This window comes from Emydura macquarii, unplaced genomic scaffold, assembly GCF_026122565.2.
Source record: "Emydura macquarii macquarii isolate MOO-44397 ecotype Brisbane River unplaced genomic scaffold, CSIRO-AGI_Emac_v2 contig_2627, whole genome shotgun sequence".
Classification (NCBI taxonomy): Eukaryota; Metazoa; Chordata; order Testudines; family Chelidae; genus Emydura; species Emydura macquarii.
In genome coordinates, this window is record NW_027132764.1 from 155,219 (window position 1) to 412,134 (window position 256,916).

The 256,916-nt window shown below is 59.9% G+C and overlaps 36 protein-coding genes and 2 long non-coding RNA genes across 71 annotated transcripts in view; 20 read left to right on the plus strand and 18 right to left on the minus strand.

Annotated features, from left to right (window-relative positions):
- The first annotated feature begins 7,445 nt into the window (after window positions 1–7,445).
- On the plus strand, window positions 7,446–8,931 carry ASPHD1 (aspartate beta-hydroxylase domain containing 1). The gene is made up of 3 exons (XM_067563854.1): window positions 7,446–8,185; window positions 8,368–8,481; window positions 8,648–8,931. The coding sequence occupies exons 1-3, from the start codon at window positions 7,483–7,485 to the stop codon at window positions 8,755–8,757; spliced, it is 927 nt and encodes a 308-aa protein (XP_067419955.1). The 5' UTR covers window positions 7,446–7,482; the 3' UTR covers window positions 8,758–8,931.
- A 396-nt stretch (window positions 8,932–9,327) lies between these two features.
- Window positions 9,328–13,655, minus strand: KCTD13 (potassium channel tetramerization domain containing 13). 2 transcript variants are annotated; one of them, XM_067563853.1, is made up of 7 exons: window positions 13,580–13,655; window positions 12,770–13,031; window positions 12,478–12,647; window positions 12,225–12,314; window positions 11,993–12,045; window positions 11,612–11,807; window positions 9,328–10,967 (listed from the first exon to the last, which is right to left on the minus strand). In XM_067563853.1, the coding sequence occupies exons 2-7, from the start codon at window positions 13,023–13,025 to the stop codon at window positions 10,728–10,730; spliced, it is 1,005 nt and encodes a 334-aa protein (XP_067419954.1). In that variant the 5' UTR covers window positions 13,026–13,031; window positions 13,580–13,655; the 3' UTR covers window positions 9,328–10,727. The 2 variants fall into 2 exon arrangements, with proteins under 2 accessions (XP_067419954.1, XP_067419953.1); XM_067563852.1 differs by lacking the exon at window positions 13,580–13,655 and adding an exon at window positions 13,315–13,445.
- Window positions 13,656–15,167: 1,512 nt separating this feature from the next.
- Window positions 15,168–18,987, plus strand: LOC137163554 (uncharacterized). The gene is made up of 4 exons (XM_067563819.1): window positions 15,168–15,591; window positions 16,913–17,731; window positions 18,125–18,157; window positions 18,622–18,987. Exons 1-4 carry the CDS (start codon window positions 15,453–15,455, stop codon window positions 18,669–18,671), a joined length of 1,041 nt encoding a protein of 346 aa, XP_067419920.1. The 5' UTR covers window positions 15,168–15,452; the 3' UTR covers window positions 18,672–18,987.
- A 242-nt stretch (window positions 18,988–19,229) lies between these two features.
- Window positions 19,230–23,845, plus strand: TMEM219 (transmembrane protein 219). The gene is made up of 7 exons (XM_067563919.1): window positions 19,230–19,278; window positions 21,320–21,475; window positions 22,030–22,196; window positions 22,418–22,649; window positions 22,850–22,973; window positions 23,058–23,172; window positions 23,559–23,845. The coding sequence occupies exons 1-7, from the start codon at window positions 19,230–19,232 to the stop codon at window positions 23,685–23,687; spliced, it is 972 nt and encodes a 323-aa protein (XP_067420020.1). The 3' UTR covers window positions 23,688–23,845.
- Window positions 23,846–24,495: 650 nt separating this feature from the next.
- On the plus strand, window positions 24,496–42,044 carry TAOK2 (TAO kinase 2). 7 transcript variants are annotated; one of them, XM_067563861.1, is made up of 20 exons: window positions 24,496–25,351; window positions 26,897–27,068; window positions 27,376–27,447; window positions 27,801–27,902; window positions 28,271–28,316; window positions 28,437–28,533; window positions 28,815–28,928; window positions 29,023–29,114; window positions 29,197–29,290; window positions 29,671–29,752; window positions 30,019–30,189; window positions 30,472–30,684; window positions 30,849–30,977; window positions 31,462–31,698; window positions 31,875–32,003; window positions 32,312–32,515; window positions 33,008–33,247; window positions 38,092–38,304; window positions 38,548–38,730; window positions 39,087–42,044. In XM_067563861.1, exons 2-20 carry the CDS (start codon window positions 26,937–26,939, stop codon window positions 39,591–39,593), a joined length of 3,057 nt encoding a protein of 1,018 aa, XP_067419962.1. In that variant the 5' UTR covers window positions 24,496–25,351; window positions 26,897–26,936; the 3' UTR covers window positions 39,594–42,044. The 7 variants fall into 7 exon arrangements, with proteins under 7 accessions (XP_067419962.1, XP_067419963.1, XP_067419956.1 ...); XM_067563862.1 differs by having other exon boundaries at window positions 30,022–30,189; XM_067563855.1 differs by lacking the exons at window positions 38,092–38,304; window positions 38,548–38,730; window positions 39,087–42,044 and having other exon boundaries at window positions 33,008–34,562.
- A 4,654-nt stretch (window positions 42,045–46,698) lies between these two features.
- Window positions 46,699–53,874, plus strand: CDIPT (CDP-diacylglycerol--inositol 3-phosphatidyltransferase). The gene is made up of 6 exons (XM_067563877.1): window positions 46,699–46,805; window positions 50,238–50,372; window positions 50,501–50,654; window positions 50,836–50,917; window positions 51,358–51,439; window positions 52,705–53,874. The coding sequence occupies exons 1-6, from the start codon at window positions 46,763–46,765 to the stop codon at window positions 52,854–52,856; spliced, it is 648 nt and encodes a 215-aa protein (XP_067419978.1). The 5' UTR covers window positions 46,699–46,762; the 3' UTR covers window positions 52,857–53,874.
- Window positions 53,875–54,330: 456 nt separating this feature from the next.
- On the minus strand, window positions 54,331–57,844 carry PRRT2 (proline rich transmembrane protein 2). Of its 2 annotated transcripts, none has more exons than XM_067563876.1 (4): window positions 57,719–57,844; window positions 56,561–57,085; window positions 55,993–56,125; window positions 54,331–55,038 (listed from the first exon to the last, which is right to left on the minus strand). In XM_067563876.1, exons 2-4 carry the CDS (start codon window positions 57,074–57,076, stop codon window positions 55,028–55,030), a joined length of 660 nt encoding a protein of 219 aa, XP_067419977.1. In that variant the 5' UTR covers window positions 57,077–57,085; window positions 57,719–57,844; the 3' UTR covers window positions 54,331–55,027. The 2 variants fall into 2 exon arrangements, with proteins under 2 accessions (XP_067419977.1, XP_067419976.1); XM_067563875.1 differs by lacking the exon at window positions 57,719–57,844 and adding an exon at window positions 57,373–57,556.
- Window positions 57,845–57,964: 120 nt separating this feature from the next.
- MAZ (MYC associated zinc finger protein) lies at window positions 57,965–65,768 on the minus strand. 4 transcript variants are annotated; one of them, XM_067563867.1, is made up of 7 exons: window positions 65,660–65,768; window positions 64,562–64,651; window positions 61,751–62,514; window positions 61,517–61,580; window positions 61,057–61,228; window positions 59,840–60,071; window positions 57,965–59,412 (listed from the first exon to the last, which is right to left on the minus strand). In XM_067563867.1, exons 1-6 carry the CDS (start codon window positions 65,693–65,695, stop codon window positions 59,854–59,856), a joined length of 1,344 nt encoding a protein of 447 aa, XP_067419968.1. In that variant the 5' UTR covers window positions 65,696–65,768; the 3' UTR covers window positions 57,965–59,412; window positions 59,840–59,853. The 4 variants fall into 4 exon arrangements, with proteins under 4 accessions (XP_067419968.1, XP_067419969.1, XP_067419971.1 ...); XM_067563868.1 differs by having other exon boundaries at window positions 64,562–64,648; window positions 65,660–65,738; XM_067563870.1 differs by lacking the exon at window positions 59,840–60,071.
- A 411-nt stretch (window positions 65,769–66,179) lies between these two features.
- KIF22 (kinesin family member 22) lies at window positions 66,180–71,808 on the minus strand. Of its 2 annotated transcripts, none has more exons than XM_067563866.1 (13): window positions 71,706–71,808; window positions 71,269–71,482; window positions 71,012–71,139; window positions 70,748–70,908; window positions 69,217–69,657; window positions 68,629–68,782; window positions 68,422–68,527; window positions 68,139–68,313; window positions 67,713–67,845; window positions 67,445–67,509; window positions 66,959–67,165; window positions 66,648–66,707; window positions 66,180–66,547 (listed from the first exon to the last, which is right to left on the minus strand). In XM_067563866.1, the coding sequence occupies exons 2-13, from the start codon at window positions 71,445–71,447 to the stop codon at window positions 66,479–66,481; spliced, it is 1,878 nt and encodes a 625-aa protein (XP_067419967.1). In that variant the 5' UTR covers window positions 71,448–71,482; window positions 71,706–71,808; the 3' UTR covers window positions 66,180–66,478. The 2 variants fall into 2 exon arrangements, with proteins under 2 accessions (XP_067419967.1, XP_067419966.1); XM_067563865.1 differs by having other exon boundaries at window positions 67,442–67,509.
- A 110-nt stretch (window positions 71,809–71,918) lies between these two features.
- Window positions 71,919–80,856, plus strand: MVP (major vault protein). Of its 2 annotated transcripts, none has more exons than XM_067563863.1 (17): window positions 71,919–72,140; window positions 73,385–73,511; window positions 73,738–73,933; window positions 74,028–74,151; window positions 74,230–74,361; window positions 74,519–74,613; window positions 75,289–75,525; window positions 76,402–76,527; window positions 76,619–76,777; window positions 76,915–77,153; window positions 77,326–77,523; window positions 77,939–78,083; window positions 78,166–78,377; window positions 78,493–78,609; window positions 78,805–78,931; window positions 79,120–79,308; window positions 79,506–80,856. In XM_067563863.1, the coding sequence occupies exons 1-17, from the start codon at window positions 71,972–71,974 to the stop codon at window positions 79,635–79,637; spliced, it is 2,724 nt and encodes a 907-aa protein (XP_067419964.1). In that variant the 5' UTR covers window positions 71,919–71,971; the 3' UTR covers window positions 79,638–80,856. The 2 variants fall into 2 exon arrangements, with proteins under 2 accessions (XP_067419964.1, XP_067419965.1); XM_067563864.1 differs by lacking the exon at window positions 71,919–72,140 and adding an exon at window positions 72,572–72,726.
- Window positions 80,857–82,080: 1,224 nt separating this feature from the next.
- Window positions 82,081–89,506, minus strand: TLCD3B (TLC domain containing 3B). Of its 3 annotated transcripts, XM_067563873.1 has the most exons (7): window positions 89,317–89,506; window positions 88,666–88,790; window positions 87,125–87,209; window positions 85,702–85,785; window positions 83,219–83,438; window positions 82,742–82,837; window positions 82,081–82,403 (listed from the first exon to the last, which is right to left on the minus strand). In XM_067563873.1, exons 2-7 carry the CDS (start codon window positions 88,685–88,687, stop codon window positions 82,092–82,094), a joined length of 819 nt encoding a protein of 272 aa, XP_067419974.1. In that variant the 5' UTR covers window positions 88,688–88,790; window positions 89,317–89,506; the 3' UTR covers window positions 82,081–82,091. The 3 variants fall into 3 exon arrangements, with proteins under 3 accessions (XP_067419974.1, XP_067419975.1, XP_067419973.1); XM_067563874.1 differs by lacking the exon at window positions 89,317–89,506 and having other exon boundaries at window positions 88,666–88,950; XM_067563872.1 differs by lacking the exons at window positions 88,666–88,790; window positions 89,317–89,506 and having other exon boundaries at window positions 87,125–87,378.
- Window positions 89,507–89,615: 109 nt separating this feature from the next.
- LOC137163555 (uncharacterized) lies at window positions 89,616–92,991 on the plus strand. Of its 4 annotated transcripts, none has more exons than XM_067563822.1 (5): window positions 89,616–89,963; window positions 91,797–91,883; window positions 91,987–92,106; window positions 92,296–92,442; window positions 92,660–92,991. In XM_067563822.1, exons 2-5 carry the CDS (start codon window positions 91,878–91,880, stop codon window positions 92,783–92,785), a joined length of 399 nt encoding a protein of 132 aa, XP_067419923.1. In that variant the 5' UTR covers window positions 89,616–89,963; window positions 91,797–91,877; the 3' UTR covers window positions 92,786–92,991. The 4 variants fall into 4 exon arrangements, with proteins under 4 accessions (XP_067419923.1, XP_067419924.1, XP_067419922.1 ...); XM_067563823.1 differs by lacking the exon at window positions 89,616–89,963 and adding an exon at window positions 90,533–90,817; XM_067563821.1 differs by lacking the exon at window positions 89,616–89,963 and adding an exon at window positions 90,904–91,056.
- A 4,143-nt stretch (window positions 92,992–97,134) lies between these two features.
- LOC137163583 (crk-like protein) lies at window positions 97,135–100,211 on the plus strand. Of its 2 annotated transcripts, none has more exons than XM_067563881.1 (3): window positions 97,135–97,481; window positions 97,832–98,383; window positions 98,777–100,211. In XM_067563881.1, the coding sequence occupies exons 1-3, from the start codon at window positions 97,323–97,325 to the stop codon at window positions 98,909–98,911; spliced, it is 846 nt and encodes a 281-aa protein (XP_067419982.1). In that variant the 5' UTR covers window positions 97,135–97,322; the 3' UTR covers window positions 98,912–100,211. The 2 variants fall into 2 exon arrangements, with proteins under 2 accessions (XP_067419982.1, XP_067419983.1); XM_067563882.1 differs by having other exon boundaries at window positions 98,891–100,211.
- A 287-nt stretch (window positions 100,212–100,498) lies between these two features.
- On the plus strand, window positions 100,499–107,154 carry ALDOA (aldolase, fructose-bisphosphate A). Of its 2 annotated transcripts, none has more exons than XM_067563880.1 (9): window positions 100,499–100,534; window positions 103,503–103,623; window positions 103,963–104,174; window positions 104,524–104,578; window positions 104,669–104,829; window positions 105,001–105,084; window positions 105,356–105,530; window positions 106,186–106,385; window positions 106,763–107,154. In XM_067563880.1, exons 2-9 carry the CDS (start codon window positions 103,512–103,514, stop codon window positions 106,856–106,858), a joined length of 1,095 nt encoding a protein of 364 aa, XP_067419981.1. In that variant the 5' UTR covers window positions 100,499–100,534; window positions 103,503–103,511; the 3' UTR covers window positions 106,859–107,154. The 2 variants fall into 2 exon arrangements, with proteins under 2 accessions (XP_067419981.1, XP_067419980.1); XM_067563879.1 differs by lacking the exon at window positions 100,499–100,534 and adding an exon at window positions 102,384–102,526.
- Window positions 107,155–107,791: 637 nt separating this feature from the next.
- PPP4C (protein phosphatase 4 catalytic subunit) lies at window positions 107,792–111,383 on the plus strand. Of its 3 annotated transcripts, XM_067563884.1 has the most exons (9): window positions 107,792–107,903; window positions 108,017–108,116; window positions 108,333–108,384; window positions 108,504–108,554; window positions 108,670–108,771; window positions 108,872–109,045; window positions 109,161–109,287; window positions 109,582–109,771; window positions 110,016–110,264. In XM_067563884.1, the coding sequence occupies exons 2-9, from the start codon at window positions 108,019–108,021 to the stop codon at window positions 110,143–110,145; spliced, it is 924 nt and encodes a 307-aa protein (XP_067419985.1). In that variant the 5' UTR covers window positions 107,792–107,903; window positions 108,017–108,018; the 3' UTR covers window positions 110,146–110,264. The 3 variants fall into 3 exon arrangements, with proteins under 3 accessions (XP_067419985.1, XP_067419986.1, XP_067419984.1); XM_067563885.1 differs by lacking the exons at window positions 107,792–107,903; window positions 110,016–110,264 and adding an exon at window positions 111,228–111,383 and having other exon boundaries at window positions 107,929–108,116; XM_067563883.1 differs by lacking the exon at window positions 107,792–107,903 and having other exon boundaries at window positions 107,929–108,116.
- A 3,334-nt stretch (window positions 111,384–114,717) lies between these two features.
- On the minus strand, window positions 114,718–120,282 carry TBX6 (T-box transcription factor 6). Its single transcript, XM_067563824.1, is given in 9 exon segments — window positions 114,718–115,292; window positions 115,295–115,491; window positions 116,555–116,777; window positions 116,954–117,021; window positions 117,267–117,337; window positions 117,448–117,591; window positions 117,920–118,187; window positions 119,239–119,497; window positions 120,007–120,282. Coding segments are annotated over 9 exon segments (1,455 nt in total). The 5' UTR covers window positions 120,137–120,282; the 3' UTR covers window positions 114,718–115,197.
- A 1,414-nt stretch (window positions 120,283–121,696) lies between these two features.
- On the minus strand, window positions 121,697–124,908 carry YPEL3 (yippee like 3). Its single transcript, XM_067563888.1, has 5 exons — window positions 124,676–124,908; window positions 123,578–123,765; window positions 122,949–122,992; window positions 122,630–122,738; window positions 121,697–122,301 (listed from the first exon to the last, which is right to left on the minus strand). Exons 2-5 carry the CDS (start codon window positions 123,692–123,694, stop codon window positions 122,212–122,214), a joined length of 360 nt encoding a protein of 119 aa, XP_067419989.1. The 5' UTR covers window positions 123,695–123,765; window positions 124,676–124,908; the 3' UTR covers window positions 121,697–122,211.
- Window positions 124,909–125,511: 603 nt separating this feature from the next.
- GDPD3 (glycerophosphodiester phosphodiesterase domain containing 3) lies at window positions 125,512–129,178 on the minus strand. Its single transcript, XM_067563889.1, has 10 exons — window positions 128,620–129,178; window positions 128,084–128,126; window positions 127,792–127,927; window positions 127,515–127,560; window positions 127,306–127,424; window positions 126,981–127,070; window positions 126,699–126,832; window positions 126,300–126,359; window positions 126,022–126,073; window positions 125,512–125,801 (listed from the first exon to the last, which is right to left on the minus strand). Exons 1-10 carry the CDS (start codon window positions 128,759–128,761, stop codon window positions 125,658–125,660), a joined length of 966 nt encoding a protein of 321 aa, XP_067419990.1. The 5' UTR covers window positions 128,762–129,178; the 3' UTR covers window positions 125,512–125,657.
- Window positions 129,179–129,323: 145 nt separating this feature from the next.
- Window positions 129,324–133,669, minus strand: MAPK3 (mitogen-activated protein kinase 3). The gene is given in 10 exon segments (XM_067563886.1): window positions 129,324–130,360; window positions 130,539–130,664; window positions 130,861–130,970; window positions 131,155–131,286; window positions 131,561–131,675; window positions 131,900–132,016; window positions 132,261–132,450; window positions 132,978–133,160; window positions 133,516–133,648; window positions 133,651–133,669. Coding segments are annotated over 9 exon segments (1,119 nt in total). The 3' UTR covers window positions 129,324–130,360; window positions 130,539–130,544.
- A 1,194-nt stretch (window positions 133,670–134,863) lies between these two features.
- CORO1A (coronin 1A) lies at window positions 134,864–142,869 on the plus strand. 2 transcript variants are annotated; one of them, XM_067563891.1, is made up of 11 exons: window positions 134,864–134,883; window positions 136,634–136,836; window positions 138,762–138,884; window positions 139,053–139,182; window positions 140,306–140,487; window positions 140,651–140,770; window positions 141,143–141,247; window positions 141,328–141,473; window positions 141,649–141,706; window positions 141,891–142,103; window positions 142,386–142,869. In XM_067563891.1, the coding sequence occupies exons 2-11, from the start codon at window positions 136,639–136,641 to the stop codon at window positions 142,476–142,478; spliced, it is 1,368 nt and encodes a 455-aa protein (XP_067419992.1). In that variant the 5' UTR covers window positions 134,864–134,883; window positions 136,634–136,638; the 3' UTR covers window positions 142,479–142,869. The 2 variants fall into 2 exon arrangements, with proteins under 2 accessions (XP_067419992.1, XP_067419991.1); XM_067563890.1 differs by lacking the exon at window positions 134,864–134,883 and adding an exon at window positions 135,528–135,930.
- Window positions 142,870–143,133: 264 nt separating this feature from the next.
- BOLA2B (bolA family member 2B) lies at window positions 143,134–144,481 on the minus strand. The gene is made up of 3 exons (XM_067563895.1): window positions 144,301–144,481; window positions 144,030–144,127; window positions 143,134–143,521 (listed from the first exon to the last, which is right to left on the minus strand). The coding sequence occupies exons 1-3, from the start codon at window positions 144,382–144,384 to the stop codon at window positions 143,416–143,418; spliced, it is 288 nt and encodes a 95-aa protein (XP_067419996.1). The 5' UTR covers window positions 144,385–144,481; the 3' UTR covers window positions 143,134–143,415.
- A 60-nt stretch (window positions 144,482–144,541) lies between these two features.
- SLX1A (SLX1 homolog A, structure-specific endonuclease subunit) lies at window positions 144,542–147,349 on the plus strand. 3 transcript variants are annotated; one of them, XM_067563893.1, is made up of 7 exons: window positions 144,542–144,640; window positions 144,936–145,116; window positions 145,355–145,406; window positions 145,764–146,111; window positions 146,288–146,418; window positions 146,562–146,649; window positions 147,047–147,349. In XM_067563893.1, the coding sequence occupies exons 2-7, from the start codon at window positions 144,944–144,946 to the stop codon at window positions 147,074–147,076; spliced, it is 822 nt and encodes a 273-aa protein (XP_067419994.1). In that variant the 5' UTR covers window positions 144,542–144,640; window positions 144,936–144,943; the 3' UTR covers window positions 147,077–147,349. The 3 variants fall into 3 exon arrangements, with proteins under 3 accessions (XP_067419994.1, XP_067419995.1, XP_067419993.1); XM_067563892.1 differs by lacking the exon at window positions 144,542–144,640 and having other exon boundaries at window positions 144,889–145,116; XM_067563894.1 differs by lacking the exons at window positions 144,542–144,640; window positions 147,047–147,349 and having other exon boundaries at window positions 144,862–145,116; window positions 146,326–146,418; window positions 146,562–146,655.
- Window positions 147,350–147,636: 287 nt separating this feature from the next.
- On the plus strand, window positions 147,637–150,668 carry LOC137163557 (sulfotransferase 1 family member D1-like). Its single transcript, XM_067563826.1, has 8 exons — window positions 147,637–147,735; window positions 148,211–148,359; window positions 148,535–148,660; window positions 148,756–148,853; window positions 149,042–149,168; window positions 149,356–149,450; window positions 149,641–149,821; window positions 150,171–150,668. The coding sequence occupies exons 2-8, from the start codon at window positions 148,212–148,214 to the stop codon at window positions 150,281–150,283; spliced, it is 888 nt and encodes a 295-aa protein (XP_067419927.1). The 5' UTR covers window positions 147,637–147,735; window position 148,211; the 3' UTR covers window positions 150,284–150,668.
- A 1,612-nt stretch (window positions 150,669–152,280) lies between these two features.
- On the minus strand, window positions 152,281–169,714 carry SGF29 (SAGA complex associated factor 29). Its single transcript, XM_067563896.1, has 10 exons — window positions 169,584–169,714; window positions 169,004–169,089; window positions 168,619–168,694; window positions 155,986–156,058; window positions 155,836–155,900; window positions 155,515–155,644; window positions 155,292–155,438; window positions 153,356–153,391; window positions 153,090–153,252; window positions 152,281–152,921 (listed from the first exon to the last, which is right to left on the minus strand). Exons 1-10 carry the CDS (start codon window positions 169,690–169,692, stop codon window positions 152,805–152,807), a joined length of 1,002 nt encoding a protein of 333 aa, XP_067419997.1. The 5' UTR covers window positions 169,693–169,714; the 3' UTR covers window positions 152,281–152,804.
- Window positions 169,715–170,776: 1,062 nt separating this feature from the next.
- Window positions 170,777–172,608, plus strand: NUPR1 (nuclear protein 1, transcriptional regulator). Its single transcript, XM_067563897.1, has 3 exons — window positions 170,777–171,077; window positions 171,458–171,604; window positions 171,736–172,608. The coding sequence occupies exons 1-2, from the start codon at window positions 170,975–170,977 to the stop codon at window positions 171,592–171,594; spliced, it is 240 nt and encodes a 79-aa protein (XP_067419998.1). The 5' UTR covers window positions 170,777–170,974; the 3' UTR covers window positions 171,595–171,604; window positions 171,736–172,608.
- Window positions 172,609–183,580: 10,972 nt separating this feature from the next.
- On the minus strand, window positions 183,581–187,518 carry LOC137163594 (sulfotransferase 1C2-like). 3 transcript variants are annotated; one of them, XM_067563898.1, is made up of 8 exons: window positions 187,302–187,518; window positions 186,159–186,335; window positions 185,825–185,953; window positions 185,549–185,646; window positions 185,238–185,364; window positions 184,986–185,080; window positions 184,712–184,892; window positions 183,581–184,582 (listed from the first exon to the last, which is right to left on the minus strand). In XM_067563898.1, exons 2-8 carry the CDS (start codon window positions 186,328–186,330, stop codon window positions 184,470–184,472), a joined length of 915 nt encoding a protein of 304 aa, XP_067419999.1. In that variant the 5' UTR covers window positions 186,331–186,335; window positions 187,302–187,518; the 3' UTR covers window positions 183,581–184,469. The 3 variants fall into 3 exon arrangements, with proteins under 3 accessions (XP_067419999.1, XP_067420000.1, XP_067420002.1); XM_067563899.1 differs by having other exon boundaries at window positions 186,940–187,518; XM_067563901.1 differs by lacking the exon at window positions 184,712–184,892.
- A 286-nt stretch (window positions 187,519–187,804) lies between these two features.
- IL27 (interleukin 27) lies at window positions 187,805–197,553 on the plus strand. Of its 2 annotated transcripts, XM_067563903.1 has the most exons (12): window positions 187,805–188,304; window positions 188,578–188,608; window positions 188,682–188,827; window positions 188,971–189,062; window positions 189,229–189,236; window positions 189,494–189,568; window positions 189,754–189,837; window positions 189,968–190,045; window positions 192,671–192,781; window positions 192,893–193,015; window positions 193,113–193,199; window positions 193,356–195,054. In XM_067563903.1, exons 1-11 carry the CDS (start codon window positions 188,285–188,287, stop codon window positions 193,158–193,160), a joined length of 816 nt encoding a protein of 271 aa, XP_067420004.1. In that variant the 5' UTR covers window positions 187,805–188,284; the 3' UTR covers window positions 193,161–193,199; window positions 193,356–195,054. The 2 variants fall into 2 exon arrangements, with proteins under 2 accessions (XP_067420004.1, XP_067420003.1); XM_067563902.1 differs by lacking the exons at window positions 187,805–188,304; window positions 188,578–188,608; window positions 188,682–188,827; ... (5 more) ...; window positions 192,671–192,781; window positions 192,893–193,015 and adding exons at window positions 195,905–196,092; window positions 196,307–196,405; window positions 196,561–196,725; window positions 196,905–197,553 and having other exon boundaries at window positions 193,179–193,199; window positions 193,356–195,313.
- Window positions 197,332–198,930, minus strand: APOBR (apolipoprotein B receptor). 2 transcript variants are annotated; one of them, XR_010922730.1, is made up of 4 exons: window positions 198,865–198,930; window positions 198,269–198,504; window positions 197,826–198,062; window positions 197,332–197,517 (listed from the first exon to the last, which is right to left on the minus strand). XR_010922730.1 is itself a non-coding variant. In XM_067563904.1 (3 exons), the coding sequence occupies exons 1-3, from the start codon at window positions 198,883–198,885 to the stop codon at window positions 197,993–197,995; spliced, it is 327 nt and encodes a 108-aa protein (XP_067420005.1). In that variant the 5' UTR covers window positions 198,886–198,930; the 3' UTR covers window positions 197,772–197,992. The 2 variants fall into 2 exon arrangements, 1 of the variants encoding a protein (XP_067420005.1); XM_067563904.1 differs by lacking the exon at window positions 197,332–197,517 and having other exon boundaries at window positions 197,772–198,062.
- Window positions 198,931–200,083: 1,153 nt separating this feature from the next.
- LOC137163609 (galectin-3-like) lies at window positions 200,084–201,993 on the minus strand. Its single transcript, XM_067563920.1, has 6 exons — window positions 201,926–201,993; window positions 201,359–201,510; window positions 200,976–201,027; window positions 200,770–200,899; window positions 200,486–200,650; window positions 200,084–200,088 (listed from the first exon to the last, which is right to left on the minus strand). The coding sequence occupies exons 1-6, from the start codon at window positions 201,980–201,982 to the stop codon at window positions 200,084–200,086; spliced, it is 561 nt and encodes a 186-aa protein (XP_067420021.1). The 5' UTR covers window positions 201,983–201,993.
- A 1,274-nt stretch (window positions 201,994–203,267) lies between these two features.
- Window positions 203,268–212,246, plus strand: CLN3 (CLN3 lysosomal/endosomal transmembrane protein, battenin). The gene is made up of 16 exons (XM_067563827.1): window positions 203,268–203,414; window positions 203,575–203,704; window positions 203,790–203,853; window positions 204,267–204,369; window positions 204,965–205,039; window positions 205,153–205,232; window positions 205,422–205,507; window positions 205,773–205,845; window positions 205,958–206,101; window positions 206,179–206,303; window positions 206,550–206,599; window positions 206,968–207,036; window positions 210,644–210,699; window positions 210,899–210,992; window positions 211,476–211,616; window positions 211,915–212,246. The coding sequence occupies exons 2-16, from the start codon at window positions 203,653–203,655 to the stop codon at window positions 212,038–212,040; spliced, it is 1,338 nt and encodes a 445-aa protein (XP_067419928.1). The 5' UTR covers window positions 203,268–203,414; window positions 203,575–203,652; the 3' UTR covers window positions 212,041–212,246.
- Window positions 212,247–213,532: 1,286 nt separating this feature from the next.
- LOC137163597 (eukaryotic translation initiation factor 3 subunit C) lies at window positions 213,533–221,456 on the plus strand. 3 transcript variants are annotated; one of them, XM_067563905.1, is made up of 21 exons: window positions 213,554–213,633; window positions 213,756–213,866; window positions 214,076–214,141; window positions 214,494–214,683; window positions 215,120–215,245; window positions 215,326–215,380; window positions 215,481–215,590; window positions 215,903–216,030; window positions 216,480–216,621; window positions 216,824–216,927; window positions 217,110–217,251; window positions 217,503–217,628; window positions 217,864–217,957; window positions 218,153–218,340; window positions 219,009–219,233; window positions 219,329–219,692; window positions 220,094–220,253; window positions 220,512–220,577; window positions 220,667–220,754; window positions 220,883–221,045; window positions 221,286–221,456. In XM_067563905.1, the coding sequence occupies exons 2-21, from the start codon at window positions 213,769–213,771 to the stop codon at window positions 221,369–221,371; spliced, it is 2,721 nt and encodes a 906-aa protein (XP_067420006.1). In that variant the 5' UTR covers window positions 213,554–213,633; window positions 213,756–213,768; the 3' UTR covers window positions 221,372–221,456. The 3 variants fall into 3 exon arrangements, 2 of the variants coding, with proteins under 2 accessions (XP_067420006.1, XP_067420007.1); XM_067563906.1 differs by having other exon boundaries at window positions 215,906–216,030; XR_010922731.1 differs by lacking the exon at window positions 221,286–221,456 and having other exon boundaries at window positions 213,533–213,633; window positions 220,094–220,233; window positions 220,883–220,933.
- A 396-nt stretch (window positions 221,457–221,852) lies between these two features.
- On the plus strand, window positions 221,853–225,659 carry PRODH2 (proline dehydrogenase 2). The gene is made up of 10 exons (XM_067563907.1): window positions 221,853–222,050; window positions 222,374–222,567; window positions 222,849–222,969; window positions 223,300–223,383; window positions 223,771–223,851; window positions 224,039–224,185; window positions 224,272–224,438; window positions 224,713–224,823; window positions 225,044–225,132; window positions 225,204–225,659. The coding sequence occupies exons 1-10, from the start codon at window positions 221,853–221,855 to the stop codon at window positions 225,371–225,373; spliced, it is 1,362 nt and encodes a 453-aa protein (XP_067420008.1). The 3' UTR covers window positions 225,374–225,659.
- On the minus strand, window positions 225,650–226,634 carry LOC137163599 (uncharacterized). Its single transcript, XR_010922732.1, has 4 exons — window positions 226,615–226,634; window positions 226,423–226,520; window positions 226,307–226,335; window positions 225,650–226,026 (listed from the first exon to the last, which is right to left on the minus strand). It is a non-coding gene; the product is annotated as an uncharacterized lncRNA (long non-coding RNA).
- A 5,845-nt stretch (window positions 226,635–232,479) lies between these two features.
- On the plus strand, window positions 232,480–233,240 carry LOC137163563 (uncharacterized). Its single transcript, XR_010922729.1, has 3 exons — window positions 232,480–232,500; window positions 232,767–232,932; window positions 233,136–233,240. It is a non-coding gene; the product is annotated as an uncharacterized lncRNA (long non-coding RNA).
- A 680-nt stretch (window positions 233,241–233,920) lies between these two features.
- LOC137163559 (inactive serine/threonine-protein kinase TEX14-like) lies at window positions 233,921–235,400 on the plus strand. Its single transcript, XM_067563828.1, has 5 exons — window positions 233,921–233,976; window positions 234,223–234,353; window positions 234,424–234,534; window positions 234,915–235,038; window positions 235,192–235,400. Exons 1-5 carry the CDS (start codon window positions 233,935–233,937, stop codon window positions 235,375–235,377), a joined length of 594 nt encoding a protein of 197 aa, XP_067419929.1. The 5' UTR covers window positions 233,921–233,934; the 3' UTR covers window positions 235,378–235,400.
- Window positions 235,401–246,811: 11,411 nt separating this feature from the next.
- LOC137163600 (clathrin heavy chain 2-like) lies at window positions 246,812–251,068 on the minus strand. Its single transcript, XM_067563909.1, has 9 exons — window positions 250,917–251,068; window positions 250,302–250,361; window positions 249,785–250,010; window positions 249,252–249,401; window positions 248,907–249,028; window positions 248,656–248,823; window positions 248,381–248,494; window positions 248,115–248,288; window positions 246,812–247,932 (listed from the first exon to the last, which is right to left on the minus strand). Exons 2-9 carry the CDS (start codon window positions 250,338–250,340, stop codon window positions 247,795–247,797), a joined length of 1,131 nt encoding a protein of 376 aa, XP_067420010.1. The 5' UTR covers window positions 250,341–250,361; window positions 250,917–251,068; the 3' UTR covers window positions 246,812–247,794.
- A 718-nt stretch (window positions 251,069–251,786) lies between these two features.
- On the minus strand, window positions 251,787–255,856 carry LOC137163601 (calcium-binding protein 5). Its single transcript, XM_067563910.1, has 6 exons — window positions 254,941–255,856; window positions 254,662–254,692; window positions 254,151–254,294; window positions 253,933–254,042; window positions 253,658–253,805; window positions 251,787–252,429 (listed from the first exon to the last, which is right to left on the minus strand). The coding sequence occupies exons 1-6, from the start codon at window positions 255,001–255,003 to the stop codon at window positions 252,404–252,406; spliced, it is 522 nt and encodes a 173-aa protein (XP_067420011.1). The 5' UTR covers window positions 255,004–255,856; the 3' UTR covers window positions 251,787–252,403.
- Window positions 255,857–256,436: 580 nt separating this feature from the next.
- LOC137163602 (ADP-ribosylhydrolase ARH1-like) overlaps window positions 256,437–256,916 on the minus strand; it is an 8,214-nt gene continuing 7,734 nt past the window's right edge. For all 3 annotated transcript variants that reach the window (XM_067563913.1, XM_067563911.1, XM_067563912.1), the window contains one exon: window positions 256,437–256,916. This exon is cut by the window's right edge and continues 924 nt beyond it. The gene's annotated coding sequence lies outside the window, so the exon portion shown is untranslated.

Sequence of the window (256,916 nt, forward strand, 5' to 3'; positions counted from 1 at the left end):
AGGTGTGGGGGGCAGGGCCGGGTCGACAGGGGCTGTGGGTCAGGAGTGAGGGGCACCGGCGGAGTGGGGGGGTGTCTGTCTCCCACATGCCCGGCTGGCACTGACGTGACGAGCGCGGCTGTGACAGCCCTGGCCCGCAGGGGGCTGCCGGGTGACAGGCCTGGGCAGCTGCCGGCCAGACGCTAATTGTTCTGAGCGTGGCACTTTACAGGCCCGGATCCCAGCCCAGCCCTGAGGTCCCTGACGGGCCTGACCCGCCCCCCATGGGAGCCAGCGCCCCTTGGGGACAGGGGGGGGCAGAGGTGCCGTGAAGGTGAATCGCGGATCATGTGGAAACTGCAGATCAAGCTCCCGCGTTAGGATTTGGACAGGACCCCTGGTCTCATGCCCCACATCTGGAGCCACAGTAACACAGCCCCTACTGCCCCCCCGTGCCACGGCACCCCATGTCCAGCCCCCTGCTCCCTACAGTCCTTGGTGTCATGAATTTTTCCACTCTCAGCTTTCCCCCAATCTTCCCCAGTTCAGGCACCCCAGCCCCACCAATCCTGGGCCCAGGCCCCCACAATCCCAGCCCCCCATCCACCGACACCCCACCCCAGCAGCAAACATGAGGAGATGCACTTCTTGCCGGGGGGGAGAGGGAAGGCTGATGGCTGTATCCCTAGTTGGGGGTCTGACACCCCCAATTATTGGGATTCACACATTAATTAGCCCCCATCTCTGTTTGCTTTGCCTTCCCCTCCCAGTGCCCCCAACACCCAGCTCCCCATTGCAACCTCCTCACATTCCTCATTACCATCCCCCCAGGGCCCATCTCAGCCCCCCTTTGCCAATCTCCATGCACCCCCTTTCCTCCGCACCTGCCCATCCAGCCCTTTGCACAAAGAGCAGTGCCAGGTTGCCTTTTCCATCCTGCGTGTCCCCCTCTCCCCTCTGGCTTTTGCAACCCCAAATCTCTGCATTTCTCCAAGCCAAGGCAATGCGACCCTCCCCGCCCCCCAGCTTTGCAGCCCCAGGAAGGCCCCTTCCCTTACCTTGGAGCAGGGGAACCAAGAGCAGCAGCAGCAGCAGCAAGGACGCAGTGTGCTCAGAGCAGCCCATTTTGGATTTCTTCAGACCTGCAAATACCTTTTCTGGTGCTTTCCTTCCCCAGCAGGCGCGGGGGGGGAAGCCAGAGGCAAGAGACCTGCAGCCAGCGCCGGGATGGGTTTCAACCCTTTGCAAACAAATGCATCAGTTGCCTCTGGCTCGCCTTGCCAAAAACGCCAGAGGAGGACACCTATGTCTCTGCTCTTCTGCAAAATAAATGCAATAGGCAGCTGGCGGGGGGGAAGGTCTGCCCCAGCTATTTCCCTGGTCTTTTGCAAACTACAGGCAAGAGAGAGCTCGCTATTTGGCAAACTAGCTGGGGGTTTTCCCTCCCCCCAAAATCAATGCAACATATCCCTTCCTCCCGTCTGCCAAATACATGCAGCAAACCCGCTGTCCTCTTTTGCAGCAGCGACAACAACAATGCGCCCGCTACCTGCCTATTCTTTTGCAAAAGAAATGCACCAAACACACACACAGCTCGGGTTGCGTTGCTTTTGCTGCAAACTACACACAGCAGCGACCTACCTCTCTCTTACTCTGCAAAATCCGAACCCTCCCTCTCTCCCTCCCTGGTCTCTTGCAACAGACAGAGTAAGAGCTGTTTCCCCCCCCCCAAGCAGGAAGACAGATTTCAAAAGCACGGGATGTGCCTCTATTATTTCACAAAATACATCCCCTCGATCGCTCTCTGGATATTTGCTGGGAAGCTCCATTCTAACGCAGTATCTGCATTTCTTTCCAAACGAAATGCACCAGGTAGCTTTCTAATATTTTTGCAAGTTACATGGCCTATACCGCTGCTTATAATTTTGCAAATTTTAACACACTGGATTATTTTATCTCTGTTTACACATGTAATTCACTCGGTATTAATTTTTCAGATCATTACGCTCCGTATGTTTCGCAGAAGAAATAGAACACGTACCTCTCTTCTCTGCCATAGAAACCGCTCTTTTCTTTTTAATGCAAACCAAATACACTACACACCCACAGATGCTCTTTTTTTTTTTTTTCAAATGAAATGCAACTATTTTGTCAGGTCCAATGCAATAGAAACCTCCAGGTCCTTTGGCAAAATATCTGCAATGGAGAGGGCAAGCCAAGCCAAAGGCAGACACTACCTATATCTATTTTTTTTTCCTGCAGCTGCAATGCAATGGAATCCTATTGCAACTTTTGCAAAAATAAATACAGAGGGGGGCCTCAATCTCTTTTTGCACAACAAATTGCGATGGGTATTTCTGTCGCATTTGCCGACAGCAGACGCCGGCTCCCTAGAGACAGTGCTGCAGAATAAATGCGCTGTCTACCTACAGATTGTTTTGCAAAATTAATCCAAACTCACAAGCCCCTTCCATTCTGGTTGCAAAGTGGTGCCTGCTAACATAGCCGTGCAAATCCCAGCCTTGCAACGGGGATGGCGGACCACCTGGTATACCTGTCCCCTCTCCCTCAGCCCGGGACCCACAGCTGCAGCCACCCCACCTCACAGAGCAGCCCTAAGAACCAGGCAGGTGGGACCAGAGTCTCCCTTGGCAACTCGCCTTCAGCTTCATCTGCTCTTCTCTCACTCCTTGCCCCCCCCCCCTGCCACCCCATCTGCCCCCCATTCGCACCCAGGCCAGACCCCATGCCCCAGGTGCCCTGTGATCCCCCAAAAGAGAGGGTTACAGCAGGGGGATCCCTACCACTCCCCCCTCGCCCCAGGCCTGGCCAGTGACACCCCCCAAATTCAGTCCCCCACAGACTGACTCCATGAAATCCCCTCCCGCCCCCAGCACTGGTCACTTCTGCCCAGTGTGGTGAACAGTTTCACAGGGTCCCCACCTCTGTGGGGGCTGCTCTGGGCCCTGGACTGTTCTGCAGGGGTCTCCCCTGTCTCTCCAGGTGAGGCCCCCCTCCTCCCACCTGGGGTATGTGGCTGGGGCGTCTCTGGGCCACCGGGCAAGATGACAAGAGGGACTCTCCGGGCTGGTGGGTTGGGCCCTGGCTGGGGAGGTAGGATCCCAGGGGCCAGCACCTCCCGTGCAGCTGAGCCGAGCGTCCGTTCACCAGCAGCTGCCAGCAGAGCGCAGCCGAGCCCCGTCGGATCCCTGCAGCCTGGTGGTTGGGAATTCAGGGCTTGCTCTTCTTTACCAGCCACCAAACCATTCATGGCATCCTTTGGCTCCTAACTCCCATTGGACTTGGGATACAGCCTCTCGGGACCAACGTCCTAACTGAGAACATTGATTGACTGTTCTTGTTTGTCACCGGCACTGTTCTGCTAACCCTTCGCTGGCCGCTCCGGGACAGGAGGTTTGTGCCGTGGTCACCTGTTCGGGATGCCCCGCTGCTAATCCATTTGGGGGGGCTTGTCCTTTTGATCCATGCCGTTTAACAGCTAGGCCCTGGCTTACACTTACCCTTTAGCTCAACTCATGCATGCCTCAGTGCCGTACAGAGGCTCAGCAAAATTTGGTGCTTATCTTTGCATGATTTCACCAGATAATATCAAGGGTTACTGTTAAGCTTTTTTTTCCTCCAAAGTAAATTTTCACAGTGGCACAAAATGTGGGGTTTGAAGCCTACTTACTGTTTATTTGTATCTATTTCCATTTTCACAGTCGCGGAGGGGGTGGGAACCAGGCAAAAATGAGATCCCAAAAGTTACAGCTTTATAAAAACTGTCACTGCCCTGCGTGAAATATGCCAAGTCAATAACTTAGAATTAAATGCTGCACGTTCCCAAAGCACACTTTCCTTCCTCTGCACTGCCGGAAATGGCGGTGATTCTCGCTGGAAATAGCTTTGCGCTGGCGTGAGCATGCATGGTGAAATCAACGTTTACTGGGCAGTAGCGGATCTTTCCGCGCCTAGCTGTCAGCAGCAAGCTAACCGCCCGTGTAGACGCGGCTAGATCGATGGAAGAATTCTTCCCTTGCCTAGCTACCGCACTTGGGGAGGGGGGTTACCTACACCGAGAGAAAAAAACCTTGCGTCAATGTTGGAAGCGCTTATAGCTGTGTCGGGACAGCACTCGTAGAGTAGACGTAACCAGTTATCTTCCTTTTCTGCCTCGTGTTCTTCTGACATCGACTTTCCCCCCAAATGCCATAAATGTACATCACCCGCCAACCCCCTTCAAATGTCTGTGTCAGCTTCCCCTGGCCGGCCACCTGGGGCATCACTCCGTGCCGAGGCCCGTGAGCTGGCACGGCAATTGGGAAATTTCGGCACAGGTTCTCCAGCAGATAACTTGGGGGCTAATATTGCATGAGCGCCCCAAGAATCCAGGGCAGGCTGTTTTTCCAGGCTGGAACCTGTAGTCTTCAGCCAAATGACTCAACCCACAAGGCGACAGGGAGGCTTCTTGCACGGCGACCTGCACTCACCGTGTCACAGTGCTGTTGCTGGGCTTCTGTGACATTTGATAGGGGCAGCCAGTCCGTTGCACCCCCACCCCGCCGGAAGTTCACCTCAACCTGAATAACTGTTAATATCGGATTTTCTGTTATTTGTACAGCATTTTTCTAATAGCAAATCACAGAAAGAATCTTATTTCTTCTCATTCTGATTAACATGTATGCCAGGAGGAAGAGTGATCATTTTAATATTAGCCACAATGGCTTTATCAAGTGGATGCACGTGTGACTCATCATAATGATGCTAAACTTCATTTCCTGACTCCTTTTCCCATTTACATGGGGCACCTACAATTCTTCGTCACTCGTTCCAGTCCATGGCCCAGGTTCATAGGTCTTGGAGTTCCAGTTCTCTTCTCTTCAAAATTACAATGCAAAATTATAGCCATTAAAATTAATTGAAAGAAGAAAAGCAGAATTTCTTGTCTGTATCATTTGAACAGTGCTAATCACTATCCCAGCAATGACTAGGCCTTGTCTACACATGGACACCCAGGAAAATTAATCTGAATTAGCTAAAGGTGTGAATTTGAAGTGGATGAGTTAAACTATATTGAGCCCCGGGTGTGCACCTTACTTCAGCTCAGAACCTAAGTGTCCTTAATTCAGTTTCACTTCCAAAGTCAAACTACATTAAGGCAATGTTAAGGGTCAGTGCCATTCTGGGAGGTGTATTATTGTGTCGCTGTCGGACGGAGACAAATTTGAGTGTAGACATGTCCAAATAGGTTGATGCAAGGCGACGAATGTCAACCAAACCTTGTCATGTAGACCAAGCCTGAATAACAGCATCCATACAGGGGATTTTATGGGGTTTACTTAATCCGCTTCAGTTCACACCTTTAGTTAATTCAGATTAATTTTCCTGGCAGTCCCCATGTAGACAAGCCCTCAGAGTAGTTTGATGATTAACAATAATAATTTGAAACAATACCAGAAATAATTAGCAAAATGTGTCTGTTGGTGCTGTGTAATCATAGGGATTACAAATAATAGCAAATCAGTTCAAAAGCAGAAGGAAATAAATCAAATACATTGGCCCCAATAGTCAGATCTCTAGCTTCTCCCAAATCCTTTCCCCCTGTGGAGCTTAGAGTGCTTTAGAAAGGAGATGAAGATCATTAGCCCCGCTTTTCAGATGGAGAGAATTGCTCTCAGTTATTCAGGATGGTCTCTGATTGGTCTTAAATTGGGGGTTTTCAACCTTTTCTTATTTGCAGCCCCCTGCGAAATGTCGAACGGAGTTTCGGACCCCTTTGGAAATCACCCACATAATCTGCAGACCCCCAACGTCCATGGGCCACAGATGGAAAAGCACCATCTTAGATAGAACAGCCCCTCACTGTGTTGTTCTCCTGGAGGCCGAACCTTTCCATCACATAACCCGTGGCCTTCATGTTCACAAAACATTGCAGCGATGGGGAAGCTGGCCCAGGCCTTGCTCATTGCGTGCCCCCCAGGGTGAATTACCGTCCCTCCTTGCAGCTTATTGTCTGACAGTGTCTTGCTAAGTCTTCGTGTGCTGGTTGTCCTATAGATTTGTGTCGCAATTTGCTGTTATTTGTGTCCATTTTGTCAGTGGAAAACGGCTGCTGCCCTTTATCGGAAGCCAGGCTAGTATCAATTTGTTAATGATTAGGAACTCAATATTTAGGGTGAGGGTTTTAGTGGTTACAAGCTGTGCTGGCATTTGTCACTTATTCTGTGAACGGGGCTTCTGTTGCGGACAGTTCTCGCTAGGGGCTGAGGGCATCAAAGGTAAATTAACTCATTCATTCTCTCTTGGGGCAGATCTCAGGCCCGGGTGATACAGGAGGGCAGAAGAGATGACCACAGGTACCTCTTCTAGCCTTAGAAACTCACGCCTCTTCATCTACTCATTGATTGACGTCCTGTTAATTCACGGTAGTTGGCATACACCAAATTTATCAGTCATCAACGAGCCTCATTATTGACATATTGATACCTGGTCATCTGTATTAGTCGTTAATAACTATGTAATTAACAGCTAATACTGTTAAATTAATAGCGAATGCTTTCTTAGCATGATTCAGGCTGCACGGCATTAAATGTGAATAGCTGTTACTTGTTCCTGTTTACCAGCATGACCGTCCTAGGGATGAATGAGTACCTGGCTAGCTAGCGGGGGTAACAGGACACGAGTCGAGGAAGGTCAGGTCGGAGATTGAGCCCAGCTTCCCAGCGCTGTGAGCCGGGAAATGTCCTTCCATCGCTGGCACCTGCCAGGACGCGGGGCTGGGAGGGCTGTAGGTAGCCGCCTCTGGGAAAAGTAGCCCAGCAGTTCAAAACATTGCCAGCCCTACATCAACGCTCCCAGCTTCTTTCCTATGTCATGTTTGGAAATGGAGCAGGGGGCAGCGGGGGGAAGGATGGATCATTCTTGTCCATCAGACCCAAAACCTACAGAGACATGACCCCTCTGGGCTGGGGCATGGAGACCCCCCCCACCTGGCGCTGGGGTGCCACTGGCTTGGGGGGGGGGACACGGGGACCCCTCGCTGGGCACTGGGGGACAGCTGGCTCGGGGGGCGGGGGGGGGCGGGGGCTGGGACCCGAGGATCGGGGAGGCGGGGGAGCGGCCGCTCTGCCTGCGTCAGTCTGTGCGGTGCGGGGGGAGCGAAGGGCGGCGGCAGCAGCGGCAGCAGCGGCAGCAGCGTCCGGGCAGAGCCGAAGCGGGTCCAGCCGCGCAGCATCCTCCTGCGAGTCCCGGGCTGCAGCCGGGCGGGGGGGGGCAGCAATGGGGCATTGAGGAGGGGCAGCGGGGGAGGAGGGACAGCGCAAGGGGCTGAGGGGGGACGGGCGGAGGGGGTAGCATAGGGGGCCCAGGAGGTGCAGGGGTAACGGGGGAGGGGGCAGCTGAGGGGGGGGCAGGGGCAGCGGGGGAGGGGGCAGCTGAGGGAGCTGAGAGGGGCAGGGGCAGCAGGGAGGAGGGCTGTGGGGGGCAGCAGTGAGGCGAGGAGCAATGCCGTGCCCTGTGGGATTGGATGGGCTCTTCTCCCTGCTGCCAGCCGCCCCTCCCTGGCATCCAGGGCCTGAGCCAGCGCTGGCGCTGCTGGCCTGGCTGGCCCTGCTCTTCGTCTGGTACTGCTACCGGGTGGGCAGTGGGCGGGCACCAGTGGCACCATCAGAGGGACAGCCGGGTGGAGGGCGCCCAGCCCCCTGCCAGCCCCCCGGGGCCGGGCGCCTGCATGGGGGCCTGCGGGCCTACGCCAAGCGATACTCATGGGCAGGCATGGGGCGGCTGCACAAGGCCCTGCGAGCGCCACCAAGTGCTGGCCGGGGCGAGTGCCCAGCCATCCAGAGCCCCACTGTCTTCCAGCTGCCGGAGCTGCCCTCAGCACCCTGCTTCCCACGCGATGCCCAGCGCCATGATGTGGAACTGCTGGAGCGCAGCCATCCATCCGTCCTGCGGGAGTACCTGGGCGTGGTCGGGGCCACCCGGGGCTGGACGCCCGGTGTCTGCCAGCGCTTCTACCTTTACCGCCAGGGCGTGTGCCAGCCCCCTAACTGCCGGGCCTGCCCCCGCACCTACCGCACCCTGACCGCCCTACGCAGCTTCCTCGGCGCCAACCGCTTTGGGAACGCCTGCTTCAGCGTCCTGCCGCCGGGCACCGTCCTGCCCGGCCGCTACGGGCCAACCAACGTCCGCCTGCGCTGCCACCTGGGTAGGGCCTTGGGGCACGGGGCGGGGCGGCTCGGGGGGGCAGGGAGGGGACATGGGGCCTGTCCCCTCGAGGGGACGCCAGTTCCTGTCCAGTCCCATGGCGGGGTCCGGGCCAGCGGGGGGGAAGAGGCGCGGGACCCCCAAGGGGCCTTTCTCCTCCACTCCCCACTGTTTCCACTGCAGGTCTGAAGGTGCCGCCAGGCTGTGAGCTGGTGGTGGGGGGCGAGCCCCAGTGCTGGGCTGAAGGACACTGCCTCCTGCTGGATGACTCCTTCTTGCACACGGCCTCGCACAACGGTGAGAGAACGGCAAGAGGGTCACCTGCCCAGCTGGGGGGGGAGCCCATGGGGCTGCAGGTCAGGAGTGAGGGGCACCCGCCCAGCTGGGAGGAGCCCAGCACTGGGCTAGCAGGGGGCTGCAGGTCAGGAATGAGGGGCACCTCTCACCCCAGTGTCTCTTGCAGGCTGCCCCGAGGACGGGCCCTGCGTCCTGTTCATCGTGGATCTGTGGCACCCCAACGTGGCTGGGGCCGAGCGCCAGGCCCTGGATTACATCTTTGCCCCCGGCCAATAGCAGCTGGACCTGGCCGTGGCTCTGGCAGTGGGGCCGTGCTGGACACAGGACAGACGGACAGTGGTGGAGCCAGACCCCACCCCCTACATCTTCCACACCACGGGGAGTAGCTCAGCCCTCTTGCCCCTCCCTGATGCTGCTCGCACCTGCCCCCCTGAACTGCACCAGTTGTCTCCCTCCACCCCGTCGCACTGCAGGACACGGGGCCTGGCCCCTGCAGGGGCACCAGGGCGGGGCTTGGCTGTGAGTCTCCCATCCCACGTTGTTCAGCTCCTGTTCCCGCATTCCTTGGCCCCAACTCTGCCAAATCCCAGCTCTTCATTAAAGCCTTCAGCGCTGTCGGGGCCCATGCTTAGCAGATCTCTGCTTGGGGCCCGTGCTGCCAGGCACCGCATAGCGCCTGCCCCGAAAGACCTAGGTCCATCCCACCAGGCACTGCACAGCACCCCCTCTGAAATTGCTGGGCCCAGCAGGGGACCAGGAAAGCACCCTGCCCCTAACTCTCCAGGACTGGCCCGGGGGGCAGGGACTGGCTGGCTCTCAGTGGCAGGGAAGACCCAGGAGACGACGTTTCCCAGGAACCTTTATTACAATAATTTAATAGAAAAGCAAAACCCAGTTAAATAAATTATACAAAAGGTGACAAAAGGAGCAAACTGAATGTGGGGAGACCCCCCCCCCCCCCCCGCTACCCCAAAAGGGGTAGGAGTGTCCCATTGCAGTTTCTATAGGGAGTGAGTCTGGAATATCCTCATTTATTTGGGAGGGGGGTGGAGCACCCCATTGTATTTTGTAAGGGAAGGCGAATGGAACATCCCATCTACTGGGAGGTTGGAATGTCCCATGTTATTTTGACGGGGTGGGGCTTGGAACACCTCACTGTATATACTTGAAAGCAGGTTGGAGCATCCCATTGTAGTTTGTAGGGGGGACAGGATTGGAAGGTCCCAATTTACAGAAGGGGGCTTAAGCAAAATATTCTTTTGTAACATCTGAATGTGTTTTTTGACGGGTGGAGCATTCCATTGGTTTCGGCTAGGGGGAGAGGAGGGTGATGCATTCCACTGCATTTTGTGGGGAAGGAGGTGGGCCCAGTAGGTTGGCACATACCATGTTTTTAGGGGCTGCAGATAAGAAGCACTGCCCGTATTTGGGGGAGGTGGGGGGATGCTGAATTCCACGTCAAAGAACAGTATGAGGGTCGTACCGTGTGTGAGGGGGGGCAGAGTAGGAAGCTTAGGGTTGGGCCATGTCATTTGTAGCACAGGCACATGAAGCCTGGGGGGTTGGACCATACCATGAGTTGGGCAAGGAAAGGACAGTGGTAACTCGGTCACACCCCCGAGAAGCAAAGGCAGGGGGAACAGGCAGCAAAACTCCCAGTCAGCGCCCCCTGCTGGGACACTCTGACACTGGAGTAGCACCCCCACCCCGCTCCCCACAGCGCCCCATAGCTACACAAGCAGCCAGCACTGGCCTCTCTGCTGCCTCCAGCCCCCTGGGAGATGTGGGGGCCAGATCCCGGCCTGACCTGCAGTGCCGGGCTGGGTCAGACCTATGACTGTGGCGGGGGTATTGTTCCAGGATGGGGGGAGAGATCAGGCATTCCACACGCCCACAAAAGCAAAGGAATTAGGCTTGTTAAATTGGCGCCTGGTCAATTAATTAAGGAGCAGGAGGGATCTACCAGGAGTTTCCTTCTATGTCCCTTTCCCCTGTGCAGGCCAGGGGGTTACCCAGGTCTCTACTGCACTGGAGTTGAATCTGAGGCCCTTAAACCCAGGAAAGGGGTCAAGGGTCAGAGGCCACGAGGCAGAGCGCTACCAAAGAATGGAGAGGGGTTAAGGGAGCACACAGAAAGGTCAGGAGTCAGAGATCAAAGGACAAAAAGGTGAAAGGTCAGAGGACAGGCAGCGGGGGTGTGGCGGAGAAGTTTGGCACCTGGACGGGTTTGTGGGGGTGGAGTGGGCTCAGTCCTTGAAGACGGCTTGGTGGCCATGGGGGCGCTCGTCATGCATGATGTGGCGCCGGACATGGATGCGCCGGACCCGGTGCTCCCGCCCATCCTCCTCATCCGCCCGGTGGGGGCCACCCCCTCCGCCGGCCGCCCCGCCCGTAGCTTCCAGGAGCGCCTTGTCGGGGACCCTTGGCGTCTCATAGATCAGGATGTTTAGGGTCTCCTCAAAGATGCGCGCCTCGGGGAATTCCACCTGTGGGAGGGGTCAGAGGTCAGACTGCACCCAGGGAGAAAAAAGGGGGGAAACAAGCTGGGTCCAGGGGACAGGGCTGCTTTACAAGCGAAGCCCACATCAACAAGTGTCATGTGCATGTGGTCTTGGAAGCTACCAAGCATGAAGGTGGGGGTGGAGGAAGAGAGAACAGTCACCTTGTCTTGGCATATACCAAGTATAATGTCATAAAGAGGCAGAAGAAATAGGCTACCCATGGAACATACCAAAAAAACCCACACACAGGAGGCACCAGCTGGCTAGATGGCATTGGACCATACCAAGTGCCCATAAAACTGGAGAAGGGCCCACACACATGGCACAGGAACATACCAAGTGAAAATATGATACGGGGGGATACCCACTAGAGAAGAATGCTCAAATGGCATTGGATTATACCACAGGTGAAGGTGACAAGGGGTGCTTGCATGATGCTAGACCATACAAAGAGTTCATGTAACAGCAGAGAGAGAGGGCCACCCACACCACCTTGGAACAAGCCATGTGCTAACATTATGAAGGAGGGTCTCATGTATCCTTGGAATAGACCAATATGCTGGGGTGGAATTTTCTCATGGAATTTACCAAGCGTGAGGGCGGCGGGAGAGGGGAGCACTCAGCGGTACCTTGGTCTGCTTCTTCTCGGTGGCATAGACGATGGAGGTGCAGCAGACCTCGGCGATCTTGCGGCCCTGTCCATAGAAGGACCAGCAGCAGATCTCGTCTCCCAGAACATCCTTGATGAAGAGGACCCGCCCATTGAAGCGCAGCGCCAGCTTGTCAAACAGCTCGATGTTCTTCAGCAGGTTATCATCCGAATTACTGGAGAGAAGAGGCACCATGAGTGGGGAGGGCTCCCAGCTACTCCCACCCCAGTCTCTGCCAGGAGGAGGCACTGTGAGGGACAAGGCAGGAGCGCTGGCTGTGGGGAGAGCTCCCTGCTATCCCAGCCCCAGCCTCTCCCAGCAAGGGGTGCTGTGGGGAGTGAGCCAGGAGCGCTGATTTACCTGGTATACGAATACTTGTTGTTACTTCTGTTATGCAACAATTTCACCACGGGCTGGAAAAAAATTGAGAGAGACAGGAAATTTGGCTCATGCAAATCCAGCCTCTTAGTGTAACTTAGTGCCAAAGGGGAGGGAGGGGACTGGGGATTTGGGTGCAGCAGGGTGATCCAGCGGACTGGGACTCTGGGAGGCTGGAGAGGTCAATAAGAGAGTCCCTGCCCTCCCATCTTACCTTGGAGCAGCTGGAGATGATCTGCTGTTCCTCCTTGGGGGATGTCACCATGGGGATGAGACACAGAGGGTCGTAGGCATCGCTCTTTTGCTAAGCGGAACAGAGATCAGCAAGGTCACTGTGGCCTCCTTTCACCCGTTAGTGACCCAGCCCCCAGGTATCCCTACGCCCACAACAGGGGAATCCCAGAGCCCTCAGTGACCCCACCCTCCTGACATAACCCCACCCAGTTGGCAGGGAGGTGGGTCCCAACCTGCAGGGCGAGCTGGCAGTCCTCCACCAGCCCCTGGATGAGATAGTACCGTGCCTCAGACAGCACCTCCTCCAGCTCCCGCTGGGACTCAGGGAGCGAGACTGAGCCGTCCCGCAGGTAGTTGAGGATGGTGCCGAAGTGACGACCGCTGCGATCGATCAGGATCCAGCCTGAGGAGGGGAAGAGACAAAAGGATGTAGGGAATTGCCTAGTGGGGACACTGTGCGGAGGGGGGCAGGAGCACTGGCTGTGGAGGCTGCTCCAGCCCCTCCTATCGGCGTGCTGCAGGTACCTTCGCTGTCAGCCAGCACCTCCATTCTGCCGCTGAACATGGCCTTGAGCATGGTGTCCTGCTTGGAAAGGGTCTGCACCGTGGTGTAGTGCAGGGACCCCCCCACATTCAGCTTGACATACTTGCTGCTGGGATTCAAGGGCTTGAGGTCAAAGGTCACACCCACCGCACCCCCGGCAGGTCGGGGCTGTGTGGGCACCACGGGGGCACAGGCCTCAGGGGCTGGGAGCGAAGCCGACGTGGCCTCGGCTGACATCTCCACCTGCAGCAGGAAGGGGCAGGAAAAGGGATGAATCAAGGTCCTCTCCCCATTACCCCATCCCCACCTACATTCCCTGCCCTACATCCGTGTCCCTCCCCCAGTTACCTGAGTTTACAGCCCCTCCCCCCCAGCTCCCTGCCCCCCTAGAATGGGCCCCTCCAGTTAGGTGCTGGGCCTAGGAGATCACCCTCACCCTCCCCCACCCTGTGACCCCTGACCCCACCCTCTTCTGCCCTCCCCGTCCCCGCCCTTTGACCTCCGCCCCGCGGCCAGTCGCACTCACCTGCCCTGCCCGCCCCGCGCGGGGGGTGGGGCGAGGCCCGGCCCCTCCCTGCTCCCCCCACCCAGCTCCCCGCGCCGCCCGCCAGGCCAGCCCAGCTCCCCGCCGCACTCAGCCACAGGGCCACAGCGCGCATGCGCGCCGGGCCTGGCATGTCCATACGGGTAACAGGCGGCACCCCTCCCCCCGATGGCGTGTCCATTGATGCGCGTGCGCAGAAGGGAAGCTGCGGAGGGGGGGCTGCGGCAAAAAAAAATCGTTTCCAAGCCTGCGCATGTGCGAAGCGGTTCCCTGGTTGGCAGGGGAAGGGAGGGCGCCGAGCGTGAAGTGTTTCTGGTCCTGCATGCGGCAAAGTAAGGGACCGCGCATGCGCATAGCATTCTCAGACCAACGATAGAATTGTGCGCATGCGCATAATACGGGCGAGGGCGATGCGCCCCGCTGAGCGGGCGCATGCGCATAACGCGAATGGCCTTGGGTGCCGCGGTTGGGAAGCGGGCCGGACTCCAGTGCGGCGCATGCGCATTCTGTTCCCGCCTGGTGTGCAAGCGTTAGAACCGTTGCCCCACGTGTAACACGGGGTTTTCAAATGTGGTTGAGGCTGTGGGGGAAGGAAAGGGCAGGGAACAAAATGGCGGCCACAATGCTGCGGGGAAGGGAAGCAGCTTCCAGCCACCCCCGTCAGTGTGAGCTCCAGCAAGCCATGGGCCAGCCTCCTAGGGCCGCCCGCCCGGTGCCACCTAAGGGAGAGAAGCAGTCTGTGCAGCCCTGCCCGGCCTCACCCCACTGCGAAGAGCCATCGCCCAGTCCTGCCGACACCCCGTGCCCAGTTACGGGGAGACGCCAGCTGGGCATTGATGGCCCTGCCCAACTAGGGGAGAGATGGCAGCCTGCCACCATCTTCAGTGATCAATTGGGGCAAACGCCAACATGGAATCCCCTCAATAGCCCAGTGAGAAGACAGAGGCTAATGCAGCCCCTCGTGGGTGACCAATCGGAGCCGACGCCAATGTGGTGCTACACAGTTGGCCAATGAGGCAAGAGGTGCCAATAGAACGCCAACCTGGGGGACCAGTTGGGGCAGACGCCAGGGTGGTACCTCCCCAGCTGCCCAACGAGAGGACAGACATCAAGCCAGTGCCGTGCTGGCTGCCCAGTCGAGACAGATGCCAGTGTAGAGTTGCCCCAGTTATCCAGGGACAGACTGGATGCCAACATGAGCCATCACTTTTCTTGGGTACCTAGTTCTGGGATAGATGATGGGACGCTGCTCCGAATGCCCAAAACAGGATCAGCTGAGGGAATAGACCCCAGTGCAGAGCTGCTCCAGCCACCTGGCCGAGATGGATCACAGCACCAATGTTCCCAGATAGCTACTGAGGTAACAGATGCTGGGCCACTGCCATCCCGGGCCAGATGCCATCATAATACCACCCATGCTGCGCAATGAGAGGACAGATGCCAGTGCAGCGCCGCCCTGGGTGATCAACCAGGGACGGGTGCCCGTGTGGCAGCGCCCTCCCAGGAGGTGCCCAACACTAACGTGGTGGCTGCTGGGCAGAGTGAGCACTTCCACCCCCGGTTGCCCTCCCCCTGCGCCGCGCTCTGTTGGTATCGCCCCGTCCCATTCAAGGGACTAGGGCCTGGGGAAGGACCGAGTCACGTGATAACCACGGGGCGGGGCAAGGATGCCGGCGGTGGGAGCGCGGCGCGGGTCAATCACATGACGTCACGGGTGACCACGTGACGGAGGCGGTGGGAGCGGGGGCAGGGTTGGGCGGGTCACGTGGCTGGGTTTGGGCGCTGCGCTGGGCGGTCACGTGATGCGGGAATTGGGAGGGGGTTCCGGGTCGAGGGAGGATCACGTGGCGGGGCCGGGGTGAATGTGCCGGGCGGGCGCGGCGGCGGCTGCTGGGTGGGAGAGAGCGCGCGGCCTGCAGCGGAGAGGGGGCCTGGGCCTGGGCCTGGGCAGGGAGCGGGGCTGAGTAAGTTGGGAGGTCTCGGCAGTGCGCAGCGGGGCAGGGGCTGTGCCGGGGGGGTCCCTGGGATAGCTGGGGCAGGGGCTGTGTCGGGTTCCTGGCACTGCCGGAGGGGCGCTCGGGACTGTCCAGGGGGTGCGAGGGCGGCGCGGGGCGAGGGCCATGCAGAAGGAGGAGTTGGGCACAGACGAGAACTGCAACCCCGAGCCCGAGCCACGGCTGCTGGGTCTGAAGAAGGAGAAGTGCCGGCCCGAGGGGCTGGAGGGGCAGCTCCACAACCTCACCAACCGCATCCCAGCAGGTAACCCCCACCGAGCCTCCCGGGGCCTCCGCCTGTGTCCGCCGCCGAGACCTCATCCTCCTGCCCCTGTGTCTCCCCCATATCCACGGCCGAGCCCCCAATCCCCCGTGTGTGTGTGTGTCCCCCATATCCACGGCCCAGGCCCCAATCCCCCGTGTGTGTGTGTGTGTGTCCCCCATATCCACGGCCCAGCCCCCAATCCCCTGTGTGTGTGTGTGTGTGTGTGTCTCCCCATATCCCCGGCCCAGCCCCCAATCCCCCGTGTGTGTGTGTGTGTCCCCATACCACCGGCCCAGCCCCCAATCCCCCGTGTGTGTGTGTGTGTGTGTGTGTGTGTGTGTGTGTGTCCCATATCCCCGGCCCAGCCCCCAATCCCCCATGTGTGTGTCCCCATATTCACTACTGAGTCCCCTGGGTGTCTTCTGCCCGTATCCACTGCTGACCCCCATATTCCCTTGTTCCCTATATTTTTCCTGCCAAGCCCTGATTCCCTTGGCCTAATACGCCCTGCTGAGCCTCCAGAGGCTCCCCCCACAACCCCACCTATAGGATCTGAGCAGGTCATTGTGGAAGGAAGGGGTCCCTCCTCCTGGAGCCTCTGTAGGGTGCCCGTGTGCCCTGGCCTTGCTCACCTCAATAGGGGTAATGGGGTGCTCCCTGGAGGATTGGAGTACCCCAGTACTACAGGATGGGGAATCACCCTGAGGACTCGGCAGAGCAGGTGTGGGTACTCGGAATAGGTGGGGTACAAGGAGGTGAGCCCAATCTATTAAAGGGGGCATGGTGGCTGCAGAGATTTGGGGGCTGGCATCTCATCCAGCTGAGGGGGGAGGTGTCCCCCTGGGGCAAGGAGGTGGGAGTTTGTTTCTTGGTGGGGTCTGGCTGCCCCCTGGGCTTGTATAACCCTCCCTTTGCCAGCACGCAGAACAGGTGCCCAGCACAGAGCATGCGGGCGCTGCGCTGCAGGAGGGGGTGGGCAGGGGCACTGCACCGCTGGGAGGAACGTGGGGACTCTCCCCACTTCCCCCGCGCAGGGTGTTACTTTGCCACTCTCATTCCAGTGGGCCAGAGGCCTGTTCATTCACAATCAGAGGTGGCTGCATCGCAAGGCTGGGCAAGTCACCTCTGTCCATTCCCAGCCTGCTGCCTGCTGCCTGGGGGGTGGGAGGGTTCTGAGCCTATATGGCAAGTTGGTTGAAGAGGCGACAGATGGATGGGGGGACCCAGGCGTCCTGACGCTCGGTTTGAGGAGAGGCGGGGATGGGGAGACAATAGAAGAACCCAGGCGTCCTGCTGACCCCACCCCATTTGCTCTCCGCAGGCACTTGGGAGTCCAACGGTCACACCACGGAGGCTGCAGAGGGAGGTGCCCCCCTGAGCCCGTCCAACACCCTCAACATCCGCAACCTGCAGCTCTCCGAGCGCGAGGTGGGGCCGCCCCCCCCCCACCGCTACCCCCACCGCTACCACCCCCATCCCCGGCCCTTCCACGCTGCCCACCGCAGGAGCTACCGCCCCGGGGCCAAGGAGTGGGGGCCCAGCACCAACGGGCACTGCCCCGGGGACGGCCGGGGAGGCTGGGCCGGCCGGCGGCGCCCCTTCCCAGAGCCCCCCCGCAGCCCAGAGCGCGCTAGCCCCTCCTCCTTCCGGGCCGGTCAAGCCACTGGGCGCCCTGCTGCCCTGGAGGATGCTGGGAAGGCGCCGGAGCCATGGGCCCTATTCCGCCCGCCACCAGCGTTCCCCGTGGACAGCAGCCGCGCCCGCACCCTCCCCAAGATCAGCTATGCCAGCAAGCTGAAGGAGAACCTGGAGTGCCAGCCAGCCTGTGTGCCATCCTCCGCCCTCCGCACCGCCGGCCCTTTGCCCAACTGCACCCCTTCCCCGCCTGCTGAGCCCCACCTGGGGGCCATCTTCCAGAACCAATGGGGGCTGTCCTTCATCAACGAGCCGGGTGCCGGACAGGCTGGGGGCAACACCCTGCCCCCGGGCCAGGAGGAAACACCCCCCATCTCAGCCCCGGGACTGCAGGGGCCGGGCGATCCTGCCAACGGGACGGTGCCCACTGCAGGGGAGAGCAGGGACTGCTGGGAACAGATGAGCCACAAGGACTGGGAGGAGGCACGGGACTATCATACGGAAGGTGAGAGCTGGCCTAATGGGGCCTGTGGGCCGGGAGTGGGGGGTGCTGGCAGAGCTGGGGGGAGCCCAGGGCTGGGCTACCAGGGGCAGTGGGTCAAGTATGAGGGGCACCAGCAGAGCTGGGGGGAGCCCGCATCTGGGATTGCGGGGCGAAGAGGGGGTGACTCTACCATTTTAAGATTTCAAGAGGCAGAAAGTTGGCGGGCCATGGTGCCAGACAGACCCTGGGTGGGAGGCAAGGCCTGAAGCGTGTTAATCTCTGGGCTCAGAGTGACCGTTTCAGGGTGATGTGGGGGGACCTGATCAGACTTGGGGTATTTTTCCCCTAGTGTCTTGGGGGCTTATGGGTTTGACTCTCTCCTGGCCTAATCTCCCTCTCCTTCTGTCTCCCCAGCATGGGATCATATATGGAAGCTGCACAGAGAAGGTAAGGAAGTCCCTGGTGCCCCAGGTCAGTGCAGGGAGGGATCTGCTGTGGTTTCTCCTATTGGCTATCCGTGGAGCCACCTGGCAGGGGGGCGGGGGGGGTTATGCCCTGGCCAGCTGTTCCCACCCTGGTTAGTCCTGCCTGGTTTGCAGTCTCCAGAGCAGCCAGTGTTGGGTAGTTTTGCAGGCCGACCTCACCTCTGTGGAAAAGGGCTTCCCTTCAAGCTGGGCTGAATTTGCCTCCGTTCCACGTCACCCCTTTCACGTCTGTGTTGGGAAAAGGGGGAGAACAGAAGGCCCATGGGTCCTGTTCTCACCCCGCCCCCCCATGTCTGGGGGGCGCTGCAAGGAGCCGTCCCGGATGCCTGGGTCCCGTTTCCACCCAACCCTCTTGTCTCAGGCTACTGTAGCAAGCTTGTGCACCAGCCCTTCTGAACCCCATTTTCTGTTCTTCCTCTCCCGCAGCTCCTGGCAGAGTCATGGTCTACGCTGACCCCCTGGATGGCAAGGGTTAAACACAGGGCCTCCCGGGGACGGGGATGTCACTGAGCCAGCTGGGGGGAGGGACAGGACCTCCCCCCCACGAAGACTTGCCCTCAAGACTCGCCCCAGCTGGGCACAGCGAGAAGCTGGTGGGATCCACGGGGAGGCAGCAGCTCTGTCTATCCCTCGGCCCCTGTTCCCAGGGCCGCCCTTCCCCTGCGCGCAGTCCCCCCTTCCGGTTTGACAATGGTTTTAGTTCCTCCCTCGTCCTGATTTTTTGTTCCGTCCCTGCCAAACTGCGGCTCCGGGCACCGCGGATTAAAGGCAAAACGAATTTATTTAAATTCACCCTCCTCCGTTTGTCTGGTTCTTTCCCCTCTGCGGCGGCAGAGCCCCAAGGCAGCCGGACCCCTGTAGTGTCTTCTGTCCTGAGGCTGCCACAGTGCATTGTGGGAGCTGGTAGCGGGCTTGCCCTGGCTGGACTGCATATCCCATCATGCACTGCAGTATCCCTCTTGGGAGTTGTAGTTCAGATGCTGCTCTTTTCAAGAGTGGGTTCCCTGGCTGGACTATATCTCCCATGATGCACCATGGCCAGGGGCTCTCATGATGGGTCAGGTGCAGCCTGCAGCATCCTGGGTAAGGTGAAGATTTTGTCACGGTTATTTTTGGTGAAAGCCAAGGAGAGGCTATGGGCAACATGCAAAAATTCACAAAGCTGCAACCTCTCCTTGACTCTCACTTAAATCCTCATCTAGGAGGAAATGGGGCTGATGGTGCGAGTGGGGTGGAATGAAAGCAGTGGAGCAGGATCTCCCCTGCTGCCTGCAGAGGCTGGGCGCTCTGGGTCTGCGAATCCCCATTGCCCTGTGGGGCCCATGGCTCAGAGCTGCAGGGCCCCCTACAACCTGCAGCTGCTCAGAGTTGCGGAGGGCCTGCTGCCTGTGGCTCCTTGGAGTTCTGGGCGGGCCCTGTCTCCTGCTGCAGGCGGCTGGAGTTCCAGGTCTCCCCTGCTGCCTATGGTGGCTCTGACCTCCAGGTCCCCCCACCACCTGCAGTGGTGGATCAGAGCCCATGGGGTGAGGAAGCCACCGGCTGATGCAGAAAATGGCATGGAGGTCACAGGCACTCAGATTCTGTGACCTCAATCTTATCCTTCTTCGGGGAGAGGCCATCTGGCTGAGAAGACTGGGAACTGGAGGGCCTGGCCTGAACTACATTCCCCATAATGCATCACTGACTCCACCTGTTGGAGAGGGGAAGTGGAGTTCCTTGCGGAGTTGTAGTTCAGGGGTTTTGTTCCCAGCAGGGACTATGTCTCCCATGATGCACTGTGCTCTCACACTGCTGAGTTGTCCCAGGATCTCAAGAGAGTTGTAGTTTAGGGGCCTCATGCTTTCATTTCTGGTAAGTTGGGCTGCCTGGCTGGCCTACATCTCCCATGATGCACCTCTTTGCTGGGGAAGGTGGTGCACCCTGTGAGGCCCCAGTGCCCCATGGGAATTATTTAGATGGCAGGGTTTGTGTAGACCTGGCTTGCTGGTTCTATTACATCTCCCATGATGCACCACAAGTGAGAACACTGTGCATCATGGGAGATGTAGTGTGACCAGTGAGGAAAATGGGGTCCCTGACCCCACAAGTTGCATGAGCCGCTGGTCCTTCCCCCATTGGTTCTCAGACAGGTCTGATGCTGAGTCCTGGCCCCAGGCAGGGGGCTGGGAAGGCAGATGCCCCCAGGGTTATGCACTGGCTCAGAGGGAGGTGGGCCTGAGTTGGGGGGGGTGAAGCCCCTCGACGGGGGCTGGAGTTCGAGGCAGGTGCTAGCTGCTGAGGGGAGAGGGTCTCAGGTGCTGACCCAGCAGAGCTGGAGCCTGCAGGCAGGAGCAAATGGGCTAGCTGAGCCCTGTGCCAGGCCCCTGGGGAGCCGCTCGCAGGGCTGCGCCGGGGTTACCAGGCCCTGCCATGGCGTGGGGGGCTGGGCTCACTGCCCTCTCAGGCCCCTTCCAGCCCTAGGCTGCCGGGAACCGGCCAAGACCCCCGCCAGAGGCTCTCAGCCTGGCCTAGGTGCGGAACAATTAGTCACTGGCCCCCTGGGCATCCATTTAAGGCTTTGACACCTTGCCATGACATCCATCCTGCCCTGTGCAGGGCTCTGGTGCCCCCTTGTTGTTTCTCTTAGTGGGGGGCTGGGATGGGCAGGGCCCCTGGGGGGGCACAGTGGGGCAAGGAAGGGGCACAAAGGCAGCTGATGTTGATGGCGGCCAGTTCTGTGCCCTGAAGGTGACAGTGGTGGAAGTGGGAGCTGCTGGCTCTGTTAAGAGGGCCTTGTGTACCCCCCTTTCCCTCCCTGTCTCCCCCCCCGGGGCCATCAGGCTTGGCCCAGGGCTGCCCAGCTGGGGTGGACATAGGGGCAGGGCATAGGCCAGTGATTGGGGGGGGGAATGGGGCAGCGAAATGCAGGACTGGGGGAGAGGGGCGGGATCACAACTGCGCTGATCCCGCCCAGCCGGGCCCTGAGCAGTTCCGGGCCGATGCCGCTGGCCCCTCCCCCGCCCTTGGGCCGTTTTCTCCCTTTATAGGCATTTTTGCCCAGCTCGAAAATGGCCGCATTAGCTTCAGCGCGAGGCCGCTCTGTGCACGCTTAGAGGACCTGCCTCTACTGCACCGTGAATCGCAGAGGCGCTGTGCTGCACGCCACAGCCAGCAAAGGCGCATGCGCCTCCCTGCTGGGGTGACGTCACGGAGTTTGGCGCTATCTTAAAGGGCCACGGCAGGAGAGGAAATGGATCCCCACGGCCTCTTAAAGGGACCGCGCAGCCCCTAAGGGGAGGAGGTACCGCGCCGCTAACTGCCCCGTCGTCCCCGAGCTGTGAGCCCCTCCCGCCCGGATCCTCCCCCAGCTGTTCCATGGAGCCCCTTGCTCGAGTCCGTGCCGGGAGTGGAGCAGCTGTCTGTCTGTCTGTCTGTCTGTGTGTCCTGATGTTGTAGGGCCAGGCTGGTGCTCGTGGCTGTGTCTTGCACAGGCTCCTGTCGCCCCCGCCCCCGCTCGACAGCGTGACCCACCCACCTGCCCCCCGCGCAACTGTCACACACCCCCATATGCCCCCATCTGTCCATCCATCCCCACACCTCCCTTCTCTCTATCTGTCTGTCCCCACACCCACCCACCCCCCTAGGGATCCACCCCCCATCTTGGCCGGGTCACACACCTTGCAGACCCTCAGCCCTGTCCTCCCACATGCAGGCCACCCTGGCGCCAGGCCGGGCCGGGGATCCTTTCCCCAGGCTGGGCTGGGCCGGGCAATCGTGTCCCCTCCTCTCTCTGCCACCACCGCTGTCCTGTGGGTCCAGCTGTTCCCAGTGTATTGACCCCCTGGTGCCCCTCAGGCCTCGCCATGCTGAGCTGCCCCCCGCTGGGCTCCCTGCGCCTCTGCCTGGAACGTCGCCCGCCCCTCGTCTGCTTCTGCCTCTGCCTCTTCTCATTGGCCATCGCCTTTGCCGCCTTTGCCACGTACATCCAATCACATGAGGTCAGGGACCCCGACATCAGCCAGGTCAGCACTGGAGGGGGGGGCAGAGGGGGATTTAAAGGGGTGTGGGTCCTGTGATGAGGGGGACAGATATGGGCAGGGCATGCCGAAGGGGATGAGAGTGGTGCGGGGCTGCACGAGAGAGGGGCCGCAGAGGGGCGGGAGATCCCTGATTGGGGGGCAGAGAGGGGCAGGGGCAGGGGCATGACAGAGGGGTGGGGGTCACATTCTGATCCTCCCCCCAGGACTGGAACTCACTCCTGGAGTCTCTGAGCCGCCAGAGCTTCTGCGCCGACAACAGGACGTGGAGGGGGCCGACAGCTCCGGCCCCCACCTCTGGGGCTGCCCCCCCTTCACCTGGGGCCCCCCTGGCTCTCTCGGTCCTGGTGGGACTGACCTTCGACCTCCCCAGAGGGGCACAACCCAATGCCACCCGCCTGGCCTTGACACTCAGGGGCCACCAGCTGGGACTTGGGGGTGAGTGAGGGGGGTGCGTCCCCCTGCCCCACCCCTCAGGGGTGCTCCCCTCCTGTGCCCCCTGGGGTTGCTCTCCTCTCCCTCGCTGTGTCCCCTCACCATGCCCCCTGGGGCTATTTCACTCCCGCCCCCCTGTTCCCCTCTCTCTCCCCCCGCCTCCCACCACTGTTTCCCTTCCACATTGACTTGCCCTCCCGCAGGTGCGGATGCCCAGCAGCCAATTCGCCTGGTGGCCATCACCCCATGGCCGTGGCCCCCCGGCCCCACCACCCCAGGCACCTGCCTGAGCCTGACAGGCCCCCCCTCCCTGATGCCCCAGACCAGGTGAGCCGGGAGGGGCGGGCAAGAGGGGGAGGGGAGCAGCTGCTGCATTAGCCCCTCACTTCCCCCCCTGTGGTCTGGTTGCAGGGCACCACCCCGCTGCATTGTGGGGGATCTGAATGCCCAGCTCCAGGAGGACCTGGCGTCCTGCTACCAGCCCCACTACCAGCCAGACCCCAGCCTGGCCAGCATGCTGACCCCGGTAAGGGTGGGGCTTCCCTGCGGGGGCAGAGCTATCTGATGGGGGCGGGGTGACGGTGGGATTACCTTGTGGGGGCAGGGCTGTCCCATGGGGTAGGGGGACAGTGGGATTACCTGTGGGGCGGGCCTGTCCCAGGGGGCAGAGCTAGAGGGATTACCCTGTGGGGGCAGGGTTGTCCCATGAGGCAGGGCAATGGAGGCATTATCCTGCGGGGTGGGGCTGGCGAGGATTATTTCCTGGAGGCGGTGCTCCACAGGTGAGGGGCAGGAGCAGAGACTCTCCAGGGGGCGGTGCAGGCCGAGCTCACTCCCAGTAGCAGGGAGAGCTGGGGGCGTGCCCGGCGAAAGGGGGCAGCCCCACTCACCCTGCACCTGTCTGCCCCACAGGACGATCGCCGCCTGTGCAGCCAGCGCCTCCTGCTGGCCGGCGTGACCGTGCTGTGCCTCTGCGCCCTGCTGCTGTGCGCGGCCGGCCTCTGCCTGCCACCCCCCCGCGATGCCAGGGGCCGGCTCTAGGCACTGGCCTGGCTCCAGGCCTCCCCAGCCAGGGAAAGAACCCAGGCGTCCTGGCTCCCAGCCCCGCCCTCCGCAACCCCCAGTCTTGGGGTGGGACCCAGGCGTCCGGCGGCAGGCTGCGCTGGGCTGGCACCACCCAATAAAGGAGATACGGAGGCTCCTGCGTGTGCCTGGGTCTGTGGGCACGTGGGGGGCGGGGCGTGTCCCGGGGGGGGGCGGTGGGGACTCGGCGGGACGGGCCGGGCCGGGCTCCCGGCAGGGATTTGAGCGCGAGCGCGAGCGCGACCCCGCCCCCCTTGGGAGTTTAACGGTCACTCTCCGGCTCCCTCACTTTTCCCGGCCTTTCTGCGCAAGCCCCGGCCGAAACCTGCCCTGGTAACAGCGGGCGGAGCCTTTGATCGTCGGCCACGCCCCCTCCCCGGGCTCCCGCACCAATCACAATGCGCTGCCGGTCAAAGGACTCCGCCCTTCCAATCAGAGCCCTCCTGGGTTCCCTGTCGCTGCCCCATTCTTCGAGCCGAACCGTTACCAGAGCCTGGTAACTGGCGCCCCGCCCCCTGGGCATCATCCAATCTGGTGTCACGCCCCTCTTCGTGCGTGGGTACTCTGTCGCGCGCATGCGTGCATCTCCGTCCCCTCCCCCCCGCCCGGATGGTGCCTCTTCTCCTGCGCATGCGTTACTCTCCGATTAACCCTATGCATGCATCGCTCCTCCAGGCTCCCTGACTCCGCCCCCCCCACCCCTCCCGGCTTGGCGCTTCCGCCCCTGGACTTCCGGTGCTGCCGGGCCGGCGCATGCGTCCTGCTCTCCCGTCGGCTCCGGGCACAGCCCCTCCCACCGCGCGTGCGCGACGCGGCCCCTCTGCCCTGGTTCCGGTTTGGTTCCTGCCTTGGGCGCCATCTTGGATTTGGGGAGAAGGAGCCAGCGGCGGGAGGCGGGGCGGGCGCGGCGGAGACAGCGGGAGGGGGGGGGCCGGACCGGGCCGAAGCGAGCCAGGCCCCCCGCCCCCCGGCGCCGCCTGCGAGCTGCCCGCTGGGACCCACGGACCTGCCCGCCAGGGGCTCCCCTCCCCCCATCGGGGTCCCCTCCCCCCCTCGCCCATAGCTGCCCCCGCCGCTCCTACAGCGTCTCCCTTCCTCTCGGCCCCCCTGCTTTCCAGAGGGGCTCCCCTGCTCCCGCCTCCCCCCATAGCGCCCCCTTAGTCCTCCCTGCCCTGGTCCCTGTAGGACCCCCCCCTTCCCAGAGCGCCTCCAGCCTTCTGCCCCCCCCCCCCCGTAGGATCAGACCCCCACCGAAGGAAGAGGCAGAGTGAGGGGGGAGGCTGGAGAGACCCAGGTCCCCCTGCACCCTCCAAAGGGACTCCCCACCCCCTATAGGGTCCCCATCTGGGGGGAGGGGAGGCTGGAGACCTCCAAGCCCCCCAGCCCCTATAGAGTCCATATACCCCCCTGAAAGGGGGGAGGGGCCCACACATAGAGTCCAGTTCCCCCCTTCAACAGCAGCAGTGGGGGGAGCTGGGTTTAGACCCTATAGGACCCCCCATCCCTATAGAGCCCAGCATACACCCCTCTGGGGGGGGTCAGAGGAGGCTGCTGGGGGTGTTGCCCCCCACCCCTATACCCTGGAGCTGGAGCTGCAAGGGAGAGGGCGCTGCCAACTGCTGGTGAGATACCCCGTCCGCGGGGGCCAGGCTAGGGCAGTGGGGTCATGGGCAAGGGGTGGGAGGAAGAGACTGGAGAAGGGGGTCATGGGGAGCAGGGGACTTGGGTTGGGGGTGCTTGTGTGCAGTAAGGGCCAGGTTGGAGGCTGCTACTCTTGGGGGGGGGGGTCAGTGCCCTGGGCGACACGGGCTGCCCCAGCACACGGCAGTGGGGCTATGGGGGGGGGTTGGGTTGGGATGGATGAGCTGACCCAGGATGGAGCTGGGGGCAGGGTCGGGTGGGGGGCAGGGTCAGCATGGGGCAGTGGGGTTATGGGGGAAAGGGACAGGTAGGGGGTGGGCTGGCCCAGTGTGGGCTATGAGGGGAGATATGGGTGGGCAGATGGGCTGGCCCAGTGTGGGGCTGTGGGGGGAGGGACAAGTGGGGGATGGGCTGGCCCAGCATGGGTCTGTAGGGGGAGGGACGAGTGTGGAGTGGGCTGGTCTATCCCAGGCTGAGGCGGGATCAGGTCTGCCCCACCAGGCCATTGCAGCAGCAGCTGCCCAATCTGTGCCCCATGGGTCCAAGAGCTAGGTCATGGGGGCCATTCCCTTCCGGGAGGCGCTGGCTCCCAGCCAGCCCCCAGATGGGCACTGGGGGGTGGGGAATGGGGCACGGGGCCTTATACACTTAACTGTGATTCTGTTCCAGAGCTGGGGAGAGAACCCAGGAATCCTGGCTCCCAGCCCCCCTACTCTAACCCACTGGACTCCCCTCCCCAGGTGGGGAGAGAACCCAGGCATCCAGGCTCCCAGTGGGGTGTCTAGGAAGGGTCAAGCTTACATCAGGAGGTCTTGGAGTCGTGAAGGGGTGTCCCCAGCCCAGTGCGGAGGGCTGGAAGCAGGAACAATGGCAGGATTTCCCCTGCTGCCTCTGAGCCGCAGCTGCAGGGAGGGGCTGGCGCCGGCGCGCCTGCAGGGAACAAGCCGTGGGGCTGGATAGGAGTGACGGGCCCAGTGCCTGCGCGTCCTGTGCCCTGAGCCGGCCTTGCGTCTCGTTTAGGGGAGCTGGCTGTGGCCCCCCCCAGCCCACGTGACTCCTTGCGTGAGCCCCCCTCAGTCCTGCTCCTGGACCATGTCTCGCCAACGGGGTCTCCTGAAGCTAGAGGGGCGAGGACCCAGCTGTGGGCTCCAGGACTGATGGGTTGGGGAGCCTGGGGGGGAGGAAAGGGTTAAAGGATCCACTTTGTATGGTGCACCCCATCTCCCGATAGCCTCCTTCTTTTGGTGCCTTCTCTTCCTCTGAACCTCAGGCTCTTTGCAAAGGACTCTGGGAAATGGGTGGCGCCATCTCCAAAGCTCAGCAAATGGGGGGCCTTGAAATTGACTCCCCCCCCCCCCCGCCTCAGCCCAAATCCCTCAGGAAAGTGCTGCCTTTGTATGATGTGTAGCTAGGTTGTTGGGGGAGGGGCTAGGAGCCAGGACACCGGGTTCTCTCTCTAGCTTTGACAGGGGGAGTGGCATTTAGTGGTTAGAGTGGGGGTGTAATATGTGCCATCTCCCTTGCAGGAGGTGAGCGGGGCGCCAGGGCAGCCCCTCCGCAGCGGCCATGCCGTCCAACGCCCGAGCCGGCAGCCTCAAGGACCCCGAGGTGGCCGAGCTGTTTTTCAAGGACGATCCCGAGAAGCTGTTTGTGGATCTGCGGGAGATCGGTCATGGCAGCTTCGGGGCTGTCTACTTTGTGAGTGGCTGGGGGGGCCTGGCCCCCCAACCCCAGCTGCCCCCTGGGCCCCGCCACCTCATACTGGCTGCCTCTGTTGGCCTGTGGCCCTGCCCCTTTCCCTAGTCCTGCCTCCTCGCCACCCCTGACTCCTCCCCCTTCACAGTAACCCCACCCCTTCCTCTGTCCTGGGCACCTTCTCTCCTTGGGGGCTCTGTGGGCCTGGCCTGGCCTGCACAGGGCTTGTTCCCAGGCTGGCTGCTGGGGGGTCTCCGCCCTGCGTGGGGCTCCCCCAGACCTCTTGCTCTGACCCACCTCTGCCCCACAGGCGCGCGACATGCGCAACAACGAGGTGGTGGCCATCAAGAAGATGTCATACAGTGGGAAGCAGTCCAATGAGGTGAGTACCCAGGCAGGGGGACTTAACAGAGCCAGGGAAGAACCGAGGCATCCTGATGCTTAGCCCGCCCAATTCTAACCCACCAGACGCCCCCGTCCCAGATTGGGAGAGAACCCAGGCGTCCTGGCACCCAGCTCCCCCAGTTCTAAGCCACCAGACCCCTCTCTCCGAACTGGGAGAGAATCCAGGCATCCTGGCACCCAGCCGTAATCCACCAGACCCCCCTCCCAGATCTGGGAGAGAACCCAGGCATCCTGGCACCCAGTCCCCAGCTCTAACCCACCAGACTCCCCGCCGGGAGAGAACCCAGGCGTCCTGGTGCCCAGCCTTAAGCCCCCGTTGGTGTCTCCCAGAAATGGCAGGACATCATTAAGGAGGTGAAGTTCCTGCAGAAGCTGCGGCACCCCAACACCATCGAGTACAAGGGCTGCTACCTGCGGGAGCACACGGCGTGGGTGAGTGGGGGGCAGTGGGGTGCTGCGGGGGGTGGGGGGAGTAGGCAGGTTCGGAGGTTGACTCAGCTCTCAGGCAGTGAGGTGGGTATTGGGGGCTCCAATGCAGGGGGCCAGGGTGGGATGAGGCACAATGGGGTAGCGGGGTGCAGGGAGTTGTTGGGGCTGTGCTTGCAGAGCGGGGAGTTCTGGGGCAGGGGTGGGGGGGCGGCGGCAAGGGTGTGGTGGTGGCTGGGGCGGGTGCTGATGCTGATGGTGTTTGGGGGGTTAGCAGGGGCGGGTAGTGGGGCTTGGGAGGGCGGCAGGGACAGGTGCCAGCAGGGTTTGGGGGTGGCTGTGCCCCCACACTCACCCCTGTTCTCCCTGCACAGCTGGTGATGGAGTACTGCCTGGGTTCTGCCTCCGACCTGCTGGAAGGTGAGTGCCGGGGGGCTGCAGAGGCATTGGCCCTTTGGGGAGGGCACGAGGAGCGTGGGGATTGTGCCCCTAAAGTGGGGTTGGGGGTGCTGCTCTGATCCCTCCCTCTGACCCCACCAGTGCACAAGAAGCCGCTCCAGGAAGTGGAGATCGCGGCCATCACCCACGGAGCACTACAGGGCCTGGCCTACCTGCACTGCCACAACATGATACACAGGTACCCCTGCTGCCCCCCTCCCCAGGGCCTGCTGCTCCCCGTCTAGCCCCCCACCTCTGCTGGGCCCACTGCCTCCCATCTGCCTCCTCTGGGGCTGGCTGTTCCTCTCTCTGCTCCCCGCAGGGCTGCCTGCTACCTGTCTATCCAGGCGCTGATGGCTCTCTTTCTGGGGGGGGGGGGGGGGGGTGTCTGTGTGTCTGTCTGGGTGCTGATGGCTCTGTCCCAGGGGGTGGGGTGTTTGTGTGTCCATCCAGGCCCTGATGGCTGTCTCCTCCGTGCAGGGACGTGAAGGCCGGGAACATCCTGCTGACGGAGCCAGGGCAGGTGAAGCTGGGGGATTTTGGCTCAGCCTCCATCATCGCCCCTGCCAATTCCTTCGTGGGCACGCCGTACTGGTGAGGGGCCGGGGTCGTGGTCAGGCCAGGGGTTGGGGGCCTGGAGGCAGGATCCCAGAGATCTCACTCTGTCCGTCTGTCTGTCTGCCCCCAGGATGGCCCCCGAGGTAATCCTGGCCATGGACGAGGGGCAGTACGATGGAAAGGTGGACGTCTGGTCGCTGGGCATCACCTGCATCGAGCTGGGTAGGTGGGGAACGGGGCAGGGCAGGGGGTTCCTGGACAACGGGGGACTCGGCTGCTAATTCGTCTCTCCCCTCCCCCCCAGCGGAGCGCAAGCCGCCCCTGTTCAACATGAACGCAATGAGTGCCTTATACCACATCGCCCAGAACGAGTCCCCTGTGCTGCAGTCCAGCCACTGGTAAGAGCCACCGGCCGCTGGTGAGCCCACCCTGTCCACCAGGCCTCCACCAGGCCAGCGGTGGGCCCCCGGCGCCCTGCTCAGTTCCCGCTCCCGGACTGGCAGCGCGTGTCATTACAGGCACCACGGATGACGTGGGGACCTGAACCTGCCCTGGGGGAGCTGCCGTGCACAGACCAGACCCAGCCGAGGTCCCTTGGGTGCACCCACCGGCAGGACTCCTGGGTTCTCTCCCTGGCTCAGAGCCGAGTGGGGTCTAGTGGTTAGAGCAAGGTTTCCCCCCAGCAGGGGGGAATTGCCTTGCCGTGGGTCTTGCTGGCCAGGCTGTTTGGCGTGAAAGGCCTGGCCCTGCCCCTCCAGCTGCCTGCTTCTGCCCCCAGGTCCGAGTATTTCCGGAACTTCGTGGACTCCTGCCTGCAGAAAATCCCCCAGGATCGACCCACCTCGGACGTGCTGCTCAAGGTAGCCCCCTGCTGGCTGCAGCAGGAATGGGGGGAGCAAGGCTTGCCCAGCTCAGGGGAGGGGGACGGAGGGAGGTCTGAGCTGTGGGATAGGCGGGGTTGGGGGGATGGGCAGCGTTTCCCATTAATGGGCCCTCTCTGCGGGAGACAAGAGCGTGCACAGGGTCCAGTCCCCCCTGGCTTCCCTCCTGGGTGGGGAGCGTCCTTCATTGAGGCCCCCCAGGGCGGCGTCTGTCCCTGCTTACGTCCCCTGCCCCCCTTGCCCAGCAGCACCGGTTCCTGCTGCGGGAGCGGCCCCAGACGGTGATCATGGACCTGATCCAGCGCACCAAGGACGCCGTGCGGGAGCTTGACAACCTGCAGTACCGCAAGATGAAGAAGATCCTTTTCCAGGAAGCGCAGAACGGCCCCAACGCCGAGGTGCCCGATGAGGAGGAGGTGAGAGCGGGGAGGTTATGTGCCTTGTCCCGGAGGGGTGTGTCCCAGCGCCTGGCAAAGGGTCCCCATATACCCAGCCCCCACATCCCACAGGGCGTGTCCCAGCCCTGATGAGGGGTCCCCATATACCCGCCCCCACCCCATAGGGTCTGCATTCCAGCGCCGGCAGGGGGTCCCCATGTACACAGGGCCACATCCCAGCATGAGGTGAAGGGTCCCCGTGTGACGAGTGCTCAAGCCCATCCCAGAGGTGGCTGCATTGTGTCTTCTTATCTCCCCCAGGAGGTGGAGCAGTTCCTGCACCGGACGGGAACCATTAACAGCATGGAGAGCAGCCACTCGGTGCCCAGCATGTCCATCAGCGCCAGCAGCCAGAGCAGCAGTGTCAACAGCCTGGCAGATGCCTCCGACGAGGACGAGGGGGCGGAGATGGCCATGATGCAGGAGGGCGAGCACACTGTCACCTCCAACAGCTCCGTCATCCACCGCCTGCCGGTACGGTGCCTGGGTCCCGTCCCCGCTGGGGCTTTGCTGGGCTAGCCGGGGGCTGGGAGCCAAGGCGCCCAGGCCCCGTCCAGCTGTGGGAGGGGCATGGGGTCCTGGGGCTGGGGGAGGCAGAGCTCCTGGGTCTCTCATCCTCTCTCTCCATCGCTCCCCAGGGCCACGATAACCTGTACGATGATCCCTACCAGCCAGAGATGGAGCCCCAGAGCTCCTCCTCGGCCTCCCGGCGCCGCGCGTACTGCCGCAACCGGGATCATTTCGCCACCATCCGCACAGCCTCGCTGGTGAGTGGGGCAAGGCATGGACTGTGGGGGTGGGGGTGAATTTAGCCCGTGGGGTTATTGGGCTGGCTGTGCTCGGATGTGGAGGCGGAGTTAGTGGACTGGCTAGGGCCAGGGTTTGTGGGCAGGATCAGGAGACCAAGCAGGGGCAGAGCTGGTGGGTGAGGGCAGGAGGCCGGGGTGAGGTCACAGGGTGGGAGCGGGAGGCTGAGCAAGGTAAGGGGGTGGGGGGTTGGGAGGCTGGGCAGGGTTTGAGAGTAGGATCAAGAGGCGGGTCTGGGCAAGGTTTGTGGAGAGGGGTCAGGAGGTGAGGCTGGGATGGTGTGGGGGGTGTTAGGCCAGGTAAGGTCACTGGGGGTTGGGAGGCTGGGTGGAGTTTGTGGGCGGGGTCAGGAGGTGGGGATGGGAAGCTGGGCGAGGTCCTGGGCAGAGGCATCTGTAGGCTGGGCCTGGGCAGGGTGATGCGCTGACCCCCGCACCCGGCCAGGTGACGCGGCAGATCCAGGAGCACGAGCAGGACTCGGCGCTGCGGGAGCAGATGAGCGGCTACAAGCGGATGCGGCGGCAGCACCAGAAGCAGCTCATGGCCCTGGAGAACAAGCTGAAGGCGGAGCTGGACGAACACCAGCTGCGTCTTGACAAGGAGCTGGAGGCCCATCGAAGCAGCTTCAGCGCCGAGGCCGAGAAGCTGGCCAAGAAGCACCAAGCCATCTTCGAGAAGGAGGTGAGGCCGGGGCGGGGAGCTGTTGGCATGGTGGTGTGGTGCGAGGTTGGGGCGCTGCACAGGGGGGCGGGGCGTCATTGTGGGTGTGATTGGGAACTTGGCGGCCGGGGGATCATTGCAGGGGCTGGCGGGGTCATGCTCACAACACCCCCCCCCTCCCCCGCTCGCCCCCACAGGCCAAGGCGGCGCTGGCGGAGGAGAAGAAGTTCCAGCAGCACATCCTGGGCCAGCAGAAGAAGGAGCTGAGCAACCTGTTGGAGTCACAGAAACGCCAGTACAAGCTGCGCAAGGAACAGCTTAAAGAGGTGATGGGGGGAGGGGGTGGGCTGGGACTACTAGCCCCCATTCCCCTCCCAGAGCTGGGGAGAGAACACAGGCATCCTGGCTCGCACCCCCCTCCCCCTTCTAACTGCTAGATCCCACTCCTCTCCCAGAGCCGGGGAGAGAACCCAGGCGTCCTGGCTTCTAGCCCTCTGCCAACCACTAGCCTCCCCCCCCACTCCTTCCCAGAGCTGGGGATAGAACCCAGGCGTCCTGGCTTCTGGCCCCCCTGTAATGGCCAGGCAGCCAGCGCAGGGGTGGCCCCAGCATCCTGACACCCGCCCCCTGGCAGGAGCTGCAGGAGAACCAGAGCACCCCGAAGCGGGAGAAGCAGGAGTGGCTGCTGAGGCAGAAGGAGAACATGCAGCACTACCAGGCCGAGGAGGAGGCCAACCTGCTGCGGCGCCAGCGGCAGTACCTGGAGCTGCAGTGTCGCCAGTACAAGCGCAAGATGCTGCTGGCCCGCCACAACCTGGACCAGGACCTGCTGCGTGAGGTGTGCCTGCTGGGGCTGGCCTGGGGGCGGGGCAGAGTAGTGTGGGGGTGGGGCAGGGGCTGGCTTTGGGGTGGAGCCTGCATGGTGAGGGGGCTGAGCTGGTGCTGTTTAAGGGGGGAGTCTGTGAGGGGACATGGAGGCAGGGCTGGGACTGGCTTGGGGGTGGGGTCTGAGGCATGGGGCTGGGTGCTGCTGGGGGGGAGCTGGGCCTGAGGTGTGGGGGTGGGGCTTGATGCTGCTTAGGTGGGGAACCTGAGAGGAGCTGTGGGGGCAGAGCTATGGGGAGGAGCCTGCTGTTGGTGGGTAGGGTGGGACTGCGCTTTGCTGAGGGGGCGGAGCCTGTGCATGTGGGGCGGGGCCTGTGGTAGCCCAGGACTCCAGCAGGGGTTAGGCTAAGGCCTCTTGCCCCTGCTGGCTGTTCCAGCTGCCCTGTGGCATGGGGGAGGGCGGGGCCTGTGCTGTGGCCGGTGTGACGCTGCCCCACCCCCGCAGGACCTGAACAAGAAGCAGACACAGAAGGACCTGGAGTGTGCCATGCTGCTGCGGCAGCACGAGTCGACGCAGGAGCTGGAATCGCGGCACCTGCGCACGGTGCAGCGCACCCGCACCGAGCTCACCCGCCTGCAGCACCAGACGGAGCTCAGCAACCAGCTGGAGTACAACAAGCGCCGTGAGCAGGAGCTGCGCCAGAAGCACGCCGTGGAGGTCCGCCAGCAGCCCAAGAGCCTCAAAGTAGGTGCCGCCCGGGGGCCCCGCCCGCACAGCCTGGGGGGCCCACAGCCCCACATACAGGAGGCCGGCCTGCTAGAGCCGGACGGGCACGGGGGCTGGGCTCTAGAGCCGTCCCTGGGGGTGCTGGAACCGGACGGGCAGGAGGCTGAGGTGCTAGAGCAGGAGAGCCTGGGGGTGCTAGAGCCAGACGGCCAGGAGGCTGAGGTTCTCGACCTGGAAGCGCTGGAGCCAGACGGGCAGGAGGCACCTCTAGATCCTGTCCTGGGGGTGCTATTGCCGCCCGCCCCCTGCCGTCTTCCTGGGACGCCAACCCTGATCGCGGAGGAGGGCGAGGGGTTGCGGGGCCCAGCCGATGGCTGCCCCGCCCCTGAGGACCCCTACGCAGAGCTGCGGCGCAGCCAGGAGGAGGGGACCAAGCCGTCGGCACTGGCCCCGCTGCTGCCCCACGCCGTGTGCGCGGGTCTGGCGCTGCTGGTGGCCGCCTACCCCAGCGGGCCGGTGTTGCTGCTGCTGCTGGCGGCCCTGTGGGCCCAGGGCTCAGGCGGTGGGGCCCAGGCAGTGCTGCTGGCACTGGAAGGGGCGCTGGTGGGGCTGGCCGTCTCCTATGCCCTGCTGCACTCAGTCTTCCTGCTCTCAGGTGCCTCCTTCCTGGCACTGGCCAAGGGGGTGGGGGCGCTGGGTGTGCTGGGGCTGAGCGCCAGCCGGGGCCGGCTCTATGTGCCTGTCATCCTGCTGGCCTCCCACCTGCTGGCCTCGCCCTGGCTCTTCCTGCCCCTCTACCTGTTGATGGCGCTGGCCCGGGGGGCACTGCGGGCGCTGCCCCGTCGTGCCCGCCGCCTCTGGCTGCGTGCCCTGCTGGGCCTGCCCCTGCCCGCCTTCTGTGCCCTGCAGCGCCTGGGGCTGGTGACCGAGCGTGGCCTCTTCTGCCTCTTCCCCAAAACCAACAAGGGTGGCTTCCTCAGCCGCCTGCCTGTGCCTGGCACCCGCCCACCCTCCTGGCCCCGCCGCACCCTGGCCCTGCTGGCCTGGCCCGTGCGCTGCCTCAACCGGCGCCTGCTGCAGCTGGCGCGGGAGCTAAGCGCCCGCCTGCCCCCAGATGCCCTGCGCCACCTCAAGGGCCTGCGGCTGCTGCGTCAGGAACGGCCCAGCCGCATCCCCCGGCTGGTGCGCGGGGGCCACTGCGGGCAGGGCTGGGGGGGCCGAGCCCCCATGGCAGCGCCTGGCAGGGGGCGCCGCAGCAGCCCCGGGGATCCCCGCGCAGCCAGACGGCCCTGGAGGTGAGCTCAGGGCCTGGGGGCGGTCCCCCCGGATCCCCTTGTTGGGTTAGGAACAAGCTACACCCCGGAGCCTCCTGAGGATTGGGTGGGTATGAGCCCTGGCCCTGTGACAGTGCAAGCAGGCCCCTCCCCTTGCACTGGTGGGTGATGGCAGGGGGTCCCTGTTCATTCCCCTCCCTGCTGGGATTGGCCCCGTTCCCCTCGCACAGGTTGGGGGCTAGAGGGCCCCCCAACAGCCCCCAGGCTGCTGTGGCCATTCCCCATCAGAGTGCCCCACCCCATAGCTCAAAGGCAGGCGACCCCCGTATCTGGGGGGGGGGTTGTTGCAGGGCCGAAGGGGATTGCTGTGAGTGCTCTGTGGAGGGAGAGGCAGCTGCCATGTCTGCTCTGGAGGAAAGAATCACCTGAGCCAGGAGCTGGCGGAGGGCAGTGGTGGCGTCTGGCCCATCTTCCCGAGGACAAGCTGCAGTTGGGTGGTTGAAGGACGGGTTATCGGGGGAACAGGGACAAATCACCCAGCTGACATGTGACCCCCTTAAACGAGGGGTGCTGCTATCGGGGCCAGCGGTTTGTCTGTCTCCGAGCCACCGCCCTCGGCCTGGGGGGCCTACCCCCACAAACACTATCCAAAACCCATGGGACCAGCTCACCCCTGGTCCCCCAAACACTATCTGCCCCCTTTCAGAAGACGGTGGGGTCCCATCCCAGCTGCACACAACGGGGGGAAGGTGTGTTTTTGCCCCAGCTCCCGGGGTGACCCAAGGTGATTCTTTCCCTGCTGGGATCTTGGTTTTCTTTATTTTTTAAATTAAACTTCCCTGATTTATATCCCTCTTCCCATCTCTGTAACCCCCCAACTCCATTTGGTTTACACTTGAACGTATTTATTTGCAGTTGCCTTTAAGTTTTGTGTGTGTGTAAAATTTTTTTTATGTAAGTGACCAAGCATTTTTTTTTGTTTGTTTTTGGGGGTAAATCTGTGATATTTCTTTTTTTATTTGACTGAAAACAGGAGAAATAAAATAAAAATAATCACAGATTTCCCAAAAATGGGAGAGTCGAAATCTTCTTTTGTGTTAAATTTATTTCTTATAAATTGGTTGGGGGGTGGCTTAAAACATTTCTTTCTTTCAAATCTTTTTTTCCCCCATGTGGTTTTTGGCAACTCTTGAGTAATGTTGATTTCATTTGCCGCAGTTTTAGAAAATCTCATTGGTATTTTTGTTGGAGCACCTTTATTGCCTTTTGTGCGTCCCTGTTTTTAGTGAATTTAGAATTTTTGGGGGGATAAATTTATGAATACTTTATATTTGCTCCAGTTTATGAAATTTAGGATTATTTATTATTTCTCTCTTTAGTAAATTTAGTGTTATTTATTTACTCCTGTTTTTGAGGTAAATATTTTTTGGTTTTTTTAGAATTTAATTTCCCTCCTTCCATTTAGTGAATTTAGAAATACACATCCTTCCTCTGCCCATTACATAAATGTAGGAGTTTTCTTTGTTTCCCCCATTTGGGCATAAATCTATCATGATTTTTATTCTATTTACCCTGTTTTTGCTCAATCTGATTTTTTTTAAGTTCTGTTTCATTTCGGGGAAATTTGCATTTCACTGGCATTTGTTTTTAAATCTTATTTGTCTCAGGTTTGATCAATAATTTGACATTTTTTGTTTTTATTTTCTCCTAGTTTTAGTAAATCTATGATGATTTATAAAGTTGAAAGCCAGAAGGGATCATTTATTTTAGATCTAATCTGACCTCCTGTGTATTCCAGGAAAGCAAATTCCAGCCATCTCAGTGCCCTATTTCAGAAAAATCTATTGTATTTATTTTCGAGTTCAGCCAGGAATTAATTCAGGGCAGCTAGATGGTTAAGTTATGCAGAAACTCAGACAAGACGATCACAAGCGTGCCTTCAAGTTTGAACATCTATTCATTTTTATTTTTCCCCTTTTTGGTAAATCTATTGACATTTGTATTTTATTGCTTGTTTTGTTAAATATTTTCCTTGGTTCTGTTCTGACTTCTAAAACTATTTAATTTTTTTTATTTAATATGCCCCCCATTTTGGTCAATGTTATTTATATTTATATTTGCCCATTTTTCTACAAGATCTGTGGGTTTCTGTTTTATTTGCCTTTTTTTTTTTTTTTTTTTTTTTTTTTTTTTTTTTTCCGTTTTTTTTTTTTTTTTTTTTTGGTAGTCCAATTTCTGGTCAGTCTAAAAATAGGACCAGGATTGGCCCAAAATTGGGGCAAATATCTAAAACTGCCAATGTCACAATCTGATTTTACCCATTTGGGGCCTGTTTCTCCAGTTTTTGTGTCCCAGATGATTCCAGTTGTTTTAGATTCTTTTGATCAATTTGTGGACAAGCAATTGGTAAAAGTGACTGTTTGGCTTTTGGATTATTTCTGCCCATTTTTGCCCAGGGAATTGGCGCTGTTTGATATTTTTAGCCGGGCTGTGAATGTTTGTTTCTCCTTTGCTCCGGTTTTTGGTCAGCCCATTGCTGTTTTGCTTGGACATGCCAGATTGCACCAGCTCATCTGCCATGCTTTCGCTGGGGAAGCGCTGAATGGCGTTTGGTGCAGTTTGATTGGCGCAGTTTTACTCTGCTTGCTCCCGTTTTTGGTGGCTCTGTGTTTATTTTTCCTTTCCTTCCCTTCCCCCCACCCGTGTTTGTGAGAAATACATTACCTTTTTACATTTTGGCTTCCTCTGTATTTGGTTTGAAACATTATTATTTTGGCTCCTTTCCACCTTCAATAAAACACTGCACCTTGCAGAGCGCCCAGACCTGGCGAGCGTCTGGTCATTACTGGGAGCTGAAATGCATCTCTCCTCCTGCCCCCCACTTGGGCCAGGGCCCTAGGGTGGTACACACAGTTTGTGATCATGGCACACAAAGGGGTCATGGGTGGGCAAAGGTCACATGCCCTGACCATGGCGTGAAGGGGCAGATGGGGTCACGGGCAAAGCAAAGGTCGTGCCCCAATCAGCAAGGTGGGGCCAAGATCACATGAGCACTAAAGGGGAAGGATAAAGATCACCCCCGGAACATGGCAGCACATGTGGGTCTTAGCCCCTTGGACAAGACAGGGCAAAAGTCACGGCCCAGTGAAAGGGGAGGGGCAGAGGTTCATGGGAGGGTCCAGAATTGGCTGCTCTTGACCTTTGACCTCCAGCCTGCTGGGGAGGTAGGCACATGTCCACCCTCGTGCCCCATGCCCCCCAAGCCCCAGCTACTCACATGGGAGGCTGACAACTCTACAGCCAAGGAAAAGCAGAGCACTCGAGATGGCATGGGGGGGGGGGGTTCCTAGGAAGAGCAAAGCCCCCTAGGAGATGGTATATAGGGGGCTGTGTCCCCAGGAAGAGCAAAGCAGCCTGGGGGACAGCGCTGACACCCCCCTCCGGGCTGGGCCCCGGTCTCTGTGTCTCTAACTTTTATTCCTGTCTCTCTCCTCCTATCTCTGTCCCGTCCCCTCCCTGCCACGGACGGGCCTGGCCCGGTGCCCCCCCCCTTTGTCCTCTGCCCCCTCGCGGCCCCCGCCCCGGCAGTCCAAGGAGCTGCAGATCAAGAAGCAGTTCCAGGACACGTGTAAGATCCAGACGCGGCAGTACAAGGCCCTGCGCAACCACCTGCTGGAGACCACAGCCAAGAGCGAGCACAAGGGCATCCTCAAGCGCCTCAAGGACGAGCAGACACGCAAACTGGCCATCCTGGCGGAGCAGTACGACCACAGCATCAACGAGATGCTCTCCACACAAGCCGTAGGTCCCCCTCCATCCCCCCCGAGCCCTGGGCAGCAGGAGTGCAAAGAAGCGTGTTCCCACGGCTGAGGCATGGACGCAGGCGTCCTAGCCCAATCTCTGCTCTGCAGCTTTCACGCTTCCTCCTTGTCCGTCCCCACCCAGGGGGGTGGGAGTCCCATGTCCCCCAGACCCCCGTGGGAGCCACGTCCCGGCACTGGGCCAGGGCTCCCCTGTGTACACCCTGCATCTGTTGCCCCCTAGCTGCGGCTGGATGAGACACAGGAGGCCGAGTACCAGGTGCTCCGCATGCAGCTGCAACAGGAGCTGGAGTTGCTCAACGCCTACCAGAGCAAGATCAAGATCCACACCGAGGCACAGCATGAACGTGAAAGCAAGGAGCTGGAGCAGAGAGTGTCCATCCGCCGGGCGCTGCTGGAGCAGAGGGTAGGGCACTGGGCATGGGCCCCAGCGGCCGGGACAGCTCCCCTAGGGAACCTCACAGCAGGATGGGCATGGGACCCAGGCGTCCGGGATGGCTCCCTTAGGGAACCTTGCAGCGCCCCAGCAACTGGGAGGGGCATGGGACCCTGTTGTCCAGGATGGCTCCCCATGGGAACCTCAGAGACAGGGAGGGGCATGGGACCCAGGCATCCAGAACGGCTCCCCTAGAGAACCTCACAGTGCCCCAGAGAGCGGGAGAGGCATGGGCCCCCGGGGTCGGGGACAGAAGCAGCTTGGGGTTTCCCTGGGAGGTGGGCTGGACGGGGAGGCACCACCAGTGCCACGGCCTGTTTCCGCAGATCGAGGAGGAGATGCTGGCACTACAGAACGAGCGCTCGGAGCGGATCCGCAGCCTGCTGGAGCGGCAGGCCCGGGAGATCGAGGCCTTCGACTCAGAGAGCATGCGGCTTGGCTTCAGTAACATGGCGCTGACGGGCATCCCGGCCGAGGCCTTCTCCCAGGGCTATGCCGCGCCCCCCCAGCCCTGGCCCTCCCGCCCCGTGCCCCGCAGCGGCTCCCACTGGAGCCACGGGGTGCAGAACACTGCCGGCGCCCCCCACGCCTGGCGCCAGCCCCCCCTGCTGGCCCCACCCCCCGCTGCCTGGCTGCACCCCACCACCACCTCACCCGCCCCCACTGCTTCGCCCGCTTCCACCCCAGGGGGCCGGGCCACCGTGGTCATGCTGCGCGACAGTCCCCAGCCGCTGCGGCGCACAGCCTCCGGGGGCCAGGCCGAGCCAGGCATCAGCCGCTCGGCCAGCGTCACCTCCCACATCCTCAACGGCTCCCACTATTCCTACTCCTGAGCTGTGCGCCGGGCACCTGCTGCTCCTAGGGGCTGGGCCCGCAGCGTCGCCCCCTTCTCGGACGCCTGGTCTGCGCTGGTGCCTGCCTCCCTCTGCAACTCCCTGCACCGGCCCGGCCGGCCGCAGGACCTGGCCCTCATGGCCACTGTCAATCTTTGCTGCTCCCCCCGCCCGGCGCACTGCCAGCCGGGGCTAGGGGGAACGGCAGCCCCTGAGCTGTCTTCCCAGGTCTTGTGTGGCATTGCCTCCATACCGCCCCAGGGAGAGCGACTCCCCAGCTGCCCAATCCCTGCCCTGAGCTGCAAGGGGGCGATGCCCCCATCAGCCAGCCCCACACTCTGCCCCAGAGACGCTGTGTATCAGCGCTGTGGTGCCCGTATCTGCCCTCCCCCCCCTCCCATTGACACCCCCAATCTGGGTAGGGACACTCCAGTCCCCTTCTCAGTCCCCCATTTTGCCTTGGCCCCTTCCCCGCTGGGGCCATTTCACCTTTGTTTTCAAATCGAGGGATTTTTCTGGGTTTTTCCCCCCCTTCCTGTGGGTGGGGGCTGGGAGCCAGGACTCCTGCACTCCATCTGCCTGGCCCATAGGTGACAGGGTACCTTCCCCTATCTGCCTCGCCCCCAAGGAGAGCTGCGGTACCCAGTATGAGCAAGCCCCCAGGTTTAGGATCAGGGTACCCAGTGGGGCACTGTTGGGGGGCTCAAGTTCCCCCCCCATGAGTCACTTCCCCCACCCCATCCTACGCTGTTCCGCGCCTGCCCCATTCCCCCATCTCCAGGAGCATCTCTCCACAGAATCGCAGGGGAATCTGCCCCCAGTGCTGCCTGGGTCAGCCCCCCTCACCTCGCCACTGGGAGTGGGTGGCCCCTCTCCTGGACTGGTGATGCAGAGAGACTTGAAACTGCTTTTCCACCCCCGTCGGAGCAGGGGGACACTTGACACTACCTTCCCGTGGTTACAGGGTAGGCTGGAAACAGCTCTCCCCTTGGAAGTGGGGCGCATTGATGCAGATGTTCTGTTACACCAAGAGGACTGGACACCGTTTTCCCCCAGTGCAGAAAGGAGAATCTTGAAACCATTTTCCAGAGGAAGCAGGGCTACCATTGATTCTGCGCGTGGGGACTCGGAGGAAAGCATGAAATACATTTTCCCAGGGTGGCAGTAAATCTTCACACAATTTTCCCAGGAAGGGAGATTTTGAATTGTCACCCTGTGGGTGGGGTTGGGAGACTTGAAATCACTTTCCTCTGGCAGGATGGAGAAACTTGAAACCTTCTTTCCATGGTGCAAGAACCTTAAACCATTATTTACTGTCCTAAAGGGGAAATCTTGACCCATTTATTCCTCTGAGGTATTTTAAGACTTCCAGGGTGGGGGGGGAGACTCAAAACAGCTATTTGCTTGCAAGCAGGAAGGGTAGGGGTTGCAATCTTTAAACACCATTTTCCCTCGGGGGAGGAGGGGGGGAAGACTCACTGCACTGTTTCCGTGGGAGTGGAGGGGAGATGAGAAAGGTTTTCTGCTTCATGCCACAAGGGAAGCCTCGACACAGTTTTTTTCCCACACTTGTGCAATAAGGGGAACTTTAAAACAGATTTTTCTGCCTTTGTGCCATGGTGAGGGGAACTCAAACCAGATTGTGTCCACTCACACAGTGAGGAAGAAGATGGGGAGTGTGCCATGGAGAGGAGACTTGAAGCAGGTTTTTCCTCTCACACCGTGGAAAGGGAACTTGAAACAGATTTTCCTGCCCAAATGTCAACGCCCAGATCCTCAACAGCGTGAATTTCTGCCCATTTTTTTTTTAATTATTTAAGAAACACTCATCCAGGACTTTGATGGAACAACTATACAAAACACCCCAATTCCTCAATTTCTTAATTTTCTAAATAACCACCTTGCCCCTCTCCTAACGAGGCTGCTTTTTAAGGGGGTTTGTGGGGGGGCGGCGGGAATGCTTTGTTCTGTTAACTTTAACCGCGTGGCTTGCCTGTGGGGTCTGGGGTGGAGGGTGCAGGGGCTGATGTATAATATATACTCTTCTTTTTAATGATCTTTTCATTTTGGTGCCATAACTATACTGTGTACAGTTCCCCGCTCTCTGGATCTTTCCTGTCTTTCATTTCCCGTCTTCCCCCTTCCTCTGTGTGGGTGGTGCGTGCGTGTGCGTATCTCATATTTTCTTTATATATATATATATATATATATATATATATAAAGGAAAATAAGGAAAAAAAACCTTAGAAATCTGTGTCCTGATGGAATGTATTAAAATAAAATGAAACAAAAACCAACCACTTTTTTAAAAAAACCAAGCCGAGTAGCACGGAAGGAAGGCGCGGTCAAGCAGCGTGAAGGAATAGAATAATCCCTTGGCCACTGGCCCGGTGGAGAGAAGGGAAAAAAAAAACTTTTAAATAAAAATGTTGGATATTATTAAAAAACAAACATGGCTTGACTGTGTCATTGGAGCAGGACGCCTGGGTTCTAGCCCAGCTCTGGGAGGGGAGTGGGGGTCTAGTGGTTAGAGCAGGGGGCCAGGACTCCTGGGTTCTTGCCTCAAGGACGCGCTTGGCAGGGGTGTGGCTAGATCCCAGTGTTGCAATGGCGGAGCCATCAGTGCAGCGGTTTCAGCTCCAGTGCGGGGACCTTATGCTGCATTCGGCACCTGGGAACTGGAGGTCAAGCTAACAGAGGGGAGTGGGTCTGCCTGGCAGCAGGTGTGGATCCTGTGTGTCCATAGTAGCAGTGGAGCTATGCCCTGCCCCAGAGGGGCTCCGTCCTGGCAAGGGGTACCCATCCTCGGTGCCCCATCTCAGAGGGGCCCCGTCCCAGCGCAGGGTGAGGGGTTCCCGTTTACCCAGCCCCTACCCAGCACCCTGTATAAACAGCTGCATCTTCCATCATATGTTAATAAGTGGCTTCTATTTGCATTAATTAATAATTAAGGAGGCTGCAGCTGGGAATCCCGTGGCCACGCCTGCAGCCACTTTATTGATTAATGGCGGCTCATCCCAGCCACCCCCCACCCCAGCGCCTGGAAGGACTGGAGCCCCGTCTCCTAGCAACCAGCCTCTAGGCTCTCCCCCTCCCCACAGGGTTGCCATAGCAGCAGCATCCCTAGGCAGTTGGGTACCAGCTTGCGCAGCATCCTCCTAGCCCCCAGGAAGGGGTGCATGGGGGGAGGGGGCCTGATCCTGCCACAGTCCTACCCCCCACGGGATCCTCTACCCCCAGCCCTGTGCCCCCTCGAGCCCCATTCCCCCTCCCCACCTCCCATCCCCCTACCCCAGACCCCGTGCATTCCATAACCCCACTCCCTGGCTCTCCCCCACCTCCTGTACTGGGACCCCCCCCATCTCATCCCCCAGCCAACCTCCATACCCTTCCTGCCCCAGATCCCCCAGCACCCAGCCCCCCAATCTCTCTCTTCCCCAGGTTATTGGCTCTAGGAGCCATGGAGCGGGGTGCAGCCTTTGACCCCCACAACTCCCCACCACCCCCCCGCTCCTCCCAGGGGACCCCCTCACCATGACAGTAGAGACGGCAGAGCTGCTGGTGAGCACCCTGGCCAGTGCCACCCGAATGGTGCACACGGCTGGAGAGGCCCAGAAATCTGCACAGGTACCAGCCTGGACGCCTGGGTCCCAGCCCTCCTCTGGGTCCCTGGAAGTGCTGCAGGAGAGAGGCCCTAGGCGAACTGTCCCAGACGCCTGGGTTCCAGGCCCCATCCCAATCTCTTCCCACTATTCCAGGGCTAGGAGCTGATAAAGGGTTAATGGTGGAAATTTGGGTGTGTCTTCGGGGCATCTAGGCTTGGCCATGGGGCATAGTATAGGGCTGTATTTGAGGGTGTCTTGGGGGCTATATGTCATGGGGGTTGTCAAGGGTCTGGGGTCATGTGCCTGGGTGGGGGGTGTCAGAGGGCGTCTATAGGCTGTGTGTGGAGCATGGCCGTGGGTGGAGGTCTGAGGGGGCAGCTGTGAGCAGCTATGGCGGTGCCTATAGGGGTGACTCTGATATGGACAGGGGGTGTCTGTAAGGGCTGGCTATGTTTCCTCTGGAGCAGTGTCTATGGGGATGTCTATAGGGGAGTGTGTGTGTGTGTGCGCGCGGGGGTGGCTGTAGCGGCTGCCTATGGAGGATGTGTCTGTGTGTGTCTATAGGGCCTGTTTATAGGGGGTATAGTTGTGGCAGTGTTTGGGTGTGTCAGTGGGGGATCTATAGGGGTGTCTATAGGCATTTCCATAGGAGTGTCTATACAGGATGTGCACATGGCGTCCATAGGGGGTTCCACTGGGGGAGGGTCTATCTATAGGGGTGTCCATACTCTGACCCCCTTCTCCCCCCCCCCCCCCAGCTGGCCTGCTTCCACACGGGGCAGGCGCTGGCCCAGGTGGGGGAGGTGCTGTCTCTCTCCAAGCAGAGCTACCTGCAGGCCCGACGCCTGGGGGACGGGCTGCTGGGGTCTCTGCCGCAGCCGGACTATCCAGGGCTCTTCTGGCACCTGCTGCAGCCCCCCCTGGCCTATGAGGAGTTCACAGCGACGATGCGCCAGGCCGAGAGCAGTGAGACGCCCCTAGAGCCCCCTGCTCCCTGGAGCCCTCCCTACTCTCCCACTGCCCCCCAGACGCTGCTCTTCAGATTTTTCCCTAGACCCCCCCCCCCCAACTCCCTGGGGCCCCCTCACCTCAGGAGGCCCCCTCAACCCACCATCCTCCCAACCCCCCACGGCCTGCAGGTGACCTCCCCCTCACTCCCTGCCCCTTCACCCCACCTCCTTGCAACGGTCACCCCCACAGCCCCCTCCCCCCTTTTCTGTTTCAGCCCTGCTGCACCCCATCTTGCAGAGCAACATGCCCCCCCGAGGCAGCAGAGGCCCTGCTCTGACTGGCACAGCCTGTGAGCGAGGGGACCTTGAGCGGTGGGGACCCATCTGTCCATCCATCTGTCCCTCACCCCCAGTCACACACCCCATTTCTTTCAGTTCAGGCTGCACCTGGTGCAGGACCCAGACATCCGGGTCATGGGGCTGCCGCTGTGTCAGGGAGATGGTGAGTGAACAACTCCTGGGACCAGGAATGGGGGCAGAAGGAGATTGCGGGGTCAATGGATGATGGGGGGAGTCCCCAGGGTGGGAGAGGGGGAAATGGTGATGGGGGCGGGAGTGGAGGGGGTCCTGGGGAGCAGGATGTGATGGGGGAGGGGTGGGGGTCCCAGGGTGTAGGTGGCAATGGGGGAGAGGCAGGAGTCCCGGGGTGCAGCTGCGTGCCCCTCACTGTCCCCTCTGGGTGCAGGATGAGGATGGCACCGATGAGGAGGAGGGGAGGTTACCGCAGATCCGGGGACGTGACCCCTCCTGCCACAGACAGGTACCAGGGACTTCCCCCTCCCTGACTCACCCATCCCCCTCTGGCCCCCGCCCCGTGTCTGCTGACGTGTCACCCCAGGTGGAGGCTGTGCGACTGGAGGACCAGATGGGGGGAGCCTTTGTGATTCAGCGGCGCCGCTCCCCCCGGCGCTCCCCCTCGGGCAGCCTGGACAGTTTGTCACCTCTGGTCTCAGAGCAGGAGCTCAGCACCCTTCAGGTAACGCTCCACTGCCAGAGGGGAGAGAGGGGCAGGCTAGAAGGTCAGTGGGAAGGGCTAGAAGGCCATGGGAGGGGGAAGTGGGAAGGGGTTTGGGCTGTGACTGGGTAAGAAGTGGGAGGAGTTAGGGGGTTGTAGGAGGGGCTATAAGGGCAGTAGGAGGGGCTATAAGGGCAGTGGGAGGGGCTAGAAGGCCATGGGAGGGGGAAGTGGGAAGGGGTTTGGGCTGTGACTGGGTAAGAAGTGGGAGGAGTTAGAGGGTTGTAGGAGGGGCTAGAGGGTAGTGATAGGGGCTAGGGGGCGGGGTCCAGGCCTGGGTGTGTGTTTGTGGGGAGCAGTTCTCCCAGGGGACTCTCTGTTCTCACCCTTTCCCCCACATCTGCCCCACAGCCCCTGATCCACTGCCCCTCCCGCCAAGGGGGACCCGGCAAATTCCTGAGCAAGGTGACCCGTCGAAACCGGCCCCTGTGTGAGACCTCGGACAGCGACACTGACCAGTCGGAAAGCCCTGTTCCCGGTCCAAAACTGGAATAAACGTGGGGCAGCAAACCCACCCCCACTATGGGGTGCTGCCCATGGCTGTTGGCTCTGTCCGTCCTGGAGCTCTGTCTGTCCCAGTGCCACCTGCAGAAATGCAGCCATGTCTGGGGTGGAGCATGGGGGGGCAGCAGCCCACAGAGCCCAGCTGAGACCGGCCCTGAGCCAGCTGCCAATGCCAGCAGCCCTGGTTCCACCCGGCCACTGGGCCAGCACCCCGCTCAGCCCCAGGGGATTCTGGGAATTCAGCCATGCCAGGCCGGGTCATGCTGGGAAACGGGCCGCACCAGCCCCAAGGGATTGTGGGACATGGGCTATGCCTGCCCCAGGGGATTGTGGGAAACTCTTTGCGATCTTCCCTTCACGCTCCTTTGCCCCGTTTGGGTACTCGGAAGTCACATGACTTGAGAAGAGACCGGAAGTGGCCTCTCTAACCCGCACCTGCCAGTTGCTCTATGGCTGAACCTGAGTGACGCCAACCCTGCCACAGGAAGGGGGGGGGGAATGGAACATCCCGGACTGAACCAAGTGGGCCTCTCGAAGGGGGTTGAAGAATGCACCCCCCATAACTGAAAGGAGGGTGGAACCCCCGCAAATGAAATGGCTGCTCCCGAATGGGACTCACTAACCCCCCCGACCCTGGAAACCCTGTCACCGTCTCCAGCCTCCCACCCAGGGCAGCTTGGAACAGTCCAAGGGAGGGGGTTGGAGTCCCGGGGATCTTAAAGGGGCAGCAGCGAGGTGTTCTCCCTGCTCAGCGCCACAGTAGGGAGAGGCGACGGGGCCCTGGGCTAGTGGGGGAGGGGCAGGGCTGGGGCACTGACTGGGGGGCCCTGGGCTAGTGGGGGAGGGGCGGGGCTGGGGCACTGACTGGGGGCCCTGGGCTAGTGGGGGAGGGGCGGGGCTGGGGCACTGACTGGGGGGCCCTGGGCTAGTGGGGGAGGGGCAGGGCTGGGGCACTGACTGGAGGGCCCTGGGCTAGTGGGGGAGGGGCGGGGCTGGGGCACTGACTGGGGGGCAGCCGACCCCACGCTGGCAGAGATGAAGGATGAAAACATCTTCCTCTTCGTGCCGAACCTCATTGGTGAGTGCGGGAGCCGGGTTCAGGGGGGTTCCCAGATCTGGCTCAGAGCTGGTTCCCCCAGAGGGGGAAGGGCCCAGCCTGGGGGTGGTTGGGCCATCCCAGGAGCCTGTGGCCCAGAGCAGGTCTTGATGCCCCAGCCTTCCCCACCCACCCCCTACAACACGGTCTTCTCCAGCCTGGGCAGATCCAGCCCTGCTGCACCCTGGCCCTGCCTGGACCTTCCCTTGGCCCGTGACCTCCACTGTGGCCCCCTTTCTGCAGCCCATGGCTGCTCTTTCTCCCCCCTGCAGACAGAGCCTGGTTTCCCCTCCAGCCTGGCTCCATCATGCCTGTTATGTTTGCTGACCAGCCCCTTTATGTTGCATCTTCCCCGTAAGCCTCCCCCAAGCCACCTGTCCTCCTTCACATCCCTCCCGTGCTGCGATGCTGACAGAAACTGTAGCCCTGGGTTGAGATTGTTCTCATCATGCTGCCAGTGTCCAGAGCATCCGTCGCATCGTCCAGCTGGTGCCGTTTTCAGCCCAGTCACTTCAGATGTCGGGTTAGTCTCCACGGGGCCATCCAGCATAGTCAATCTGAATTCACTAGCAGTGTCAAATGGAAGTGGACAAGCTAACCCACATTAAACCCCAGTGCGAACACCCTTTTCCATGCCACGATGCCCCTAATTCAATTTCACTTCCCAAGTGACATAAGCGTAGCTAAATTCATTCTGAACAAAAATGTCCACACTGGAGTTTAATACAGTTTTACTCAGCCCCGTGGAATTGATGCCGCCAGTGAATTGCAGTTACCTTTCCAGGATGGCCCCAGGGAGACTTGCTTGCGTGCTCAGGGCCTGACTTGCCAGCCAGGCAGCTAGAGAGAAGCGTCCTGTCTCCTGTGGGGGCTGAGCTGTGGGGCAAATCCTCCCTTCCTGGTCCCTGCAAGGCTATGGCCCTGGAGCATGCAGCTGGCTCATGACATGAGCAGGCCCCTCCCACAACCCATGACAGAAGGAAGGGAACGGCACTTGGGACAGAAGAATCCTATGCACTGCTACAGACTGGGGACCTATGGGCTAGGCAGCAGTTCTACAGAAAAGGACCTGGGGGTTACAGTGGATAAGAAGCTGGATATGAGTCAGCAGTATGCCCTGGTTGCCAAAAAGGCTAATAGCATATTGGGCTGCATTAATAGGAGCATTGCCAGCAGATGGAGGGAAGTGATTATTCCCCTCTATTCGGCACTGGTGAGGCTGCGTTTGGAGTATTTTGCCCAGTTTTGGCCCCCCCCACTACAGGAAGGATGTGGACAAATTGGAGAGAGTCCAGCAGAGGGCAACAAAAATGATTCGGGGGTTGGAGCACAAGACTTATGAGGAGAGGCTGAAGGAACTAGGCTTGTTTAGTCTGCAGAAGAGAAGAATGAAGGGAGATTTGATAGCATCCTTCAGCTACTTGAAAGGGGTTCCAGGGAGGATGGGGCTAGGCTTCTCTCGGTGGTGGCAGATGACAGAACAAGGAGAAATGGTCTCAAGTTGCAGTGGGGGAGGTCTAGGTTGGACATTAGGAAAAACTTTTTCTCTAGGAGGGTGGGGAATCACTGGAATGGGTTACCTAGGGAGGTGGTGGAATCTCCATCCTTAGAGGTTTTTAAGGCCCTGCTTGACAAAGCCCTGGCTGGGATGATTTAGCTAAGGTTGGCCCTGCTTTGAGCAGGGGTGGGAGTAGATGACTCCTGAGGTCCCTTCCCACCCACATCTTTTAGGGTTCTTCACTCTCCAGCCTGGGCCGTCCTTCAAAATGCCTTGCTAGCGACCCGCAGCAAACCCCTCCCAGTGCTGTAATTGCCCCGCCCAGCAGCAGGCAGGGCACTTTCCCTGGCTAGATTGCATGAACGTTAACGGGTTGCCTCGCACTCTGTGATGCTGCCAGCAAGCTGCGCTTAACCAGGCAGGGGTACACTCCCGTGAGTTGTACGAGTGCCTGACCTAGCTGCTCAAAAGCCAACGCTAGAGAAGCACCAGCCCATCCCCCCGTCCCCACTCCCGCACAGGTTGTAAGAACTGCACTGAAAGGCGTCTGTCCCCAAAAGTAGATTTATAAGCCCACTGCCCCTTCATGGGGAAGACATGCAGCAGCTGCTGTTATTGAGCTGGGGTTTCTAGACACGCCAATTCAAGAGCACATTGGTGGAGATGAAACACTGAACACGTTTATTAACTGCAGGAAAACAGCTTGGATGTGATCCGAAGTGGCCCATGTAAAGAGACTAGAAGTAGTTACCCAATGAAATGAACATGGTGCAGATGAAGTTCTCCCCCTGAGAGATGGTCCATGCAGGCTCCCAGTCCTCCGTTCGCAGGCAGAGTCTGCTAATGCTTTGCTTTCCCTGCCTGGGACAAGCGTCCCAGGCTTGTGACTATGAGGTCGTCCTCCCTGGTCAATCCAGCCCCCTTGCGACCAGGCTTCCTGCAGCGAAGCCGCCGCTGGAAGAATCCTGCTGGTGGAATCTGCCCTTTGAAGGGGCGAAGGGGCCATCAATGCTGGCTGGCCGCTGGTGCTGCCTGCAAGGCTGTTTGTGGCAGTTTCCCACCTTGAGACGTGTTTTGTAACGTCGCGTGCCAGGCTTGCACGCACAATCCGACAGGCTCGTAATGCTCTGCAGATCAAGACTTAAAACAATGCCCCATGAGGTGAAGAACGTCTTCTCGTGCAGCCTTGGTGCCTAGGCGGTTTGGGGGTGTTGTTTTCACACACAGGGTGAGCTGGCTTACTTGAGAAGGGACCCCAGGAGGTATTTAGTCCCCCGCCTCTTGCTCCAAGCCAGACCCACCCTGACTAAATCATCCTAGCTGGGGCTTTATCATGCCAGGCCTTAAGCTGGGTGCAAGCAAACAAGATGTGCTTTAATACGGCTAAATCCCCCTGTGGCCAGCTGGGAACCAAGAGGGTTGGGAACGGACAGGCCCTGCCTGGGAAACCGGGACTCTGGCAGCGGGGCGTGTGTGGAGAACCAGCCGATCATGAGTTCCCCATGCAACGTGATGTCCAAAAGGGCTGATGCGATCCTGGGGCACGCGCACAGGGGAACCACTGCTAGAAGCAGAGAGGTGATTTCCCTGGCTTTGCCCTGGTGCCCCCGCTGTGGGGATGCCATGTCCGCAATTCAAGCAGGACAGTGATGGGGCGGGGTGAGGGGGTCAGAAAAACTGATGGGGGGGAGGCGTCTGGATGCCAATGGTCCCTTCTGCCTGTGGCGTCTCTGAATCTTGTACCCCGGTTGGAAGCTCTTTGGGGCAGGAACCATCTCTTTGGGCCGTTTTTGGATGGTGCCGAGCAGGGTGGGGCCCTGCCTGGGGCTCTGTGATATATGGGGGAGCCCAGGACTGGGCTAGGGGGGCGCTGTGGGTCGGGACTGAGGAGCACTATTTCTTGTCGTCCCCTGCAGGGTATGCCCGGGTCCTTCTCCTCTTCATCGCGTTTTACTTCATGCCAAGTGACCCCGGCCTGGCTGCCGCCTGCTATCTGCTCAGCGGCCTCCTCGATGCGTTTGATGGACACGCGGCCCGCGCCCTCGACCAAGGTAGGGCCCATGCGCTCCTGGGCTGGGGGGGGCTGAGGGGAGTGGTGTGCTCCGGCGCCATGCGGAGCTGGGGACTCGGTCTATGTGGGCAGGGCTCGTCTCTCACCCCTCCCCCCCTGCGGTGGCAGGGACCCGGTTCGGCGCCATGCTGGACATGCTGACCGATCGTTGCGCCACCATGTGCCTGCTGGTGAACCTGGCGCTTCTGGACCCACCCCATGCCCTCCTCTACCAGCTCAGCATGAGCCTGGACATCGCCAGCCACTGGCTGCATCTGCACAGGTGGGCAGGGCTAGGGGGTTCCCGGGGGGTGGGGCTCGGGGGACTGTTTCCTGGTGGTTGGCAGGGTCCCCTGGTTGGGGTCAGGGACGGGGGTGCCCAGCCCTAGCAGCTGGGGGGAGGCTTAAGCTCCCAACCTTCCCCCCCCTTTTCCTGCCCCGCTGATGTTCCTGTCTCCCCCCAGCTCTGTGGTTCGGGGCAGCGACAGCCACAAGAGCATCGACCTGACAGGCAACCCGGTGCTGCGGCTCTATTACACCTCGCGGGTGAGTGACAGCCCCACCCTCCCCATGGTCCTGCGGGTGCATTGCACCGCCCAGGACATGGCCCCCCCACCAACCCACCAGTCGCACCCGTGTCTGTTCTTTCTCCTTGACGTGTTTCCCACAATGCTTTGCAGTGTGGGGGGTGTCAGTCTTTGGGGCTGCCTCCCTTTCCCACAATGCTTTGTGCTCCCCCTCTAGCTCTGTGAGGGGAAAGCTATTGGAGGGGGGGGTCATTTGGAGGCAGCCCTATTTGCTCCAGGTGACCTCCCAGCCCCCGGGGCCTTCCCCCATTTCCCACAATGCTTTGCCAATGTGCCAGAACCTTGAATCAGTCTCCAAAGCCCTCCTGCCCTCACTCAAGCCCCATGGGGCTGGAAGGAGGATCCTGGGGCAGGGAGTTCCACAGGCCATGCTGACTTTGCTTCCTCCCTTTTCCCCAGCCCGTCCTCTTCATCATGTGTGCGGGCAACGAGCTCTTCTACTGCATGCTCTACCTTCTGCACTTCACCGAGGGACCTACAGGTGGGCACATGGGGGGTTGCGGGTCGGGAGTGGGGGACACCGGCAGAGCTGGGGGTGTGGCAGGGCTGGGCTAGCAGGGGGCTGTGGAGCAGGTGTGAGGGGCACCAGCCGAACAAGAACTTTTGCTCTAAGCTGGGGACACATCAGTTGGAAGTGACAGAGGAGAAGGACCTGGGCGTGTTGACTGATCACAGGATGACTGAGCTGCCCATGTGATGTGGCTGTGAAAAAAACTAATGCTGTCCTAGGATGCATCAGGCGAGGTATTTCCAGCAGATAGGGAGGTGGTAGCACCGTTATACAAGGTGCTGCTGAGACCCCAACTGGAATACTGGGGGCTGTTCTGGTCCCCTATGTTTAAGAAAGATGAATTCAAACTGGACCAGGTGCAGAGAAGGGCCACTAGGATGATCCGAGGAATGGAAAATCTGCCTTATGAGAGGAGACTCAAAGAGCTCAGCTTGTTTAGCCTAACCTAAAGCAGGCTGAGGGGGGATATGATGCGCTCTTTAAATAGATCAGAGGGATAAATACCAGGGAGGGAGAGGAATTATTTAAGCACCAATGTGGACACAAGAACTAATGGATATAAACCGGCCAGCAGGAAGTTTAGACGTGAAATGAGACGCAGGTTTCTAACCATCAGAGGAGTGAAGTTCTGGAACAGCATCCCAAGGGCAGGAGGGGCTAGAAACCAATCTGGCTTCAAGCGTGAGCTTGATAAGTTTCTGGAGGGCACAGCCTAATCCAGCGATTGACTGATCTTTGACTACTGGCAGTAAATGTGTCCAGTGGCCTGTGATGGGATGTTAGATGTGGTTCTGAGTTAATACAGAGAATCATTTCCGGGTGTCCGGCTGGTGAGTCTTGCCCACATGCTCAGGGTTTAGCTGGTGGCCATATTTGGGGTCAGGAAGGAATTTTCCCCCAGGGGAGATTGGCAGAGGCCCTGGGGTTTTTCGCCTTCCGCTGCAGCATGGGGCACAGGTCACTTGCTGGTGGATTCTCTGCACCTTGAAGTCTTTAACCCATGATGTGAGGACGTCAGTAGCTCAGCCATAGGGCAGGGCTCTGTTACAGGAGTGGGTGAGTGAGGGTCTGTGGCCTGCGTTGTGCAGGTCAGACTAGATGATCACAATGGTCCCTTCTGACCTTCAAGTCTGTGAGCTGGGGGGCGCCCAGGGCTGGGTGGGCAGGGGCTGCGGGTTGGGAGTGAGGTGCGCCACCTGGGCTGCGTGGGGTCACCATCTCCCCTCCCTCTGCAGTGCTCCCTGGACGCCTGGGTCTCTTCCGTCTTGTCCTCTGGATCTCAACCCCCCTGGCCGCCCTCAAGTCCCTCATCAGCCTTGTACACCTTTTCTCCGCCTCCTGCAATATGGCTGCCCTGGACGTGGCTGAGCGGGCCAAGAAGAAGTAGTGGCGGGCGGGGGGGACAGACACCCCCTGATGGACCAGCCCCCCCGGGCATCGCATTCAACTCCTGGCCACGATGGCCTATTTATTCTTGCTCCCATGTACCCTTGATTTTCCCATGATGCTTTGTGCTTGTCTAGGGTGGGTGGCCTTATTGGTGCCTGACTTCCCACTTTCCCATCATGCTTTGCACTCCTGCAGCACCCCTAGGCCTAGCCCCCACCATGCTTTGTGCTCAGGGGGCACTCACGTGGGGGGGGTAACTAAGGGGGGGGGGTTCTCTTTCCAGCGCTCCCATGGCTCCTTTTCCTTCCCACAATGCTTTGTGCCCCCAGCTCCTGTTCTCCCCCCATCCCATGGGGCTGCCCCACAGCCTAGGGTGGGAGAGGTCTGCTGGTGTATGTACCAGTCACTATGTGTGGGTGGCGGCCCCACCTCTGCCCCCTGGGCCCTGGGGGGTTAACAGCCCTGCTGGCCCCAGGGCAGGGAGGGGTCCAGCTACAATAAAGAACTGGCTGGCACCATGCCCCGTGTCTCATTTCAGCTAGGGGCCCCCCGGTGGGGTGGGGGTAGGGGGATGGGTACAGTCAGCTGGTTGCAGCTGGCGGGGGGCGCTAGAGGATGCCGTTCTGCAGACAGACACACAGACCCACTCTCATGCATCAGAGTTTATTGGCTTCTCATGCACCAGAATTGCTACAAAACAGGCTGTGGGGAGGCGAGGGGGTTGGTGGGCCCTGCAGGTTCAATGCAGGCCCGGCTGAGGGGTTAACGCCCAGGGTGGGGGAACCACTGCACCTGTTCGCTGCAGTCCTTTCCCCCCCCCGCCACCACATGGAGGTGGGGCCCTTCCCCCACTGCGGCACAGAGAACATGCAGGAGCTCGATTCAAGGGAGAGCCCTGCACCAGCCACTCGCCTGCCATGGGGCCAGCTGAGAGCCAGTGCCCCATTTCCCAACTCTGTCATGCTCTTTTTAGAGGGTCCTAGCCTCTGGGGCTGCCCCTGACTCTGCCAGTTATTGGACCCCCCCACCCCCTCAAAGTAGCGTTTATAAAACCATGCATGTATAATACTGTCTTAGCCACATCACAACACCTCCCCCCCCCCCCCCCAATTTTACTGTCACCCAGCCCGGGCACCCGCCTGCCCCCCCCGGTGGATAGCGTGCAAAGATGAGACCTCTGTGGAGGGGCTAGGATGGGGGGGTGCCCCCCATGCCCAGCCCCGCTCAGTTAGGTCTGTAACAGTCTGAAGTCACGTGGGGCCAGGGTGGGGCCGGTTCCCCCCGCCTCCTTCAGGCCTTTCTCGTGCCGTGGTTTTGGGCCCACAGCACCAGCCCAGCTGTTGGGGACACAGCACATCTCTCCTCCCTGTGAGCCCATTTCACTCTGTCCTTCCTCAGGCCCAGCACCGGTTCGAGGCTGGCTGTAAATGGGTCAGACCTGGGTGGCTTCGCGCCTCCACCCTGGCCCAGTGCCCAACTCAGACACCGGCTGGCCCCCCCGTGGCCGCTGGGGGGCCGGAAATAGGCTCAGCTGGGGAGGGGCGAATCGGGGCCGCGTGGCCTCTCGATTTCCGCCCCCCCCCAGTGGTGTGTTTGCCCAGTGGCCGTGCGCCACGTCCCACCGTTGGCCCAGACAGCCTGGCTCCCGGCTGGCTCTGTCCCCACCAGGCGGGGGCCCGGTGTCTCCTTCGCTGGCTCTGGGTCATTCATCCTTTTGGGGGGAGCAGGCTGGGATGTAAACGTCCCCCCCCCCCAGCAGAGGGCCCCCGCCGGCGTCTTGGGCCCCCCGCTGCTGCTTGTCTTGTAAACATGGAAATCGAAAGAGTTTTATTCCCTGTGGAAGGGACGAGACGGGAGGGGGGAGGGCAAGGAAAGGAGGGAGCATTGGGGGGGATAGAAAGCAGGACAGATGGACAGCAGGATGGCTGGCGGGATAGACGTACAGACAGTGGGATGGCTGGATGGATGGTAGGACAGCTGGGGGCTGCTGCCTCCATTCTCTCCTTCCGTTCTTCTCCAGTGCCCGCACCAAGGCGGGGGATGGGAGGCCACCCCCTCCGTGGCTGCTGCAGTCCCCCCCCCCCCCATGGCTGGATGTTTGGTCCCCCTTTGGCCAGTGCTGACTGGGGCTCCTGGGTCGGGGGGGCCGGGGGCAGCTTGGAGTCGTCGTCACTGGAACACTGGGGAGGGATGGGGAGTGGGAAGCGGGGTATGGGGGGGGGGGAAGAGAAGGTCAGTTAGTGCAGGGATCAGGGTACCAGGGGGATCGTGCAGGGGTGGGTCAAATGGGTCCTGGGGGGGAGTTGCAGTCTCAGGGGATCATGTGGGGGGTGTATCAGGGAAGGGGCATGTAGGGATAAAAGTCCCAGGGGAGTTGGGTGGGGCATAGGAGGGCCTGGGGGAGTGCAAGGTGTATTGGGGTCCCGGGGACATTGCAGGACATTTTGGGGTCTGGAGGTATCGTGAGGGCATTGAGCGGTGTTTTGGGGCCCCCAGTGGCTGTTTTGAGGTCCCAGGTGGCTGTTTCAAGGTCCTGGAGGGGCCTATCAGGGTCTGGGGTGTCATGAAGGGTGTACCAGGTCCTGGGGGACATAGTGGGATCCCACTGGTGTATCAGGATCTCAGGGGTTGGGCGCACTGTGGATTGTGTAAGACTTATCTGGGTCTTGAGGGCCATTTGGGGGCCCAGGGGGTCATGAGAGGCAAACTGGGGTTCCCAGGCATGAATGAGGATCCCAGGGGGATCATGTGGGGAGTATTTGGGTCCTGTGGGGGCGTATCAGGTGCTGAGGAGCTGTGCAGCCGTTTCAGGATCCCAGGGGGATTGTACGTGGCAAATCAGGTTCCCGGGGGGGCTATGTGGGATGTATCTGATGGTCTGGGTGGGACATCCTGGGGATCATGCAGGGCACATGTGGGTACCATGGGGTGTTTCAGGGTCTTGGGACATCACATGGGGCAAATTGGAGTTCATAGGGGCATCTCAGGGTCCTGGGATCCCAGCGGCTGCTTTGGGTCGCAGGGCGTATCCTGGCCCGTGGGAATCGTGGGGCTATCTGGGTGCCTCTCAGGGCCTGGGGGGTCATGTGGGATGTATGGAGGTTCTGGGGGCACGCGTGATGGGGCGCACTCACAGCCGAAGTTGATGGCGAGCGAGAGGACGATGATGACGACGCCCCCCAGCAGTGCCACGATGCTCAGCAGTTTGGCCACGCGGCCCAGGCGCCGCGCCCCATCCACGTCGCCCTGCTGCAGGCTGTTCCGGGACTGCAGGGAGAGACAGGGTGAGCCCAGGTGTCCCACCCCACTACCCCCTCCCCCACATCAGGGCAGGGCAGGCGTGTGTGTGGGCCCAGAGAGATCCTAGGGACCACGGGGGTGCTGGGGCACAGGGAGATAATGGTGAAGAGTTGCAGTTTGGGGATGCAGCAGGAGGGGATGTGGGCTATTTTGGGGGGGGCTGGGGAAGGCAGTGGGGATATTGGGGTGCAGTGGGGGCTAGTGGTTCACCGTGGATGGTTGCGGGGTGTTGGCATGGGGGGATACTGGTGCTAAGTAGGGGGTGCTGCGGGGGACTGGAGTGCAGGGGGGAATTGGGCGCAGTGGGTTGGGGTACGGAGTGTAGTAGGGGATTTGGGGGTATCAGGGCACAGTGGGGGGGGCCCAGGGGCACAGCGGGGCCCGGCGGGGGGTGGTTCTCACCATGACGGAGTACACGAAGGCCACGATGTTGATAGGCCAGATGGGGCAGAAGCAGGATAGCGCAGCCAGCAGGATAAAATCCCGGGGCTTCTCCGCCTCAGGCCCCCCCTCACCTCCTGAGGGCTGGCGGGTCAGGCTGGGACGGGGGGACCCTGCCCCGGCCAGGTGCACATGGGACCCTGCCAGGCTGCCCCCCACCCGTGGCCCCCCATTAGCGCTGGCCTTGCCCCCCAAGTCTCCCAGCGAGGCAGATTTGGAGCGCGGGGGGGCATGGGTGGGGCAAGAGGGCCTCGGGGAGTTGGGGAGATGGGGGGACGTGCTGGGGCCACCCCCCAGTGCCACGGCCTCGCCGTTTTCCTGGGGGGCTGCAGGGGCCCCCTCAACCTCCACCGTCACAGTCACTGTTGGTGATGGGGGGGCATCTGGGGCCGAGGGGAGAGTCTGGGGGGGCTGTGGTGGCAGCTCTGTTGGCCCCGGGGGGGGCGTCTCTTCCTTCTTCTCTGTGTCGTCCGACATTGGGGGGCCCTGTGGGAAGAGATGGGGGGTAGAGACACGGGGACCCGTCCCCTGGCCATGACTACTCACAATCCCCCCAGACTGCCCCCCTCAAGCCTGCTTCCATCCCCCACTGCCCAAACCCCCCACCCACTGTCCCACCCCTCAACCCCCTCCCATCCCCTCTCTCTGTTGGGGGCCGTGTCTTGGCTTGTTTTCCCTTCATTGCAAGATGGGGGAAGCAGGCGGCGCCCCCCTATCCCTGCCCCCCGTTCTGCCGGCCCGGGGGCCTCTCTGCAGGGAAGGTCGGTCCCTACCTGTCGAGCTGCCCGAGCTGCTGGGGGCCCCGGGCCGGGCGCGGCAGATGCAGCCAGGGCCCCCTCCCCCGGAGGGGCTGGAGAGAGCTAGGGAAACGCTCCGGCTTAGGGACTGGGCGGGATGCAACAGCTCGGCCCCCCCGGCTTTGTCTGGGGCTGAGGCTGCTCCCCGCGACCCCCCCAATTCCGAACTCCCGCCCCCAGACCCGTCACATGCAGCGGCAGGCGCCTCCAGACTGGAGCAGAGTCAGCTCAGGCCCCCCCGTCCCCCGTCTCCCCTGCCCGGGGGGTCCCTAGACAGGATGGGGGCTGCGGGTCGGGAGCGAGGGGCACCGGCCGAGCTCACCCAGCGCGGGGGGTTAATTGCAGCGAGGCTCCCGGAGCTGGTGCAGCAGGCGCAGCGCAGCGCGGCGCGGAGGCTGGTGGCGGGGCCGGAGCCGGAGCGGGCGGTTTTATAGCAGCCGGTGTCGTGGGGGGACTCGGGGGAGCCGGAGTCCCAGCCCCGGCCGGCTGCGCCGAGACACCCCCACCGCAGCCCCCGCGCCGCTGCAGGAGGCGCTGGGGGAGGGGCCGCTCCCAGCTGTTGCTCCGGTGCCCCCCATGTGTCTCTCGCCCGCCCCCCGCAGGGCTCAGGGCGGGGCCCATTAGCAGCTTCATGGGGCGAGCGGCGCCGTGGGGGGCCAGGGGAGCGGAGGAAACGAGAGATTAACGGTGGGGGATGGGGCCAAGCGGGGGGGGGGGGTGGGGAGCGAAGGTGAGGGCGGAGACACCCCCACAACGTCCATTGGCCCCCACCCACGCGCTGGCGGCTGCTGCTTTTGAGACCCTACAATAAACAAACAGCAGGTTGCAGGTTTTTCAGTTTTTACTAAAATCTTTCGCTGTCCAGACAGGTTAGGACGTGGGGCCGGGGGGAGCCGGGGTGGAAAGCGGGGCCTGGGGCGGCGGGAAAGGGGCACCGGGTCTCTGCCGCTCGTTACATTTCACCTTAGAAAAAAAACTCCAGGCTCGGCTTGTTTATTTGTCCTTCTCGTTGTCGTTTTCATACAATACAAAAGAGAGAGCGCATGGGGGGCGTGGGGACGGCGGGGATCCCCCTAAGTCAGGGGCCATGCAGGGGACAGGGGGCTGCACCGCTGGCTGCAGGGGCTGAGAAACGCGAGACGCGACAGGACCAAGAACACGAACACGAGAAACCGAAAAAAAATCATAAAATCCCTCAGAAAACGTGGGGGGCAGGAGGGGGTCAGGGCCTGCTGGGGGGCAGGTGCCAAGGCTGAGGGGGAAGCTGGAGGGACCCCAGACCAGGAGGGAATTGGGGGCTCCTATGTGGGAGGGGAGTTCGGGGGGGCCACACGAGGGGCTGCAGGGAGACATGGGTTGCTGACAAGAAGGAGCTAACAACCCCCCTCCCTGCATCAGTGACACCCCCCCAGTCCTCATCCCAGGGCTCCCCCCTGCACAGCCTCCCGCTAGGCCAGCCCTGATCTCCAGCCCCTTTTTGTGACTGTGGCTAGCGGGGGGCTGGACCCAGGGAGTGGGCACAGTGGGGCCGCAGCAGGGGGGTTATGGCCCCCTCCACTCCCGTTCCCTTGCCCAGGATCGCATAAGATTTATTTTAGGGGGCAGGTAGGGAGCTATTGGGGGGACACCCCCGTCCAGAGGGAAGAGGAAGTTTAGAGAGGGAGAAAAGAAGGGGCAGGCTGTCTGGCCTGACTGGGGAGGGGAAGGTAGGGGGAAGGTCAGGGGACCCCCATCGGTCCAGTATTGCATCCCCCCCTTTGCCAAGCGCAAGGAAAGGACCGACATTTGATCCTCTCTGGACACAGGTTCCGGTTCCAGCGCCGCCGTGGGGGGCTCCAGCTGCCAGGTTGTGGGGGGACAACTTTGGGGGGCGGATCGGCTCCTGCCCCCCCAGGAATCACCAGGGCTGCGTGGGGAGCGGCTGGCTCACCACCGGGGCCCCCTCCATGGGCAGGACGGTGACTGCCGACGTGGGCGGGGCCGCCGCCGCCGCCAGGGGGCACAGCTCGCCCGTACCTGTGCGGGGAGACAGAGATCAGAGTGGGGGGGCCTCCCAGAATCCCCCCCCATGGCCTGTTAACTCTGAACCCTACTGACACCTGTGCAGCTAGCACCGCTGTGCCCACAGACAGACGGACCCTGCACTCAGACACACGGACACGCACTCAGAGAGGGGGAAGGGAGTAACACCAGCTCCATGGATTTTGGGGCACAGATCCTGATGCAGCCGCCCCAGGACTCCTGGGTTCCCTATAGACCTTCGGGCGCAAAGTCTGATGCAGCTGCCCCAGGACTCCTGGGTTCCCTATAGACCTCGGGACACAGACCCTGATGCAGCCGCCCCAGGACTCCTGGGTTCCCTATAGACCTCGGGGCGCAGAGCCCTGATGCAGCCACCCCCAGGACTCCTAGGTTCCCCTCCCGGAGTAGGTGCGCAGCTTGCCTGTCCCTGGTGATTCACCGCAGCGGTTGGGCCTCAGCGAGCGCGGCCCCGGCCCCGGCCCCGGCCCCCTCTCCGGCTCCGGCCCCAGCGTGCGTCTGCAGGTGCCCGTTGAGCTGTGCCGGGGTCTTACAGTGCACACCACACAGCTTGCACAGGAAGCGCTCCACCCGCGGGGCCGACAGTCCGTGGTCCTTGACTGCATGCACCCTGAGGTAAGCCGCTGTGGTGAACCCTACGGGGGGGCGAGAAGGACAAACCACCAGGTCAGCGTCCACCACACAACCCTGGGGCCTATTATACTCTGCCTCTGCGGCGCCCAGCCCCAGGGGCGGCTGCATCTCAGCACGGGGCAAGGAGTCCTTGTATAAACAGCCCTGGCACCCCACCCCAGAGGCGGCTGCATCTGAGCACTGGAGGAGGGGTCCCACTATAAACAGCCCTGGCGCCCCACCCCAGAGGCGGCTGCATCTGAGCACCAGAGGAGGAGTCCCCACTATAAACAGCCGCTGCACCTCACCCCAGAGGCGGCTGCATCTCAGCACCAGATGAGGGGTCCCTCCATAAACAGCCTCCACGCTCCACCCCAGAGGCGGCTGCATCTCAGAACTGGGTGAGAAAACCTGAGAAGCGCAAGCTTGTTAACATATGAGCGTGACAACCACAGCCCACCCGGCCTGGCCGCATGGGTGCCCTGGCCCCACGCACCGAGTACAGCCAGCTCAGCTGCCATTGCTGGACCTGGCTTCTTCCTGACAGCCTCGGGGGCTGCTCAGGTGGCAGGACCCAGGAAGATGGCAGTGCGGTAACGGGCCCACCACGAAGGGGCAGGTGTCACATCTGCCACCTTCACCTACCTCATCTGCAGGGGCATTTCCTTGGTGCAGGGAACCCCCCAGGTGACTGCGTCCTACTGGGCGCCCTGGGGAGACGGGGCCCGCCCCGAGCCAGGCACCCGCACACCCGGCACCCTGGGGAGACGGGGCCCGCCCCGGGCCAGGCACCCGCACACCCGGGGCTATGCTGGGCAGTCTGGCAGAGCTCAGGGGAGGTGGAATAGAGGCACCGAGGCCAGGTGGCTCTGAAGTTCGGTGCATGCACCGAGGGACACCCTGCATGGAGTGGGTGCGGCTCGGTCTGGGTCAGTCACTCACTCACTCACACCCCTGTGGGCCTCCCAGTGGGACCCCCTCGGCGCCGGGCGGCTGTCCCGCTCCTACCTTTGTTGCACAGCTCGCAGATGTGGTTGGGCCCCTGGCTGTGCACCTTCATGTGGTCCGTGATGTAGGCGGCACTCAGCATCTTGCCACACACGTGGCAGGGCACCTTCTCCTCGTGGCGCACCGTGTGTGCCCGCAGCCGGTCCTTCGTGGCAAAGGCTGCCTCGCACGTCTGGCGGGAGCAGAGGCGTTAGGAGCGAGCCGAGGGGACGGCACCCTGGGCTGCCCTCCCGGATGCCGGGGTCCCGTCCCCCACCTCGATCTCTCTGGGAGCGCTGCAGGGCCCCTAGGGGAGCTGTCCTGGATGCCGGGGTCCCATCCCCCATCCCAGTCTCTCTAAATGATGCGGGGCCCCCAGGAGAGCTATCCCAGATGCCTAGGCCCCATTCCCTGTTGCGGTCTCCAGAGGGGCTGTGTGTGGGGGAGCTGGTAGGGCGCAGGGGCCGCCAGGGGCAGGTACCTCACATTTGAAGGGTCTCTCTGTCGAGTGCACCTGGCGCACATGGCTGTTGAGATGGTCCGGCCTGCAGGGGGAGCAAACGCAGGTCATGGCTCGGCCACCACCCCCGCACAGTCCTTCTGGGGGGAGGAGACCCACAGTTCGAAGAGGGACTCTCTCCCCCGCTCTGCTCCACCAGGTAAGTCCCCACCCCATTTCCGCCCCGCTCCCTCCAACGTCCTGTGGTGGCCATACCGGGAGAAGCTCTTGCCGCAGTGGCTGCAGATGTAGGGCTTGTGGACGGCGCCGTCATGCGAGCGCACGTGGTAGCTCATGCGATCCTTGCGCTTGAAGCGCTGCTGGCACACGGGGCACTGGTAGGGCTTCTCGTCCGAGTGTGACAGCTTATGCCGGTTGAGGTGGTAGACATCGCGGAAGGCCTTGCCACACATCTCGCAGGCGTGGTTCTTCCGGATCCGCTTGCCGGAGGCCGTAGTGGTCACCAGCCCCGCCGCCCCACCCCCCTCCGGCGCTGCCGCCCCACCCCCACCCAGGGCCGAGACACTCAGCAGGCTGAGGGGCACCATGGTTGGCATCTTCATGGCGGCAGGGCTGGCGCGGGCAGCCTTGGCGCCCGTGTGGATGGCCTCATGGCGCCGCAGATTGTAGCCGTTCTTAAACTCCTTGGCGCACAGTGAGCAGATGTATGGCCCCTTGCTCTTGGACTTCTTCTGGGCCTCGCTGGATGGGGGCGGGGCAGGCGGCTGGGCCGGGGAGGCTTGCGGGGCGGCCTGCGGAGCCGGGGCCACCTGCCCCCCGCTCCCCTCAGACCCTGGCTGCTGCTGCTTCAGGGCTGCCGTGTCCACCGTGGAGGCGGCCGGGGCTGAGGCTGTGGCAGCCGCCACCACTGCCGCAGCCGCCGCCGTCTCCTGGGCGGCTGCCAGCACAGGAAGCAGATCCACCTGCAGGGAATCGGCAGGGGTGGCTGGAGGGGGTGGTGGGGCCGCCGCCGCGGCAGCCTGCAGGGAAGGGAGAGGAGGTTAGAAGGAGGTGGGGGCAGACTCACAGGGGGCGTTCACTCAAAAACAACCAGGGCTAATTCCAGCCCCAAAATCTCCTAAAATGAAAATCCTAGGAAATTCCGGCCCCCAAAACTTCGGTAACAGACATAAAAGCCTTGGAAATTCCAGCCCCAATTTTTTAAAAAAAAAAATTTAAGTTTTTTAAATTAATTAAAAAACAAACCAACCCTGGGAAATTCCAAGCTCCGAAAGCTAAATTACCTTACCAGATAACAAACGCAGAAGCAATTCCCAAAAGCCTGTTATTTAATTTTTTCAACCTGGGAATTGAGCATCCCTCAGTTTTGGTGACTTTATTTTGTTTCCAATCCTGTCATGTTCTAATTTAAACCAAAATGTTGTCAGATTTTATTTTAAATATTTAAAAGGACATGGAAAAAACTTTTGCTTCTCCAACAACAGGAAAAAAAACCCAAACAGAACCCAAACATTTTGTTACCTGTAAATAAATTCCACAACAAACATATTTTACGATTTATTTAATACAATCTGTGGAAAATCCAGCACAACAAAAATACAGGCCTTTAAAATAAAAAATTAACCATGTTAGTTTGTCCTACAATTTTCAAGGGGTTTCTCAATACATTCAAAATATTAGGGCTGCAATTTCCCATTTTCTAAAAGATAAAGTAAAATATCTATGGGGGGGAGGAAGTACATATCATCTAAAAATCTCCTTAACTTAATAAGATATTTATTTATTTATATATATATATATATATATATATATATATATATATAAATATAAAAAACTCAGATATTTTAGGTAAAAAAAAAAATCAATGTATTGTTTTAAATAATTAAACGAGAAATTCCAACACAATTTTAAAAAACTTAATTAAGGAAAAGCTATGAGAATACCAATACAATTTAATGTCTTACCGTAAGAGAAAATGCAATCAAAATATAATGTAATGCATACATAGTCATATCACTTATATAATGTAAATGTCTAATTAGATTAAAGCTTCATTGGTTTATTAATCTGGAGAAACTCTTGAAACAAAGAACTCTCTTAAATTAAAGATTTTTCATGCTGGAATTCCTCACTTTTTAAAATAAATTATTTAAAAAATAAACTGGGAGAAATTTCAACACAAACCCAGCTCACTTTATTTTAATTGAGGGAAAAAACTAGGCAATTCAAGCCCAAAAAACTTCCATTAACTGTATTCTGACCATTTAAGGTCCTGCTCCTATGCAGATTTCTGCATAGGCTTAATTTTAAGCCATGAAACCCTCTTACTGATTTCAATGGATGAATGCGCCCTCCTAAAAATAAAGGTGTATACAACTTTGTGGGCAGGGATTACCTATCATGACACAGATAAAGTGTAATTCAGATCGCTGATTTCAAACAGCTAAACGTTACTAGAGCGTGGATCTAAATAGCAAAAATTTGTAGAAATATTCCAGTTTATCTATTTTAAAATAATTCCTTGTCATTATGTTTTTCATTAGTAACCCTAACTGTGATCCCCAAGACCCATTTAAAACTTTCTCAGTAACACCATTGCTATGTACTTCATGTAATTGATCACACATCCAGGTAATAAGATGGCATCATCAATTAGAAATTTTATAATCAAATCAGATGCAATTATGAGCTGCAGGACACAGTTATAAGAGGAATTTTAAAATGTATTTTACCCTTAAAAGAGATATTTCCAAAACTACATTAAAAAGGAAGTTTGGCATTTTAGAAACATAATTTTCTTGTTTTGCCATTTGTGAAAGGTTCTAAGACAACGTAAAGATAACAAAAGCAGAGTGTTTCTGTCAGACTAAAGCGCTACAGGGACACCTCGCCTGGTGCTGAGATGCAGCCACTTCTGGGGATAGGTCAGACTCAGTGCCCCCTAGAGGGGAAAGGCCTGCTCCATCCCCCATCCCAAGCCAGCCAATTCCCCACCTTGGGCACAGACTGGAACTGGCGCCCCCTAGAGGGGAAAGGCCCCATGTCCCTGAGGCAGCATTTGCTCACCTGGAAAGGGCTCTGGGTGCAGCCCTGGCTGGCGAAAAACCTGGACTGGATTTCAGGCCCGACCTGGAGGGGATTCTGTGTGTGACTCTGCTAATGGGAGAGGAAAGGGGGTCAGAGGAGCCAAGAGACACAGCCTGAGAGTCACTGAACCCTGGGGAGGGGATGGGAAATACTGGGCTCATCAGTGCAAGCGTTAACTCTGGTCCCTAATGATGGCCAAAGTTTGTCCAATATGAACAGATATGGGGACACGGGGAAGGTGAGCAGGGGCAGATAGAGGGCAGTGTGAAGACGACCTGAGGCAGCTGAGGGGAAGGATTAAGAGGGAATAAGGCAGTTGGGGATGAACAGAGAATGAGGTGGTGAGGGCAGGGACCAGGGGGGAAACGAGGCAGTGAGGGGCAGTAGGGGAGGGAGAACAGAACAGTGGGGGAGGAGTGTCAGGAGAACAAGGCAGTGGGGGAAGGGTGTCGGTGGGTGGGACAGAGGCAGTGGGGGAGGAAGTGGGGAGAAGGGAAGAGGAGGAGGCAGGTGGATATAGGTGGGGAAAGGGAGGGCGCCATGTGGTGTATGGAGAAGCGTGAACCATGGTGGGGGCAGTGGGACTGGGGTTCCTCTGAGGGGCGGGGCCATGAAGTGGGGGAGCAGCGGGGTGGGGGAGGGGCTATGAAGTGGGGGAGCAGTGGATGGGGGAGGGAGCTGTGGGGTGAGGGCGGGGCCATGAGGTGGGGGAGCGGTGGGGTGGGGGAGGGGCCCGGGGAGGTGGGCTTACGGGGTGGGAGGGGTCTGTGTGAGGAGAGGGGCCCCGAGGGGGAGGAGTCACGGGGGGGGGGCAAAGGACCCTGGGAGGGGAGGGGTCAGGCGGCGGTGGGGGAGGGGCGGGGGAGTCACGCGACGAGGGAAGGGTCCCTAGGAGGGGAGGGGTCACGGCGAGGAAGGGTAACTGCGCGGCGCGGGAGCGCGCACGGCGGGTGTTGGGCGGTGCGCGGCCCCGCCTCCGCCGAGGCAGCCCCGCCCGCAGGGTTCGGAGGGCGGGGGCCGGGCGCGAGGAGCGGCCCCCCCGCGCAGGCTCGCGGCGGGCGGGGCGGGGGGGGGTACCTGGAAGATGAAGCTGCTCCAGTTGCTCGGGTCCATGGCGGCGGCGGGCGGGGGCCGGGGAGGGCGGGGGGAGCGAGCAGGGAGCAGGAGCAGCGCCGCGCGGGCGGGGGGAGTGAGGTGGGAGGGGGTGAGCGAGGAGGCAGCGGCGCGAGGACACCTCGACGCGGGCGCTGATTGGCCCCTTCAGCGCCGCGCGCTCCCTGCGCGTGAGAGGCTCTCCGAGGGGGGGGGGGGGGCGGGTGATTGGCCGGAGCAGGGGTCCTTGCGGTGAGGCTCTTCCGGAGCTCGCATTGGTCGTTTGGCTGAAGATGACGAGATGACCCCACGTGGGGTAACTTCTGATTGGGTGAAACCCTGCGCGCTCAGCCCCTCCCCCCCGTCGACGAGCTCACACTATGACCGTTGAAGGAAGCAGGGACTGATTGGCTGCCGCCCCACCAGGCCCGCGCTCGCCCTAGTAACGGTCGTTTCCTTTTCTCCCCCCCCCTCCCGCCCGTTAGATTGTAACTACCCCCTCCCCTTTTTCACAAAATGGCCGCTCGCCGCCCGTAACCTTTGACCCCATGGCAGGGCGGCAGGTACCATGAGAGGAACCCAGCAGGGAACTGAACGACTCCCCTCTCCCCCGCGATGGTACTGCCCGCGCAGCCCGCACCGCATCGATTCAGGGTGTCCCCCTCCCGGCGCCCCCTAAAAGGGGCAGCGGCTCTTAAAGGGGCGGGCCAGCCTCAGCGGCCCGTTAGGCCGACGCCGCGGGCTCGTGGGGGAGGGCGGGGCGAAGGAGCAGGCGGAGCCGGGCTGACAGACAGACAGACAGCTTTATTGAGGCGCGCGCGGGGAGGCGGGGGCGGGCGGCGAGAGGCTGCCCAGGCTGCTCAGCAGGTTGGCCTGGGGGAGAGAAGAGAAGAGAGCGGCCGTCAGAGCGGGTCAGAGACACCCGCCCCTACCCCCCGCCCCTGCCCCCCCCCAGCCGGGTCACCCCACACACCTTCAAAAAGGAGGCCACGTGTTTGGCCGTCATCCCCTCCACCTTCTCCAGGTCCTCCACCTGCGGGGAGGGGTGTAATGAGGGACCCTGTGTGCCCCACATCCTGAGCTGCTGCATCCTGCCCCCAGCATGATCCTGACTCCAGCCCCCATAGCCTCCCCCAGTGCCCATGTCCCCCATTTCAGGCCCAGCTCCCATACGCCCCCCCCCCCAGCAGCTGCATCCCCAGCCTCCCTCTTCCACCCCATGGTGCCCATGTCCCCAGCCCCCCACACCCCACCCCCGAGGAGCCACGGCCCAGCAGGTGGTACCTGGGTGAAGGGCCCATGGAGCTGTCTCCACGCCATGATGAGCCGGGCCTTCTTGTCCCCGATGCGGTGCAAGGTGCGCAGTTCCTTGGTACTGCCCTCATTGAGCAGCGCCACGATGTTCTTCCGGCTCCGGGCCAGCAGGTCAGGGCGCAGCGTCAGCTCCCAGGCGGGCGCCTCGTTCTCGGCCCCGGACCCCTCCACTTGGCCCTGAGGATGGAGGCATGGGCTGGGGCCAGTGACCTCCCACCAGCATGGGGCCCCGGCTGCAACACACTGCCCCCCCCCCCAAGCAACCCATCACCCATCCCCACCCCTGCTGCCACAGCCCTCCCCTGCACAGCTGCCTCCCCCACATTCACCCCCACCCAGCTCCCCACATTCACCTCTACTGGCACAGCCCTCTCAACTGCCCCCCAACACACTTGCTCCCCTTAACCACCATGTGCCCAATCTCCCCCTCCCCCCGTCACGCTATTCTCTCACCACCTTCTGTACAACCAGGATCTCTTCACCTCCCTTGGGCATGGCTTCCTTCCCGAGGGGCGTCTGCACTGCAGAGCAGGGGGCAGTGTTAGAGGGGGCTGGAAGCCAGGACTCCTGGGTTCTCTCCCCAGCTCTGGGTGGGGAGTGGGGTCCAGTGGGTTAGAGGGGGAGGAGGCGGCACTGGGAGCCAGGATGCCTAGGTTCCCTCTCTGGAAGGGAGCGATGTCTAGTTGTTAGACCAGGACAAGCACGGGGCCCAGGACCCCCTTACCTTGCTGCAGAGGCAGCACCACGGCCTGTTTGCAGGGCCTGGAGGGTGCCTTGCTGTGCTGCAAGGGCTTGGGCCGACGGGCCTTGTCCAGCAGTGCCGCGGCTTCTAGCTCCTTCTGCTTCTCCTTCAGTTTCTGTAGGGGAGGCCAGGTCAGTAGCGAAGGAGAGGCGGGTTTGGGGGTGCATGTGGCAACTGGCCCCAAGGACAGAGGGCACACGGGGGGAGTTGCAGATAGTTGGGCATGAGGACAGTTGGGGCTGGAGGGAACCATGGAAGCAGTGGGAAAAGGATTATGGGGCTGCGTATGGGCCTATCACTCAAGACCATAGAGAGCTATGGGGACAGATTATGGGCTGGAGGTCCCCAGGAGCTAGTTGGGGCTATGGGGTGCAGGGAGTCCTATGGTGGGGTACGAGGCTGACCCACCTGCAGCTCACTGCGCGTCTCCTCCAGCTGGCGCAGGAGGGCCACCCGTTCCCGCCGGGGAGTGTTGAGCAGCGGCAGCCTCCGCCCTCCCCCTCCCTGCTGCTTCTCCAGCTGCTCTAGCCCCAGCAGCCGCTGCACCAGCCCCGGGTCCAGTTGCTCCAGGGGCAGCAGGGAGCTGAGAAAGAAAGAAAGATTAGCCCAGCAGCAACCCCCACCCCACCCCCCATCCAACTCCCCTCCGTTACCCTCCCCAAGCCCCCATATGCTCCTCCCAGACCCTCACCTGAGCGGCTCAGCCTCCGGGGACTCGTCCTCATGAGGTCTCTTGGCCCCAGGGCTCACGCCCTCACCGCCAGCTGCAGGATCCTCAGAAGGCCTCTTGCGTACAGCTGGGGGAGGAGACAGGGTCAGGCCATGCTGGGCGAGACCCCTGGAGCCACCCCCATTAACCTCCCAGCCCCATGGGCATGGCAACCTGGCTCTGCCTTACCCGGGGCTGGCAGCGTCTCCTGGGTGAAGGGCCGGTTCACCACTTGCTTGGACTTGGCAGCGAAGTTCAGCGTGCTCAGTGTGTCTAAATAGAAGTGTTGCTCCGGGGCGATGTTCGCAATGATCACGCTGTGAGCTGAGCCCCCCAGGGAATCCTGGGAAGAGAGACAGAACCCAGGAGTCCAGCGCCTGCCCCCCACTTTAACCACCAGGCCCACTCCCCTCCCAGAGCTGGGGTAGAACCCAGGAGTGTTGGGGGGAAGAGAACCCAGGAGTCCTGTGCCCAGCCCCCACTCTCCTCCCAGAGCTGGGGTAGAACCCAGGAGTGTTGGGGGGGAAGAGAACCCAGGAGTCCTGTGCCCAGCCCCCACTCCCCTCCCAGAGCCGAGATAGAACCCAGTTCCTTCTGGCTGGCAGAGCTGTGGGGGGGGGGGCCCAGGGCTGGGCTAGGAGGGGGCTGTGGGTCAGGATTGAGAGGCACTGGCAGAGCTGGGCAGGGCTGGGGGCAGTGTCTGCCCTCCCACTGCAGCATAAGACCCCGGCTGTAGCCCCACCCCCGTTCCTGGCTAGGGCCCCGGCCTCAGCACACCTGCAGCAGGCGGGTGAGCTTGCTGTCGCGGTACGGCACGCGGGGCAACCCCTGGTTGAGGGCGTCCACCACCTTGCTGAGCACATGCAGGGAGGCGTTGATGGCGCTGCTCTCCTTGAGCTGCAGGCCCCGGTTGCCAGTGCGCCGGTTGTCCTCGGAGCCGGCTAGGTCAATGAGGCAGAGCTTGGCCACACGCCGGCGGTAGGGGGGCACCCGCTGGGCCTGCGCCACCCGCACGAGCAGCACCGCATGGCTGCGGCTCGAGCGGTCATTGAGCCGCGTGGAGGCCATGGTGCGGTTGCAGCTAGCCGGCAGGAAGTACCGCTCAAAGTCCCCAAAGCTGCCCAGCTCCCGCTCGGTCAGGCCTGGGATCAGGATGTTCCGGTCCCGGTCTTCCCGGATCGGCAGGTCCTGATGGGATGGTTCCAGCAGGTCCAGCACCTGGAGGGGAAGGGGGGGGAGGGGAGAGAAGAGAAGAGACATCAGGGGCAGGATCCTGCTGCTCCCTGCCAAGGCTCCCAGCACCCGCTCCCGCCCATCCCAGACTGCCAAGGTCCCCGTCCTGCACATCATCTCACTGATTGGCAAGGATCCTACCAGCTCCAGTCCCTTTGCTGGAGCACATCTCACCCTCCTGGTGTCTCACTTCCTCCCCAGGACCCCATCCTAGACCAAGAGGGAGCCCACCTCACCCGTCAGCTCATCTCCATCCTGTCCCCCACATGCACCTGCTAGCCCTACCCAGACTGGTGGGTGTGAGGAACTGGGTATATTTTGTAATGTTTTGATGTGGCCTGCATGTCTCAGTTTTCCCAGCTTGCTACACTATCACCCAGCGGGGGCAAGGTACATCTGCTCGCAGGGCAGATCAAGACACAGGTGTGAATGGCTCTAAGCTTCCTGGAGCCTTAGACCCAACATCAATGGAGCTGTTGAGAAGCCAGTGGCACTGGATTTTGATACCTAGTGACCAAGGAGTACGGCTGGCCCACCTCTGGGCAGGGAGCCGAGCAGTGTTTGCCCCAGCTGGAGAAGGGGCAAGGGTTGGCTGCTGAAGGCTTTGGGGACACACCCAAACTAGGCCAACGGGAGGTCAGAGGCACAGGGCTTGGGGCTCTGGGTAGACCAGGATGGGCTGGAACTTCCTTCTCTTGGGGCTAGCCAAGGACTTGCTACGTTGGGACCGACTGGCTAATTAACCCATTGGGTGCCGGTGCTTGCTGCGTAGCCCTGCAGATGTTGGCGGAGGGGTGTGCTGCATTCCCACATTGGGCAAGTCCCTCGGGTGTCAGTGGGATGAGCAGAGCGCCCGATGGGAAGCAGGGGCTACAGGCCCAGAGGTCCTGCCCGAGGAGGTGGTGAGGCATAGTGGCTTCCTCTGGAGAAAGAGTGGGACCCCTTGGGGGTCTGGCTCACTGAAGGGGGCATCACACCTGTTCTATGATGCAATTAAACATTGAGTCCAGCAGCTGACCAGACCAGTCCCTCTCTCCCCCCAGTAGCATCCTAGCCACCTCCCTCCCAGACTTGCCTTCTCCTGGTAGATCTCTAGGTAGGACATGGAAACTGAGTAGCTCCATTCCTCACCCTCAGGCAAGCAGCTCGCTTCCCGCGTCATCTGCAGCACATCCCGCAGCGCCCGGGGCACCATGCCTGGCTGTTCGGGGCTGCCCAGCATGGTGTGCGTCTTACCTGGGGTGGGAGGCAAGAAATCAGTTCCTCGACTTTCACTGCCCCCTTTCCCTCCTCCAGGATCAGCCACCCCCAAACTAGCCTCCCCCTTCCCTATACTCACCAGCACCAGTGGGCCCATAGGCCAGCACACTGGCATTCTGCCCCTCCAGTAGGTGACGCAGGACAGGCTGCACGGAGCCAGTGTAGATGTCATGCTGGGTGGCTTTATCTCCATAGAAGGTGTCAAACCTAGAGGACGGGGGAGAGGTAGTGAAGCCTGCAGGCGAAGGCCATGCTGTGATGTCAAGGGAGGATCTTGACACAAGGCTGCCCCCACAGCCTTCACCCCATCTGAGGATCCCTCCTTGCCACACTTACTGGTACTGCATAGTCTCCTTCTTGTTCCTCCAGTTGATAATCTCCAGGGAGCGGGAATTCAAACCCCGGATGCAGGGATCCCCCTGGCTGCAGGGGCGCAGGCGCACACACACCTGCACTCGGGCCTGGGGGCAGGCACGGCGGGGCTCGGCCATGCTGGCTCGCTGCTGGGACGGCATGGGGCCCACCAACTGGAAGGAGTGGAGCTAGCTGCCTGGGGGAGAGGATTAGACAGACACAGACAGTGACAGGGATTCCCCCTCCTCCCCCCAACCTGGGCTGCGTGGGTGAAGCTGCTGCCCCCGGCCACGGCAGCCTAGCCCAGCCCACAAGCTGCTCTGCACCCCCACAGCTCTCAGCTCCCCCCAGGACTAGTCTCTACTTCCCCCTATACCTCCCCCACTTCCTCCCCCCCGCAGCCTCGCTCAGCCTCGCACCAAACCCCGGTTCTCTTTTGGGTCCAGACTCTCCAGTCGCGTTTAGCGGCTCGTGCGGGCCTGGGCCGTTTGTATTTGGCGCTATCCCCGCCCCCGCTCAGACACTGGCCAATCGGAGCGCACGCCGGGACGGGACCGTACACGCAACCAGGAAAGACGGATACGCATGAGCGTGCACTGGGACAAAGTAGGCGGGGCGCGTTAAGGGCAGGGCAGGCTGACGGGACGTGTGACGTCACAACTGTTAGGAAAACAGCAAACAGGGCATGCGCTTTGGGGACAATGGCGGAAGAGCGCGCGCTCTGTGGCGCGATCTTGGGCGAGAGGGGGATGGGAACGCAGTAGAGCATGCGCATTCGAAGACACTAGTACATAAGCAGAAAAGGCAAACGGACCTGACGATACACGCACGCGCACAAGGGGAATGCGGCCATGGTGAGAACTGCGCATGCGCACTGTACGAAAGCGCGACGGGATTAAAGGGGCGCGTGCGCAACAAAGAGGCGGGAAGAAATGCTTCGCAAAGCGGCTGTACTGAGCCGGTCCCCAACCGAGCTCCGCGGCCTTTCCCCGCCAGGGGGCGGGGCTGTGACTCGCCGGGACCGGCCGGCTCAGCGAAGCCAGGAGGGGCGGCGGAGGCTCCGCCTCTCACACTGCGCATGCGTCAGAGGCCCCGCCCCCTCGCTGGCTCCCGGCCCCGCCCCCTGAGCCCCGCCCCCTTGCTGGCATCCCCGAGCAGGGGGGCTGCGAGCGGGAGCGATGGGGGGAGCAGGGGCGGTGGGGCGCCTGCTGGCCTGGCCTGGCCTGGCCTGGCGGGAGGGCCCAGGAGAGGGTGGGGGATGGCGGGGCTCAGGGCGGGGCGGGGCGGCTCCGTTTCCGCTTTAAGCGGTTCCCTCCCATGGCCCGGCCCGCAAGGGCGGGGCTGGGTCCGTGTCCAGGTCCAAGTCCGTGTCCGGGTCCGTGTCACTCCGCGTCCTCGCTGGCCCCTGGCAGGAAGCAGTCGCTGGCTCCCGCTCGCTGGGTGCGTTTGTCTCGGTCCCTCGGGTGACAGCCCGGCGCCGGGAGAGCGGGGGCCCGGCAGGGAGGGGCGGGCTCGGGGCTGTGAGTTGCCCCCAACCCCTTCCCCTCGCCCAGCAACTCGGGGTCCGGCTTAGCGGGGCAGGGACGCTGGGCTAGTGCGGGTGTGAACGGGGGGCGGGGGCGCCGGGGCGGTGCTGGCTGGGGGTGCGAGGTGAGCCCTGGGGCAGGCGCCTGGGGGGTAAATCTTGGCACTGGTGCGTTGGCAGGCCTGGCGGGGGTGCCGCGGGGTGTGGAAGGTGGGGGGAGGGGCGAGGCCTGGCGCGGGTGCGGCTCGGGGGAGGGCGAGGCTGGGCGCGGGTGCGGCTCTGGGAAGCGGCTAGGCCAGTTGCTGTGTTTGCGCTGGGATTAGGGGCTGTAACTGGTTGGTTCTGACCCAAAGGGAAATTTCCCCGGGGTGGGGGTGAATCCTCGCAGGAGTGTCCCAGGCAGATGGGCACGGATGCGCCTCTGGTGCTGAGGTCTCTGGGAAAGTGCCGGGTGGTTGCTGTTTGCGCTAGGATTTGGGGCTGTAATGGGCAATTCTGGCCCAACAAGGTCCAGTGGTGCCAGGGTGGTGGGGCCAATCTGGGGCTGCTAACTCCCCCTCTCCTCTCCCGCAGATGACATGGCAGAGGAGTCCATCATCCGCATCCCACCCCATCACTACATCCACGTGCTGGACCAGAACTCCAACGTGACCCGCGTCGAGGTGGGACCGAAGACCTACATCCGGCAGGACAATGAAAGGTGAGGGGGCAGAGGGTGCTGGAGGCCGTGGGGATGCTGGGAGGGGTTAGAGCGTTGCTAGGGGTGAGGAGGCTTGGGGGCAGTTAGGGGACTATGGAGAGATGGGTTGTGATGTAGTAGGTTGGGGGGCTGGAGGTGGGGAGGGGCAGGAAGAGACAGAGCTATGTGGGGCCGGCGGGGGTCAGTTCCCAGCTGCTTTCCCTGATGTGTCCCCCCTCCCCTGCAGGGTCGTCTTCCCCCCGGCCAAGATGGTGACGGTGCCGCCCCGACACTACTGTGTGGTGCTCAACCCCGTGGTGCGGGCGCTGGGCGCTGGGGTGCAGTTTGATGGCTCGGGGCAGGCACTGCTGCGGCATGCAGAGGTGGAGATCCGGCTAAACCAGCCCCCCTTTCCCCTCTACCCTGGGGAGGAGATACAGCAGGTAATGCCCCAGCCCCGCCCCAGACTAGGTCAGAGCTGGTGCCCCCTGGGGGGCCAGGCCCTACCTTGCACCCCTGACCCCATTCTCCTTCCAGGGGATCACGCCCCTGCAGGTGGTGCTGGCCAACACTGCCCTGCATCTCAAGGCCCTGCTGGATTTTGAGGACGACCAGGGGGAGAAATATGTGGCTGGGGACGAATTCCTCTTCGAGGGGCCAGGTGAGTGGCCCCCACCCCTGGGGCAGGGCTGAGCCCCCCACCTAGAGTTGCCTGTGGCTAACGCCAGCCTCTCCCCAGGCACCTACATCCCGCGCACCGAGGTGGAGGTGGTGGAAATCATCCAGGCCACCATCATCCGGCACAACCAGGCCATCCGTCTCCGTGCCCGCAAGGAGTGTACGGACCGTGAGGGGACCCGGCGGGTCACAGGTATCCACCCCTTCGCCCTCTGCCCTCACTCCTGACCCACAGCCCCCTTCTAGCCCACCCTGGGGTTCCCCTGCTAGCCCAGCCCTGGGCCCATCCCCCCTGCTCTGCCAGTGCCCCTCACTCCCGACCCGCAGTCCCATCTCTCTCCCACGCCCAGGTGAGGAGTGGCTGGTGAAGCGCGTTGGTGCGTATCTCCCTGGTGTGTTTGAGGAAGTGGTCGACATCGTGGATGCTTTCGTGCTGACAGAGAAGGTGAGCCGAGGGGGCTGGGGCAGGAAAGGGGGAGCTGGTGCCAGCCAGGATGTGATCTGCCTGGGGGGCGGCACCGGGGTGGTTTGGGCTGGGGAGGGAGGGAGGATTTTCCTCTCCCACCCATCAGGAGCTGCCTGTCTCCTGAGGGTGTAGGTGTGGCTGTTGTGGAGTCCCTCTCCACTTGGTTACCATGGCTAATTTGCATTTGAACAGTGGGAGCGCTGGCTTTCCAGCTGGGGAAGAGGAGCTCCCTTGCTGTGAAGTGACTCCTTATTGGCATCTGTAGGCTGCGGGCGCGGGACTATGGTTTGAGGGTGCCCAGTTCTTCCCCCTACAGGGCAGCGGTGAGGGAGTGGGAAGGCATGGGGCATGGGGCAGAGGAGATGGAGGAGTCCAGGGAGGTCATGGGGTGCAGTGGGTATAATCTCAGGTGTATTGGGGGGGACATGATGTGGGAAGGAAATTGGGGGAAGCTAGGTGTAAATTGGGGGTGGGCAGGACATAGTATAGGGTAGACTCCATGGTCAAGGGGAAGATGTGGGGGACCCTAGGGGAAGAGGGGGCTCTGAGGGGAGGCGAGAGTAGATGGACATGGGAGGAGTGGGGGATTCTTGGGGAAGAAGGGAGCATCTAGGGCCTGGATCCCCTCAAGCTGTTGGCCACGTTCCCCTGCAGCGGGCGCTGCATCTCCGTGCCACCAAGACCTTCCGGGACCCGCAAGACACCGTGCGCCGGACAGGCGAGGAGTGGCTGGTGACGCTGGCACAGAGCGAGGCCTACATCCCTGACGTCTACGAGGAGGTGCTCGGCGTAGTTGACATCACCACGCTGAGCAGCCGCCAGTACTGTGTGGTGTGCGACCCGGTGGGGCCCAATGGCAAGCCTCAGCTGGGCCAGGAGAAGGTCATCAAGGTATGTGCTTGCCCACTCCTTGGAGAGGGGGTGTGTGTATACATGGTAATAGTGTAAACTCTAATATATTTGGTAGTTTTGTTTATCAGAGGTAACGTGGTACCTCTGCATATCTCTATGGGGCATGTTTATCCTAGTAGTTACGGTAACAAAGTGCCTCTAAGGGACCTCCTATTTACTCTTCTAATTACCATGGGCCTGTGGCCCTGGGAGGTGCATTTATCTGAGTATATATAGTAGCCTCCCCTCTCCTATGGCCTCCGGTAGCCACCAAGTAACTCTGCTGCCAGCCATTGAGGCCCAGAATGGCGGCATCTACCGTAATTACTGAAATGAAGAGACCACTTTGGATAGGCTGTTCTGGCTACCCTAGGGGTCGGCTACCATATATACCAAATTATAGCTGCCGTTCTAGATGGGCCAGGCAGAAACGTATATTGCCAGGTTATGGGCACAGCTATAGCTGGGGAAGAGGGGGGTACATATTACTTAGAGTATAGGAGCAAATGGTTACTATATTTTCAGTTTATAGGAGAAGGTTGATGAGGTCATTGTGGGTTACCATATTTCCTAGACTATAGGCAATGAGCTATTATATTTTTAGGCTATATATAGAATAATGGGAAAAGCAACTGCTCACTTTGGAGTGGGGTGGGTCCAACTGTATTTTTCAGATTATCTGCAGGTGTTGCCTTATTTCTTTAGTAACAAGTGCAGACATGAATAAAGTATTCATTGAGAGAGGGTCTTGCCATATTTTATAGTTTATATGCACAGTAAAATATATTACCTAGACTATATGCACATGCTTCCTCCCCATATTTATTGGATTAGCTGTGGAAATTCTCATCGAGTGCTCCCTGTCTGTTCCTCCAGGGGGAGAAATCATTCTTCCTGCAGCCAGGGGAGTCTCTGAAGGAAGGGATCCAAGATGTCTACATCCTATCAGAGGAGGAAGGACTGCTGCTGCGGGCGCTGCAGAAGCTGGAGGACTCGGATGAGGTGGGGGCAGCCCTGGGCTGGGATAGCCAGGGCTGTGAGTGGGGATGGAGGAGCCACGGGATCCTTAATGCTGTTTTCCCCCCATCTCCAGGATGGCAGCGAGGTGCAGCGGAAGCCGGGTGATCACTGGCTGATCCGGGGGCCCTTGGAGTATGTGCCGCCATCTGAGGTGGAGGTGCTGGAGCGGCGCCAGGCCATTCCACTGGGTGAGAACGAGGGCATCTATGTGCGCGATATCAAGACAGGCAAGGTAAGGGAGCCCCAGTATCTCTGCCCCCCCACTAACCCCCTCCAAACACTCCAGCACCAACATGGACTCCTGAGCCTCCCCCACTGACCCCCAAATAGCCCCATCTCCTACCCCTCCTGACTGCCCCATCTCCCCAGGTGCGGGCGGTGATCGGTCACACCTACATGCTGACGCAGGACGAGGAGCTCTGGGAGAAAGAGCTACCCCCCAATGTGGAAGCCCTGCTGACCTCGGGCCGGGACCCTGTGGCTGACCGCTCCGGGCCCCCCCCCCAGGGAGGTGAGGGCCACCCCCGCGACAAGACCCGGGTGGTGAGTTACCAGGTCCCCCACAATGCGGCTGTGCAGGTGTACGACTACCGGGAGCGGCAGGCCAGGTGAGCGGGGGACCTACAGGCGGCATCAACAGTGGGTGGGCGGGCACTTGGGTGCAGGGGGCTGTGATGGAGCTTGGGGGGTCCCAATGGAAGGGAGGATGTGGGCTGAGGTCCCTGGGGCTCTATCCCCTGGTGTCTGGGGCTGACATTCTCTCCTTCCCCCCCCCACCAGAGTGGTTCTGGGCCCGGAGCTGGTTCTGCTGGGCCCGGATGAGCAGTTCACAGTGCTGAGCTTGTCAGGGGGGCGGCCTAAGGTACCACACGCTCGCCGCTCCCTCTGCCTGCTGCTGGGCCCCGACTTCTGCGCCGACATTGTCACCATCGAGACGGCTGACCATGCCCGGCTGCAGCTCCAGCTGGCCTACAACTGGTGAGGGGCCGGGACTATGGCTGGGTGGGGTCAATTTTTTTTTTCGGGGGGGGGTTGGGGACTGATGGGGTGGTGGTTGCGGGGAGCAGGGATGGTGGTGGATGGGGACTGGAGGAGTGGGGGGAGGGGAGCCGGGGGGAGTATCACAGGCCTGTTGGTCGCCTCCCACCCCAGCCTGCTGCTCCTGATTGGGCCGGCTAGTTTAACACCCCACAGAGCCCGGCTCTGCCCCGATCTTGGTGTCTCCAGGCCACTTCTGGGGCTCCCTGGCCGTAGCCTAGCACTGGCCTTTCAGGCCCCCTCCGGCCCCCCTGCAGCCTCTGGGGTCCGGGTCAGAGGGAGGCTGGGAAGTGCGGGCGGGACCAGAGGGGCCTGTTTCCCCAGACCCCCTAATGGCCCTGTCCGTCCCCCCCAGGCACTTCGAGGTGCCGTCGCCCCCCGACCTCCCCGTGCTCTCCCGGCTCTTCAGCGTCCCGGACTTCATTGGTGACGCCTGCAAAGCACTGGCCTCCCGCATCCGTGGAGCCGTGGCCTCTGTTACCTTTGATGACTTCCACAAGGTACAGGGGGGCTCCCGACATGGCCCCTCCCCTTGCCTGCCTCCTCGCCCTCCCGGGGCTCATGACCCCCTGCTCCCTCTAGAACTCAAACCGGATCATCTGCTCGGCCGTATTCGGCTTTGACTCGGACCTGAAGGTGCGCAGCTGCCTGCGCTTCCCCCAGAACGGGCTGGTCGTGAGCAGCGTCGACATCCAGAGCGTGGAGCCGGTGGATCAGCGCACGCGTGATGCACTGCAGAGGAGCGTGCAGCTGGCCATCGAGATCACCACCAACTCGCAGGAGGCGGCTGCCAGGTATGGGTCCCTTGGCCCCCTGAATGCCTCTGGAAGACCCTCCCCCCCCAGTTCCTCCCCGGGACTTGCTTCCCCCCCCAGCTCTGACGTGGCCTTCCCCTGTCCGTCTTTCCAGGCATGAGGCTGAGCGGCTGGAGCAGGAAGCCCGGGGGCGGCTGGAGCGTCAGAAGATCCTGGACCAGGCAGAGGCTGAGCGGGCCCGGAAAGAGCTACTGGAGCTGGAGGCATTGAGGTTGGGGAGGAAATGGGGGGACCACAGGGGGCCAGGGACCAGGGAGGGACGCAGGCAGGTCGGTCTGGGGGTGAGTTGTCTGGGAAGGGATGGGGGGGGACCTTGGGGGTGTGGATGGTGGAGGGAGGGGGAAGTCTGTGGCAGGGGGGAGGAGGTGGATGGGTGTCCGTGACCCAGTCTGACCCCGTCCCCCAGTACAGCGGTGGAGAGCGCTGGCGCGGCACGGGCTGATGCCCAGTCCAAGGCGGAGGCAGCGCGGATCGCGGGCGAGGCGGCCGTGGACCAGGCCAAGCTGAAGGCTGAGGCAGCTGCCATTGAGACAGTGAGTGAGGAGGACTAGGTAGTACAGAGGAAGGAGTCTGGGGGAGGGAGTGTGGCGGGGGGAATGAAGGCCGGGAGGGAGGATTCTGGAGGAGGGGGTGTGGCCCATGGGCCTGGGGGGGATCGACATGGAGCGTCCAGGGTGGGCTGACTCCGTTCCCTGACCCTGTTGCCTGGGCCCTGGCACAGGAGTCGGAGTTGAGCCGGCTGGCGCGGGCACGGGAGCAGGAGCTGCGCTTCGCCCGGGCGCAGGGCGAGCAGGAGGCAGCGCGGGCCCAGCTGTTGGCCGCGGTGGAGGTGAAGAAGTTCCAGGAGGTGACGGCTGCCATCGGGGCCGGGACCCTGCGTGACATCGCCCTGGCTGGGCCAGAGTTGCAGGTGGGCCAGGGGTGGGGCTTAGTGTAGGGTGGGGAGGAGCCTGGTTTGGGTGGTGGAGGGGGATTGGGAGGGAGGGGCTAGGGGAGAAGATGAGGGGTGTGGCTTGGGCAGTTGGTGAGGGAGTGGGCGGGGTTGGGGCCGGAGGGGGGGGGGAAGGGCCTGGAATAGGCACTCACTCACCACCCTCTGCCCTACAGGTGAAGCTGCTGCAGGGCCTGGGCCTCCAGTCGGCCCTCATCACTGATGGCTCCTCCCCCATCAACCTCTTCTCCACGGCAGGGGGGCTGCTGGGCATCCTGCCCAAGCTCCCCCCGGGGCAGCATGAGTGAGGGTCCTGCCCCTCCCCTCAGAAACGGGATCCAGTATCTGGCCCCAGCGTCTGCATTATAGTCCGCAATAAAGGTGGCGACCAGCGTGGCTGGGTGGGGTCATGGCTCATTGGAGGCCTGGGCTCTATGTCACAGACCTGACCTCAGTGGGCACTGTGATGTCACACACCCAGGGGGTGGGGCCAGGCAGAGCCCTGCTCCCACTGGAAGCTGGTATGGGGCATTGGGCTTGGGGTTGGCTCCTGCTGTGTGCCCTAGTATTGCCCCTTGGGGCCAGGCCTCTGCCCCCTAACAGCACCACTCAGGACACAGGTGAGTGTTGGCCCTACGGTGCCCCTGGCCAAGATTCCCTGGTCCCCCCACCTCCCCATAGCACAGCACCCCCTGCCCACCCAATGGTCACTCTGCATTCCGATGCCCTGTGCCACCCCACCAGTTACCAGTGGCTGCTGCTGAGCCCTCATCTTCCAATAGCATGGCACCCCCTGCCGCCCCCTGGTCGACACCACAACGCGGTGCCCTGTGCCACCCCCTGGTCACCTCAGTCACAACCGTCTTCTGCTGAGTCACCCTATTGCACAGCCCCTGTACTAAGCAGCAAGAAACGTCAAAATTCAAGCGTCCTGCTCATGGGCCATAGAATTCTGCTCTTGATGTACCAGAGCTTCTCCCTCAGCACCAGCTCCCATCTCGGCTTCTTGCCCCTGCAGCGACCTGGAGGGGAGGAATGCGGCCGGTGCCGGCTTCGCTCTGGTTCGATTATCCGGACAGCGACAGAGCCAAGCTCCTAGCGACCTACCGCTACATCGGGGAGCAGCCTGTGTTCTTCGCAGCCAGTGAGGGGATGGGGGCCAGGGATCCCTACATAGACAGTCCCTCTCAGTCCAGCCCTAGGCTACTCTATGCAGCTTGGCCTAGGCCCCTCAGTTTCACCCTCAGGCCTAGACCATGCAGCTCTGCTGGGGGCCCTCAGTGACCCCCCCCCACCCCACACTGAGCTACCCCTAGCTCTGCCAGTGCCCTTTTTGTCCCAACCCCCCAACCCTGGACTACCCCCTCAGCTCTGTTGGTGCCTCTCAGTGCCACACCCAGCTCAGCTGGTGCCCTAGTCCTGCCCTTAGCCCTAGGTGCCTTCCACCCTAGCTCTCCCGATGTCCCTCAGGCCCCCGCCCCCCAACCACAGGTCTGCTTTAGCAATGGTTGGGGAGGGGAGACGGGGCATTGGACTGCGAGGTCCATAAGTTTTGGCCCCACTGCTCAGAGTGGGGAGGGGGGGGTGGTTTGCTCCACTTTGTCCCCATATTAATCTTTTGACCTGCCCCCCAGATCTTCTCCCTCGACTCCTGTGCCACATCCTGCTCGGTTCCGTTCTCCTGACCCTGCTCTTCTTTCTCTACCAGATCTGCAGCCACATGTAGGTGTCTTCCCTGGACACCTGGGTCCAATGTCCTATCCTAGCCTTCCCCTGAGCTGGGAGCACCACAGCACCCTAGCCCCCATGCCTGGGTCCCACTCCCTACCTGACCATTCTGCGCTGGCAGTGACCCGCCCCCTTGTTCTCTCTTAGGGTCTGCAGGATACAGAGCTGAGGAGTGGTGAGATTTTGCAGTGCAGCTGCACCCCCAATAAAGCTGTATTGTCCTGGCACCTCCTGGGAGGTGTGACTGTCACAGTGAGACGTGGGGGTGGGGGAGGTCAGTGATGGGGGGATAATAATCACATCAAGGCGGGGGTGCTGGCATTAGCTCAAGGCTCCTTTAATACTTTGCAGTCCCCAGGTTATAAGTCTTCCCCCCCTCCTCCCCCCATTTAAATCTTGCCCCAGTGAGTGACGGGGGGAGCGTGGAGCCTGCAGTCTTTGTGCGGGGGGGGGGGGGGAAGAGGTCAGTTCCCCACCCGTGACCTGGTTATTGCTACAGTGTGGGGCATCTGTGGGGAATCCAGGGGGTCTCCAAGTCTCCCTCACTGCCCTGCTGGTGGGGTCCAGCTAGCTTTCCCTCAGCTGCACCTCCCAGGATCGCAGAGGGACCCCCCATTCCCTACTGGACAGCCCCCTGAGAGTTGGTGGGGTCCCAGGTACCATCCCCTATCAGTTCAGGTGGGGACCCACTCCCTGCCACAGGGCAGCCCCTGAGAATTCCAGGGGTCCCTCTTACCAGCTCCCCAAAATCCACAGGGAGCCCCCTACCAGCCCCCAATCGATCAATAAATAAGTTAGAAGCTGAGGCTATGGGGGTCTGGCAGTGGGCACCAGCTCAGCCGCCCCTTCCCTCTCCCTTCCCCTGCTGCCCCTACAGTGGGGGTCGGTCTGGCAGGCCACCCCCTGGGCTGTGCCTGTCACACAGGCAGGAGGTTTCAGTCCAGCGCCTCCCAGGGCCATGCCCATTGTTCAGGGTGGGGAGGTCTGAGTCCAAAGCCCCCAGGGCTGTACCCATTGTGCAGGGCGGAGGGGTCTTAGTCCAGCGCCCTTGCCCCAGGGCCGTGCCCGTTGCGCAAGGCGGGAGGCTCCTTGGGCCGGGCGCGGCGGAAGAGGCGGAAGGCCCCGCGGCAGATGAGGCCGAACCAGTAGAGCTGGGGGGCCAGGAGCAGGGCGGCGCCCAGGTTGTAGGTGGGCGGGATGGCAAGGGGCACGCGGTGCAGGGCCAGCCCAGCGTGGCGCCCGTAGGCCCAGTACATGTAAGGGAAGAGCAGGATGCGGCAGCAGAAGAAGGTCACCAGCATGAGCAGCCCGTTCACCTTGTGCAGCAGCCGGTGCTGCTGCTTGTACTGTGGGGACAAAGATGGATGAGGGGCTGGGCTACCCTCTCCTGCGCTGGTTGAGACCAGAACCCAGGCATCCAGGCAGCCCTGCCCCTGCACCAGCTGGGACCAGAACCCATGTGTACAGGAGCCCCCTGCCCCTGTGCCGGCTGGGACCAGGCGTCTGGGTGGCCCCCCCCCGTGCCGGCTGGGAACAGAACCCAGCCGTTCAGGTGCCCTCCATCTCACCCCCCCCAACACACACAGCTGGGAATGGAACCCAGCCATACAGGCACCCACCCCTTCTCTCGCTGGCTGGCAAGAGAACCCAGGTGTCCAGCCCGCCCTCCCGCGGCAGTACTCACCAGGATGAGCACCTTGCCCAGGCAGACGAAGGGGGTGCTCAGCTCGGCCATCAGCATGCAGCCCAGGAAGAAATCGCCCTTCCCCTGGCGCCACAGCTGGGAGGAGAGGGGGAGTGAGGGGTAGCCGGTGGGGACTAGCCCCCTCCTGCCCCTGGGGTCCAGCAACCCACCCCCCTATGGGTATTGGGGATATGGGGGTCTCACTCCCCACAGAAATGGGAGCACACCAGCACCATGCAGAGGAGGTATGGCCCCTACGGGTATCGGGGTCCCATGGAGATGGGGCGCACACCAGCACCCCTGAGATATCAGGGTCCCACTCCCCACAGAGATAGGAGCACACCAGCACCATGCAGAAGTGGTGCGGCCCGTGGGAATATCAGGGTCCCATGCACCACAGAGATGGGAGCACACCAGCAGCATGCAGAGGTGGTGCGGCCCCGGCCCCCCCCTCGGTGGTAGCGGGGTCTCACTCACCACGGAGATGGGGAAGCATACCAGCACCATGCAGAGGTGGTGCAGCACCATGAGGAACTCCTTGTGCAGGTAGGCACGGGTGACGGTGCGCAGCGAGCGGGGACCTGCAGCTTCATGCCCTTTCACCCGGTACTTGTGCCAGTGGCACAGGAACATGGCGTAGATGTCATAGATGAAGTAGGGCACCGCAAACTGCGTGTAGGTGCCCGCCAGCCAGTGCCTGGGGGAAGACAGAGAGGTTAGAGCTGTCACACAGGGTGGGGGAAGATGGCAAGGGCAATGGGGCTCTGCTGGGGCGGCAGGGGAAGGAGGTGGTGCACAGAGCAGAGGAAGATATGGGGCCCTGCTGGGAGCGCCGGGGGAAGGGGTGGCACACGGCAGGGGAAGCTGCCCTGAGGAGGGGCTCAGCAGTGCCAAGGCCAGGGGACGGGAGAACTGGCCAAGGGGACTCGGTGGTGCACGTGGGGGAGGGGCTGGAGAGTGGGTGGAGCCAGGAGGCAGCACGGCCTGGTGCGTAGGGACTGGCAGGATCGATGGAGTATTGACGGCACCAGCTGCTGCAAGGTCACAGGGGATGCAGCCTCTCCCAGCTCCGGGGCATGGGCGCCTCCAACACAGCCCATGGTGCAGCCACACCACGATCCCCAGTGGGGACACCCTGCCCCAGCTTGGACAGTGCCCCTCACTCCTGACCCACAATCACCTGCTAGCCCAACCCTGACCCCCCCGCCCAGCCCTGCTGGTGCCCCCCAACCTCATTCTCTGATAAGTGGCTGAGACTGGCTAAGGGCCCTGATCCCTCCTTTATGCCTGATATGGGGAGGTGACCCCCCATTATATTGGGCAGTCCCCACGTCCAGCTAGCCCCCAGGGGAAGCAGCTGACTGGGGAGACAGCTCCTGTTGTCTTGTCAGTCTACTAGTGCCCAGCCTATGGGCCCTCCCTGCCAGCCCCTCCACTGCCCCCCCCCCCCCCCATGCCGCAGTCCTGCCGCCAAATTGTGCTGACAGAGGCCTCTGCCCAGTGTGAGCTGATTAGGCCCCATGCCAGAGCCGCAGCCCAGGATGCTGCAGTGGGACGCAGGATTCAGGGGCTGTGGGTCAGGAGTGAGAGGCAGCAGCAGAGCTGGGGGGGGTGCGGGTTAAGTGTGAGGAGCACCGGCAGAGCTGGGGGTGAACAGGTCTGGAATGAGGGGCACCAGCAGAGCTGGGGGAGTGTGGGTTGGGAGTGAGGGGCAACAGCAGAGCTGGGGGGAGACCAGGGCTGGGCTTGTCCCCTGGCCACTGATGTGGAAGGAAGGGGTATGTGTGAGGTTTCCCCATGATGCTCTTCTCTCACCCCCACCTGGGCCCATGACTGTGTCAGAGGCTCCTGGCTCTGCAGGCTCCAGGTGCAGTGTGTGTGTGGGGGCAACTGCCATGGAAACCAGCCCCCCAGCCCCCCTCACTCACTAACTCAGCTGGAGTGCAACAGGGTTTGGGGGGGGTCCTTGTAAGGACACAGGCTGGGAACCCCCCCATTCTAGACCTGGGATAGAACCTTGGAGTCCTGGCTCCCAGCCTCCTGCTCTAACCCACTAGACCCCACTCCCCTCCCAGAGCCAGGGGAGAATCTCGGAGCCCTGCCAGCCCATCCTCGGTCCAGCCCTGATGGGACTAATTACCCCTGGCTGATGTCCGCTCTGGTGCACACAGCTGCAGGGTCAGGCTGACCCGCGGGGGGGCCGAGGGGATTAGTGCGCCTGCCCATCTGTGCTCCCGGGAGAGGCCTCAGAGTGGGGGCGGGGGATAATTCCAGCTCAGCAGCTAAGGGGGAAGGTGAGCAGGCCAGTGACCCGGGGAGGGGAAGGCATGGGCGGAGAGGGTGGGAGCCTCCTGGGCCAGCTGCTGCCCCAGTGCCAGGCAGAGGCGCTGTCCGTCCCACCCACACTGCTCCCCCAGCAGATGGACTGGGCTCTGCCTCTTCAGAGCAGTCCTGCCTCACAGCCCCCCTGTTCTAATCACTAGACCCCACTCTCCTCCCAGAGCCCAAAGAGAACCCAGGCATCCTGGCTCCAGCCCTTTCCCACCATGCAGTGGGTCCTAACCCTGAGTCTGCAAAAGGAGCCCCTGGAAAGGGCACTGTCCGCTGTGCTGAACAGAGTCTCGGCCCTCCAGCACCATGGACAGGGGAGAGAACAGCACCCCGCTCCCACAGCGCCCCCTGCAGGGAAAGGTGGGGCCTGGAGTAGCCAGGAGCTTCAATCAGTGCCCTGCCCCACCCAGCTCTCCACAGCGCTCGTGACTGCTGCAGGCCAGCACTTCTGCATGTGCTCCCCCCTCTGGCATGGCCCTGTCACTGCCAGCAGTGTCGGGCGTTGGGGTGGCAGTCCCCATGCTCTGCACTGCTGCCAGGCTGAAGGGGGAGCCACACTGTAGGGCTGCCCAGCGGGGCAGGCCAGGCTGGGGTGTGGAGAGCGAGCCGGGTTGGCAGAGCAGACTCACTGGTCATCGATAACGTGTTTGCAGGAGCTGAAGATGATGTATCCAGCGGTGGAGGCCATGACAGCTTGGACAGAGGAGACCAGCCTGCAGGAGAGGGACACGGGATTAAAGGGAGCAACCCCCATCTCCCCACCTCTGCCGGTACCCCTCAACTGCGACCCACAGCCCCGGGTTCCTAGCTGGTTACTTCTCTGTGCCCACAACTGCTCTCTGGGATGCTGTGGGGTGCAGAGGGGCCTAGCGAGAGCTGCCGGGGAGCAAATGGCTCTGGTGCTCCAGGGGTGGCGACACTGGTGGCGGGCTTATGGGCCTGGCTGGCACCCCAAGTCACGGCACTGAAACCCCTTGGATGTGCTGGTGTGAGCAGGGGTGGGGGGATCCCAGACTCTGGGGGCCTTATTCCCTCACGGGGATCCCAGCCCAAGGCACCTAGGTCAGCCCTCCAAGGCCTCTAGCCCTGGCAACCCTCGCCCAGGGCAGCCAATTCCGCAGCATTTGCCCCCCTTCCCTCCGCTGCCACTGCCGCCTTCCCTCCATCCCTCTGCTGCCACTGCCTCCATCCCTCAGGGGCCACTACCCCCTTCCCTCCTTCCCTCCATGGCCACTACCCCCTTCCCTCCACGGCCACTGCCCCCTTCCCTCCATCCCTCCGCGGCCACTGCCTCCATCCCTCAGTGGCCACTACCCCCTTCCCTCCTTCCCTCCGTGGCCACTACCCCCTTCCCTCCATCCCTCCGCGGCCACTGTCCCCTCCATTCCTCCGCAGACACTGCTTTCTTCCCTCCCTCCTTCTGCAGCCACTGCCTCCATCCCTCCATGGCCACCGCCCCCTTCCCTTCAACCCTCTGCTGCCACTGCCCCCTTCCCTTCATGGACACTGCTTCCTTCCCTCCATCCCTCTGCAGCCACTGCCGCCTTCCTTCCATCCCTCCGCTGCCACTGCCTCCATCCCTCCGTGGCCACTACCCCCTTCCCTCCATGACCACTGCCCCCTTCCCTCCGCGGCCACTGTCCCCTTCCCTTCATCCCTCCGCGGACACTGCTTCCTTCCCTCCCTCCTTCCGCAGCCACTGCCTCCATCCCTCCGTGGCCACCGCCCCCTTCCCTCCATCCCTCCGCTGCCACTGCCCCCTTCCCTCCACGGACACTGCTTCCTTCCCTCCATCCCTCTGCGGCCACTGCCCCCTTCCCTCCCTCCTTCCATGGCCACTGCCTCCATCCCTCCGTGGCCACCACCCCCTTCCCTCCATCCCTCCGCTGCTACTGCCTCCATCCCTCCGTGGCCACTGCTTCCTTCCCTCCATCCCTCTGCGGCCACTGCTTCTCTTCCTTTATCCGTCTTCTGTCTCTGTCTCCTTCCCTCCATTCCACTCCTCCCTGCATCCCTGCTCTACTCCTGTCTCCTTCCTCCATCCCACGGTACCTGGCAGAGATGATGACAGCGTCGGCCTCATCCCAGCGCAGCCAGGGCAGCCGCTTGAGGCTGTTCTTGGCCAGCAGGAAGAGTCCTGGAAAGATGATGCCCCCGGCCACCAAGGCGTGAAACATCGCTGGTGGGGTGCAGAAAGGGGGACCCACACAGATTGGGGGAGGGGATTGGGATGAGGGAGGGGTCAGTGTGGCTGGGATTCGACCTTGCTGCAGCCAGATGGGGGACAGGCCTGGGGGCTGCACATGGTAGTGGGGGGTGATGGGGGGCTGACAGAAGCTGCTTGGATCCAGGCAGCGGCTCTGAGGCCGGCTGTGACAGAGAGAAAGGGGGGGAGAAAGGAGGGGGGAGCAGCTGTCAGGCGCTGGGTGGAGGCACTTAAAGGGACAGCAACGGAGTGTCCTTTGCTGGAGGTGGGATCGGGGGTGGGGGGGTGGAATAGGGGTCACAGTCGTTGGTCAGTGGGGGCATTGAGATTGGAAAAAGAGGCGCAAAGGAAACATGGATCTGGAAACTGGAAAGAGAGGGGCATCACCAGAGCTGGGCTGGGGGAGCCCAGGGCTGTGGTAGCAGGGGGCTGTAGGTCAGGATTTGGGAGCACTGGCAGAGATGTGGGGTGGAGGAGCCAGGGTTGGGATAGAAGGGGGCTGCGGGTTCAGAGTGAGGGACACTGGCAGAGATGTGGGGTGGGGGAGCCCAGAGTTGGGATAGCAGGGGGTTGTGAGTCAGGAGTGAAGGGCACCAGCAGAGCAGAGGGAAAAGGGGAAGCCTAGGACTGGGCTAGCAAGGGGCTGCGGAGCAAGATTGGGGGGCACCGGCAGAGATGTTGGGGGAGGAAGCCCAGTGCTGGGATAGCATGGGGCTATTGATCTAGATTTTCCAGACTCCTGGTGTAAATGCCAATGGAGGGACACAGATTCACACCAATTGTGGATCCAGTCATTTGACTACATAATATCCTGCATCAGGGAGTCGTACAGCTCAGTCCATCTGCACCTGAATGCTTTAAACTGGCTTTATATGGACTGAGTGGAAGCCAGGATTTAAACAGGGGGCGTTGAGAGGATCTGGTCCCTTGTCACAGCCAGGTCTGGACAGGGCTGTCGGGGGGCAGAGAGGAGGGAACATGCCCCAGTCACAGCAGGACAGTGCTGGAGACACACACAAGGTTCTTTAGTCTAATCCCATAATGCTGCTGGCACAGGCACAGGCAGGTGGGGATCAAGGTCAAGGCCCAGTTTGGAAGGGTGGGTATTTAACCCCTCTCTCTCCCTGGGGCACCAGGGGAATCAGCTCAGGGCTAATCCTCTCACAGATGGCAATGTGCCTGCTGAGCCAGTGACCCTGGAGTCACCTCTAGGGCTGGGGGTCTTTGATCAGCAGCTGTATGGGGGAGACTTCTGAGCCATCAGCGCCACCTTGTGGCTGAGGGAGACTCCCCTCCTAAGCCCTTCATAGAACCCAGGAGTCCTGGCCCTCTACCCCCACTCCTCTCCCAGAGCCAGGTTAGATGCCAGAAGTCTGGATGCCCTTACTTGGCAGCGACATAGGTGGCATGCAGCTGGTCCATACCCAAGGCCCGGGTGTGGTACAGCACCCAGCGCAGGAGGAGGAAGAAGATGGGGAAGAAGCAGCAGCTGAAGAGGAAGATCACAGCCATCTGTGAGGAGAGGGAAAGCAGTGAGAAAGGGGGCGCTGGTGACTCTCTAGCATCCTACCTGGGGGACCCCCCCTTACTAGCCCCTTTCCTCACCCTGAGACCACCCCACCTATCACGGGTTCCCTAGAGCATCTGTACCTTGCCCTCAACTACTCCTCCCTGCCTTCCCCCCCAAACTGGCCCCTGCTCCTCCCACAAGAAATACCCCCTACTCCACCCCCACTACTCCACCATGTCCCTCCTCCTCACCCAACTACCCAATTCTGTCCCTCCCCAACAATTACCCCCGCCTTCATCTTATTTGCATAAATTAGCATGCTGTTAAAACCCCACCCCCCTTCACTGAGGGAGCAACGAACCACCTGGAGGCTCATTAATCTGCCCCTGCTGATGGCACTGACGGGCTCTAACGAACCCATTTGCCTCTGACCCCCCAGCTCAGTGCAGGGCTGTGCAAACATTTGCATACCAATAAATCCGCAAGCACGCCATTGGTTAATTAGTGAATAAATTTGCATCTCATTACCTCGTCAGCAACTATTGGCATCTAATCCTGCCCTGTGCTAATTTGCATATTCGTCCATAGTATTAATAAGACATGCGTTAATTTGATTAATTAACGAGGATATTTGCAGGCGAACGGTGAATTGACTATTGACGTCACTAATTTACATATCATTAACTCATGCATACTAATCAACTCCTGACGGCCTTGCCCACTTCCGGCAATTAAGGGAGTTAAACTGGAATAAATTTGCATATACTTAGCCCACCCCAAATTAATAATCAATTCCCCCCCTCCCCCGCCATCCCTCTGAGGGGAAGCCTGCCCAGCGTTGCCGCCACTGTAGAGCGCATGCGATCCTCCGCTGTTCTGGCACGGGCGCGCCGCCAGAGCTGCAATGCGCATGTGTCTTTCGTTGAAGCGTGGCTCGAGGGAGGCTTTGCGCATGCGCCAGCTGCCGGGTCCAGCGCGAGGATACAGAGCAGTTAACGGTCGTCTTCAGTTCTGAGGGCGCCAGTGAGCGGGCGGTCGCGCCGCACCTTCTGATTGGCTGCGGCGCCCAGCCATTGGAGATCCGCGGAACGGCCTGGTTGCTGGGCAGAGCAGATTGAAGCGCGGGATGAAAGGGAGATTCTGATTGGCTGTGGGCGAAGAGACCTAGAGACGCCGTGAGAAAATGCTGAAACTTCGAATTTACATTAATATAATTAATGGAGGGATTGGGAGAAGGGCCATATGCTGGGGGCCGAGTCTGCCACTGGCGGAGGGGCCATGTGCTGAGGTGGGGCCACGTGCAGGGAAGGCTGGGCCTGGCCACTGAGGATGCAGGACCTTTTGATTAGACATAATTTCTGCGTTCTGATTGGTTGTCTCTCTTGGCCAATCAGAGAGTAGCCAATGTTTTGCTCTAGGCTTGACTCCGTATCCCTGCTCTCTGATTGGCTGGGGAGCACTAATCGCAGCAGGAGGCATGTTTTTGGGCTAGACCCGTACCTCTCACTGCTGACTCGGTGGCTACAAGATCTTAACCAATCATTCCAGAGAGAATATTGCCCCCACCCATGCGATCGCTCTGCTTTCTGCTTGGCTGGTGGCTCTCATCCCGTTGGCGACCAGAGGATTGGTATCATGGCCGTAAGCGCCCGCCCTTTGTTCTGATTGACTGGGCAGCGTCAGCCAATCAGCGAATGGGGGACTTCAACGTGTAACTCCATGTCTCTGATTGGTTGGGAGCCATTGGCCAATCAGAGCAAAGGAGATGTCATTGCGGGGTCAGGCAGGCTGCCCCTTGGACGCTATCGGCGTTATCACTTTGGGGTGATTGTCCTGCCCCCTTCAGTCACTATGGTTACCAGTAGCCAATCAAACGTCCTGCCTAGGCCCGAACGTGTGCGAGTTTCTCCCTGATGGGCCTATGGGGCAGAGACACGCCCTTGCACTTGCAGTGGACAGGGGCCTTCCCACGTGCTCCCTCCTATTCCCGCGAGCTGAGGCTATTTCCGGTCGGATGCGATCATTTCCGGTGGGTATGCAGCGCCCTCCGGCAGTGCTTCTTCTCCCGGTGCCCAAGGCGTACTTCCGGTACCAACGTTCAATGGCGGCTCCTGAGCTGGTGTCATTTCCTGACTTAGGAGACTTTTGTCCTGTGCGTGGCTCCGTAGCGCTGTCGGGGCGGGACCGACGCCATCGCTTATGGCAACAGAGGGACGCGCGAGAGCAGGGCGGGGTCTCGCGGGACGTCGGGGCAGCGGCGGCGAGTGGGTGAGCGGGGTGATCGGGGTTCTCATGAATATTCATGACCTGGGGTTAGGCTCAATGTTAATGAGATGCGAATGTTAATGAGGACGATCGTCGCCTCGTTAATACGCACTGAATGTTAGTAACGACGGGGTGCGGCCAGATTAATATGCATCAGATTTGAATATTAAGGTAGGAGCCATTTAAAAATTTGCATACTGTTGGAATATGGATGAGGGGAGGGAATTCACATGCACGAGGGGGTGTGGCCAGGCCCTGTCTAATGAATATTCATTGTGGTTAATATTAATGAAGGAGGTGGGGACCCTGGTGTAATGAATATTCATGAGGAGATGGTGCCTGCAGCTCATTGACACTTGTGAGACATGGGATGGGCCGGAGGGTCATTAATATTAATTAATCATATTCCTCTGTAGTTAGGCATGATATATTTGAATATTCATAAGTGTATGCATCTTAATGAGGATGTGAGGCCTGCCTCTATCATGCCTTGCTCCCACGGGCTGAGGCCCCACCCCTGGGGTAGAGGGTGGTCAGTAGGTTTCAGAGTGAACCACGGAGCCAGGGGCAGCGACATGCTGCTCTGGGACCTGCCCTCGGGCCTGCCTCTGCCCAAGTTTTGGGATGAGGGTGGTTTGGTGTGGGGAGTAGGTTTAGGGGTAGGGGTGAGGTTCAGTGGGGCATCTTAGGGGGCCGAGTCCTCACTTGCTGGGGGGGGGCTCTGATCTGTCTGTCTCTCTCAGGTGCAGGAACTGGTGCACATGCAGCCCCCTAGTGAACAGAGACCCCAATTCCTCTGAAGACTCCCACTCCCCCATCCACGAATGGCTGTAAGTCTCTCCTCCCCTGCTACCTCCCGTTTCCTGTGCCCCCTGCTGCACCTCCCCCAGGCTCTCTGATCTGCTTCAGCTCTCCTGTCTCTCCCTGCTGCAGACCCCCACGCTGGGTCCCCCCAGCTCCCTGCTCCTGCCCCTTCCAGCCATTGTCCTCATCACCGTGACCGCCTATCTGCTCCTCCTCCTCCTCCTCCTCGTGCTGCGCCAGTGCCTGCTGGTAAGGGGGCACCAGCTGAGGACATTGGTCTAAACTGGGGGGCAGAGGGAGGGGATATGGAGGGGGAGTCGGGCAGGGATGTTCAGGGGGTTACAAGATGGGGCAGACCTAGGTGGTCCCAGCGGGGCTGGGTAGGTCAGCTGGTGGGGCAGGTTGGCCCTTCCATCTCTTACCCCCTCTTCCCTCCAGGCGCGTGGACTCTGCATTGACTGCTGCTGGTGTGAGAAGGGAGTACTGGGGGGGCCCTGCCCGTGCTGCCTGGCCTGCGCTGAGGCCTGCGACTGTGGCCCCCCGTCCCTCACCCGCTGCCTGGACGCCTGCTGTCCCCGACACCAGGTGAGTGACCCCCAAATGCTTTGGGGCACTGCCCCCACCACATGTCCTGTGGCGGGTAGTCCTGTGGACAAACATCCCTGTAAATACCCTGTGGCAGGTATTTAATAGCAGCTGTTTAACATCAGCCTGCGGCCCCACCCACCACATAACAGCCACTGTTTAACTTCATGCAGTGACTAGTTCTGCAGGTTAACAGCCCTGATTTCTCTCTCTGCAGGGCTGGGATCTTGGCACCTGCCCTCCTTTCCCTCGCTGCTGCCCCCTCTGCGACTGTGCCTGTGCCTACCAGCCCCCTGACTGCCAGAGCATCAATTGCATCTGCTTCGAGGTCAAACTGCTCTGAGTGGACCCCCGCCAGGAAAATTAGGGGACTGTCTCATTAGAGACTCTGACTAGCATGTGCTCTCCAAAGCTGGATTGGGGAATCCCCCTGGGGCTGTATATGGTGATCCCCTGCCCCCCAAATGGGGTGATCCCCCCTCTGATTTTGTAACATGACCTTCAATATTTGTATTCCCCACTTTTATAATAAAGCAGCTTTGAGATGCCTTGCTGTGTCTGTCTGCTTTTGGGTATCAGTGGGTCAGAACTGGGGCACTCATGAAAATATTCTCGCCACCAGTTTTTCCAGAATGTCTACTGAATTTGGGCCAAATCGAGGAGACATTAGCCATAGGGTCCAGTAACCACTCCCCCTCAACTAGCCCTGGAACCTCTGAATTGGGGGTCCCTATCCACCAGCTCCCCAACCCCACTATCCCACTACGCAGATGACACTAAGCTGGGGGGAGTGTTAAATACCCTGGAAGATAGGGATAGGATACAGAAGGACCTAAACAAATTGGAGGACTGGGCCAAAAGAAATCTGATGAGGTTCAACAAGGACAAGTGCAGAGTCCTGCACTTAGGAAGGAAGAATCCATGCACAGCTACAGACTGGGGACCGACGAGCTAGGCAGCAGTTCTTCAGAAAAGGACCTGGGGGTAACAGTGGATAAAAAGCTGGATATGAGTCAACAGTGTGCCCTGGTTGCCAAGAAGGTTAATAGCATATTGGGTTGCATTAGTAGGAGCATTGCAAGCAGATCACGGGAAGTGATCATTCCCCTCTATTCGGCATTGGTGAGGCCGCATTTGGAGTACTGTGTCCAGGTTTGGGCTCCCCACTACAACAAGGATCTGGAGAAGTTAGAGAGAGTCCTGCAGAAGGCAACAAAAATTATTAGGGGGCTGGAGCACAAGACTTATGAGGAGAGGCTGAAGGAACTAGGCTTGTTCAGTCTACAGAAGAGAAGAATGAGGGGGGATTTGATAGCAGCCTTTAACTACCTGAAAGGGGGTTCCAGGGAGGATGGAGCTAGGCTGTTCTCAGTGGTGGCAGATGACAGAACAAGGAGCAACGGTCTCAAGTTGCAGGGGGAGGTCTAGGTTGGACATTAGGAAAATGTTTTTCACTAGGAGGGTGGTGAAGCACTGGAATGGGTTACCTAGGGAGGTGGTGGAATCTCCATCTTTAGAGGTTTTTAAGCTGCAGCTTGACAAAACCCTCACTGGGATTATTTAGCTGAGGTCAGTCCTGCTCTGAGCAGGGGGTTGGACTAGATGACCTCCTGAGGTCCCTTCCTACTCTATGATTCTATCCCTGTTTTGAGGTGTCTATGCCTGCAGTCCTCAGCTGACAAGCAAGGGGCAGCCTTCCCAGTGTAGGTAAGGCAGCTGAAACGAAACGCCACACTGCTGTTAACTCTGAACTTTATTGATAACACTGTACAGCTCTAGGCTGAGGCGTCCCATTTGTGGGGGGAAATGATAGGAGGTGATGGGGATAAGTTGCCCACTGTACTCCAGGGCAGAAATGTCTGAAACAATAGCTCATATTGTGTTAACTCTGAACCCTCCTGATGACCTCCGTTAAAGAGCAGGTTTTTTAGAAAAACATTGCATTCTGATTTGAAAATTGCCAGTGATGGAGAATCCACCGTGACCCTTGGTAAATTGTTCTGGGGCTACGTACTCCCACTGTTACAAATTTGTGCCTTATTTCCTATCTGAATTTGTCTAGTTTCAGCTTCCAGTCATTGGATTGTGTTAGACCTTCCTCTGCGACATTGAAGAGCCCCTTATTAAATATATTTTCCCCTTGTAGGTACTTATAGATGGGGATCAAGTCACCCCTTAACCTTCTCTTTGTTAAGCTAAACTCACTATACTGTAAGGCTGACTGTCGAATCCTTTCCTCATTCTCATGGCTCTTCTCTGACTCCACCGCAACTGATCAACATCCTTCTGGAATTGTGAACACCAGAGCTGGACACAGAATTCCTGCAGTGATCGCACCAGTGCCAAAACCAGAGGGAAAATAACCTCTCTGCTCCTCCTCGAGATTCCTGTTTATTAAAGCTGCATCCAATGTTTTTTGGGCTTCTTCCTAATTAACTGTTATCACTGTTTTATTGTGTATTTGTTTTATTTATAGTGATTTGATGTTTATTATTTCATTCTCTTTGCATTTATATCTGTTGTTTTATTCTGAATTTGTTTTATTTTGATTAGTTTGATTTTTGCTTTTTTAGTTTCATTACCAATTTCAGTGTATTACTCTGTCTAGTTTGTTGCCATTTCATTATTTATTAGTATTGATGTTTTATTGGGTCACTGCCACTTTCCTTTTTGTTTTATTGTCACTTAGGAGGCGCTCATCATATTTAGCTCGAACAGAACTTTATTTTACTGCTCTATTATGCAGCTATTTTTATTAGGGGGGGTTCAATCTTTTTTGCTTTATGCCAAATGTTGATTAATTTATGCTGATACCAGCTGTGTGTATCAGAGAAGCATTGTCTTGTTGCTAATTTATCTCTGTTTTCATTACTACGTGTTCATCTGTATACATCCCTATGAAGGGATGGATCTCAGAACGTAGTGAGCACCTGACCTCTGGAGATTAGGGTGAAGGTGTTTCAAGTGCAGAAAGCAGAAACAGAAGAATCCAAACTCAAATCAGTTTTGAAAACCTTTGGTGATACATGTATAGATTTATTTTCTAGTCAATTTTTATATCTGCTATATGTATCTGTATTGCTTTTAGGTAATTGTTATATGTATTTGTATTTCTATTTATGAATGTATTGTTTTGTTTTATTAGATTTTATTCTTATTTTTATATTAGCTTGTTTTATTTCTCTATGTACTGTTTTTGTGTTACTATATTATTGTGTATTTTGTTATGTGTATACTTATATATGTATTGATTTATTATATTATAGTTTATTACATATAATTGTGTTGCATAAATATATTTTGTTTTATTCATTTATATAGGTATGTATTGCCTTAGATTTTATATTACATTTTGTTATTTTATAGTGAGGCTTGGAAGGATTAGATTTTATTGGTAAACATCATTTCACCATACACACACAAACTGAGGAAAATATATTTTCATTAATAAAAGTTGCTTGAGAACATAGGAGTCTGATGTAAGAATATTGACTTTGTATATGTTGACGTGCTGTGGACAAATTTTGTCTGAACACTTATAAAGCTTTAACTTTTGAATCTCAAAATCTACTGTCATTAAATAATTATCTGAGCCTTCATAATTTCCTGTAACTGAAAAATTAAATTGAAAAAAATGCTTAAAAATGAACATCGATAGTATCCATCAAAATTATAACAAAAATGAATTCTGCCAAGTCTGTTGAGTGTGTATAATTTTATTCTTAGTTAACTTTTTATGTTTTATTGGGTATGGATTGGTTTACCTTTATCTTTATTTTATGCCTAACTTAACTTTTATTGTACCATCATGGTGTATTCATTTTATTCTGAGGCTGTTTTGACCAGACCTTCCTTGTTTCATTTCTGATTTGAATGTTAATAGCATTCACGGTGTTGTGTATTGCATTGCGGTTAAATTTTTAATCCTGTGTTTGATTTCTAATCCATGGATTCATGGGTGTTGTTTGCATCATCCCTCAGTCCTCGAGCCCTGAACTGGAATTGAGGCACAAAAATCAACTATTCGTTATAGGGAAATAATCAGCTTAAGCGTGTGGCAGGAGACGGACAGACCCCACCACGATCAACCACCCCCTCCCCCAGCCGGGCAGGGAACCCAGGCGTCCTGCCCACACCCAACATGGGCGCCCGCCCGTCCTGCCAGCCCCCGTCATGGTGGCCACCCGGGGACGGGGGCGCGTCACTTCCCATCGCCATGTTGCCGCGGTGACCGGCCGGGGCTGGGCTGGAGGAGGCGGCGGCGTTGGGGGAGGGGAGGCGGCAGGGCCCGTCCGTGCACCCCGGCTTGGGGGGAGGGGCGGGATCCCCGGCGCAGGTGGGGGCCGCGTTGGGGGAGGGGCCGAGATTCGGGGGTGCCCCTCGCTGGCGGCCCGCAGTGGGGAGGGATTCGGGGGCGCAGGGACCTTGGGGGGCTGCAGTGGGGCAGCGGGCTCCTGGGGCGGGAGTGAGAAGGTGCCCGGGAATGGGGGGCTGCGCTCAAGGACTGTGGGGGTGCACAGGAATTGAGGGGTGCAGTGGAGGACAGGGGGCTCGGGCAGAAGTCGGAGGGTGCCCCAGGGCTGGCCTTACGTGGGGGCCATAATTGGGGTGCTCTTCTGGCAGCTGCATTTGGGGGCAGGGTTCGGGGGGGGGGCCGCTTGCCAGAGAGATTTGGAGGGAGAAGAGGGGGTACAGGGTGACTGGGGGGGCTGTTTCCTTTCAGGGGAATCCAGGGGCTCTGTTAATTCAGGGATTACATGCCCCAGAGATCTGGGGGGCCCTCACACATGAGGACTCACCTGGGGGATTGAGGGGCTGTGTTGGAACTGGGGGTGCCCCTGAGAGGGTAGTCACAGGGAGCCCCAGTGCCCCCCAGAGCCATGTCGTCTTTCGGGGACTCTTACGAGTGGTACATGGGGCCGCTGAGCCGCCAGGAGGCCGTGGCCTGTCTCCAGGGTCACCGACCTGGCACCTTCCTGGTGCGGGACAGCTCCACCTGCCCCGGGGACTTCGTCCTCTCCGTCAGCGAGAACGCTAAGGTGAGGGGACCCAGGCGTCTGGTCAGCGGCTGGCAGGGAGGGGGAGCCGGCCCTGAAGCCGAGGTGGAGGCAGGTGTCCCAGGATGGCAGGAGAGGAAGGGACAACGTGGGAGGTGGAAGGGGAATTACCAAAGGGAGCCCATGGGTTGTGGGGGAGGAAATCACCCTAGATCCAGGGAGAATCCAGGAGTCGGGAGAGAGGAGATGGGGGGGCTGGGGTATGTCCAATGTTTAACCCTTATCTGTCTGTCTGGCCTTGTGTCCTTCCCCCACCCCTACACTCCCTCCATCCCCATCTCTCCCCAACCCCCCTTTTCCCTGCCCCCACACCCTCCCTCTGGCTCCCCCAGGTCTCTCACTACATCATTAACAGCCTGCCGGGCCGGCTGAAGATCGGGGACCAGGAGTTCGAGGGGCTGCCGGCGCTGCTGGATTTCTACCGGGTGCATTACCTGGACACCACCACGCTGGTGGTGCCCGTGTGCCGGGGCCCTGCAGCTCCTGGCCCAGCCCCACTGCCCCCTACTGAGGGGGGAGGGGACCCTGACGTGCCGCCCGCCGGCCCTGCCCCGCCTTGCGAGTGGGTGCAGGCTCTCTACGACTTCGGGGGCACTGACCAGGAGGACCTGCCGTTCCGCAAAGGGGAGCCACTCCGGGTGCTGGGCAAGCCAGAGGAGCAGTGGTGGACGGCCCAGCGGGGTGACGGGCGGGTGGGCATGATCCCCGTGCCCTACGTCCAGCCATGGCGTCCCCAAGCCAACGTCCTGCTGGGGCCTTATGCCCACCCCAGTGTAGGCGGTCCCCCCGGTCCCCCACCTGCCCCCCGCAATGGCCCTGTGTTGGCTAGGGCTGTACAGCGGCGGGTGCCCAATGCCTACGACAAGACGGCTCTGGCTTTTGAGGTGAGTACGGGGATAAGGATTCCAGGGGAAATGGGTCCTGGATTCCAGGGGACCAAAGCACATGTGGGAGTCTTCCCTTGAGATCCCAGGGACCTGGGGGAATCGATCCATGGATCCCAGGGATGCGGCGTCCCAGGGGAATCGATCCATGGATCCCAGCCTTCCCAGGGGATGGTGGGCAGAAATAGTCCCTGATTCTGGGGGTCCAGGCAAGGGAGGGGGAATTGACCCCACATCCTAAAGGATCCTAGTGTCTGGGAGCATGGAGGGGGGAGGGGGGAAATTAGTCCTTGATTCTCGGGGACCCAGGTGTCTGGAGACGGAGAAGTGGGAGAGACTGGGGCTGTTCCAGGGAGGAATGTGACTCAGTGACCTTTGCCCTCTGACCCCCAGGTGGGTGACATCATCACAGTGACGAAGATGAACATCAATGGGCAGTGGGAGGGGCAGCTGAATGGGCGCAGTGGGCACTTCCCCTTCACCCACGTCCAGATCCTTGATCCCCAGAGCCCCGAGGAGGGCAGCTGAGCCCTGCGACTCCTGAACTCCGACCTGGGACAGCCGACTGAGCCCTGCGACCCCTGAACTTTGACTGCGGGGCGGCTGGCTGTGACCTCCAGGTCACCAGAACTTTGGATGGTTGCACTTTGACCCTTCTGTTGACGAATTTTGACCATTCAGTCATTGGCTCCCCTGAACTTTGGCCTTTTGATGAGTCACGGGTTGGCCACTTGCTTCCAGAGCATTGACCTTTGACCTTGGCCCCTTGCCTGTGTACTTTGGCTCATTGAATTTTGACCCTTGGCTCTGGGACCCATGAACTTTAGCCTGTGAGTTGTTGGACTTTGACCCTTGGCTACTTGTAGGGAGCATGTGTCATTCACCTTTGAACCTCACTACATTGAATGTGTGACCTTTGAACTGGGAGCCTATGACCTTGGAGCTCCCTGCTTGTTGACCTTTGGGTCTCCTCTGGCTCCTTGACCTTAACCACTACCACTTCCAGGTCATGACTCTGACATGCACCATGGTGTATTTCATGCAGATGCTGTTTGCACATGAATTAATGGGGGGAGGGGGCAAGAGCATCCTGGTTCTGATTGGAGGACTGAGGTCTGGATCCAGGTCAAAATGGCCCTTCCCCCATCTCTGAGGTTCCCCCCCACCCCCCGTGTGTGTGATACGCCCTGTGTCCCTGCTACATTAAAGCTCCTGGTGATGACTGCACCTGAACTCAGCTCCTTCTGTGGGGTGGGGCAGCCATGGGAACCCAGATCCAAGCCTGAGACCAGCTGGGTTCTAGAGTAACCTGGGATCCCTATCTGGGGTCTAGAGCATCGCTGTGTTGTCCAGGATCCTGGCCCAGGGCCAGCTGGGATCCAGAAAATTTCCATGGAGACCCAGCTGGGGCCTGCCCTGCAGCTCATTTGTGCTGGGGCTGATCCCAAGGCCTGCCCCCCAACTTCGGTGAGTGTGGGGGGTCAATGGCAGGGAAGGGAGGAGAGGGACTGAGTGAGGGCTGGGGGCAATGGGGGCAGGATGGGGGGATTCACCCTCCTTTCACTCCCAGCCCCACTGGCTCCCCCTCCCCTTCCTTAGCTCGCCCCCATCACTGGGCTTTTAATCCACAACCCCAGGCCCCAGCCAAGTGGCTCCTGCCTTTATTTGGGGGGCAAACGTCTGTCTGTGCCCCAGGAGCCAGTGCTGAGGGGGTGCCAGCAGGGGGCACCAGGAGTCATGGGAGGGCAAGGAGAAGATGGAGATGTCCCCCACAAAGGAGGAGTTTGGGGGGTTCTGGTGTTGTTGGGGGGTGCACTGAGGACTCAGACATTGGGGACTGTGAGGGGTTATGGGTCTGTGGGCGGATCAGGGGTTTCTGGAGGATCGGTGCAGCAGGAGAAGTGGGGATGCAGGCTGCTGGGCCCCCTGCCCCATGACTCAGCTTTGTGCCCTGCCATGGGGCTGGACATTTCACATTCCCAGCCTGGAGTATTTTTAGCAGCCTCAGCAAAAGGCCAGGGGTCAGTGAAAAGGTTATCCTGCCCCTCCCCCTGGCCCCTTATAGCCCTATAGCCCCTCTGTGCCCCAGTCACCCAGTGCTGCCTGGAGCTGCCGTGCACCACCAGAGATCCCTGCTAGCCCCGCCTTGCGGTGAGAGGCATGGGAAGCAAGGGGGCTGGGGGGGCTAAAGGGGTGTTGGGCTGGGAGGGTTATTGGGGGGTGGGGTGTAGGCAGTAGGGAGGTTGTGGGGCAGTAGGCATGAGAGATGGAGGGGACGAGGGTAAGGGGTACATGGGGGGCATAGCAGCATAGTGGGGGGAAGGGGAGGGACTCGGGCAGTGGTGCAAACGTGGGGGAGCCAATGACATTTCTAAGGTGGCAGCTGCGCCCTGGGTGGAATGTTCGGGGGGGGTCTGGACTCCTAGGGGGTCACAGATCAGGTGCAGATGGGGGAAGGGACCCAGGGGATTCAGGTTTCCATGCCCCCTCTCCCTCCAGCTCCAGGCTGCCACCCCCAGGCTGTGCATGAGGGCTGCAGGATCTAGGTCTGGGGGGCATGGGGTAGCTCGCCCTTATGATGGGGAAGGGATTTGGGGTCCCAGATTGGGCACTCTTCCCCCCCTTCCTGATTGGTACGTGTTGATCAGCATAGTACTCCCTGCCCCCGCCGCCATGATGCAGTTTCACCTTGATTTCCAGAGGAGAAATCCCCTCCCACACCCAGGCCAGGCGGGCTAGCTGGGCTAGCCAGGGGGGCTGCGGGTCAGGAGTGAAGGGCATCTATCTTTTCTCCAGTCTCAGTCTCCCCTCCTCAGATGCCATCTGATCCTCCCTCCCCACCCCAGAGTCCCAGCCCCCGCTAAGGAGCCCCCTCCCCCCTCAGGCCTGGGGTGTTCCACCCCCCCCCCATTCCTGTGCTCTCTTCACCCCGCTGTCTTTGTGCCCCAGCCAGTCTGGGCCTGTCTCCCTGCCTTTTCGTGCAGTTGCAGTTGTGGTTTCCTGGGGGGAGAGGTCCTGTGGTCCAGGCACTTTACCCCGATCTCAGGCCTTGGTGGGAGTGTGGGGAGCAGAACACCAGCCACTCCATGCACAAGCCCCAGATGTTGCCCAGGTGGCTCCATGCCTCGCCTCCAGCATTTGTGCCTGGAGCCTCTTGCCTGAGCCGGCCTGGCCAGGAGCCCACCTGGCCCTGGGATTTCACAGGGGCTCTGTGGGTACAAGCCTCAGGCAGGTCCCAGCTCCTCCTTCCAGGGGGCAAGGGGTGGGTATCCTGACCTCACAGCCAGGCAGTATCCTGGCACCGGGTGGGTTAACCCCCCCCTTGGTGGGGACCCAAAAATAGCTCCCTGCCCTTCCAAGGGGGACACATGAGCCAGTGGGGGGGGGGGAGGGAGAGGGGATCTGGTGTCTTGGAGAAAGGTCAGAGCCAAAAGCAGAATCGGGGAGGGGAGCACCTGGCCTCCACTGTAACCCTCCTTCCAGCTGGGGGGCAGAAAGGGGACCCTGACAGCACACTCCAGCTGATGCAGAGGTTGAGGGGAGGGGAAGATGCGTTGGGGTGTCTGGGAGTGTGGGGGTGGCTGTGGAAGCAGGGCCTGGAGATTAAATGTTGAGGGGGGTGGGAAGCGTTTGGGTCCAGCCCTGCAGGGACGGTGCTTTGGCTTCCACCTCCTGCAAATGTACCTCAGTCCCCTGCGTCCACAGCCCCCCACAAATCCACTACTCCCTCATAGGACCTGCCCCCAATCCAAGCCCCCTCTCACACACTCTACCCCTGATGTCTCCCCTTTCCCCCTGCCGGGAGAGACAGGACGGGTGGGGGGTGACTCAGCACATTGCCCTGTAAGGGGGGGGGAATTCCCTCAGCCAAACACACCCGCCCCGTGAGTCAATGGGGATTTCAAAGGGGGAGGGGAGATGGGGGTGCTAGAGCAGGGGAGGGAGCAGGAGGAAAGAGGGGTCGGTTAGGGGAGCTGAGGGAGACTTCTCCGGCCCCTATTTAGGAGGCCGTGGCCCTTTAAACTCTTGGCCCCGCCCCTTCCCTCTTTCCGCCCGCGGTTGTATGACGCTCCATTTCGGAACACTAAGACTCTGAGCTTTCGGAGTCACCCGCTCCCAGTCACCGCCCGGCGCCCGCGAGAGGTGAGACCCGCTGCAGGGAGCCGCCGGGGGGGACGCAGCGAAGGGGTGCAGAAAGTCGCGGGGGCTGACGCGGGGAGTGGGGGGCAGGGATTCGTTGGCGGGGGGCTGTGGAGGGGAGAGCTACGTGAGGCCGGTATCCGGGCGGGGCATTGGGGTCCGGAGCAGGGATCCCGCCGGAGATGAGGGCTTTGGGGGCTGATTTCCCCCGGTGGTAATGGGGGCGCTGGGTCTCAGGCCTGAAACCCCTGCTCCGTCTGAGCGAGCTGGAAAGGGGGGGGGGCAGAAAGGGGGCTTGAAGCCGCCCCCCACGGTCCCGCTCCTGCTGGGATTCCTACCTGACATCCCCCACGCGGCTCAGGGAGGGGTCCCCGCCTGCCTCCATCCTGCTGCTCCTGAAATGGCCTCGATTGGTCAATCGCCTCCCCCTCCCCCCGCAGGGTGCTGGTTTCCACTTGATGCACCCCTCACGCTTTGTGTACGCTGCCCCTCCCCCGCCCCTGGGGCGTGGGGGGGACTTGAGGCTCCTGCCCGGTTTCAAGGTCAGAGCTGCAAGGTTAATGCTGGGGGGGCGCCCCCTAGGGGCCAACGGTACCTCGTGCTGCTGTCCCGGATGCCTGGGTCCCATTCTGCATCTCGGTCTCCCCTCCCTTTCCCTGGGGGCTAGGAGTGCTGTGGGACCCCTACTGGAATGCCTGGATCCCACTTCCCCCCACACCCTCCTTCACGCCTCCCTGGAGGCTGTGAACTCTACAGGGCTACCAGTTGGGATGCCTGGGTCTCAACCCTTCCCCCTGGGGCTGGGAGCATGGAGGGGGCCCTTCCCAGACTCCTGGGTCCCATTTCCCCTCCCTGCACCACCCCAGCTTGGCAGCGCCCTCTAGTGGCGAGCGCCCATGGCTGCCATGCAGGAGAACAGGCCCTGCACGTCTGCCTGTCTGAGTAAGGTTAACCCTTTGCTGCCTGTCTCTCCCCGCAGTAACTCAAGATGCCCCACCAGTACCCAGCCCTCACTCCGGAGCAGAAGAAGGAGCTCTCGGACATTGCCCATCGCATCGTGGGCCCTGGCAAGGGCATCCTCGCCGCTGATGAGTCCACTGGTAAGGGTGCTGCTGTCGGGAGTGAGGGGCACCAGCAGACCTGAGCGGGGAGCCCAGGGCTGGGCTAACAGGGCTGTGGGTCGGGAGTGAGGGGTACTGGCAGAGCTGGGGAGTGCCCAGGGCTGGGTTAGCAGGGGCTGCAGGTCAGGAGTGTGGGGCACTGGCTGAGCTGGGGGGTGCACAGGGCTGGGCTAACGGGGCTGTGGGTCAGGACGGGCACCGGCAGAACTGGGGGGGAAGAGGCTGGGGGCTGCAGCTCAGGATGGAGGTGCACGAGCTGACACCCCTTCTGTCGTGTCGTGTCCCCCCCCCCCCCCGTCGTCCCCCCCCCCCCCCCAGGCAGCATTGCCAAGCGGCTGAGCTCCATCGGGGCGGAGAACACGGAGGAGAACCGGCGTTTCTATCGGCAGCTGCTGTTAACGGCCGACCAGCGCGTCAATCCCTGCATCGGGGGCGTCATTCTCTTCCATGAAACCATGTACCAGAAGGCCGATGACGCGCGTCCCTTCACCAAGGTCATCAAGGACAAGGGTGGTGTGGTGGGCATCAAGGTGAGCGTGGGGCAGGGCTGAGGGGGGTGGCAGGATGGAGGTTAAGGGGGGAGGGGTGGAGTGTTTGAGGGAGGGGGATCGGGGGCTAGCAGTGAGAGGGGCTGACAGGGAGGGTGGGTGCAGGAGTGAATGGCAGGGAGGGGTGATGGTATGGGACCAAGGGGGTGGAAGCGCTTCCTGGGGGCTGGGCAGGGAGAGGGTGTCCAAGGGTCCTACGGGAGGTGGGGGAATCTTGTTACCCTGGCAAAGCCCGGCGGGGGACCCCAACCGGAATGTCTGGGGCAATGGTTTGGAGGGAGGCTCTAGGAGGAAGCCAGTGACTGAATGGACCTGCCCTTCTGCCCCAAAGGTCGACAAAGGTGTGGTGCCCCTGGCCGGGACAAATGGAGAGACCACCACCCAGGGTGAGTGAGGCAGCTGTGTCTAATCACAGCACAGTCCCCTGTGGGATTCCTGCCCTGGGGCTACTGCTTACGCTCTGTCCCACCCCCCAGGTCTGGACGGCCTGTCCGAGCGCTGCGCCCAGTATAAGAAGGACGGGGCTGACTTTGCCAAGTGGCGCTGCGTGCTGAAGATCTCAGAGCACACCCCTTCCCACCTAGCCATCCTGGAGAATGCCAACGTCTTGGCACGCTACGCCAGCATCTGCCAGCAGGTGAGTGCCTCTGGGGCGCAGCTGGGGGGGGCTGTGTCTGGGGTCATTGTGTGCATGGCAGCTGCAGTTCCCCATATGGCCACCGGATAGCGACATTGAGTCCTTTCATTGTGGTCTGGGCCCTCCTGGTGTCTCACCCCACCCACTCTGTCTGTCACCCTCCCTCCCCAGAATGGGATCGTGCCCATCGTGGAGCCGGAAATCCTGCCCGATGGGGACCATGACCTGAAGCGCTGCCAGTACGTCACCGAGAAGGTGAGAGGGGCACTGGAGGTGGGGGCAGGGCTAAGACATGGGGCGTGGGCAGGGGATGTCTCCCCACAGCTGGATGGGGGGTGGGAGGGTTCCCTGGATTGCGGGGGGCTGGAAGTGAGGTTCCGTGGGGGCAGGGTGATGGGGGAGGTCTGGGAGGAGGGGTTTCCCCAGGGCTGGATGGAGTGGGCAAAGGTCTCTCCAAGGGGGTGTGTGTTCTGAGGGGAGGAATCTCCTGTGGCTGACCCCGCCCCATCTCTGGCCCCGCCCCCAGGTGCTGGCAGCAGTGTACAAGGCGCTGAGCGACCACCATGTTTACCTGGAGGGGACGCTGCTGAAGCCCAACATGGTGACGGCCGGCCATGCCTGCACCAAGAAGTACAGCCACGAGGAGATCGCCATGGCAACCGTCACCGCCCTGCGCCGCACCGTGCCACCTGCTGTGCCAGGTAAGGACCCCCCCCCCGGTACCCCCCTGTTCACCCTCTTGGGCCCTCACTGCTGACACGGGGGCTGGGGAGCCGTGGCTGGCACCTGCCACTGGCCCTCGCACTGCAGCCTCTGGCAGGAAAAACCCTGGGGCCTGCGGTCACTGGGGGTCCCGGTGGGGGTTGCCGTCCTGCGGGGAGAAGGGGGCAGCAGCTGATCCTGGGTCCTGGAAGATCCAGTGGCCCAGAGGTGGGGGGACACCCGGGGCTGATACCCCTGGCCGAGCAGCCCCACCGAGGCCTGGGCAGCTGAGATGCAGGGAGGGTGGAGGTGACACCATCTCCCAGCCCATGGAGGGATTCTCCAGAGCCGCTGAGTTGGGGTCTTGGTGGGTCCCTCTGGCCCAGCCCAGCCGTGGCTCTGGATTAGCAGGCTGGGGATACCAGTGGGAGCCTCTGGCCCATCTCCCTGGGGTCCCAGCCCATGGGGCAGAACCACACTGCTGGGCAGCGTGAGAGCTGGCCCAGCCCATCTCAGATGCTCCCTCCCATGGACCCAGCCCCTCATCAGGCCCCATCTGTCCCCCATCGGCCAGTGAGGGCTGGGCTGCGCGACTTGGTTTCTCCTTTGGGCCCACTCAGCCTGCGCCTCAGCCTGACCCCCATCCCTCCCCAGGCATCACCTTCCTGTCCGGCGGGCAGAGCGAGGAGGAGGCGTCCCTCAACCTCAACGCCATCAACACCTGCCCCCTGCACAAGCCCTGGGCCCTGACCTTCTCCTACGGCCGTGCCCTGCAGGCCTCTGCCCTCAAGGCCTGGGGCGGCAAGAAGGAGAACGCCAAGAGTGCCCAGGAGGAGTACATCAAGCGGGCCCTGGTACGTACCCGCACCCTGCCCCCAGGGGGGTGGGGAATGGGGCCTCCCCTCACCGAGTCCATGGCTCTGGGGGGAGGGGGGCCTGGTGTTGGGGAATGGGGTCCCTGGCCCGGGGGGAATACCAACTGGCCCGGAGGTGGGGAATGGGGTCCTTGGCCTGGGAGGGGAGGGGGCACCAGCAAGGGCGGGGAAAGCGATCTCGCGCCTCTTGGGTCCATGGGAGTGGGGGCTGGCTGGCACAGGAGCAGGGAATTGGGTCTCTGGCCCCTGGGGGAGGGTGGCCTGAGGGCAGGGAATGGGGTCCCTGGCCTTGGGTGTGGGTGGGGTGCCTGGTGGTGCTGGGAAGGGGGCACTGATCTCTCTCTCTCCCTCCCCAGGCTAACAGCCTTGCCTGCCAGGGCAAATACGCTCCAAGTGGCCAGAGTGGAGCCGCTGCCAGCGAGTCCCTCTTCGTCTCCAACCATGCCTACTAAATGTGGGACGCCCTGGCCCCCCGCCTGCCCTACCCCCACCTGCCCTGCCCCTGTGGAGTCTAGTATGAAATCGTGGCTGGCTCTGGGCTTGCAGAAGAGCTGAGCTCCCACTGGAGGGGCGTGAAGCACCAAGGAGTCCAGGCCCCCTTCCCCTGCTGTAGTCGCTCTGCTCCCTCTCTGGCTGGTGCGAGACACGCTCTGGGCACCCCCCCTCGTGCACCAGGCCCCCAGCCTACCCAGGGGACAGCGTGTGACCCTCCCCAGCTCCCACAATAAAGAAAATCTATTTAACGTGACCCCCGGCTGCGAGTGTGCATCAGTTCTGCCCCCTGGGGGGGGGGGGATTAGTCCCCAAGGACGACCACGGGGAGGGGGCAGAAACACACAGACCCCAACCTCTGGGTTGGGCAGACTCCCTCCCCCCAGCTCAGGCCTGTGTCCTGTATGGGCCAACCACCCCCTGAACGCGGGGCATGTAGCTCCTCCCTCCCCCCCCCCGACACACTGAACTCGCGCCCCCCACAGGGGCCACGCAGCCCCCCCCTCCCCCCATACAGCCAGCTCGGGGCTGCGCAGACCCTCCCCCACACACTGAACGGGGACCCCTCCTCCACCCACACTGAACTGGAGCCCGCGCAGACCCCTCCCACCTCGGGTTGGGGGAAGGGGCGGGGCTGTCTCTGTGACGAAGGGGGCGGGGCTAGCGCCTGGGTCGCGTGCCCTGCTCGTTCTCAGAGTGAGGGGCGGGAACTTAGTAGCGAGGCCCGCCTACCCAATGCGTCCGTTGCCGGACGTCATTTCCTTTTTCTTTCCGCTGCCGGCGGCTTGACTCTCTCTCTGCGGGCCCGTGCCTCACTTCCGCCCCGAGCGCCGGCCGCGCCCTGCCTCTCCTTCCCCCCACCCCTTTGTTCTGACGTCACTTCCTGTCCCCCCCCCCCCGTTCTTTCTCTTTCCGGCGGGAAGAAGTGACGTTCTCGCCGGGCGGGGGCGGGGCCAGCGGCGGGGCTCGGTCGGTCGGAGCCGGGACGGGGTCGGGGAGCCCCAGGTGGGCGCGGGGAGCGCGGCGGGAGGGTCCGGAGCGGGAGGCAGGCGGGCGGGGGGTGGCGGTACCGGCACCGGCCCGGCCCGGCGCCCCTGATTCCCCCGCGTGTCCCGCAGCCATGGCGGAGATCAGCGACCTGGACCGGCAGATCGAGCAGCTGCGGCGCTGCGAGCTCATCAAGGAGAGCGAGGTGAAGGCGCTGTGCGCCAAGGCCCGGTGAGCGCGGCTGGCTGGCTCTGGGGAGGGGGCTGGGACACGGGGACCCCTTGCCTGGCGCTGGGGGGTGGCTAGCTCTGAGGCGGAGCAGGAGCTGGGACATGGGGACCCCAGATGCAGCTGGCTCTGGTGTGGGGCTGGGACACGGCGACAGGGCACTGGGGTGGGCCCTGGTTATAGGGGGGCCCTGCACTGACCTGCCCGTCTCTGTCCCAGGGAGATTCTGGTGGAGGAGAGCAACGTGCAGCGAGTGGATTCTCCTGTGACTGTGAGTGTGGGGGGGTGTGTCTGGGGGGCTCTGAAAAGGAGGGGTTGGGGTGGCAGTGGGGTGGGGGATCTCATGGCCCCCATGTCTCAGCCCATCCCCAACGTTTCTCCTCCACCCAGGTGTGTGGGGACATCCATGGCCAGTTCTATGATCTTAAGGAGCTGTTCAGGGTGAGTAGAGACCCCCACTGTTCCATCAGCCCCCTCTGCGCTGCCCCTGTTGGCCCATCAGTCCCCTGTGGGGGCAGGACACGCCCTTGTCCCATCCGCACCCCTGTCCCCACAGGTCGGCGGTGACGTCCCAGAGACCAATTATCTCTTCATGGGCGACTTTGTGGATCGGGGTTTCTACAGTGTCGAGACCTTCCTGCTGCTGCTGGCGCTCAAGGTGAGACTCTACCAGCCATGGCGGAACCTCCTCTGCCACTGCCCAGCCCCCACTAGTGTCCTCCCCCTTTCGGGCCTTGATAACCCCTCCCCCTCCCCAGGTGCGCTACCCCGACCGCATCACACTGATCCGGGGCAACCACGAGAGCCGGCAGATCACGCAGGTGTACGGCTTCTATGATGAGTGTCTGCGCAAGTATGGCTCCGTCACCGTCTGGCGCTACTGCACCGAGATCTTCGACTACCTCAGCCTGTCAGCCATCATCGACGGCAAGGTGCGCCCGGTGGGAGGGGCTGGATGCTGGAGGGGAGTGGGGTCTGGTAGTTAGAGCAGAAGGGCTGGGAGCCAGGACTTCTGGGTTCCTAACATCTTGCCCTGCCACCCTGCAGATATTCTGTGTCCATGGGGGCCTCTCCCCGTCCATCCAGACCCTGGACCAGATCCGCACAATCGATCGGAAGCAGGAGGTGCCACACGACGGGCCCATGTGTGACCTGCTCTGGTCTGACCCCGAAGGTATTGGGGGGGCAGGGCAGCCAGTCCGGGTTGTGGGGAGCCAGGGAAGGAAGGGTAACAGGAGAACCATGGGGAGGGCACAGATGGGGTAGGGAGGAGATGGGGCTTCATAGGTGCTGGGGGTGGGTGAGTTATAGGGGTTGGGAGTGGGGGGGGGGGCACAGCGAGGGTCCAAGGGTGCAGTAAGGGGAGGCAACTGTGTGGGAGGGAGAGGGAAAGTTATGTGGACCCAGCTGGCTGAGGCAGGTCCGTGAGGGGGCAGGGCTTTCCTTTCACACCAGCTCCGCTCCCCAGACACGACGGGCTGGGGCGTGAGCCCACGGGGCGCCGGGTACCTCTTTGGCAGTGATGTTGTCGCCCAGTTCAATGCCTCCAATGACATCGACATGATCTGCCGGGCCCACCAGCTGGTGATGGAGGGCTACAAGTGGCACTTCAACGAGACTGTGCTCACCGTGTGGTCGGCCCCCAACTACTGCTATCGGTGAGGGGCGCCAGGCTGGGCTGGGGGGGATCCTAGGGCTGGGCTAGTAGGGGGTTGCATGTTGGGAGTGAGGGGCACCGGCATGGCTGGGGGGGAGCCCAGGGCTGGGCTAGCAGGGGATGCATGTTGGGAGTGAGGGGCACTGGCAGGGCTGGGTGGGGGAGCCCAAGGCTGGGCGAGCAGGAGGCTGCATGTTGGGAGTGAGGGACACCTGCAGACCCATGTGTGACACGTGCACCCCCAGGTGCGGGAACGTGGCCGCAATCCTGGAGTTGGATGAGCACCTGCAGAAGGAATTCATCATCTTTGAAGCTGCCCCCCAGGAAACCCGGGGGATCCCATCCAAGAAGCCCGTCGCTGACTACTTCCTGTGACCCCTGTGCCACTTTCTGCAACCCCCCCCCAGCTGGGCTGAGGCAGCCCTTGGCTTCCCCTGCCGGGGGGTCCTGGAGTCTTGGGGGGCTGATCCCAGCCCTTTCCATTCCCTGGGGATGTCAAATGTAGGGGTGCCCAGAATCCAGCCTTTCTCTGGAATTAATTGACTGTTACCTCCCTGCCCCAGTGTCCCTCACGCTCCATGTAACTCCCCCCCACCCCCTGGCAGCACCCCTCCAAATCTGAATCTGATTTCTCCAGGCTTCCAGTCCCCTGTCTCTTATTTAATATCAGGGTCCCCCTCACCCCAACAGCCTGCAGACCTGGCCTCGCTGCTGCAGGGCATCTGCCCTCTGAAACTGGCTCACAGATATCGGGATGGGGGGACCAGATGACCCCAAACCAGCAGGACAGCCCACTATCCCGTGGGTCACCCTACAGCTTCATCTCTCCTCGGGGACCATTTGCCCCACCCTAGTCTCTTTGCTAGAGGCTATTCCTACATCTCCATTTCTCTCTGGGGAGGGGCCCCAAGTCCCCTCCTGATTTGTCTCCTGTTAAAATGTTTGTTTCTTTTCTTTAATTATTTTGTCCAATTTATGCCTTTTTTGTTCATTTTAGTAAAAAAAATTCTAATAAAAATGGGGAAAAAAACAGAAAAAAAAAATAAAAAAAAAAGTTTCTACAAAGGGTGAAAACTTGGTGAGTGTTCATCCCCACCCACCCCCCTTTCCTGTGCTCCTGAGCTGGCCAGTCCCTGCCCTGGGGCCCGAGGGCAGCTGGCACCCCTTAGAGGGGAAAGGTAGGCTGCCCCATTGTTGTGTGGGTGACAGGTCCGATGATGCATGCAATTCAGTCACTGGGCTGTGGGAGCTGCTCAGCCTGGGTGTTGCTGGGGCCGTGGGTCATTTGGGAGGGATTCCTTCCTGGGTCTGCTGTGGGTTTTTGGGGAACCTCTTAGGGATGCCGCAGAGTCATTGTGCCTTGTCTGTGCAAGGGGACACGAGCACAAAGCCAGGGATTGAACCCAGGAGTCCTGGTTCCCCTCCCCCCCCAACTTTCAGCCTTACTTTCACTTCAGATTATGGCCGGGGCCCTACCCTGATCTCCGCAGCGTTTCCCTGTACGGCGACAGTGTTCGAATGCTGCCACTGATCAGTTCCAGCATGTCTGGGGATGGGCGGAGCCGGACACAGTGAGGGGGAGAGTAGGAAATGGGAGACGCCCCCCCCCCCAGTACCAGAGCCAGCTGCCTCAGCAAGCTCTGCCACTGGCTGTAGAGCAGCAACCTTGCAGAACCAAACATCTTCCACCAGAGCAGCCCAGCCGGGGGCTGGTATGGCTGGTCCCCGAGACAAACGGCGGTGGGGGGGATGTGCAGAGCCCCTGGCAGGGGGGGAGTGGGGGTTGCACTGGCAACTACATATGTCCTTGAGGGACCCCTCTGTTTCATAGACTCCTGACACACACACACACACCCATATAATGCAGGCTGGAGAACTGCCCCCAGGTCATCTTCGGAGCAGATTGCTTAGAAAAACAGCCCGTGTGGATTGAAAAAATCCCCAGTGGTGGAAAATCTGCCTTCACCATTGGGAAATTGTTCCAAAGGTTAATTATTCTCATCGTTCAATATTCACACCTTATTTCCAGTTTCAATTCATCTAGCTTCAGCTTCCAGCCACTTGGTTGGGTTAGACCTTCCTCTGCCAGACTGCAGAGCCCCTTGTCCAATGTGGATTCTCCATGCCAGCACTGACCCCCTCCAGGCAATTTTTCTGACACCCCCCTCTGCCTCACCAACATCCTTGAATTGTGGGCACCACAACTGGACCCGGGATTCCTACAGCAGCGGTTGCACCAGGGCAAATCTAGAGAGGAAAATAACCTCTCTGCTCCTACTGGCAAGTCTTCTGTTTATGCATCCCAGGATCACATTATTTCCCCCAATTGTGACACCTGCAAACTTTATCAGTGATGATTTCATGTTTTCTTCCATGTCATTGGTAAAGATACTAAATGCTGTAGGGCCAAGAACTGATCCCTGGAGGATCCCACTGGAGACAGACCTGTTTTAGGACAATTCCCCATTTACAATTGCATTTTGAGCCCTATTAGCTCCTTTTATGTGTGCCATGTTAATTTTATATTGTTCTGGGTTTTTAATGAAAATGTTATGCTGTACCAAATCAAACGTCTTAGAGAAGTCTAACTATATTATGTCAATGCTATTACCTTTAGCAACCAAAGTTGTAATTGCAGAAAAGAAGCTATCAAGTTAGTTTGACAGGATCTATTTTCCATGAGCCCATGTTGATTTGCATTACACTTTTTTAATGCTTGCTGGGAATCAATGTCTGTCTGACAGACCTATAATTACCAGGTCGTCCCATTTGTCCTTTTCCAGAATTGGCAATTAGCTTTCTTCGCCTCTTCTGGAATGTCCCCAGGGCTCCAAGGCTTATTGAAAATCAGCATTAATGGTCCATCAGTTCCTCAGCCAGCTCTTTTAAAATTCTTGGATGCAAATTATCTGGAGCTGCTAATTTAAAAATGGCTAACATTAGTAACTTCTCTTTAATATCCTCCACAGATACTAATGGAATGGAAAGATTGTCATCATCACGTTGTGATGGGATGGCATTGTTTGTGTTTTCAACAAATATTTATTGAACATTTCTGCCTTTGCTATATTATTACTGTTGAGTCTACCATTTCCAGTAGTCATGGACAAACACCATTGTTAAGATTCTTTTTGTTCCTAATATATGTAAAAAAACTGCTTATTGCCTTTAACTCAACTGGCCACAGATTTCTTCTGTTCCTTGGCTTCTCTTATCAATTTTCTACAATTCCTAACTTCTGATTTATATTCACTACTATCAACTTCCATTTGTTATACATTGTTTTTGTATAGCTGCTTTTTCCTCCTCTCTAAACTAGGGCAGTTTTTTTAACCAGCATGTCCTCCCGCCTCAATTTGGGCATCCAGTCCAGTGTTGTTAAGTAATTTCCAATGATCTTTCACATTTTTGTGATTATGTTCTTCCTCCCATTTCATTGTTGTCAGTTTGTGAAATTGGCCCTCTGAAAGCACCAAGTATCAATATTACCAGTCTGAACTTATTCTGCTTGCCTCTTATAAAGTTTATCAAGTTATGACCACTTGTAGCTAAGCTACTATTCCTTTTTTACGTCTGGCATCAGTTCCTCTTTATCTGTTAGGCCAAGGGCTGACAGAATTCCCCTGTGTTGGCTCCAACACTTTTTAAGTTAGGAAAGTGTCAGATATAATGTGTAAAAATTCCCAGGTTGTTTTAGTCCTGACAGCATGAAACTGCCAGCAGGTGTCACTCAGCTGAGGTCCCCCATGATCACCTGGCTTTTCACATTTTCTTCCAAGTGATCAGTGATGTGGAACTGGCTGTTGCCATTTTTGAGAGCCCCCTTTCCCCCCACTCTGCTTTTGTCCACTCGATCCTTCATACCTAGGTTATAACCATTGATTTTAACTTTCCAGCCCTGGGAATCATCCCACCAGGTTTCTGTAATACTGCCTAGATTGAATTGATGCTGGCTCCTAGCACTGGTGTCTTGATAGTTCAGGAGTTGCTTCTCTTTGCATTCTTTGGTTCTTTTATTAATTTTGTTTTCAACGTCTCGATTCTGTGCTAGCTGAGTGCTCAGCTCTGCCCACTGTGACTCTTCCCTTTTGCTCTTCATTTAACCCTCTCCTGACTGCGCTAGCCAGCCTGCCCCCAAGGAGATTGGCCCCCCCTTCTACTGAGGTGGAGGCCATCCCATCTATACCCCCTCTCCCCAATGTCCCATAAACCCCAAACCCACCTCCATGTTCCTGGCCAGCAATTCACTTCCACCATCTTCTGCCTTCCTTTGCTGCCGGGACAGGAAGCAGCTCAGAGACAAGGGCTTCTGAGTTCCCTGAAGTCATGTCCTGTCCGAGAGAGATCCCATAATGCAGAGTCATGAGTGCCAAGGTGAGACATCACCAAAGGATCCTTGCCTGTCGCCTTCCGAGCCAATCCAACCTTAGAGCGGAGCCCCAGCTCTGGGGCTGTGGGCTGTGTGACCCTTGCAGGATGTTCTTTCTGAGTCCTGAATCGCCAGTGAGGATCCGCTGTCTTCCTTGCATGGTTGGAGAACTCTAAGCCAGGCTGACCTTCCCACACAGAGCTCGTACATCTCTCCAGTCCCTTGGATTTGCTGGATCGTGGGAAGGATCTTCCTTCCGCCCCATGCGGAGAAGCTGAGAAACTTCTCACTTTATGAATTCCTCCTGCTTCTCTTCTCTCTGGAGGCTGCAGCCCAGCCGTCCTCGTCTGCCTTCCAGCGTGACCTGCCTCTGCTGGTTACTCACGGTCAGGTCTCCTCGCTCGCCAATGCCACAGTGTCCGGCTCCTTTCTTCCTTGAACCTGGGGTTCCCTGAACCTGAGTGTCTTGAGGGAAATGTCCACTTACCTTCTCCCCAGGAGAGACATACAGGCAGACCCCCACCCCCTGGACACACAGCCCCGCCTTTGACAGACACATAGACACCGCTTTGTTGCCTTCCCAGGTTTATTGATTGTGTGACTTGGTCTGAATTGGTTTTGTAATTTTTTTTAAAAGGACCTGAGGCAAAGATTAGAAAACACCCCCATGTTGACACTTGCCCCCCCAACTCAGACTGGGGGGGAGGAGACGGAGGGTGTAGGGGACCATGGGGTGGGGGAGGGAGAAGATAACAGGGATGCAACTGTAGCAGGGGTTCCTGTGAGGGTGCAGGGCTAGGGGTGTGGATAAGTGGGGAGAGTGGCCCTGAGTGGAAGGAATAGGGGGCTGGGAGGAGGCAGATAATGAGAGGAAAGGGGCTGGAGGACGGGGGGGGGGGTGCATATTTCACCCCATATCTGTGCCCTGTCCAGTCACTGCAGGGAAGGGTCTGTGCCCCCCTTTGAATAAATAAGTCAGTCACAGTTGGGGGGAGTGTTCCCCCAGTTGTGGTGGGCATCCACATGGCTAGTGGGGGGCCAGCTAGGGATCCGAGCCCTCAGAAGAGGCCCTTGTTGCCCCCCTCAAGGTAGCCAGCAGGGGGGCCAGGTGGGGGATAGATGCGGGGGGGCGGGTAGGGCAGGAAGGGGGGAAGCGGAGGTCGGGGGCAGGGGGACCATCCAGCCCAGCCCCCAGCAGGCAGCTGAGGTCCAGCCCATAGGGGGAGTAGGTGAGGGGCGGGACGCCAGTGGCTCTACAATCCGATTGGTCGGGGAGTGGCTTGGAAGGGGGGCCGCTGGGGTCCCCCCCAGGCTTCGGGACAGCATCTGCTTCTGGGGTGGCGCAAGGCGAGCTGTGGGGAGAGAAGGAGGAGGTTAATGGAACAGCCCAGCAGGGGGATGGCAATGGAACAGCCTCTCAGGTTCTATACTGAGTGGGGGAGAAACAAAACAGCCTGTCAGGTATTATATGGGAGGGGAAAAGGAACAGACCAGCAGTGGGAGGGTAATGGAACAGCTTATCTCATTCAATAGTGGGGAGATGAGGGACCAGCCCAGCAGGTGGAGCGGAATGGAACAGGTATTATACCCGGGGGGGCGGGAGTGAACGGAACAGCCTGTCAGGTGCTATGGGGAGGAGAGGGGGAAATGGAACCATCTGTCAAGTATTATACAGGGGGAGTGGACAGAACAGCCTGTCAGCTATTATGGAGGGGGGGGAAACAGAACAGCCCAGCAGGGGAGGTGACAGAACAGCCCAGGGGATGCGGTGGGGGGAGGGAGGGAGGTGTAGAGCTATAGGGCACTGGAATAGACCAACAGGTATGGGAGGGAGGGAATGAGACCAATGGCCCACTCCCTGCTCCCATTGGCTGGCTGCCTCTGTGCCCCAAACCCCAAGTGAGAACTACATGTCCCACGATGCAATGGTGTGAATGCTCAGAGTGCTGCATGGGACTCGGTGCATTATGGGAGATGTAATTCAGAAACAGTATGGCCCTTTCTCTCCCATAGGCCATGCTCCCTGACTGGACAACATCTGCCATGATGCACCACCCAGCTTGGCATTGCATTATGGGCGTTGTTGTCCAGGGAGCTCGGCCGATAGGGGTCAGAAGTCAAGGTGCCAGAGGGCACTGTGCCACGATTGGAAAGTGCAATGTGACTTCACAATGGGCTGATGCATGATGGGACACCCCAACCCCTGGTCGAACCAGCCCCAAACCCGAGCCCTTTCCAACTGCCCCCAATGGCGAGTCACAATTTTGAGGCAACAGCTGAAAATTTGGAGCCGGAAATTTAGATTTTTGCTTTTTTCCCCTGACCTGCCCATGACCTCTGACCCCTGTATCCCCCATCCATGGACGCTGGGCCTATGACCTCTGACCCCCAGCCTGGAATGACCCCTGTACTCACCTGGCATAGCCGGGAGGGCCCTGGGGGGCCTGCAGGCCATGGAAAGCGGCTGGATGCTGGACGTATGCCTCAGCACTGGGGTTCACCCCCCCCAGGGGCCGCCCCAGCTCCTCGTCCCCTCCGGGAGAGTAGGAGGAGGAGATGGGGTGGAAGGAGCAGTCGGGCGGAGCCGGTGGCTCTGGGGGGGGCCCCTGAGTGGAGTCACAGGGACCTCGTTTGCAATCTGGGGGGAGGAGAGAAGCGAAGAGTTAATGTTGGGGGACTGGAAGAGTGGGGAGAGGGGCAGTGAGGAGGGGTCACTGGAGTGGGGGTAGGGCAAGGAGGCAGTGAATGGGGCAGGATGAAGGGGAGAGGGGGCAATGAGTGGGGGGTGCAGTGGGGAGTTGAGGGATCCTGTACCAGCCTCATTCCTGGCAGGTTCAGACATATCACCCCTCATCTTCCTCTTGATCCGGGCATCTCGCTCCCTGGGGGGCAGGGGGAGACATAGAGGGGTTACCGGAGTGATGGCTCCAACCCCCCCGAATCCAGCCTCCCTCCAGTGCCCATTCCGTCCCACACATCACTCTAGGACTCCCCCAATTGGTGCTCCCACTCCCACCTCTTTCCAGCTCCCTCCCCCACTGAGTGCCCCACATCTCACCGCCCTCCCTGCTCCCTCCACCTCACACTCACAACCATGCCCCCCCTTCCTAGTGCCCCCGCCCATCACCTCTTGCTGTTCATGCCATTCTCCCGGAAGCCCTTGGCGAAGGGGTTACTCTCAATCTTCATCTGGGTGATCTGGAGGGGGGACGATGGGATGGGGGGTGAAGGCCATGGAAGGATAGCAGGGCGGGGGTTCAATGGGGTGGTCAGAGGCGAGGGGAGTAGCAGGCCTGGGGGGTTCTCACCTTGGGGCTCTGGTAGGCAGTGACAGTGAGGAAGGCCGTCTCAGGGAAGGTGAAGGAGGCGCAGCCCCCCCCACGCCCACCGGGGCCGCCAGCCCCCACCACATGCACGCGAGGCTGGTAGCGGTGCATGGAGTGCAGGATCAGCTGGGGAGAGACGGAGATTAGACATGGGCACCCACCCTGTGTGCCCACATCCCCTGCCAGCCCGACCCTCTGCTTCCCACCCCAGCCACACCCCACTCTCTATAAGCCCCTCCCCTGCACTTCCATAAGCTCCTCCCTTCTGGTCCCCAAGCCCCACCCACTCGCCATAAGCCCCTCTCCTCAGCTCCCCAAACCCCTCCCTCACCACTCCCCTGCTCTGAATCTCCTCCCCTCTGTTCCCCAAAGTCTTTCTTCCTCAGTTCCCTACGCCCTGCCTCCACTTTCCTAAGCCCTCCCCCATTCTCTTTGTCCTGCCACACCCCCTTACATGGCCATGGGGGTCCAGCGTGTTGTTGGTCAGCTTGAGGCGGTGGAAGGACACGGGCTGCCGCATCCAGTGGGCACCCGAGGCTGGGGAGTCGGGGTGGATGTAGACCCGGTCTGGGGGGGGCAACTCAGCCTTGCCACTAGCCTCCCAGCGCTGGCCCTGCCACTTGTAGCGCGAGGTCCCCGCTGGCACCACATCCACCAGCAGCAGGTACTTGGCCTCCGGGTCCAGCCCCGTCACCGAGACCTTCAGCTGGGGGAACATCCGCCTGTGTGGGAGACGGGCATGAGGGGGCGGAGGGCTACAGGGGCGTGAGAGACTCTATGGAGCAGAGGGATATGGAGGCATGAGGTGCTCTATGGGTCAGAGGGATATGGAGGTGTGAGGGGCTTTATGGGGCAGAGAGATATGGAGGGGTGAGGAGCTCTAAGGGACGGAGGGATACGGGGGCATGAGGGACTGTATGGGGTGAAAGGATGAAGGCATGAGAAACTCTATGGGGTGGAGGGATATGGGGGCGTGAAGGGCTCTATGAGGTGGAGGGATGGGGCATGAGGGACTGAATGGGGCGGAGAGATGAAGGTGTGAGAAGTTATATGTGGCAGAAGAATATGGGGGCATGAGGGGCTCTATGGGGTAGAGGGATATGGAGGTATGAGGGCTCTATGAGGTGGTGGGATGGGGGCGTGAGGAGCTTTGGGGCTGAAGAGATTAAGGTAGAGGTTTGAGGACTACAGGAGACTGATGGAAATGGGGGGTGGAGGGATATGGAAGGCAGACGGCCTATGTGGAGTGGAGGAATATTGTATAGGGGTGTGGCCTACATGAAGTGGAGGGATGCAGGGGTTCTAGGACTCTCTGGGGCAGAGAGAGTCTGTGGGGCAGAAGGACTCTATGGTGCAGAGGGTATGGTGTGCAAGGACGATATAGAGGGCAGGTGATGAAACTGAGGAACTATATGTGCGTGGAGGGATACAGGGGTGTGATTGACGTGGACAGAAACTATCTGGCTGAAGGGATCTGGGGCAGTGAGAGTCCCCATGAGGCAGAGGAGAGAGCGATCTCTGGGGCAGGATAGCAGGGCTGGAGGAAGAGCTGGGAAGGGGATGGAAGGATTCAGTGGGTCCAAGGCTGCTGTGACCCACCGAATGCAACCTGGCTCCCCACATCTTTGCTCCCTCATGGATCCCCCACCCCATAGATCCCTCGCGGACCCCCCATCGCATGGATCCCCCATGGACCCTTCACTCCCCCACGGACCCCCCATCCCATAGATCCCCAGCTCCCCCCCGCAGCTCACCCCACCCCAGCCTCCTTACCGCCCCGATTTGGTGATGATCATCTCGGTCCCCACAGCGCAGAACCGCTTCCACAGCTCCCGGTTCTCCAGGCTCATCCTCACGCTGGGAGACAGGCGGGGGGGCTCGGCCGGCGGCAGCTGCTGCCCGCCCCCGTAGGGCAGGGGTGGGGGAGGCAGGGGCAGTGGGGGGGCAGAGGGGGAGGGGGCCAGAAGCCGCCCAGCACGGTCCAATGCAGGGCAGAAGGGCTCGAACTTAGGAGCTGAGACGCCGTCCAGATCTGGGGGAGGAGAGACAGTCAGAGAGGGGGCTGTGGGTCGGGAGTGAGGGGCACCGGCAGAGCTGGGGGGCTCATGGCTGCGGTACTGGGGGGGGGCAGGTGGGAGTGAGGGGCACCGGTAGAGGTGGGGGGGGGCAGGGCTCGGCTAGCGGGCCGGGGGAACGGGTCACTCTCCCAGGCTCCGGGAATCTCGCACCCTGCCGCCAACGCCCCCGCCCCTCGGTCCCTCTCTGCGTTGAGAGCCCGGCCGGCAGCCGGGGTGGAACGGGGAGGGGGGGGGCAGGGATCCCTACCGCTGCCCCATGTCCCTGCCCCCCATGCTCTGCCGCATCCCTTCTCCGCCCCCTGGATTCCTGCGCTCCCCGCTGCCCCTCCGGGCCACCCGGATCCTTGTGTCCCCCCACCTCCCAGATCCCACCAGTTCCCCCCCGATGCCCTGCCCCCATGTCTGACCCCCGGAACCTCTCGGTTCTCCCCGAGATCCCCCTCGAGCCCCCCGCCCCACTCACCGGGGCAGCGGAAACCTTGGTACTGGGGCACCTGCCCCTGCGGGAATCCAGCCGGGGGCCCGCCGTGGGGGGAAGGGCGCAGGGGGTAGGTGCCCCCGAACTGGGGCAGCAGCTCAGACGGATGGTACATGGCGAGGGTATCCCGTGGGTTGGGGGGACTGGGAGCCCGGACGCCTGGGTTCTATCCCGGCTCTGGGAGGGGAATTGGGTCTAGGGGTTAGAGCGGGGGGCCTCGGAGCCCGGACGTCTGGGTTCTATCCCGGCTCTGGGAGGGGAATGGGGTTTAGAGGTTAGAGCGGGGGGGCTGGGAGCCCGGACGCCTGAGTTCTCTGGGCCGGGAGACGCAGCGCTGCCGGGCCGAGCTGTATGAGGGTCTCTTCCCGCCGCCCCTATTTATGGGCCCGCCGAGGAACTTTGAAGTGAGACCCCAAATGGCTCCTTGACACCAGCAGGCCGGGCGGGGGGCTGGGGAGGACTTGACACGGCGGCGGGGCTATGCTGGGCGGGGGGGGGGGGGGTCACTACATGGGGGGCTGGAGGGCGAGGGAACCAGGAATTCACAGGAAGAAGTGAAAGTGGCAGAGCCACAGGACGGCAGGACCTGGGAGGTGCCGGTGCCCCTCACTCCCGACCCGCAGCCCCCCGGCTACCCCAGCCCTGCCCCCCAAGCCCTGCCGGTACCCCTCACCCCAGACCCGCAGTCCCCCGCTAGCCTAGCCCTGCCCCCCAGGTCTACCGGTGCCCCTCACTCCCGACCCGCAGCCCCCTGCTAGCCCAGCTCTGGGGGGCCCCCCTTGAAGCAACCTAATTGCCTAATTAACACCTGGGCTCCAAAGTGGCTTGATTGATCCTGGCCTGGGTTTACAAGGCTGCGGGGAGGGGAATCATTTGTCATCCAGCTGTTTTCACAGCTGTACCAGACAGCTGCAAGGGGGGTGGGAGGGTGGGAGCCAGGACTCCTGGGTTTTCTCTCGGCACTGGGAGCGCAGGGAGCGTCCAATGGTTAGAGCAGCAGCAGGGGGGAGCTGGGCATTTGGCCTGGTGCCTGGAAGGGGCTTGGGGCGCCCCCTTGTGTCACATGAAGGAAAAGCCGTCCCCCCTCGCTGCCTGTGACCCACAGTTCCACCTCCAGCGGTCCCTCCCCCCCCCACTACTGCCGAGGGGCACGTGAACCCGCTTGTTCTGTGGGCGCTGATCCCCCCGGGCATCCCTCCCCGAGCTGAGCCGCGGTGCTGGGGGGAGCAGGTGAGTCCAGCTCGACCTAGGGGGCGGCGACGTCGGGAGCGCCCCACAGCCCCTCTCCCCCGGCTGCCGCGACCCTGCAGCTCCGGGACAGGGCCCTTCTCCCGTGATTCTTTGCAGGCCCCCCCCGCGACAGCCTGGTGCTCGCCCCCCCGCCAGCGCTGTTCCCCCCGACCCCCTGCGGGGAGGGGTGAGTCTCTCAGGACGCTCAGGGGCCCTGTTACCACCCCGCCCCCCTACAGCGCCCCCCTCAGGAGCCCTCCCCAGCCAGCACCCCGCCCCCCATCACAGCGCCCCTTGCGGCGGGAGGGGCAGACACGGCGCCACGCACATTTGAAGCTGTTTTATTTACACACGACACGTTCACACTCACTACTGTACAGCCCCCCCTTTATACACCCCGCTTTGTACACAGCCCCCCCAGGAGACACAAGCATAGGGGCCCCCCCTCCCTTTTCCCACCTGCCCATCCGCTCAGCCAATCACACAGCAGCAGGGTCCCTCCCCCACCACACTGGGGGCGTGTCCTGTCACTCCAGAGACACCCTGACGTAGCCCCCCCACTGTTCAGTAATGTCACGACGCAAATTTAGGAGGCGGGTGTCATCTCTATGGAAACGATGCAGCAAAGCCCCTCCCCTCCATGATGGTGGCAGGGTCCTTATGGGGGGTCTTGGTCTCCATGGCAACCTTGCAGCCACGCCCCTCCGTGCTCAAGGGGGGGGCAGGGTTTGGGGTGGATCTCCATGGAAACAGTGCCGCAAAGCTCCACCCCTCAGTCAGTCTCCATGGAAGCGGTGCTGCAAAGCTCCACCCACTGGTGGTCTCCTTGGTACTGGTGCAAGGCCCCGCCGTGCAGCTGCTCTCCGCAGAAACCAGGGTGTGAAGCCCCGCCCCCCACTGGTCTCCAAAGCAACGATGGTGCGAAGCCCCGCCCCCCCGTTCGGCGGGGTTGGGGGCGGGTCAGTCCCAGCCGTTGTCCTTGATCATGTGGCTCAGCTCGATGATGTATTTCCCCTCCTTGTACTTCTGGCTGCTCTCGAAGGCTTGTTCCTGGGAGGACGGAGCCTGCGTCACCCTGCGCGCCCAGACCCGCCCCCCCAGCTCCCCGCAAGAGCAGCGGGAGAGTTGGGGGGAGGGGGGCAGAATCAGAGGATGGGGAGCAGGACGGGGGATGGCACAGGGCCCCGGGGGGCCAGGATCTCTGGGCTGGGGGCTGGGGGTCAGGGCAATGGGGTGTCATTCAGGGCACGGGATTAGTGAGGGGAGGGGCACTCTGGGGGGGCTCAGTGGGGGGCAAGAGGGTCTCTGGAGGGAGGGAGGGGCTCAGTGGGGAGCAGGAGGGTCACGGGGGGGCAGGGTCCCAGGATCCCCCACTCACGTATTTCCAGCCCAGCGTGGTCTTGCAGCTCTCGCAGTAGATGTCGGCCACTGCATGGAGGCCCGTCAGCAGCACCCGCTCTTCTGCTGGCCCGCACCCCACGTTCACCCTGCAGGGGGAGCAGGGTCAGCACCTAGGAATGCCGGTCGGGCCATCGCACACGCGGGTTCTCTCCCTCCCCAGCAGGCTGGGAGCCCTACACGGATCCAGCCCCGGACACCTGGGTCCCATGGCCGTCCCACTCTGTGGGAGCGCTGCAGGGCCCTGAAGGGTGTTGTCCCAGATGCCTGGGTCCCATCCCCGTCCCTCACATACTCACACTGAGTTGAAGAGATAAGCTCGTCCCTGACTCCCTTGGAAAGACTGGAATAAAAAACAAGAGGCATTAACCCCAACTAGACCCTCCCCCACTGCCTCCCTGCTCCCCTGACCCTCCCCCACACAACTGCCATCCTCCTTCCCCCCAGCTGTCTGCCTGCTTCTCCCCCCCCAGCTATCTGTCCTGCCCCCTCCCCCACTTCACCCTGATCAATTATTAACCATCTCAAACTCATTTATCCCTTGCCATATGGTTTAGCAGCCATGGGAGTGAGGGACACCCACAGGGCTGGGAGGGGAAGCTGGGGGTGCAGCGCTGGGCTGGGTCAGGAATGAGGGGCACCATCAGAGCTGGGGGTCCAGGGCCACGCTAGCAGGGGGCTGCGGGTCGAGAGTGAGGGGCACTGGGAGAGCTGGGGGGAGACCAGGGCTGGGCTAGCAGGGGCTGCAGGTTGGGAGTGAGGGGCACCACCAGAGCTGTGGATTTTCACCTCCCCCGCACAGCCCCATAATACAAAGTGTCGGTCCCTCTACTTCCCCTTGGTTGTTTACTTGAACATCAGCACCCACTTCCCTTTCCCTTCCCCAGGGCTGCGAGCTTCCCCGCAGCAGTGCCCCCCGGGCTGTTACCTTGGAGATGAGGTCATCGTGGTTGGCCAGATGTGCCCGGCAGTGCACACAACTGTATCTGCGGTGACAGTTGTCCAGATAGGCCTGGAACGTCTTGGGCTTGGAGAGCCGGACCATCTCAGCAGCACCCGCCACCCGCCGAGGCTGGCCTGGCCCCTCGGAGAATCTTGAAATGGGGGGCACCTGGCCTGTGGGGCAGAGGGGACACGGGGTGAGCAGCAACCCAGGAGCAAAACACAGCTGGAAGCCGGGTCCCCGCCTGCCCCTCCTCCCCACCCCCCGGGCACTGCGAGCTTCCCCACTGCAGTGCCCCAGCACAGTCTGGGTCCTGCCAGCTGGCATCTAAACAAAACCACGTGTTGTGGTTCCTTCCAGAGCAGCTGGTACCGTCCACCCCGAGTTATCCCCATTGGGGATGAGGCAGTAGCAGTCTCAGGGAGAGAACCCAGGAGTCCAGGCTCCCAGCCTCCCCCGCCCCGCGACACTTATGTCTCCCAAACATTGCCCCAGGCAGAATCCCACACACTGTGGTTCTGACCCGGTTTGTCCCCTGTTCCCTCCGTCACCCCGCATCCGCCTGCCCCGCTGCCAGCCCCACAGCGGTCCCCTGCACCCACCGCCGCGGGCTGAGACCCCCGCCCCCGGCTCCGGAGACTGTGGAAAAGGGACCGGATGAGTGCGTGAGCCCCAGAAACCGGCAGCAGCGACCCCGAGGGGGAGTGGAGGGGAGAGCAACTGCAGGGGCAGGAGGGGGGGGGGGCGGGAAGGGGGGCAGGGGAAACGCAGCCTCCAAGCGAGCCGAGGGGAGGGAGGGACCCTGAGCCCAGCCGCGACCCGCGGGGGGGAGGGCGGGAGGGCCGGTCTGGCAGCGGGGGGCAGCTCAAAGCTACAGCCCCCGCCCGGCTCTACAAGGGACACAGGCCCCATAGCCTAGCTCTAGCCCAGGGGATGTTCAGAGGGACCCGGCCTTGGTCCCCTGTAGAGCAGCTTCTCGTCGTGCTGATCTATACGGGAAAGGGACTCTCCGGCCCCCCCTTACTCTGCACAGTGGGGGGCTGCTAGACCCTGCCGGGGAAACAGCTGCTGAGGGGCACCCACCTGCGACCCCTATGGATCTATAGGGGAAAGAACCGCTGCAGCCCAGCCGCACCCGGCAGAGTGGGGGGGGCAGAGACCCCCGCCCCTATAGAGTCTATAGGCGCGTGGCCGCGGGATCCTCGCCGGGCCAGGCCGCGGTGCCGCTGGGGGACGGGGGCGAGGGGCCGGGCAGGGCCCAAGCTACGAGCGGCTCCGCTCCGGCCGCTTGTTTACAAACCAGCTGGCAGCGCCAACCCCCCCCCCCCCCCCCCCGCCGCTTCCCAGCAGCACCCGCGGCACCTTCCCTCCCCCCCCCCGCGCCAGCCAAAGGGAAGGTGGCATGCAAATGAGGCCTGCTCGCGAAGCGAGGAGGCAGCGGATTGGCTGAGACAGAAGGGGACAGATTTGAATAAAGGGGGGGCCTAAAGGGGCAGCGCCGAGAGTGTGTGGAGAGGGGGAGAGGCGAAGGAGCCCCGCTCGGCAGGCAGGTAGGCGGGCAGGGGGCGGGGCTGACCCTACCCAGCTGAGCCCGCCCCGGCCTCGCGTCACATTTCCGGGATCCCCGCCCCACCCACCCGCGGAGGAGGGAGAGAGACGCACCCAGGCGTCCAGGGCAGCTGACAGAGGAGAGCTCAGCTCAGCTCTGGGCTCCAAGGAGCCGCCCCTGCCCGGCGCCCCTCACCCTGGTATCGCCGAGACCCACCCGGCCCTGGCCAGCCTCAGTTCAACCCTCGGCCCCCCACCGGCGAATGAGAGAGACAGGAATAAATGCAACAGGGACTTTATTAATAAAAAGGTCCCGCCCCCCAACACAGCCCGGGGACCCCCGCAACACAGCCCCGCACCCTTCACTCCCGACCGGCAGCCCCCGCTAGCCCAGCCCTGGCCTCCCTCCACCTCTGCCCCTCATTCCCCACCCACAGCCCCCTGCTATGAGAATGACAACGGGGCAGAGCCCGGCCTCTCCGTCAGCCACCCCCAGGTAGGGGGAGCAGTCCCCTCACTAGTCTACCGAGCCCTGTGAAGGAGGTGGGTGGGTGTCCAGGTAGCGGCGCAGCACGGTGGGGTAGTCGGACATGACCCCCGCGATCCCGTAGCTAAAAGCCTCCTCGAAATCCTTCTCCTCGTTCAGCACCCACAGGAGAACCTAGGGGCGGAGAGATGAAAAAAACTTGGCCGGTACCCCTCGCTCCGAACCCTCAGCCCTTGCTAACCCAGCCCCACCCCAACTCTGCCGGTGCCCCTCACTCCCGACCCGCAGCCCCCTGCTAGTCCAGCCCCGGTCCATCCACCTCTCTGCAACTTTACAGCTGTCCCACACTCCCGACCCGCAGCCCCCTGCTAGCCCAGCCCTGAGCCCTCCTCACCTGGATTCCTCGGCTCTCCAGATGTTTAAAGAGTTTCTTCCTCATGGTGGCCCTGGGGGGCGGAGGGGGAAGAGGGTCAGAGATTGGGGTGACGATATCTCCTCCCGCCCCCACGGGTTCACATGCTGTTAATTCCAGCATCCCATCCCTTTCCGCGGGGGGGAGCTATAGGAGACCTATGTAAAGGGTGAAAGAGGGTGGGGGTGTGGCTTGCAATTTGGGTCCCTTGATGGGTTGGGGGCGTGGCTTTGTCCTGTCCACGCCACACAGACACTCACTTGCTGATGAATTTTGCTAGCAGGTTTCCCAGACAGCCTCTAGGCACCGGGAAATAGGTCCTGAGAGAGAGAGAGAAATAGGGTCAGTTGAACCCAGGTGTCCGGGCTTCCCATCCTCCTCTTTTACCCATCAGACCGCACTCCCCTCCCAGAGCCGGGGATAGAACCCAGGAGTCCTGCCTCCCAGCCCCCGCTCTACCCACTAGTTCCCACTCCCCTCCCAGAGCCGGCGACAGAACCCAAGAGTCCTGCCTCCCAGCCCCCGCTCTACCCACTAGTTCCCACTCCCCTCCCAGAGCCGGCGACAGAACCCAGGAGTCCTGCCTCCCAGCCCCCGCTCTACCCACTAGAGCCCGTTCCGTCCTGGGAGCGCCTGAGACCCAGGCGTCCCAGCGGCACCTGTTGATGATGGAGGGCAGCAGGAACTGCAGGAAGGTCTCCGGCAGCGGAACGAAGGGCAGCAGGCCGCTGTAGTAAAGCAGCAGCAGCAGCAGGCCGCGCTGGACTGAGAAGATGTAGGGCATGTCGGGGTTCTGGGGGGTGGAGAGAGGTGTCAGGGGTGGGGAGCTGTGGGGGACAGACGGAGGTGGGGAGGGGGAGCTGGGGGATGTCTTGTTGGGTGGGCTTGGAAGCCCGATGGACAGGAACAGACTGATGAGGGGGGAGGGAGGACAGACGTACGGCCGCCTTGCACTTCTTGAGGATCTTGCCCTGGAAGGACGCCCAGACGGTGATGTGGGAGCGACGGTAATGACGGACGAGGTCAGCCACCTGAGGGTAGGACAGACAGGTCAGGACGCCTGGGTTCTCTCCTGGCCCTGGGAGGGGAGTGGGGGCTAGTGGTTAGAGGGGGGGGGGCTGGGAGCCAGGATGCCTGGGTTCTATCCCCGGCTCTGGGAAGGGAAGAGAGAGGAGGGGAGTCCGGCGAGTTAGTGTAGGGGAAGGATGGCACGTATCCATGGCTCAGTCCCTGGAAAAGGTAGGGCCGGACGCCTGGGTCCCTCACCTTTCGGATCAGCTCATCGTCGTCCTGTTTGATCTCGACGTTGACAGGGACCTTGGGGAATTTCTGGAAAACCTCTTCCAAGCGCGGGATGCGGCGGTCAGAGCCGTGGGAGAAGGCGCCTGGAGTGGGAGATGGAGGGGGATGTTGGTAGGTGGAGAGCGCCCCCCGCTGCCCCCTACCAGCCATGGGGGGAGGAATTGCCCACTTACCCGGTGAGAAGGTCACCTCCAGGGGGTCCTTGTAGGGGGGCAGATCCTGGGGGAGAGAGGGGAGGGGTAAATAATGTGAGGGGGTTGGGGGGCAGCGGCTCCAGGTGCGGGCTGCCAGGAGGTCGGGGGAGGACCCACCCTGCCTGTTCCTGGGATGGGGGCGCTGAGCAGGGGTTTCTGTGGGGGTGTATCGGGGAGCTCCTGTGGGGTGTCAGCCATGGAAGGTGGGGGGGTTGGTGGATCGGGGAGTCTATCGGGGGATTGGTGGGGGTCTCACCGCATAGTCCAGCTCCCGGATGTTCTGGTTCTGGCCCGCCTGGCGCTGCAGGTTCTGGTCGTGGGACACAACCACCACCCCGTCCCGCGTCAGCTGGCAATCCAGCTCCAGGAGCTGCGTCCCGCGGGCCACCGCGCTGCGGGGAGACGGGAGTCAGTCGGGGGAGGGGCACGGCGGGCTGGAAATGGGGGGAAGGGGCGGGGTCGAGAAGGGGAGAGTGGGGGAGGTCAGCAAGGGCACCGGGCAGGGAAGGGGGGAGCCGGGTGGGGAAGGGTGCGGGGGGGTCACTCACTGGGTAAAAGCCTCCATCGTGTTCTCGATCCTCTCGCCGCAGCCTGGGGGTGACGGGGTGAGACGTGAGTCCCCGTGTCAGGGACCCCGCGCCCCCCCCAACCCCTACCCCGCTCCCAAGCTCTCGCCCCCAGCCCAAGGGAGGCTATCCCGGCCCCTGGCCCTATTCCTCCCTTCCTGGGGGCGCTGCCGCCTCGCCCGGGACCTCTGGGTCCCATCCCTGGACGGCGGGGGCACTAAGTGGGAGATGGGACCTAGGCGTCCGGGACGGCAGCGCTCCCTGCTCAGGGCAAGGAGCAGAAGGGGGAAAACGCCCCCCCCCCTCCGCCCCACAGATGTGCAGAGAAGGGCGTGTTATAGAGCCAGGCGCGGGCCGGGGGGAACCAGGGACCCACCTGCCCCTCCCCCGGCTGCCCCTCCTTTCCCCCCTGCATGTCCCACCCCCTCCCGGCTACACCTGCCGCCCCTCACTTCCCCTCCCCCCGCTGCACCTGCCTCCTTCCCCCGCTGCATCTGCCACCCCTCCCCTCCGCTCACCCCCGCGGTGGGACACGTGGCGGCAGGGGAAGGGGGGCGAGCGGACCCGGTGCAGCAGGTGGGGTCGGCGGCGGAGGCAGTGCGAAGCCAGGACGAAGCCCCCCAGGGCCGGCAGCGCGAGCAGCAGCAGCGGGGCGGACATGGCTCGCCGGGATCGGGGCCTGGCTCGGGACCGGTCGGGCCGGAGGATCCAGTCTGGGCGGGCGGGGCGTGGGGCAAAGATCGCTGGGTGGGGCGGGCGCCGGGCGGGAACGGCCACCCACGCGGGGCGCTGCCTGCCACCTGCCACACGCGGGACACCACGGACCTCCCCACCAGAGGACACTGCGGCCCCCCGTGGGACAAGACCCCCCCCGACGGGACAAGGCCCCTCCCCTCCAGACACACAGTTCCCTCTTTCTACTGACCCCCCAGACACCCAGGGACAAAGTCCGCCAGCTACTGCCCCCCTCCCCACCCCGGTAGAGACATCCCCATTGCCAGGGCTGCCCCCACACTGGGCCTGGGACACCCCCCCAATCCCTCATTAACCATCTGGCACCACCAAGCCACCCCTGGCTGGGGGAAGGGAGCCCTGCTGGGTAATAGCCCCCAGCCTTCCCCCCCACTCCTTTCCTCAAGGCTCTGTCCCCCCCAGCTGGAGTGGGGGGTCCAGCCTAGACTCACCCTGCTGCAGGCCCAGCCCCCAACTCAGACACAGGCAGTCGGATCCAGAAGGGTTTATTGTGGGGATCTGTACAGTTCCATAGCAGGGTCACCTCACAGCCCCGCCCCTGCCACCCCTGGGGGGCAGGACAACACCCCATCTTCCCCCACTGGGGGGCAGGGTGCCAGTCCCTCCTCCCCTCAGCATGGGGGGGCTCTAGCTGACAGGGCACTGGGAGCATGGATCAGCCCACATTGCAGAGACAGGTTAGCAGCCAATCAGAGACAGGGAAACTGAGGCACAGAGATGGGAGGAATAGAACCCAGGAGTCTGAGCTCCCCAGCAAGCCACCTGCTCCTTCAGATCAACACAGTCTTTCCTTGGAGGGGGAGGCTGGGAGCCAGGACTCCAGGGTTTTGCCCCGGCTCAGAGAGGGGAGTGGGGTCAGGTGGGGGGCGGCGGCCCAGGAGGAGGTATCAAGTGCTGCCTTAGCCCTTTGAACAGGTGGGGGGAGGAATGAAAATAGCAATCTCTGCACACCCCCTGTCCCCAGACTCCTGGGTTCTGTCCGCCAGCAGGGGGCTGCTGAAATTCTCTCCCCTCCCTGCCTGACTAGAGCAGGCAGGGAAGGAACAGGAGGGGCAGAACCAGCACCAGCTCTGCCCCACACACGGGGACCGCTCACAAGTCAGCGAGGGCAAGCGTGCCTTCGCAGTGACAGACAGGAAGTGGGGGGCAATAGGAAATCAAAGGGGGAGGACAAGCCACCCCAACCCCTCCCAACTCAGCAGTGTTCCCAGCATGACGGTTGGGGCTCATTACAACTGTTAACTCGTTAGGTACGAAGCAGGAGAGATTTCCCCTCCACATCCAAGAATCGGGGGGTCATTGGGCCCCCCAGCCAGGCCCCCCAGAGTCACAGCCTGGGGGGGCTCAGGAGTCACAGCCACATTGCGAAGCAGTATACAGCACGATGGCAGGGCTGGCCCCCTCAGGCGGGGGCCCCCCAATCAGAGTCCGAGGGGCACTCCAGGAGCAGGGTCCAGTTTGAAACCTTCTCAGAGGGAGGCAGGTCTAGGCTGGAGCCTGACGGACCTGGGGGTGGGAAAGAGAGAGGTAGTGAGATTCCCCCGAGCCAGCCAGTCCCCCACCGTGGCACCAAAGGGGAGCCGGCAACCCCTACAGGGGAAAGGTCCCTTTCCCCACCCCCAGCCAGTCCCTGCCCCAAGCTGGAGGGGAACTGGCACCCCCTGCAGGGGAAGGGGGCACTGACCAGTTCTCATGGCCCTTGGTAGCCCGGCTGAAACCGCGCCGTCTCCTCGAAGATCAGCTCCTTCAGCTTTTCCTTGGGCAGGTCGTCGAGTTCCATATCGAATGTGAAAGGCTCTTCGGCCACTGGCTGCAAAGAGACCAGGGGACAGTGAAACAAGGGGCCTGGAGCCAATACGGACCCAGCTCTAAGCACCAGACCCCACTCCTCCCCCTGCACCACAGATAGAACCCAGGAGTCCTGGCTCCCAGCCCCTGCTGTAACCAACCGGAGTCCACTCCCCTCCAGCCCTGGGGAGGGGGCACAGGCGTTCACGGTCCCCTACCTCATCTGAGGGATCGTAGTACTGTTCCAGGTAGGGGTGAGCCAGTGATTCTTCCACAGTGATGCGCTTGTTGGGGTTAAAGGTCAACATCTTGTCCAGCAGGTCAAGGGCTGCAGAAGGGGCGAGAGCAGGGGCAGGGTGAGGGGGAAGCCACCAGGGGGGGCAGCCGACAGTACAGCTGGTGGGGGGAGCTCCCAGGAGAAGGGGAGCCCAAGAGAGTGAGATCTGTGGGAGTCCCAGGGCACAGCACACCTGGCCTAAGGGAGGCCCCGCACAAGGACGCCAGACGCTCACCTTTGGGATCAGCCTTGGGGAACAGCTTGGGCCAGGGAACCTTGGGCTTCTGGGGCAGCGACTGCAGATAATTCCGTGCCTTCATGTTGATGATGCAGTTCAGGTCGTCCTGTGAGGGGGACCCCAGGATCCCTGCAGAGGGGAAGGAGTCAGGGTGGAGTGAGGAGGGTCCCCACCCCTGCAGCAAGAAGCCCCCCCCCCCATAGCTACAGAATCCAGATATTCCTCCCACTCCATGGAAACCCCACCCCGTCACTTCAGAATCCAGTGACTTTGCCCCTTCCCCTAGTAGCCCTGCCTCCCAGTCCCCAGAACCACGATGCCCTGCCCCTTTATTAGCAGCTAGCCCTTATGCATCAGCATCCAAATCCCCCACCCCCATGTGCTGGCTGCCCCGCCTCCGCACCCAGGATGTGGTTGAGCTGGTCCAGGTAGTGCTTCCCAGGGAAGATGGGCCGGTTGGAGAGCATCTCAGCCAGGATGCAGCCCACCGACCAGATGTCGATGGATTTGGTGTAGCCCTGTGGGCAGACGGACAAAGGGTCAGAGGGGATGGGGGCAGGGCCAGGGAACCCCAGCCCACATGCTCTGACTATGCCCACCCAGCCACGGAAACAACTCAGCTGCTCGTTCCCAACTTACTAGTCGCCTCCCTCCTCCAAAAGCTGGGGACAGAACCCAGGAGTCCTGGCTCACACCCCTCCCCACAGGGCCAGGGACAGGAGCCAGGCTTCCAGGCCCTCACCTTGGAGTTGAGCATGATCTCGGGTGCACGGTACCAGCGGGTGGCCACGTACTCTGTCAGGAAGCCGGTGTGATCGTGTTCCGGGTCAGCGATGCGGGCCAGACCAAAGTCACAGATCTGGAATGGGGAGGGAGGATTATTATACCTGGCTGTCCCCCGCCCCCACACACAAAGATCCCTGAGCTCACAGGAGAGTGGAAAAAGGAGGGGCGGTGGGCTCAGTCTCAAGAGGTAGTGGGGAGGAGGAGATCAGGGCTGGGGGGGGGGGGCAGGCGTGGGGGAGCGTGCTGGCCTGAGGAGGTGGCCTGGTTGGGTTGATCTGGGGCATGGGCACAGCCCCAGTCCCCGGGGGCAACCTGACCTTGAGATCGCAGGTGGTGTTGATGAGTAGGTTGCTGGGCTTGAGGTCACGGTGCAGTACATTGGCTGAGTGGATGTACTTGAGCCCGCGCAGAATCTGGTACAAGAAGTAGCAGATGTGGTCATTGCTCAGCTGCTGCGTCTTCAGCAGCTTGTACAGGTCTGTCTCCATCAAGTCCTGCACAATGTACCTGGGGGGGGGGGGAGAATGACGCCCCCAGGAGGGTGGGGGCAGGCGCAGGGGTCAAGGGGCATAACAGATCTGGTAATGAGACACGGCCCCTCTGGGGCAGATGCAGATGCTGGGGACATGGGGACCTTCACCTGGTACTGGTACATGGCTCCTCTGGGACGGGACACAGAGGACATGGGGACCCCTGTCCAAACGCTGGGACACGGCCCCTCTGGGGCGGGGCACGGAGAAGACGGGGAGCCGTGGCCCGGCGCTGGGACGTGGCCCCTCTGGGGCGGGGCACGGAGGAGACGGGGAGCCCTGGCCCGGCGCTGGGACGTGGCGGGGCACGGGGAGACGGGGAGTCCTGGCCTGGCGCTGGGACGTGGCCCCTCTGGGGCGGGGCACGGAGGAGACGGGGAGCCCTGGCCTGGCGCTGGGACATGGCCCCTCTGGGGTGGGGCACGGAGGAGACGGGGAGCCCTGGCCCGGCGCTGGGGTGGGGCAGAGGAGCTGGTGATACGGGAACCCCGTGGTGAAGGATACACGTCACGCATCTGGTCAATGGAGGCAGCCCTCAGGATGTCGTTGATGCCGATGATGTTCTCATGCTTGAAGCGCAGGAGGATCTTGATCTCACGCAGGGTTCGCTGACAGTAGGTCTGGTGCTCGAAGGGGCTGATCTTCTTGATGGCCGCCCGGATCTTGTTCACGTGGTCATAGGATGAGCTGGGCAGAGACGGGAGGCCATGGGGTTCAGGGGCCCCTTCGCTGCTTCCCGCAGCACAGCCCCCCCCGGCACCGCGGAAAGACAGAACCCAGGAGTCCTGACGCCCCCTCCCCCCAGCACCAGACCTCCCTCCCCTCCCGGAGCGGGGGTAGAATCGTAATCGGGGCGATAGGAGCCGGATACGGGGCCCGGGCGGGCGGGGAAAACTGCGGATGGCTACAGGGGCCAGGCGAGGGATCGGGTGGGGGGGATGGATCGCAGCCGGGTACGGTGGCCCGGGGGGAACGGGGCCGGGTACGGTGGCCGGTGGGAGGGACGGGATCGCGGCCGGGTACGGTGGCCGGGGGGGCTCACCAGACCATGCCGTACGCCCCCTCCCCGATGTACTGCAGGTCCGTGTAGCGCGGCCCCACGTCGAAGACCTGCCCCTTCACTGACTCCACCCCTGGCTTGGGCGCCCCCGGCACCGGCCCAGGCCCCCCGGGGCCGCCGCTGTCGCCGCCGCCATGGAAGCTGCGATCCGACGCCCGATGCTGCAGCCGCACCCGGAACAGCCCCGCCCGACGGCACCGCGCATGCGCAGGGACACCCGCTGTGGGCAGTGCGCGTGCGCGGGCGCTGCCCGACAGCCTACGTGCCCATTAACGCATCTAGCGTCAGCGCGCAGACATCCGCTCCGCGTCCGGATTGGACGATTTCGCCTGACATCACTGAAACGCGGAAGTGCCGCGCCCTGTCATTCTCCTCTCCAGACACAGGCCCCACCTCCAAACCCACAGCCCCGCCCCTTCCACGTAGGCCCCGCCCCCTGGACTGCCAGATCCCCTCCTTTGCGAGGCTCCGCCCGCCCGCCTATTTCCAATCAGGCCACACCCATTGGTCCAATTGCTCCCCACCCTGCCCATCCTTCCCTTACTGGCCCCGCCCTACCCCCCTTCTCTTCCCTGGCAAGCCCCACCCCTTCCATCAAGCCACGACCCCTTCTCTCGCTTTCCTATACTTGTCCTGTTCCTAGGCCCCTCCACCAGCAAGCCCCCCCTTCCCCAGCCCTCTGCTCCTTTCAGTTCCCCCCCTTGTGGCAGGGAGTCCCACAGACCAATCCCATGGGGTGGAGATTGAGCACCCAGTTCTAGGCTGGACTGAAGGGAAATGTAGGGGGAGGTTGGCTCCTGTTGGGTGTATAAGTGAAATCAGCCCCACCCACGCAGCGCAAGGTAGGACCGGGCCGGCCCGGGGCTGGGAGCAAAAGGCTCAGGCTGGGCTCCAGCCCTGCCTTTGTTCAAGGGGCAGGAGCGACCAGACTAGGTCTCCCAGGCACTGGGGGCCCCCGTCAGGCCCCTGGGGGCCCCCGTCAGGCCCCTGGGGGCCTGGCCCACAACTCCGGGGGGGGGCTGAGAGCTGAGAAAAGCCTCTCTTGGAGAGGGACGGACCAAGTGCTGTTGGTCCAGCTGCTTGCACAGCCAGCTGGGTGGTGCCGTGACTGCGGTGGACACCAAGGAGACACCGAACAGCAGAGTGAGACCTGGCAGCTGCCGCTGACACCAGATCGATTCCAGCTGGAAAGAACCGTCCCTATCACCAGCCTCCGTCTCCGTCTGCTACTGCTCTAGAAGGGGGCTGCGTCGCAAGGTGCTTTAGCCACAAGCCAAGTTACTGGACTCCTGCCAGGGGAAGGTGGTTGAAATTCATCATGTGGGGTTAGGCCCTCAGGGGCCCCACAAGGTGATCAAATGCCTCTCCTGGCCTCAAATGCCATGGAAATAGACCCAGAAGCAAGAGTTCATCCCTGATCTAAAGCGGCCTGCAATCCGTGGTGGGGCTGTGGGGAACCAGCGCTGCTACACCCCAGCTGGGCTGAGTGTCCAGCATGGTGAAAGCTGGGCTGTGGGGGACTAGCCAGAGCCAGGCTGTGGCTGACGGCTCCCTGGACAGCTCTTGGGCTGTTATACCAGCCACAGCTCCCCCACCCCACCAGGGCTGGGGCTTGGAGACCCACATCCCCTCACGCTTCCCCATCCCCCCAATCCTGCAGACCCCCGCCCCCTGCCTGGACCCCTCTCCCATGTCTTCACCCGCCCTTCCCGGCATCCTGCCTACAGGGAACCCTCAGCCCAGGATCGGGCCCACAAAGCTCTCCCACCCCCAATTAGCCCCTTGAATCCTCCAGTAACAAGATCCGTCACGGCTAAAAGCAATGCGGCCATTCCCACGGCTGACCCATAGAGATTGCCGGAGGCAGGATAGCCAGCTAGATGGGGCGGGCAGGGGAGTAAGGATAGATAGATGGGTGTATGGATGGGTGGGGGGATATATAGATAGATAGATGATTAGCTATCTAAAGAAGTGTCTGGGGATAGACAAACAGATAAAGAGGTGTCTGGACTGACAGCTGTGTGGAGAAGGACAGACAGACAGGAAGGGCAATGAAGTGCAGTGCAGTGTGGAGGATGGATGGACAGACAGATGACTGCAGAGCCACCTGGGGGTGAGATCCCAGCGCTGCCATTCTGGATGCATGGGTCCCATGCCCCATCCTGGTCTCACAGCTGTGTCCCAGACCCCTTATTTCCATCCTAGCCCCCCAACCCCTAGCAAGCCATCCCTGGGTCCCAGATGGGAGAAATGGGATGGGGGTGTCTAGTGCCCCTCCCTCCACCCGCCCTCGCCTGTGGCTGAGCTGTGCCTTTAAGGCGCCACCCCCTCCGAGCTGTGAAAACACTTTGAGTTGCAGCCTCCGGATTCATTGTGACACCAGATCATCTGGAGCCGGTGAGAGCAGAGGGCTGGGCGCCAGGACTCGTGGGTTCTATCTCTGGCTTGGGGGAACTGGGGGGTGCTGGGCACCAGGACTACTGGGTTCTAGCTCTGGCTTGTCAGAACTGGGGGGTACTGGTAGCTAGGACTCCTGGGTTCTATCTCTGGCTGGGGGGTCTGGACTTCTGGGTTCTATCTCTAGCTCTGTGGAGTGTGTGTGTGTGTGGGGGCGGGGGTTTGGAAGCCAGGACTCCTGGGTCCTCTTGGCCAGCCCCTTCCCCTCTTAGCACCATAGGTCTCCTATCCCTGGAGAGCTGTGGGGATGGATTAATTTATTGATCTGCGAAGGCACTTCAAAGTGGCTGGGAGGGTTCTGTGTTATGGCAGAGACTGCTACGGGGGGGAGGAGAGGGCAGGGAGAGGGGGGTCAGCGGAAGAGATTACCTGGGCCAGGGGGGCAGTATCCTGTGTGCCCAGCTCCTCCAGTGCAGAAGAGCATCTCCGAGGGCAACTGGGCCATGGGGTCTCATGAGATAACCCATGGGGGGGCACCACAGTGGATATAATAGCTGGAGATCCAGCTCCCACGCTCCCCCCTCAAGGGTGGCAAAGCACCCCCAAAGCCTGGGCGCCCCCCCCAGTGCTGTCCCCAAAGAGGGTTCCCTGCTGGGCTGCGCATCGGGAGTGAGGGGCACCAGTAACCGGGTTGTCTCCCCAGCCGCCATGAGCCGGAAGGTCGTGCGCAGCAGCAAGTTCCGCCATGTCTTCGGGCAGCCGGCGAAGGCCGACCAGTGCTACGATGACGTGCGGATCTCGCAGACCACCTGGGACAGCAGCTTCTGCACCGTCAACCCCAAATTCCTGGCCATGATCGTGGAGGCCAGTGGGGGAGGGGCCTTCATGGTGCTGCCCCTGGCCAAGGTAACCCCACCCCCCACCCCAGCCGGTGCCCCTCACACCTGAGCCACAGCCCCCTGCTCTCCTAGGCCTGGGCTCCCCCCCCCACAGCTCTCTGCTGCCCCTCACTCCTGACCCGCAGCCCCCTGCTCTCCCAGGCCTGGGCTCCCCCCCCCCCCAGCTCTCTGCTGCCCCTTCTTAGGTAAGGTTCTGTCCCTCCCCATCTGTCTGTATTTCCGGGGGGGAGGGGTGTTTTGTGAAACCGCCTAACAGGCAGATCTTGACTTTTTTGCCTTAAATGGCTCCAAATTTGAACCTGGGGCGGAAACAGCCGTGTAAAAGGGGAAGTGGGTTGAGGGGGGAGGAGATGGAGGGGGGCAGGTTTGAAACACCACAGCTAGTGGCCCAGTCCTGGCTCTGAACGCAGCCCGGGCTGGGGAGGAAGATGGGAGGGGTGGGGGGGGTCGTGTCAGGTCACAGCTCAGTCCCGGGTGCGATGAGCCTACCAAGAGAGAGGAGCAGAGTAGCACAGGGGGCTGTGGGTCAGAATTGAAGGACACCAGAGCACCTAATGTTGGGGGGACCCGGGGCTGGGCTAGCAGGGGGCTGCGGGTCGGGAGTGAGGGGCACTGGGAGAGCGAGGGATTTGCAGGACTGTGGGTCGGGAGTGAGGGGCGGGGGGAAGGTCCGTGGTGCTGGGTTACAAAGGGCCCTGTGTCCTTCCTGGGCAGGACAAGCTCTTGGAGGGTCCCTCAGCCCGCGGGACGCGCTGTCTTGTGACTCCATCGTGATGGGAGAGAAGGGAGCAGAAACACTGGGAACAGAGCTCCAGCCCCTCCCCCCACTCTGCTGGTGCTCCTCACTCCTGACCTGCAGCCCCCTGCTAGCCTGGCCCTGGGACCCCCCAGCTCTGCCGGTGCCCCTCATTCCCAACCCACAGCTCCCTGCTAGCCCAGCCCTGGGCCCCACTTCAACACTCTCTGGTTTCTAAGCCTTTGAATCCTGCACTGCCTGGCCCTTCCTATCCCCGGCAGTTAGGGAATTTCCCGTCCTTCTGTAATTTTTTTCTGGGGTTGCCATTTTTGTGGGTCCCACCTTATTCCTCTCTATTCAGGAGGAACATGGGGTCACATGGAAGGGGGATTTTGTGTTCAGTGGGGAGTGGCCATGCGATGGGGGAGAGGCTCTCAGTGTAGGGGGGAGAAGGGACCCAGTAATCCTGGGTAGGAGTGGGTGGGGGCCTAGGAAGGACCCAGGCATCCTGGGAGCTAAGAAGGGCCCACGTGACCCAGGCACTGAAGGAGCAGCATGCCCTTCTGGCAGATCTTGCCGCCTTCTCAATGCTTTTCCTGCTCCACAGCGGGGAGGGGGGGGGGGGGCTCACGTCGCCTTTTATGGGCACGTCTGGGGCACCAGGGCTGGGAGCAGTGTCGCAAGACTGACACAGCCAGACACCCAGCCCCTACACCTCCCCGGGAAACTCCCCTGGGGCCATGGGGGGAGCAGCGGGACTCGCCAACCCCCCTGCCCCAACAAACACTTAACCACCCACCCTCCCAGGGCTGGGAGAAAACCCAGGAGTCCTGGCTCCCAGCCCCCTGCTCTAACCACTAGATCACGCTCCCCTTCACCTACCCCAACCCAGCCTCACACATTCAGGCAGCCTCAGGGCTGCACCCCCTGAACTGGGGGGAGGGGGGAAGAAGCTCCCGTGAGGGGCAGGGAGAGGAACAAAGGGTTAAAGGGGACCAGGGTGGAGAATCCCCTCCATGGTGCAAAGGTTGAGGCCTCTGCTGCTCCACCTGGTGGGCGACGGGTGTAACTGCAGCCAGGAGCCAGGGCACCTGGGTTCTGCCCTGGGAGGGGAGAGGGACCGCGAGGTCCAGCAGGGGCGGGAAGGGGGAGGATCTCGGCTGCCTGGGTCTGAACGTGTCTCTCCTACTCCCCAGACGGGCCGGCTGGACAAGTCCCAGCCCCTGGTGTGCGGGCACACGGCCCCGGTGCTGGACATCGAGTGGTGCCCGCACAACGACAACATCATCGCCAGCGGCTCCGAGGACTGCACCGTCATGGTGAGCAGGGGCAGCCGGGGGCCGGCGGGGGGCTGGCCTGGGGAGAGGAGAATGGCAGGGATGGGGAGTCCTGCGGGGGGCGGGTGGGCAGGGGGTAATGCCAGGACTCAAGGGGCTGCTCCCCCCAGGGAGCGTGGGGCTGGTGTGACCCCCACACTTTCCCCCCAGGTGTGGGAGGTGCCGGACGGGGGGCTGGTGCGGCCCTTGACGGAGCCGCTGGTGACGCTGGAGGGCCATTCCAAGCGGGTCGGCATCATAGCCTGGCACCCCACAGCCCAGAACGTGTTGCTGAGCGCAGGTACTGCCCGGGGGGCACCCCATTACCCCCCCCAGCTTCCAGCCTGGCCCCCTTCACCCCTGCCCCCCACCATCATCTGCTGCCCCCCCAGTTTTCCTTCCCGTAACCGCCACCCCCACCTGGGGCGCACCCCCGTACCCCCTCCCACCGAGCCCTCTGTCCCCTGGCTGCCCTACTGACCCTCCCTCCTCTCTGGGCCCCTGTTGACCTGTGACATTCCCCAGGGCTCAATCTGGCCTGGTAACAACCGCGTCCCCTCCAGCTGTGCCTCCCCCCAGCTCAACATGGGGGCCTGCCGCCCAGTGACTTACGAATTATACGCAGGGGGACACCTGCCACCCACAGCCTTGGCCCCCTCTTCCCCGGGCCTGGCCTGGCTGGCCAAGGCGATCTCCCAGCAAGGCCGTCATTGCGCTGAAGGGAAATGCTGGCGCTTCCCGCGCGCTTCCCCCGGCCATGGCGGTGGAGATAAAGGCTGTTAGCTGCAGGCAGGTCAATGCTGAGCGACAGCGGGCACCGCGGCGTAACCGGCGGGCTGGGCAACAAAAGAAAAGCGTGAAGGGCAAACAGCCGCCGCGCCGGGAAGCCGAGTGAAGTTAAGACAAAAGCCAATGTTTTTCCTCCCCCTCCGATGGATTTCCCACGCTGGGTCCCCCTCCTGCCTGGGCCCCCCCAGCTCTGGGCCCCGGTTATTCACTGGTGTCACATGCAGAGACGTGGGAAGGGAGAGGCGGCGAAGGCCCCAGTATCTCATTTTTATACCCCTCGCTGAGGATTATCCTCCACTAAGGTGCCGGCAACAGGCAGGGGGGAGCTCTGAACCCTTCCCGTGGCGTGTGGCCACCGTTATTCACACCTGCCTGGGGCCCGTGGCTGCGAAAAGCTGGTCTGCAGGGCTCACGCAGGGGCCCGGCCCGTCTTGGCACCGAGCCCGCAGTACAAATCCCGCCCCCTCGCCGGCCGCGCAGCACCAACCACACACAGCTCCGGCCTCTCCCGCCGGCCCCTGCCAGGCTGGCTTGGTACGAAACCCATGGTGGGGTTGGAAAAGCGGCGTTGGTGGGGGTGTAGACAATCCCGCCCCCTACCCCGGCTCCCCCACTGACCCTCCCCTCGCCCCCAGGCTGTGACAACGCTGTGCTGCTGTGGGATGTGGGCTCAGGTCAGGCGTTGCAGGAGCTGCGGGATCTGCACCCCGACACCATCTACAGCGTGGCCTGGAGCCGCGACGGGTCCCGCCTCTGCACCTCCTGCCGGGACCGCCGGGTCCGCATCATCGAGCCCCGCTCCGGCCGCGTGCTCGCTGTGAGTGCGGGGCAGGGGGGTGGGGGGACTAGAGGGCGGGGCTACGGAGTGGGGGGGCTGAACTACAGGACCTGGGATGTGGCTGTAGCCTGGGGTGTTGCAGGGGCAAAGCTAGGGGGGATTGCAGGGGGTTCCCTGTCTCTAACCCCTGTTCCCCCCGCAGGAGAAGGCCAACCCCCATGAGGGCTCCCGGCCGGTCCGCGCCGTCCTGCTGGCTGACGGGAAGATCCTCACCACAGGCTTCAGCCGCATGAGTGAGCGCCAGGTGGCGCTGTGGGACCCGGTGAGACCTCAACCCTCCCCCCACCTGGGTCCCGTGGAATCCCTGCCCCACCCGCTGCCCCCCTGGGACCCAGCAAGACCTCAGATCCCCCCACTGCACCCTGGGACCCATGAGACCCTGCTCCCCCAACCCTGCTCCTGGGAGTCAGTGAGACCCCTTCCCCTCCCCCCACGCATGTGTCTCTGCTATGGGACCCAGGGAGAGACCCTGCCCCCAATCCCACCTTGTAGCCTCACCCCCTTCTCCCCACATCTCCCTAAGCGAGCACCAGGTGGTGCTTTAGGACCCTGAGTGGGACTTTTCCCCTCCCCCTCCCTCCCTGGGGCAGCCCAGCCCCACCCCTCTAACCCCCTTTCCTCTCCCCACATGCAGGCCCACCTGGAGGAGCCCATGAACCTGGAGGAGCTGGACACGAGCAGCGGGGTGCTACTCCCCCACTATGACCCCGACACCAGCATGATCTACCTCTGCGGCAAGGTCGGGGCCAGTACCTAGTCTTCCGGGTCTCCTGAGGGGCTCCCCAGCTGCCCCCACTGACTCCTGTCTGTCCCCCACAGGGTGACAGCTCCATTCGCTACTTCGAGGTGACGCCGGAGGCCCCCTACCTGCACTTCCTCTCCCTTTTTAGCTCCAAGGAGTCCCAGCGCGGCGGTGGCTGGATGCCCAAGCGGGGCCTGGACGTCAGCAAGTGCGAGATCGCCAGGTGGGGACCCCGAAACCCCCCAATGCCAACAGCCCTCCTGGGCCCCGTTTGCTCTCCCACCCCCACAGCAGAGCCCCTCAAGTTCTGCTCAGCCCCCCAATTCTCTCCCTCACCCCAAATTTCATGATCCCAAGGTTCCCTCCCACCCCCAATCCTGTTTTTCTTGGGATTTCAGATTCTACAAACTTCACGAGCGGAGATGTGAACCCATCGCCATGACGGTGCCCCGCAAGGTTAGCCTGGCCACTGGGTCTGCCATGGCAGGGGAGTGGGGTGTAGTGGCTAGAGCAGGGGGGTTGGGAGCCAGGACTCCTGGATTTTGTCCAGGGCTCTGAGCTCAGGAGTGGGGTCTAGAGATTGGGGGGGCGCAGGGAACCCAGAATCCTGGGTCCAATGCTGGCACTCTCCTCCCCCCAGTCAGACCTGTTCCAGGAGGATCTGTACCCTGACACAGCAGGGCCTGACCCTGCCCTGACAGCAGAGGAGTGGTTCGGGGGCAAGGATGCCGGCCCCCTGCTCATCTCCCTCAAAGATGGCTACGTCCCACCCAAGAGCCGCGAGTTCAAAGTCAACAAGAGCATCCTAGAGCCGCGACGGAGCCTGCCCTGCCACGATGGGGGCAGCCCCGGGGTGAGACAAGTGGGGGGGCTGCAAGTGAGGGGCACCAGCAGAGCGTAGGGCAGGGCATGCCTGGGGCTGCAGGTCAGGAGTGAGGGGCAGTGGCCCAGCTGGGCAGAGGTAGGTGCCAGGGCTGGGGTAGCAGGGGCTGCGGGTCGGGAGTGAGGAGCACTGGCAGAGCGGGGGGCAGGAGCTGCAGGACGAGAGTGACGGGCATTGGCAGAGGGGGTGAGGGGCAGGGGCTGCGGGTTGGGAGTGAGGGCACCACATGAGCTCTGTTCCCCCCCCCCGCAGGCGCTGGAGAAGCTGGTCGAGGACATGCGGCAGCTGCAGGCAACGGTGGCGGAGCAGGCCCGACGCATCGCAGCGCTGGAAGCTGCCAAGTAGCCGGGGAATCGCAGCCAAGCCCCTCCAGCCCCCCCAACAACTTCCCTCAGCTCAGGGCCGCTCCGACAATGCCCCCCCAGCTTTGCCAGCCGGATCCTCCTCCTGCCACAGCCAAAGAGGCTCTGCCCACTACTCCATGGGCGGGGGGCAGCTCCTCCCAAATTGCTCCTCAGCTGCCCCCATAACCCTCCTTCCCTTCAGGAGCCAGAGCTGCCTGCCAAAAAGAATTGCTCCCCCCTCCATCCTGTCTGTGGGAGCCCAGCCCCTCACTCCCTGTACAGAGATGCTTTTATCTTTTTTACTTGGGGTGTTTAAATCATTGGGTGGGGGGAGGAGACAGGGCATCTGTCTGTCTGCTGTGAAGGTTTCTACCAATAAACTTTGTAAATAGCCCCTCTGCCTTGATTTGTGTGTGTGTGTGGGGGGGGGGGGGGGATGTGGAGGAGACCCCGCCCAGGAGGTGGTGATGGGGCATGGGAGTTCAGATCAGGGGGGACCCCCCCACTCATCACATCCTTGAGACTTGGCTACAGCTGGGAGGTGCCACCCTAGCATGTTAACTCTGAAGGCTACTGAGGGCAGCTTTGCAAGATGCCTCCCCCAGGGGATTTTTAAGAGACACAGTCAAACTCTTCCCCCCCCCCCCCATACATAACCTGAAATCCCCCATCTGGACACCCCCCACCCCACCCACTGCTGTCTGGGAATAGTGGGAAGGGCTGCAGGTCGGGAGTGAGGGGCACTGGCAGAGCTCGTGGGAGCACACAGCTGGGCTACCAGGGGGCTGTGGGTTGGGAGTGAGGAGCCCAGTCAGAGGCATCTTGTTTGTTTTGCATGATTGTTTATTCCAGCCCCTCCCTTAGCTCTGTGAAGCACAGACAGCCCAGCTTCGTGCTGCTCCATGGTGGCTGCAGGGGACCGCACAGGAGATCTCCCCTCACTGCAGGCCCCCTCGTTCCTTCTCCCACTGCTCGGGCGTCAGCGTGCGCTGCTCGAAAGCATGAATGTGCTTCAGCTCCTCCACCAGGAGCTCATTCACCAGCCTGCGGGGAAGGGGGGAGTCAGTGCCAGAGCCCCAGGTGCCCCCCCCCCCCAATAGAATCCCCCGAACAGCCCCCACGGAGCAGCGCTGGGCAGACTGGGCACAGGGGCTGGAAGGCAAGCCCCTGAGCTCCCGCAACAGAGCTAAACCCAGCTATGCTTCGGGGAGACTGAACTCTAGGGGCAGGGTGGGGCCCTGGCTCCCCGGGGGGTACCGAGAGAGGCCAGCTCCAGGACAAGCAAAGCCAAGGGCCCAAACCTGTAATGGGGGGGGGGGGGGGGAACTGACCCCAGGTTGGGAGCAGGGGGAGGGGAGACAAAGAACAAATGTGTCACTGCTGGAGTCCCAGGACCCCCGCTGCCCTGCCAGGGGGAACGCAGGCAGCTGTCAACATGAGGGGCGCCGGGTGGGGGGCAGTGCTAGAGGCCCCCAGCAGCTCTGATCAGGATGCTGACAGGCGAGGAGCAGTGCCAGAGGCCCTGGGGAAGGGACCCCGCTGTCGGGCTCACCGGTGTCGCTGGAGCAGGGGCTTCCCCCGGAAGCGGGATGAGACGACCAGCACCTTAAAGCTGGTGGAGCAACGAGCTGGGGTCGTGTCCTCGACTTCCTGTGGGCGGGAAGAGACGTGAGTGGGGGGGGGGGCCCTGGGCCCTCCCCCAACCCACCCATCCATCCATCCATCCACCCACCCACCCACCCCTCGCCCCTCCCCCAGCCCTGACCCCGAGATGTGACCCCGGCCCCAGAGAAGGGGGCACTTGGGGGGCGGGAGGGGCTCACCACGTGCTCCGCTTCCAGCCCCCGCAATAGCCGCCCCCGCAGGGCCTCCGCGCTCAGATCCAGCTCGGCCGCCGGCGCCTCCATCCCGGCCCCGGAGCCGGAGACACCCGCGCCGCTGGGCCTGCCGAGAGCCCCGCACTTCCGCCTATGGTCACCCCCCCCCTCCCCGCGCACTTCCGCCTATCGTCCCGCCCAAGGCGGCCTTAGCCGCAGCTCCTCCAATCACAGCTCTGTTGGGGGTGGGGCTTCTCTCGAAGCGACCAATAGGATCCATCCTGGGAAGCAGCGCCCGCCAGAAGCGGGAGCACCCGGGCGGCGCCACCAGCAGCTGAGGCTTGAGGCAGGATTGGAGGGGCCCCACCCCGGGGCATGATGGGAAATGGGAGCCCGGGGGGCGGGGCTGGGAAAGGGGGGATCGCTGGGGTGAGGGTGGGGGCGGGGCGGGGGATAGCGGCAGGGCTGTGGGGGTGGGGGCGGGGCTGGGGAAGGCTCAGGGGCGGGGCAGGGGCTGTAGGGCAGAGGAAAGGGGCGGGGCTATGGGGCTGAGGTGGGGGCAGGGCTGTGGGGCTGGGGAAGGGGTGAGGGGGCCAAGGGGCCCATGACTCAACTCGCCCTCTCTCTCTCTCTCCCTGCAGGCCCGGCCATGGGGGCGAAGCTGCGGGACTTCTGCGGTGTCTACCTGCTGCTCTGTGCCAACCCCCGCTACCGGGGCCGCGTCTATGTGGGCTTCACCGTGGCCCCCGTGCGCCGTGAGGGGCAGCACAACGCGGGGCGGCGCTGTGGTGGGGCCCGCAACACCAGCGGACGGGGGCCATGGTAACTGAGCAGGGTGGGGCCTGGGAACCAGGGGCGGGGCCTGGTAACTGGGGGGCAAGGCAGGGTCCAGATGCCTGTGCCAGACAAAGCCCCAAATGTCATGTCCTGCCCTGTGAAATCGGCCCCCAACGCCTGCTCCCCAAGGCAGGGCCTGAGCCTGGGCCTGCCAGGAGGGCGGGAGCTCGGGCTGGGGGGGAGCTGGGCTCGGGCAGTCCTGAGCTGGACTCTCTCTTTGCAGGCAGATGGTGCTGATCGTCCACGGCTTCCCCTCGGACGTGGCTGCATTGCGGGTACCTGCCGCCGCCCCTCACTCCTGACCCGCAGCCCCCCATAGCCCTGGGCCCATCCCACCGCTCTGCCGGTGCCCCTCACTCCCGACCAATGGCCCCCCATAGCCCTGGGCTCATCTGCCCCCCCGCCAGTGCCCCTCACTCCCGACCCCCCATAGCCCTGGGCCTATCCCCCCCTGCTGGTGCCCCTCACTCCTGACCCAGGGCCCCCCATAGCCCTGGGCTCATCTGCCCCCCCGCCAATGCCCCTCACTCCTGACCCCCCATAGCCCTGGGCCTATCCCCCCCTGCTGGTGCCCCTCACTCCTGACCGAGTGACCCGGGGCCCCCCCTAACTCCCCTGTCTCTCCCCCGTAGTTTGAATGGGCTTGGCAGCACCCCCACACTTCCCGCCGTCTGACCCACGTGAGACGTCGCACCGGCCAGGAGACCCGCTATGATTTCCACCTCCGGGTCCTGGCCCACATGCTCCGCACCGCCCCCTGGTGCCGGCTGCCCCTCACCATCCGCTGGCTGAAGCAGGAGTACTGCCGGGACTTCCCCCCAGCCCTCCAGCCCCCCCTCCACATGCCTCTGGCCTTCGGGCAGATCCGGGTGCGGGACAGAGCTGGGGGGCCATCTGAGGGGGGGCAGGAAGAACCCAGCCCTCCAGAGGGGCAGGAGTCCCAGGCCCAGTGCTGTACCATCTGCCTGAAGAGACTCCAGGTACTTCGGGGATTCCCAGACACCTGGGTTCTCTGGGGTGGGGAGTGGAGTCTAGTGGTTAGAGCAAGGGGGGTTGGGAGCCAGGACGCCTGGATTCTGTCCCAGCTGGATGGGGAATGTGGTCTAGTGGTGGTGGTGGGGCTGTACCCTCCCCCATATCTGTCCCCTCTCTGCAGGACATGAATGACCCCCCGCTGCGCTGCTTCCACCCCAGATGCCCCCTGGCTGCCCACCCCGCCTGCCTGGCCCAGGAGTTCCTGCGTGAGGAGCCGCAGCAGTTCCTGCCTGTGGAGGGGCACTGCCCAGGGTATGGGCCCAGGAGGGAGCAGAGAGGGGAGGGGGATCTCCCTGGAGGGGAGGGATGGGATGCAGTTGCCGTGGGCAACATCCCCAGCACTGTGCCTTGGCATCCTGGATCTCACAGTGACACCCCCCCATTTCTCCTGGCAGCTGCAAGAACCTGGTCCTGTGGGGTGACCTGATTCGCTACCACCTGGGTTGCTATGGTGACTTGGAAGAAGTCCCTGCTTCCTCCCAGGTAAGCCCCGCCCCACTTGCTGCTAAACTCCACCCATGAGTGTTTAAGTCACACCCCAGATTCCCTGTCCCTCTAGGCCTTAACCCTCCTCCCACTTCCTGTACCTGCCCCCTTGGTTAAGACCCTCTTGTAGATAAGCCCCACCCCCATTCTATGATGAGCTCCTCCCCTCTTGTGCCCACCCCCTTCTGAGCAAGCCCCTCCCTATATCCTATCCCTGCCCACTTTGCAGCTAAGCCCCTCCCTCTGCTCTCTGCCCCGCCTCCCTTCGTAGCCCTGTTTTAGGGCAGCTAAGCCCCTCCCCCTCATCCTATCCCTGCCCCCTCTCCCAGGGAAGCCCCTGCCTCCATCTCTCACCCCCCCTCCCGCCTTCACCTCTGACCCCTCCTGCCCGCAGGGACACTGGACACAGGAACTGCAGGGCTGAAGACCAGAGGGAAGGAGCCTGCGCTGGAGGGGGCGGGGCAAAGGGCTGGTCCCGTCTGCCCACACCTGGACGATGGTCCTGCCCCCACCCAGATCACGGTTTAACCGGGTGGGAGGGGGAGCGGATAATTATGGGATTAAATTAAATAAAACCGGAGCGATCAAGTCTCGGCTCTGTCTGACACCAGGGATAGGGGAGGGGACCCAGGCGGCCGGGGAGGGAGCCGTGCGGGAGAGGGGACCCAGGCGTGTGGGGGAGAGTCCCACCATGGGAGGGGCATAGGGGGAGGGACCCAGGCGTCCCCTGTGCCCACCCCGGGCGGGGGGGGGGCTGGGATCTTGGATCTTTTCCCTGCCCCCACAACAACGCCAGCCTGCAGCCGCCCCCGATACCAGAGCGGGGGTGACCAGTGTGGGATGGGACCCAGGTGTCCGGGAGGCGGGGGAGGGGACCCAGGTGGTCGGGGACGGTGCCCCTTGAGCGTTGGAGGGTGGGGGATACAGAGATGAACACTGGGACCCAGGCATCCGAGCTCCCCCTCCACCTCATGGCGATGGGATCCGCCCCTCCTGGCCCCTGTCTCCAAGGCGCCTCCCTCCTCTGGCCCCGCCGATACAACCCGCCCAGCCGCCCGCAGCTGCCGCCAGACCCCGGAGCAAGTGAGTGGGGAGCGGAGGGGGGGGGGACTGCTGCTCCAGGACCACCTCCCTTCCAGGCAGGGGAAGGGACCCAGGTGTCCGGGGGCCCCTGCACGGTGCAGAGGGAGGGGGATTGGAGCACCTGACCCCCAGGAACAGCCCTTCTGCGGGGACACTCTTGCTACCCCTAAGCAAAGGGGGCCCCCCCGGCTCCGCCAGGCGCCCGGAGCCCGACCCTCGCCTGGCCCCGCATCCAGGGGGGTCCCGGAGCCAAGAAATAATTCCTGCGCCGCCAGAAAGTTTCGCAACAGCCTCCCGCCCCCGCTTGGCGGTGCCCCCCAGCCTAGCCCTGCCCCCGCAGTTCTGCGGTGCTCCTCACTCCGGACCCGCAGCCCCCGGCCCCTGCTAGCCCCCTACCCCCGCCTTGGGCTCTACAGATGTGGGGGAAGGGATCGCTCCAGAATGTCTAACTCCTCTTTAACCCCTTCTCTCCCAGGATGCAGCCAGCCGAGGAGACCCCGCGCCCAGCCATGGTCCCCATTCGGGGAGTCCCCATGATCAAATACTTCGCTGAGAATTGGGGAGAGGTGGAGGGGTTCCAGGCGCAGCCTGATGATCTGCTAATTTCCACGTACCCCAAATCTGGTGAGTGCCTCCAACTTGCCCCATTGCCCTGAGCCTTGCCCTTCTCTGGTGCCCCTCACTCCCAACCCACAACCCCCTGCTAGCCCAGCCCTAGGTTCCCCCCACCCCCAGTTCGGCCGGTGCCCCTCACTCCTGACCCGCAGCCCCGCTAGCCCAGCATTTCTGGGTCCTGCAGGCACCACGTGGATCAGTGAGATCGTGGATATGATCTATAACGATGGAGACGCCGAGAAATGTAAGCGAGACGCCATCTACATGCGAGTCCCCTTCCTGGAGTTTGCTGTTCCCGGGGTCCCCACAGGTAAGGTGGGCTCTGTGCCGGGGGGGCGTTGTGTGGGGGGCGGGGCAGCTAGTCATGGGGGGAGCTCCCAGCTCACCCCTGTCCTGTGCCCCCAGGGGTGGAGCTCCTCCAGAAGAGGTCCTCCTTGCGGCTAGTGAAGACCCATCTCCCAGTGCAGCTGCTGCCGGAGTCGTTCTGGGAGCAAGACTGTAAGGTGAGTGTGGGGAGAGAAACTGGGGGGGCCCCAGGCTGGGGCTCTGAGCAGCCATGGTTCCTCCCATTGGGTGCTGGGAGCAGAGCTCAGCATGGCAGGGGGGGTAATGTGGGGAGACATGAGGCCTCAACTGCAGGAGGTAGGGGGGTCGGAGGCCAGTCAGACCCTGAGCCCCATGTGCCCCCCAGATGATCTACGTGGCCAGGAACCCCAAGGATGTGGCCGTGTCCTACTATTACTTCTACCAGATGGCGAAGGTGCATCCAGACCCTGGCTCCTGGGACAACTTCCTGACTGACTTCATGGCTGGTGAAGGTGGGCAAAGGGGCAGGGGCGTTCCCCCTTTAGGGGGTGGCCGCTCAGATCTGCCCCCAGGGCAGGGGCCAGCGGGCTCAGGGGATGGGGAATGGGGCCTTCCCCCTCTAGGGGGACTGGCTGGCTGGGGAGGTTCCCAGGGGGTCAGGCCGGCCTGGGCTGTCTGACCCATCTGGTCCCCCTGCAGTGTCGTTCGGATCGTGGTACCAGCACGTCCGGGGCTGGTGGGAGAAGAGACGGGAGCAGCGAATGCTCTACCTGTTCTACGAGGACATGAAGGAGGTGAGCCCTGGCTCCCCAGATCCTGCCCCCAGCACCTTGACCCCTCCCAGACTCCCCCTTCCCATTCCCCAGCTCCGCCCAGATAGCCCCATGTCCCCACAATTTACCCCTGCCCCCCACAATTCCCCCCCCCAGCTCTGGCCCCGTCCACTCCCGGCAGCCCCCAGCACTGACCCCTATGCCTGCCCAGGATCCCCAGCGGGAGATCCGCAAGGTGCTGGAGTTCCTGGGACGGCCCCCAGCTGAGGAGCTGGTGGAGAAGATCGCCCGGCACACGTCTTTCGCTGAGATGAGGCAGAACTTTATGGCCAACTACAAAACCATCCCCACCAGCGTCATGGACCACGATATCTCGCCCTTCATGCGCAAGGGTACGCCTGGTGGGGCAGGGCTGCAGGGACCAGGCCTAGGGCAGGGGGGGCTCAGCAGGGTGCTGGGGGGCAGGGCAGGAGGATTCAACAGGGAGCAGGGTGGGGGGGCTCCATGCGGTGTCAGGGGCAGGATGTGGGCAGCTCAGTGGGGGTCAGGGCCTGTGTGTGGGCTCAGTGGGGCGATGGGGGGCAGAGCGTCTGTGTGGGCTCAGTGAGGCGATGGGGGGCAGGGTGTCTGTGTGGGCTCAGTGGGGCGATGGGGGGCAGGGCGTCTGTGTGGGCTCAGTGGGGTGATGGGGGGCAGGGTGTGGGGGGCTCAGCAGGGTACTGTGACTCCCCTCCCCCCCAGGTGTCACAGGTGACTGGAAGAACCAGTTCACGGTGGCCCAGAACGAGCGATTCGATGCTGACTACGAGAGGCAAATGGAGGGAACCGATCTGCGTTTCCGGCTGGAGATCTGAGCCGGGCCCCCTGTCCCACCACAGACACCCTCCTCTCCCTGTAGAGATAAACTTGAGTTACCTGCTGTAATCTCCGTGCCCGTCATTGCAGCCCCACCTGGCCCCCCAGGCGCCAGCCTGGGATCCTGGCTTCACTCCAGGGTCTGATTCTAGTTTAACCTGCCTCCCTGCCAAAGCCTCTTGCATAATCCACCCCCTGCCCTGCTCGGAACAGGGCTGGGCCTCTCCCAGCTGTCCTCATCTCTGGGAGGGGAGTGAGGTCTACTGGTTAAAGCAGGCTGGGGGTGGTGGGATGGGAGCCAGGACGCCTACGTTCACTCCCTGGACCCAGAACACTCAATAACCCCCGAGTCCCTGGCGGGCCAGGCTAGGGTCTGGGGCTGGAGCCATCAAGAAGCCACAGAACCCAGAGGTCCAGGCAGCGGGTGAAACGGCCGTGGCGGGTGGCAGTGAGTAGCTAATGAACAAACCTGAGACCAGTTCAGTAAGGGCAGCCAGTGGAGTAAAGGGTTGGGGGCTGACTGTAGCTGGGGGGGGGCCCTACAGTGAGAGGGGCAGGGCTCTGGGGAGCAGAGTGGGTACAGCATTGAAACGCATGCAGGGTGGGGGAGCTGGGGGGGGATAGCAGTGGAGGGAGGGGGGCGGGAGGACAGAGGGAGCTGGGGGGGCAGAGTCATGCAGCACAGATATGTGGTGCCTGTCAGCTGTTTAAACACCCCCCCATGGGTGCTGTGGGGGAGGGGTGTACTCTGGCTGCCTGGCGTGCCTCAGGCCGGGCAATGCCAAGATGGTGGGGGCAGCAGCTGGGACTGGTGTGGGACTGGTGCCTTTGACCGGTCCAGCCAGGCCTGGTGCCCATCAGCGCCCTGGGCCGGGGCCTGTCTGCTGCCAGCTGCAACCTGGCTGGTGCCCCGTTAGTGAGAGCAACAAATCCATCGGGGGGGGCTCAGCGCTGAGACCTGGGCCCACCTGGTGCAGATGGCCCAGCCACACTGCGGGCTGGGGCTGGCACAAAGGAGGCCAGAAAAGAAGCCCCTGATTGCGGTGCGGGGGCATTGGCCATAACCTGGTGCTACCAAAACCCCTGGGGGCTGAAAAGGGATGAGGCTGGGCCTGGCGTGACAGGAGCTGGGGGGGCACAGGTTGGCACCCATCAGAAGGCACATTGCCCTCATGGGGTCTGGGGCCGAGGTCCTAGCTCCCCAGGGTGGGACGAGGTGGCGGGGACAGGCCTGGCACCTGGCAGGATTCAGGTTCATGGAGCCAGCCCATGGCCATGGTTATCTGCAGCTTATTTTTAATCTAAATGTTCCCAGTTTGTGCAAAAGTTAGGGGCTTTTACCCAGCTTCCTATCTGGTTTCATATTTAAACCAGCCCCCCTCCCCACCAACTGTGGGGACATCCCTAGGGGAGCACAGAGGAACGTTGGGGGGGTGGCATAGGCACCCAAGGAGGACATGCCACCCAGCCCCACTCGGCTCCAGCCCTGGCCCCAGGCCCAGCCCCCATTACACTCCCAGCCCCAGCCCCACCCCTAGCCAGGCCCTGGCTCCCAGCCTGGCTGCAGAGCTGCACCCACACTTGGCCCTAGGTCCCAGTTCTGCTTCTGGGCCCCAGACCCACCCTCAACTGTGGCTCCACTCCCAACCCCAGGTCCTTTGGGGGGGGCGGGGGGGGAATCCCAGGAAAAGTTTGGGGGCCACTGATTGAAACGCTGCGTGGCAGGAAATTGCAGGGCCCCGTTACCAGGCCAGCCTCCTTCAGCGACAACCACTGGTGAGATTCAAAACACTCCAACTGTATAAACTGTTAACGCTCCCCGCAGCCGTAGCCCCACATGCTGGGGGATTTGGGTGGGGAGCACACGTTTCCCACCACCCCTCCCTGGGGCAGCTAGGATAGGGTGTGGGACAGGCCCAGTGTGTGGTTAGGTTTTCGGCCACTCAGTAACCTGGGCTGGTGCCCTTGGCCACGCGTCGCTGAATCCTGCTCTGCCATTAAGCAGGCGACCATGGTTGTGAGCCAGAGCTAGGTGAGGGCGGTGTGCAGGGGCTGGCTCCAGGGAGGCAGTGGAGCGGTGGGCACCATGGGTACGCACGGGTGGGGGGCACAGACAGCGCAGAGGAAACCAGGACCCTGAGCCATCGATTTAGCTCCAGGCTCGCTGCTCTGCCCCTCAACTGCACTCAGGGGGCTGAGGGCCAGGGGCACACTTGGCCAGCTGGCAGAGGAAAGGGCCTGCAGAGCTGGGGGGTGGGTACTGTGCTGCCTGTGGGCACAGACAAGTATCCTCACCCCACCCCACTCCCCTGGGGTTCCCCTCCCAGTCCTGGGGTGCTACAGCTGGATATGTTGGAACATGCTGACCCCGCCCCACGGAGTGGTCTGCTCTCTTGGCCCCACGCCAGGGAGGCGTCACCATGAATCACTGCACAGTGCCATGGGGCGGAGGGGAGGAGAGACTTTATTACTCTCAAGGCTGCCCCCCATCGATGCCCCTCCACGCTCCGCCCCCTGCAGTCACTTCTTTTTGGTCTCCTTACAGGCCACCACGTATCTCTGGGCCACGTTAAGGGGTGGAGAGTAGCCGTCTGCGTAGGACGTGTCCTCGAAGAGCACCGAGTAATCGTCCTGCGGCTAGAGAGAGGCAGCGTGAGAGATGCCAGAGCCCTTCCCACCCCTCCGCCCTGGGATGGATAGGAGCCAACACCCCCTAGAGGGAAGAGGCCCCATGTCCCTTCCCCCCCGCCCCCCTCAAGCCAGCCAGTCTCAGATCAGTGCCAGAGGGGAGGGAAGGGCCCTTACCCGCTGGGGTGGTGCATGGATCAGGGCCCGGTAGAAGCAAGTCGTTTGGGGATACAGCGCCAACACCAGCTGGTCCTTCTGGAACAGCGCCTCGGGGTCTGTCTCGGGGTTCGCCTTCCACTGGGGCAACGGGATGATGCGGCGGCGGCTCAGGGTGTGACGCCTGGGGGGCGAGGAAGACAGTGAGACCAGGGATCCCCTCTCCGGATGAGAGCACCCCACCCCTACCTTCCCCTCTCTGTTTCTTTTCTCCTCATGTCACTTACTCTTTCCCTTCTTCATCGATATCATCAACCTCGTACCTGCAAAGAGAGGAGACGTCGGCTGTGAGGGAGGCAAACTAAAGACCTAAGGTTTCAGGAACCAGAGAGTCAGCTCCACTGAGTGGCCAGAGAGGCACGTCTATGCCCCTAGCGCAATGTTTCTCAACCTTTTAAGTAGCAAGTACCCCCTAACTTCTGAAAATGTTAAGTACCCAACACTCAATATTCCACAGGATTTTATATTTACAGACTAATGTGAGCCATATGTTGGAAGAAGGGCTGAGTCTCTAAGGCCGTGATATGACAGATATCAGATCCCTAGTGTGGGTAGAGTTACCACCTTTACACCAGGGGTGCACAACTCAAGTATGTAGCTGGACTAGAGATGATGTTGGCCAAAGGTAGGAGGCTTTGCGTGGCATGCCAATGCTGGGTAATATAAAGCACCGTGCCAAATTTTTTGCCATAAATTTGAGAGAAGGAAGTGGTGAGAGAGAGACAGGAAAAGAGGGTACCTGGTGAAATCTGGGGCTGTCATAGTTGTCAATTTCACTGCTCAGCTAGAGCAGTGAAATTGACACGTTTTCTGGGCACTGGGCTTTGAGCCAAGGAGGGGGGCTGCCACCCAGGCAAGTTGCAGGTGGCTGCAGCCTGGCTGCCAGCCCAGGAGGTGGGTGACTACCACCCAATCCGAGCTGAGGCAGAGGAGGCTTCCACGCCGGCTGGGACCCAGGGATGTGGGCAGGCGGCTGCTGCCCATCTTCAAGCCAGGGTACTGGAGGCTGTCCTTTGGCTCGGAGCTGGGGCGCGGGTGGCTGCCACCCAGCTGCAAGCCCACCTCGTGAGACTCAAGAGGCTGCCACCAGGCTCCCACCTGGACGCCCCAGAAGCTAATCTCCCCCAGAAGCCTGTCTCCCCCAGAAGCTAATAGCTGCCACCTGCCTCCCAGCTGGCAGCTGGGACCGGGCGGGAAGCAGGGAGCTGCCGCCCGCCTTCTCCGGAAGTGGGGGCTGCCACCCATCTTGGAGTTGGGACCTAGCAGGAAGCGGGCGGCCACCACTCGCCTCCCCCAAGAGCTGGCGGCTACCACTCACTTCCCAGCTGGGAGCTGGGACCGGGTGGGAAGCAACCTGCTGCTGCTGCCCGCCTCCCCCAGAAGTCGGCAGCTGCTGCCCGCCTCCCCTTCACTCAGTTTTTCCCCAGGTACCCTCTGCCTGTGTCTCGCGTATCCCACAGGTTGAGAAACTATGCCCTAGCATTTCCGAACCATAGACTCAGTTCCACTGCGTGGCCAGAGAGGCATTTCTATGCAGCTCTTAATGGAAAACCATAGAGCCTTCTCCCTTGGGTGGCTAGAGAGTTTCTATGCCCCTAGAGTTGCAATGGCATTGAGCCATCGCCTTTAAGTCCCTAAATAAGCATTCCAATGCTATCTTATGCCTGGAACACTCCAGGACCACAGAGCCACCACGCTTGAGCATCTGGAGAGGAGCTTCCATTCCTCTAATGCTACAGAACCAGAGTCACACCTGTTAAGATGAAAGGGGTTTCTGTGCTATGAAGACAGCAGAAACCATAGAGACACCCTCCTAAAATGTAAAGAGAGGCGTTTCTATGTCCGTATGGCTGTAGAACCACAGTTACCATTCTGAAGTGGGAAGAAAAGGGGTTTAAGTCCCAACGGTTGCAGGACCATAGAGTCATCTCCCATGAGTGCTTAGACTGGCATTTCTATACCCCAAAGACTGGGTGACTGTAGCATTACAGCTCCTAACTGACTAGAGAAATGTGTGTGTCCCCCTACTACAGAGCCGACTCCCTTGAGACACTAGACCAGGGGTCAACACAGGATTGTCTGGTACACCTTGCTGCCCAGCTCCATGGTTGGCTGACTCCAATCCAACTGAGTGCCCCAGAGGTCCCCGCAACTGGTGCTCACTTGTTAGTGGCATGGCTGTAGCTCACCACCTCAGCCAAGATCCATTGCTCATCCCCATCCACGGCCTTGACACGAGCAGCCACCTTGTCTCCTGGCTTGGCCACATAATCGCTGGCAGCGGGGATAGCGCCACAGAGTGGGGGCGGCCTGTGGGGAGGAGGTCAAGGTTAGCTCGGGGAGTGGGGCCAGGAAACCCTGTCCTGGGCTACCCAGCGACACTCACTTGTCCCCAGGCTTGCCGATCCACAAGGGAAGCGTCATGGCTGACTGCTGGAGGAGGGTCATGAGGACGCCCCGGCGCATGGTCTTGCGGGGCGGCTCTGAGTCGTTGTAGAGCCCAGCGATCTTGGCAGCTGTGGGGGGGAGGGGAGAAAGTAGGGTGATCCCCATAGAGCTAGGCTCCCTTCTCGCCCCCCCAGGACCCAGACCCACCAACCCAGTGTCCCAGACCAGGGGACCATGGAATTTCCCACCGATGCCGAATGCTGAAATGAGTGCCCCCACCATGGCCTATTCAGAGGGGCAGGTGTGGGGGGACACTCACCAATGCGCCGCTCCTCCAGAAGGGATTTGATCTCTGCAATCTTGTCCAGTGCCTTGCGTAGGATGCTGTGGGGGGAGGACAGAGGGGGAGTAAGCAGTGGGGCGAGAGCCACTGGCAGCCATGGGGAGGCGGGAAAGAGAAAGCACTCACTTGCATTCGGCCTCTGCGTCAGCTTTGGCAGTCGTGTAGAGTCCACGAAGCTTGGTCCGGTAATATGGGGAGACTGTGGGAGACAGAGGTGTTAAAACCCAGGAGTCCCAGCCTCCCCATCTAACCACGAGACCCGAGACTCATCGACCGAAGTACAGAAACCTCAGGGTGTTTGACTATGTCCCTTATGCTGAATATATACCTAAAATGTGAACATTTATGAGAAAATGGATAACGGGGGCTGAAGGTGACAGTGGAAAACTGGCTGGTCTGATGGCCCAGGAGCAGCTGTTAGGGATAATTACAAGTGAGGTGAAGGCAGCCGTCTGGGACGAAAACCATCCCCAGTTTTAGAGACTGTAGAAATTGCCGATGAATATGTTGAATGAAGGGCCCATGGCAGGCGCAAATCGCAGGGGCAGGGAAATTGCCATCACCTAGCGTAAGAGGGAGGAGGGGACTGGAAATAAATTCAACCCCAACTCTGATAAAAATCCCCAGGGAGCCCCGAGTTGGAAACCCTACCTTAAGGGAAGGCTGGAGATCTGCCATCAGTGGAGGGCTCCTGGCCAGAAAAACTAAACTGCCCAAAACTTAAGGTAACCCCATGATCTGCACCCCCACCTGCCACAGGGAGTGCTGCCAGCACTGCCCCAGTGGCGGCAATAGAAAATCTTAGTGAACTAGGTAAGATCAGCCATGATGGGTCAGACCAACGGTCCATCTAGCCCAGCAGTGGCCATTGCCAGGTGCTTCAGAGGGAATGAAGAGAACAGGTGATCATCAAGTGATCCACCCGCTGTCATCCAGGCCCAGCTTCTGGCAAACAGAGGCTAGGGATAGGGAAATTCAGCACATGGGATTGTGTCCCTGATCATCCTGGCTAATAGCCATTGTTGGACCTATCCTTCGTGAGCTCATCTAGTTCTTTGCTGAACCCAGTTATACTTTTGGCCTTCACAACATTCCCTGGCAATGAGTGCCACAGTTTGTCTGTGCGTTGTGTGAAATCCTTCCCTATGTTTGTTTTACTTGCTAAGCGCTGGTTCTTGTGTTACGTGAAGGGGTAAGTAACACTGCCCTTTGCCCTGTCTCCATAGCATTCATGATTTTACAGCCCTCTATCATACCCTCCCCTTAGTTGTCGCTTTTCTAAGATGAACAACACCCAGTCTTTTTAATCTCTCCTCATATGAAAGCTGTTCCATACCACTCATTTTTGTTGCCCTTCTCTAGAGCTTTTCCAATTCTAAAATATCGGTTTTGAGATAGGGGCGACCAGAACCGTATACAGATTTCAAGGTGTGGGCATACCCTGGATTTATAGTGGCATTGTGATATTTTCTGCCTTATTATTGATCCCTTTTCTAATGGTTCCCAACATTGTTAGCTTTCTTGACTGCTGCTGCATATTGAGGGGATGTTTTCAGAGAACTATCCACAATGAGTGGATCTCTTTCCTGAGTGGTAACAGCTAGTTTAGACCCTATCATTTTGTATGCATAATTGGGATTACATTTTCCAATGTGCATTACCTTGCATTTATCAACATCAAATTTCATCGGCCATTTTGTTGCCCAGTCATCCAGTTTAGTGAGATCCCTTTGTAACTCTTCAGCTGGCTTTGGACTTAACTATCTTGAATAATTTTGTATCATCTGTAAACTTTTTCACCTCACTGCTTACCGTTTTTTTCCAGATAATTTATGAATATGTGAGCAACACTGGTCCCAGTGCAGATCCTTGGGGGACCCTGCTATTTCTCTCTACTCACTGTGAAAACTGATTATTTTTTCCTACCCTTTGTTTTCTGTCTTTTAACAAGTTTGCTCCATGAGAACACCTTCTCGCTTATCCCATGACTGCCTACTATGCTTAAGAGCCTTTGATGAAGAACCTTCTTTATAGAAGGCTTTCGGAAAGTCCAAGAGCTACATCCTCTGGATCACCCTTGTCTAGATGTTTGTTGACACTCTCAAAGAATTCTAGTAGATCGGTGATTTCCCTTCACAAAAGCTGTGCTGACTCTTTCCCAACAAATCGCGTTCAGCTATGTGTCTGTTAATTCTGTTCTTTGCTATAGATTCAACCAATTTGCCTGGCACTGAAGATAGGCTTACTGGCCTGTAATAGCCAGGATCGCCTCTGAAGCATTTTAAAAAAAATCAATGTTACATTAGTTATCCTCCAGTCATCTGGTACACAGGCTGATTTAAGCAATAGATTAAATAGCAGTTATTAGTTCTGCAATTTGATATATGAATTCCTTCAGAACTCTTGGGTGATACCAGGTGGGCCTGGGGATTTATTACTCTCTAATTTATCAGCTTGTTCCAAAACCACCTCTAATGTCACCTCAATCTGGGAGCGTTGCTCCGATTTGTTACCTAAAAAGAATGGCTCAGATGTGGGAATCTTCCTCACAGCCCCTGCAGAATTCATTTCTTATTTGCAAGGGCCTTGTCTTCCTTGAATTCTGCTTTAGTTCCTTGATTGTCAGGCAGGTTTCCTGCTACTGATGTGCTTAAAACTCTTTTTGCTGTTTGTGTGTCTTTTGCTAGATACACTTCAAGTTATTTTTTAGCCTGCCTAGTTATACAGAAACTTGACTTGTCAAAGCTTCTGCTCCTTTCTATTTTCCTCAGTAGGATTGGACTTCCAATTTTTAAAGGATGCCTTTTTGCCTCTAACTGCCTCTTTTATTCTGTTGTCTAGTCATGGTGGCATTTTTTGGTCTTACAGATTTTTTTTTTTAATTTGGGGTATACATTTAATTTGTGCCTCTATTATGGTGTGTTTAAAAAGTTTCCATGCAGGTTGCAGGCATTTCACTCTTGTGATTGTCCCTTTTAATTGCCGTTTAATTAGCTTCTTCATTTTTGTGCAGTTCTCCTTTTTGAAGTTAAATGCTACTGTGGTGGGCTTCTATGGTATTTTGCACACACACACACACACACACACACACACACACACACACACACACACACACACACACACACACACACACACACACACACACACACACACACACACACACACACACACACACACACACACACACACACACACACACACACACACACAGAATGTTAAATTTAACAAAGACTATGATCGCTACTGCTGCACAGTTCCGCTCTATTGACCTCTTGGACCAGATCCTGTGCTCCACTGAGGACTAAATCAGGAATTGCCTCTCCCCCTTGGAGGTTCCAGGACTAGCTGCTCCAAGAAACTGTCACTAAGAGTGTCTAGAAAAAATATATTAGGGCTAAGGCTTGAGGGGTAGTGAAGAATTTATTAAGCATGTACAGATTGTAAAGGCTAGAGGGACACTGTGTCCCAAGTCACTTTGGTCAAGGAAAATTTGGTAAGGGAGAAAGGTAAAAATTTAAAAATATTAGCTCTGGCTGAATTCCCTGTATCTGGACCGTTGGCCACCCACGGTTTAACTAGAGTGTAAGGCTTATAAACGGGCATTATTCTGGGCATTAGAAATCCACACCTGAGACAGCCTGCACCCCCATGGTCACCCTTACAGTGTCTTGGCTAATGCAAGATGTCTCTGGAAGGCTCATGAGGTAGTGATCATTACAGTTACAGTAATGTTTGTTGTAACATCACGTGTATAGTGATGAGGCTTCACTATGTAATATTTCCAAAGACATGCCCTCATGGCTTGAAACATGTCCAGGCAAAACTCTCCAGGAGCAGAGGGGCAGGTCACACCTCATCAAGGCATGTACAGCACAAACCCAGCTCAGTCTTCCAGGAGCAAAGGACTGACTTGGGCATCATTGGAGGATCACTTGGACTCTCGAGTGAGTCACCTCCCTTGCCTTGGCCAGCTTGGAACCCTGAGGTGGTGATGCTCACGGATTCAGGACGTGGATGAGTCTATATAAGGATATTGTTTGTCACCTGATCCTAGTGGGGGTGGAGGGGACACAAAGCCCAACAGGGGAGAAGGAATATTATAGAAAGGGGATACATTTACCATGTTCTCTCTCTTCCATCCTCATCTACATACACCACCAAGCAACTGAAGTGCTGACCCAGGGGGAGAGCCTGGCTGAAGAGAACCAGCTAGCCTGTGGTGAGAATCGCCTAAGTTTGTAAGGTTGTTGAAAGTGTTAAACTTAGTTTAGAATGCGTTTTGCTTGTGTTTATCTTGATCAAATCTGACTAGTTCTGCTTTGACTTATAGTCACTTAAAATCCTTCTGTGGTTAATAAACTTGTTTGTTTGCTCTCTACCTAAAGCAGTGCATTTGGTTTGAAGTGTATTGGAGAATTCACTTAGAGTAACAAGGCTGGTGCATATCAATTTCTTTGTTAAACTGACGAGCTTGTAGGAGCTTCCATTGTTCAGGGTGCACGACTAAACATTGTAAGACTGAGGTTCCTAGCGATGCATCTAGGACTGGGGGTAATTGCTAGTGTTATTCTGTTGTATAATCCAAAGAGTGGCTGGCTAGAAGTACTCACTCACTTAGTTGTGAGCAGCTTACATGCTGAAGGTTGTGCATGAACTCCTCAGGAGTGGGATTTCTCACAGCAGAGGCGAGTAAGATGGGCTCCAGGAGTGGGGGATTGGGGTGACACAGCAATTCACCAGTCCACATTGCACCAGGGGAATGGCACAGCTTCCCCCTGATGTTTTAATAGGCAATGACATTGGAGCCAGGTCTAAGCCAGTTAACATCATAACTCGCAGCCAGGAGCCTGGCTCTGCTTCGCTTGGCTTATCTGTGGACAGCAGGGAGGACTGCAGAGGGGGAAACACCCTCAGTCCTCTGTCAACTGAAAGTAACAGTTTGTCCCCAGAGAAGGGTTGGAGAGTCTGTTGCTTTGCAAGAGTTAGCTCTTAAACTGAATGAGATGCCAAAGGAGTTTACTGAGGCTCAGGGAGAGTAATGTGGCTCAGAACAACACCCTGGCTGCGCAAGGGAAGAGGAGGGTTTTTCTAGGAGGTTTGTTGTATACGGAGGCTTCCAGAGGGAAAAAGATGCCCTGGGGAGGTTTGCAAGCAGGTGTTTGTGCCTGATAAGTACAGGGCTGAGTTACTGCATGTGGCTCATGATTGCTTCTCTGCTGGACACAGAGGCATGGAGAGAACCCAGCAGAAGTTCAAACAGAATTTCTGTTGGCCCAGGGTTTGAGATGGAAAAATTACACCAAGAATCATGTCAGAATCCCAAGAGGTTAAAGGGATCCTGAAATGCACCTTTGCAGTCATTGCCAATTGTTAAGCAGGTGTTTGCCAGGATGTCTGTGGATATTGTGAGACCCCTACCCAGTCCCGCCAAGAATGAAAAAAATCCATGGTGGTGGTTTCTGCCATCAGATCCCCTGAAGTAACAGCTGTCTAATATAGCAACTACGGCTCCTGTCCTAATCACCGTTCTTAGCAGAGTCACTTTCCCCAGGGAAATCTTCTCAGACTGGGTGCAAATGTCATGTCTGCAGTTTTCAAAAAGTTAGGGGAGTTGTGTGGAGTGATGCACGGAAAAGCCACCCTCTATCACCAGAGACCAACAGTCTGGTGGAAAGATTCCATGGGATACTGAAATCTACACGGACAATGTATGTTACTGGCTCAGAGAATGACTGGCATGTGTTATTTGAGTACAGGTGTGGCCCCCAAGAGTCTACGGGGTTCACCCCCTTTGATCTCTGTGATGCTAAACAGGCCAGCTCAGGTCAGAGCAATAGGCCAATTAATTTGTGGGTGAATACCAAAGCAATGTTAAGCGTACTCATTCACTCAAATGTTAGTTTAGTTCAACAAAATGTGAATGATAGTGTCTTCCCTCATCTATAACCTGTTTCGGTGCTGTTCATTAAATTATATATAGCCCTGTACTTCATTAACCCTAGATCCAAAGAGTGAGTTAGTATTAAGATGTGTAAACTTCATGAGAACTAATGACGGATGGTTGTGGGATATTACATTACAATTTACATAGTGTATATCCCTGCAATGACATTTACCCATCAAATGCGACCGGAGCCTCAGAAATGTACGTGAAGACGGTTGCTATATTCAAAGCAAGGGCCATAGAGTTCACAATGGGAATTCAGAGACTCAGTCTGCATTCCTCACGCACAGCCAGCAAAGGCAGGCCCACGTGGGCACAGAGCCCGGCAGCAAGCTTTCTGTGTGAAGAAGATATAAAATATGGATTCAAGGAAAGATCCTTCATCTCTGAGTTGTTTGGACACTCACAGGGAAGCGTTCCAGAAGCAATACGGAGATCCCCTACATTACTTTGAGTAATTCTGAGAGACTTATGGAAAACTAGCTAATTATTACATCTCTGCTACCATTTTGGACTTACCAACCCTGACTCACCTGTTAATGTATTTTACCTGCTTTAACCGCTAACTCATTTCCTTTTCTTAGCTAAGGAAGTTTAAGTTAGTTCACTGGAGAAATTGGCTGCCAGTGTGGTCTTGGGGGTGAGATCAAGAGTATTTGTTGACCTGGGGAAATCAACTCACAACCTAATGTGATGTGATATTTGGTAAAGAGATCAGTATCTCAAACTCCAGTGTGTCTGGGTGGCAAGGTAGGCTGGAGAGGCAAAGAGGTACATCCCCTCCCAACAGCAGGGAATAAGAGAAAGCCTGCCCGATTTATCATGAGTCTGACTGCACTGAGGGGGTCCTATCCACCTTTGAGGGAATGTGTAATATCCATAAGATTCCAGGGGATAAATGGAGGCCAATCCTCTTAACGAAATTGACTGGAAAAGCCAAACAAGTCTTAATGAAATGGAGGTGGGCATGCCAGGATATATAAGAACTTTAAAGGAACTGTATTGAAAAGGTTTCGGATCACCCCGAGTTTTATCGACTGAAGTTTAGAAATCTTCAAATGTCTGACAATATCATCCATGTGCAATATGTGCATAAGCTGCATAGCTATGTGTCAAAATGGGGCAGGGGCTGATGGTAACTTTGACAAACTGTTAGATTTGATGGCATAAGAGCAATTATGGTGGACAGTCACTGATGAGGTAAAAGTGGCCATCTGTGACAAAAAACCTTCCACAGCTCTGGTGGCAGCACAAATTGCTGATGAGTATTTTGAGTCAAGGGCTCGCGAAGAGCGCAAACCCCAGGGTAATTCCTCTGCTCCCCAGGTCAAAAGGGATGAAGGCTCTAAGAATCAACCTAGCCTCAATTTTGTTTTTTTTTTTAAAAAAAAATCTTGAAGGGAGCCCAGATTTTAAAACCTCCAATCCTAAGGGAAAGCCGGTTGTCTGCCACCATTGTGCAGCTCCTGGTCATGTAAAACCAAATTGTTTAAAACTTAGTCACCCCACAATCTGCACCCACAACCCCCACCATGACTGCCACGGTTACCACCTTGATCCCCACAAAAATTGTGGAGAGTGGCCTCAGAGACTATATTAGGACTAAGTCTTGGGATGGTAAGGAAAAATTTATTAAGAGTGTGAGAGAAGATGGGATGCTGTGTTCCTCCATCCGGTAAACTCAATGCCAAGTTACTTTGGTTAAGGTAACTTTTGTGAAGGAGGACAAACTGAAAGGCAAGAGTCTGAATATTTGGGCTTTGGCTGGATTTTCTGTGACTGTACCTCTAGCTGAAGTCCACCTTGAGTGGGAAGATTTTAAGGGTGATGTTGTGGTTGGCATTAGGAATTGGCTGCCCACTGATATTCTGATGGGTAATAACACTGTAGCTATGTCTAACCATGTTAATGTTATAACCACGTCCCAGGGAAAATGTGGATCTGATACACCTGTTTGTCTGTGGGCAGCAGGAAGGCTGTGAAGGGGAGAGAAATGCTCTCAAGCCTTTGTTGAGAATAACAGCTTGCCTGCGGAGGAGGGATTTGAAAATTCTTTTGTTTTGCCAGAATCTGCTCTGGGCGTAAGTGAAACAAAAAGAATTTGTAGCTGCTCAGCAATCTGATCCTTCTTTGGAACAAGGAAGGGTGGCAGCTTAGCATAGGCCCCACCTGGAGAAAGAGAAGATTTTGTAACACAAGAAGGGAAGCTTCTACAGGGAAGAAGAGCCAGCCAGCAACCCAGCCAGCAAAGGAAGGCCAATGTAGGCCCAGAGCACAGCAGCAAGCTTTCTGCGTGAAGAAGATATAAAAGACGGATTCAAGGAAAGATCCTTCATCTCTGAGCTGTTTGGACACTCACAGGGAAGCATTCCAGAAGTAAGATGGAGATCCCCAACGTTACTTTGGGTAACCCTGAGAGACTTATTACTACATCTCTGCTACCATTTTGGACTTACAAACTCTGACTCACCTGTTAATGTATTTTACCTGCTTTAACCTCTCACTAAACTTTCATTTCCTTTTCTTAGCTAATAAACCTTTAGTTAGTTCACTAGAGAAACTGGCTGCCAGCATGGTCTTTGGTGTGCAATCGAGAGTAACTGCTGACCTGGGATGAGAGACCCTTTGTGGTTGGGAGTAACTTAATTGATGGGATATTTGGTACAGCGACCAGTATCACGAAGTCCAGTGTGTCTGGGTGGCAAGGTAGATTGGAAAGGCAAAGAGGACTGTCTGTGGCTCCATGGCAAGACTGGTACTGTGATCAAGGACTGCACATTTGTTATTGGCTTGGTGAAATCTAATTATAGAACATACCACCAGTTTGGGGTGTCTGCCCTATTTCCTGACAGTCTGACCCAAGATTGGCACTCACAGTTGAGAGCCACTCCAGGCAGCATGAAATGTCCTTTACGGGACAACAGCGAGGGGCTCTGTAACATGAGGTGTCTGGGGGGCCCGCACGAAGGTAGACAGGGCAGCCCATGTGGAGTCGGTCACTCCTTTTCAAGAAAATTTGAAGGCAACGATGGACTTAGTACGTCACAACCTGAAAGGAGTCAGAACACAGCATGAGAGCCAGGCTGGATTACAGGGCATGTGTTGATTCCAGGGGCGGGAGGAAGGGAGAAGAGATGCAGGATTGTTGGGAGGGACCTTCTGAGGTGCTAGAGAGAGTGAATGAGCCCATATGATGTAAGGATGCCCCATGGCAAGGGAGCAGTGCAAACAGTACATGTGAATGGGCTGACAGGAAGATAGGGTGAACCTCATCTGTTGTGCTGGTGAGGGAGCCTTTACAGGCACTTTAATTGATCTGGTCAAGGAGGATAAGAAGGAAACTTGGAAGGTTTTGGACCCAATCCAAACGCAAGAGAGGTTGGCCCTCTTGAAATACTGCAGGCAGGTGTTTTCCAAGCAGGCAGGTGTAACCAACCAAAGAGTGCGCTGCTTGGAAACGCCAGGGTCCCTGCTTCAGCAGGGCACGCTGTGCCGACGGGGAGGCGCAAAGACACATTCAGGAGGAAGTGGGCAGCATGCTGGAGGTGAGGGCCATTACTACATCGAAAAGGTGTTGGGCATCTCCAATTGCGATGGTGCCTAAAAGACAAACCCATGAGGTTCTGTGTGGATTTTGGAAGGGTGAACACCATCACCCAACCTGACCTGTGCCCTGAATCCTGGATCAAGGGCCTAATGGATCTAATGCGGGGTGCAAAATTCAGAAGTACACTGGATTTCGCTTGAGAGTATTGGTAAATTCCCTTAGATGCTGCTGCCCAGGAAGTCAGCTTTCAGAGCAGAACCTGGCCCTCAGACTTTAAGGGTGTGCCTTTTGGGTTAATGAATGCTGGGGCAACCTTCCAGAGGCTGCAGGGGTTACAGACCTTCTCCAGGGCCTACATAGATGATTTGGCTATTTTTATTGATGACTGGCAAGACCACCCACCCCCTGTGGGAACTGTACTGCAGAGGTTTAGAGAAGCCAGGTGTCCAAATGCAAGCTGGGGGCCACAGAGGTATCTCACTGCGGGGGATTTGGTCACCCTGACCCTCAGAAGGTTGAAGCCACACAGAGCTGGCCTGCCCCACAAATCAAGAAGCAGGTTCAATCCTTGATTGGTCTGGCCAGCTATTACCAGAGGCTTGGGATGGGGTTTAGCCACAGTGTGGCCCCCATAACAGATCTTGGAAAAAAGGGGAAGCCTGTCCAGGTGCTATGGACCCAGGTGAGAGACAGGGTTGGCTTTGCCCAAAGAGCCCTGATTTCAGCAAACCCTGCATGCTGTGCACGGATGCTGCTAACACACTGGCCTAAGTGCAGTGCTAATGCAGGCGGGGGTGGGGGACAAGAGGCCCCCTATAGCTTTTCGGAGTAAAAAAAACAGACCCCTACTGAACAGAACGAGGCTGTTGCTGACATGGGAGGCTATGCCACAGCTGAGAGGAACAGGAGATTAAGGTACTAACAGAGCACTCCCTCCCGATAGGGCTGCACTGCACCAAAGGGATCACCTCCAGGCTGTTACACTGGAGCCGAGCTTTGCACAGTCTGAGCTGGAAACAGGCCACACCAAGGGAAAACAAACTGTAGTGGCAGACGACACATTAACATGATGGGGACCCTGAGGTGTGTTTGGCAGGTCAGTGACACTCCTTCCTACACCAGTTCTGCATAAGGTGTGTGACATGGGCAGACCACGGTCCCTATGTCACCAGTGAACACTGACAAACACCTGGCTGGGGTCTGTCTGGCTCCCGTGGCATTAGGAGTCTAAGGACATGTTTAGACTGTAGTGGATGCTGGTGAGCTGCTGTCAGCATTAATCCCACGCCTACTCTCGGCGTCCCACCCTGGAAGGGGATATTTGAGCCTCTGTGGCAACACAGACCCACAGGAGGCGAGAGATGTGGACGGGTGGGAAGTGCTGTCTTCATCAGAAGGTGTCATGTCAGGCCAACAGTGAAGGCCCAGCGACACCAGGGGACCAGAGGGGAACATCAAAGAGGACGCAAGACATTTGTTCATTGCTCCCCTGCCCTCAAAGAGGAGTCTTGCAAGTGATTCCTCCCATCAGCAACCCCTGCAGCTCAGAGCAGGAGGGAGAGGGGTACTCAAGCCCCTAGTGAGGAACTGCATCGTTCTGCTGCTTGGACTCTGCAGAGTGAGAAGTACTAGGCATAAGCAAAAGATCCCCACTGCTCAGCCTGGGTTATCCCCAAAGGACATGCAGGGCATGCTTCACATAAGAACTTCTATCACCTTTTGGAACTTCAGGCTGGGACTCGTATGTGTACTGACCTGTGTTAACCCGGGGAAGAGCTCTCTGCTTTCCCTCCCTGGCTAATAAACGTGGTGACCAGCCTTATCTTTGGGCTGACAGCTAAGGTGCAATGGACTTGGGGGTAACGTAAGGTCTGAAGCCTTGTTTTTCTTGGCTAAGCTTAGGCCTTGTTCTTGGGCTAAGCAGTAGCAGCCATATCAGGAGAGGCAGCAGCTATAAGCTGAGTAGCAGGTAGTCACATCTTCACATTTCTGAAATTACTTCAAAATAACGTAATATCAGGCTGTTAAGAAGGTGCTACTGTCCTAATAGAACCTACCACCACCCGATAAAGAAGCAGATTTTAAGATGCTTAAAGAAAACTTAGTTTGCTAGCATTCTGTCTGGAAAGGAATCACTTAACAGCTGTGGTTGTAAAATCTATATTTCTTATTGTTTTGTCTCTATGGTACCCATGTCTCTACTGTTTATCTGAAAGATTTCGGTCTGGTTCTTTAATTGTTTCTGTCTGTTGCATAACTAACTGTGCACTATTTAAATCAATTAAGGTGGTGGGATATGATTGGTTAAAGAACGGTTTTGTAATGGGCTAGGATTGGTGTTTGTAGTACTTTAGTTTCAAATGATTGGTTACGGTACAGCGAAGCAGGATCCAAGTTTTAACTATATAAACTGAGGTCCAAAAGGAAGTTCTTTCAATTCTTTGGAACCTAACTCCAGGACACAGCCCAAGAAGATCAGAGCTGCCAAAACTCAAATCCTGCCAACCATACTGTGCAAAAGCTGGAGTCCCCAGATGATCTCATCCTGATTGGCCAACAGGAGAAGTTTGTCTGCCTTATTGGGAGTGATGAGCACTGTATGCATAGCATGTGTGTTCTGCTCCGGTAATTGTTAATAAACAGAAAACAAGGATATTACTGTGTAAGGCTCTGTCACTGGTAAAATATCCTGCAAACCCGCAGAAAATTATACCTGGAGTCCTACGAATTAGGAAAGGGTGGTTACTTCAATTAACCAGGTTACACCTGGAGCCCTACAGACCGGGAATGGGTGACCCTGAGTCATAGTGTGTAAACTGGGTAAGGTTAGGAGCCTTTCCCCCACAGCTCTACAGATTGGGAAAGGGTGGGGGGACCTTTACCAGGTTATGCCTTGAGCCCTATGGATCAGGGTAAAGATGGGGTGCCCTAGTGTGTGGGTAACAGTAAGTGCCTGTGGGACAGGGAATATCCTGAATGTTGCTGTGGTTCGGGGACCCAAGGGAACTGTATGAGACTCCACAGTAATGCTGTTATCAAATATAAGCTCCTCTAGTACCATAACTGGTTGGTGAAATGCAAGTACAGAACTCTCAGCCAATTTGAGGCTTGGGCCCTGGTTCCTGGTAGCCTACCCTGAGCCTGGCATGATGCTCGAGTCACTGCAGGACAGCTGGACATGCAGGAGTCCTAGCTCCCAGCCCCCCTGCTCCCAGCCCAGAACCAGGGAGAGAGCCCAGGCATCTGGGCTCCCAGCTCCCACACTCACTCTTGTTCTCTGTCTGCATCCGCTCATGTGTTTTTTGGATGTTGACGAGGTTGTGCTCACTCCGTGACCGCTCCTCCTGGGGGCACAGAGGGAAAGGGATGAGGGGCAGCATCCCGTGGTGCCCTGTCCTGGAGAGGGGGATAGGTGGCTCTTTGGCCCTGCTCCAACCAAAGAGGATTCCCCTAAAGTGACCCTCCTCCCCTCTTTCCAGCCACCTCTGGTGCGGGCAGGGCTCCCCACTCAACCCGAGAGCAGCAAGACGGGACCCACCCAACTTCTGGAAGCCCAAAGGATGACAGAAAGGCACAGGTTGCCCTGCCCCCTCCCGTCAGCCCCAGAGATGCAAGGAAGGGGAAGGCCCAGCTGGGGCAGGGATGCTGGTTACCTGTGTCTGTTTGATGAGCTGGTGCAGCTCCCCCAGCAGCTCCGCGATGCGCGAGTCGGCCGACACGAGGGCCATGGCAGCAGCGCCTGCGGGGGAATGGCAAGAATCAGCCACCAGCACATCCCATCCCCACTTGCCACCCACCAGGCCCCACGTGCCCCCCCGCACCACTCCCAGGGGGACCATGAGACACTCCCAGGATGCCCGGGGCCGGGGGGGGGAGGGGCACGAAGCCCCGCCCCCAGGCATGCGCTGCTCTCGACTCAGGAAAAAACTCCCGCTTTTTTTCCTTCAGAGACGCATGCGCAGCTCAAGTCACGCGGCCGCCCGATTAAAGCGCCTCTCCAAGGACGCATGCGCAATGGCAGCACCTTCTGCCTCGTCTTACAAGCGCCCAAGCCCGTGACGCATGCGCATTCTCCGTCCCGCGGCCCGCCTCGCCTCCGGCGCATGCGCACTCTTCAATTAGCATGCCCGACCGCCCCCACCCACCCGAAAGGCCCGGCCTCCGCATACGAAATCCCCGAGGCCAACCGCTCTCCAGCCGGGAGTCCCGCACCCGCCGCGACCCGCACCATACCGAGACCGGATGAAGCGTGTAGGAGGTGCTGGCGACAGCGCGGAGGCTCCGGGGCGCCGCTGGGAGAAAGTGCGGCAGTACGCATGCTCGCGGTGCTGCGGTGCATCATGGGACATGGAGTTTCCGAAATTTGCGCGGGGAGAGATGCCCACGCATGCGTATTTATCGCCTCCCGGCGAAAGGCGGAGCTTTGCCACCTCACCGGTCTGGGTTTCTAGGGCTCGCCCCCTCGCTCATTCCACGCATGCGCACAGCCCAGGCGCCCGGCCGGGGGCCGCTGCGTTCGGTCTTCAAGGAGACACGCGCAGGATGTGGCGCATGCGCCGCGGGCGTTCCTGCTCCTTTGTCCTAGGGAGCGCGTGACACACCCCGCAGGCTGGGGGGAGCGGGGCGCAGCTGCCCAATCTGAGCCCGCCTTGCGGGGGCGGGAGTCGCTGTAAGCAGGAGGGAGGGGCCATGGGGGGGCTCTGCTCCCGCGCTCCCCAGTGTGGCCGGCGGGGGTTCCCCTCTCACGTGCCTGGCAGCAGCTACGGGAACCGCGAGATCCAGAGATAGGGGGGGATTTCCTGTCCCTCCCAGTCTGCTCGAGACTGGCTTCAGGCTGGGCAGGGCGTCTGGCTCTGGGGCGCAGTAGTGGGAACAATAACAACGTCGCTGACCTAGATGCCGCCTGCTCGCTGCGTCCGGACCCCCGGCGCCGGCCTATGCTAGGGAGAGTCACAGCACAGCATGGGCGGGTCAGGGGGGCAGAGTCCCACACTGATGAGTGCCCTAAACACATTCCCCCAGCTGCGGGTCGGGCGTACAGGGAACCTGCGGGTCAGGAGTGCGAGGCACCAGCAGGGCAGGGGCCTGCGGGTCGGAAGTGCGGGGCACCAGCAGGGCACCAGGGAACTGCGGGTCAAGAGTGCAGGGTAGCAGGGGGCTGCAGATTGGGAGTGGGGGCACCAGGGGGGCAGGGGGCTGCAGGTCGAGAGTGTGGGGCACCAGCGGGGCAGGAGACTGCGGGGCAGAGGGCTGCGGGTCAGGAGTGCGGGGCACCAGGGGGCTGTGGGTCGGGAGTGTGGTGCACCAGCGGGGCAGGGGGCTGCGGGTCGGGAGTGTGGGGCATCGGCAGGGGTGGGGGAGGTTGAGCTGTGAGGTCACCCTTGTTTTGCTGGTGGGTGGATCACGTGCTCTGCACCCTCCTCCAGTGGTGGGGGGGGTGGAGGGATGATGCAATCCGGCCTGGGGTAGCGATAAAAGGGAGGCCCAGAGCAGGTTCCAAAACAACCGCGGACGGACAGGCAAACAGACGGACGCAATCCCTGCACAAGGACCACAGGCACAGACCAGCCCCAGAGCAGACGGACGGACGGACGGACGGACGGACTGATCGATCGATCCATCCCATGGCTGGGGCCCTGCTTGAAGCTGATAAGCTGGTCCCCACCCCCTTTGAGGGGGAGTATTTCGACCGATACGATTATTACAGCCTGACTGAGCGATACAGCAGTGAGTGCCCCTTGCTCCCAACCCATGGCCCAGCCCTGCCCCCCAGCCCTGCCGGTGCCCCTCAATCCTGACCCGCAGCCCCCTGCTAGTCCAGGCCTGCCCCCCCATTTCTGCTGGTGCCCTTCAACCCTGACCTAGGCCTGTCTTCTCCCGCACTCTGACCCCCCCCATTGAGTCCCTTCTCCATGGGGCTGGATGGGGCAGAAGTTGGGTTTCCCTGTTGTAAATCCAACCGGGGGGAGGCAGGATGCAGGGTGAGTCACAGCCTCCTCTGCCCCCTGTTCCACACCAGGGTGGGATGTGGGAAAGGCAGGGGGTGGGAGAAGGGTGCAACAGGGTGTTCTTGCCACTACATCTCACCCCCTTTCTTCTCCCCCCAGTGCCAGGCGGGTGTAGCCGCAAGGGTCGCTCCAAGCGGGAGGCCGCGGAGAACACAAACCGGCCCAACCCCGCCGGCCATGAGCGCAAAATTGCCCTGAAACTGCAGCGTTCCGAGCACCGGCGCAGCCAAGAGTGAGCCACCACTGGTAAGAGCCGCCCCAGGGGCTGAGCGGGGGAGGGGAAGATTGCCCATGGGTGTCGGGGGAGGCAGAGGCAATAGGGGGGCCATGATATCCCTTGGAGCCTCCCTCTTCATGTCCTTATCTCACCCGCCCAGCTCTGAGCCTCGCTAAGTAAACCTGGTTCCGGATTCACGGCAATGTCACGCGGACACAGACACCGGACAGACAGACGGACGGACGCCCCCTGCCAAGATGGCTGACTCTGACGCCTGGCTGGGAGGGAGAGCATGAGCCTCACTTGAGACCCCCCTGGTGCAGGAAGGTCGAGGGGCCCCCAAGCAAACGCAATGGCCGGGCACCGTGCGTGGGTCCCGCTCGGGGGGATCTTTTGGGGGGCGGGGGGATGAGCTGGCTGCAGTTGCCAGCAAGGAAAGAATGGGATGAATTGTGGGGTGAGGGTGGAACTGGGGGGGCACTGAATCCAGCTGTAAGCCCCCTTTTAATAAAGAGACTGAATGTGTTGCTGGCTCATGGGGGGGTTTGTGTGGGGGGAGGAGGGGAAATTGGTGCAGATAGAGCCTTGTGGGGGATGGTCCCCCAAGGAATGGGAGTACTTGCTCCTGCCCCTCCATGGACCCCAACAACTGAGCCCTCTGGGGGGCCCCAGAAATGATGGGGACAAGTCTTTTATCACACTGGATAATTTAATGCTACAGCTGCTGCTGGGGAGCCCTGGAGCCCCCCGCTCTGACACTGAGGAGGGGGTGGGAGCAGAGGCAGGAGGGGCTGGGGTGAGCTGTGAAGGGGGGTTGGCACAGATGATGTCACTTGCTGCCCAGGACAGGGTGGCCATCTTGGCCTTCACGCCGAGGGCACCATGCAGACATCTCTCCCTGCCACCCGGCTTGGCCACAGCCCATTGGTGGGTCTGACATTTGCTCATCAGGGCAGTTATGTTCCGCCCGCCCCTGCCCACACAGCGCTGTACCCACCACTCAACTCACTGGGGGGAAGGGGCCTTGACAGAACTCCCAGCATGCCTTGCGGCTGAGGGGTGCAGTTCCCTGTGTGGGGGCTCACAGCTTATTGAACATGGAGAGGACGGAAGTGGGGAGGGGCACCATAGACTTCCCCCTCCTTGAGGGAGGGGTTCCGTGATTGAGAAATGCACTGCCAAGCCCCGCCCGCCCACCAGGCAGGTGTCAGTGACACCCTGAAGGCACCAATGGGGGGGAGGGATAGCTGGGGGGCTCTCCCTCCAGTGTACTGTGGTAGCTGCTGCTGGCTGTACCTACCAGTCAGAGCCTCACAGGGGTCTGAAGTCATCCAATCACTGGCAGCACCTCCCAGGAGCTGGCAGAGCCATCCAATCAGAGACAGACCAGCACAGGTGTGTGTGTGGTGCTGTCCAATCATTAATGGCACCTCCCTGGTGCAAGCAGAATTGGCCAATGAGAGACGAGGGGGTACAGACCTGAGACATGTCACCCAATTGGGGGCAGCACATCCAGCCACAAATGACATCACTTGGGATTGCATCATGCCAGCCAATCAGGGACTGAGTGAGCAGAACTGTCCAATCGGAGGAGGGGATCCTGTCCCGCCCAAGGCACTGGGGGTAGCTGGCAGTGAGGGAGCCATGGGGTAGGGGTCTGTATCCCAGCATGCACTGGGGCAGTCAGTCGCACTGGGGGGATTCTGCTTGACATCTGGTGGGCAGATTGGGGAGGGTGGGGGGATTACCCACAATGCCCTGGGAACACTCCATTACTCACCATCCCCCCCCAGAGGTCCCCTCCTCCACAATCCCTCCACTGCCCCTGATCCCTCTGAGACAACCCCCCCCTTTTGCTCCAATGTCACACCCAGCACGTGCTCCCCGCAGCTGCCGCTTCTGTTTCTTTGACAGCATCGGCTTGGTCCTGGGGGCAGACGGGGGATCAGAGATGGTGACTGTGGGGCGTGGGGTGGAGGCGGCTGGGGGGGAAGTGTCTCTTTCTGGGGGGGGAGGGTGAGGACAGCAGGCACCCGGGCTGGGGAGGTCACAGCTGAGGGGGCATAAGGCCCAGGGACAGTGAGCAGCCAAGGAGGGGGGGATGGTCGCGGCTGAGAGGACATACAGCCCAGGGATGGCAAGTGCAGCCAGGGGGAAGGTTTATTATAAAAAGAAAGAAACTATAAGAAGTGTTAAATAATCAAAGCAATCACATACATACAAATGATTGGAAAGTCCATATACATCACGTTTCCAGTAGAAATGTGGAGTTTGCAGGTTTGTATAATTCCTCTCGTGTACATACAGTACCTGGATGGGTCTTAGTCCTTTGTTTCACAGCTTAAGTTCAGTTGAGTTGTAGATGAGTTGAGCCAGAGGTAGGTGAAGACTGACTGATGACAAACTGGATGTGGTGCAGCTGCCTTTTATGTCCTTTGGCCTTTGCCATGTTGCTTGTAGAAACTTACAGGAATAAGATGGAGTCCAGAGTCACATGAGTAAGTCTGGTGGCTCATCAGGTATATCCCTGGCTTCTCCCCCTGGGCCCATTGTACCTGTGAATTTCCTTAATGGGCCATTAAGCAGGCTAGTGCTGCAGCCATCCTGTCTGGGGTGTCACCCAGAAACACAGTACAAATTGAAATATAGATACAAACATATCCATAACTTCCATTACACCTATAACACATGAACATAAACATTATCATCTTACTTAGCACATTACAGCCTTTCTAATGGTATCTGACATGGGATATCTCATATGAATTATTATGATTTTGACATATTGATGTTAAATAATATAATAAATGCCCCCCTCCCCCAATCCAGCCAGCATCACAGCCGTGTCAGCCTTACTGAGGTAGATATGCAGCTTGTCGCCCTGGCTCCCACTGAGCCTCCGATGTCAAGGGTCCAGCAGCAAAGTGCCTGCCCCCTGGGGTTGCAGAACACCAGGATGAGGTCACACAGCTACCCTGGGGGACGAAGGACAGGGGGCCAGTCTTGGGAGACCCCCCACCCCCAGCCCCAAGGCCATCCCTTAGCTACCCACAGTGTCCTACGGGCATCAAATGTGCCACCACAACCCTATACATCTCAGCCCCTTCTCCGTGGGAGAGCCATGCTCCACCCTGCCACTAAGCCCCTCCCCCATTCAGCACCACTCCTTTGGCAGATAAGTGTTGGAGGCCGAGCTTGGCCTGAGTTACTTGACCAAATTGCTTGCCCACTGTTTGAGCCCTAAGCCTCAGCAGCCAGACTGCTCTTCACAAATTGGCAGAGACCAAGACCATGCTGAGTAACCTTTGTTTTAGCTCAGTTTCTGCACACCACAGCACATAACTAGTGTGGGGTTGCACAACAGAGCAAATAAGTGATCACCCAGGCCAGGGAGCACACTTCATCGCCACCTGATTCCACAGGAGATGCTGCTGGCCTGATCATCATGTGGGGCTCCTGAAGACAGCCGTTCCTGTACATGAACACATAACTCCTTGGGTCTAGTGAGTATGGCTATGTCATAGTTAATTTTTGGCTTTGTATTGAACTAACTAACTAAGAAGTCCTTGCACATTAAACCTTATTGATCTGCAAATCAGGTGTATCATGCGGTGTCCTTGGGTGGGCCAGATCAGGTGCGTGAGAGACAGTCTTTGAGGCAAACCATGAAGGATTTCTCTCACTATGTTTCGAAAGGTTCACAACCTACTTGAAAAGTTCTCTGCGAAGCATAAGTGGGCTTTGGGAGGAGGATTTTATGACCTCTGCAGGAATGAGTGAAGCAGGTGACCGAGAACTGACATCCCCCTGCCTCCTTAGGTTAGAACCAATCTCAGATATGGAAGCTTTTATAGATGACCCAGGAAAAAGCCCATGGTCATCTGGAGCATTTACAGGTAAAATGGCATATATAGACTTCATGTTCCAGTGGGATCAATATGTGGAAATGAGGCCAATGTCAAATGGTAAGAAAAAGCACCTGGCTGCTTTACATGAGCTCCTTATGGCATGCAAGCAGTTAAATGAGGAAGTAAGAAAGCTTACCAAAACAAGCAAGCTGCATACGCAATTGATCAAGAGCCAAGGTCAGACACTGTACTGGAAGACGCATCATGAGTCTGCCATAGCACACGTCTTAACACAGGTTAAGTGATGCAGTGGCAAGATATTTCCTCATATCTGGGAAACAAAATGCAAAAAGGCCCAGGTTGCCATTTGAGTAATCATGGAGGAGAAAAAAGGGGATTCTTGTAAGAGTGGGGGCCACATAGGGCCATGTGGTCTGTCGGCAAAAGATTTTCCAGTGTACACAGTGGCTTGCTGACACTTCGGGAATCATTGCTGCTGTTTTGGGAGGAGAGGAAGAAATTATTTTAATTTGTACCCCACTTATTATGATTATGAGGATGATAGGCAGCTGGAAAGTACACAGGTTTGGAACTGCACTTGGTCAGATAGAAGCTTCTGGCACCCTTCCCCCTTTGCTTCTTTGTTGGTGAGACAACTTAAAAAAAAACAAGCCAGCATGTATGGCCCCACTTATCAAGGGGAAGCAAAAGGAGGTGGAGGAACAGGAGGCTGTTGATATTACCACCATAGTAAAATCAGGTGTTAAAACTGGAGCAAGTACAGGCATTAAGAAAAAAAAAGCCTTTAGGCGGTATTACCTCCGAGAATGTAACTGCCTGGCTGGCCCAGTTGGTTGTGATCCCCAAGTTAACTTATTCAAATTATGTTGCCTTTTCAAGAGACAGTTGTCTGCTGGATACAGCTTTTCTTGCCCAGATGGGCTACGTCCCCGAGTCAAAGTGGCTTTGGGCACCCTGACTTTACAGGGCATGACGTGGGAGGCAATGTTGACTAGGGCTAGGCAAGCTCATTTGTTAGAAAAGCCAAGCATTCCCTGACACGCAAAAAAGGGAAAAGAGCCACACAGAAGGGAGATGTGTCTGCCCAAATCACCTTCCAGAATCCAGGGAAAAAGAAGGGTGATGTAGTCCTCAAGGGGTTCACAGAGGTTGAGGGCATGGTCAAGGGTGTGGCTGTGGAGTTGATCTACTATATTGGGTGTTGTGAAATCAAGCCCTCTTATATGCCCCTAAAACTCATATTGTTGGCAAGTCAAATGAACATTTGGCTGAATTGATTTGCCAGGAGGAGGAGTCTCATGCTCCTGAGTGATATGCTGACAAGGGCAAACTGCCCCCAGCTCCACAGGACAAAGACCTGGAGGCATAGAGAAGCTGGGTGTCCCAAAGTCCCCCGATAATTGCAGAACCTTTGACACCTGACACCTGGGGATGACCGACTGGCTGGGTAGATTTTGAACAAGGGACGTTCAGACAGCATATGCTTGTAGATACTGGTGCCACTATATCTTTGATTGATGACACTTAATACCTGCTACGGTCACTGTAAAGGGAAATCACTGGCAAAGATTAGAAGGATTTGAAGTCAGAAGCAGAGGAAATGGGATGGCTGGCAAGGATAGTAGCTGGCACTCCCGGTCTCACTCCGGTGGATGTGGCAGCAACTCCTACTCTCCTTCCGAAGCCAGAATTGGGGGGGGGGGGTTCCAGATGCTCTGGCCCACAGAGCCCCACTTCCAGATTTGCTGTTGCTGACTGAATCTCTTCCTCCCCCTCCCCACCATTTTTTTCCTTTTGTGTGTGCTTTTTGTTTTGAAAGCTAAGGGTTAAAGCCCCAGTTGGGATGCTGAGGAATGTTGCTGTTGTTAGCCTACACTTTAAAATGATCTCACAGGGTTAATCGGTTGCTTTCCACCTCACTCTCCCCTCCCCCCTTCGCATTTTTGTTTTTCTAAAACTTTAATGGAGGGAACTTTGGACACCTATGTAAAAAGTTTTTTACAAAGTATGGACTAAGGCAGCTGTGTTGCAAAGATTGTACTTGGTGGCTCAAGTTTTACAAGCAAAATGCACCATCTTAAGAAATGAATAAAACGCCTAAGAATCAATTCGGTAAAACTGTGAAAACAGTGGCTGATAAACACAGCAGCACTCTTAGTGAGAGAATGGAGGGTTTAAGACCACAAAACGTTTGTGAAACGTTAAAAGCTATGGCAGCAAATAATTATATAATGAAGCTAAGATATAGGAAACTGAATGCAAAAGTAAGTGATTTAAAGGAAAGGAGAAGAGTTAAAAGTAACTTTTGTAGAAATTAATGCTACAGAGGTTGAAGGGAATTAAACAGTTGGGAGTTGTGAAAATGTTAAAAGTGTTATAAAAAGAGAATTCTTGGTTTAATAACATCCAGTAAAGTCAATATATGTATAACTCGCTACAGTCACATTGGGTGGAACTCTGATAGTTAAACAAATTATACGGGGTCAGTAGTGGCTACATGTTTTTGTCCAGGAGTCTTTACAGCTATTCTGAAGAAAAATGGGCCCTTTTCCCAAAGGAATTGTCTATAAACAATTGATTGTAAATTATTGCTGCAGGCAGCAGCCATAGAGAAAGACAATCTGATTTGAATCATTTAACTACTGGACAATTTAGTCAAAATTACAAAAAGGAGGAATAAGGGGTTTCCACTGAAACTTGACTGTCTCTGAATGTACAAGATGGGAATGGAATCTGGGTTCAGTTGTGTAAAAACAATTGGAGTAGTGCAAGGGATGTCAAAAAATGTGGGTTTTTTTAAATATATTGTAAATGTAAATATTTTTGTGTAGTTATGTAAGCTTTTAAGGACCTAAACTAACACTTTTGGTTTGTGAACCCTATTTTGTATGTTTAAAATGGATTGGCTCTTTAAAAAGATTAGATTAGATTAGATATTCATTCCACTACATGCCCATTTGAATTTTTTATTCAAAGTTGAAAAATTATAAACACTTTGTGCCAAACACAGACAGCTAGTGTTGCTTGGCTTTGTTATGAAGCATTTAACCCCTTTGGATACCACAGTAATTTATAAAGTTCAATATCTGTTTAAAAACAAGAGGAAATGTTCATGGTTGTGACAGGGACAGCCAGAACCAGAATAGTAAAGAAAAACATCTGGATTTTTTTGGGGGGGGAGGCGGGAGGATAAATAGCCACTAAGAGCTGCAGGAAAAAAAGTTAAAAGACACTGCACAAAAAAAGCAATGTTAAAAACACTGAGCCTTAAGGTGGCTATGAGTAATCAAACTATCACTTTGATAAGGGTACATAAAAACTCTGTAAGCACAAAAGAAACCGTTACATCTTATGTAAAAGTTTATATAGTTAATATGTTGTAAAAGTATATATTGTAGAAGGGATAAAAGAAATTAAACAAATATGCTACTTGATTAAAATCCTATTAGGGCTCCAAAAAGAGCCACAATAGGTTTTCTTTTTCAGATCACTGTGTGTCCTGGAAGTGGGGGATAGATCAGGCTTTATTAAATCTGAAACAAGCAGTGACCTCTGCTCCTGCACTAGCATACCTGATGACACAAAACCATTTGTGTTGCAGCTAGCTCACTCCCTGAAAGAAAATAGCTATCTTAAACCAGGAGGGTCCCTGTGGTCAAAAAACAGTATTGGAAGGACCAGAAGTTACCTTTTCCCCCTGTGAAAAAGAGATTCTAGTATTGATGTGGGCTTTGGAGCAATCACAGTATTTAACTGCTTCTTCCCCAGTAATTTTATGGATAGCCCATACCGTGATTAAGTATATAGTGTCTGGAAAGATCAAAGACGGCACATACCATATCACCCCCAAAGTCTGGGAGAAGTAGAATATACAAAGCAAACTTTGAAATTGGCCATAAAAAAGGTGATAAATGCTCAGGGCAGAAATTGGAATATTAAATTGCCCCTGATACTCATGGCTTTGAAAGTAACCGAAGAAGCCCATGGGTACTCTCCTTTTGAAGTTATGCCAGGACGCAATATGAAGAATTTGAAGCATTGTGTATTGCTTTTGCTATTAGTGTTATACTTTGTGTACTTCTGGTGTTATATTGGTGTAAAAGGGATTAATGATGCAACCCTAGACAAATGCTGTGGGACAGTACCCCTTCCCTTTACAGTGTGGCTGGGGGAAGATGCTTTGGAGCTTAATATAATTGTTTTTTGTAATTTTGAGGGGCAACGCACAATAAATGTCATCAAAATGAATACCCTCAGGAGGAAGCTGGTCCACATGACTTAATTCAGTTGCACCAGCACAATCTGACTAGAGAAAAACAGGCTAATGTATTTGTGTGGTGTCAAAAATTGATCTTATGATATAATTTACAACAAGGCTTTCTTCCGGTATTATTATACAGGAACATTTTATCTGACAAAGGGAAAGACACCTGTTACTGTGTTAAAGGTATACTCTCCTCAATGGATTTTGATACATTCCTTTGCAAGTATAATGATGTATTTGGGCACCTATCGAAGTGTGATTGTGCCCCTAAGACCACAGAGTATAATGTTGGAGATTTGGTAATTCAAAAAAACAAACCATAAACAAGTGCTAGAAACCCCAAGAATGCAACTAGTGAAAGTACATGTGGGCATGCACAATATTAATATATCTCGCCTGCACCCCCATTGTGCATTATTTGTAAATCCCCTAGTAAAAGAATGGCTGTGCTGGATGAAACCCTGGATTACAAGAAATCCTGACACACCTGCACGTAATAAGCAAAGTGTTGGAGGAGATCTATTAAGAAGCTTAGGAGCATCAGCAGGAGTGTTGAATGTGATTAATGAGGAAGTTCTGGCAAACAAGTTAAGCACCCTGGGCAAAAGTCTTGGAGCCTTATCAGAACCCATAGTACACATATATTGTGCATTAGGGTATGGAGAAGCACTGATTGCAGACATATTAGTATCTTGGGAAAAAAGTAATATAAATGCACGCCTGAGCCTGCTTAATCTTACAAAAACAGTGATAAACACCACCTCTAAGGCTCTGGGCTGCATACAAACACAACTCTGGGCTCAAGGAACAGACCAAGGTACTGTTCGACAAGGACTTAGTGGAATCTTACCCAATGAAATAAAAAAAAAATAATTTGGGATGATGCCACCAAATAAGAATGAGACTTAATTCATTGGTGGAAAATGTTAAAGCTTACATTAAAAGTCAAGGCCTAAGTAATAACAGCATACATAACAAAACTGTCTGATGTTCATATTACGGAATATATAAAGTAGCACCTCTAGGCATTAATACTAAGACCAGAGTGCTATGGCTTACTGAGCATTTGACATGGGGACTAAAAGAAGGAAACAAAACTCGACTGATTGATGTACAAAGTTGTACACGGGAAGCTATGTTGGGATCTGTATTGGGATATATTTGTGAAGGACCACTGATAAAATTTGATCACCCTTGTAAAAGAGTCAGGAATATGGAATTGTCAATATGCCTTGTTAACAAACAACAATATTAATTCCAACATTGTGTATATTGGGCCAAGTTGTATTTGTGTACACATGTAATGTACCCAACTTGTAATTGATGGCATTTACAAAAAGAATATCAAACCTGAGTTAAACAAATAATGTTCCAATACTGAAATTGTATGATGCACTGTATACAGTACCAAAAACTGTATTTGAATTGCTTGTAAGAGATATTAATATAATAGAAGTTCAACTGGTGATATTGGGAGTCAACGCTGATCTGGTATAACAGATGCTAACACACCTGGAAATAACAACCCTGCTTACTCATGTTCAGGAACTGAAAACTACATTTGATCATCAGACATGATGGGGTTAAAGTAATTAAAGTCCTGGACGCTGTAAAGGCTGCCACAAGCCATAGCTGGTGGGAAACCCTATTGGGAGAGTCCCCTACTGCAACAGAGATGTTAAATTTGGCACTACATCCCATTGTAATGATGTGTGTTGCAAGTTGCCTCTATAGCTGCAGTAGAACTCTTCTGGTGGACAAAAAAGTCTTTAGCCCAACTCAAGAGCTTGAATGATCCCTGAGTATGGGTGGTACAACACTCTGTGATGTACCCTGCTAGCAAGAAGGCTATAAATGCTCAGACCTCTGATGGGGTGCCTTGAGCCAATGCTGGAGGTATGTGTCAAAGGAGACGTTCTGGTGGCCTGTTTTAATAGCACGACAGTCACCAAGGAGGGGATTGTTGGAGTTGTAGCTTGGCCTGAGTTGCTTGACCAAATTGTTTGCCCACTGTTTGAGGCCTAAGCCTCAGCAGCCTGACTGCTCTTTACAAATTGGCAGGGACTAACAGAGTGCTGAGTAATCTTGTGGTATCTCAGTTTTTGCACACCACAGCACATAATAACTACTGTGGGGTTGCACAACACAGCAAATAGTTTGTTAGTTTGCAGTTGTACATAGATAAAGATGAACAAGGACACAAGTTTATACATTTTATGTTAAGGGGCAAGTTTTCCCACTATCAGATGTTATTTTCCTCCAATTTATCATGGTGAGAACACGAATATTCGTTATTACTAATAATGAAGGAGAGAGAAAGTGAAGGACTTGAGATCATCATCTAAGATATGTGAATGAATGGATGCTGTGTTTTAAAAAAAAAAAAAAAAAAAAAAAAAAAAAAGGTATAAAAAGCCACCACCCAGACAAAGGAGCATGCTTCATCGCCACCCAATTCCATAGGAGATGCTGCTGGCCTGATCAACACATGGGGCCGCTGAAGACAGCCATTCCTGTAAACAGCCTCTGGAGTGACACATAATTCCTTGGGTCTATGAGTATGGATATGTTGTAGTTAATTTTTGGTTTTGTATTGAAGTAACTGAGAAATCCTTACACATTAAACCTTATTGATCTGCAAATCGGGCGTACCGTGTCTCACTGGTAACTTACACTGATCATAGTGAATGCCCTGCAACAGTAAGCCCTACCCCATCACCTTTCCATAGGTAAACCCCTCCCCTATTACCTAACTCCACCCCCTTTGTATGTTAACCCCACCTCCATCCTACACCCCTCTCCAAGACAGTTCCCTGAATCAGCCAAGAGTCCCCACCATAATCTCCTGCCCCATGGCAGTCCCCACCCCTCCTCTAGATAGTTCCATCCCCTCAACAGCCCCCCCCCCCCCACATCCTCTGCTCCATGGCACAGTCCCCCACCTCCCCCGTCCAATATAGCCCAACCCCACCAGCACTCTGTCCCCCCAGGACTACCAGCTCATAGCACAGCTTCCACCCTGCGGCCAGTGGGTCTCACCCAACCAGGTGAGGGTGTTGTCCATATCAAAGGGCACTTCATGTCCCCGTCCACCTGCCCCAGCATGTTCAGTAAGATCACTGGGGAAGTGCCTCTGCTTGGAGGTGCAGAGCTTGGTGCCCAGACACTCGCAGACCCAGGGGGGGGATGGGATATACCTCCTCAGAGACACCCCCGAGGCCTCCAAGTGGAGGAGCACTCAGCAGAAACATCCCCTCCCCCCCAGACACACATGGGTCCCCTGCTCTAAAAACAGCTTTCTGGGGTCATCCGTCCACACCCATCTCCCCAAGTATTAAGATGGGGAGAGTCTGTCCTAGGCTGACCACCTGTCCTGATTTGATGGGGAGAGTTGCAATATTCAGGGCCTTTTCTCATACAGGCACCTACAGCCCACTCGCCCCCCCCAATCCTGAACCGATTTGTTACACTTGCTGGCTGGTCACCTTAGCCTGTTGGAGCCCTCCACTAGGGGTTCAATCACCTCCAGGGGCTTGGAAGTGAGGACACAGCTGCAGGGTGGCGTTTGTTCCCCTGGAGTAAGGGGAGAGTTTGGGGGAGGGCTGGGAGCCTGGATTCCATCCCTGGCTCTAGGAGGGGAGTGGGGTCTGGATGGTGGTTAGAGCCGGGGCTGGAGGCAAAGCCAGGACTCCTGGGTTCTCTGAACTCACTGGGAGGGTGGTGATAAAAGTGAATGCTTGAGTCCTGACGGCGACCCCTGTGTGTTGGACGGGCTCCTCCATGTACCTGCAGCAGGCGACAGTGTTGGGGAACATGACACAGGGCTCCCGCCCCTCCAGGGCCTGGGGGGGGGGAGGGGAGTTGTTGGGGAGGACGGAGAGAGCTGTCCAGATCAGGGGGAGATGGGGCGGGGCCGGCCACCCCCTCACCGGCTGATGAAGCGGCTCTTCCCGGCCGAGCGGGTCCCCACGACCGTCACCGCCACCTTCCCATGGGGGCAGCCCCGGCTCGGCACCGCTGCGCCCAGGGGAGAGGCGGAGGGGGGAGAAGGGGCAGTGCCCAGACCCGCCCCCTGCGGGCACTCCGCTGCTCCGAACCCCTCCCCAACTCAGCGACTCGTCCCTCCCCGGCACCGCGGCGCAGGGCGCTGTACAGTGCTCTCTCACTCTCAGCCCCTACCAGCCCCGCGCCGCGCGCTGAGGTCGGGGGAGGGGAGCCGCCGCTGCTGCGGGGCTTTGTGGGCAGGAAGTTGGGGGAGCCCAGCTCCCAGCAGGCAGCGCGCCGGGCCCGGCCGGGCCATGGGAAATGTAGTTTTAGCTCAGCCACAGGCCGGCGGTGCCGAATAGTCATTGGGCGCTCGCGGGCCGCAAAGGGTCGTGGGAGATGGAATCTTATTGCTGGTCGCCATTTAACCAGCACAGAACTACTACTCCCATGAGGCCTTGCGAGGAGAACCCAGAATCAACATATACGCCATGAACTACGTATCCCATGAGCGTCTGCGCCCCAACCCGGAAGTCCAGAAAAGAACTCTGGGGCAATGTAGTCCCGCCTCCCTCACCCCAGGCAGCGCCCAGTCTCTCTCTCTCTCTCTACCCCCCCACCCCCGGGGAGGGGAGGCGGGGAAGCCTCAGGGCGGCCAGGGCACTACTGTGGGAAGCTCACAGCAAGGGGGGTGGAGGGGGTCAGTGACCAAGAGGTGAATTGTCGGTCATGCTTTATCGGTTGCGGTTTACAGGGCCTGGTACCTCCCTGCCCTACTCAGAGCCGGGTGCGGAAACGTAGGTCACTGCCCTCCAGCCTTCGGGCCCATTCGCTGTCAAATCGCTCACTCTGCGCCACCGTGAACTGAGTAGTCCAGTCGCCCACCGTGCCTGGGGGGGGAAACAGAGAGAAGCCAGGAGTCCTGGCTCCCAGCAACCACCCCTCCTGCCGTACCCACTAGCTCCCACACCCTCCAGAGCCGGGGACAGAACCCAGGCGTCCAGGCTCCCAGCCCCCACCTCTCCGCATGAAAGGGGACATGGCCTGGTCCATGATGAAGGAGGGCAGCGTTTTGTAGTTGGCCATGGGATTCTCCCTCATGCTCTCGAACGACGTGTGCTGGACGATCCCCTCCAGAACAGGTTCCGGCAGCTCCCGGTCCAAGAACCGACCCACCTTCCGGATCTCACCTCTCGGGTCCTGGTGCAGAGACAGGGCACTGCAGGGGGGCTGATCGCAGCGCCAGGGGAGCCCGGCTGGGGGCACAGCTGGGGGGAAGCTCGCAGCTCTCACCTTCTTGATATCTTCATAGAAAAGGTAAAGGATTCGGTGTGTGTCCCTCGCGTCCCACCAGGCATTGACGTGATCGAACCAGGAGCCCCAGGGCACTGTCAGAGACATGGGGGTCAGGCTGGGCTGGGGGTATCCCAAGGCTGGGAGTGGGGGCCCGGAAGCATGTACTGTCCCCAGGAATGGTGGACCCCAATGCTAGGGTGCAGGGGGACCACTGGGGGGCCCCATGCCCAGCCCTCCAAATTCACTCACCCTTCCCAGCCAGAAAGGTCTCTAGATACAGGTCCCAGTTCCCCGGGTCTGGAAGCCCCCGGTTCATTCGCTGGAAATGGTAATAGGACACTGCAGTGTCCTTGGGGTTACGGGCCACATAGATCACCTGGGGGGAGAGAACAGGGAGAGAACCCAGGCACCAGGGCCCTGACCCCCGGCGCTAACCACTAGACCCCACCCAGTTCCCAGAGCCAGGACAGAACTCAGGAGTCCTAGCTCCCAGCCCCCCACCCTGCCTGCTTTAACCACCAGACCCCACTGCCCCCTGGACAGAACCCCAGCATCCTGACCTTGCAATCCTGCTCCCAGAAGGAGGGGGGCACCAGCTTGATGGGCAGGTGGGTTTTCAGGGTCCGTGGGGGGGGCATCGCCTCAGCCTCTTCAAACCCTGAACCAGACGGGGGGCTCCAGTGAGTGGGGTCAGAATCCCTGTGGCACAGCACCCACCACAGAGCCCCTCTCCCATTCTGTCCCATGATGCCCTCCGCTGAGCCTCTCCCCCACTCCCTGCGGTACTACGTCCCTCCCCCGCTCCCTGCGGCAGGGCGCCCCCAGTGCTGTGTCACCAGTTGCCAAGGGCCGGGGTGGGCAGAGCTCCAGGAAGGGGATGCGCTGGTAGATGGGGGCACGGGAGCATTTCTGGGCATCCCCATCCTGCTGGATCATATCTGTGATCTCCTGAATCCACGTGGTGCCTGGGAAAGATGAAAGGCCCCTTAGCTCCACCAATGACCCTCACTCCTGACCCGCAGCCTTCCGCTAGCCCAGTCCTGTGCCTGATCCCCCCAGATCTGCCGATGCCCCTCACTCCCAACCCGCAGCTGCTGCTAACCCAGTCCTGCCCCCCCAGCTTTGCCAATGCCCCTCACTCCTGACCCACTGGCCCCCTTCCCCACTCACCTGCCTTGGGGTAGGTACAGATGAGGACATCATCAGGCCGGGCTTGAAAGCTCCATATCTGATCCCACAGATCAGCGGTGCTGGTGGGCAGCGGCACCCCCTGTACATCCACCAGCTCACACCGAGTGATCATTTCGGGGGTCAGGTCTGAGACTGGGATATCCTGGGCCATGGGGTCTGGGGGAGAGAGGTCAGGGTCATACACAGCCAGTACTCCTGCCCTGCTCCCCACAGTGGCCCTGGTGGTGGAGAAGCTGTGGCTGGAGGAGCTGTTCCCTGCTTTCCCCATGGGGTGGAACATCCCCCCCTGCCCCTTGCTCCAGGGGCTGCACTAGCTGTGCACTCGAGCCACAGATCTCCCTGCTCTCACGCTGCGTTTCTGACTCCTGGCCAGCTTCCCCCAACCAGGGAGGCCCCATGCAGTAACAGGACTGGATCAGCCAGTTCAGTGAGCGTGAGAGATGTGTACAATGCCTGCTCCCCTCCCAGAGCCAGGACAGAAGCCAGTAGTCCGGGCTCCCCCTTTCCCCTCCCCACTCCAACCACTAAATCCCCCTCCCCTCCCAGAGCTGGGATAAACCCAAGAATGCTGGCCCCAGCCCTTGCTGCTCTAACCACTAGATCCCACTCCCCTCCCAGAGCCAGAGATAGAACCCAGGAGTCCTGGCACTCAGCCCCCCCCCCCCCCCCGGCTCTAACCACTAGCCCCCACTGTGGAAGAAATTTGGAAGAAAGGGGCTGAGAGAGGCCAGGAGTTAGCAGGTCCCTGGCCAGTACTAACCAGTCAAACAGAGTCTGGGGTTTCAAGTTGTAGGTGGGGCCAGCTGTGGCATTGCAGCTGAGCCGGCCTCAGCTTCGTTTAAGGGCGCAGGCACATGGTGATGCGAGTCACCCACCTCCCCGAGGTGGACGGCAGCGCCAGGACATAGGCTGGCTCCACTCGGCCGCTCCGGGGGGCGGGGTGGATTCTTCAGAGCCCAGTGGCCTGAGCCAGGCAGTTACACCGACCTCGTTTTCTAGCGCAGGCCAGGCCTTACGATCCCCAGGCTGGGCCTCCAGAAAGTCTTTCGAAGGGCTCAATGCACGCTAACCGGGACCCAGGGAGAGGAGACGCGCTTGGAACCACAGATCTCAGGCCCTCACCTCTGACCCGCAGCTCAGGGCTGTGCTGGAGAGGGTCACTTCACGCCGGCTCCTCCTCCGCTGCCTCGTCCTGTCGAAGGGGAAAGGGCTACCCTGGTGCGGAGCAGGAGACAGAGACAGAGACAGAGAACGCCTCGTGCTCCACGCAGCCTCTGTCCGCGGCCGCTGGGCGAGAGCCGCTGCAAACTCGCTCTTCGCTCGCCGGCCTGGAGCTCGGCTAAGCTAGACCCGTCTCGGACTGAAGGGGGGCGGGACGTGTGGGAGCAGCTGGGGCTGTGATAGCAGGAGACGTGTGGGGCGTGGCTGGGACAGGGGACGTGGGGGGCATGGCACACAGCGTGGCTGGGACGGGAGACGGGGCAAGTGCCTGCGTGTGACTGAAGAAACGAGGCGCCCGTGGGCCCCGGGGCTGCAGGGTCTCAGCACGGCCATGCCCTGCCGTGGGACCTGTCAATGCCGGGGCGGGGCGGGGCACGGAGCTGGCGGGGGTGAGGGGGTGACGATGTGGGGCAATGTCTAGGGCTGGGTTCTCCCTGGGCACGTATGGGGGCTAGGAATTTCCTGTAGCATTTCTATGACGCCGAGGCGGGTGTGCCTCAGTTTCCCTCTTGTACGTTGTGTTGCTGCCTGGCAGATGGGGCTCCCGGGGCGGCGGGGTCACTGCAGAACCGGTTCGAGCCGACCCAACCCATCCCAGGGCCTGGCCAGCTGGGGACGCCCCAAGGGCCGAGCAGCGCCTGCAGCTCCGTCCCGGCACCGAGGGAAACTGAGGCACGTCTCGGCCGCGTCCCGAAATCCCCCCCGCTAGTGGTACAGCCCCAAGCCTCGCCCCCTCCCTCCGGCTCCCAGCCGGCGCGCGGGCCGATGACGCCATCCCCGAGCGCCAATAGCGGTCCCGGGCTGTGGGCAAGGTGTGGGCGGAAGTGGCGTCAAAGGGGTGGGACGGTGGCGCCGCTTCCTGTTCCTGGCTCAGCGGCGGCAGGATGGTGCTGATCAAAGAGTTGTGAGTGCAGCGGGGGGGAGGGGGAGCAGCCGGAGTGGGGGGCCGGGAGGGAAGGAAGGAGAGCAGGCGCGGGGGAAGGGGGAGCAGGCGGGGCGGGAGGCTGGAGGTCGGTGGGGAGCAGCTGGGGGGGCAGGGCTGGCGGGGGGCAGAGCGGCAGTGGGGGCTCTATGGGGTCCTGTGTCTCTGGTGCCCCCCAGCCTGCCCGTCTCCCGGGGCTCCCCCCCCCGGCTCCCCGCGCGCTCTGACCCCCTCCCCATGTCTCTCTCTCCGCAGCCGGGTGATCCTGCCCTGCTCCGTGGAGGAGGTGAGTCCCCGGGGCGGGGATGGGGTGGGGGCAGGGGCAGGGTTCAGGACTCACCCCGTGTCTCTGCCCCCAGTACCAGGTGGGGCAGCTGTTCTCGGTGGCGGAGGCCAGTAAGAACAACACGGGGGGCGGGGAGGGCATCGAGGTGCTGACCAACGAGCCCTACCAGCGTCCGGGCGAGACCGGGCAGTACACCCACAAGATGTACCACCTGCAGAGGTAAGCCCCGTGGAGGGGTGGGGGGCAGTGGGGTGCAGGCCTTAAGGGTGTAGGTGGGAGGGGGCAGAGTGCTGGGAGGCAGCGGGTGGGGGGGGTGCTGAGGCCCCTGGCGCTGACCCCTTCCCACTCTTCCCCTCTCTCAGCAAGGTGCCCGGCTTCGTGAAGATGTTGGCACCAGAGGGCTCCCTGGTGTTCCACGAGAAGGCCTGGAACGCGTACCCCTACTGCCGCACCGGTGAGCGTGGGGTCTAGGACTCCTGGGTTCTCTCCCTGGCTCTGGGAGGGTAGTGGGGGCTAGTGGTTAGAGCAGGAGGGGCTGGGGGCCAGGACACCTGGGTTCTCTGCTGCACGTGTTAGCTGCTAATCTTCTCTCTCTTTCTCTCCTGGGCTTGGGGCTGCAGTTATCACGGTAAGTGCCTCCACTTCCTTTCTCAGTTGGAGGGTGAGATCCGTGGGGTGTGGTGGGAAGTCTAGCAACTCCTCACTCCCAAGGGGGTGGGGGAACCCCACTCCCCAATCTGGAGCCCTGGGGCCTGTATCTGGACTTCTGTCATCTTGCTGCGGGCTGCCCCTTGGGCAGTGTGGGGGTGGCTGCGGGCTGCCCCTTGGGCGGTGTGGGGGGTTCTGGGGTGTGCCCTCCCCTCACATGTGTATCCTGTCCCTCAGAATGAATACATGAAGGATGATTTCTTCATCAAAATTGAGACGTGGCACAAACCCGACCTGGGCACCCAGGACAATGTGAGTCAGAGCTGCTGGCCCCCACCAGGCCAGACCCAGCTCCCCAGGGAAGGAGGCCAAAGGGGGGGGGGAAAGCCCTGGGATGTCCTCCCTTAGTGACCCGCGTCCTGACATGGGGCAGTGAGACCCCTTACCCATAATGCTCTGCTCCCACCTCGCTGACGGGTCCCCTCTGCCCATGGCAGGTTCACTGCCTGGACGCTGAGACGTGGAAGGATGTGGAGGTCGTTCACATAGACATCGCTGACCGAACCCAGGTGTCTGAGGAGGTGAGAGTCCCCCTGCAGCCTGCCGGTGCTCCTCGCTCACTCCTGACCCCCCAGGTCCCTGCAATCCCAACCCCAGCTGTGGGGTGCCCAGGAGGGCCAGCTCAGCTCTAACTGTGTCTCTCTGTGCCAGGATTACAAAGCGGATGAAGATCCAGCTCTTTTCACATCGGTGAAGACAGGGCGAGGGCCGCTGGGTCCTGACTGGAAGGTACCAGCTGCTGGGTAGCTTGGAGCTAGAGGGGGTGGTGGTCCCGGACTCCTGGGTTGGCGGTGGCTGCTCTGTACCTGTTCCCATCTTCCCATCGAATGCCCCGTACTCACAGCTAATTGGTGGGAAGGAGGGAACAGCGAGGCTGGCGGTGTTTGCAGATGATACAAAATCACTCCAGCTAGTGAAGTCCGAAGCTGACTGGGCAGTCGCTGGGAGGAGCCCCTGTCAGTGGGCCGACCCCTCACGGACTGACAGGCTCGGCGCTCTGTAAGGTCACTAGTGCAGCGGGTCTCCCCTCGGGGTCCCCTCGCAACAGGGCAGTCACCCCAGTGGTGTACCGAGAGTCTCCAGCGCCCAAGCCTATATTTGTGCCCCCCCCCCCGGGCCTCAGATCCCCCACGCAGGGCAGGAGGGGTCCCGGCACAGCCCCCAGCTGCCCCTGGGGAGGGGGGTTTGAACCTGCAGAGGTGGGGCTAGAGGCTTGTGGGGGCACAAATGCAGGCTTGGCTCCACTGCCCCCCACATCCCACGCTTGCCCACCTCTCTCGCTGCAGCCCAGCGCTGGCTTGGATGGGGCAGCCTCTCCTCCCAGCCTGGGGCAGGTGGCTTTATACTACACACGGGGGGGGGCCACCTCCTGCATCCCCTGTCCCCCACCTGCCATGAAGGGCTGGCCTGGCGTACCTCCACGCACTTACCTGCCGCTTCATTCTGGTTGGGCGGCCTCACCCTCCTCCTGGTGCCCCCTGCAGCCCGGCACCCAGAGGCCTGGCCGCCTCCCCCCCCCCCCCCCCATACACCATTGAGTCGCCCCTTGGGAGCACCCCCCAGGGAGTCCCCCTGGATGGGGTGCCTGACTCGCCCCCCAAGGGCCGTGCACCCGCCATGCAGGCAGTCCTTCCTCAGGCGGGGTGCATCAGGGGACGGCAGCTCAGCGCAGACAGGCCCTCTTGCTCCTCCCGTTGTCACCCCCCGACCGCCCCTCTGAGCCAAGCCTCCAGCCGCCTGTCTGTCCCCACGGTCCCTAGCCTGCCGTGACTCCCAGCCAGTGTAACGCAGCTGGGTTTATTGTATATCCCAGCACAGCACAGGGAGTTCGCAGTCCAGACAGTCTCAGCACCGTCCAACTTGTCCTGTCCCATCTAGGTGGGTTCAGGTCACTCTTTGGTCCTGGTCCAAATGCAGCATCCTCCCGGCAGCCCCCCCATGTCACCTGCAAGGCCCCTCCTCTGTCCTTTGGCTTCTTTCCCGGGCCAACAGATCCTCTGCCGTCTCTCTCTCCCGCCTGCTCTTCAGTCTCCCGCTGGTGAAAACCGGCTGGCTCCCAATATGGGCTGGTGGTTCCGGGGCCTTCGGGCCATCATTTGCTAAGTTACAAAGGGTCCAGGCTGCTAGGTGGGGACACACCTGGCCCTCTGCAACAACAACAACCCTTCTCCTACCCCCTTGTTAAACATGCAGCACATCGGGGAAAGTGAGGCACCTATAGCACCCATACAAAGCATCAAGAAAATTCCCCCCTTCATCACAGCATCTTACAAAACTGGCCGACCCAGTGGCAGATGAAATTCAGTGCTGATAAATGCAAAGCACTGCTCAGTGGAAAACATAATCCCAACTAGCCATGCAAAATGAGATGGTCTAAATCAGTGTTTCTCAATTGGTGTTCCGCGGAACCCTGGGGTTCCACGAGAAAGTGACATCACTCCACCGAGAGCAGCTGTTCTCCGCGCCGCCAAAAAAGGGAAGATGTCCCGGATTTTTCGGTGGAGGGTATCGAGTATGAGTGTAATTTCCCTGCGGAGCCTAAAGGGTTCTGCGGGGAAATGTAATTGAGAAACGCTGGTCTAAATGGTCCCTCTGGAAAGATCTTGGCGCCGCTGTGGTTAGTTCTTTGAAAACATCCCCTCGATGTGCAGCGGCTGTCAGAAAAAGCAAACTGTGTGTCACAAACCGTTGGGAAATAGATAATAAACCAGAGAGTGTATAAAGCCAGCATGTAAATCCACGGTACGCCCACACCTTGAATACGGCGTGCACATCGGGTCACCCCATCTCGAAACCGATATATTGGAAATGGAGGAGGTACAGAGATGAAGGGCGTGGAACAGCTTCCCTATGAGGAGAGATTAGAAAGACAGGGACTATTTATCTTGGAAAAGAGGCAGTGAAGGGGGGATACGAGCAAGGTCTATAAAGTCATGTCGGGTGCGGAGACAGTGAATAGGGAAGTGTGATTTATCCCTTCCCATAAGACGAGCCAAGCCAGCAGGTTTAAACAAACCTTGGTCCATACTTCTTCACCCACCGCCAGCCTGTAGCTCTCCCTGCCAGGGGATGTTGTGAAGGCCAAAAGTATAACTGGGTTCAACAATGAATGAGAAGTTCACGGAGGACAGGTCCATCAATGGCTGTTGGGATGGGCAGGGCTGCAGCCCGTGCGCTGGGTGTCCCTTGCCTCTGCCTGCCAGAAGCCGGGAGTGGACGACAGAAGCATGATACTGGATCATTGCCCTGGTCTCTTCATTCCTCTGCACGGTCCCAGCCATTGTCGGTTGGCAGGACGCGCGGTAGACGGGTCCTGAGGCTGACCCAGCTCTTACACTCAGTGTCCTTTCCTAGCGGGAATTAGCCAGGAATGAGGATTGGCCCCACATGTGTGCCTACAAGCTGGTGACTGTGAAGTTCCGCTGGTGGGGCCTGCAGGGCCGGGTGGAGAAATTCATACACAAGGTGAGATAGTGCTGGTCAGCCCGGGCCAGGGACTGCGGGGCAGGGAGTGGGGCACGGGGCCTTGCCTCTCTAGGGCACCCTGATGTGATGCCTCTCTGTCTCTTCCCCTAGCAAGAGCGACGTCTCTTCACCAATTTCCACCGACAGCTCTTCTGCTGGCTGGACAAGTGGGTGGATTTGAGCATGGCTGACATTCGCCGCATGGAGGAGGAGACGCAAAAGGAGCTGGATGAGGTGGGGGGAGGGGGAATCTGCCCCCCCCAGGGAGGAGGATGGATTACGGTGGGGGAGTGGCTAGCCAGGTTTTAACCCCGCCCTCTCCCCATGACAGATGAGGCAGAAAGGTGCTGTGCGGGGGATGACAGCTGGAGATGAGTGACCCTCCCACCCCCACTGGTGCCACCCAGACACTGACATGGTATGTGGAGGAGGGGCTGGGTGGGGTTCGGGGGGGGGGCTCTGGGTCTGAGGGACCCTCCCCCCCTGTTGCCTGGCTTGGGTTTCTTGAGGCAGGAATTGGGGGGGCTGGATCTGGGGGTCTCCTGTCTCTTGCTAACCCCCCAATCTCCCCTAGGATTCTGCCCTCCTCCTGCCTGGGAGCGAGACCCCAGCTGCCTTCGTGGGACCTGGTGCCCCCCGGGGGATCCCCCTTCTCTCTCCGTCCAGCCCGGACGCCATCCAGCTGCTGGGGCATTGCCGACCCCCACTCCCTGACTGATCGTGGCCTAGTAACTTGTGTCTGGCTGCCCCCCCCCCCCCCCCCCCCCCCCCCCCCGAGGGATCGCGCTCTGGCCAGGGCTCCCCCATAGCCCAGCCTCCATGCCAGGCACTTCCAGGGAGCAGTATGGGGTGCTGCCCCCCATGATCTCACCCCAGCTTTTAAACATGTTACTGCCCCCCTTGAATCATGGTGTGGGGGAGCAGGGGGTCCCCCCCCGGGGGGGGGTTGATTCTCAGCATGGGGGGAGGGGCATCCTTTGCAGGGCTCCATGGGCTGGAAGAGGGGCGCCAGGGCTGGGGTTGGTTATCCTCAGTCCCAGCCCCCCGCCCACACCCTGGGCGGTTCACTAACTCAGAATGGTGCAAAATCATTATTAATAAAACAAGAACTTTTCAGAAACAAGCGTTGAACCAACAGGAGCGGGGTGAGGCTGGGGGGCAGAGGGGAATGGGGCAGAGGGGGCTCTGGAGCCGGGGGGGGGGCTGCCCGGGGATGCCCATTGGGTCCTGCCTCGAAACTGCCTCTCATATGGGAACTGCTGGAAAGCCCCCTGCCCAGCTGGGAGCTGGGGGGGAGGAAAGTTCCCTGTGGGGGCCCCCCCTGCTTCTGGGAATCCACTCCTCCTTCCTTGGGTGGGGGCCACCAGCTGGCCACGCCCCCTTCCCTGTATGCAAATTACCCCACCTGGAGCCCCCTTTGGTGACAGGGAGCACATGGTGTCCTTCCCTGGCTCCAGTGCCCCAGGGCCCCACCCTGAGCAGGGGGGGGGGAGGGGCCTTGCCCTAGACTGTGGGGGAATGTATCTCGGGGCTGGGGCTGGGGGTGGGAGTGCCTGCGGCTGGGCTGCTCCTGGGGGGTCAGAGCGCAAGGCCATGCCTGCGGGGTGCAGTGCCCAGGCCCAGGCTGCTGCAGAGCTGTTGCCCAGATACTGCGATGGGGAAACCGGAGCAGAAATAGTCCCTGCTGTTGGGCTGGTGCCAGGACGCGGCTGCTTTCGCCAAGCGCTTTCGGTTAGAACCAATGGCTCACGTGAGGGCAAACCGGGAAATTGCAAGCCAGCCCCACGTCCCAGTGCTGGGCGAGGGGTCCCCACGCGCCCAGCCCCACATGGGCCAGGTTCCAGTGCCGGGTGAGGGGCCCTTGCAGAAAAGATGTGGTGATGCTGTGGTATTTTCCTTTAGGACAAAGATGCTGGGAAATCTGCCTGCCCCAGGTGAAACCCCCTGGCTTCCCCCTCCACCCTCATCTCTCTCTGACTCTTGAAACCAGTTTCTTTTGCTCAGATATTGTGATGCAACCCCAGAGCTTCCTGCAATAACCCTAGCTCCACTGCCCCCTCCCTGCTGAACCGTAACTCAACTGGGGGCAGCCCAGGGCCTAGCTAGCAGGGGCTACAGGTTGGGAGTTAGGGGCATCGGCAGAGCTGGGATGGAAGGTCTGGGCTAGCAGGGGCTGCGGATTGGGAGTGAGGGGCACCAGTGGAGCTAGGGGGGAGGGTGTCCAGCGGGTTTCTCTTTGCTCCCAGCTTCCCAGTCTACGTGTTTAGTTTTATGATCCCTGAAAACAGGAACCACTGAAAACCCTGAACATCCCTTCAGAAACCACAGGCCGAGAGGGGGTTGCTGGTGGTGGTGGGGGGGGGTGCGTATCGGCCCCCGATACTAAAAACAGAAGCTTGGAGATTTTTGAGGGAGCGAAAATGAAACTGAGCAGGGGCAATAAAAGCCCTGGGGGACTCAGAAGCTGGACTCATCCACTGGACGGACAGACAGCCAGACAGCAGCCCCAGAGGACCGGGATGCGGCTGTGCGGTGAGTGTGTGGAGAAACGCATGGGCCCTGCGTGTGGTGCCCCTTACTGTCTCTGAAAGAAGCCCCCCATCCTTGCACCAGAGGGCGCTGTGGGGTGGGCAAATGGCTTCTTAGAATGGGGCTGTGGGTTGGGAGTGAGGGGCACCGGTGGAGCTAGAGTAGACCCCAGGGCTGGGATCAAGGTGGCTGCAGGTTGGGAGTGAGGGGCACTGGCAGAGCTTGGGGGATGGGGGGAAGCCCAGGTCTGGGTTGGCAGAGGCTGTGGGTCAGGAGTGAGGGGCACCAGCAGAGCTGTGGGGGGAGCCAAGGGCTGGGCTGGCAGGGGCTGTGGGTCGGGAGTGAGGGGCACCTGCAGAGGCCAGCAACAGGGGACCCGCGGTGAGGTGGGCGTGGGCGGCGTGAGGCTATTTCGGGCCATCAGGAGGCTATAATTAGGACCCGGCGACGCGTGATGCTGGTGACGCTCCCCCCATCCCCGCCCTGGGCATCCCCGATTTCCCAACATGCCCACGGCACCACTGCCTATGCTCCTCTCTCCCTACCCGCAGCCCCCAGGCTGACAGCTCTGCGCTCTCTCTCTCTCTCTCTCAGGACTTGCCCTGCTGCTCCAGGCGCTGCTGAGCTCCCGGCTCCCGGGGCTGGGGTTCCCCGCAGCCTGGCGGAGCCCAGGGGCCGACGGCACCACCCGTTGGGGCTTGGAAATGCAGGCAGAATTCGGGAGCAGCCTCAAACTCTCAAGAAAACTCCTGGCAGAGACTAAAATCCTCACGCGGCTCTTTGTACGTCTCATCTGGGGCTGGGACAAGGGGACCCCCCCCGCGTGGTGCTGGGATGTGGCTGGCTCTGGGGTGTGGGCTGGGACATGGGGACCCCCGCCCGGCACTGGGAGGCGGCCCCTCTGGGTGGCAGCAGCCAGCAGGGACAGGACATGTGGAGTCGGGATGGAGTGAGTGGGCTCGGATGCCGGGGTTCATGACCTCTCCCTGCCCCCAGGTGTCGGAGCGTCTCGCCAACGCACAGCTGCCCTTCCTGCCCACGTCAGGGTTCCTGCCCCCAGTGAGCCTGAGATCCCAGCAGTGGCTGGCCCTGCCGGTAAGTGGGTGGGAGTCATGGGGGGGGGCGGCGGCTGGGGGGGCCTGCTGGTGAGAGGGTGGGAGGTTATGGGGGAGCCTGCTGGTGAGCAGTGGGGCGAGCGGCTGAGGGGGTCGAGGAGAGTTGCCGTTGACCCCCCTGCTCTGCGTTGCCAGGCCCTGGCGAGGCTGCGCGAGATGCGGCGGGGGCTGCTCGTTTTCCGGGGCTACGTGGAGGTTCTGGGGCGCAGGGAACAGGAGTTGGGGGACCCTGGTCTGGCTCGGCGGCTGCAGGAAATCGATCTGGATCTGCGGGATCTGACCCACCACATCGATTACCAGGTGACAGCAGGGGGTGGGGACAACATGTGTGGGGCTGTGCCCAGGCATGGGGCTCGCAGGGGGGGAGGGGGACGTGTGGGGCTGGTGCTCGGGCGTGGGGCCCGTGGGGGGGGGAGTTGTGTGTGGGGCTGACGCTAGCGGGGAATCTGGCTCTCACTCTCCACCTGCTTCCCCCCCAGGTGTGGGGCTCAGGCTGGCCTGCCCTGCCACCCCCCCCGCTGCCCCGCGCCCTACAGCACGTCAGCGAGTGGAGCAATCTGCAGGAGTCGTACCTGATCCTCCGTGCCCTGGAGACGTTCCTAGGCCGAGCCGTCCGAGATTTCACCCACCTGCGCCTGGGGGTCACGGGGGTGTCTTACTGAGCCCCGCCCGGCCTGCACCCTCCCCCACAACACTAACCCCCCCCCCCCGGGTCATGCTGCTGCCCCCAGAGCCGGGGAGAGAACCCAGGCGTCGGGGCTCCCAGCCCCCTGTGTTAATTTATATCTCTGGATTTTTATCTATTATTTATTTGTTGCTATTTATTACCAGGAAACTTTGGGACGTTTATTTATTTTTGTAATAAAGTGATTAATGTTCAGTGTCCTCTTGTTTCCAGAGGCCTGGACTCCTGGGTTCTCTTCCGGCTCTGGGTGGTGAGTGGGGACTCTGGGGTGGGGGGAGCCAGGACTCCTGGGTTCTCTCCCCCCTTCATCTCTCGATTCTGGTTTCTCTTTTCCGTTCCCTGTTTCTAGTTGATTCAGGCCTCGTCTTTCCCCTTCGCCCCGGAGTTTTCTGGGAACCTGGCGCTGACTGATATACAAAGTAAACAAAACCCACTAGGTGCTATTTCGGTAGGTCCTACTGGAACTCAGGGGCTGCCACGAGCCTCTTCTTTCCCAGAACCTCCCCTCCCCCAGAACACCTCCTTTCCTCCCCCACAGCCCGTATGATTTTGCTAGCTGCTAGAGGAATGCTGTATGTAAGCATCCCACTTCACCTGACACTGTTTTGGTAGGTCCTACAGTAACTCCTGAGGTCACACACCTCTCCCCCCTGCAGTTTTATTTCCCATGCTCGTTTCACGCTCATTTTCTTTATTAGCTGTTTCCCAGACACACCTATGTGGGTGGTGGCCTGGAAACCTGGGTCCTATCCCAGGCTGGGGGGTCGGGAGAGGGGTGTCCGTCTGTCTGTCTGTCATGGCTGGAGTCTGTCTGGTATCTTCCCTTTCTCCTGCCCAGGAAATGGCCATCGGCCCCCCCCCACGGGCAGGGGTGGGGTGCTGTCACTGGGGCGTGGGTCTGCGCAGGCGAAACTTCAGCTCTGCCATCATGTTGGGGTGGGCGAGGCCGAAGCTGTGGGGCAGAGACAGGGATGGGAGATGGGGACCGTCCAGCAGGAGGAACAGAACCCAGGCGTCCTGGGTTCCAGTCTCCGCCCCTCCCCCCACTCTAACCACTGACCCTCACTCCCCACAAGCCAGGAGAGAACCCAGGCGTCCTAGCTCCCAACCACCAGACGCCCGGCTATGACCCACCGCCGCCCCATAGCCCATCCTTACCCAGCAGGCCCTGGGAGCTGCTTCCTTGGCATCTGTGGGTGGCCAGGCATGGGAGGCAGGAAGCCCTGGGGGGTGCCTGGCTCCTGGGGGGGCTGGGGTGAGGTCTGTGGAGGGGCCTGGCTGGGCGGGGCCCCCCCGGGGGGTCTCTGGCCTCGGCGGCTGGGCGCCCTGCGCCCCGACTCCTTTCTCCGCAGCTGCACGCGGCTCCTCTGAGCGCTCACATCCAGGGGGGAGACCTGGGGGGCAAGAGATGTGAGGGGGGTGGGGGATCCCCACAGCGCAGCCCTCTACTGCCCTGCCCTGGGTGCCCCCTGCAGTTCCCCCTTGGGGAGGGGTCTGCCCCCTCCACTGCCAGGATCTGCAGGGCCCCCTCGCTCCCCCAGGGCCTCCCTGCCCCCTCCCCAATGAGGCCTTATACCCCCTTTATCCTGGCTCCCCAGACCTCCCCTTCCCCAGCCCTACTGAACACACTGGACCTCTGCCCACCATACCCCATTCCTAAGGCCTCTACCTCCCCCACGGACCCCGCCCCAAATCCCTCTCAGCCACCCCCCCCAAGCAGGCCCCAGGACCCCACCAGCCCCACCCCCACTCACTTCTGGCTCCGGCAGGGGCATCTGGGCGGCATCTGGGAGGTCGATCTGGGGGACAGGGCAGAGGGGGGGGGGATCCTTCGAGCCCTCCACTAGAGCCCCATGGCAGATACTGCCCTCCCTAGCCCCCTCCTGCCCCTGGAGCCCTGCCTGGAGGCAGCCCCCCATGTGCTCCTCTTCCCCCTCCCTCTGGGTCCCCAGCCAGGTGCTGCTCCCCTCAGGGCCCTCCTGCTCCTCCCCATGGGCTCTGAGTCCCCCGGGCTCCCCCTCCCAGGCCCCCCACTCAGCCCGCTCCTCTTCCTGCTCCCCCTCCTCTCTGGGCTCCCCCTCCCCCCTCTTGGGTCCCCCCTCTTCTCTGGGCTCCCCCTCCCCCCTCACAGGCTCCTCCTCCTCGCTGGGCTCCCCCTCTGCCCTCACAGGCTCCCCCTCCCCCCTTACGGACTCCCCCAGCCCCCTCTCAGGTCCCCCCTCTTCTCTGGGCTCCCCCTCCCCCCTCATGGGCTCACCCTCTGCCCTCACAGGCTCCCCCACCCCCCTCTCAGGTCCCCACTCCTCTCTGGGCTCCCCCTCTTCTCTGGGCTCCTCCTCCTCTCTGGGCTCCCCCTCCCCCCTTACGGACTCCCCCAGCCCCCTCTCAGGTCCCCCCTCTTCTCTGGGCTCCCCCTCCCCCCTCATGGGCTCACCCTCTGCCCTCACAGGCTCCCCCACCCCCCTCTCAGGTCCCCACTCCTCTCTGGGCTCCCCCTCTTCTCTGGGCTCCCCCTCCCCCCTTATGGGCTCCCCCTCCCCCCTCTCGGGTCCCCCCTCTTCTTCAGGCTCCCCCTCCCCTCTCACAGACTCCTCCTCCTCCCTTCTGGGTTCCCCCTCCCCCCTCTTGGGTCCCCCTTCCTCTGTGGGCTCATCCTCCCCTACCCAGATGCTGCCCCCCCCAGACCTCTCATCTGTGCCCCCGTCCTCACACTCCCCCTGGGCCCCCAGCCAGGCACTGCCCCCCCAGGGCTCCTCCTCTCCCTCTTGGTGCCCCTCCCCATCCTCTACCTGGGGGCTGCTCCCTCTGGGCCCCACCCCCTTCTCTTCTCCCTCCTCCAGCCAGGCACAGACCCCCCCCGGCTCCTCCAGGGGGGCCCCTAGCTGGGCACTGATGCCCCTGGGCTCCCCCTCCTCCAGGGGGTGCTCTGGCTGGGGGCTGCCCCCTCTGGGCCCCACATCCCTGGCCCCCTCCTCACACTCCCCAAAGGGGGCACCCAGCCAGCTGCTGGCCCCCCACAGGCCTCCCTCCCTGTGCCCCTCCCCATCCTCCAGCTGGGGGCTGCACCCCCCAGACCTCCACTCGCTGACTCTCCCACAGGCACCGGCCCCCTCCTCCTCCCCCCCCAGCCAGATGCTACTGGCCATGGGGGCTCCCTCCCCAGCCCCCGCCTCCCCCTGGGCCCCTCCCTCAGTGCAGCTGCCCAGGTCCTCCTCCTCCTTCCCCCTCTGGCCCCCCAGCCAAGTGCTGACCCCCCTGGGTCTCCCCTCCTGGCCCCACTTATCCTCCTCCTGCTCCTCCAGCCAGATGCTGCCGGTCCCAGGGCCCCCTCCTCCTCCACATGTCCCTCCCTGCCCTCCGTCTGGGGCCCCAGACAGATGCTGCCCCCCCGGAACTGCCCCTTCTGGCACTCCCCCACTCTGGCCACAGGCAGAGCTGTGGGGCAGGGCTCCCGGCTGTGGGAAGGGCTGGGGGGGGGCGCCCATGCGCCCGGGGGTGTTGGCTCCCCTGATCTAGGCTCCAGGCTCACAGCCCCCGGCCCTGTGGGGAGAGAAGGGGGGCAACTGGTCAGACATGCCTGCCCTGCCCCACAGCTGCCCCATATCCCCTCCAGCCCCCCTTCTCTGCTGCCCCCCACAAACCTCCCAGCCCCCACTCACATGGCCAAAGAGGGTGGGGCATGTCCTGGTCAGAGGCAGCCCCTGGGGCCCCCACGCTGGGTCCGGCTCTGGACCCCCTCCATGCCGTCTGGCCCTCCTGGGGAGCAGGATCCTGGGCAGCTGAGGGCACCTGTGGGGAGAGAGAGCAGTGACGGTGGGGGGCAAACCCCAGTGGGGAAGTGCCCCGGCACCTGCCCCCAACATACCTGTGGGGCCGGGTGTCCAGTGTCCTCACGCTGCCCCCCCGGCGCCTCCTCCCTGCAGGGGAGAAAGGGTGAGGCTTGCCCCATCAGAGACCAGCTGCCTGCCCCCAACACCGGGAGATGGGGCCCCGTGTACCCCCCCACCGCCCTCCCCACAGCCACCACGTCCCAGCGCCAGCAGAGGGGGCCCCATGTACCCCGCCCCCCCCCCCCTGCTCCCCGCCCTCCCACAGCCACCACATCCCAGCGCCAGGAGAGGGCCCCCCCCCCGTGTACCCAGCTCCCCGCCCGCCCGCCCGCCCTCCCCACAGCGGCCATGTCCCAGCACTGGGCAATGAGTCTCTGTATACCCACCCCCGTGCCCCACCCCACCGCACTTTCGGTACCCGTAATGCTCTGGGTCTCCTTCCCCATAGCAGCTGGTTGGCACCCCATGGGAGTGGTCGGGGGGGTCTGTCTCCCTGCTTCTCCCAGGATCCTCTGCGCCCGGGTGCGCCTGGTCCCCGAAGATGTAGGTGGAGAAGGTGTAGACGTAATCCTGGTGGGAGGGTGCAAGGCTGAGTGGGGCTGACCCTCATGGTGCAGAATGGCTGCCCTGGACAGTGCTCCCTAGCCCTGCCCTGTGACCTCCTCCCCCTGTGATGCCCCTCCCATCTGTCCCCAGCCCTGGCCCCCCACTTCCCTCTGTTCCCCAACATCCCCCACCTCCCTGCCAGCCCTGCCTGTCGTTCTGCCCCCCATGGCCTCGGGTGCGCCTGGTCCCCAAAGATGTAGGTGGAGAAGGTGTAGACATAATCCTGGGGGGAAGGCGCGAGGCTGAGTGGGGCCTCGGCAGGGGGTGGACAGATGGGACCCCCACCGTGATGCCCCATCCCCCCAGGACAACATCCCCACGCCACCCCTGTGGGTGCTGGCTGGGTGAGGGCACCCTGGGATCGGGGAGGGGGGCTCACCAGTGCCTCCCGCAGGGCGCGGTGCAGCCGAGGCAGGTGCTGCTGGAGCAGGTCCATAGGGGCCTGGCGCCCGGCTAGGTGTGGGAAGCTGGGGGCAGCTGCAGCTTCCCCTTCGGCACGGGAGGGAAGTGATGTGCTAGGGACGGGCGGGCAATCGCAGTAACCTCCCTGCACACCCCGCCCCCTGCGCTCCCTGCCCCCTAGCTGCCTGCACCTCTGCACACCCTGCCCCCCAGCTCCCTGTCCCCCTGCACACTCTGCCCCATAGCTGCCTGCCCCCCAGCTCCCTGTCCCCCTGCACACCCTGCCCCCTAGCTGCCTGCCCCCCATCTCCCTGTCCTCCTGCACACCCCGCCCCCTAGGTAGGCAGCTGCCTACCCCCGAGCTCCCTGCCCCCTAGCCGCCTGCCCCTGCACCCCCTACCCACCCCCCAGTTCCCTGCCTCCCTACATAACCCCCCCTGTTCCCTGCCCCCCATCTGCCCTGCACACCCCACCCCCTGCAGTGACTCAGGCCCTGTTGCAAGAGCCCGGGGTGGGGGGGCAGGGGATGTAGCTAGAGGAAACTGTGGGTTTGTGGCCAGGACAAGGGACAAGGTGAGAAACAAGAGCCCCCTCCGCATCCTGCGTCCGTCTGTCTAACTCGGCTTCCCCCTGCGCAGGCCTAGGCTGCAGCTCAGCCTGCCCCACCCCAGCTGGACCCAGAGCCAGAACCAGACTATCCCTGCATGGTCACCCCCATCGGTTCCCACTGGTCGCTTGGGGGCCTATGGCCTGCACTGGGCTTGACTGGTCCCTGTTGGCTCCCACTGGTTTATACTGGTCCCAACTGGACTTTACTGGTTTGTACCGGGCATCCCTGGACCCTGTTGTGTTTACTGGATTATATCGGTTGCTACTGGGCTGGACTGGGTGTGATGGGGACCTGTTGATCCTCCTGATTTGTACTGGGATTTAGTGGTTTGAACTGGGTTTTACTGGTCCGTTCTGGGCTTTTCCCCTCCCCCCATGGATACTACTAGGCTGTCCAGTAGTCATGGCAACTGCAGGCGGCGCATGGGGACGAGGGGGCGGAGCCATTACTGCTACTGGCAAAGGCGGCCATTCATGGGCATGGGAGAGAAGCTAACGCGGCGGCCATGATAGGTACGGGCAAAGACGGCCATTCATAGGGATGGAGCGAGGCGCACCGCGGACGGCCATGATGGGTACTGGCAATCCTGGCCGCTCATCTCAGGGGCGAAGTCACATCGCGGCCATCGTAACTCCTGTCAAAACCCAGCTTGGGCTCCTCCTTCCTCCCAGCCCTGCCCCCCAGGCGGGGGCTACCCCTCCCCACACTTGAAGCTGGGGAGAGGAGAGCAACCCCCCCCCAAAGGGGGAGGGAAAGGGTTAGAGCGTGACACGGGGTGAGGACAGGATACAGGAAGTGCGGTCACGTGTCCGCCCGCCATAGAGTCATGTGACCCGGCTCCAGGAAGCTGCAGCTGGTCAGTGTTTGCTGGGGTTGGGGGTCCTGGCGTCTCTTAAAGGGACAGGGCCTGCCCTGGTGGGAGGAGGCTGGGGTGGGACTTGACCCTGGGGGGAAGGAGCTGAGGTCCCCCCGCAGATCTGTCCCTCTGACTCACCCCATGTCCCTCTGTGTTTCAGGCAAATGCTCCCCATTGCAGGATGGGCCCCCCCATGTCTGAGCTGTGAGCTGCCCCGATCCTGCACATCCCCCCCACCATGGAGCCGAGGAGCCGCGTGGGTAGCTGCCCGCGTCTGTCTGACTCAGAGGGTGAGTGTCTCCCTGCCTCGTGAGCCCCAGGTTTGCCCCCCTCCCCCAGGTCTGCCCCCTTGACTCTCCTCCTCTCCCCCTGCAGATGAGGAGCTTCCCACGCTGCCCCCCTCCACTGACACCCACTGGAGGAATGTTGCCGGCTTCTGGTGAGTGGCCTCGCATGTGGATCCTGTCCTCGCACGTACCCCTCCTTGGCCTGGTCTGGCCCTGTCCCGGGCCCTATTGCCTGTCTCCCACGATGGCTGCCCGTGGCTGTGCTTGCTCCACTGGACGCCTCTGCCCCCCGCTGTGCTTCGCACTAGCTGCAGGGTGCGCTCGGTTGCGCTGGGCCCCACCCCATGGCGTCCTTGCACGCTTACTGCCTGGGTGTGGATACGCTCAGCACCTCTCCACTCTGCCGTGCCCCTTGCACACCTGGGTCTGCCCCCTGTGCACTCGCCTGCTCATGCTTCCTCAGCCCCTCCCGGCTTTGCTGCCTTTTCCAGCCCCCTGCCCCGGCTGTGCAGATGGGGTGGTTCTGGCCTGCTTCTAACCCCCCCTTTCCTTCTGCTCCCTGCAGGCTGCTGGGACTCTGCAATAACTTTGCTTACGTGGTGATGCTCAGCGCAGCTCATGACATCTTGAGCCAGCAGGGGGTGCTGGACACCAACAGGACGGGCCAGGTGAGTCCAAGCTGGGGGGGGGGGGGGAAATAGCACAGAGATGCTGCCCTTGGGGTCACATGCAAGATCCTTGTGCAAACAGCTGTGCAAAGGTCCTGGCACCAGGACTGTGTGCAGGGGAGGGGGGTAAGCACTGGTGAGCAGATCCTTATGCAAATAGTCATGCAAAAGTCATGGCACCAGGGCTGTGTGCCGGGCTCACACAAGCACTAGTGAGCAGATCCTTGTGCAAACAGCTGTGCAAAGGTCACAGCATCAGGGCTGTGTGCCAGGCTCACACAAGCACTGGTGAGCAGATCCTTGTGCAAACAGTTGTGCAAAGGAGGGCTCAGCAGTTGGGGAGTCTGGGAGGGCTGCAGGGGAGGGGGCATGAAGAGCTCAGTAGTTTGGGGTCCATGGCATGCCACCCAGCTTTGGAATAGCCCCTTAGAGGAACCCATCAGTGGGGCCGACCCCCAGTGGGTCTCACTCCTCTTCTAGGGTGGGGGGCACCTGTGCAGAGGCCCCTTGTGCCAGGGCTGTGTGTGTGTGTGTGTGTGTGTATTAGGGGGGAGATCTGCAGTGTCTGCCTCAGTAACCATGTTTTCCCCCCTAGGCTCTCCCGGTAACGCCCCCCAATGGGAACTCATCTAACACCTCCCGCTACGACTGCAATGCCATCTCCACAGGGGTAAGTGGCACTGGCAAGTCACAGCCACTGGAGATGGGCGGGGCCTGGGGAAGGGGGCGGGGCTGGCCCTGTCTTTAACTCCCCCTCTAATTTCTCTCTGCTCCCCCTCCAAGGCTGTGCTCCTGGCCGACATCTTGCCTACCCTGGTCATCAAACTCAGCGCCCCCTTCTACATCCACCGCCTGCCCTATGGGTGAGAGGGGGGAGCAAAAGGGAGCAGGGGGCTGGGAGAAGGAGGGAGGGTGCAGGAGGAGGTGGGGGTGAAGGGAAGGAGTGTTGGGGTGCTGGGTTATTGGGGGGAGGGATGTTGGGAGGGCTGTGGGGTTTGGGAGTGGTACTGCTTCCCTGGGCGACCCTGCGCTGACCCCATGTCTCCCCCCAGTCCGCGGGTGGCGTTCTGCATCCTGTGTGCCTGGGGCAGTTTCCTGCTGGTCGCCTTCTCCACCACCGTGGGCACAAGCATCGGGGGTGAGTGCTGGGAGGGGGTGCAGGTGCTGGGGGAGGGGTGTGAGCATCAGGAGGTGGCCCTATAAAATCGGGACATCTGGTCACCCTAGGGAGAGGGGTGGGTGGTACAGGGCATTGTGGGTAAGAACTGAATCCCAGGGCAAGGGACAGATGCATTGTGGGTAAGCGCTGCGCTGGGGGATGGGGAGGGGTGCACTGTGGGTAACCGCTGTGCCTGGCGGGGAGGCCAGGTGCATTGTGAGTAAGTGCTGCGTGTTTCCCCCAGGGGTGATCTTGGCCAGTGTCTCATCAGGGCTGGGAGAGATCAGCTTCCTGGCGCTCACAGCCTTCTACGCCAGGTACTGGGGGGCCGCGGGAGGGGTGAGGCGTTGGGGGGGCTTGGGTGGGTGATATTGGGGGGCCGTGGGAGGGGGTGCCTGCCCTCCTGCTCTCACCCTGCTCTCCCCGCAGCGAGGTGGTGTCGTGGTGGTCGTCGGGCACGGGGGCTGCCGGCCTGCTGGGGGCGTTGTCGTACCTGGGGCTGACGCAGGCTGGGCTCAGCCCCCGTCACACCCTGCTGCTCATGCTCTGCGTGCCCCTGGCCATGCTGCTCAGGTGAGGGGAGGCGGAGAGGGGTTTGGGGGGGGTGGGTGCCCTTCAGCATCTTACCCTGCCCTTTATCTGCCCCCCAGCTATTACTTCCTGCTGGTGCCGCCCCCCTCGCTGCCGCAGTGGAGTTGGAGGGACTGTGCTGTCCGGCGGGATCCCCTGCCCGCTGCCTGCCAGCCCCTCATGGGGGGGCCCCCAATGAAGCAGGGTAAGGGGGACGTATGGGGGGGAGGGGAGGGTTAAAGGTGAGGGCGGGGGCTGGGAGGGAAGCTGTGGGTGGAGGGGCTGGGAGCTGGGGAAGTTGTGTCGGGGGCACGAGGAGCTGGGAGTGGGGGATCGGGCTGGGTGCAAGAGGTGGTGTGGGCAGCAATGGGTGACAGGGCAAGTGGAGGGGGGCTGTGAGGGGCAGGTGTCCAGGTGGCCCAGCTCATGTCTGTTCCCCCCCTTCCCCCAGGTGACGGGTGCATGGAACTGACATGGCGGGACAAAGTGCGGATTGTGAAGGTAGGGCTGGGCGTGGGGTCGCTGAGCGTGGCATGGCACAGGCAGGTGGTCCCAGAACCCAGGAGTTCTGGCTCTTGCTCCCTCTCCAGTGTCCCAGCGGGAGGCCCAGCCACATTGGGGGCTGGGGATGGGTGGAACTGGGGCAGCTGGGACTGAAGGGAACAGCAGCCGCTTGGGGAGTGGGACCGAGGCGTCTGGGGGCATCTGGGTAGGGGTCCCCCCAGGGCCCCTCCAGCTCTCCCAGACAGCGGGGTGGGGAATGGAACCCAGGTGTCCGGGTTAGGGGATCCCCCCAACAGTGCGCCCATGTGGTGGCTTGTGCAGCACATGTGGGGTGGGTGACTCTCCCCCCCCCCCTCTCCCCACAGGGTCTCCTGAAATACCTGCTGCCCCTGGCGCTCGTCTATTTCGCTGAGTATTTCATCAACCAGGGCCTGGTGAGTGCTGGGGGGCTGGGAGGGTCCCTGGGGTGCAGCTGGAGCTGCTGAGTGGCCGTGGCCTGGGGTGCCTCATGCACGGCCTGGCCGGTCAGCGAGAACCCCCAGGCTCTGCTCGCTGCAGCCAGCCACAGCCCAGCCCGGCTCCGCGCAAAGGTGCATCTTGCCCACTTCTCCCTGATTCTCTGGCCCAGGGAGTGACCCCCGATGGCTGCCACGCATGTTGTGCTCCCCATCTCCCCAGGGCGAGGCCCCTTCGGTGGTGCTGCACCTCTGAGTTGTCTGCTTGCCTGTCTTTCTCCGTGGGCCCCTCAGGGCATCCCCTCGCTTTGGGGCCCCGGGGACCCCTCCCATCCGCAGGCGCAGCGCCACCCCTATCTCCGCACTGCAGGGCTCTCAGCCAGCCGAAAGCAGTAGGATTTAGTGAATGTCCGTATGCAGCACACGGGGCTCGGGAACTCTAAGCATTGTCCAGCTGGCTCTGTCCCCCAGCCAGGTGGTTCTCTCTGGTCCTGTACGCCACGCTCCTCCTCCATCACCTTACCTGACAGCCCCGCCTTTGTCCTTTGTCTTCGGTCCCAGCAAAGAGGTCACCTAGGCCCCCTCGCCTGAGCCCTTTGTCCTCTCCCCTGGCCATGGCTGGCTGATTGCCAAGATGGGGTGGGCCTCCTGTGCACCAGTTGCCGGGGTCCCCAATCTGTAGGCCATCATCTGGGGTTCTGGCTGCTAGGCGAGGTCACACCTGGTCCCCTGCAGCAACAATCCTCCCTCTCCCCCCCCACCTCGTTACACAGGCTGCACGTCGGGGAAACTGAGACACACGCATAGTAGTCATGCCAATTACTGAGAAACTAGGAAACCCATTAAGAACCCCCCTCCGTTTTGTCACAACCACGTGAGCTCATAAATTAGTCTGTCATTCCAACCAAGGATAATGGACATGGGCCAACCTTGATTCCTCAAACACTTCAATCAAACACCGTGCTTTAAAGAAAACAATAAAAGAAGTTTATTAGCTAGGAACAGACAGATTTGAAGTGATTTACAAGTGATCAGGCACCAAAGTCAGTGGTGGTTACAAAAGAAATAAAAAGATAAACATGCAAGCTAATTCCTAAATTTTACCAAGGCTAGTAAGTTTTAAAAGCAAAAAGGCATCTATCTATATATAAAAGAGAGAGAGAAATAGTGAAAAGATCATTATACATACATGTTACCTGACCAACTGGGATTGGATATTAGCGCATTCAGGAATTGACAAGACACTCGCTCGATAATGACAGAAAAGCTTTAATCACTATGCTTCTAAAATGAGCCCCCAACCCAAATGTCCAGCATATATTAGCCGCAAAAGCAATTTTTCTCACCGATGCAGGCAAGGGGAGGTGGTTTCAGTTCTTGGCAGCTTCTCCGAGAGCTTGGCTCCGGAGTCCCAGAAGAAAGCCGGGTGAGATGACAGTTCTGTGTCTGGAATGATTTCTTAGTCTTGAAGCGCGCCGGCTAGTGGAATGTCTTTCCTCTTTCTACTCTTAAGTTCAGTGTTTTCAAAGCATCTTTCGTAGTTACATGAGAGAACGAAGGAAATCCAAACAAAAACAACAGGGGAAAGACCTCCATGTTTTTACTCAGTTCAAAAAGTGTTAGCTGCCTGGATTTTGTTTCATGAGCAATCCAGCGCTTAGCTGTTACAAAGCTCCCCGGTTTCCTAATAAAAGAGAGTTGGGGTTTGCTGAGATGAAAATTGAGTAATACTTGAGTTGGCACCCAAGGATCATAAGGTATCCTTGAAAGATACGGAGCCACTCTGGCACAGACGGGTTAATTACAGAAGATAGTTTCATTATGGAGACTGGTCAGTCAAGAGGGGCCATCAATCATAGGGAAGGCAGTTACCCTGATGAAATACCAGACATGCTTAAAGACGAAAACAGCACCTGTGTGATGCAGTAAGAAGCAATCATTTCTTTTCAAAAAGGCTTTCCAGCCACCACTGTACTTTTGCAATATGCATCTTATTAATAACATTGATTAGCTTAGTTTTATAAGTAGGCCCAGCCAAGCTTGAATTTCACAGTCTACAATACAGATGGGAATAAAGCCCAGGGGTCGGTTCATAGCAGAGATGATAAACTCAATTGCAAAAGTTCTTTTAGAATCACTTTCACAGGTAAGAGTCCAGCAGACAATCCACATGCGAAGTCTATATGGTTTCTTCCATAAGAAATAGCAAAGTGAACCAGTTTACAGCTGGGATCTTTAGTTTTACGACTTGAACGTCCCCTAATGAAATCCACGCAGACCTGGCAGAATTGGGGCCAGACAGCCCTTTTATAGACCCTTGGCAGGTTTATTGCTAGCTTCTTGATAGCAGACGTCTCGTTGAGCAGTTAATAGGTGACTACTGTGGCTTTAAAGTAGAACCCTGCTATTTCCTATGCACATCTTTAGCACAAGGTAGTCTGCTATTTACAGCCACTCACAGGTAGTTTCTACTTACACTTACAAAGGGAAACGAAAACAACACGCCGTTACTACAGTCAAGTTTCAGCTAAACGCTACTATCTTCTTTTGATTCTGAAATTAGCAGAACATAGTGACAGACAGGAACTATTCGGTTACTTTGCTGATCACTAACACGAGGACATACGGAGCCATTATTTACTTCCAAACTCTCAACAATAGAAGTGTAGACGTGGCAGTTCTAGCTATTTTACAATGAATGGCTCCAATTACCATTGGTATTGCCTTTTAGTATGCGTTTGAAGGTTGAGTTTGGGTCATTTGACCTGCTAGGCCTTAACTCTTTCTGGCTCAGTGTCACACAGGATCACCCCAGTTCCTTCTGACTCGCTGTTTGTTCTCCAGCCGGCCAAACTGACTGGCTTCCCAGAGAGGGCTCGGGGTGTCAGTTTCTAGGTAACGAATCGCTGGGCCGCTGTCTGGGCCCAGGCCCACCTGGATCTCTGGATTCTTTTGCAAAGAAAATACCTTCCCCCCACACCTAGTTAATCATGCAGCTCACAGGGGAAACTGAGGCACACAAAATTCATACAAAATATTCTGAAAAGATCCCACTTCATCCCAGCAAAGCACAACACATTTAGCACTGAGCTGGCAGGCCAGCATGCCTTCGTCTTTGAGAAAATGGTCTGAGGGGGGTTACCCAGAACTACAGCAGTAACAATCATAGAGTCCAATCTCATAGCTCCACCTAGAATGTTGATAAACACGTTAACAGGATCATGATGTTCAGCGGATTATGTGTTTTCAAACGATACCTCACAAGACATCCTTTGTACCAAACGCATCAGCCCCATATGTGAATGGTGAATGTGGGGTGCAGGGTGTCACGGAGGGGGGCTGGGTGGGACGCTGGGGAGCTGTGGGAGGTTGTGTTTGGGGGCAAAAGGGGCTGGCAGTGGGGGACTGTTGGGAGTTGTGTGCTGCCTGGTGGGTCCTGGGGTGAAGGGCGAGGTGCATCGGAGGCTGGAGGGTGCTGGTGAGGGAGAAGGAGCTGGGGTGGAGGGAAGGTGCCATGTGTTGGTTGCTGGCATGTGTTGGGGGGGGGTCACGTCTGCCTCACTAACCCCCCATGTTTCTCCACCAGTTCGAGCTGCTGTATTTCCAAGATTCGGTTCTGACACACCCTCAGCAATATCGCTGGTGAGACCCCTGGGCCCGGCCCCAGGACCCCAATGACACTGCAGCAAGTTTCCAGGGGCCCCAGGCACTTCGGCCCATGGAGAGGGGTCCTGGGGGACAGAGCTGAGCCCCATGGGGGTGGGGAGGGTCAGGGACACCTGGACCCTTGGAAAAAGCTCACGGAGCCCCCTGATACTGATCCCCCATCTCCCCGGTGCAGGTACCAGATGCTCTACCAGGCTGGGGTGTTTGTGTCCCGCTCCTCCCTGCGTTGCGTGCGCATCCGCCACATCTGGGCCTTTGCCCTGCTGCAGGTACGGATGCCTTTCGCCCCTTCCCCGGCATGCCCTCTGCACTGCAGACACCCGCATCCAGCTTCCCCTCCAGGGTGCAGCACCCCCTGCTGTGCACACAGAGGGAAACCCCACATCACTGGCTTCACAGTCCATCCCCCCTTCTATGTGTCATGCTAATCCCCATCCCCCAGCCCTGGTGCCAGGCGTGTTGTGCAAATTCCTTCTCCTAGCCCCAGCTGTGGTGCCAGGCGTGTTGCACTGATCCCCTTCCCCCAGCCCCAGCCATGGTGCCAGGTGCGTCGTGCTAATCCCCTTCCCCCAGCCCCAGCGCCAGGCGTGTTATGCTAATCCCCTTCCCCCAGCCCCGGTGCCAGGTGTGTTGTGCAAATTCCTTCTCCCAGCCCCAGCTGTGGTGCCAGGCGTGTTGCACTGATCCCCTTCCCCCAGCCCCAGCCATGGTGCCAGACGTGTCGCACTGATCCCTTTCCCTGCTCCTCGCAGTGCCTGAACATGATGATCCTTCTGGCTGCCGTGTACTTTATGTTCCTACCTAGCATCTACCTGGTCTTTGCCCTGGTTCTGTACGAGGGGCTGCTGGGGGGCGCCGGCTACGTGAACACCTTCCACAATATCAGCCTGGAGGTGAGCGTGGGGGGCACCCAGGGGCTGGGGGGAGGACAGTAACAGGGCACCACAGGAGGGCGACACCAGGCCAGGAGGGGGCTGGGGAATGCTGGGGCATGGGGCACGCAGGGGGGCAGGAATGTAATGAGGTGCTAGGTGAGAGGATGGCGGGAAGGGATTAATGTAAGACTGGAGCCTCAGGAGAAAAGGGGGCTGGGGCGGGTTTGTGGGGGCAGGGTCAGCATGATAATGACAGGGAAAGGAGGGTTAGTGGGGCCCCGCTGCCATTAACTCTGCCTCCCCCCTACCCCCACAGAGCCCGCCGGAGGAGCGGGAGTTTGCCATGGGCGTGGGCTGCGTGGCTGACACCCTGGGCATCTCATTGGCGGGAGCCGCCGCTTTCCCCGCCCACAGCTACTTCTGCAGCCTGCCAGTGCCCTGAGCCCGCCCGCGCAGCCCGGCCCCGGGGCTCCAGCCACACCGCAGGGTGCTGGGCTCCGCGTGTACCCCAGCTGGCCCTGCTCTCCTGACCTTCTAGCCCGTTTCCACCTTGGTGGCTGGGAGGGGAGGGGGTGCGGTGCGGGAGCTGGGAGGGAGCCGTGGTGGGTCAGGCCCCAGTATGGGAAGGACTGGGAGTGTTGGGTCCAGGTGAGGGGGTGCTAGAGTCAGCCTGGGTGCATGTGTGTGGAAGGAAAAGCTGACTGGGGAGGGATATGGGGCCGGAGGATGTATGGGGTATGTGGGACAGAGCAGGATAGGAAGAATGGTGTAGGGTTTGGGGTTATATAAGGGTACTGGGTGTTGGGGGGCTGGGGGTGTATGAGGTTCTATGGGGGTGGGAGTGTGGGGTATTTGGGGGGCTGGGGTGTGGGGTGTTTGGAGGTGTATGTGGGGACTTTGGGGGACTGGGGTGTGGGTATGTGGGGAATTTGAGGGACTGGGGTGTGGGTATGTGGGGAATTTGAGGGGCTAGAGTGTATGGGGTCCATAGGTATATGTGGGGGGAGCTGCCCCCATTTCCCCTCCCCCTGTCAATAAAGGGGCCTGTTCCCATGGTGAGTGGGTGCTGGTCGTTACCACTGCGTCTGTGTCACTTACTGCCAGTCTGGGTCCCCTAGTGGGAGGTGGCTGTGCTGGGGGTAGAGTCATCCCATGCCAGGGAGCCTCCTGCCCCATTGCAGGCTGCTCTGCCCCATTGCTGGCCTGTCTATTGCCACAGCCCTGCAATCGCTGTGGTGGGGGTGGAGGTGGGGGGCTGGGTTGAGGGTATGTGGGGTGTTTGGGGGGGCTGGGGTGTATAGGGTCCATACGTGCTTGTGGGGGGCTGCCCCCCATTTCCCCTCCACGTCAGTAAAGGGGCCTTCTGTGTCACTTCCCACCACCAAGGCCATGTTTCCCATCATGCTCTGGGGGGAGAGGGTGGGTTGGGACTGGCTCGTGGGGGGCAGGAGCATGTCTCCACGGGAGCTAACCCGGACCGGGAGCCCTAAGGGCGTGGGTGGGACGTATGTCTGTCCTTCCCTGCATGCACCCGCTGCCTGTGTCTGTCTCCTCACCTGAGCTGTGGGGTAGGGAAAAGCCACAGCACAGCCCCCCCTTCCCATCCCGCCCTGCTCCCCGCGACCCCATTTTCCACAGCCCTGCGTGACCAAGTGGGGATTTTCTGTAAGGTGGCTGAGGCCGGTGTCTGCCTCAGTTTCCCCCAGGCCCTGTGGCACAGGGGGGCTCCATGTCCCTGCAGCCCTGGCTGCCCCCTCCCACTCTGGGGCGGCGGGGGCCCTGCCGACGGGGGCGGAGCCTGGCTCCGGGCCCGGGGGAGCGGGAGGCTGGAGTCCAGGGGCTCGGGGCCGGCCATTTCCCAGCATGCCCCGCTCCCCCGGACTCCATGTCCCAGCGTGCCCCTGAGCGGAACGCCTTTTCCCGGCATCCCCCGCGCGTCCCCAGCAGCGCTTCCGGGCCGGCGTGCAAGCGCACTTCCCGCTTCCTTTGGCGAGCGCAGGCCGGACGCGGAGCAGCAGCAGCAGCATCGTGCGCGGTGAGCGGGGCCGGGGGTTCGGGCTCGGGCCGGGTGCGGGTTCCGGTTCCGGTTCGGGTTCCGGGGGGGGGGGGGGTTCAGCCCTGGCGCGCGAGTGACCCGAGCCGCCCTTCCCCCCTCAGGCCGCCCGGCGCCATGTCCCGCTTCTTCACCACGGGCTCGGACAGCGAGTCGGAATCCTCGCTCTCGGGGGACGAGCTGGCCGCCAAGCCCGCCGGGGGCAACTACAGCAAGTGCGTCAGCGTCGGGGCGGGGCCGGGGGGCGCGCGGGTGAGGGCTCGGGGGGCGGGGCCTGGGGAGCTCGGGGGGGCGGGGCTAGGGATGGGGCTGCCCTAAGGGGGTGGGTGTCTGGGGCAGGGAAAGCCCCCGGGAGAGAGGGAGGGGCCCTGGAGTGGGGCTTGGCCAGCGGCGCCCACATCTGCCCCCCCACGTCTGCCCCCAGGCCCATCCTGCTGAGCGAGGATGAGGAGGACACCAAGCGGGTGGTGCGCAGCGCCAAGGACAAGCGGTGAGTTGGGGGGGGTCGGGCTGAGCGCGGGGGGAGAGGCTGTCACTGGGGTGCGTTGGGGGGCCGGGGGGCGCAGAGGCCCCAGTGCAGTTGGACACAAGGGAGCAGCTGTGGCTGGGAACGTGGGGTCTGTAGATGAGGGAGCAGCACTGAGAATGTGGGGCCGGACTCCGCACTGTCTCACACAGGTGGGTTAGGGGACGGGGGGAAGGGGGGCCGGACCTCGCAGTGACCCTCCCCCCTCGTTGGTGGGCTGGGGAATGGGGGGGGCCGGACCCCGCAGTTACCCCCCTCGTCGGTGGGTTGGGGGACGGGGGACCGGACCTCACTCTGACTCTGGATGCGGGCACAGATTCGAGGAACTCACCAACCTGATCAAGACTATCCGCAATGCCATGAAGATCCGGGATGTCACCAAGTGCCTGGAGGAGTTTGAGCTTCTGGGCAAGGCCTATGGCAAGGCCAAGAGCATTGTGGACAAGGAGGGGGTGCCCCGCTTCTACATCCGCATCCTGGCCGACCTGGAGGACTACCTCAATGAGGTGGGGCATGCCGTGGGGCTGGGGGGGGTCCCGGCCTGCTCACAAGGGGTCTGAGTTCACAGGGCGGGGTGGGGAGCAGGTGACCTGTCGTACTTAGGTGAGATGGGGGGACTGTGGCAGAGCAGGGGAGGGTGTTTCACAGCATGCTTAGCGGCAGGACTTGAGACAGGCCAGCCATAGCAGAGTGGAGGACCTGGGGGGCAGAGGGTGGGTGAGCCGGGACCCTGGGCTGTGGGGAGCCAGTTCCCTAGGGGCAGGGCTGGGAGCCCATGAGGCATCTCTGCGCCTAGACAGGGGCACAGGGCAAGGAAGGGCTGCGTGGGGCCCAGATGGGGAGCGGAGGGGGCCACATGGGGCATTCTGGTTGAGGTAAAGGTTGCCCTGAGATGGCAGGTGGGGGGCCGGGTTCCCCTCGCTGACCCCCGTCTCTCCCCAGCTGTGGGAGGACAAGGAGGGCAAGAAGAAGATGAACAAGAACAACGCCAAGGCGCTGAGCACCCTGCGCCAGAAGATCCGCAAGTACAACCGCGACTACGAGAGCCAGATCACCAGCTACAAACAGGTCCTGCCTCGGGAGCAAGGGGTAGGGGGAGGGGGCCATGGAGCTGCCCCACAGGGTCTCACCTCCCCTTGTTTCCCCAGAACCCTGAGCAGTCCGCGGATGAGGACGAGGAGAGGAAGAGCGATGACTCAGACGGTGAGGCTGGCAGCAGAGGGGTGGCTCTGGGTAGGGGCAGGGGAGCGTCTCGGGGGTATGGGGTGTGTCTGCACTAATACCTTCTCCCCTCTTCCCTCAGGCTCCTCTTCCTCCGAGGAGGATGATGATGGGGAAGGCATGAGTGCTGCTGCCTTCCTCAAGAAGAAGGAGCCCTCAGAGTCACGCAGCAAGTATCTCAAGAAGATGGAGGTGAGGGCGTGGCCTGGCATGTGCAGGGGATCCCTGTGTGCCACGTTCCCAGCATGCCCTGAGGGTGGGGCAGTGGCGGGGGGTGGGACCAAGGCTCGTTCAGGCTGTGTCCGTGCTCTGATGCGACCTCAAGGTAACGTGGGCAGCCTGCGGCAATCCCGTGGGCGGCGCCTGTAGTGACGGTGCTGTCAGCCTGGGGCATATTGGGAGGCTGCTGGAGGCCGATCGCTATCAGGAATGCGGTGTTGGCATGGACGTGTGGCGGCTGGGCCGTAGGCATGGGGCATTTCCCAGCATGCTCTGTCTCCCCAGGAGGAGGAGGAGGAGGAGGACTCTGACTCCGACGATGAAGACTGGGGCTCGTCCGACTCCGACACTGACTCCGAGTCTGATGAGGACGATGGCAAATACACCTCACTGGCCTCCAAGTTCCTCAAGAAGTGAGGGGCGGGGCCAAACGCGGGGGTGGGGCCTGGCGGATCTGTCTGGACTTTCCCCCGCTTCCTAGGTGGCTGCGAGACCCCTGAGGGAGCTGTTACGGACACCTGGGTCCCATTCCCTATATCAATTGTCCTGGACACCTGGGTCCTGGTCCCTGGGGGAGCTGTCCCGGACACCTGGGTCCCATTCCCCATCCTGGTCATCCCATACACCTGGGTCCTGTTTCTGGTCCCTGGGGGAGCTGTCCTGGGTGCCTGGTTCCCATTCCCCATTTTGGTGGTCCCGGACACCTGGGTCCCATTCCTGGTCCCTGGGGGAGCTGTCCTGGGCGCCTGGGTCCTGTTCTCTGAAGGCTGCTGGCTAGGGGGCAGTGGCCATAGATGAGGGGTGTCGGTGCTGGGTGGGATAGGGTCCCTTCCCCTGCTCACTGCCCCCTGCTGCGCCCCAGGGATGAGGACAAAAAGACAACGGAGAAGAAGCGGGAGGAGAAGGCCAAGAAGAAGCATGACCGCAAGGCCAAGAAGTACGAGGACGAGGATGACGAGGGCGGCGAGTGGGAGAAGGTCAAGGGGGGGGCGCCCCTGGTCAAGGTGAGTCCCGGCCTGGGCTGAGTGCGGGGGTGGGAGGCAGGGGACCACAGGACAAGGCACTCCGGCCAGGGTAAGACCCCGCCATGGGACAGGAGGGGCTCCTGCATGGTTGGGGTGGGCTAGTTGGGTCTGGGTGTGGTGGGTCAGGGGCTGGTGTGGGGTCCCTGAAGTCTAGGGCTGACCCATGCTCTGCCCCATCCAGGAGAAGCCCAAGATGTTCGCTAAGGGCACCGAGATCAACCATGCTGTGGTGGTGAAGAAGCTCAACGAAATCCTGCAGGCCCGTGGGAAGAAGGGCACGGACCGGTGAGTGGGGCCCTTCTCCCAGCATGCCCTGGGATGGCCAAGCTGACGGGTGGGGGGTAGGGGGGTGTCAGCCATTTCCCAGCATGCTCAGTGGGGGGAGGGCAGCGCTTCAGGGAGGTAGGGGGTGTCGGCTGTTCGCCAGCATGTCCTGGGGCGGCCTGACGGGTGTCCCCGTTGTGCAGGGCGGCCCAGATTGAGCTGCTGCAGCTGCTGGTGGCCATCGCGGCCGAGAACAACCTGGGCATCGCCATGGACCTCAAAATCAAGTTCAACATCGTTGCCTCCCTCTATGACTACAACCCCAACCTGGCCACCTACATGAAGGTGAGGGGCAGAGCCTCAGGCATAGGGGTGGGGCCATCGGTGGGGCCTCCAATTCCAACCTGGCCACCACCATGAAGGCGAGGGGCAGGGCCTCAGGCTTGGGGGCGGGGCCCTACTGCTGAGGAGCCGCCTGCCTTGCCTGCACTCTTCGCCCTTCCTGCTCTCACGTTGCTTTGCTTTCCCCGTGCCCTGCTGGGCGGGTGTGTGCCCGCTCACGCCGCGCCCCCTGCATGCCGTGCTGCCGTGCCCAGCCGGAGATGTGGAAGAAGTGCCTGGAGAGCATCGATGAGCTGCTGGACATCCTCTTCGCCAACTCCAACATCTTCATCGGGGAAAACATCCTGGAGGAGTCCGAGAACCTCTCCAACTTCGACCAGGTGCGGGGCCAGTGCCAGCAGCACTTAGTCCGGGGAGGCGCCGGTTGGGGGGCGCACGGGGCTGCTCATCCCATAGCGCCGGATTGGCTAATGCAGCTGGCAGGGAGCCCATGGCTAATGCTCTGGGAAGGGCAGCGTGACTGAGTTCCCAGGGGAGGCACTAAATGGGCGTGGCACGGTCAATCTCTGGGTTTGGGGGGTCTGGCCTGTGTGGATGACTCCCTTCCCCCCCCAGCCCCTGCGGGTGCGCGGCTGCATCCTGACGCTGGTGGAGCGCATGGACGAGGAGTTCACCAAGATCATGCAGAACACGGACCCTCACTCCCAGGGTGAGCGACGGGGGCCTGGCTGGGTTCAGGGTGAGGGGCTGGCATGGGCCTGTGTCCTTGGGGATAGAAACATGGGGGGGGTCACTGGGGGGAGAGGCTCCTGCTCCCCTGAGAGTACATGAAGGGCGGAGCGGGGCAGCTGGGGGGGCATTGGAGGGACCCTGGGAAATGGGTCTGACCCTCCCCGCCCCCCAGAGTACGTGGACCACCTGAAGGACGAGGCGCGGGTGTGCGGGATCATCGGGCGGATGCAGAGCTACCTGCAGGAGAAGGGCACCACGGAGGAGATCTGCCGCGGGTACCTGCGCCGGGTGCTGCACACTTACTACAAGTTCGACTACAAGGCACATCAGCGCCAGCAGGGTCCTGCTGGCGACTCCAAGGTACCAACCTCCCCAGGGACCCGCCCACCCCCTCTGCAGCACCCTAAAGCCCCCTGACTCCCAGGGCCCCCGCTGCCCCCTTTGCAGCGTCCCAGAGACCCCACGCCCCCGACACCCCCCCCCCCCCCCCCGGTGATGCCAAGGTACCATCCCCCCAGGGCCCCCCCTTCCAGCTTGCCAGCCTCAGACGATCCTCTGTGGCCCCCTCCCCGCTGTTGCCTTCATCCTTTCCCCAGGCATGGAGGTTACCCTGAGCCCCTCTCTCCACCACCTGCTGCTGGCTCCTTTCCTGGTGGGTCTGTGCGTGGGCAGCGAGAGGCGCTCCCGCTGCCTGCTAGGGGCCACGCACTCTTAATCCTCCATCGAGAGCCTCGAGGGGACACAGGGGAGCTGTGGCACCCGCACAGTGTTCAGAGAAAACGTGAAGAACGTTCCCACGTTGTCACACCCCAGAGCCCCTCCGACACCCCAGAGCCCCTCCCACACCCCATGGCCCCCAACTCCACGTGAGCTCCAAGGTATCAGGGTCCTGCAACGTGAACCTTCTCCCTTTCCCCCGGTGGCTTTGAAGTGGGATGTGGGGGACCCTACCTGCCCCCCACCGTGGGGGCAGGGCGCTTTGGGGGGCTGGGTGCTCCAGGCTGCCCCTCACCCTGTGCGCCCTGCAGTCGGAGCAGGACCAGGCGGAGAACGAGGGGGAGGACAGCGCGGTGCTGATGGACCGGCTCTGCAAGTACATCTACGCCAAGGACCGCACGGACCGGATCCGCACCTGCGCCATCCTCTGCCACATCTACCACCATGCGCTGCACAGCCGTTGGTTCCAGGCCCGCGACCTCATGCTCATGTCGCATCTGCAGGACAACATCCAGCACGCTGATCCCCCGGTGCAGGTGAGGGTCGGACCCCCAGGCTCTCGCTTTAGCCTCCTGCCCCCCATGGGGATAGCTGCTGGGCTGTCTCTCACCCCCGTCTTGTCTCTCGGCAGATCCTGTACAACCGCACCATGGTGCAGCTGGGGATCTGCGCCTTCCGGCAGGGCATGATCAAGGATGCACACAACGCGCTGCTGGACATCCAGTCATCGGGCCGGGCCAAGGAGCTGCTGGGCCAGGGGCTGCTGATGCGCAGCATGCAGGAGCGCAATCAGGAGCAGGAGAAGGTGGAGAAGCGGCGTCAGGTGCCCTTCCACATGCACATCAACCTGGAGCTGTTGGAGTGCGTCTACCTGGTCTCTGCCATGCTGCTGGAGATCCCCTACATGGCCGCCCATGAGTTCGACGCCCGCCGCCGTATGATCAGCAAGCAGTTCCACCACCAGCTGCGCGTGGGCGAGCGGCAGCCCCTGCTGGGTGAGTGCCCCCTCCCCATGGACGCCCCTGTGCGCTGCCCCCTACCTTCTGGCCGATCCCACGGATGCCCCCGCGTGCTGCCTCCCCGGATGGCCCCGCGCAGTCTTCCCTCCCCCCCCGGCCGGCCCTGTGTGCTGCCCCCGGCCGGCACACTCATAGCGCTGGTTCCCACTGGGGGAGTGCCTTACAGCTGGCAACCTCCCAGCCTGCAACTGAGAGCCTGGCCGCTGACCCATGCATGCATCCTCCCTCCCATATGTGATCATAGCTGCAGCTGGGCAGTCAGCGCCCCCTAGAGGGGAAAGGCCCTGTGTCCCATTGCTCCCTGCCCCAGGCTGGATGGGTGCCAGCGCCCTGTAGGGAAAGGCCCCATAGCGCCTGCTCTCCAATGTTGCCCCCAGGCCCACCCGAGTCGATGCGGGAGCACGTGGTGGCGGCATCCAAGGCCATGAAGATGGGTGACTGGAGAACCTGTCACCGCTTCATCATCAATGAGAAGATGAACGGGAAGGTCTGGGACCTGTTCCCCGAGGCCGACAAAGTGCGCACCATGCTGGTCCAGTGAGTGGGGCCAGGGCCAGGCTGTGTGGCTGGAGGGGGGAATGATGGGGTGGGCTGGTTGGGGCCATGATGGCAGGCCGGGGACTGTGGGGTGGCTGTGGTGTAGCAGTGGAAGCTGTGACGGGGGGCGGGGGGGGGAGGAGGCTGGGCTCGGCTCCTACACCACCTGGGGGATTTCCCTGCTGTGGGGGTTCCCTTTGCTTGGCAAGGGGTGGGCGGGGCCTGCTGTGACCGTGCCCTCTCTGCTGCTCTCTGCAGGAAGATCCAGGAGGAGTCGCTGCGCACCTACCTCTTCACCTACAGCAGTGTCTATGACTCCATCAGGTAGGGGCAGGGCCTGGGCAGCAGGGGTGGGGCTTGGGTGCCAGGGCGGGGCCTGTCCCTAACCTCTCCTCTCTCCACCCCCCCACCAGCATGGAGATCCTGTCGGACATGTTCCAGTTGGACCTGCCCACTGTGCACAGCATCATCAGCAAGATGATCATCAACGAGGAGCTCATGGTGAGGCGGGGCAGGGCAGGGGCTGGGGCCGGGGCCGGGGCCTGGGCGGGCCTGGGAGCTGCTGCGGGGGGCACGGGCTGGAGCGTGTGGGTCGCCAGGGCCCCCCAGGCTAATGCTCCCCGGTGCAGGCGTCGCTGGACCAGCCCACGCAGACGGTGGTGATGCACCGCACGGAGCCGACGGCCCAGCAGAACATGGCGCTGCAGCTGGCCGAGAAACTGGGCAACCTGGTGGAGAACAATGAGCGCGTCTTCGATCACAAACAGGGCACCTACGGCGGGTACTTCCGGGGTGAGTGTCTGCCCCATGGCCCGCCCCCTTCTCCCCGACACATCCACCGGGCGCCCTTTGCCAGCTCCCCTATAGCCTGCCCCCTATCTCAAATCCCCAGCCCCAAACTGGACATCTCTGGGGAGTACTTCTGAGGTGTGAGCCCCCCACCCTGCCCAGAATGGGGGGCTGTGCAGGAGTCACCCTCTGACTCAGCTCCTCCCCCAGTGCTGTATCTAACCCCCTCCTCCCCCCCCCCAGACCAGAAGGATGGCTACCGCAAGAACGAGGGCGGCTACATGCGTCGGGGCGGCTACCGCCAGCAGGAGCGACAGGCCAACTACTGAGCACCTGGACGCCTGGGTCCTCACCGGGTGGAGGGGGGCCAGTGCTGTATGGAGATGACTTGTGTAATAAATGGTGTGAACTGGAGAGATGCGGCCTGGAGTTACTTGGGGAGTGGGGGGACTGGGCGAGAGCTGCCCCGTGGGGTGGAGGGGGGAGATGGGAGGGCAGCTGTTGGACACAGCAGTCTGGAAAGCTGCCATCTGTGGCCCCCTTATCTCCCAGGAGCCCCTGGGGATTGGCCCAGCTGGGCGCCACCCCCCAGCAGTGGGGAACCACCCCCTGTTGCCCGTGGGTAAGGGGGGGGGATCCCTGTGCAGCTCTTGCCCCATGGGGCCGGGCGGCCAGGGCGTTAATGAGTGACTGCCCCAGGGTCGCGGCAGCGGATTCCACCCTCCGTTGGCTATGCCCCACGGCGGGGGGGCGCTGGGGGCTGACGCTGGGCGACCTTTGCTCGCAGCCTGGCTGGCTGCAGCGGGCGTGATGCTGGGGCGCGGGGGACGGTGGCTGCAGCGGGTGCGGGGAGCGGCCCTGGGGCCCCCCCCACAGCCGGCCCCTCCTGGTGCCCAGCTCAGCTTCGATGGCGCAGTCTTCCGGCTGAAGAGCGGCTGGGAGCTGGTGCGAGGGCTGCTGGTGTTCCGGCTGTGCGCCCTGCCAGGACTGGTGCGCCGGGCCCCCACGGTGAGCCCCTGCCCTCTGGATTGCCCCCGTGAGCCCTTGCCCCCCCCGGGGCTGGGCCCCGCCGTGCTGAGACTGCACCAGTCTCCTTGTGCAGCACCCCCTGGACTCCCTGCCGCCTGCCTCCCGCTCTGCAAGACCATCCCCCCCTTTCTGTGGGCCCCATGAGGAGATTGCCCCCACACACTCCTGACCTTTGCATGGTAACCCCATGAGGAGACCCTGCTCCCAGCCCCTTCCAGTGAGACTACCCTGCGCCCCCCCAGCGAGGAGTGTTTGCAGGGGGGCTGTGTCTAGGGGTCTCTGACGCCCCCTCTCCTCCCTAGCTCCTCTCTGTGTCCCGGCGGCTGCTGGGGCAGCGGCTCTGGGGATCCCTGCTTCGCGCCTCCTTCTACGGGCAGTTCGTGGCGGGGCAGATGCCCACCGAGGTGGGGGTCACAGTGAAGCGCCTCCGTGCCCTGGGGCTGCGCCCCCTCCTGGCTGTGCCCATCGAGGAGGACGTGGGGCAGGACAAGGAAGGGTAGAGTGGGGCTGTTGGATTATGGGGGGTCATTGTGGGAACCCAGGAGGGGTTGGTTATGGGGAATCCCAAGGCATGAGGGTCTTGGGGGCCCTGAAAGGGGTCCTAGAGGGCGGGTCCAAAGTTACAGGGGTTGTGTGGGTGGTCGAGGGGGAGGGGGTCAGCTCTCTCCCTGCGGGAAGGGCTGGTAGGAGGGGAACCTGGGGGGGGCCATGCTGTGGGGTGGGGGTATGGGGGCCCTGCAGGGTCCCATGCAGGGTCCGAGCTCTCTCTCCCTGCAGGGAGGGCTGGTACGAGGGGAACCGGGGGTCTGTGCTGGGCTGCGTGGAGCTCTCAGCCCAGGGGGGACCCCAGCCCATGATGCAGCTGAAGGTGACGGCCCTGATGAGCGCCCGGCTCTGTGTGAGTATGGGGGAGGGGAGCTGCAGACACCCCCTTTTGTAGGGGGTTTGGGGGAGAAGATGCAGGATGCCTGGGAACCTGCTCCCTGGAGCCCCTGTCTATGGGGGACTGGAGCTTGGACACCTGGGTCCCCTCATTGCTGCTACCATGGAGGTCCCCCACCCCCATGCCAATCTGTATGTGGGGGGGCCAGGTGTGGGGAGCTAGCTGAGATGCCCACTGACTGGTGAGCGGGGTGGCAGGAAAGGAAAGGGGCATGGGGTGCGTGGGAGGGGTGGGATGGGGTGCCCCAGGCAGCCCCCAACTCCCCTCCATGCTCTCTCTCCCCAGAGGACGGTGTCACTGCGGCTGGGGGATCTGGAGGGCTTGTCGGAGCTGAGCATGGACAGAGTCGGGGCAGTGATGGGCGGAGAGGTCAGTGCTGTTCCCACACCCTGCCCCCAGGCGGCCCCATCACTGAGCCATGGGGTCTGGCTCTGCTCTGGCCTTTAGCCAGGCTCTGGGTGCAGGGCCCCACCCCCACACTGCTCCCACCCACCCTTTGGCTCAGCTGGGATCTCTCTCCATGCAGGGTCTTGGGGGGCCAGACTGGACCACGCAGCATCTGCCAGTCCTGGGGGTGCTCCAGACGGCTCTAGCCAGGCTGCATGGGCTCAGCCCAGACTCCTGCCCCCAGAAACCCCCCCATTCCCCTGTGGGCCCGTCCCTGCCCCCCACCCTGCTTGGGAGTTGATGCAGATTTCCTAGAGCTAGAACAAACCTTGCCCGCTCGGCACATTTCTGCCCTCGCGCTACCTGCAGGAGGCGCGCTTCTCCTGCCTGAGCCCTGCTGAGAACCAGCACCTGCAGGCCTCGCTGCTGCGCCTGGACAAGGTCACCCAGGTCAGAGCTGGGGGCCCCGTGGGGGTGTGGGATGGGTGCATGCACTGGGGGTCTCCCCCTGTCTCCCCCAGCGGGTGGTGGGGCCAGGGGCACAGGGGGGCGGACAGGGTCTCACCGTGTCTCCCCCAGCGGGTGGTGGGGCCGGGGGCACAGGGGGGCGGACAGGGTCTCACCGTGTCTCCCCCAGGGGGCAGTGGAGGCGGGTGTGCGGGTGCTGGTGGATGCCGAGTACACCTACGTGAACCCAGCGCTGACGCTGGTCACCCTGGCACTGATGGGGCGCTGGAATCGTGGCCAGCCCTGGGTGTGGAACACCTACCAGTGTTACCTGCAGGTATGCCTGCCCTCACCCCGTCACCGGCCGCCCCAGGTTGGCCTCGCCCCAGGGACCCAGCCCCACCCAGCACTGTTCTCTCCCAGGACTGCCTGGCACGGCTGAGTGTGGACGTGGCGCTGGCTGAGCGCCGGGGGTTCTGTTTTGGGGTGAAGCTGGTGCGTGGAGCCTACCTGGAGCAGGAGCGGCGGCTGGCATGGGAGGGGGGGTACCCCAACCCCTTGCACCCCACCTGGGAGGCCACCAACAACAGGTGAGTGGGGGAAGAGCCTGGACACCTGGCTCCTCTCCCAGCCCCTGCCGTCTTGACCCCAACAGGAAGCTGTGGCGGACCCCATGGTTTGCATGTGTGTGTGGAAGGGGGCCGGATGCCTGGGTCCTATGCAGAACTGAAGGGGCAATGACCCTGGGGGGTGTGAAGGCTGATGGTGCAGGATGCCTGGGTCCTGTGCCCATACCAGCGCTGCGAGAGGTTGGGGGTGCAGGACACCCGGGTCCTGTGGCCATGCCAGCGCTCTGTATTGCAGCTACCAGCGGTGCCTGGACCTGCTGCTGGAGCTGGTGGCTCGGGACGGGCAGCGGTGCCAGCTGATTGTGGCCAGCCACAACGAAGCCTCTGTGAGCCACACCGTCCGCAGGTCAGAGGGGCGGCGTGGTAAGGGAGGGGGCATGGATAGGGACTGCCCATGCAGTGACACTCCCAGCACGCAGTGCTCTACCTTGGTGTGAGTGGAAATGGGTGGGTCAGTGCCGGAGGGGGGTGGCTCTCAGGGGCGGAGGTGGGGAGCAGAGGGGGCAGGGCAGAGCCCCCCCTTCCCTTTAGCTGCCTCCCGAGGTGCCTAACGCTTCCCGTTGCAGGATGGAGGAGCTGGGCATCGCCAAGGATGGAGGCACCGTCTGCTTTGGGCAGCTGCTGGGCATGTGTGACCACGTCTCCCTGGCCTTGGGTACGCGTCCACCCCCAACGCAGCGTGGGCCCCCCACACAGTGCCCCCTGCTGACTATCTCTCTCCTGCAGGCCAGGCTGGGTACGCCATTTACAAGTCCATCCCATATGGGTCAGTGGAGGACGTGCTGCCATACCTGGTGCGCCGAGCCCAGGAGAACCAGAGCGTGCTGCAGGGCATCCGCAAAGAGCGTGACCTCCTCCGCCGGGAGCTCTGGAGGCGCGTGCTGCACCGTCCCTGAGGAACCCAGGTGTCTGAGAGAACCGCTGCCTGCCACAGGAGGGGTTGTGGGAGCGGGGAGCCCTGGCGTGCCTTAGCCAGCCTATCCCCTCCCATCTTGCCCTGAAGGATTCTGGGAGGGGGAACTGCGGCACGGCTTACCCAGCCAGGGCCCCGGGGAGGGAACGCTCCTGCCCCTAGCCCCCACCTTCTTGCTCACAGCACCCCCTTGAGGTGGGGAGCCCCCATGATTCTGCCACTGCTCACCCAATAAAGCCAAATGCATCACACTGGATGGTGCTTCCCCCTTTCAGAGTAGTGTGTTTATTGATGAGGGGGACCCTGCTGGTAGGAGGCAGGTATCAGAAGTGCTGGGGGGCCTGGCTAGTGAGGCCAAGCTAAGTTGCAGCCCATTGAAGGGAAAGTGCATCAGGGGGGCAGGAGGAGAACCCAGGCATCCCCGTGCTCTAACCATTGCCCCCAGAGCGGCTATTAGCCATAGCTGAGCTCAGGCCCATGGGACTCAATGACCCGACAGGGGCGTTGCGGGAGGTGAGTTTGCTGAGTGGGAGTGGATCCTAGGTGGTGTCTGAGGGGTTCGCCTGCCTCTGGCAGTTGAGGATGGTGCCATCCAACAGGGCCTTGTCCTGAGCTGGGTCCCTCGTGGCTCTGCCCCTGTCAGAACAACACACAGAGTCAAGGCCTTGCCTTCCCCAGCTGAGAGTGAGCACGGGGCTTTCCCTCTAGGGGCTCCAGCTCCCATCCTGGCCCAGGGCAGGGACTGGCTGTGGGGGGGGGGGGGAGCAGGGGCGGGGAATGGGACCACGGGGCCTTTCCCCTTGAGGGGTGCCAGTTCCCATCTGGCCCCAGGGCAGGGACTGGCTGGCCAGCCCAGGGGTTGGGGAATGAGACATGGCCCCATCTCAGTACCCCTCCCTCCTGCCCAGTATCTCACCTTTCTCCTCTGCTGCCCAGGCTCCCAGCCTATAGGAAGGAAAGATAAGGCCACGGTTAGAGCATGAGATCTGAGGTCCCGCAGGAGCAAATCAGGAGGGGGGGGCCGGCGCTTACCCAGAGAGCTCCGCTCACCAGCACTACCACCATCAAGCCGATGCCCAGGCCCACGCCAGGCCAACCCTTCCATGCCAGCTGCAGCTCCACGGCATGCTCTGTGGGAAACAAAATCATGGACAAGTCAGTGGCAGGAGCCGGCCTAGCGGGAGAGGCTGCATCAATCCCCCTGCCGGATGCCCGGGTCCTCACCTTCCAGGACAAGCGCCCAGGTGCAGTCCTGGTGGTGGAAGGTGTTGTTGATGATGCACAGGTAGGTGGTGTTGGGAGAGCAGGACACAACAGCCGTGTGGGTGGTGTTATACAGCCCCTGGGGATTCCTGGTGGCCAGTGGCCCAACCCCGTAGCCTCTGCCACTGCTGTCGTGGATGGTGATGGTGGCAGGGGGGTAGCCATGCTCAGCAAGGCATGTCAGTGTCACATTCTGCAGGGAGGGGGAGCAGGGCTGGTCCTGGAACCAGGATAGATGATAGTAACCTGTGAGAGAGATATGCACAACTATACATACAAAATGGTGAGGACTAAATTTGCTGTTACCACTCAGGAAAGAGATCTTGGAGTGACTGTGGACAGTTCTCTTGAAAACATCCACTCAATGAGCAGCGGCTGTCAAAAAAGCGAAAAGGACATTGGGAATCATTAGGAAAGGGATCAATAAGAGAAAAAATATCATAATGCCTCTCTATAAATCCACCTCGAATGCTGTGAGCAGAGCTGGTTGCCCCATCTCATACTGAATATATTTGATTTGGAAGAGGTACAGAGAAGGGCAACAAAAATGATTAGGGGTGTGGAACAGCTTCCCTATGAGGAGAGATTAAAAAGGCTGGGACTGTTCAGACTGGAAGAGATGACTGAGGGGGGGATATGATGGAGGGCTATACAATTTTGACTGTTGTGGAGAAAGTGACTAGGGAAATATTTTCTACTCCCTTGCATAACACAAGAACCCACTTAAATTAGTAGGCAGCAGGTTTAAAACAAGCAAAAGGAAGTATTTCTTCACCCAACTGTGATGAAGTGGAGATATTCTTAATGTTTTCTCTGAATGCTGTGTGCGTGCCTCAGTTTCTCCTATGTGTTGCGTGTTTCAGTGATGGGACCAGAGTGTGTGATTATTGCAGAGACCACTAGAGGGGTGGATGGGCCTTCCCCAGCCACACATACACAGACAATGGCCAGGACCCCTCAGCCTTGGGTCAACCATCTGCGACTGGTTGCAACAGGTCGCGGCAGGTGGAAACAAGAAGGGGTGGACACCTTGCTGGGGAAAGAGACAAAGGAATGGGGAGGGGCAAGGGGGCATGGCTGGGGGTGGCTGGCTGGTAGGACCAGTCACCTGTAAGGGGTCGCAGGGAGCAGAGCCTGAGAATGTGGCTCTGGGGCTCCCCAGTTAGTTGCTGCTGTAACTTTTGATTCATTTGCTAACAAAGTCTCTCTACGCTGTGATCCTGAGAACTAGTAACCCCTCCTGACTCCCACACTGGCTGTCAATCGAGTCTGGCTGCAGGCAGGTGCACGGCCCCTTTGGGGGCGTGTAAGAGCTCCCCAGGGTCCAATCCAGGGGGACTCACCGTGGGGGCTCATGGCAGAGCAAGGAGGCTGCACGCTCCAAGGCCAGATTCAGGAGGCGGCTGCACTGGTGTGAGGGGCCCTGAGGGGAGACCCTGACTGGTGAAGTCCTGCCTGGCTTCACCCTGAGTGGCTCCAGAGCCCTGATCCTGTGGGACTCCATCATAATGACGCACAGTCAACCTGGGGAACTCCTTGACAGGGGATGTTGTGAAGGCCAAAAATATAACAGGGTTAAGAAAAGAACTAATGCTCACGGAGGATAGGTCCAACAAGGGCTATTAGCTAGGATGGTCAGGGACACAACCCCATGTGCTGAGTGTCCCTATCCCTAGCTGCTGCCTGCCCAGAAGCTGGGCCTGGACGACAGGGGATGGATCACTTGATAATTGCCCTGTTCTCTTCATTCCCTTTGAAGCACCTGGCAATGGCCACTGTTGGCAGACAGGACACTGGGCTAGATAGTCTCACCCAGTGTGGCCGGTCTTATGTTCTTATGTGCATTGTGTTGAAGCCAGATGCTACCCTGTCCCGGGACCGGATCAGAGCCGCACCCCTTAGAGGGGAGAGGCCCCGTGACCCATTCCCCACCCCCCTGAGCCGGCCAGTCCCCTGCCCTGGGGCTGGATGGAAGCCAGCCCCCCCACAGGGCCCCATTTACCTATGAGCCGTAGCTCTGTCTCTGCTACACTCATGCTTCTGTCGCTCTTTACCCGGCAGCGGTACCTGCCCTCGTCAGCCAACGTCAGGTTGTGCAGCCAGAGGGTCCCATTCCCACGTTCGGGCTGCCCAGCCGGGACAGTAGCACGGCCCCGATAGGCAGGGTCATCATGTTGGGTCAGGTGTTCCCCTCTGTAGTAGGTGTAGACGGTCCTGTCACTGTCTGGGCCTAGCCGGCTCCAGTACAGGATCAGGTCTGCCTGAGGCCGGTAGGTGCAGGTCAGCTGGGCAGTGCCTCCTAGCACGGCTTCTGAGATCGGAGGCAGATTCATGGGCAGCTCATCTGCAATGAGAGGGAGGATGAGTTGGGGGCTGTGCCCGGGGGTCCCCATGGCTGGGGGAGCTGTACGTACCTGTCCCCAGCCCCCGCAGGGAGCTGAGCTGGGTGAGGAGCAGTAGAGCAATGATGAGGCCTGTGGGGGGGGGAGGGGGAGAAGAGGGGTGAGCGTAATCCAGTACCAGCCCCATTTCCACCCTGTCCCCCAGCCCCCTGTCCTGGGGCTGGGTCGGAACTGGTGCCCCCTAGAGGGGAAAGGCCCCATGTCCCACCCTCCAACTCACTCATGGGGCAGCCGGCGCTGTCTCATCAGCATTGGGGCTGCGTCCCTGCGGCAGCGCCCCAAATTTCCCCACGGTTTTGCCGATCTGTCCCCTGCAGGCTAAGGCAAAGGGAAAGTGAAAGTGGCCCGGACAGCCCAGTCCTCTCCCTACCTTCAGCTCTGATCCCCGAGGCTGGGCAACCACTTTCATTTCTCCCAGCCGACTGCAGCTGTGCTCAGTCATTTTGGTTTCATTCTGCTGCCCCATCCTGAACCAGCCCAGCTACTCACGGGGGAGCTAGGGAGAGCTGCGCAGGGGGTTCTGGGAGCTGGGGGTGGTGGCTTGAGTCGGCCCCGCTGCATGTAGGCGTTGGCTGGCACGTCCTGCTGGGCTGGGCCTGGTGCCAAGTCCTCTTTGCTCTCCAGTGCTTAACACTGCTTAAACCCTCGTTCACACCAGTGCTGGGCTGGGACTTGAGCAGCTGGGGACTCCAGGACTGAGCTCGGCCAGGGTGGCCTGGATTTAATAAACTGATCCCCGTACATTGCCATCCCCAGTGACCTGTCCCCCTGCTCAGTGGTGCTTGAACTCTGCTTCGGGGTGGTGCCTGCCCACGTCCACCATTCCCACACGGTTCGTTGCCCGGCCCGTCCGGTTCTCCTGGCTCAGATAAAGCCCCCGCACACCTGGCAGGTCTGACAAGAGATGCTCCAGGAATGAAATCAATGCCGCGCCTGGTAATCCGGGGGAGAGCACATTAGTGAGATGAGCCGGCATCCCAGGCCATGGCACGCTGGCCGTGTCCCCTACTGGGGTGTGACTCATCCTTGTGATGCTAGCCCGGCTGGCCGGCCATCCAGGGCTATCTCTCCCCAAACCCCAGGAGGTGGCGGTGTCTGTCTGCATAGCATGGCCCCGAGGACTGGCGGGAGGGGCTAGGCCAGGGCATGTGCTGGCAGCGAGGGGGTGTGGATGGCAGGGGCAGGCAGGCCCTGTCCCGACCTATTCAGGCTTCCTGTGGCTGTGCCGTGCCCCTGCATGTCGGCGTGAGCGGCTGGTGTGGGCGTTGCAGACAGGCCGTGCCCAGGGGGACAGATATGCCCTGCGCAGCCCAGCTAGGGGACACCAGGCTGTGCCATGCCCGCACCCTGTGGGTGTCTGAGGGATGGCATGAGTGGCTGGTCCCAAAGCATGCCCAAAGCATGCTGGGACGACCCCCATGACTGGGCGCTGGGGGGGGGGGCATTGTAAAAGGTGTGTGGGGGGAGAGGGGGATGCTCAGCTAAGGCACCAACAGCTCCAGCGCGAGCTCCCTCCCATCCGCGTTTTCGCGCCCTTTTTTAACTCCTCGCGCCCCGGGGCGGCAGTTTGGGCTCCCCCCGCCCACCGCGGCTCTCAGCCAATCACAGCGCAGGGATCCGGCTAACCGCCCCGGCAACGGACGCCACAAGCTGCTCTCCCCCCCGCGCACGCGCCGTGAGAAAGGCTGGGGCCGGGCGTTCGTTCAGCGCGCGCCCCGCCCCGGTCATTGCTCGGGCCGCCCCCCCCCCTCCCCTCCCCCGCGCGCAGGTGCGGCCTGTCACACCGCGTGGGGGAGGGGCCGCGGCCAGGTGGGGGGAGGGGAGCAGTCATTACTGGGGGGCTCCGGTTGGCGCCAATATGGCCACCCCCTCCGCCCCCCAGCCAGTGGGAGCATGGCCCTGTCCGGGGTGGGGGCTGGAAACCTGGGGCGTGAGGGGTGGGGTGGCTGTGGCCATGCCACAGGCCTTGGGGTCACAGCGGCCTGGCCGCCCAGCCTGAGGTGGGCTGAGGGGGTGAGAGCGACCCCCCCCCAGGGCAGGGATTAATGTGGGAGGGGCCCCGAGACCCTGCCCGGGGTGGGGAGATGGTGGTCGAGGAAGAGGGGGCGAGTCATGCCAAGGGTGGGCGAGAGTTTAGTTTCTGCCGCTGGGGTTGACCCGGCCACCCTGAAATGGGGGGAGAGCGCAGGGGGAAAGCCACCGAGCGAGAGCCATGGGGTGTGTGAAATACACAGTACTATTGAGTGACGCTCCCCCTGTTCCCCTTAGTACAGTGGGCCTCAAACTGTAGAGCCTGCGTCCCCCTTATCTCTGTCTGCACCCCCCACCCCCTCGCCTGGGAGCAGGCCCAGGGTCAAGGCCCAGGCTCACCCCAGGGACCGTGGTGGCCAGGAGCCAAGGCCATGGACTGAGGCGTGAGCTGAGCTCTGAGACTGGGGGCGGGGGCCACGGCCAATGGAGGCGAGGGCAGGGGGCCGAGGCACGGTGCTGTGGCCTGGGGCCGAGCACTGTGGCGGGGGGCATGGGCCAAGGCTGGGTGCTGCGGCCCAGACTTGGGTGCCGTGGCCAGGGGGGTGCCGGATGCTGTAGCCTGGGAGGGGCCACAGCCAGCTGCTGAGCAGGGGTGAGGGCTGGGGTCAGGCGCTGTGGCAGGGAATCAGGGCCCAAAGCAGAGTTCAAGGCAGAAAGGCGCTTGGTGGCGCTCCCTCCCTGCCCCCTGTGAGGGCTGGCCTGGGCCCAGCTGCACCCCACAGATTGAGGAACCCTGCCTTAGTACTACCAGCCCTAGTGTCTGTCCAGCAGGTAACCTCCCTTCTGCCTCTCCCCCTTTCTAGAGCAATGCCGAAGCATCCCATGCTTCCACCATGCTGCCCTGCCAGCCTGGGCTACGTCGCCAAGCCGGGCTCCCTGGTGGGGCAGTTACACCAGCATGCGACGGAAGGCAGGCTCAGGAAGGCCAAGAAGCTGCTGAAGAGAGGTAAAGTAAAAGCTCCTCAGTGAATCCACCCTGGCCTAGAGAGACTGGGGGTCCAGCCTGCAATGCTCTGCCTTTTGAGTTGAGCGGCCGAGCTGAGATGGCAATGTTGCATGCTGGGGCTGGGATCTCCATGGATCATATCCTTGGTGACTCAGGTCGAGGTGGGAGCATTACATGCTTGGGCTGGAGTCCTCAGGAGCCACGTTCCTGGCCACTCAGATGAAGATGTGAGCGTTGCATGCTGGGAGCTGTGGTCTCTGTGCTTCGCACCCTTGGGTGCTCTGAGGAGGAGCATTGCATGATGGGCCTCATTCCCAGTCAGCTGTGGGTAATCTTTGTGCCTTCCTCCTCAGGGGTGGATGTAGACAGCCAGAACACAGCTGGACAGACGGGCCTCTTTGTTGCCACCCTACTGGGGCACACTGCACTTGCCCGACTCTTCCTTCGCTTCAGAGCAGATCCCAACCAGTGAGTTACACCTCTCACGGTGGAGCCGGTGACCTTAGAGGGGAGAGGCCCCATGTCCCTTTCCCTACCCCCGAAGCCAGCCAGTCCCCTGCCCCAGGGCCAGATCGGAGCCAGCACCCACTAGAGGGAAAAGGCTATGGATCCCATTCCCCCTGAGCCAGAGTGGAAGCAGTGCATTGTGGGAAAATAATCCTCTGATGCCCTGGGATCTTGGAAGTGCCTCTCGTTCTCATCCTAATGCCTGTCCTGTGTACTTCCTTTCCCAGCCGCTGTTATGATGGTAGCACCCCCGTCCATGCTGCTGCCTTCTCCTGCCAGCGATCCCTCCTCGCCCGAGTTCTGGATGCAGGGGGTGACCTGAGACTCCATGATGAGCAGGGCTGGACCCCCCAGGACTGGGCCAAACAAGCTGGGAGTGACCAGAATGCTGAGGTACCTACATGATCGAGGTGGGTGGTGTGGGCCTCTAGTGCTTAATTTTTAATGAAAGAGGTGCCGGCGCTCACGCAATTAGGTGCCAAGGCTCAGGTTAATTTTTTTTTTTTTTATTAACATTCATAACAGCATCAAGCCCACAGGCCTCTGTGTGGGATAAGTCACTTAGCTTGAATCATCCCCCTGTCGCCCCCCCACAGGTGCTGACGTTCATTCAGCAATGCCGTGCCCGAATGTTGGGACTGACGCAGCATGGGGAGCAGGGAGCCTTGCAGTTGCTCTATGGCAGGATGGGGGGCTCGCCACGCCGCCTGCGTTCCTCCTTCTCTTCCCTATCCTCGCTGCTCTCTGCCTCCTGGTAAGACCCTTCCCCACAAGCTAGGGTTCCTACAATGCAGCAGTTCCCAGAATGCATTGCTCTGTCTTGATCCCAGCAACCATCTTGACACCAGTAGATGGAGGTGGCACACGAGGTTACCATTCGCAGCATGCATTGCTCCATCTTGATATGAGTGGATGGAGAGTGTCTTAGTTGCTTGGTTAAAGATGGTGTATTGCATGCTGGGATCTATGGTATAGAGACATGCTCCATCCACTCCGGTCAAGATGGAGCTGTTCATGATGGGAACTATAGTATAGAGCCACGTCCTATCCACTCATGTCAAGATGGAGCATTGCATGATGGGACCTGCAGTCTCACAGGCCATAGTCCTGTCTGCTCATGTCAAAGTGCTGCATTGCATTCTGGGAGAGAAGGAAACTCATTTTTATTTAATGGCATGAAACAGGCAGTAGATGGCAGCACAGGGGTGAGGACTGATTATAACACACACTGCCTGCCTCTAAGACCCTGTGTGATGCCATGCCCTGTTCTGTAAAGGGACTCCTTTCTTCCCCACAGAAAAGCTGCCAAAATGGGATGGGGACGGGAGGGCAGGTGGGTTTGTTGGTAAAACTTTAACTTGCAGCCTGCCCCACAGGTCTCTGGACAGCTCCAGCATGGATTGGAGTGGCAGGGGGGCTCTGATGGGGTTTGGCCAGGTAAGCAAGGAGGGTGGTTTCAGGTAAATAGGGGTCTCTGTATGGATGGGGGGCAATCCCAGGTAAGCGGAGGTCCCTGAATAGATGGGGTGGGGATGTTCCCAAGTAAGTGGGGGTCCCTGAATGGACGGAGGAGAGCAGTGCTAATCTCACTAGCTCAGGGTGTGGTTCGTACAGCTGGGTGGGGGGTAACCAAGTCTCCCTGGGGGACAGTCCCATTTGATCACCCTTGTGCACCCTCCACAGCTGTGCTCCAGTGGGTGCCTACACCCCAGTTTTGCCACCATCACCCCCATTGCGGACCCGGACGAGCTGCTGCGGGCCCAGGGCGAGCCAGACTGGAGCTATAAGAATGGGCCCTACACAATCATGAGCAAGTACGAGTGTGGGAATGGGGTGGGTGGTGGTGACCCCTGATGTTAACCCCCTTCTCCGCCCTCCCCCCAGTTGGCTGTGGAAGGGACAGCTCGTCACTGTGCGAGAGCTGAAACCGGAGCCCCCTGGCGGCAGGCCTCATGGCACCATGGACCTGCTGGTGGCAGACCAGCAGCACTGCAGGTAGCACCCCCGCGAGCTCCACCCCAAGAATCCCTCTGCCCAGGGCATCCTAGCCCAGGGCTCTCCCGCCTCCAGAATCCCTGGGCATCCCAGCCCCAGGGGGTCCCCTTCCCCCAGAATTCCTCTGCCCTGGGTATCCTAGCCCCAGGGTCCCCCCCTCCCAGAATCCCTGTGCCTTGAGCATCCCAGCCCCAGGGGGTCCTCTCCCCCTGGAATCCCAGCCTGGGGGAGCCCCCTCTCCTCGTTAGCCACTGCTGCCCTGTCCCCTCGGGGAGCCCCTCCTGTTAGTGAGAGCTGCTCCATCACTGGTGCAATCCCCCTTTGCCCCATGGGGGCTCTGCACTGACCTACACCGCCATAAGCCCCCCTCTCCCTTGTAGCCAGCTGCACCACCCCCAGCTGCTGCTGCTGTTGGCTGTGAGCCCCTCCCTGGACCTGTGCAAGGTGCGTCTGGTGTTCGAGAGGGTGGAGATGGGCTCCCTCTATTGGGCTCTGCACCAGGAGGTGAGCTGGCCTGGCACCAGGGTAAGGGGCTTCTTGTTATGGGAGGGAAGCAGTCCTCAAGCAGGGATGAGGGGCTCTCTGTGCCAGGACTTGGGATGGGAACATGGGGGTGGGGCAAGGAGCTCCCCACTCATGCTGTGTCTCCTGCTGCAGGCCCCCTGCACCCCTGCACCCCCTTCCTGCCTGGCTGCCCTGCGCCTGCTGCTGCAGCTGTGTGAGGCGCTGCTGTTCCTGCATGGGCGGGGGTATGTACACCGTGCCCTCACCTCCCACGCAGTCCAGCTGGTGCGCCCTGGCCTGGCCAAACTCAGCAGCCTGGAGTACATGCAGCCACGGTGAGTCCTGTCAGATGAGGCCTGGGGGACCCCCAGAGAGTCCCTGCCTGATTGCTTCCCCCCCTTGGCTTTCAGAGCTCAGACCGGGCCACAGGGCCCCACGCCACCCCCCCAGCTCTACAACTGGCTGCCCCCAGAGGTGATCCGTGACCGGCCAGCCTCCACGATCTCCGACCTGTACAGCTTCTGTGCCGTGACCCAGGAGATCTTCACAGGTCAGGTCCTGGCAAGGGAGAGTGGGGCTGGATCCTCACCATCAATCTCACCCAGTTGCTCTGTGTTCCGGGTCCTGGGTGCTGGTGTGTGGGGGTCAGTGGGGCCAGCCCCCCATGGAGCTAACCCAGCCACTCTGTGTTGCAGGTGCCGTGCCCTGGTATGGGGCAGAGGGTGCGGCCGTGCGGCAGTGGATGGAGGCAGGGTGGGCTCTGGCCCCCGATGCCTGTGTGCCCCCACCTTGCTACGAGGCAGTGAGGGCTGGGCTGGCCCTCCGGGAACAGGAACGCTACGGCTCCCTGCCCGACATTCGCTATGTCCTGCGCAAGGCCCTGCAGGTACCAGAGCTCCGGGGGAATCCCCCACCTTGCTCTGCACCTCCAGGATCTAACAGACTGTCCATCCCCTTCCCAGGAGGCCATGGGGCAGTCAGTCAGCCCACTGTCCCTGTCTCCCAGGAGGTTGTGCGCGTGGGCAGGAGAGACCTGGACCCCTCCAGAGTGCCTCCCCGCAGCCCCTGCAGGTGAGAGCCATGGGGTGAGGGTGTGGTAGCCAGGGATACTGACGCCAGGCCCTGATCTCCACCCCTCTGCTCCCCAGAACCACTTTACTATGAGGTAGGGGATGGCAGCCCAGAACGGGCAGCAGCTGATGGCAACGCAGGCCGACGATGGGCTGAGGTAAGAGGTTGGGGTAGGAACCCATGGACATAACCAGGTGTCATTGGAGATCACAAGTGGGGGAGGTATCAGGAGGTCTGGGTGATTGAGGTGCGGGCAGGATCCAGCAGTGGGTGTGGGAATGGATGGGGGAAATCACAGAGTGGGCTCCAGTGCCCAGCTGCCAGGGGGTTGGTAAGTGCAGGGGGGCATGGATGGGCTCAGGCACTAGGGGGCAGAGTGGGTGGAAGGGTAAGGCCCAAGGAACAAGGTAAAGGGGTGGGAATAGGGTGGGATTCACTCTATCCCCCTCCAGCCCCTCTCTCAGTAGTGCCCTCTGCTTCCCCCTGCAGCCAGGCAGCGGCAGCCCAGTGCCAGGACTGCAGGGCAAGGGGCAGCACAGCCTCCTGGCGTGCCAGCCCAGCGCAGTCTCAGACAGCAGCTTGGTGGAGGTGGACAGCAGCAGCCATGAGGACACGAGAGGCTGGGAGAGCGGCAGCCCAGATTCTGGCACCATGGTACGTGTATCTGTGCCCCCTGCCATCCTCGCCTCAGCTCCCCAGCATCTGACCCCGTCTGTGTCTGCATCTCGCCGGCCCACATGCCATGGCCTGTAATGATCTCTGTCTGTCTCATCCCAGCCTGTGTCTAACCCTTCTGTGTCTGCGTCTCCCTGGTCTGCGCCCCGTCATCTAACCCCGTCTGTGTCTCCCTGGCCCACGTGCCCTGGCCTATAATGATTTCTGTGTCTGTGTCTTCCCAGCCTGCGTCTAACCCCGTCTGTCTGCATCTCCCCGGTCCGCACACCCTGGCCTGTAATGATCTCTGTGTCTGCATCTCTCCTGCCTGCCTCCCCGGTGTCTAACCTTGTTCGTGTCTGCGTCTTCCTGGCCTGCGCTCCCAGTGTCTAATCCTGTCTGTGTATGTGTCTCCCAGGCCTGCCTTCCAGACACCATGTAATCTGGGTTATTGGGTCTGACAAAAAGGGGATTCAGGCTTGTTGCAGGATAGATGAGAGATAGGGAAGGCTGTAGTCTGCTCACCTTGTCAAGGTGTTAAGCTTGGGTAAACACTGCGGGATGGAAGGATGACTGAGCCAATTGGAGGGGGGATGAGAGGAGGGCAGCTGTGCTTGAAGGAGCACCTTTGATCCCCCAGCTGCCTCTCCCCGGCTGAGTGGAGCGCGGGCCATCCCCTGACTGTCTCCCCCTGCCTGGGGTTTTGTCTATTTTGACCTGAAGGGGGTTTGCTGAACTACTTTGGGAGAGAGCACCTGGATTTAGGAACACTCGGTTGGTCCCCTACACCAGGGGGATTTTCCCACTATGAGTAATGGCTATTGCTGCTGCAGAGAGATTGGCCCCCTTGGTGGATTGGCGCTCTTATCGGCACCCTCATCACCTTGCCACACTCCAGCACCTTCAGGCCTGTAGTGCCTCATCAAGGGGTGTGGAGTCCTTCACCTTATGGAGCCCACTAGAGCGGAATAAACTGGTCTTGTGCATCCAGGGAAATCCACCTTGGGGGTTGTGTTACTTGCAGGTTTTATGGTGTTACTGATGTACCCACTCCAAATCCATCTTCCCCTTCCCTTTATATGCTTCCTCTATATTTCTCCTTGTAAATAAAGTCTATATTGATTACTGGTTCATTCATTATGGTGGTGTCAAAGAGTATATGTATGAGGTATCAGGCTAGTTATGGGGGTAAGTACAGTAACGGAAGGGATGCAGATCAGGATAAGTAAAGAACATGTTAGAGATCTTCTAATTATTTTGAATGAATTCAAGTCATCAGGGCTGGATGCTAGCTGAAGAAATCTCAGAAACACTGGCAATAATGTTTGTAAACTCATGGATGCCAGGAGAGGTCCTGGAAGACTAGAGAAGGGCTAATGAGGTGCCCATCTTTAAAAAGGAGGAGCAGGGGAACTATAGACCAGTCAGCCTAACTTCGATACCTCGGAAGCTACTACAGCAACGTATAAAACATTCAGTTTGCGAATACCTGGAGGATGAAGGGGTGATCACTAGCCGCCAGCTTGGATTTACCAAAAACACATCATGCCAAACCAGCTTGATTTCCTTCTTTCACAAGGTAACTGGTTTGGTGGGTAGGGGGAATGCAATGGACATAACATACCTGGACTTCAGCAAGCCTTTTGACACAGTCCCACGTGACATTCTCATATGTGAGCTGGAGGAATGTGGGCTTGGCAGAACTACCATTAAGTGGATATGTAAATAGTTAAACAACTGCAAACAAAGAGTAACAATGGAATGTCAGATTGGAGGGAGGTCTCAATTGGAGTTCCACAGGGATCTGTTCTGGGTCCAGAGTGGTTAACATCTTTATTAATGACCTGTATGTAGAAATAGAGACCATACTGTTCAAATCTGCAGAGGACACAAAGCTGGGGGGTTGCTCACACTTTGGAGGATAGAGCTAAAATTCAGAGGGATCTTGGTACATTTTAGAACGGCTCAGCTGACAAAATGAAATTCAGCAAAGACAAATGTAAGGTGCAACACTTAAGGAAGAAAAACCAAATGCCCACATACAGAATGGAGGACAACTGGCTTGGCAGGGACACTGCTGAGAAGGACCTGGGAGTTATGGTGGATCACAACCTCAACACCAGTCAGCAATGCGATACTGTTGCAAAAAAAGCAAATGCAATTTTAGGTTGCATTAACTGAGGGAGGGGACAGTACCGCTCTACTCAGTGCAAACTACAGCACAGCAGATTTAGATTAAATCTCAGGAAAAGCTTTCTAACTGTAAGAACAGCAGGACAATGGAACAGACTGCCTCGGGAAGTCGTGGAAGCTCCTTCACTGGTGATTTTCAAAAAGAGGCTGGATAGCCATCTGTCTTGGATGGTTTAAACACAACAATCCTGCATCTTGACAGGGGCCTAGACTAGATGTCCCTTGCAGCCCCTTCAAACCCCATGGTTGATTCTATCGCGTCAGGGATAGTTTAAATCACATAGGGAGATGTGACGAAGTGGGAATTTTTCATAATATTTTTATGAAACCTGTGTGTACCTCAATTTCCTCTATATGCTGTTTTGTTACTGAGTAGGGGGAAAAGAGCTGTTTGCTGTCAGGGCAGGCAAAGAGACAGTGATGTGGTGTCACCCAGCTGTCTGGGCTTTACTCCCCATATCAGTGGAGCATCTGAGAAGACAATGGCAAATACAATTGCTCAGACATTGCTACATAGCAACCAGCAACCCAGAGAGATATAGATTCCCCACCACTCAGCAGGGAGCTGAGCCTCATCTCCACAGCTGGAGAGCAAAGGACCTGAGAGGTGTGAGCTGGGGGATAAGTTATCAGAGACTACACTCAAAAAATAAGTCAACCTAACATAGATCAACCTAAGAGGAGCAGTTCCAGAGGGATAGCCGTGTTAGTCTGTATACAGCAAAAACGACTACTGTTCTGTGGCACTTTAAAGACTAACAAATTTAATATTTGCAGGCATAAGCTTTCGAGAGACTTCAGCTCTCTTCTTCAGATACAGTAATACAGAAAATAGGTAACACAGAGGCATCTTATAGATATCCAGATGCATTGAGAACAATGCGGGAGGTGGAGTCTGGTACTTAAGACCTAATGACGACCATTGAGTAGGAGGTGAGAATGGGTGTGCAAAGTAATTTACCTTTGGTAGTGAGATAGCCACTCCAAGTCTCTGTTTAAACCCAGTTTGAATGTATCAAGTTTGCAGATCATTTCTAACTCAGCAGTTTCTCTTTGAAGTCTGTTTTTGGAGTTTTTTTGGAGAAGTACAGCAACTTTCAGGTCCGAGACAGATGCCCTGGGGAATTAAAGTGTTCTCCCACTGGTTTATGGATGTTGTTATTTTTTATGTCTGATTTGTGTCCATTTATCCTTGTGCATAGTGATAGTCCAGTTTGGCCAATGTACATGGCAGAGGGGCATTGCTGGCACATGATGGCATATATAAGAGGGGCAGTGTGGGAGCTGAGAGTCAGGCTATCAGCTTCCTGCCAGGAGCCCCATAGGCTCCCATGCTCCTGGCTTCTTGCCACCCCCATCCTGCCTGATCCCTGCCAAGAGTTGGGCAGCCTTGTCAATTTCATGGCTCATCTGTGAAATTGACAAGGCCTCTGGAGCAGTGGGTGGAGAAGTCACCCAGGGCTTCTTCTGTCTGGGCTCACAGCTGGGAAACTGGGTCCAGTTGCCAACTCCCAGCTGGTTTTCTTGTCAGTTTCAGGGCTCTGCTGGAGCCCTGAAATTGACAAGAATGACCGATAACTACCAATGTAAGGAAATGCAGTGTTTACATCCACACTGCATTACTCTGTCTATGCTGACATGAGGACCTACATCTCTTAGCGATGTGGTTTTATTATGTTGGCATATCAAGGGAATTACATCAGGGAGGAGCATCTGAATGTGTTTTGTCAACAAAAGCTGACTTCTGTCGCCAAAATTCTCTAGTGTAGACCAGCCCTAAAAACCTTTTCAGGGGTAAAACCTATCCCTGTGCATGATGAAGAATTTGAGGCCTGCTTGGATAATGCTTAAGGATACGATTTGATCATGAAGGTCACAGATTCTCTGACTTTCCGGACCTCTATGACTTCTCACAGCTGATTGGCCGGCCAGTCCCCGGCCGCCATCCAACAGCTGATCAGCTGGTCATTTCCAGGGCCACCAAACAGCTGATCGGTGGCCAACCCACTGGAGCAGTGGGGTTGGAGCAGCTGCAAGCCCTGGCAGCTCTTTTCCCCCTTCCCCCAGGATATTTTTAGTAACAAGCAGGGACAGTTTGCATGTACCTGAATTTTTGTTTATTGCCCTTGGTCTGCCCCTGACTTTTATTAAAAATACCAGTGACAGACTCTTAACTTTAATCAGGCGGTTCAGATGGAACAGGAATGGGCATGTGCCAAAAGGGAAAAAAGAAAGACTGGCTGAAAGTCTGCGAGGACCTGCTGCTGAATCTTATCAGGGCACTCAGAGCCAGTAACCCGGACGCAACTCCAGCTGAATGCCTCACCTTTGGAGGGCCTGTTTGGAAGCAAAATTTCAGACTGTCCATCAGGAATCTGGCAAGAAGCTATCTCAATATCTGGCATGGATGGAATGACTCCTGCATGGGGCCCATTATAAGAAGGGAGTTGCAGGGAGGAATTTGGATTGCTTCAGACTGGAGCAAGTGATAAAAGGTGGTAGACATGCTGGATTGAGCCTGCTTCACTTGCGATTAGAGGGCAGAAAGGGGAATCCCCCCAGCTTTTGCTACACTTACCAGAGAGGTCAGGGAATGGGAATCTCAGAACTCTGAAGATAACCCTTCGTAAGGGACAGAAATGAGAGTGTACTTTGGAAGCCACTCAGTATAACACCCCTCCTGAACATAACCATATGATGAAACAGGTAGCTGAATTGCAAGAGAAAGTAGCAGAGCATTCTGTAGTGTCTCCCCAACGAATGATGAGAGTTCAAATATCTCAACCTGCAGTGTAAAAACGAGATGGAGAGCTGTACCAGAGAGGCAGGGATCAAAAAAATTACAGGGCCTGATGGAACCTCTGCCTTTTGGAGCTCACGTAGTTGTGGTGGAGAGTTGAGAAACAATTTAAGGCCTTCTACATCAGTAAGATGGCAGGAAACTTTGGAGGGATCAGGTAACGGAGCACCTTGGGTCCCGTAATCACCTTTGCTTCCCCCAACTCAAAGATGTGAAGGCTCAGCCTTTGCCTTCAACTATGCCAGGCTTGCCTGTAGAATTATGTGGACCAAATTCTAAGGTTGGAATGACTATTGAGAGAATAGCTAGTGGCTCTCAGCTCATTATCATCTTTGAACCCTTTTACTGGTAACATCTGCCCCTGCAACCTCTAACCAGCTTGGCCATATGGAGGGTAGGAGATGACCAGTACCTGTACCTGGGATATGCTAGTGAAATTAAAATTCCCAAAAGACATGGTTGGAATTGAGAAAGAGAGAGATACTCTTGCTTTGATCTGTCCATCCACCAGATATCCAAACCAGGTGCCTTGTATTGTAGGAACAAATGCAGCCATGTTTGGAGCTTTGGCTCAGCTATGCAGAGAGTTTGCTGAACCTAAGTACATGCAAATCCTGAAGATCAATGCACTGTGTTTGGAAGCATAGCAAGCTGAAGAAAGAGAGAGACCAGTGTGGACTTGGAGGATTGGTGAGAATGGTCCAACTAAGATATAGGCCTCCAGTTGCTATACCTGCTAGGATAACCCATCTAGTGGATGGAATTGCTCAAGTGGACCAGAAGGCCACCAACCTGTTAATCCTGGTTGAAGCCCCAGATACAGATGAGCTGCTGAGAGGATTGATGGGGAAGAGAAGTTTAGCCAAAACCTCATCTCATACAAAAGTGTCAGTAAAGCAACCAGTGGCTAATGAAACTGAGGACCCAATCACTATCCCTTGGGACCTGTGTCAGCACAGGTACACTTGTCTGCAGCAGTGACCCCATCCTGCAGGAAGATTGTACCCATATTTGACCCAGAGAAGTTGAACTTTGGGAATTCCATAATTCCTGTGGTACAGAAAGAGAGAATGAAATGGAAACTAATGCAAAGAGCCCAAGTTTTCTCCACTTGTGAGTGGGAGATGGGTTATTCAACTCCCTTGGCACATCACATTTGGCTGAATGATGATAGGCCTTTCTGTGAAAGATTGAAGAGACTAGCACCTGCAGATGTAAAAGATGTTCAGAAACATATCCAGGAGATGAACACTGCAGGAATCCTAGAAGTCCTTATGCATCCCCAGTTGTTGCGGCCAGAAAAAAGAATCAGGATGTATGCATGTGCATAGATGATCATACCTTAAATAGACATACAATCCCTGACCAGTATACCGCCAATGATGCTTAGACTGCATAACAGGAAGCTGTTAGTTTTCCTTTTTGGATCTGAGAAGCAGTTACTGTCAGATTTCCATATCAGCTGGTCCCATGATAAGAGAACTTTATCTGTCCACTCAGCTTCTGTGAATTTCTGAGAATGGGTCAGGCTCTGCCTCTAGATGTCAACGACTACAGAGTCAAAGACCCCTTTGGAGGCCAATGGACTCTAGACTGTGAGAATGATTTTTGGAAGTTAATAGATGCACTGACTCAGGCCCCTGTGTTAGCTTTCGCTGATGCTAACAAGCCATATCTACTACACATTGATGCTAATATGGAAGGACTTGGAGGAGTCCTTTACCAAGAATATCCAGATGGATGGAGACCAGTTACTTATACTAGTAAGAGCTAGTATCATTGGAGAACAACTATCCAGTACACAAACTAGAGTTCTTAGCATTAAAGTGGGCTATGACCAAGAAATTACACTATTATCTCTATGGAGCGAAATTCACAGTTCATACCTATAACAATCCCTTAACTTTATCCTGAAGTTGGCCCATTTGGATGCGATGGGGCACAGGTGGTTAGCAGTATTGGCCACCGATGCTTTCCAACTACAGTATGGGCAGGACATGTAAAGTTGGGTGCTGATGCATTATCCCAAAGGCCACACGGAGAGAGGTTGCCAGGCCAGGAATGGATTAACATCCCAGCTCCTGCAGTGAGAGGTTTGTGTACGTTCGCTGAGTCCCAGTCTATTGGCCCTAATCAGATTCACAATGGCATCATCAGGATGTTTGGAGCCCCTCCTGATGCTATAGCTGAGATGTGTGCAAATGTCATCCATCTGGATCTTACTTCATTTCCCAGGTTGCACTGGGAAGATATCCGCACTGCTTAGCTTAGAGGTCTTAATCTGAAAGTGATCCTGACTGCTGAAAAATTGGGGAGACCTGCTAATACCATACAGAACGCCCATCCAGACGCAGAACTGATTTTGAAAAAGTGGAACTGGTTGACATTGAAAAGAGGCCTGTTATGTTGAGAGATTAGGGACTTGCTTCATCACCATCAACATCAACTGATGTTGCCAGGAGAATTCAGGGACTTGGTGCTGAAGTCCTTGTATGATGGAGGGCATTTTGGGGTAGACTGGACACTTGAAATGGTAAGAAGGGTCTATTGGCCCAGATTAGTGAGGGATGTAGAAGCAAGGGACCCCTGGATCTTGTGTGTATGACTTTCTGTCCTTAGAACCTGACAACGAAGGAAACACTAATGTATTTATTATTGGAACAGATCATTTCACTCAAGTGTTCTCTACAAAAGATCAGCACGCTACCCCTTGAGCCAAGATAGTATTGGACAAGAACTTTGTGCACTACAGTTGGCCTTCCAGAATTCACTCTGATCAGGGCCATGACTTTGAAAGTAGACTTATCAAAGAACTACTACAAATAATTGAGGTAAAGAAATCCTGGACATCACCATATCACCCACAAGGAGAGCCACAGCCAGAATGTTTCAGTAGGACACTTTTGAACGTGCTCAGGACTCTACCCAATACAAAAGCACAAATGGAGCCAACATATTTCACAACTAGTGCATGCTTATAATTGTACCAGGAATGATGCTACTGGATTCTCCCCTTATTATCTAATGTTTTGGGAGGAAAGTGAGACTACTTGTGGACATTTGTTTTGGAGTGACTGCAGACGGAGGTGGCCCTGAGATGTATCTTCAGCATATACAGGAGAATGCCTGTCATCTGGCTATGGATGTAGCAGCGAAGACCGCAACTCAGAATAAGACCTCACATGACTAGTGCATGGGAGAGCAAGAACTACCCTCAGGTGACTGGGTTTTGATAAGAAACTTGGGAGTAAAAGGGAAGAACAAGCAGGGAGACAGATGGAAATCAGACCCCTATCAGGTCATTCAGAAACTACCTAGGATTCCTGTATATTTGCTCTGGAGAGAAGGAGGAAGGATTGATTTCAGAACTCTTCACAAGAATCACTTGTTGCCTATAGGCCAGTTGGTACGATTCCCTGGAAGAGAGATGGCAACTGAGTCTACTACTAGAATCAGGCTCTTCCATGTAACGGTGATGGTCTAGCTGGGAGTGAACGGAGACATGAAGGTGAGAATATCTCTGGCAATGAATCTGCTTTTTGGGGTTTAACTACCTTTGTCATACCTGCAGAGCCTAGAATCTCACTGCCTGTGAGGTTCCAGTGACTAGAGGCCCCACACTACAGCCCCCGATGGTGAATAAGGCTGCAGAGCATGACATGCCCTTGGGGATGCCCGAGGAAAGGGAGGTATTGCATATAGGAAGCTCTCCTGTGCTGGATGCAGAACCTGATGTGAAATTACGGCCCATGCCAGGGCAAATGCAGGGTGTAAAACTGGGAGAGAGGTGAAGGCAGTAGTAATGCTTACCTATGATTTGCCTGGTACTACATTTGTAGGGCTATCTGCAAATATAGGGCATAAAGTATAACGGCCACATATTGGGGAAACCAAGCATAAAGAGTCCTGCTGTGTGTGTCAGTTAAAAATGGTTGTAATGAAGGTGGGAGCTCTTAAAATATGAGAGAGGGTATGTGACAATTGAGGGTATGGCTAACTGGTAATGCTAAAGAGTAGGTAAATGTATTCAGCTAGTTTGTTGGGACATCAGACTTTACACCCACATCCCTGGCATCTTGCCCCGGTGACTTCCCCGTCTGCAGCGGCTTGGCAACTAACCCTGTGTGCATTTGTGTGTCCTGTAGGAGCTGGGCCAGGTCCCAGCCCTGACCTGCATGAGCAATCTCCAGGCCTCAGCCTGCCTGCTGGGTCAGGCCCAAGCCTCTCTGGAGACCCTGGAGCACCGCTTTGCCTCTGGCATCCAGGCCTTGCAGGACTTCATCAGCCTCCAGGGCGTGCTTCCAGCCCAGCCGGGCTGCGGCAGCCACGGGGCTGGCCCAACAGGGGTCACGGCAACATGCTGCAGCTTGGGGACCCTGCCACGGCCCAGCTGGCCACCCGTGGCCCCACCAGGTGAGTCACATCTCTTCCAGCCTCCCCCCACTAGAATGGAGTGGGGGGGGGGGCTTGCCCACAGCCAGGCTTTATAGATGGGGGTAGCAGGCAGTTCCTCTCATGGCGTGCCAGCCTTGGTATCCCAGGTGTGCCTGGATGACCCCACCAAAAAGCGGAGCACCTGCTGAGCAGTGCTGGCCCCCCACTGAGGGGGTGTGACCAGCCCCAGACTGTTAACTCTTCCCCTGCCAGGGCCTGGCTAGCCCCTCACCACACCAGCCATTCAGGGCCCCACCTCCCTCAGTGACACCCCTGCTGACCCAGTGCCCTCCCCCCACAGGTGAGCGCAGCGCAGCCAGCCCAGGGCCCAGGGGCCTTCCCCTGCAGAGCCTCATCGATTTCTCTGCGTGGGTACGAATGCAGGACCAACAGCAGCAGGTAATGGAGAGAGGCGATCCCCTCCCCCAGGCCTCCCCCCCACACCTGCCACCATCACCGACTCCTCCTGTTGTCTGTCTGCAGGAACTGGGATGTGCCAGCCCAGCCCGTGAGCCCACCCTGGGCAGCCGCTTTGGCACCTTGCAGTCGTGAGTGGCACTGGCGACCCTGTGGTTTGGGGTGGGGGTGGGGGGGGGGTAGAAGCCCTTGCTCCCTTCACCGTTTTACCCATCAGCCTCTGCTGCAGCCCCCAAGGTGCAGGGGCGGAAGCAGGGGCCAAGAACCACCCTAGAGCATGAGTTATGAGGGAGCAAGGCCACCAATGTCTGGACATGGCTGATGCCAGCAAGTGGGTGGCGGGGGAGCAGCTAGTATGGGGGTCTGGGCCACCCCTGCCTGCTAACCTGCCCCCGCTCTCCAGGCTGGACCTGCTGCAGGAGATCATCGAGGAGCTGCAGGGCACAGGAGATGCCGGGGCCAGCTGCATGGCGGGCAGGGAGCAGAGCACCACGCCAGCACCATGGGGTACTCGCCTGCACCCTGCCCTGCCCCTAACCCCAACTCCCCCCTCTAGGGCACCCCATCAGAAGAGGACAGCTCGTCCCCACGGAGCAGCAGAGAGTGGCAGTGTGCCCCTGCCGCAGGACAGCCAGGGTGGGGGAAGGAGGGGAGCCCGGGCCTCCCTCTGAGGGGACCTCCCCCCACTGCAGCCTCTCTGAATGGGCTGAGATCTGCTGTCCCCTCCTTCACTAATAAATGGCCTGGGCAGAGCTGGGGGGCTGTGAACAGTGAGAGATCACCTCAAACCCCACCCCTGGACTCCCACCCAGCCAGAGCCTGCGCTATGTGCTTGGATCCTAGGGGCCAGCCCAAGCTTCTTCCTTTTATTGTAAAACCAGGGAGGATGCAGTGACCAGTACAGCTGGGGGGGGGGGGGGGGGGGTGCCCCACTCATGCCGTGCAGCGGGGCTCCTCCCACCCCCTCCCCTGAAAGACAGGTGCCCATCATATCCGCCCCAGCCTCCTTCCCTGCCCCCCACAGCAGGCTGGGGGGGCTCATGGCAGACTCAGGCCCACCCACCCTTTCATATCAGCGCCAGCCCCAGCGGACAGACAGCCGCCTGCCAGCTGCACAAGTTCATGCTATTTACAGAGCTCCCCCAGCACCCGGCTTCCAGTCCGGGCTGTCCCTGGGCACGGTTGGCTCAGACGGGGGGGCTGGCTTTGCCCAGGCCTGGTGCCCGTCCCACCAGCTGCAGCAGGCGCTGGGTGAGGCAGAGGCTGGCAGGGCGGCGCGATAGCAGCTGCAGGAGTGGGTCCGGGCTCAGTGAGACCAACAGCACCTGCATGGGGGGGGGGAAAGACAGGGAAAGAGAGGGGCCGTCAGGGGCCCTGTAGCAGGGGGGTCCTCCACAGTGCAGGGCACTCACCTCCTCCTGTGTGCCCCCCTTACAGCCATGCCCCACGGCAGGGCACCCTCCCTGCAGGACACACCCTCCTGCCACTCCCCCCCCCCCCAGCTGACCTTGCCGCTGCGGCACACCCCCACGAGGCCATGGTGCCGGGGGTCAGGCACGGTGGCGAAGACAATGTCCCAGGCCAGCTGAACGCGGTGTAGGGGCTGAGCGGTCTCCACGTCGACCAGGAAGAGCAGGGTGTGCTTGGTGAGCACCAGGGCCACACCGAGTTGGGGGGCAAACTGGGGGGGGAGAAGGGCTGGGGTCAGGCACCCGTAGATCTGCTGGCAGGCAGCCCCTCCCCCCGGGAGCTCACAGACCCCTGCCTGCTCACCTGCACGGTGCTGGGGAAGTCCCCGGGCCGGGCACCCTTGAAGGCCAGGCTGGCGCGGGCACTGAGCAGGGCGGCGTTGCCTGGCTGGTGCGGGCCCAGCTCCACCACATGGAACTGAGAGAGACACAGATGCGGGGTCAGGCAGGGCCCAGCCCCTCAACACCACCCGCCTGCCCCCTTCCACCCCGGCACTGACACCGTCCTCCGGCAGCCAGCCCCCACAGGCGCTATCCACAATGCTCCGGGAGCCAGCCCCCACCTGCCCTGTCACGCACCTGCCCGTTGCGCTCTCCACCGTGCCGGACGGCGGCCAGCAGGGCAGAGGAGGGGTGGGGGTTCCTGGAGAAGCTGTGCCGGGGCAGCGCCACTGCCTGGGCCTCGATGACCTGGGAGAGCCGCCCACCCCGCCAGTGCAGCTGGGTCAGCCCCACCACGTGGCCCTGCTGGGGAGAGAGATGGGGTCAGCCAGGCAGAGGGGCCACTGGAGGGTGGGGTCCCCAGGGGCCAGGGAAGGGGATTCCCTTACCTGGTCCAGACCCAGAGTGGACAGCGCCAGCCAGAGCCCGCTCGCATCCCGCTGGTAACCCACCACCTCTGTGCGCCACAGCCGCTCGTGGCGCCAGAACTGACGCCGTGGCTTCCGGCCTGCTGGGGATAGGGGTGTGAAGTGACTAGTTAGTAGGTTAGAGAGCCCCCCACCTGACCCCTCCCCCCACAGCACCCCATCTGACAGCCCCGCTAACCAGCCCCTGCCTGACCCCCCCCGGCCAACCACTCTTCTGGCCCACCCAGCCAGTCCCTACCCGGGCACCTCTTGTACCCCCACCCCTCCCCTGGCAGCTCCCACCCACCGATGCCCTGCGGTGCTCACAGCTGAGGGCCCAGTGGAACACCTCCTCCTCCGTCACCAGCGCCAGCGTGTTGGGCTCCAGCCATGCCCAGAACTCCAGGGGGTGGGCGAACGTCCACTGCCAGCGCAGGCAGCGCTGCGCCACATCGAACACCTGTGCCACGCAGCCCGCTGGGGACACAGATGGGTCAGAGCCCTGGGACCGGCACCGGCCCAACCAGCCCAGCCACGCAGCCTGCTGGGGGCACCCACGGGTTAGAGCCCAAGGGCTGGGAGGCAGCCCAACCACACAGCCCACTGGGGGCACAGACAGGTCAGAGTCCCAGAACTGGCACCAGTCCAACTAGCCCAGCCACGCAACCCGCTGGGGGCACAGACCGGTCTGAGCCCCGGGGCCAGGTGCCAGCCCAGTTAGCCGAGCTGTGCAGTGGGCAGGTGAGAGGTCAGGGGTCAGGCCAGGGCCTGCATGGGGAGCAGATGCCATTACCCATCAGCCTGGAACACCCTCCCCCATTCCCTGGCCTGGGGGGCTGGCCCCCTCTCAATCCCCATACCTCGCAGGGCCAGCAGGGGCTGGCTGGGGTGGGCCAGTGCACCCTGGGCCTGGTGCAGGGGCCAAGTGTGGGCAACAGGGTCACTGAGCTCACACAGGTCAAGCAGGGTGAGCCGGGCCCCAGCGGGGTCGTGAGGGGGGCCGTGTCGGATGCAGAGGCGCCAGGGGGCCGAGAGGGTGACACGTGGGTAAGTGATCTGCTCCGGAGGGATGCCGTGTTGCTGCAGCTAAGGGGAGACAGGTTAAAGGGACAACCACACCCCAGAGCTCCCCCACCACAGTCACCCCATAGCACTCCCTGCCCCAGCACCCATCCACCCACATTCCAGAGCCTCTCCATGCCAGCTGCCAGCCACCCCCCGAGGGGGTTACCTACCACCCCATCCCCCCCAGGATCTACCACCCCACCCAGACACAGCCCCGTCCCCAGGGTTTCCCACTCCCCCATCACCCCATAGGGTTCCCCACCCTCCCCAAACACCCATCATTCCCCCACCAAACACCCTCCTCCCCCTTACCTGGGTCAACACTTCCACCTGCACAGGGGACTCACCCATGTCTGTGGGGGCTAGGATCAGCTGCAGGGGACAAGGTGGGTCAGGATAGTGCCTGGTGAGTAGGGCAGGGAGCTCCCTCCTATGGGGGCACCCAGCACAGCCCTACAAGCTGCTCTGTCCCCCAGGACTTCTCCCCATAGAAGGGAACAGGAGCCAGCCCCAGGGGAAACCCCCTCCTCACTAGCTCCTAGCCCTTGGGCTCACCTGGGTAGGGGAAGGACGACTGATATATCCCAGCCCCTGCACTGCCTAGCCACACCCTGCTGCAATCAGCACTAACGAAGGGTGGGGCACGCCCACCCTCTGACAGCATCAGAGCAGCTTGGTCTGGTCATGAGTGGTCTTGGCTCCCAACCCCTCTAGACCCAGCTCATCTGCTAGAGCCAGCCCAGGAGTCCTGCTCCCTTCCCATCTCCCCGATCTACCCCCTAGACCCAACTCAACTCCCAGAGCTGGGACAGAACCCAGGAGTCTTGGGTCATCAACTGCTGACTCCCTTCCCCCTGCACTGGGGCTGCCAGCCCTTCTCCCCAGGACTCGTGGTGGGATGCACACAGTGTTTGGGGTGCCCCCCACCTGCTGCCCTTTCCTGCAGGGCCCCAGCCACCAGGGCCAGCTGGGTGTGAGAATGCTAGGCTCCAGCAGCCTGGCCTCCCCCGTGGGAACTGACCCACCCCAGTGCTCCTTCAGTCCAAGGGCCTTAACGAGATGGGGAATTGAATCCCCCTGATCACTTCACTGGGGATGGAGGAAGATCAGGGCCCTGCCCGGTTGCATGCGGCACTGACCCAAGGTGAGCAGGATCGGGGCTGGGCCAGGCACCACAATGACACATGTTGAACCAGATCAGGGCCCTGTTGTGCTGGGAACCAGCAGAGTTGTTGGGGGGGCCCCAGGCCTGGGCTGGTTGAGGGGCACTGGCAGAGCCCAGGCCTGGGCTGGTGGGGGGACTCTGTAGCTGTGTCCATCTTCCAGCAGTGCCACAGACACATGGACTCTCCCTCACCTCAGCCTTCCCGCCTCAGGCCACCCAGGTGCTGGGAGCAATTCCAGTGGGGGGATTATCCCGCCCGGCTGCTCGTTTCATTTAACGATGTTTCCGGATTAAAAGCTCTCAGAATCGGAGTTGAATCTGCAATTTCATCTCAGGCCCTAATGAGAGACAGCTGTGCCTGGGGAGGGGGGCTGCCACAACCCCATCTGCTGGAGCCCCTCATTCCTGACCCACAGCCCCGTTAGCCCAGTCCTGGCCCCTTCTCCCTACAGCCCTTCACTCTGACCTGCAGCCCCCCGCTAGCTTAGCCCTCCCCCCAGCTCTGCCGGTGCCCTTCCTGACTCGCAGCCCCCTGCTAGCTTGCTCCCAGCCCTGGGCTTCCCCCCCAGCTCTACCGGTACCCCTGACTCATGACCCACAGCCCCCGCTAACCCAGCCCTGCCCCCAAGCAGTCTGTGCTAAGCCGGTTATTCCTATCCATATGTTGTCCCTGTGGGCTGCGATTATCAGCTCTAAGCCCTTTGCCTCCCCCTCAGCCCCCACCCTGGGGCTGTAACCACGATCCCCTGGCCAGAAAAGTATCCCTCGGATGCCTGGGTTCAACAAGGCTTTTATTCTACTCCAGGGGTGTGTGTCAGGGATGGAGCGGTCTGGAAAGCCATGGGGGGAGAGCTGGTGGGAATGGTGGGGTCCAGAGAGCCATGGGGGCAGGGGAGGAAGAGGAAGGGCTATGGGGAGGGGAGGATGAGGTGATGGGGAGAGCTGAGGGGGTGGAGGTCTGGGGGGATATGGTGTGGGGGGTCCAGACATCCATAGGGGCCAACATAGAGGGAAAGCTGTAGGGGGAGGCATGGGGGGCTCTGGGGAATGGTTGGCTGGCAGGAGGTGGGGGGTTGGCTGTGGGGGGACTAGAGGCAGCGATTCAGGGGTCACTCGTGGTGGTTTCTCTATATCCAGTTGGGGCTCGAACCCCCCTTGAAGGTTTGGTGGCTGCCACGCTGTGGGGCTGGTCTCTGATCTTGGGGGGCTTGGCTGGGCTTAGGCCCCCCCTGTGAAGCTGGGGGTCCGCTCAGCGTGACATCATCTTCACAAACTCTGCAGGGAAAGCCCCCATTAGTACTGATGTCCCAGCCCCACGGAGTTGCCCCACAGGGGAGCCCCGCCTCCTCCCATCTGTGCCCGGTGGACTCACACCAGCGTGTGTTACCCACAAACCCCTTGTTAGAGTTGGCAGGCCATGACCCTCCAGAACTGGCCCACAATCCCTTGCCTTGGCCCATGGGGTGTGACTCCCATGTAGTGTAGGATACGGACCTGTTCCTTTAGCTCTCCCCTGGGGTACTGCTCAGGTCTGAACCAGGGGGCAGATTACCCACAACCCCCCAGGGCGCCCCTGTGATGAAGTGGGAATGTTTCTGATGTTTTCTCTCAGTGCTGTGTGTGTGCCTCAGTTTCCCCTGTGTGTTACTAAGGCCTTGTCTACACTAGAAAAATAAGCCGACAATACAGGTCACCTTACAGCCTGCAGTGATTTCTGTCCACGCTGCCTTCCCTGGGTCAGGGGCGCATCCGATCTAAGAGGGGCATTGTGGGGCCTGGGAGCCCCACAGGCTCCCTTCCCTGCCAGGAGCCAGCCCTGGGCTTCCCCACTCCCTGTTCCCCACTGACCGGAGCTTCTCACCCTGGGGAATGGGGTCCAGCTGACCCAGCTTCTCCCTCCCCGCCCCCAGCCTTGTCAATTTCACAGCTCAAAGGAGATTCTGGAGCTGCGAAATGGACCGGAGCGACAGCCCATGTGAGGGACACAGCGGATGCTGATGTAAGCCCTTGGCCTCTCCTCGAGGTGGTTTGATTATTCGACACAGCCGAGCAGATCCATCAGCGGGAGGAGCATTTCGGAGTGTACAGGACCCCTCTGCTGTTTGGTCCACAAACTCCCTAGTGCAGACCTGCCCTCGCTCGGGGGTTGAGGTGGTGGGACAAGGACATGTGGTGGCTGCAGAGACCCCCAGCGGCCGGCCTGGCTGCGTCTGGCTGTCTGTGCCCAGACAGTGGGCAATGCTCTGTTCCCGGTTCCTGGGCCCCCGGCCACTAACACCTGCTGTTCCCATGCCTGCTGAGTCACGGCTGCCTGTGTGGCGGGTGCATGGCCCTTTGGGGGGCGAGTCAGGCGCCCCCAGGCACCCCATCCAGGGGGACTCTGTGGAGCGCTCCCAGGGCAGAGCCAGGAGGCTGACTGCCCTGGTGGGAGGGGCCTGAGGGATGTGCCACTGCCTGACTTTATTCAGAGCGGACCCAGAGCCCCGGGCCAGACCCCACTCACCCTCGAAGTCGACGGTTCCGTCCCCATTGATGTCAGCCTCCTTCACCACGTCGCTGATCTCGTGCGGTGTGAGCTGCTCGCCCATGAGACGCTGCATGGCCAGCCGCAGCTCGTCCAGCGTGATCTCCCCGTCCCCGTTGGTGTCGAACTGCGGGGGCGGCAACTGTCAGGACGCCTGGCTCCTATCCCCAGCTCTGGAAGGGGGGCAGGTGGGGCCTGGTGGGCTGGGGGCAGAGGAGCTGGGCGCCAGGACACCTGGGTTCTCTCTCCCTCACCTCCTTGAAGGCGTCCCTCATCTCCTGCAGCCCGATCATCCCGGCCGTCTCCGCCAGCAGCTTCGGTGTCATCAGTTCCACGAAATCCTCGAAATCCACCCTGCCCCCAACTGCAATGGGAGCTGGGGGTCAGATGTGGGATCCACTGTTTGGAATAGCCCCCCTCCAACTGCCCCTCCTGCTGCTCAGATCCCCCCGCCCCACCCCCCGTGGCTCACGGTTCATGTTGATCTGCTGTGAGAGCTGGATGAGCTCCATTTCGGTGGGCATGTAGCCCATGGTACGCATCAGGTTGCCCAGGTCCTTGCAGCTGATCAGCCCGTCTTTGTCCTTGTCAAACTCCTGGAAGGCCTCGCGCAGCTCTGCCAAGGGAACCGCTGGCCTGAGCCCCACTGCCTGCGGGGCTGGGCGTGGGGTCCAGACACCCCACCCAGAGCAGGGGACCCCTCCCACCGCAGCATCCCAGAGCGGGGGACCCAGGAGTCCTGGGCCTCTCCCACCGCAGCCCTCCTGGAGTCCTGGGACCCAGGAGTCCTGGGACCCCTGCTGCACCCTGTGTTCCCCCACAGCCCTCCTGGAGCTGGGGACAGAACCGGGGGCTCCTGAGCCCCAGCCTGTGTACCAACCCACTTGTCCCCTTTGGTAAGGCTGCAATGAGAACCCAGGCGACCGGGTTCACAGCCCCTCCTGCAACCACTAGATCCTGTTCCCCTCCCAGGGGCCTCTTACCTTCAATTTCATCTGCTCCCAGCTCCCGGTGCTGAAATAAAGAGAGACACTCAGGGACGCAGCCCTGCTGGGGAGAGAACCCAGGGGTCTTGGTTCCCAGCCCCCCCCACTCTAACCACTAGACCCCACTGCACTCCCAGAGCCATGGATAGAACCCAGGAGTCCTGACTCCCAGCCCCACTGCTCGAACCACTAGCCCCACCCGCCAGAACCAGAGAAAGAACCCAGGCGTCCGAGCTCCCAGTCCCTGCCCCCCCGCAGGGACTCAGGTGCCCGAACCCCATGCTTCTCGGCGATGCCCTTGCGCAGGAAGATGCAGGCAGGCCCCAGCGTGTTCTGCATGGTGCTGCCGGCCGCCCCCACGGGAGCCAGGGCTGGAGAAGGTAGCGGCAGTGCTGGGGGGTGGGGGTGGTTATAGCCGCTGCACGTCAGGGGATTATCCTCGCCCCACGGCCTATCGCCAGCCCGCCGGGCATCTGCTGGCTACACCCACCCGGCCAGCATCTGCTGGGCTGGCACGGGACTCAGCCCAGACGCCACTCTGGGAGGGGAGTGGGGGGTCTAGTAGTTAGAGCAGGAGGGCTGGGAGCCAGGACCCCTGGGCTCAGTGTATCCGATTATGATCCCAGGTTTGGGTCCCACTGGTGACCCCCAGGGGTGCTCCCTGCAGCTCAGCCCCACAGTGGGGGAGGAGGGGCTGATGGGATATCACCCCCAAAGCTTTGAGGGTGGAAATTTTGAGCAGCAGGAACCTTGGTTCCCAGAACCCTTTTGTGGGGGGAGGGATAAGGCCTGTCTGTGGGGCACAGGGCACATGGGTCTGGGGGTATTATGGGATGGCAAACTTCTCAGGTGGAAATCATGGGGCATAGGAACCTCTAATGCTAGCCCTGGTTGTGGGGGTTTAACCCCTCCTGTGGGGCTGGGATCTATTATGGGATGTCACTGTTGTCAGCTGGAAGTTACAGGCGCTTCTCCCCCCATGGGGGGAGGGGTTTAACCCCATCCTCTAGGACAGGGGTCCCTCTCTGCTGGGTGATATTACAGAATGGCCCCCTCTGTCGCTGTGGGAGTCACAAGAAACCCCCCCCAGACCACCGCTCCCCCGCCACTGGGAGCTTCAATCAGGTGGGAGGGGGCAGAATCCACCTGTTTGCCCAGAGCCTGCCAAGACGTGGGGGAAGATGATTCTGTCCCCCAGCAGCCCCTCCCCCCCAGTTCCCCCCCAAGGACCCCCACTTTGGCTATTTCGCCCCCCCCAGCGAAGTGCAGCTTGTGTGAACGCAGCACCCCTTTTCATGCTGCGACGTAGTCTGGCTCCCCCTGACACAGCAGCGTGCAGGGCTGACGGGGCCTTTTGGGGGGCAGCCTAGAGCCAGGTGGGGCTGGCGCTGGCTCTCCTTGATTTGGGTTCCTGTGTCTTGTTCCCGATCCTCAGTGCCGAAGCTGCGGCGGCGGCCTCCCGGCAGGCGTCGATACATAGCTATCACCCGGGCCTGGGGGACTTCAAACAGGCCAAGATCAGCCCCCCCACCTCACAGCACAGCACAGGACCCAGTGCTGAGGTGCCCAGCTGTTGCGCCCCCCCTCTTGTCTCTTAGGCCAGGGGCTTTCCTGCCTGTTCCTCTGGTGGGTGGATCCCCCCAGTCTGCATGTGAGCAATGGGACAGGACCTGCCCAGCCTGCGGGCTCGGAGCAGTGAGCAATGAAGGCAGGAGGGACTGTGTGTGTGTGTGTGTGGGTGTTGGGGGGGGGGGAGGGGGGGGAATGCCAGAGAGCCGTGCCCCTCCCCATCTGCAAAAGTGCCCCATCCCAACCTCCCTGAGTCCCACAACCCCTGGCCCTCTAAATCTCCCCACATGGCCCTCTCCTCATATGCCCCCCACCTTCCCCGAACCTCCACCAGCCCATCACTGCAGCCCCTGAGAGGCCAATTACAAACCTGGGGGACGAAGAGCTGCTTGGGAGCTGGGTTTAATTGCTGATGGGGCCCAGCTGGGGATGGGCCCAGCATAAAGCTAGGATGCTCTGGCCCCACAGGAAGAGAGCAAAGTGGTGTAGCCCCTCAAGCAGGGGTATCTCAGGTGTGAGCTGGGTGGTAGTGGCCCTAGAACAGGGGCAGTGTGTGGGGAGACAGCTGCTGTACCCCCCCTGCAGCTGTGAGGAGGCTTCTGTGGTGGGTAGCACTTGCCAGGCCCTGGTGGGATTGTAGCTGGGAGCCAAGGAGGGGGCTGCCCCCCCCCCCCCCGTGGGCT

Excerpts from the sequence above, each read along its gene's own strand:
- IL27 (XM_067563903.1), top strand. The coding sequence starts at position 188,285 with ATGGTGCTGATCAAAGAGTT. Across the intron at positions 188,609-188,681 it reads TGCCCTGCTCCGTGGAGGAG|TACCAGGTGGGGCAGCTGTT; the intron begins GTGAGTCCCCGG and ends CTCTGCCCCCAG. Across the intron at positions 192,782-192,892 it reads TGGAGAAATTCATACACAAG|CAAGAGCGACGTCTCTTCAC; the intron begins GTGAGATAGTGC and ends CTCTTCCCCTAG.
- CORO1A (XM_067563890.1), top strand. The coding sequence starts at position 135,789 with ATGGGGGTGTCTAGTGCCCCTCCCTCCACCCGCCCTCGCCTGTGGCTG. Across the intron at positions 139,183-140,305 it reads GAACGTGTTGCTGAGCGCAG|GCTGTGACAACGCTGTGCTG; the intron begins GTACTGCCCGGG and ends CCTCGCCCCCAG. Across the intron at positions 141,248-141,327 it reads TGATCTACCTCTGCGGCAAG|GGTGACAGCTCCATTCGCTA; the intron begins GTCGGGGCCAGT and ends TGTCCCCCACAG.
- BOLA2B (XM_067563895.1), bottom strand. The coding sequence starts at position 144,384 with ATGGAGGCGCCGGCGGCCGAGCTGGATCTGAGCGCGGAGGCCCTGCGG. Across the intron at positions 144,128-144,300 it reads GGCTGGAAGCGGAGCACGTG|GAAGTCGAGGACACGACCCC; the intron begins GTGAGCCCCTCC and ends TCCCGCCCACAG. Across the intron at positions 143,522-144,029 it reads CCCCTGCTCCAGCGACACCG|GCTGGTGAATGAGCTCCTGG; the intron begins GTGAGCCCGACA and ends CCTTCCCCGCAG.
- ALDOA (XM_067563880.1), top strand. The coding sequence starts at position 103,512 with ATGCCCCACCAGTACCCAGCCCTCACTCCGGAGCAGAAGAAGGAGCTC. Across the intron at positions 104,830-105,000 it reads ACGCCAGCATCTGCCAGCAG|AATGGGATCGTGCCCATCGT; the intron begins GTGAGTGCCTCT and ends CTCCCTCCCCAG. Across the intron at positions 105,531-106,185 it reads CGTGCCACCTGCTGTGCCAG|GCATCACCTTCCTGTCCGGC; the intron begins GTAAGGACCCCC and ends ATCCCTCCCCAG.
- CLN3 (XM_067563827.1), top strand. The coding sequence starts at position 203,653 with ATGGAGCCGAGGAGCCGCGTGGGTAGCTGCCCGCGTCTGTCTGACTCA. Across the intron at positions 204,370-204,964 it reads ACACCAACAGGACGGGCCAG|GCTCTCCCGGTAACGCCCCC; the intron begins GTGAGTCCAAGC and ends TTTCCCCCCTAG. Across the intron at positions 210,993-211,475 it reads GGGCCTTTGCCCTGCTGCAG|TGCCTGAACATGATGATCCT; the intron begins GTACGGATGCCT and ends TGCTCCTCGCAG.
- CDIPT (XM_067563877.1), top strand. The coding sequence starts at position 46,763 with ATGAAGGATGAAAACATCTTCCTCTTCGTGCCGAACCTCATTG. Across the intron at positions 46,806-50,237 it reads CTTCGTGCCGAACCTCATTG|GGTATGCCCGGGTCCTTCTC; the intron begins GTGAGTGCGGGA and ends CGTCCCCTGCAG. Across the intron at positions 50,918-51,357 it reads GGCTCTATTACACCTCGCGG|CCCGTCCTCTTCATCATGTG; the intron begins GTGAGTGACAGC and ends CCTTTTCCCCAG.
- YPEL3 (XM_067563888.1), bottom strand. The coding sequence starts at position 123,694 with ATGGTCCGGCTCTCCAAGCCCAAGACGTTCCAGGCCTATCTGGACAAC. Across the intron at positions 122,739-122,948 it reads GCTTATCTCTTCAACTCAGT|GGTGAACGTGGGGTGCGGGC; the intron begins GTGAGTATGTGA and ends CTCCCCCTGCAG. Across the intron at positions 122,302-122,629 it reads CCACGCTGGGCTGGAAATAC|GAACAAGCCTTCGAGAGCAG; the intron begins GTGAGTGGGGGA and ends CCGTCCTCCCAG.
- GDPD3 (XM_067563889.1), bottom strand. The coding sequence starts at position 128,761 with ATGTCCGCCCCGCTGCTGCTGCTCGCGCTGCCGGCCCTGGGGGGCTTC. Across the intron at positions 128,127-128,619 it reads CCACGTGTCCCACCGCGGGG|GCTGCGGCGAGAGGATCGAG; the intron begins GTGAGCGGAGGG and ends CGTCACCCCCAG. Across the intron at positions 126,074-126,299 it reads CTAGCAAAATTCATCAGCAA|GGCCACCATGAGGAAGAAAC; the intron begins GTGAGTGTCTGT and ends TCCGCCCCCCAG.
- TMEM219 (XM_067563919.1), top strand. The coding sequence starts at position 19,230 with ATGGCCAGGGGCTCTCATGATGGGTCAGGTGCAGCCTGCAGCATCCTG. Across the intron at positions 22,197-22,417 it reads GGGACCCCGACATCAGCCAG|GACTGGAACTCACTCCTGGA; the intron begins GTCAGCACTGGA and ends TCCTCCCCCCAG. Across the intron at positions 22,650-22,849 it reads CCACCAGCTGGGACTTGGGG|GTGCGGATGCCCAGCAGCCA; the intron begins GTGAGTGAGGGG and ends GCCCTCCCGCAG.
- SGF29 (XM_067563896.1), bottom strand. The coding sequence starts at position 169,692 with ATGATGCACCGCAGCACCGCGAGCATGCGTACTGCCGCACTTTCTCCC. Across the intron at positions 168,695-169,003 it reads AGCTCATCAAACAGACACAG|GAGGAGCGGTCACGGAGTGA; the intron begins GTAACCAGCATC and ends CTGTGCCCCCAG. Across the intron at positions 153,392-155,291 it reads TACAGCCATGCCACTAACAA|GTACGAGGTTGATGATATCG; the intron begins GTGAGCACCAGT and ends CTCTCTTTGCAG.
- MVP (XM_067563863.1), top strand. The coding sequence starts at position 71,972 with ATGCGCTTTGGGGACAATGGCGGAAGAGCGCGCGCTCTGTGGCGCGAT. Across the intron at positions 75,526-76,401 it reads GCCAGGAGAAGGTCATCAAG|GGGGAGAAATCATTCTTCCT; the intron begins GTATGTGCTTGC and ends CTGTTCCTCCAG. Across the intron at positions 78,378-78,492 it reads TCGCAGGAGGCGGCTGCCAG|GCATGAGGCTGAGCGGCTGG; the intron begins GTATGGGTCCCT and ends CCGTCTTTCCAG.
- MAZ (XM_067563867.1), bottom strand. The coding sequence starts at position 65,695 with ATGGACCCGAGCAACTGGAGCAGCTTCATCTTCCAG. Across the intron at positions 62,515-64,561 it reads GCACCCAGAGCCCTTTCCAG|GCTGCCGCGGCGGCGGCCCC; the intron begins GTGAGCAAATGC and ends CCTTCCCTGCAG. Across the intron at positions 60,072-61,056 it reads CTGCGAGCTGTGCAACAAAG|GGTTCACCACAGCGGCTTAC; the intron begins GTAGGAGCGGGA and ends GCCCCCCCGTAG.
- LOC137163600 (XM_067563909.1), bottom strand. The coding sequence starts at position 250,340 with ATGGGTGAGTCCCCTGTGCAGGTGGAAGTGTTGACCCAG. Across the intron at positions 248,495-248,655 it reads GTGGAGAGCGCAACGGGCAG|TTCCATGTGGTGGAGCTGGG; the intron begins GTGCGTGACAGG and ends TGTCTCTCTCAG. Across the intron at positions 247,933-248,114 it reads GGGTGTGCCGCAGCGGCAAG|GTGCTGTTGGTCTCACTGAG; the intron begins GTCAGCTGGGGG and ends CCCCCCATGCAG.
- LOC137163555 (XM_067563822.1), top strand. Across the intron at positions 92,107-92,295 it reads TGCTGCGCCAGTGCCTGCTG|GCGCGTGGACTCTGCATTGA; the intron begins GTAAGGGGGCAC and ends TCTTCCCTCCAG. Across the intron at positions 92,443-92,659 it reads CCTGCTGTCCCCGACACCAG|GGCTGGGATCTTGGCACCTG; the intron begins GTGAGTGACCCC and ends CTCTCTCTGCAG.
- LOC137163597 (XM_067563905.1), top strand. The coding sequence starts at position 213,769 with ATGTCCCGCTTCTTCACCACGGGCTCGGACAGCGAGTCGGAATCCTCG. Across the intron at positions 214,684-215,119 it reads TGGAGGACTACCTCAATGAG|CTGTGGGAGGACAAGGAGGG; the intron begins GTGGGGCATGCC and ends GTCTCTCCCCAG. Across the intron at positions 216,622-216,823 it reads GGGGGGCGCCCCTGGTCAAG|GAGAAGCCCAAGATGTTCGC; the intron begins GTGAGTCCCGGC and ends TGCCCCATCCAG.
- KIF22 (XM_067563865.1), bottom strand. The coding sequence starts at position 71,447 with ATGCCGTCCCAGCAGCGAGCCAGCATGGCCGAGCCCCGCCGTGCCTGC. Across the intron at positions 68,783-69,216 it reads AGCTCACCCGCCTGCTGCAG|GATTCCCTGGGGGGCTCAGC; the intron begins GTGTGCTGAGGC and ends CTCTCTTCCCAG. Across the intron at positions 66,708-66,958 it reads TCCATGGGCCCTTCACCCAG|GTGGAGGACCTGGAGAAGGT; the intron begins GTACCACCTGCT and ends CCCTCCCCGCAG.
- LOC137163554 (XM_067563819.1), top strand. The coding sequence starts at position 15,453 with ATGCAGAAGGAGGAGTTGGGCACAGACGAGAACTGCAACCCCGAGCCC. Across the intron at positions 15,592-16,912 it reads CACCAACCGCATCCCAGCAG|GCACTTGGGAGTCCAACGGT; the intron begins GTAACCCCCACC and ends TGCTCTCCGCAG. Across the intron at positions 17,732-18,124 it reads ACGGGACTATCATACGGAAG|CATGGGATCATATATGGAAG; the intron begins GTGAGAGCTGGC and ends CTGTCTCCCCAG.
- LOC137163557 (XM_067563826.1), top strand. The coding sequence starts at position 148,212 with ATGCAGCCAGCCGAGGAGACCCCGCGCCCAGCCATGGTCCCCATTCGG. Across the intron at positions 148,661-148,755 it reads TGTTCCCGGGGTCCCCACAG|GGGTGGAGCTCCTCCAGAAG; the intron begins GTAAGGTGGGCT and ends CTGTGCCCCCAG. Across the intron at positions 148,854-149,041 it reads TCTGGGAGCAAGACTGTAAG|ATGATCTACGTGGCCAGGAA; the intron begins GTGAGTGTGGGG and ends TGTGCCCCCCAG.
- LOC137163594 (XM_067563898.1), bottom strand. The coding sequence starts at position 186,330 with ATGGCCCAGGATATCCCAGTCTCAGACCTGACCCCCGAAATGATCACT. Across the intron at positions 184,893-184,985 it reads TCTATGAAGATATCAAGAAG|GACCCGAGAGGTGAGATCCG; the intron begins GTGAGAGCTGCG and ends TCTCTGCACCAG. Across the intron at positions 184,583-184,711 it reads GTCCCCTTTCATGCGGAGAG|GCACGGTGGGCGACTGGACT; the intron begins GTGGGGGCTGGG and ends TTCCCCCCCCAG.
- LOC137163601 (XM_067563910.1), bottom strand. The coding sequence starts at position 255,003 with ATGCAGAACACGCTGGGGCCTGCCTGCATCTTCCTGCGCAAGGGCATC. Across the intron at positions 254,295-254,661 it reads GGGAGCAGATGAAATTGAAG|AGCTGCGCGAGGCCTTCCAG; the intron begins GTAAGAGGCCCC and ends TTCCCTTGGCAG. Across the intron at positions 253,806-253,932 it reads TGAGGGACGCCTTCAAGGAG|TTCGACACCAACGGGGACGG; the intron begins GTGAGGGAGAGA and ends CCGCCCCCGCAG.
- TLCD3B (XM_067563872.1), bottom strand. The coding sequence starts at position 87,249 with ATGTTTCACGCCTTGGTGGCCGGGGGCATCATCTTTCCAGGACTCTTC. Across the intron at positions 83,439-85,701 it reads AAACACGTTATCGATGACCA|GCACTGGCTGGCGGGCACCT; the intron begins GTGAGTCTGCTC and ends GTCTTCCCCCAG. Across the intron at positions 82,838-83,218 it reads TATGCTTCCCCATCTCCGTG|CTGTGGCGCCAGGGGAAGGG; the intron begins GTGAGTGAGACC and ends CTCTCCTCCCAG.
- TAOK2 (XM_067563855.1), top strand. The coding sequence starts at position 26,937 with ATGCCGTCCAACGCCCGAGCCGGCAGCCTCAAGGACCCCGAGGTGGCC. Across the intron at positions 27,069-27,375 it reads GCTTCGGGGCTGTCTACTTT|GCGCGCGACATGCGCAACAA; the intron begins GTGAGTGGCTGG and ends TCTGCCCCACAG. Across the intron at positions 32,004-32,311 it reads GCAAGGAACAGCTTAAAGAG|GAGCTGCAGGAGAACCAGAG; the intron begins GTGATGGGGGGA and ends GCCCCCTGGCAG.
- LOC137163583 (XM_067563881.1), top strand. The coding sequence starts at position 97,323 with ATGTCGTCTTTCGGGGACTCTTACGAGTGGTACATGGGGCCGCTGAGC. Across the intron at positions 97,482-97,831 it reads CCGTCAGCGAGAACGCTAAG|GTCTCTCACTACATCATTAA; the intron begins GTGAGGGGACCC and ends TGGCTCCCCCAG. Across the intron at positions 98,384-98,776 it reads AGACGGCTCTGGCTTTTGAG|GTGGGTGACATCATCACAGT; the intron begins GTGAGTACGGGG and ends TCTGACCCCCAG.
- APOBR (XM_067563904.1), bottom strand. The coding sequence starts at position 198,885 with ATGCCCCTGCCGGAGCCAGAA. Across the intron at positions 198,505-198,864 it reads TGCCCCTGCCGGAGCCAGAA|GTCTCCCCCCTGGATGTGAG; the intron begins GTGAGTGGGGGT and ends CTTGCCCCCCAG. Across the intron at positions 198,063-198,268 it reads CAGCTCCCAGGGCCTGCTGG|CTTCGGCCTCGCCCACCCCA; the intron begins GTAAGGATGGGC and ends TCTGCCCCACAG.
- LOC137163609 (XM_067563920.1), bottom strand. The coding sequence starts at position 201,982 with ATGGACCTGCTCCAGCAGCACCTGCCTCGGCTGCACCGCGCCCTGCGG. Across the intron at positions 201,511-201,925 it reads GCGCCCTGCGGGAGGCACTG|GATTACGTCTACACCTTCTC; the intron begins GTGAGCCCCCCT and ends CCCTCCCACCAG. Across the intron at positions 200,900-200,975 it reads CTGGACACCCGGCCCCACAG|GTGCCCTCAGCTGCCCAGGA; the intron begins GTATGTTGGGGG and ends CTCTCCCCACAG.
- NUPR1 (XM_067563897.1), top strand. The coding sequence starts at position 170,975 with ATGGCTGGGGCCCTGCTTGAAGCTGATAAGCTGGTCCCCACCCCCTTT. Across the intron at positions 171,078-171,457 it reads CCTGACTGAGCGATACAGCA|TGCCAGGCGGGTGTAGCCGC; the intron begins GTGAGTGCCCCT and ends TTCTCCCCCCAG.
- PRODH2 (XM_067563907.1), top strand. The coding sequence starts at position 221,853 with ATGCTGGGGCGCGGGGGACGGTGGCTGCAGCGGGTGCGGGGAGCGGCC. Across the intron at positions 224,439-224,712 it reads TGGGAGGCCACCAACAACAG|CTACCAGCGGTGCCTGGACC; the intron begins GTGAGTGGGGGA and ends TCTGTATTGCAG. Across the intron at positions 225,133-225,203 it reads CCACGTCTCCCTGGCCTTGG|GCCAGGCTGGGTACGCCATT; the intron begins GTACGCGTCCAC and ends TCTCTCCTGCAG.
- KCTD13 (XM_067563853.1), bottom strand. The coding sequence starts at position 13,025 with ATGTCAGCCGAGGCCACGTCGGCTTCGCTCCCAGCCCCTGAGGCCTGT. Across the intron at positions 12,315-12,477 it reads ACTGCCAGCTCGCCCTGCAG|CAAAAGAGCGATGCCTACGA; the intron begins GTTGGGACCCAC and ends TGTTCCGCTTAG. Across the intron at positions 11,808-11,992 it reads AACAAGTATTCGTATACCAG|TAATTCGGATGATAACCTGC; the intron begins GTAAATCAGCGC and ends TCTTCTCTCCAG.
- PPP4C (XM_067563884.1), top strand. The coding sequence starts at position 108,019 with ATGGCGGAGATCAGCGACCTGGACCGGCAGATCGAGCAGCTGCGGCGC. Across the intron at positions 108,555-108,669 it reads ATCTTAAGGAGCTGTTCAGG|GTCGGCGGTGACGTCCCAGA; the intron begins GTGAGTAGAGAC and ends CTGTCCCCACAG. Across the intron at positions 109,772-110,015 it reads GCCCCCAACTACTGCTATCG|GTGCGGGAACGTGGCCGCAA; the intron begins GTGAGGGGCGCC and ends GTGCACCCCCAG.
- ASPHD1 (XM_067563854.1), top strand. The coding sequence starts at position 7,483 with ATGCCGTGCCCTGTGGGATTGGATGGGCTCTTCTCCCTGCTGCCAGCC. Across the intron at positions 8,186-8,367 it reads CCGCCTGCGCTGCCACCTGG|GTCTGAAGGTGCCGCCAGGC; the intron begins GTAGGGCCTTGG and ends TTTCCACTGCAG. Across the intron at positions 8,482-8,647 it reads GCACACGGCCTCGCACAACG|GCTGCCCCGAGGACGGGCCC; the intron begins GTGAGAGAACGG and ends TGTCTCTTGCAG.
- LOC137163559 (XM_067563828.1), top strand. The coding sequence starts at position 233,935 with ATGGATTGGAGTGGCAGGGGGGCTCTGATGGGGTTTGGCCAG. Across the intron at positions 234,535-234,914 it reads GCAGACCAGCAGCACTGCAG|CCAGCTGCACCACCCCCAGC; the intron begins GTAGCACCCCCG and ends TCTCCCTTGTAG. Across the intron at positions 235,039-235,191 it reads ATTGGGCTCTGCACCAGGAG|GCCCCCTGCACCCCTGCACC; the intron begins GTGAGCTGGCCT and ends CTCCTGCTGCAG.
- SLX1A (XM_067563892.1), top strand. The coding sequence starts at position 144,899 with ATGACTCAACTCGCCCTCTCTCTCTCTCTCCCTGCAGGCCCGGCCATG. Across the intron at positions 145,117-145,354 it reads ACCAGCGGACGGGGGCCATG|GCAGATGGTGCTGATCGTCC; the intron begins GTAACTGAGCAG and ends CTCTCTTTGCAG. Across the intron at positions 146,419-146,561 it reads GTGGAGGGGCACTGCCCAGG|CTGCAAGAACCTGGTCCTGT; the intron begins GTATGGGCCCAG and ends TTCTCCTGGCAG.
- PRRT2 (XM_067563876.1), bottom strand. The coding sequence starts at position 57,076 with ATGTCGGACGACACAGAGAAGAAGGAAGAGACGCCCCCCCCGGGGCCA. Across the intron at positions 56,126-56,560 it reads CCTTCGTGTACTCCGTCATG|TCCCGGAACAGCCTGCAGCA; the intron begins GTGAGAACCACC and ends CTCTCCCTGCAG.